The 288,358-nt window shown below is 39.1% G+C and overlaps 1 protein-coding gene and 2 non-coding genes across 10 annotated transcripts; all 3 read left to right on the top strand.

Annotated features, from left to right (window-relative positions):
• The first annotated feature begins 1,222 nt into the window (after nt 1-1,222).
• On the top strand, nt 1,223-1,294 carry TRNAH-GUG (transfer RNA histidin (anticodon GUG)). The gene has a single exon. It is a non-coding gene; the product is annotated as a tRNA-His (tRNA).
• A 3,930-nt stretch (nt 1,295-5,224) lies between these two features.
• Nucleotides 5,225-5,296, top strand: TRNAH-GUG (transfer RNA histidin (anticodon GUG)). The gene has a single exon. It is a non-coding gene; the product is annotated as a tRNA-His (tRNA).
• Nucleotides 5,297-51,527: 46,231 nt separating this feature from the next.
• Nucleotides 51,528-278,888, top strand: NFIB (nuclear factor I B). Of its 8 annotated transcripts, none has more exons than XM_073345413.1 (12): nt 51,528-52,074; nt 65,701-66,232; nt 182,383-182,436; nt 198,767-198,835; nt 201,205-201,325; nt 202,550-202,668; nt 226,221-226,352; nt 229,249-229,433; nt 244,687-244,852; nt 248,525-248,607; nt 257,797-257,885; nt 272,194-278,888. In XM_073345413.1, the coding sequence occupies exons 1-12, from the start codon at nt 52,057-52,059 to the stop codon at nt 272,321-272,323; spliced, it is 1,698 nt and encodes a 565-aa protein (XP_073201514.1). In that variant the 5' UTR covers nt 51,528-52,056; the 3' UTR covers nt 272,324-278,888. The 8 variants fall into 8 exon arrangements, 7 of the variants coding, with proteins under 7 accessions (XP_073201514.1, XP_073201518.1, XP_073201513.1 ...); XM_073345412.1 differs by lacking the exon at nt 51,528-52,074 and adding an exon at nt 58,814-59,691; XM_073345414.1 differs by lacking the exon at nt 51,528-52,074 and adding an exon at nt 58,816-59,691 and having other exon boundaries at nt 244,687-244,825.
• Nucleotides 278,889-288,358: the final 9,470 nt, after the last annotated feature.

The raw sequence follows: 288,358 nt of genomic DNA, 5'->3' as shown, positions 1-288,358 counted from the left end.
TATGGAGACCTGAAGATCTAGACACAAAAGGACAGGTGGTTTTCAGCGTTTGGCTCAGCAGCATGCATCGGAGTATAATTCAGCAATAATTGGCTGTTACTTTCACCCCTGATTAAAGGCAAGTCTAGGGACTTACTGGTATGGGGCTGGGCTGGGGCCAGCTCTGGCCCCCAGAAGCGGTGGGGCCTCGGGCAGAAGGGGCGAGGCTGGGGGGGTGGTCAGAGCCAGCCCTGGCCCACGCTGTACCGGCAAGTGCCTCCTTCCCCCTCCCCGGGGTAACAGCGGCAGCCGGGGGCTCTGGCAGCGGTTTAAAGGGCCCGGAGTGGTAGTGGTCGCCGGAGCCCCATCCCCAGAGCCCTGGGGAAGTGGCGGCAGGGCTCTGGGGACGATTTAAAGGGCCCAGGGCTCGGCCGCCACTACCCCACGGCTCCAGCAGCGGGGCTCTGGCAGCAATTTAAAGAGCCGGGGGCTCCAGCTGCTGCTGGGAGCCGCAGGCCCTTTAAATTGCGCCTGGGGAAGCTGATCCACCCCAGTACGGCGCACCGGCTCTTGCCGGAACGCTGTACTGGGGCATACTGTCTTACTTTCACCTCTGCCTTTAATTGATACACACTCCGTGGACAGTTCAGTGTGACGTTGGCATTGGTGTTTGAATATCTCCTGGCCTATCCAAGAGAATAACCATACAAATACAGGAAAATGAATTTGAGCAACATTTCAGTGCATGGTATAGCCAAGAATTTTTTTTTTAACAAGAACATTCAAAAGAATGTCACTGTGGAATAGTGAAATGACTGGTGCTTGTTCTTCTGTTAAGCAAATATGTTTTCGCATCTTGTTGGGAAAGAAATAGATACAGTTTCTGTGCCTAAATAAATGTACTGTCCCGTGACCCTATGTTACAAATGAGAAAAAAGGTGTGGGATTGCCATAAAGAATGGACAGGCTTTTACGGCCTTCCTGAACCTATTCATGGCCCATTTTGGGTGGTCATGACCCCCAGGCTGATAAGACATAAATTAGTATAGAAAGTAGAATTCAGTGCAGGAGCAAACGCGAGCAGATTGTAGAGTGTAATGACTTGCTCATGAAAATATTCTAGCCAGCTGTGTCTGAGCTGATTTTAAAACAACAAACTAGACAAGAGATGGCGCTATGCCTTTTGACTTCAACACTGCAACAGGGAAAAAAGCATGCTAAATATGCAGTTCCCTGGTAGCTTGCCGTGATCGTATAGTGGTTAGTACTCTGCGTTGTGGCCGCAGCAACCTCGGTTCGAATCCGAGTCACGGCAGGAAGAGAAATACATTTTTTCTAAAATACAGAATTTAAAAATAATCTATTAGTGAAACCTAATAACACAATGAACAAGCAATTAGAAATCTTGTAACTTTTACAAGGATGATTTGTAAAATTTACCTATAACCATGAAATAAGTATTAATTTAATAAGCCTATTGTAAGTGTGTGGGCTGTAAGGGTTTGTTTTGTTAATTTTAAACGTCTGTTTATGGATAATGTGATGCACTGTGGCGTGGTGAGCATGTAATTTTTATTAATTACACCTACTTTAGGTCTGGACTGAACAAGCTTATGCAGTCTGCTTATTTTTGATCTTTGCCAGTAGTGTATAATAATAAAGCAACATCCCTGAATTACTTGAAAATATGACAGCAATAGATGTGAAAATCTTGCTTAATCGGGCATGAATTGTTGTTACCAGGAGGTTTTTCCTGGGTGACAGACAAAATTAACTGTCCCTCATCAGTGATTCCAGGAAACCCTTTGTCTCTGTGCTAAGCACTGAGTGTAATGTAACTTTCTTTATCACTGCCTCATATAAGAACTTCAGTTGTTAGAAAGAAGACCTCTAAAAGGGGCATTTGGATTTTATAAATTACACTATAACAAATATCAGTAATTCATGTAATACATCATATAAATTCACAATAGAATTACATGCTATATAAATGAATGAGGGCTTATTGCTAAGGAGTTAGAATATTTAGATGCCATTTTTTGGAAGCTCTGATCATTGGTTCTTAAGTGTATCAGAAGTAAGACTAAGAGCAAATACCTTTTATTATTACTTATTTGTATTTGGTTTAATATCTGTCTTCTACTTGTGGATTATATCCTGCATAGAGAGGGGACTTGACAGATACACATTTTGGATGAGTTCTATGATCCTGTATTTTCCAAAGCCTCACATGAAATACAGGCTTTCTGAAAGTTTTTACTGAAAATTTTCAGGGAGTTTATATACTGTGGCCTTTTTAGTTACAAGCTGTTCTGGGAATTAAGTTTCCTGAAATTGTGAGCAGCACTCTGAAAAATAATGTGAAATAAAGGTGAGTTCATCTGTGCTAAAACAATGTTATTTACATATGTCAAGTCTGAGTGCACTTTAACCTGAGTCTTCTCCCACTCCTGTTGTTGCTTGTGATGTCATCTGGGAAATAAAGTGGGGTGGTGGGTGTTGAAGTCCTCCACAAATCCTCTGTCAATATAAAAAAAAAAAAATTGCATGTGAATTTCTTATTTCCCTGTCGCTTTCAATGATGTGGAGAGAAGGTCACATGAGACTTGTGTTTTGTGAGTGCTTCTGTACACATTAAGTTGTTCCTGATTAACTCCATGTGTGGACACACTTAATCCAGAATAAAAGTGTCCACACATGGAATTAATCAGAAACAACTCCATGCATAGACAAGCCCTTAGAGTGAAGGAACCTATTGACTTGATTCAAGACAGTTCTTAAATCTCATTGAACTAAATGGGACCTCTCACTGATACAGTGCTTTACAAAGGAAGTGAGTATCATTATCCAATTGGAAAACTGAGGTTCGGAGAGGTGAAGTGGTTTGCCCAGGTCACCCAGCTGGCTGGTTTCCTGAATCCTATTCCAGTGCTCTAGCCACTAGGCCACACTGATGCATTCCTGAACTGTAGTCTATAACAGGGTGATCTCTGCTAACTTTCTCCTAGGCTACTGAGTGGTGATCATTGTAGTAAATAAAATAATCACTTTTAATTTTATGGGCACTCTGTTGTGAATGCCTCTGCATATTAAATGTAAATTTAAAGCACATTTACTGAACAAATTCCCTTAATTGACTGAATTCCATAAGTGAAGTAATACTGCAGTTTACCTCAATAGAGCACTTCTGCCCTTCAGAGACATACATATTTCACCTTTCTCACACCTCTATTTCTCACTGAGAGTGCTTTGGAATGTCACTTATGTGCCTCAGTTTTCCTCTCTGTAAAATACCTTCCCATCCTTGTAAAGGCCTTCCAGATGGAAAGCACTATGTACGTGCTAAATAGTCTTCCTAAATGTATAAGTTACAAAAAGGAGAATACATTGGGTACTGTCTGCTGTGCTAGTCTTATACACTTTTGAAGTCTAGAGAATTCTCAACTAGTATAAAGTCAGTGGAGCTGGTGCTTACCCCTTCCCTTTCAACCTGGCAGTTCCCTATGGCAATTCTCTGCTGGAGCATGATCACATAAGTTAGAGATGCCTAGATGCTGCTCTAACTTATGTTAGAGCTGTAGTTGTGGCAACTTGAGAATCAGGCAGCCATAAGTGGCTCTGTTATTGGCCCATGCTGCACTTAGAGCTGGCTCTATAAATGTAAAATGGATTACCCAGAAGAGACATTACAACAAGTAAAACTAATGAATTCTCAAGGGAACTTCTGTGAGGAGGACAATGATGTATGGAGGGAAGTGGCAGAAGAAAAAACAAGGTGGACTGGTTAATGGGCCCACTGACCCTTTTACCTTCCTAAGATTTTTCTTATGTAAATACAGGGAGATCCTGTTCTTCTGCAAAAACATAAGCTAAGTCTCATTCTTTTCACAATATCTCTTACAAAAGTACTTGTGTGTGTTTCAGTAATTAATTTAAAAAATCTGTTCTCTGTGTTCCAAAGCAAAAGAGAGGATTTAGCCCAGTTGATTTACATGTAGAAATTCAATAAGTGTAGGTGAAAATTTTCAGAACACACAGAATAACACAATGGAGATTTGTGCAGATCCTGGTTTAATAAAATATAAGTAGAAAACTGTTACTTTTATCAGCATTAAAACATCATTGTCACAGTGATTTGCTGACTGCAGAATCTCAACCCAGCAATGCTACTTGCTTTAAAGTCACTTCATCCGCTTCCCTAGAATTCCTAGTTAGAACTCTCTCTTTTGCTGTGAGGTCTACAAAAAACTTGACAAGTTAGGCACCTGGTATGCCAAAACCACTGCCTATCATACTGACCAACGTTGTCTCATTGTTTCCCTCTGTCCATATTCTCCTATTGTCTCTTGTCTTATGCTTAGATTGTAAGTTCTCTGGGGGTGGGGGCTGTCTTTTTGTTCTGTGTTCGCACATTGCACAATTAGGTCCTGGTCCGTGACCTGAACTACCAGGTACTACCACAATACTACTAATAAATAAATTAATTAATAATAACCTGAGAATATCAGCTTTTTAAAACAAGTAAATTTCTCTCCTGCCTGGTTGCAGAGAAAAACTTGAAAATGTGGGCTCTAAATGCTCTAACACCACCAGGCAAATAAAAAGAACTTCACATTTGGTATTTATTTTTAAAATCTCTTGAGGTTTTTTAACCACTGCTATCATTTTTGAGGGCTTGATTCATGACTTTTGAGTGTGTGCGGTTGGCAGTACTGGGTCACTGGATTGAACAGTACCATAATGTGTGTGTCGGGGGAATCTTTCAAACAAAATGAATTACTCAAAATGTCTACTACATTTTATTGGTGGTGGTTGTTGTGTAAGATCAGTCCCCCTTCTTTCCATGATAGGATAGCCAAGGCCAGTTTTAAAAACTAGGCTTCCAAATCCAAACCCTACTTGAAATGCATTTTAGAAACTGTTGCAGGAAAAAGAAATGTACAGTATCAGCACTAGCTACTTAAAACAAAAGCTTCCACAATTTAAAAAACAAAAAACAACCTCACCCCCCACACACACATTCTGTTTAACCAGTACCTTGAGAATAGAACTTTTTTCTGATTATGCACAGTGGTGGGGAGAAATAAGTTTTGAACAATGGAGAAACAAGAAAGTCTTTCCTCAGTTTAGCACTGCCTGGAGGTGCAAACAGTCATGTGAATCATGGCAACCAATTCTCACTCGGTAGCTGTGTTCTCAGAGCTCTGCTAGGGGACAACCTATAGCATGCTAACTGCACTAGCTTGCCGTGATCGTATAGTGGTTAGTACTCTGCGTTGTGGCCGCAGCAACCTCGGTTCGAATCCGAGTCACGGCAGGAGAGGGCTGTTTTTTTGTTTTTGTTTTTGTTAATATATATTCCCTTTCCAAAGGCTCTCATTTAACACAATACTAACTACATATGAATGCTTGGTCAGCAGTAATTCAGCCAGCCCAAAATAATTGCATCTACTTATTCTCTAAAGCACAGCGAAATGTAAGGAAGGGGCAGTTGCACACAGTTGCAATTAGCTCATTACCAGAGGAGGAAATTGAATCTCTTTGCTCCATATTTGCCTTATCCCTTTCTCTTTATGTCATTTTGAACAACTTCCATCAATGTTACTATATCCTGTAACCTTGGTGCAGTATTTAATTGACTCCATTCTGGAAGGGTTTTAACATACCTCTCTTTTTCCCAGGGAAGATATGATTTTCTTTCTGCAGTCTGTCTCTGGAAATTCCACCACCACAAAAGAAAATCCCAGAAGGACACAACAGGAAAAGCAGCAAAGGATGCGTGAAATTAAGTGCGAGTCATTCCTTTAGCATAAGGCTTTCCAGCACCTCACTTCCAAGAATGAGCCATTTATGAGGTCAATAACTGACAGCAATAAATGCAAAACACCAGGTCTGTGTGTGACACAGGCACATTTGGTTCTAAAATAAGTGACAGGCTGTGGGAAATGAAGTACAGTTTTAGTGGGGGGCAGGGAGGTGTGGACAGGAGGGTATTGACAGCTGGGGGAGAGAAAGAAAAATGATGCCCATTCTTCCCTACTGCCCTGCAGATTTGACTCCATTTTTGGGGGAGGGAAGGAAGGAGGACTGGTCTGCTAGTATATCCGCGGTTGGGATCACTAGAAGCCTAATGGAGGGAGAGCAGAAAGTCATTTAGGAAATGATCCTGGACAGTGCTAAAATGAAATATTCTTTTTATTGGGGAAGAAAGGACCAACTGATGGAACAATTTAATCTCTTAATAATATCTAGAGAGTTTAAAACCTTCTTTCTTAACTTTAGGTTACAAAACCCATTCTAACTCTGTCATAGGATACAAAATAATAAATGAGTTAAAAAATAAAGGCACAGGCTCAATCACAAGCCATTTAGTTTTGTTAAAGGGATATCTCCAAACCAAAAACACATAGGCCATGTCTACGCTAGGAGCAGTTTACCAGTATAGGAATACTAGTATTTTATGTCCGCAAAGTACTCCTGCTGGGATAGCTGCATCCACACTAGATCTGTGCATTGTACCAGCATAATACCCCCCCACCCCAAGTGAAACAAGCTATAACCCATAAAAACCCAGTTTTCCTGTTCTAACTGCATCTATGACCACAGACTTCTGATGGCCCTGCTATGTTGGACAGGGATCATACCTCTTCATACTCTGACCGACATAGGTATGCTAACAGTAGTCTATAGTGCAAACGTAGCCACAGACAAACAAGGCAGGAGAGAAAGAAAGAAAAAGGAGAAGAATGCTCCTTTATGGGAAGACAGAAAGTAAATGGCTGTAAATTTTTGACAGCTCAGACTAGAGTCATGGCTTTTTTCCTAAATAAACAGAATCTCTGGTCCTTCTTAGGTCAGGAGAGCTTGATCGGAAAGCAAAATTCATGGCTTCCTAGTTCTTGGATGGAACAGAGTTCACCCCTCTCCAGGTGTCAGGTCCAGCAGAGATTGGATTCAGTAAGAAAAATGAGAAAACCAGTTCCAGGATAATCTTGGACACATTATTAAACATGAGAAACACCCTGGCCATGAAGTTCACTAGGTGGTATTTAATCCCACTGAATCCATAACTTGGAGCAAATAAGGAAATGGAAAGGACAGACACTGAATAAGTCAGAACAAATCAGTCCATCAACTACTGAATCACACCCAAAATTCATTTGGGGTTTTACAGCTTTAGTCCATGGGGAAAAATCCACCCTATTTATAGCAATTGTTACAGAAGTTTCTTGTAACTACCTTTAACTCAAGTTTAGTTCTTACACAAGACCAATTTAAAGCAGTCTTAATATGTTAAAAAAAAAAAAAGGCCAGTTTTCAAGAGAGAAGTTCACAGCATGCACTAGGTTTTTCTTAGCATCACTGCAGCTAAATAATTTAGGCATTTTCTCTATAGTTCCATGGTAAGAGGTTATTAGTTTACTTTACAATTTTTTAAAAATATACAAAATTCTCCCTGCAGTTGTATCATAAATATGTGACTGAATCCATAGTATCTTTTGTGACAGAAACAGCCAGTGCACTTGCGACCCTGGGATGACTGATAACAGCACTGCAGATGCTAGTACAACAGACCCCACTGTGCAATAGGGTTTCCTAGAGAGACAAGATGTCCATTAAGACCAGCAGTGCTGAATGTTACAATGCTGAGAGGTACACAACTGGGAATCCTAGGGGTATGGGGTCTCCTTCCAGTAGCATTTCCTTTGTTTAAAATATTATTATTCTTTAGTGGATCAGCGGGTATTTATTATTAGTGAGGGGGCAGGTTTAGCAGTCAGGAACCATGAGAACTAAGCGATGATAGAGGGGCAGGATACAAAGGAGCCAGGACCCAATGAGGCTGGGGTGCTCCATGCATCGGAACCCCAAGAGAAGCATGAGCCACTTTGGGAGTGGGAAAAGCAGACTGAGTAGTATGATTATACTGGGATAATACACAGATCATAACAAAATATTTGCTACAATCTGATACTGAGTACTCCAAGTGGATACAATCTGGAGAACCTATTTCCAGTGCCAGTTAATCAATATTTAGGGGGCTATAACATAACAAGAAAAGTTCTTTTCTCAAAGCCTTTCAAGTGACCTACATTCTGAGAAATCTTTGAAGGGAGGTTCTTCTGTGGAAATACTTGGAACTATTGTATTTTGCAGGTAGGGCTGCTCAGGATGACATGGAGAAACAAAACATTGTCTGTCCATGAGAAAGTACTGGGATGAATATTAAAGCATTAATGAACATACATGGATGTTCCTAACCTTTGCAGAATGATGGGGCAATGAGATCTCTAATTTTAATTTCAACAAATCTGATAAAAATGGTAAGATAATTCAATGGACCAATTTCAATTAAATTCCGAATCAAAATGCCATGCTTATTAAGTTTATGAAATAGGAACTGGGAACACTTCTGAAGCTAGACAGATCTTTTCAGTTAATTTAAAAGAATTTAAATTTAAATTTAATTTAAAAGAATTTAAATTCCCAATTAAAAAAAAAAAAAAGCAACAGGCCTAATTCTCTACTGTTCTGTACTTTGTGTTGCACAGAGTGAGCGTGAAATGCTACCATTCTGATTTGGTAGCATTTTTACACCTACTTTTCCCTGGTTTAAATGGTTTCACGAGAGGCAATGGTGTTGAGAGTTAGGATTTTTTCATATATCTACTAAACAAACACACACACATACACAAGAGTTTACGTAAAAGAGAGGGAGGGCTAGAGAGAAAGCAAGAGAATACATACAGGAGGGCAATGCACCACATTTCTGTTATGAAACCCAAAACTACACACAATCTTGCCGCCTTCTGGGTTTTGTTAAGAAACTCAGAACTTATCCCAGGTTTGTCAAAAGATTCACAATATTATGGGTGTCCAGGCCCATTTCTGGGTTTGCACTGAAATTGTGTAGAATTCATGATCAAGAAGTGAAACAAGGCGAAACTCAGTAGTATGTCATTTATTTTCAAACCTGAAACAAAGCTAAACTCAAAGGGGTGAAAACCACAAAGATAAAAAAAATCCTCACATAAGATTTGTAACATCCCTCCCCCTGCTTTCTGTTTCATAGAACTCATTACATACGGGAAACCAGAGACTTTACTTTATCTAGTGAACAATACAGTTTTTAAACACTAGAGAAAGATTATGGGAAATACCATACAACTGTAACATCATGCTCCAATTATTCTTTTCCAAATGCAAAATCGGGCATGAGTCACATCTTTCTGTCATTCTTCTTTTAGCTAAAGTCCCACCAATTACCTTCTTATAGTGCAATAATGCTCAATAAACTCAGAGATGAACTTTCAGATGTAAAACCATCCAAATTGTCCAAAATAAATTGCTAACATGCTTTACTGTGGAACAATGAGCTCTTTAAACTTTTAAAAAAATTTTCTACCATAGAAGAACTCCTTTCAAAGATTCTCCTCAACATGGGCCCCTTGAAAGGTTTTCAGAAGGGACCTATAAACTATTTAATACAGGTTGCAGTCCTGTAAAGAGAATGAAAAACAGAATTCATTTGATTTGATGACTGCAGATTCAAAACAGCCACTGCTTTCTTCCCAACTCAACCTTTGATCTGAATGTCAGACACGTTAGAAGTCCCTCTCCTAGATTTGTGGAGATGGTATCTATTTTTGCTCCCTTCTTCCAGCATTAATTAATTAAGTTGATATCTTTTTCCAGTTGTTGTTCTATTCAGTGATCCCTGTTCAACAGTTTGTGTTCTTTAATTGTTCTTTAAAGTAATCTGTCTTTCATGGCCAATCACTATCGTATCTGGGCACATTTGTTTTGTTTCAGGGCCAAATGTATACTAGTCACCTTAGAGATGCAGAGAAAGATGGGTCCCGTCTCAATGATTTTACAGTTTTTAGAATGAAACACATCATTCAATGTGGGTACTTACAAACAGAGGGGCTAGAGAGTAACTTACTCCATGATCATACGATCAGTTTGCTTCTTGTATGTGGAGAATGCTGCAGAAGTGAGACTTTTTCATGAAGTGAAGATTTATATTAGTTCCTAGAATACAGGTATGCAAATTAAAAAAATAAAACTTAGACTTCAGGACCAAAAGGATAGTGTATGGTTGATTTAAAGATTCTTGTTAATATCTCTAACTTATTATTTTTTATTAATAATAATAATGCAGTGTGCAAAAGTATGCAAGTGTAGTTGGAACATATTAGCTAAAAATTTTGAGACAAAAGTCTCATATTTTATATTTATATATTGTGATTCCCAGAACAGTCAATGGGAGCTGCTCACAAACATTCAGTCAAGGTTTAAAACTGGCTCAAGGGCTGTATCACTGTATAAGTCACCTAACTGTTCTGTACCTCAGTTCTCCTCCTGAAAACTGGTGATACTAACTCTTTCCTACCTCACAGGATTGTGGTAAGATCCATAAATACTTGGGAGGTACTCAGATACTATGGAGAAGGGGAGCTATATAAGTAGTTGTATTTAGAACCCTGCGGGGATACAAATTTATATCTGTGGTATAAATCGGTATCCATGGAATTGCAGGGTTCTCACGGGAACTGCAGTGGCGAAAGGAGCAGAAGGTGGGGACACCGCTCCTAGGAGCAAGCGCCCCATGCTGGCAGGATCTCCAGCGTGGCTGTACCACCCGCAGACCTGCCCAATGCGGCGGGCACCAGGCTCACTGGCAGCTATCTCTGGTCACGCTCTTGTATTCAAGAGGCGCACACATCCACAGACAGCTGCTTGAAAGGCCTGGGGGCGGTACAGCCACGCTGGAGGAGCTGCCGGCATGGGGCGCTGGCTTCTGGGAGCAGTGGCTCCATGTTCTGCTCCTTTCGCCGCTGTGGTTCCCAGGAGAACCCTGCGGTTCTGCAGCTACTGATTTATATCTGCTTCCGCAGATATAAATTTGTATCTGCGCAGGGCTCTAACTTTGTGGATGATTTCAGGGAGCAGCATGAGAGAAAGCAAAGTGTTTGTTTGAAAATTTCACAAGTGGCCAATAAAAGCTAGCATCATTGGCAGAGCAGAGGCAATAACCTGATTACAGCAGCTGGGGCCTTAACACTAAATAACTCAAGACTCAAGATAAAATTGCAAGAGTTGGCAACGCTAAGCAACTGCTGTTGGAAACCCAGTCTTCTACCTTTGTTATTTGTAAAGGAGGACTGTTGCAAAGTTTGAGAGATTACTTTTCAAAGCACAATTGTTCTACGTGTGGTCGTTATTAAAAAGGGACTATCAACTAGTGTAGGTTTCATGCAGGAGCGGGTTGGTGAAAGCTTACAAGTCCTAATATAAAGTATTTTCATTATATTTTTAAAAAATCGGTGAATATACTTTGGGGAATTGGGAGTGTTTAAAGTTAATATCTCGTAACAGAGCTGTGAACTCAAATAACACTGTGTTAGTGCTTGCAGACCAACATTTGGAGGGTGATATGTTTAATGTTGTGCCACGGTGCATCGCTCTTTAGAGATAATCAAAACAGGAGGGCAGATAGGGGGCCTGACCACAGCTGAATACTGGCATTTGGAGTTAATTTCCCCCTTCACAACAACCAGCAGCAGGGTCTTCCCTATAGCTTAGTGATTTGCCCACCAACCCTAACTTGAGGTATTTCAGAATGCCAGTGGGCTTAATCAATAGACAGGCTGCAGTGTATTGATTTTCTAACAGGTATGCTAAATATTCTTGTTTGTAGCTTTGATTTTTGAGATGAGCATAAGTTATGTTGTCCAAGCGTGCTCAATGAGGGTGTCACAGTGGAGCCATTTATCAGGAGAGTATAGCTGTGGTAAATCTGGAAGACTGCAGTGACCATGTATCCTTAAGTAGATAGCACTTCCATTGAGCTGAGAGGCTGTTCTGGAATATTAATATCAATGTGGGCAGAACTTGTCCTGGGTGCCAAATACTGGGGAAGAGGATAACCTCATCCTGGTGTTTCTTTAGAGGTAACTTGCATCATTGCTATTTATATATAAGTGCAGTTGTTGTTCATGATGCTTTACTATGGATCTTGACTGTCATAAAGCTGTGACCTTTTCCTCAAAACCCACTGTGTGACTTCGGGCAATGTAATCCCAGCAGGAGTATATGTTTCACATAAATCCCATTTTCAATGGGAACATCTCAGTAACAAGGCCAGCAGATGTCAGTCCTGATCCACTTTTTTTCCCTCTGTACTTACACAATTACAGACCAGTGTTCAATAGCAACTTGACTATAATCCAGCCATTGTTTGTTGAGTACAATTGATACTGGCTAATTTGAATGAATGACTGGGAGACACATTATAGGGTACTGATGTTTGTGAATTAGTGGGTAAGCAATGAAAATTGTGAGGATAATGCATCACAAAAAATGTATTTGTTCTTTGATATTGCCACTTTCAATTTAGTTGAAGGATTTAGTTATTTCAGTTTAATAAAACCTGTGTCCAAGCTTCAAGTTTATGTTTACTGCAAGTTAAAAGTACAAATTGGAAATACAGATGGATACAATGTCATCATTTATGAATCTACCCAACCGAAGAGGTTCCTTTACCTGCTTGCTCAGACCATCAGAAAAAGTTTAGGAAAATAAATATCCTTTCCAATGTGTTCTGATGACCAACAAAGTTTATGTGAGCAGGGAGAGAGGGGAGGGAGATAGAAATGAGACCACTCCCAGGCAGACATCTCTAGGGACTGTGAGCTTGAATATCTCCATTGGTATTCAAGCAGGAGGAGAACACACTTAGGATATTTATAACATGTACTGTTATATATTTTGCAGCAGTGATGAAGTCTTAGTAACATGGGATCTCCCTAAGTCACTCAGTTGAGAATTGGAGACCAACAATCTTTGGTGTGATTAGTTAAGTGTGTGGATTAGCAAAACTGTCTTGTATTGTCTGACTTCTCTTTTTTGCCAAGGTGAATGAATGTAGTGCACACTGCTTCATGCAAATTGTCTATGTTTCTGTAAAATCAATTGACCCTTGTTCTCTCACTGTCTACAAGCTAGCTAAAGATGTCATTAGTTTAACAGTCTATTCAAACTGTTGTCCATTTTGTTTTGTTTTTTTAAACCAGGTACATTTAGTTGTTGTGTTAGTGTAATGATAGAAAGCTCCCCCATGGTGCTGCAAATTAATTCCTCTGCTAATCATTTATTTTTGTACTGTTCTTTGATCTAACTTTGTATTGAGTCAAGGTTCTAAATTATGTTAACAGTCCTTGAGACAAACTTTCTCCACTCAGATGTACATGCATAGCTCCTATTAAAGTTTACGGGAGTTGGGTTGCGGGACTGGGGCCCAAATTAGTTTTACTTCCATAATGCTCATGCATAATCTCTGGTTGATTAAATGTCCTTCTACTTTTTATTTAAGAGATAATAGAAGCTGCAATAATCTGGTTCCCCATCACCCTTGGTGGATAAACTACAACATTGTAGACTAAATGGTTTGTCCTGGGCGAACCGGATTATTGTCAGGAAAACCAACAAAAAGCTACCAGTGGCATGGTATTATGCCATCTATCTTTTTTTATTTAAGTGAGTTTTAAAACTGTTGATATTTTGAACTCTAAGACCTCTTAGTGAAGTTTTAGGGCTTGTCTGTACTTGAAACACTGAAGTGCTTCACAATAGACACTACCTACACCAAGAGGAGGGATTCTCCTCTTGGTACAAAAGGTGGCAGCACTGTCTACACCAGGGATTAAGGCATTTTAGCTACATCATTCAGGGATGTGGATTTTTCACACCCCTGAGTAGCTAAATTGGGTCCACCTAACTTTTTAGTGTAGACCAGGCTGTAGCTAGTCTGTCTACCTTTAAAAGCTACAAATGCAAAAGCCAGATTAAAGCTGATTAGCTGTTGCGTGCTCCAAGGAAACAATTTGTCACACAAGACAATATCAACATGTTTGAATGCAAAACAAGTAACTCTTGAGTTCCCAGGGCATGATAGTCTCAGTTACATTTCTTTAATTGACTTTGGTTGCTAAAAGTTAGCCATTTTCTTAAGAGATTCTTTAATTAACAATGTAGGGATCTTGGTCTACTACATGGAGTATGAGTAGTTCCCAGTAAAAGGTTGGAGAATAAGGCCTCCAGGATTCTCTCTATTTATAAACCAACATTTGATATGAAATAATCATTGGGCCTAACCTTGGGGGGGGGGACCAGCAACCTCATTTCTCATCAATGTCATGAGGAGGGGAGGTGCTTGGCCCCTTGCAGGATCATGCCCCTTTATCTTGCCTTATGCAGCACTTTCTCACATTCTGCTAGAATGAGATGTGAACCAGAATCAAACATTTATTCTTCATTCAGGCCTGCTCTATGAGTTGAAAATATCTGGTCAACTTTTCATGCTCCTGGTGGTAAGATGCTGCAGTGATATCAGGCCATCACTGTCTTGTCTTCACCTGAGCAGCCTGATACAGGGACAACAATAGAACAGATCTGTGCTTCAATGACTGTAAGATTCCACTTGCAATATAACTTTCAGAATAGAATGGAAAATATTAGTGAGGTACCAGTACTGTGTAACAGCTGCACTAAAGTAAAGAGATGCCATTAAAATCTCAGTGCTTCTTTGTCTGCCTTCCCCTTTAAGTTTTTTCTTTTTCCTCACACATCATTATTTCCGGTTTGTACCAGACTGGGCTTGAATTCCTACTTCTAATTCTATAAAATTGTATCAACAGTCCAAAGCCTATGGAAGAACATGATTGAGCACTTGACTATTACACAGTGACACAATGGCTGGGGAGAGGGCCCCACATGACAGAATTTTTACTGCATTGCCTGAAAGCTACCTGGGCTGCATTGCCACCCCCTGCTTTAATAGATTGGAGACTTGATTGTTCTGCAGGATGCTGGACCGCCTCAGGATGAAAGGGGGGGCTGTATGCTGGGTTAGACCCCACTGATCACTGGCTAGCCAGACAGAGATGGGAGCTGCGTGGCTCCTTGCTCCTCAGCATCATTAATCTAAACCCTTTCCTGGGGCTTTTCAAGCCTCTTGTTCCATTTTAGCTGAACTCACCCTCCCTCTCCATAGCAGCACAGAACAGGACTTGTGTTTTTAGAATACCATGTGTCTGAGCAATTGCCCGTTTTAGGGGTCAGGAAAGAATTTTTCCCATTAGGGCCAAATTGGTTGAGGCCTGATAGGATTTTTTGTTTGTTTGTTTTTCCCTTCTTCCCAGCATCAGGGAGACATAGTTAAATTAAACAGGAATCGGATTTAGACATATAATATTAGGGATTTGTATAAATGTTTAGTTTGTTGCAACTTGAGGCCAGTGTTCAGTGCAGATAAAAGGCCAAGGGCCAGCGTTGAGCAATAAGAGACCTGGAATTTTGCTGGTGAACCTCGGATCTTTTGCGGGGGAAGGGGAACTTTTTGGACTACTTTGAAAACCTGAAGTCTTTGAAGACTGAGTTCCCTCTTTGATAGCTTCTGTCTCCCTCACGATGCTAGGGGGAGAGGATTCAGCAGACCAACATGAATCCAAGGGATAGGCAGAGAAGAGCCCATCCTGAGTTATGGGCTATATGATAGGAACCCTGTAAGCCCTGCACTGGACCCACATAAATGCCTGGTACAGAGAGACAGCACCCCTCCCCAGTGCTAGGTTTAATAAAGTTGTGGCCTGCCACTCAAATCCACTCTTGTGTCTGTCCTCATTTACCTGCATATCCTGATTAATAGGGGCTTGGAAGGGCTCTGGCTGCATTATAGTCACCTCTGGCATACCTACTGTTAACCCAAATGCAGTCTTTTGAAATCCACTAGACTGTGTTTGTAAATAAATCCAGTGTTGAAACCATTTTACACCGTAATAAACCTTGCAGCACAGAATATTTGAATAAGTCTAAAAAGTCAGTCTAATTAATTGGATTCCTGCAGTAGCAATATTCTTACTTTTGCAACTGTGTGCAACTTGGGAGCCTGCACAATTTTTTTGAGCTGAGTTAAGCCCGGTGTACCTATAAAGTGTGTTTATTATATAAAGCTCCATTGCAATCAGCAGAACACTTAGACTATGATATTTAATGTAATGCCATGTGGTAAGAATATCTATTTTGTAAAATATACAAACGTAGGATTATTTTCAATAAAGGCTTTTAATAAAAGGTGGCTTTTCTGAGCCTGGGTTACTGGCTGACATCATTTTTGAGATACTCCTATCCAAAACTATAAACCTATTTTTCATCTTGTGCTTTAGTGCTGGCTTAATGTAAGAGCTAGTTGAATGTTTAGTATTTAAACATGCATTTTCATGGTATCTATGCAATAAAATTTCCCTTGCTATTAAACCAGCATTAAAGCAAACCACCTCAAACATATGCAAGCGTGTGGAAATCCACAAAATGTGGTTCTACATCCTATGACCCTGTTCAGTTGAAATTCATCCACGGTGCAGTAGCTTGGTTTATGCCATTTTATGAAGAAAACAAAAGGGAATAGAGCTTGTGTTTGAATGCCAATCCCTATCCAACTCCTACCCCTACATATCAGTCTGCTGGATGCAAATATGCCAAAAAACCTCTTCATTCGTGCCCTGGAAGCTGTATTTCTATTTTTGAAAGTTAATCCAGCTCAAAGATGGATTAGAGATGGTACATCCCTGAACAACAGACATGTAGGATCAGAACAGACAGTTGTTTAGAAATCCTGTCCTTTATACCCAGATTTCATGCACAAACATGGATGGCTGCAATCTTGCCCATCTGTTTAAATGCATAGCAATGTCAAACTTGCAAGTTTGCCAGACCTTTGGGATCATAGGGCAGAGGAGACAAGCAAATGTAGGCTCAGCTTGGCAACCCATATAATACTCCAAGTGCATCTCTTCTACGGGAAGCCCCTCCCTGAAGTAATTTTAGGGCAATGCTGAAACACTTTTACAATAGCCACATTAGACTTGATCATGCTCTTCACACTTACCATATGTTCTGTGGAGAAAAATAACTGAAAGGTAAGAAGGCAAATGTTCACAGGCACGGCTGAATATCAACAAGACTATTTAGGCAATGAGTGCTTAAGGGAGTCATAAAGAACTGTTCAAAATATATGCTCTTCAAAATACCCATTCTTGGTGATAATTAACTCCCCATTTTCCTTTTTATTTATCCTTTGTCATAGCATATAAGGCAAGAAATGCCCACGCCATTAAATTTAGCTTCACCAAAGTTGGGCTAATATTGAAAAATAATTTATTTTAGCACGATATGAAGATAATTTTTTTTTTTTACAGTAAAGTCAACCAGACCATGGAACAGTTTTTTTTTTAATTAGGTAGTTACAACAAAAATCATCATATTATGAAAGCTGTGTAAAACCACTTTTATCAGGTAACCTTCTGGGACCCTGACCCAAAGTATTTCCAGATGTGATGAGTTGTACTCCACCTTTTTATTAATAGGTCACACATTCATTAAGCAACCAATTTTTCTATGGTACCTTTGAGCAGTCACTTGAGACAAGTCTCCATTGGTGTCCCTTCAAAGTACATATTTCAGATCTGTATCTGAACTTTCCCAAATTTCAGGTTCAGGCTCCTCTTCGAAGGAGGAGATGTAGAATATATATTCTCTTTTATAAAAGAAATATTGAAAAACCTACCCTATCGTGGGAAGAAAAATAGAGCTAGTAAGCTGGCCCTTAGAGTTCTGGGGCTACAGGGTAGTTTTCTGGCATCTGACATCAAAGAATGATCTGTAAACCAGGCAACAGATATTATGGAATTCATAAGAATGGGGTTTTTTTACATAGCTTATGCATATTTGTGTACTGAATTGCCCCCTTAAGCTGGTTATTAGGGGATTCAGCACATATTGTTACTGTTAGAGCAACTTTCCAAAGTCCTTTGTGGTTCACCTTTAGGAAAAAGTTAAGTATGTTAATGGAAACAACATAAGATATTTCCTGACTGTGAAAGAGGCTAGGAGTAGGTGATTCAATAGCTTGCTTACAAATTTGTCATTTAAATTGACCTATACAGCTGACCATGTATGCTATTTCTAGAACATCCATCACCACAATATTCTAGTGCTAAGGTTAGATAATTCACATTTCGGGCTGAACTACTTGATAAATATCCCTTTAATCTGTACTTGATATTTTTGTCAGCTGTCTCCATAAAATTGAAAGAATTTGCATATTGGGTTGATGTTTTCACATCACATATACCAGGAAAAAGATATCAAACACCATTTGTCTTCTAAAAGATCCTGTGATAAAAATGGCAATTACATGAGACTGAATGAGGCTCACAATAGCGCACCTTACCGTGCCACAGCATACATGACCCCTCCCCCACTCAATGTATTCATTTTTAAAAATATGGTTTAGGATATTTTGTGGGAAATAATACAGATCAGGCTTGCTTCGAACTCTAAAAATAATTTTGTTGTTCTGATATGGGGATTTCTCTGCAGAGAATTACATAACATGGCATGAAATGACCTTCCAGTCACCCTTTGATAGCAAAATGGCTTATTGTTGTCACCTCAGGCTAGTCATCAGTGTCCCTTATAATGTACACCGAGATAAGTTTGACAATCGTGGCTTCTCCCTCTCTTTTAGATCCATTGCGTGTGGTGCATAGTTGTCCCAAACCCTCTTTTTCCTCCATTCTAAGAATTACATTGATTTCCCAAAATGTTCACAATAGAAGCAACATGCTGCCTGCCAGCTGTTGAACATTAGTAGTCATAAACAGCGTAACACAATCCAGTTTTATAAATGCTTGACTCTCCTTGAGGTTTACCATATTGCTTCTATTCCAAGAGGTGTACGGGTCAGAAAGGATGAGGGTGTCAATGGGCTTGAGTTGGAGTGGCTAGCCCAAGTCTCTGCCAGAGCCCTAACGTCCACACGACTATTTTTAGTGCACTAATATGAGCCCTGCTACCACAAGCCTCTCTACCTGGGCTCGCTGCAGACCAACAACAACAAAAACATGCATTTTTTTCACTTGGGTTAGCTAACTCAGGTTAAAATAGCAATGAACACAGAGCAACCCTGCTTAGCCGTTCAAGTTCAACCCCAGGCTGCCCTATAGGTTTGAACTTGAGCAGCTAATCTCAGTTAAGCAGAGTTGCCATGTTGCTGCTATTTTAACACAAGCTAGCTAACCCAAGTTAAGAACACACAATTTTTTGCAGTGTAGGCATACGCTTAACCTCTCTCTGACTGAGATGCCTCATCTGTAAAATGGGAAGAATAGTGTGTGTTGTGAAGCTTAATTCATTAATATTTGTTAAGTGCTTTGCTGGGGAAGGCTCCATAGCAAGGTGAAAGATATCTGCGGTATCTAGATACTCCTTGTAGTCATAAAAATGACACGCCAATGACTTTTCAAACTCAAATATGTTTCTAAGAATAATTATGGTATAAGACCTTCTTTGATGATGGAATGTAACACCATAAATAATAGGATTTGATTAACTGTATAATTATTTTATCACCAACAGAATTGTTGTATGCGGTGTCAGATGAATATTCTTGGTTTTAGTGGTGGGGGGGCTTGGAGGCGGGGGAGGGGGTTGGTGAAGCCCTATTCTACACTCCCGGCTATTGTAAAATTTTTCTGGTGACAGTTCCTGATAGTCTCTCCTTCTGCAGTGAAAAACAATTTAAAACTTTTGGTGATATATTACAAAAGCTTCTCTAGATCCCTTTTTATTGTTCAAAATAATAATAAATGTCTTCACAGTGCATTGCACACATTGCAGTGATATTCGGTAATTGGAGCAAAGGACTAAGAATCAGGAATTCTGAATTATATTCCAAGCTCTTCTAGTGTTCTTTGGCAAAACACTTAATTCCTATGCCTCAGTTTCCCCATCTGTAAAATGCCAATACTTATACTACTTACGTGCCTCAAAAGGGTATTGTGAGGCTTAACTGATTGTAAGATGCTTTGAGAATGAAATGCACGAGAGAAGTGCAAATTATTGTACTAAGAGTGGAAAGAGTGTATATGAAATATTGCCCTGAGTTGTTCATGTGCATTACTTCAAAAAGATGCAAAGTCTCTGGTTGCATAAGCAATCACAATTCCAAGTTTAGTGGAGTCATGAATATGGCCCTACTTAAGTCTCTAACAGCAGCCTAAATAACAAGTTAGCACTTATAGTTCCTTTCATGTGAGCATCTAAAGCAGTTTTAGAAATATTAACTAATTCCCCTTCACAATCCCTCTGAGGGATATTCTCCCCATATAACAGAAAGGTGTAGAGAGGTTAAGTGTTGTGCCCAAATTCATGTGATGATTCAGTAATAGAGCTAGTTTACCTCTGGCCTTCACTGCAATATATATACTGACACTTATTTTTATGAAGAACAGTAGAAGAATATGTTTTTAAACGGTCTGTTTAAAACTTATTAGTGATGAAGTAAGATATGTGACTAAAATGTAGACATGACAGTCAAAATCATTTTTAAAGGTTTCATTTTTAAAAGTTAATTATCTGTTTTTCATAAAATTTTTGGCATCTTCCACATGGCTGAGCTCTGACTTTGTCTTTCCATCTCTAATAATTAACTTCACATTCTTGCTGGTTAAAACTGGCTCCCTCTGCTGGACCTAAAGTAGAAAAGCACCATATGAGTAAATAGTGTCCACTCGGTTCTTATTTGTGCAGAGAAGTGGATTTCCTTATTGATCTTGTTCATCAGTTTAAAAGCACCATTTTAAGAACAAAGAGTACAAGTTATATGAATAAGAACCAGTTATGCAGACATTTCTGTATCCAAAGAGAAGAAAGAGGCATTATGTGAGGATAGTGCTATCATTTAACACAAACATCTCTTTGTGTGAGAAGCTGTCATATCTTTAATGGTAAAGGAAACCAAATTATGTTATCCTTCAAACCAGTAACACTGAAATCAGAGCATATTGTACATCACAATTTATTTTTCCCATCTCAACTGCACTATTGCCAACTCCAAGGATTCAAAAATCATGAGACCACCTTAAAATTCATGAAATTAAAAATATATTTTGGGTTTTTTATTTGCTTTCTGAGTCTGTCACACTTGGGTCATGTTTTCAAGCTTTTCTCTGCAATCTTGAGGGCTTGAAACTTACAAGTCCTTTTAAATGAAAGCTGAGATTCTCAAATAATCACTTGTCTTAGGAGCAAAGGGTTTAAGAAAGAAGAAATAATGAAACTCCCAATTAAAGCATGAAATCTGGCAAGACTGCAGCTGGAAATCTCCAAAACAAAGTCCATATTTTACAAAGTTTTTCCATAAAATCTAAGTTAGCTATAAGCAAATGATTTTTTAAAATAATTATTTTTGGTCTTTTAGTCACTGCCCTTGTTGAGGTCATAAACCTGTAGGCCCACTTTGTAAGAGTTAAGGAGTGTCAAGATTTCTTGGCACCTTTCTATTCCAAATTGCAAAGTTGCTTGCATGCTTGTAACATTCTGTCCATGCCAGGGAGTATAACCAATTAAGCCTGAGAAGCCCTCTTAGACGGATCAGCCTGTCTCAAAAGCAGACAGAAAGCATGTTCCATATAAAATCGGATTATTTTGCACATCTAATTTAAGATCCTCTGAGAGCCTGTTTCCATAAATCCTATTGCATCTCAGTCCTCTTCTCATCTCTCTCAGGTAGTCCAGCTCCTGCACTTTGAGTACCTAGGATCCCTTAAGCCCTTATTCATATGACTTCAGTAGGACTTATTGTGTTAGTAATGGCTGAAGGGTTGGGACAGACTATAACAACCTACTGTAGGATACTGTTAGCTTCATTTTACAGTTTGATGAGGTTTGCATGTACCAGTCCAGACACTTGTTTAAGGCTTGTGTGTACGAATGTGATCTCTTGCTCAACACACATCCACAAGTACATTGTACATCACCAACGTGTTTTACTGATTAAAGACATCTTGGGTAGTAGTGATGCAGGAACCCCAAAGGGTTCAGAGTTACATACACATGGGGCATCAAAAAGTGCTTATCCAAACTGCCTGAATTGGTAACACCTGGATGGGTCTCAGGGCTCATGCTGGCTCCATAGTATGATAGCCAGGTTGACTGCTGACTTGGTACCATTCCCAAACACTTCACTAGCGGCACACCAGCTCTCTGTTTCGCTGAGCTTTAGCTGCAGGGAAGATTCCTGGGCCATTGTAGACACCAGCATGAGCTCTCCTGTCTCAAACTACAAAAGTATCAGTGGTTCCAGAGTAACAGCCGTGTTAGTCTGTATTCACAAAAAGAAAAGGAGTACTTGTGGCACCTTAGAGACTAACCCTTGCTGACACCATATCTGGACAATACCATGGCAAAAATTGTGGCAGCTGCCAGAAAACTGGTTTTGGTAGTGCTCCCACCATTAATACCACCAGTGAAAGTTTCCCCCCAAAAGGCTAGTGTAGACAAGGCCTGGGAGTGTTTGGCATTAGGGTGGGTCTATAACGTTACTCTAAAATATGGTCCTGCTGTGTAGACATGCCTGCCCTGTCCATAGGTTAGCTGCTTACTCCCTTTCCGCTAACAAACATTCATCTGAGGTTAGCATGTTCCCACTGGAGCTAAGAGGCAGCATGAAAGAGGCCAGCAGAGAGTCCAAATGCCCACCCATGCCATACAGGGAGGCAGAGAAGAGTTCACTGCCAGGTTGGGATGAGGTGGCAGAGAAAAATTTGAAGTGAGCTGTAGCTCACGAAGCTTATGCTCAAATAAATTGGTTAGTCTCTAAGGTGCCACAAGTACTCCTTTTCTTTTTGAAAAGTATCAGTGGTCACCAGTGGACAGGAGCTTTCTCAAGGATTACTCCAGTTGCTCAGCATCTCCTCCAGTCACCCACAACCCACAAACACTTTTCAATCTGCCACTCCCCTCATTATTAGTTTACACGCGCACAAAATAAAAAAAATTTTCTCTGCCACCTCATCCCAACCTGGCAGTGAACTCTTCTCTGCCTCCCTGTATGGCATGGGTGGGCCTTTGGACTCTCCGCTGGCCTTTTTCATGCTGCCTCTTAGCTCCAGTGGGAACATGCTAACCTCAGATGAATGTTTGTTAGTGCAAAGTGGAAAGGGAGTAAGTAGCTAACCTATGGACAGGGCAGGCATGTCTACGCAGCAGGACCATATTTCAGAGTAATGTTATAGACCCACCCTAATGCCAAACACTCCCAGGTCTTGTCTACACTAGCCTTTTGGGGGGAAACTTTCACTGGTGGTATTAATGGTGGGAGCACTAGCAAAACCAGTTTTCTGGCAGCTGCCACAATTTTTGCCATGGTGTTGTTCAGATATGGTGTAAGCAGGGTTAGATAACACAGTGGCAAACACGAACGTGCCCTATCTACCCTAGTGCCCTCAGCACTGAGATGATTGGTGGAGCTATATGAGTGTTAATACAATGATGGGAGATTTCCCAAAAGTCAAGTGTTGACACAGCTGCAGGAAGGATGGGGTGGTGAGGTGGTGTTGGAGGTGGGTCTATTTTGCCACCCCTGTTAAGATGACTTGCTTGCCTTTCCCAGGGAAGTCCTAATAGTTATGTTTTATGAACAGCCCTTCTCACAGTATTTTGGCACTTTGAGTCCTGACCAGAATGCAGAAAAGCAGAGGCTAACACAAATGCTAAAACCTAGGGAAACAAAGTTAATCACACACTTTAGAATGCTGCTTTGGGTTCAGTTCCAGAAATCCCCAGAGGGCTACTTATTTTTTTCACAGTTGTCCTTAGGATGGAGAAACTCAGCTTTGCCTCATGTCATCTGATTCAACCAGAGGTGAACTAATGTTAGATCTAGGGCAGGCCCTGTTGTCACCCTGCTTTAGCCTCCTATTGCCTGAACAGCTCTAACTCTAAGCTCTGATCTCCATGACATGTGACTTCAGCCAAATCATCCTGGCATGTCCTTTTCTGGAATTTCAAAGAACTTTATTTCCTTCGAGGTTTTTATTAAAAACAAATAAAGGCAAACATAAGTTGTCCAATAAACCATGTCCAAGGCTTCTACCTAATCTCCCTCTAGTCCATTTTAGGCATCCACTAGCTGTTGGAGTTCATCTTAACTACACTTCATCTTCCAAATGTAAACCTAAACAATAAGAATCTATGTCATATTTTTAAATATTTTAATCTGAGGCAATGAAAAAAACCCATAGAACAATAACTATGAATATTTTCCCATCATGCCCTTCCTTGGTGTAACATAACAACCCTTTTGCAATGCTATTTTCACCAACAGGTTACACTAACAATCTCCATATTTGCATTAGCAAGCATAACTTGTAGTTGTAAATTCCACTTAGGTGTAGGTGGCACTAGCAAGGTATCTATCACATTACCTATTTTATTTTTACTTTTTTCTACATTTAGATAGCCTGTAACAGTTTCATAATTCCTGTCTGAAACAGTCAGCCAGAGAATGTTTGTTTGAAAAAGTAACAAAATAGCACATTAGCGGGCGATTTTGGAAGGCTATGGAAAATTTTGTTTAACATAAGGCCTCATTGTTAGGTAAACATATTTTACTATAATTTTTTCTTCAAAATTTGACTGAGAAAATTGAACAGGGCCCTTTCAGTGCACAACCAAGGGACGTGGACAAATAAAAAGTGTAGTATTCCAACTAATGCACACACAGCAGGAATCCAAAAATCCCGTAATTACTTGAAATCCATTGCCTGCTCCAATGTCATTTTCAGAAATGTGCAAGTTCCTTTGTTTTCAGATCTTTAGGGATATCCTTCTATTTGAGACTTTTAACTCTTTCACTCCTGTATCTGCTTTATTTAAAGAGCAAAACTGAATATAGATTTAGAAGTAGCTTTGTAGTATCAACCTAGAACGGAAAGTACTCTGAAACACGTATTTTACCATGTCCTTTGTCCATATGTTCGTGCTGCATTAATACTTATCTACCTCTCATGTATTTGCCAGTGACCTGTTTTTAGGAGCAAAATGTGTATGTGTTTAATTTATGTTTTTTAATATTGGAGAAGTTGTTCATTTAAAAATCCATGAAACACATTTATTATTGTCTTTCTTGGCCCTAAGTCAAAAAGAATAGTTCAAAAACATTTAGAACAAAGTTTTCAGTTAAGTCTCTTTCTGTCAGATATGGGGTGTATCAGAAATGCTGAGTCTGGAAGTTATTACAACATGTTTAGAAGTTAAAAGGTAATCATAATGAGATCTTGCAGACAATGGGCTCTATTCTCTCTGACGTACAGGAGAATTTACAGGGGTATTATTGTCTGTGAATACTAATAGGAAAATCCCTTGTGCATCGATACAATAGAACTGAAAGATTCATTTGAGTCCAGTCCCAATTACAGCATTCGTTTTTACCCATTTATATGGTCTTTTTGTTCTATCGGTAGATGGCAATGTTCAGTTGGAACATAGCCACTTCCCTATCTACTTTAGAATCACTTCAGCTCTGATATTCCACATGAGATTTTTGAGACACAGAAAGCTAAAATATAGTAGTGTATAACTAGAAACTGCAAATTAATTCAATTGTTTAATGATCTGTATAAATTAATACAGTAATTATCTTATTATCTTCCAAATTCCAGCTTGCCCAGGATGGTGTTTGACTGAATACCAGCTGTGTTGTGAGCATTTGTTTGGCTGGAAGTCTGGAAAATGTCTGTGTCCTAAGGGTTAAACCCTCCTTACACAAAATTACAATTAGTGAAAAATACCAGATTAATTTCTTAAAGGCTTATCAATAACTAGAGATAGACCTGAGCCACCAAACTGGGATCCAGATTTGAAATCTCACAAAATTCATAGCTGTTAGTCTGCAGGGCTTCGGTTCAGGCCTATCTACTTACACTTATTTTGGGTAAGACTGTATCTGTCCCCTGCATAGGTACACTGATGTTACGGGATGAAACTGCTTTAAGTCAGTCAGAGCAGAGTAAAACTGAAATGCCCTTTTATAATTAGCCATAGCATTCTAGATCTTGTGTTATAACAAATGCCTGTATACCTCAGGTACACAGTGAAGCATAAGTTGAAGCAGTGTGTCTCCACTCATCCAAGATGGGCCAATATTCACATCCTGAAATGTATTCTTATAATTGAGCACACACTGGATATACTTGTATAATGTCTGGCCCTGGCAAACGTGGAAAAGAAGGTCAGATGCCACAAATGTTGATATCCATAGAAATTCTGTACAAAGTAAGACTATATATTTATTTTAATAGTCAGCATTACTTCAACTAAAAACACTGATTTTATTGAAATCGCTAGTATAAGTCCTAGCAATTTATTTTCTATACATTTGAATTGGTTTAAGTATTAACTATATGGCCATTGTGTAAAGCAGAATGATCCGTTTTTGATATAAAGGTTGTTTTAAGATTTGGCAGATCTGCCCTGAAACCTTCGAAGCCCCCTACCCCTAACCACAATAAGACCAGAGTCAAGTAGTATTCACCAAGTTCTGTTCATTTCACTGTACATTAAGCAAATAAATGAAGAGGTGTTTAATTCACATAAGACTGTATGGCTGCAAAAAAGCCTCCAAGAAAGGGGTTTGTACGAGGAGGCAATGTTGTCTTCTAGTGGGCAGCTGTGCTTCACCCAGAGAGTCAAGAGACTTGGGTTCTGTTCATCAGTCTGGGAAAGAGAAGTTGGGCTCTGTTCTGGGTAAGAGCACAAGGAGAATAAGGGAGCCATTCTGGAGGGCAGAAGGAGAAGAGTGGGAGACCCTGCCATGAGGAGAAAATGGTGGAAAAGAGCAAGGAAGTATGTAAAAAGAGAGAGGATGATTGACCAGCTACCAAGGATTCATAAAACCACCGTTCTGAGGTGATCCAAAGGGGTTGTGGGCTGCTTGTCACAAATAAACGGATGATTTCATAGGTATCATCTGGATTCAACCATTCTTCTAAGTATATTTGGTTAGATGGCATTTGGTCTTTGACTTTCTCTTTTAGAAGAATCCCTTATGTGAAACTTCACTGGAGGCTGTGCATTCCACAGGACATTTACGTGGGTGTGAGGGAGTTCAGTGTGTGTTTTTGTACTGCTACAGCTGCTGTACTTTTCCTGAAAACTGAATAAGAGATAATGGAGTACGAAGAAATTGAGTATCCTGGTGCTGAAAAACAGGGTGAATGTTGGGCATCTTAATCTTAGTGTATCTGTAGATAGGTGCTTCATCTAGGAGGAGAAAGATTAATCTAGAGTCCGAGGTAAATAGATTAGGATTTAGTAACTGAGGCTGCCCTCTATGCTTTAATTGTGACTGCAAAAATCCCTTCAGTTAATGGCTCTGCTAGGAAATCTAATGCAGCTGCTTGAGAATCAACCCATTGTGGGGAGAGGGGTAAATATTTCAATCAAAATGGGAAGAGGGCTCCTGAAACTTTGGCTGGCTGCTCGTGCCAGGTTTGAATCAAGAGTGGGAAAACTGGAGCTTTAAAGTTAAGATGTATAGCTGAATATGTTGTCTGCACATGACCCCGAGGAATGGGGCAACTTGTAGTCACTTGTCTCATTGTTAGACCATAGCAGTAAATTTCCAGAGCTGGTACATAAGAATTGAATATCTTACAGATTTCTGGTAAATTTTCTGAGTAATCCTGGAGAGAATTAGTAGTGAGAGAAAGGCATACAGTTCCCTCTCTCTGAAAGGGAAAGAAAAGTTTTCTTGTTTCCAACAACTAGATTCTTGCAATCTGGTCCATTTAATGGAATTGGAGGATACAAATATAACTACCTCAAGAAGACCCAGGATTTGATTTATTTTTTCAAATATAGTCTGTCATACCTTGTATGTTGAATATAAAATGGTTGAGAGAGGGCCTCTCTTTTGGTGCTGTCTTTTCTGGAATGTATAATGCAAGTGGATCTAAATTTTGGGCGAGTGCCCAGTTTCAGATGTCTAAAGCCTCTGTTGAAAGCAGTGGAGACTATGTGCTGCCAAAGTTTTATGTATGCAACTGCAGATTGATTATCTAATGGCAATAGTAGTCTTTGATCATGAGTATCTGGAGGTAGAAGTTTCAATAGTCCTCCCTCCCCTTTTTCTTCTTTTGCAATACTTAATTCTAATATTTTTATATATTGCTTTTCCAGTGCTTACTGCAAGCTTTCATTGCTACCTCAGGAAAGTTTCTCCCCATATGTACTACTTTTATTTTGTGTTGAGGATCACTGCAAAAGGAGTTAGATGTAGAAGGTGCCAGGTGAGGCAACTGCTCCAACACGTTGTCAGTTTTTGACTTTGTGGCTGAGAGGAACAGATGAAGATAATTTCCTCTTTCCTCTATTTCTTATTAGTCAAAACATGAAGATTTCTCAGTTCAGAGCAACCAAGAAAGAAGACTCATCTGATGTACATGAGAGAGATTTGTCTTTGTTTTTGTGTTAAATATGTGAGGCAGATTCATGTAATAGAGGTAATAGGCAGTTTCTGTTCTCTATTAGAGACTTGATTCTGATGACAAATTAAGATTTCAGCCACTTAAAATATGTGAAAATTTTAAGTGTCTTATGTGTTTTAATTTTAATCTTACGTGTCTCTCCAGAATCTTTTGGACACACTTAAGGGCTGATTGGAGCCTGAAAAATCACATTTATTGCCATAAGTTTTCATTTCAGATAAGCTTTAGGAATTATGTGTTGGAACAAAAAGATAGCAACTGTCAGGAATGCATCCTTTGTCTATGATTAGCTGGCAGTTTCTTCCATTTTTTTAGGAGATTGGTGGTTCTTTAGACAGATATCAATGAATTTATTGATATTTTTATACCTGCTAGCTGCTATAATGTGATACCAGAACACAAGGAATTGCTCAGAAGTATGTCTTCTGATGCCTTGGAGACAATTTTGTACCGGTGACAAATTCTGAAATTTCTTACATAATTAAACTTTTGTCCTACAAGCAGCATGTGTTTTGTCTAACTAACTATAGTATTGGGGAACTGTCTTGGAGGCTTTCAGCTCTGCTATGGAGACAGATGTTTGAGATCTGCCTTCCTGTTCAATATCAACTGTTTAGCTGAGCATGCATCACAAGTAAAGGACCTCTCACCAATGTTTGGATTTGTTTTCAGGGAGGAATCCACAGAATTCTTTGATAATAATGGGACCCCTGGTGGTCTTGAAATCAATTAAGAAGCCTCTGACAAGTGCAGGAATAGTATGCCAACAATGAAATTTGTAGTTCCTTAGTCTTAAAGCTTATTTACAAGCCAATGATTCAGTCTGTTTTGTTTAGGTTCCAGTGGGTCTCATCAGTTGAGTTCCTCATGGATTTCACAGAACTTCCTATAACCATTAGAAATTCATGCAGCAGACAGGCACTTGTGGGGAGGAGGGCAGGTAACAGCCTTTTCTGTATTTGGTCCTCAGTGCAACAATGGATCTGAATCAAAGTTCCCCAAAAAAGAGTTATCAAAGACAAACGGGCATCTTTTTTTTGAGTTAGTGTCCCCAGGCAGGGAATTTGAAGAGAAACTAGAAGATTAAACCTGGCCTCCCAATCAGCATAATGTATATGTTGTCTTTTGGGTTGTTTCTTGGATTTGTTTGGATGTGAAAGTTCATGAGAAATGTTTTCAACTGGCAACTCCCAGCTTCTAATGCTGTTCTTCTTCTTCTTGGACAACCAGGAGGTGGTTAAGGGGAAACTCCTCCTTTTTCTAATTCAGAGCAAAATAGCTCCTTAGAGGTGAACTTCAGATTGCAAATAAATGCCTCTAAGAGGGAAGGAGCAGGAGAACACCACTAATAGTGAACTCCCAGCTTCACAGAATAATAAAACCTCATAAAAGATTAAGTATCAAAAATACAACAGTCAACAAAAATGGTGGTAAAACATAATAAATCGCTCTTGGTGGAAAAAAATGTTTTATTGTCATGAATTAGGGTGACCTCGGCAAGCTTTACTTAGTTCTTATTTTACCTCTTCTGAGCTCATAAAATAAAGGGTATATTTCATCCCAGGGGCAATGTTAAGATACCTTTGATAAGCCCAGAAATATGTGCAGAATGTTCCTCTTAACCTGGCTGGGCAGAAATACTGTACACAGAAATAAATTTTAATTAACGCTTCAAACTCGGTCCCCCATCTGAAATCCTTCTTGGTACATCCAGGTTCACTGAAGGCACCCCAAATAGCATCCTTCTGACTTCACAAATACCAGAAGTCTCACTGGAACCAATTAACTCCATGATGTTTGTGAAGTCTGAGTGATACATTCTGGGGATATCCGGAATGAATGACAACAGAATGTTTGTACTGCTTTTTGTTTCCAATTTATACTCTAAAGTCATCTTTGTGGTGAGGTGACAGCCTACATAACAGTCTGACTGGGTGAAATCTCTGGGAGGGATTCTTCCCCACACTCTCCTTCCCTTTCACTGCTCTCTTCATGTATGGGGGGTATAAACAGCCTTCCATGATCTGGGCAATAATTACTCCTGTATGGGGCACGTGTGTGGGGGTGGGGGGAGGATGGGAGCACAGCTCAAATGCTATAGCCATTCTGGCTTGTGCTGCAGGCTACAAGCAACACTGGAGAGGCTGTCTTAACTGAGAGGGGGCCCCCAGGACTGCCTAAAATGCAGCAGAGGCTATTTTGGCTCCTGTAGCAACCCAGAATTGGGAGGGTACCTTGGTGGCTTAACATCACCTTTGCCCCATCTGTTTTCTGGATGTGTTTTATGTGCTTCAGTTTCTGGAGGCACAACACAGAATCTGACAGAATGAGTGTGACCTGTAAAGGGAGAGGAATTGGGCATCCACCAAAATGGTAAGTAACTGCCAAATGGGGGAAACTTTTCCCTCAGGAAAAAAACTTCCTCCTCTGTTGTGGGGTCCAGCCATACCATGGAATTCCTGTAAGTTATGCAGGGTAGGTGCTTGTGAATAGTTCCCTCTTCAGCTTCTGGAAACTCTGGCTAGTAGGCACTCTGTGAATCAAGCAGTATATGCAGTTGTTACATACCTAGGATAAAATCCAGACCAACGAGCTGTTGCGTCATCCCTGCCCTCTAACTTGGGATACCCTTTACACTGCTTTGCTGCTGTAGCCTCTGTGACTCTTTCCTATTGTGGGATACCTCTGAGAATGCCAGACTTGGGACAGACTGATAAATATAGGGCAGATACACCCCAAACCAGTGATTATTCTAACATTTAGATTCACCCAACCAACAACAAAAAAGGCTTCTGTATCAACACACTGGTTAACAAGAAGCTAAACACAGTCTCCCTTAGGCAATCCAGCCCTTCTCACCACCCAGACACCTGGTCTTTATGATGAGAAGTTACTGAAAACCAGATTCATCATATGCAAAGTTCTTCCAATCCCCAAGGATCAGCCACTTCACCAGGTATATACTGAGATCTTACCCAAGAATCATGGCTGTAGCCAATCCTTTAGCAACTAAAAATTAAAGGTTCAATTATATAAAAAGAAAATAAGAGTTATTAAATGGTTAAGGAATCATATACATGACAATTGATTTTTAGAGTTTGCAGGTCAGTGATGTTAGATCTACTAATTTGTAAAAAGTCTTTCTGGTCTTATGCCAGAAGGTTAGAACCCAAATGTAGCTTAGATGTAGAGTCTTTCCTTGCATTTTCCAGGGTATTCCGAGCAACTACTTGGAGATCCTAGTCCCACAGCTTAAACTTTTCCCTGTTCAAAATTCAGCAGATTAGAGATGCAGGATCAGGCCCAAGATTTCTCTTTTATAGTTGAAGCAAGCTGTCAACTGTCTTGAGCACAGCAGGTGACTGAGGATTCTTCTTTGTTGAGCACATACTGACTCACCACTTCGAAGTTAACATTCAATCTCCTATGCTATCCATACACAGGTAATCTAGTTACGCTCATTTACATAAGGCAACAGCTGGTCATTCATTATAACAGGGATAGATAAAATGAAAAAAGAAAAGGCATACTTGTGGCACCTTAGAGACTAACAAATTTATTTGAGCATAAGCTTTTGTGAGCTACAGCTTATGCTCAAACAAATTTGTTAATCTCTAAGGTGCCACAAGTACTCCTTTTCTTTTTGCATATACAGACTAACACAGCTGCTACTCTGAAACCTGAGATAAGATGAAGACAGTGTAGATAATACTATTAGTTTCCTGCAGTGTCTCACATCTTGGGCCTTAAGGTTAACTGAACACAGTTGCATACATAATATAAGGTAATTAAGACATGAAAAGGATTTAGTATCTAAAAGCTAATTTGGTTACATTGCTAAACTTCTAACAGGATATGGGTACTCAGACAAAGACATTTAGCATCTACCCTTGATTTCTATTGCTACAAATAAATGGGTTAGTGTCATAAATATAAAGGGAAGGGTAAACACCTTTAAATCCCTCCTGGCCAGCGGAAAAACCCTTTCACCTGTAAAGGGTTAAGAAGCTAGGATAACCTCGCTGGCACCTGACCAAAATGACCAATGAGGAGACAAGGTACTTTCAAAGCTGGGGGGGGAGAGAAACAAAGGTTCTCTCTGTCTGTGTGTTGTTTTTGCCAGGAACAGAAAAGGAATGGAGTCTTAGAACTTAGTAAGTAATCTAGCTAGATATGCGTTAGATTCTGTTTTGTTTAAATGGCTGATAAAATAAGCTGTGCTGAATGGAATGTATATTCCTGTTTTTGTGTCTTTTTGTAACTTAAGGTTTTGCCTAGAGGGATGTTTTGAATCTGATTACCCTGTAAGATATTTACCATCCAGATTTTACAGAGGTGATTATTTTACTTTTTCTTCAATTAAAATTCTTCTTTTAAGAACCTGATTGCTTTTTCATTGTTCTTAAGATCCAAGGATTTGGGTTTGTGTTCACCTATGCAAATTGGTGAGGATTTTTATCAAGCCTTCCCCAGGAAAGGGGGTGTAAGGTTTGGGGAGGATTTTGGGGGGAAAGATGTTTCCAAGCGGTCTCTTTCCCTGTTATATATTTGTTCGACGCTTGGTGGTGGCAGCAATTAAGTCCAAGGGCAAAAGGTAAAATAGTTTGTACCTTGGGGAAGTTTTAACCTAAGCGGGTAAAAATAAGCTTAGGGGGTTTTTCATGCAGGTCCCCACATCTGTACCCTAGAGTTCAGAGTGGAGAAGGAACCTTGACAGTTAGTGATTGCTGGTCTAGTACATCTCTTTAATATTCACGTTCAAATGAATTGTCCTGATTACAATTGCGATGCCTCTTATTAAGTTGTTATGGGACATACACAGGTTAGCTGTTTTTTCAAATGTCCCAGCCTCCAGTCTGGACTGCTCACAAACAGCCTCCAGCATGCAAGTCAGTCCCAGCTAAGCCTGTGTGTATGCTGGAGCCAGCCAGCCAGCCATGCCTTGGCTCTTACCAACCTGGGTTATATTGCGGGGTGACCCCATCACATCCCCAGTTCTAGATTTTCCCCAAGAAGTGCATGTCCTGTACTACCCAGCTCACTCCTGGACAATATAAGTTTATATAAAGTCCATCCTTTTATTAATAGGAATTATATGCATACAGCTTGTACTCCAAATGAAATTTCCCAAGCACTTCAAACACATGGGATTAGATAAAACAATAAAACTAGTTTGTAGTTAATAAACTAAAGAGAGATTTTACTTGAACACAAGTAATGAGGTATAAAGGTCAGAAATGGTTACAAGAAAAACAAAGATAGGCACCAGTTGCTGTTTAACTTAACAAAATATATTAAATTCAAAGCAAAGTTTTTCTCGACACGTACTCTCAGCAGTCTGACCAAACTTCTTAGATCAGGACTCCTTCCCCAGTTCAATAGCTACTTTCTTTGTTCCTTCTGGTGCAGTGATTCAATGGGGAGAGAAAGAGAAGGTTCCTTGGTGTGTCTGCTCCTTCTTGTTATAGTCCTGTCCCCACTTTGAAAAGCATTTCCACCTGGGATCAAGATGACAGGCACTCTGTGTGGAAGGGAACTCCATGCTGTTTCTTTGTTAAAATGTAGATTATTATTATTATTTATTATTTTACACCTGCACCCTTTCCTGTCAAATAATGGCCACTTAGTAGGTAATGACTCATCAGCCATTTCTACACCTGGTTGAGGCATCAGCTTGCCCTTTGTCTTTGGGAAGTTGGTTTGGCCACTCCCCAGACTTCTCTAGTCTTGATCTGAGTTTGATTGTAACTTCACACACAACACTGCTACATGCATTTTGCCATGATTTTATTGATCAGCAAATTGAGTTTTTAAATGACACCTTGCCAGGCATACTTTGTACAAAGATTATTACAATAGTGTGTAGGGCATGAGTACAAGGGTACTTTACACTAAGTTGGTATACCTCAGTGGAAAAACCCTTAGGGTCAGGGTGGGGGCGGGGGAGATGACAAATAATGGAAATGTGAAACACTTGGTGTGGTGCACCATAATTTAGAGATGTTACAAAATGTTCTTCTGTACATTTAAATAAAGCAGTTACTTTTAGAAAAGGAAAACTGAAAAACCAAACTCTGTCATGCACAACCATGACACTCTTTCACATAGGTCAAAATCGGAATTTGAATATTAGACTTTCACCACTTGAGCTATAGTAGTGATTGGGAGCTTCTATTTAGTTCAATCCCTAGGGGAAGACCTAACACACAGTTCCCAGTGGGTCTCAACTGTTTGCTAGACAGCAATAGCATATTGGAGATCAGGAATCCTGGTTCTTCCTGTGGCTCTTTGGGAAGTATGTTCTTTAGTAGTTAGAGAGAGGGATAACTAAGCATATTCAGTCTAAAGGACAGTGTGAATAAGATTTGGGTCTGCCATGTTACAGTCCTGGTATGGATTCTGTTCCTTTCTGTGTCTTTGGCCACCTTATGTAACCACTCTGCTACCTTATTTATAAAATGGGGTATCAGCTCATACTTGACTGCCTTCTAGAATTAGGTTTCATGGCCTTAGCCAATCATAAGGGTGGTGACATACATTAGGAATACAAACAAAGGGCAAATGCAGGTGTGACTTGAACTTATGGGCTCTGCTTTCACAGCTCAGGGAACTATTCCCTAGGCTGGTATGGTTCTTTAAAGTTGTAGAGGAAAAAAGTGATCACTTATGACACAAGCAAACACTACCTACTGGGAGCCGATATTGCCTTAATCAGCAACATGTGGAGCAAAGCTCAAATTCCAGAATATTTTAGACTTTGTGCAACAGCAATCTGAAAATGTGAAAAACTTCAAAAAGAAGTGATTTATGTTCTACATTTCATTGTTTACTATTTTTGTATATATCTGCTGTTTCAACTGCTTCCAGCAAAAAAAAAAAAGTGTGTGTGTTATCCATATCTTGCCTAGGTTTGAAGGCAATAGCACAGTCAAAGGAACTGTGTTAACCTACTGCTATTGTCACTGAACCCACTTTGGTGGTTATTTGCATTGTGGTAATACTCCGACTCCGAAATAAGGATCAGGGCCCCACTTTGCTAGGTGCTTCACAGACACAAAAGGAGAATCATTTCCTGCCCCCAGCAGCTTACCAATTAATTCTCTTCTGGACTTTTGTTAGTGCTAGATGCGTCTTTAGGAAAAATGGGGAAACATGAGCCAGCAACAACGATTCATATTGGATGCACTAGTGCCCTCTGTTCCTGGATCCGTTTATTCTGGGGGATGTATGTCTGCTATTACCTGATCAGAGCAGTACATTTGAACGAACCCATAAAGGATTTTTAAAAAATCCTGTGGCACATTTGTTGAACCATGGGGTGTATACGTATGTGATGCAGTGGTTAGATGTGTGATGCAGTGGTTACTGGTCATCCAGTAAATGCTGTCCAGAGGGGCTTGCCCCCTGGAGCAGAAAGTTGTGTCAAACTGCTTGGGTTTCTGAGCTGCAGACTCAGCACTCCTATACCATACAAAAAGAAAAGGAGTACTTGTGGCACCTTAGAGACTAACCAATTTATTTGAGCATGAGCTTTCGTGAGCTACAGCTCACTTCATCGGATGCATACTGTGGAAACTGCAGAAGACATTATATACACAGAGACCACATGGTCTCTGTGTATATAATGTCTTCTGCAGTTTCCACAGTATGCATCCGATGAAGTGAGCTGTAGCTCACGAAAGCTCATGCTCAAATAAATTGGTTAGTCTCTAAGGTGCCACAAGTACTCCTTTTCTTTTTGCGAATACAGACTAACACGGCTGTTCCTCTGAAACCTATACCATACAGACATTCACCCAGAGTTGATGCTTTTTAAAGAGAGGTGATCTTTTCCCACAGCACCAAAGGAATACAAGACCATGTTTCTAAATCTTCTTTAAGGAGACACAGAAGTAAAAGGTGCTGCTGTCTAGCCCTTATCCCTCCGATTCAAATGAGGGGGGGGGGGCTCAGTACCTACAGTGCCTGTCATTGATCTCCCACGTGTGTGTGTTGAGAGACGCCTTTCATTCCCATTTCTAAAACACATTAGGTTCTTCCTGATTGTTACTGAGTGCTATTTGTTCCCCAGGAGGGACTTGAGCAGAATTCCAGCAGCTCCCTCCAATTGCTTCTCATTGTGAACCCCTGTATTTCTGTCTCCCTCCTCCCAGTCGCAGCCCTGCATTGGCAGCTCTCTGACACGAGGGGGCGCGGGGTCTTTTGTTCTGGGTTAGCAACTGAAACCTTGAGAGCGAGGCAGCTGCTCCCTCTGGGTCTTTCCCCTGCATGAGCTCAGGCAGCCTCCTGCTCGCAGGGGCTGCAGATGTGCTCTTCGCCATATACCCCAGCACAGTACGAGGGTAGGGTTTGCTTTTAACACTGATGCTTCGAGCCAAACGTGCACGGAGAAATAAGTGCACGTGTCGGAGCTGGTATTGCTCCCTGGGGTGATGAAAGGACATACCAGGACACTGTCAGGCTCCTCGCTGGATTTTCTTACACGTTGAAGACTCCAGAACTGGAGGAGAAGTCACAGCCAGACTTGTTGCAAGCATGAACCTCCCCCTGAAGCCCTGAACACCGGCATAAGCAGCCCGCAGTGGCTGAAGACACTCTTTCCAGGCAAATCCTTAGGGAGACAGTGGGGGGTGAGGGGGCTAGGACCTCTAGGGACTCCCCTTTGGGGAGGATGTAGCCATCAGACACTTTCCCCAAATTGGGTGATTTTTTTTTTTCATTCCCTACGAGATGACACAGCTTCTGACATCCTAAAAATAATCCCAGATCGAGTTTTGCTTGGGGGCATGGGGTGTGGCAGCGAGGGGTGCGTGTGCGTGTGTGTTGGAAAGGCAGAGAGAACATTTCCAACCGATCGAGGACCTTCGTGTGCAGCCTGAGCCCCTTCCTGCTTCAGCCGGGAGACTTCAGTACAACACGTGTGCGACATCTGTTGTTAAAGCCGGGGGGGGGGGGTCGACGATCCACCCTCCCCATTGATTCCTTTGCCTTTTTTCCCGTTAGCCCCCTTCCTCCCGACACACCTTTCCCAAAATATTTCAGTCCTAAACCTAGTACACCAGGAACCTGCCAAATCTCATACGTTTGGAAGAAGACTCGCTCCTTCTGTGCGCGTGTGTATCAAATTAATAACTATCATATAAAGCAAATTAAAAAAAAAACCCTCTCTCCCCCTAGGGAGTAAGGCTTTTGCAGTCTGGGTCAATAAGGTTTTTAAAACTGCTGCCTCTAACCTATATCTATAGATCTGCATTAAAATAAAAAAAGCCCCTCACTTAAAGATTCCCAGACTAGCACTGCTAGGTTGTTGAGCCGTTCGTCCTTGTTGCCTTCGGACCTTGTCCCATGGATTCTGTGTCAGGTTCGGGAAGCTCTGCTTTTGGGGAGAGGGGGCGGGAGGAACAAAGATGGGGGGATCAAATCCTTTGTAGCTTTGTTAATGCATTGCACTGGTGCCTCCTTAATTACTGATCGAAGTGCTCGCTTCTTGATGAATCAGTGTTGGTGGCAGAGGGACCTTTACCTGGGCAGGTGGAAATGAAATGGGACAGATCAGTGAAAAAGCTGGCTGGTTTGCTATCCCAGCAACACCGTTAATGTAGGACAAAATCTCGGAAAGATGCAGTTTAGGTTTTCGAAACAGTCTGCGCACGAATGCTCAGAAAAGTCTTACTTTAGTAAGGAATGTGCGTGAGAGAGAAAGGAGCCATCAGCCTTGCAGTGAAACGTACCTTTTTTTTTCAAAACCAGGAGTGAATATAATATAGATCTTAAATGAAGCTTCCAGAGCCCATCCTAACTCGTGAAATTAAAGCATGCACCATCTCGCCTCCAGCAGATGACTTGCATTTTGTTTGTGGGCTATGATTTTTATATTTAATCTTTTATGGGAGGTTTTATTATTCTGTGAGGCTGGGAGAATGCTCTGCCGCTCGCTGCCTGTTTTATTATTATTCTTTTTAGAAGCACTGATTTGAGTTGCAGTTTGCAGTGCGTGCCAGTTCGTACATGTAATCGAGTCGGGTTTGTGACATAAAAAGTATATGTGGAAAGACTGTGGGATATCCATTGGCTACATGCGTTACACAGTCGACACAGATATCTATCTGCCTATATCTACATATCTGCTTTTTACATATCTACCAGTTTAGATATCTTAATTTTGTTTATACAGAAAATAGTAACTTTATGGTAGATCATTCCATGTACTGCTTTGCATTTTTGTATGTTTTCCCTACGCGTCGAGGTGTTACACTATCATTTTGCAAATACCATTGGAAATCAACTAAAATGCAATAAATCACAAAGAATAAATGTACTGGAAGCCTTTATATTGTTAATGTACTATACATTGATTTATTACAATCTGTAAAATTGACTGCAGAATAGGGAGATACATTTTAATGTATTGATGTCTATTAAAGAGAGAATGGAGTTTCGGTTCCTTATGAACACAATTTCAGAGCGTTAGCTTGCTGAAATTACAGTAAATGGAAGCAATGTACATATGTATAAATGAAAAGAACAGTAACGATTTAAAAACTAAAGGAGATTTAACAGCACGCCGAACATCACAATGACAATAGACTTGTTAGGTGCAGTTTGTTTGTGTTTGTCTTAATGACTGTTCATTCGCAATCTCTTCATAACAAACACTATTTCTATAACAAAACCGTTCTTGCTCCATGCCATAACAATTATCATTACCCTACCAGGATTGTTTTGCCTTCTCTTTACTGCACAATGATTGTATTCTGTTGTGAGTCTAGAGGTTTGGAGAGTGTGAAAAGGAGTTGGTTTTCACCTTTTTTTAGAAATACAAAGACCAAACTTCAACCCCAGCGTGCAAAAATAGTTTGCATTGATATTTCTCTCCCCCTTTACCTCCCCGCTCCTCCCTGCCTAACTGTGATGGTGTATATGTGCTGGATATTTTTAGAAATGTCAGAAAATCGGAAGGAAGATGATCCCTCACTGCAATGGTTTTAGGGAGTGTATGGGGGAAGGGCGGTACTGGGGGGCGAGGAACAGAAGTTAATAGCTATTACTTATTAAAATACTGTATGTACTGCCGCATGTGGGTCATCAACCATCTGTAGGCCAGATCAGAGCTTTCCCAGTTTACACCTACACAATTTTAAAGCCCCGTATCAGTTCTATAGACCAGACTATATCTCTGTGTCACTATAGTGCTAAAGATCTCGCGAAGGGTGGTTTTTTTTTAAAGACTGAACTATTATTATTCAATCTTTAGGAGGCATCATTTGACAAAAAGTATCATTTCCCCTCCCCCTCGCTGTATTTGTTACGTCTCTTCATGATGATATTTGTATTCATGTTGGATAGCTTGTGGCAAAAGACTCTAAACCATGTTGTTAAAATGGATCCAGGGGATAATCCTAAACTCAGATGAGAGAGAGGGAGATGTTTTAATGCATTTTAGAATATAGGTAAACTGACTGAACCGTAAGATTTGGAGAAGAGGGTTATTTAAATGTTATTAAAACGGGCCTCACATTTGCTAGGGAAATACATATGGAGCTTTAAAAGCTGCTCAGTAAGAGCTGACCAAATGTATTTATCAAAGGGCCAAGAACACATGGCAATATTTTGATCAGCTCTTATTTACTTTGATAGCTGTGCACTGCATTAACGCAAATCTATTATACAGTTGTCACATATTGAATGATCATACAGTAGGGAAACGACTGCAAGAGACCTGCAGTTTAGTATTTCGGCTTTTCCCTGTGACAGCTTAGAAACCATTCTTCACTTAGGCATAGGTCGTGTCTTATTTGTCAAACGATGGGAACCATTTCCTATAACAGGTAGTGTGACAAGAGAAACAGACCGTTTTAAATATCAAAGACTAGGCAACCAGCAATGAGATTTAGATTGGAGGAAAAAGAGAGTGGGAACATTTTGTTCCAGCGAGCGGGCTAAAAATAACACCCACGCACCCCACCACCACCCATGCTGCAAGGAGGTATGGGTTTGGCCAGTTGGGCTGACCAGTAGAAAAGATCAATGCTCTTATTAAAATAATTCAATCCGGAGGTTGGCCCAGAGAAACTAAGGATGCAGGGTTATGTTCTGGAGGGTGGGCGCTTTTAATCACTCTTGGGTGTAAAGTAAAAACTTTTGCGTTATGGCGACTTTGCTCGAATGCATTGTGCTGCGTCAGGGGGTCGGTTTGGAGGGATTGGAGCAAGGCTCCAAACCCCCTTCAACAGCAAGGCACCAATCCCCCCCCCCTTTCTTCAGCACAGTGTCACCCTGCCATTCTAGCGTCCTGCCACTCGAAGGCACCGCTCCGAGTCCCCTGCCCAGCCGAAGGAAAGCTCCCCCTACACCCAGGGCACACTTTTTCGTTTTCTACTTACCTGCAGGACAGGCTTTCGAAAGATGGCAGAACTGATTTCACACTCAGCTGCGAGATTAGAGTTTAATTACGGTACCCTCCCCCCCAAAGCAGCTCCCACACAGGAGAATGACTCAGACCGCATTCGTGGTGCCATTCCAGTGCCTTTAACATACTGTTCCTAGCTGCCGTGATTGCCCTCCTTAAAACTCGCTTCGGAATCCCCCCCAAACACCTAGAGGTAGGAGACATTTTCTTGCCAATAGGTCGATTTCCTAGCAAATAATTACTCCGGCATGTTTTTAAGTAATAACTCACCTGTTTGTAAAACAACAACAACATTCCAGTCTAAAACACCTTAGCAATATTTAATAATCTCATATTATTTCTTACAGGCTTTGCACAGACATCAATGAGCCGATCTGCTCCCGCCTGCTTCACACACGTTTCCTAGCTGCTTACGCGCATTGTAGTTGCGTTAGCTGCGAGCCAGTTTCGGAGTCACCCTCCTCTCGCCCTGTCTTCCTCCTTCTCCTTCAGGTCTGGCGTGAATCTCCTATTCGAGCCGGCAGGAGAATTCCGCCCTAAGCCCAGGCTCGGATCCTTTCGGGTGTGACACCCCCGCGGCCAGTGTGCGGTGCAGGTTGTGGCGCTTGCTTTTCAGCCCCCCCTGTCTCGGACTGGCGGGGAACGTGCTGTCTAGTTTTGTTCACACTTTATTTTTTACCTGGTCCTGCAACATAGAGCCGGTCCCTGAAAACGCCGATCCCCCCTCCCACCTTGTTCGCTCCGAGTCGCCCCGCATTGTCCCATCGGGGATGGGGGGATAGTCTATGCCCTCCCCTTCCCGGGAGCCAAGACACGTTCCCGGGCAGAAAGCGGGACAAGCCCCCGCAGGGTTACCCCTCTCCCCTCAGACGCGAAAAGGGGTGTGTGGCTGTGTGGTGTTCCCCCGTCCTCCCTCCATTTCCCTGGGTTTGCTTCAGTCCATATTGGGGATTTCCAGACCTCTTCAATCTGTCCTGTCTGGGTTTTGTTCTGCCAGGGATTAAGCCCAAGTGAATGAAGTCACACGGTAAAACCCAGCCGTGGGCTCCAGATCTGGAAATAGAGCCCGGTTCCAGCTAAGAGCTAACGCTGGAAAGTTTGGAAATTCAGCAAGCCTGTGCGGACACACAATACACAAACTACTGCTCTGAAACTGAAAAAGTGCTGAAGCGAGCGACGGCTCCAGATCTGCTGTGTCTGGTGGGTACAGCCTGAGTTTAGGGTGGGAAAATCACACACAAATGAATTCTGTTCCGTTTCGTGAATATCGGCAAAAATACATCAGAATAAAGGCACTTTGTCTGCGTTGGTGGGAAGAGATTTTTCCTAACCTCACTGTAATATCGCGGCTGTAACAGGTCGATTTTTGCTGGGGAGAGGGACTGTACTACAGATTAAGATATTTCCATCTCGGCTTCCCTTTAGGTCTGTGCTGTACGCGTGTATGTTTTCTCTGTGTTTCCGAAAACAGAAGAAAAAGAGATGTTAATTTTTAAAACAGAGAAACGGTCCCGACCAATTGTGTGTCACTGTGCTCCACCTTATGCGGTTCTGCCACTTTTAAGCAGAGCTGGGCAGTCCGTTTTTAAAGTGCATTATATGAGAGCAAAGGGGCAACAAACCCCTAAAGTGTGTGCTAAAGGTTTTTAACTTGATTTTCTGTTTTCTCTTACGGAGACGTTTAGAAGATTGGTGTAGATCTAATGTGTTACACTTTCCGAAGACTTCTGAACAGTTCTCCAGTTGTGTTTATGCTGCAGTAAAAATATGATAAAATGTGTAAAAATGGCAAAATGGTCACAGAGAAAATAACCCAGGTTTTGGAGAGGGGGAGAATAAGATGATTGCATGTAAGTGACATCTGTGGAGGGCCACACAAAAGATGAGGGTGGCCTGAGAAACTTATTGACTGAACTGAACGATTCCAAAAATGAGGCAAGGGGGGAAAGATGCTGCTGTAGTGTCTGTTTTAAATAGCACCCCCCCCCAACCAAATGCAGGTAAAGCGCTCAGACTGAATGGGCTGGGCAGCAGCTGAGCTCCCCTGTTTCTCCTGCCAGTGGGAATTGAGTGTTAGGCATTTACTCTCCTAAATAAAAGAGAGAGAGAACATCAGCCACCAGGACAACTAAACATTCTGCAGCTAGTGTAAGGATGGAGTAGAGAGGGCAAAGGAACAAAAGCTAAAGGGCAGGAAGGAGTTAATCTGAGGGAATTAGTAGACCTCATCTGGAACCTGGAGCCTTATAGGAGTTCCTTCTGGTTGGCACTCTGAACACTGAATATAAAAGCACTATGCATGAGGAGAGATGCCCCTTTGGAGAGTTTGAAGGGCTAAAGTCTGTGGCAATGCGGGATGTTTTCAGGGCCCTCTCACATCTCTCAGAATGTTTATTACTCTTCATTAGGTACTGTTGCTAGCTACAGAGCGTCAGAAGCCTAAAACCGAACCTTTAGGGTCACTTTCACCTTGCTGGGCCCAATTCTCCACTCAGACAGAAGGGACACAAAGCCAATGGACATCAGTCGCAGCTGCACCACACCCCTATGTGGGGGACAAGATTTTGTCCTTTTATTTAGTCACCCAGGCCTCAGGTAGGGCTGTGTGTTTGTGTGTGTGTGTATTAAATGATACACCTAATTCTTCTAGCAGAATTCACTGATGATCGTCTAACTAAAATACAGCAAATACATTTTTTCATTCTAGTTATATAATGAAACCAACTTCCTGAATGTCTGTGGAATAGTTGTAGTTACACTTCAAATATTTAGTAGATTCTCCCGGTTCCCCACACAGCCCGTATGCAGCCACAATTTACCGAGGACAGATTTCTAGTAACTGAAAGCCAGTTTCCAGAGACTGAACAAATAAAGAAGTATTAGCAATATGAGATTTTTGTGTTTATTTTGTGAATATTTTGTTGAAAGATACAGAGGATGGAAACACCAAAATGTGGTTGGAAAAACTGGGTCAACTACAGTTCAGTCCATCCCCCTCTATAAAAAGAAAATGGTGCAAATACCACCAAGCATGATGGTCCCTTAGATATCAAGTGACTAGTGGTACCTTCTTAAGATGCTTTATCAAGTGGAAGAGAGTATAGAGGCCAAAAACCAAACCAACATAAACCCTACACTAACATATTGCACTGTAGGCAGGATCCAGAAAGCATGCTGTTTGAGAGAGAACAGTCAGGGAACTTCAAGAAATGCAATCAGTCTACAAAACCCATTTCTCCCGCACACAGGCCTTCTCCCCTCAAACAAACAATCAACCAGACTTAGCCCTGCAATGACGCAACTGAAGACAGAATTTAGCCCAGCAGTGTCTCTAGTTGCTTGGCCAGGCTGATGACCTTTCTCTTGACTGGATCCTGGAGCCAATTCTGCAGCAGCAGTTTGCAGTCAGGTCTATTTAAAGCTGCTGCTGCTTTTTGCAGACTTGGAACAGAGTTTGCCAATCCTCTGTTCTTGGCAAAGTTATTTGCTGCAGTTCCCTCCCTGAGTGTATGATATAAAAAGCAACACTGCCTATGGAATCTGCCTGTGGGGGAAGGAAGGGGGTAGGGGTGAACAAACAGGAAAATAGACAGCGAAGGCGCGTGTATAGGAACTAGGCCTCTGTGCCAGCAGTCTATTACTTTCACACATCTGTGATCTGCTGTAACAAGATCTTTTGTGATAACATCTCCTCCTGTCACATCTACATGTGCTCAAGAAACATTGACAAGCCTGACTGTCTCTGGACTGCAGGTGTCAGGCAGGAAGAGGGGAAAACATCCAATGACCAATTAAACTGTCTTGAATGAAACCCCCACTACATGTATCAGCAAGAGGCTAGCACTGTCCCTTCACTCTCCCTCCTCCTGATTGTTGGCAGGAGCTCCAGTAGCTGTCCTCTCCAGCAGTCTGGGCTGGGAGAGTATCCCCTTCCAACAGCTAAAGATGCTTGTTTTTAAATAAAAAATAGAGAGAAGCTGTTTCCTCCTGAGGCTGTGCAGATCTATGGCCTACAGGGTGACAGGTTATAGAGGCCAAGGGCAGAGGAGATGAAGGGGACTGTCAGATGGCGTTCGAGCGCTCTTGAACTATCCTGCCACCTTCATTCACCAGCTTCACAACCTGGGGCTGAGATGTTGTGTTCTTTCTTTTCTGGCCTTGTGGAGTAATTTGTTTTCCTGGATAGACTGGTCTGCCATAGAGCAGATGGGCCCAATCCTGCACTCCGTTCTCCCCACTGGATGGGGATTTTGTCAAAGAAAGGAGTGCAGGATTAGGTCAAATATCTGCATCTTTGTGAGGCTTGCACAGTCTGGAAAACAGTGGATATACTCTTCTGAACTGGGCCCTTAGTCAGGAAAACATGCATACGATGGTAGTCTACAGTAGAGGCAGTGCCTGTCCTGTTTTAAAACCACACGAAAAGCTTTACCTGCTGTTGTGAATCATCTCCGAGTCTACCCTATTGGTTCAACATCACCTACACACTTTCACATGTTGCTGGATGCCACTGGTGTTATACAGTTTTAATCTTGGATGTGGAGATTGGGGTTCCCTAGTTTATTTTATGATCTTGGGAAATCAAATTTAAGCAATAACTTTGCTATTTTTATACTTCTAAACCCAGGGAGAGGAGAAAATACACATTTAGGTTTCATAGCAACATGCAGACCCAGAACCCTGTGCGACTCCTATGTGGCACACACAAATTTTACCACAATTGTTGCATTTTTTTTTAAAAAAAGGTAGCTCTTAAGAATCCTAATTCAAGATCAGGCCATCTTTGTGCAAGTTACAATACAAACAAGCACCCAGCAAGACAGCCTCTGTTTCAGAGAATTTACAAAACGTTAAAATAAACAGGGGATAAAACATATGAATATTTGTTATGGGCTAAAAGTAGATCATTAAGGACAAAGAAAGACGTTCATTGGCATATAAGAAACATACTTATCTTCAGAAAGAGAAAATAAGTTTGTCTATATTTTCCCTGTGATCTATCAATCTACTCTTCTTAGTGTGTGTGTGTGTGTGTGTGTGTATAAAAATTGCACAAGCCCAGGAACAATTTTTATTTGAGACTAATTTGTTTTACTGCTATTACCTTCACAGAGAGTCTGTGTATGAATTTTGTTTATACATCAGAAGTTTTTTGGGGCCAACTGTCTTTCCTCCTTCTCAGATGCCTTATCCCACCTCTTGCTGCTTGGCCCCCACTTATTTCATTTCCTTCTGTCTCTCTCTTGCTTAGTAAGAAGGGAAGTGAGTATTTTCTGAAGCTCCCAGAACAATTTTTCTTGGTCAGCACCAGTCTCCTCACACTCCTTGGCCTTTTCCAGAGCCAGTGCTTGGGAGTGGAGCCCCAAACTGACAACTTTTCTTGGTCTGGGCTGACATTTAGCTACCAGTACCAACCTCTTCCTCTGACTTCCTCCATCCAGTGGTGCCCTGTTCTGTTCCTTGCTAGCTTTAGTTTAGAAGGCAGTAGTACACAGTACATTTCAATGCAATACTTTATGAACCAGCTGGATTGGTTACCAAAATCAAAAAGCTTAATAAAGTCTTATTTTATTATCTTGAGTGCGTGTGTCTATATATTTATGGTATTCACAGCAGTAAAGGTATAATTAAGGTTGCATAGGAGTTCTATTATAACCTTGTTTTCACTTGCTCAAAGCTTTCTGAAAATGTTGCCTTTGGGGGCTGAAATGTTCTGCATCTTGTAAAGACCCTCACACTACAGGAAATCATCCTCATACCACAGAGTGCAGAAGAGGTTATCCAGAAGCCTCAGTGCTCTAAGACCCATCTCTCTGGAACCTTTGGGTATGGAGGGTCAGCGGGATGGAGGTTCCCAGATGTAGCAGAAGAGATTGGGATCTGGTAGACTGATATGCAGCAAAGGGGAGACAAAATAATTATCCTCTGAGGGCCAGCCCTGGCTCCATTTCACAATGTTCTGCAATGTCTAAACTTTCTTTTTTTTTTTTCTGTTGCAAAAATACAGCTGCTAGAAAATCAGCTAATGTGCTGCTGCTTTATTAACTGGGCTTGGCAGAAAAATGCTGCAAGGCAAAAGCAATGACAAAGATGTGAACCCCTTCCCATTCCATCCACCTTAATGAGGTGTGAACTCAAATGGTTATGTAGTCCATTTAAATACTACCATTAACCCGGAGCTATTTTTTACTTTTTCTGTTTAAAATAACAATGTTACAGTTCCTCATCCACTGCACTCCAATAAAGTAGAAGTCCTGTGGAATAAATAATGTATTACCATATTATAAAATACTATACCATGATCTATACCCAAATGAAATAAAGTTGCACAGAATAAAGAGAGCATTTTTAAAAAACTTTTGAGTGCTCCACTTTACACTCTTCATCCTGTTGTCTTAATGTAGAGATTTATTGTTTGGAATTTCCAAGGTTTTTTAATAAAGGAAAATGAACAAACAAAGAAATTATAATTATTTGCTAGGAAGCAATAGAACATTGGGTAACAGTTAAATTCCTGACTCTAGGAGAAGGATGTTGTCTAATGGTTAAAGCAAAGGACAGAATATTAGAATTCCTGGATGCTATTTGTATTTTAGTCAGGTTTTTCATTACATAGTGACCATTTGTTTGTGGTACAGCATGTACTTTGTGAAATTAGGTATGCAACAGTAGCTGTGTTTTACTCATAGCATTATCAAGCACATAGATTTGTCATATATGTTTTTTTGAAAAGGCAATGTAATTCAATTAATGTAACCTGAGTTGCTGTATTAGCAACCTGGGATGAAATCCTGGCCCACTGAAGTCAATGGGAGTGTTGCTATTAATTTCAGGGACAGTCAGGATTTCACCTCTGGGCTTTATTCCAAGTTCTTCCAGAAGAAATTTGGTACAACCTCTGCTGTGTTCAGTTACCCCATTTGTAAAATAGGAGTGATGCTTCTCTCTCTCTCTTAGAATAGGAGTTTAAGGATTTACTTAATAGTACAGAGGATTACCAATCTGTGGAAGCCATGAGACTAGAACTCAAGATCATCTTACCCTGGACCAGGGAGTATTTTGATGAGGGAAAGAAACAGCAGCATCCATCTTGTCTATGTTGAGTTTGGAGCTATAATTCCATCTAGTTGCTGGGAAACATTGCAAGAGGCTCAGTGGGTACTGAGAACATCTAAAATACAACGTGGCAAATATATGAACTTGCAGAAATAATGAGCAGGTGTAGTGCATGTGTGCAAATAGCAATTTTCTGTGGCTTATAACTCAGTCAAATGCACCTTTCTAGCCACAGGACTATCACCCTGCCAAATTGTAAGCCCCTGCTCCAAACCCTTACGTGATAGTTGGTGGGTTTTTGTTTGTTTGTTTGTTTTTTAACCAGTTCTGTCTGAAAAAAGCCAAAACTACCTACTATGTTTTTCAGTAAACTGCAATTTTCAAGAATGATTTTGATATTTTTCATCAAACTTTCAAAAATAATTTTGATTTGAAACAGGTACTAAGCATAACAAATTTCAGCCTAAAAAGGATAAAGTTTGACAAAGTTTTAAGCTACTTATAAAAGTTATAAGCAACTTAAGAAAATGTGGGATCACAATGGAAAGTGTTCAGCAATCTTAAAAATAGCATTACTACTGCATCACCTATAATTAACATGCATGTATTTTATTCAGGGGACTGTCTATTCTCGGATTGTGTGGCCACAGAATTTGATTTTGTTCTGTGACTGTACTGCTTACAGAAGTTGCAGTTGTGTCAACCACTTGCCACAGACTCCTGTTCTAGAATCTTGGCTTTCATTTACATTATCTTTCCTGGCCCTCTTGGTTGTGAAGAAACCCTGAAAACAAGGACAGTGTTCACCAAAGCCAGGCTTAATTCTTGAGTCTGTGGGCACTTTAAACAATAGCTTTGAGAGCTGTGATCTTTCTAATTCATATATATTCACTCTGAGCCTATGTGGAGCTTCAATCGACTTCAGGTTTGGGTCTAACAACAATTTATATATAATGTTGACTCTGAAGCCTACAGATGACACATTAAGTGTCTATACTGATAACAATTGCACTGCTGCTCTTTTAGCAGAAATTCAACAAATGAGATTTTCCCAGTCCCAAACTACCTCCCACTCTTTTTCCAGGTGGGTCACTGATTATCTATCAGTAAACCACACAGGAGCTGCTATGCTGATTATATTATTTTTCACATTTAAAATTTTAAATGAAACTGCTACAAAACTTCAATGACCAGAAAGCTGCTAAATCTGGGGAATTTGCAGCAGAATGCTGGTTTCAGCTTTCGAGTGGAGGACATTGGGCTTTGATTATACTTGTAGCAAAACATACACTTAAGCAAGATACACAAAAACTATACATATGAGAACTCAAAGGCTAAAATATATATTTAGCATAATAACTAAATAAAAATGTCCAAGAAAGATGCCTATGACAAATATCAATATATATTCAATCTATGTTCATCTGTTTGAGTAGTTAATATAGCTTTGAGCTACAACAATCTCTCTTTAAGACCATTCAGTGTTTTGTTTTCCACATTGCCATTACTTCTTTCAGCTGATAAAGTATGAAGAATTCCTGGTGCTTTGCTAGATCAGTTGCAGAGTGCTGAATTCTATAGAACAAAAACAACCATAGATTCTCCCTGGCATGGAAAAAAGGCCTGCTATCCGGGCAATTAACTGGATGGCATTTACAAAATCCAGGGCACATACTCTTTTAGCAATTACATTAACTAAACACAATGTAAGAAAATGTTTTACATTTAATTTTTCCCATTTTTGACTTTTTAAATAAAATAAGGAGAAGAAATAAAAAGAAAACACAATCATTTTTTCTGGGATTTCTACTTTATGGTTTTTATTTTTGGTGATTTATGCTTAATTGTAGGAGTATACATATTAGTTTTAAAAGTATTATTATCAAACAAACAAACAAACAAACAAAAACAAATTGACTTCCTGAGAGGAACTTCCTCATTGTCCTTGCTCCCAGGAATGGTCTCAAAGCAATAATGAGGATTCTTTAGGGTGTACACTCTACAAACAATTTTTAACACTAAAAAAATGTATTTTAGATTTTTACCTCTTCCCACATTTTGGTTCAAGGGAATTTTCTATGGTCCCAATTCTACAAGGAGCTCAATGCCTGTGCAACTCTGAGCCTATGTGGAACTCCAACTGACTTCAGGTTTGGGACTAACAACAATTCCACTGCAGTTATTTTGGTCCTTTTGATAATGGTAGTTTGGTCATTTGGCACTTTATAATAGGTATTTGAAGCCCTGAGTAGTCTGCAAAGGCTTTTTATGAAAATGCATGTGAAGACATTTATTCTTCTTCAAGTGCTGTACATAAATATTTAAGTTTTTTTTGTAATATCTGAAGAAATTACAACACATTGAATATTAACTTCCCAAAATTCAACTTTTAATTCCCAACCTTTTTAGAATATTATACACTCCAAAAAGTTTAAAATTGGTACAGACCAATAGTTTTTATACCCATGTTCATTAATAAGCTGCAATTTATTTGATTTGATGACATTTAATAAAAACATCAATTTTAAGTTGAAAATCTACATGTGCCAGCTTTCAGCTTAGACCAATTTTTTTATTGTCATTGAAACTCCTGAAAAATATAAATTTGTACATAAAACTTTATTCACTGTCACATTTTTGGCAGCAACAGAGGCTACTCATGCCACTATTGAACTCAGTGGTATCAGGATTAGACCCACAGAGAAGCACATTAAAGAGGGTGACAGAAATTTTTAAAAGCTAGGGCCTCAACCTATAGTTAGGCACCTCAATCAAGAAGCCTGATTTTGAAAAGTTTCCAGTACTTTGCAGCTCCCATTTAAACCCGTTTTCAGTGTTTGCACCAGGAGCTTCTTATCATGTATTTCCTTGAACATCCAAAATTTCCATTTGCTTCAAGTTCAGTGGGAATTTTGGGGCCTCACAAAAGGTAGGCATAGGGAGTAGGTGGCTTCACCTTAATGACAACTGCATAAATCCTGCTGATTTCTTTCTTTCTTTTTCTTTCAGAAATACAATTTTTTTTTAAATTAAGACAATCTTCTAGTATACGTCTGAGGAGTAGCATATTTTCCAATTGATACTACTCTAGCTGTATCTATGCACTGATATATGTAATGTGTGTGTGTTTGTGTGTGTATATATATATATATATATATATACACACACACACAGAGGTATGTATTTACCGTGATTAGTAAGATTTTAAACCTCTTTCAACAATGAATGGAGATTACGACCAATTTCTGTTAAAGAACAAAATCCGTGCGTGCAGCTGCAACAAGACATTTGAAACAATGCAGGCAGCCTTGCGTTTATACAGCAAAAGGATCTAGTCAATTGAAGTACAGATTTCAGGTCCCTGACCTGTCTGGGGCTGCCGGTGCCGCCTCCGGCTCCTCTCTCTCTCTCTCATTGGGTGTTGCGGTATGAATATGCAAATACGCCCCCTCCCCCTCAGTAGCTTTTTCCCTTGGTTTGTCATGCAGCCGCCAGGCGGAAACGAAGAGCCGCGCTTCCCAAGGGCTCCAGCGGCCAGATACGGAGTCGGGGAATGGGTGGTTTAGTGGGTGGTGGTTAAAGGGAGCCACCGCCGCTGGCCCGGCCAATGGGAAAGAGGTGGAAGGAGGCCAAGTACGCACTAGCTCCGCGCTAGGATCGCCAGCTCATTCTGCAGTCGCAGAGGGGGGAGAGAGAGGGAGAGAAAGAGAAGGGAAGGAAAAGAAAAAAAGAGAGGCAGCACCGCACCACACATACACAGAGACCGGCCCAGCTCCACACACACACACACACACACACACACACAGGTCTCAGCCTCTCCTGGATCGCGTTCAAGTCAGCCACCAAAACCTACTCTCCAGCCTTGCAACTCAAAGAGGAAGGAAGATTGGAAAGCGAGAGGAGGAGGAGAAGGAGGAGGGGGCTGCCCACTGCCTATAGACTTTAACTTTACCGCCTTTTCCCCTCCTCTGGCCAAGAATTTTCTTCCTGTTTGGTGTCTCCATTAAAAAAAAACAACCAAAAAACAACTGAGCAAACAATTATATTTTTTTTCTTTTTTTTTTTTTTAAAAAAAGAAGGGCACTTCTGGAAATCCAAACCAAAACAAACAAACAAACCACACCGAGCTCTTGAGAAAAGAATAAATTTGTTACCTGAGACATGTGAAGCCAACGGCCCTGTGTTGTGTGTTACAGATTTCAGGATCCCATTTATTTAATGCAATACAGTGCAATGGTATGTGGCATTGAAAATTACGCTTTTCTCCCCCCCCCCCTTTTTCATTTGCTTGGCTGTTCCCTCTTTTCCCCCCTCCAGGCTGCGATTGTGGTTTCCAGAGTGGATGTTATATCCCCTTCCTAAAAGCTGATATCACTTCTGTTTTACAGGATGAGATATAAGTGGTGGATTGTTTGTTTATATTTTGCTTTTTTGGCAGCTTTTGTATATGGGTCACACTTTTATGCCAGGAATCAGTTGATGGGAGTTTGCGTCCAAAAGTGCTGAACTTGGCACATTTCCTGCTTCAACTTTTCCCCCTCCCCCTCTGTTCTGGCAGGCAGCTATCAGTTAAACGCTGGAATGGATTAATGAAAATGCTACTTTATTTGTAACTCGAGACAGTTTTTGTTTCTCCTGTCTTGTTGCTGTAGTTTTTCTTCTTCTTTTTTTGTTCACCCTTTTGATTCTTTTCCTTCTAACCGTCTGGATATATTTTGTAATGAATACACTTTTCACCCTGAATGTGTACTTTTGAGGAAAAGTGGCATTGATTCTGTTTGCTGTACTAAATAGTTAATTTATCTCGGGTGCTGCATATTGCAGTATGAAGTGTTCATTTGGTATCTCTGAATTTGTTTTTTAAAGTTACTTTTGTGGCTTTCCTGTGGTTTCTCTCTCCCTTTTTTTCACCCTACTATTTTGCTGTGGGAGCCTTGCATGTTGTACTTTTAATTCATTCCTTTCTTCTATGTGTGTGTGTGTGTGTCTGTCTGTCTGTCTGTCTGCTTTCCCCTCTTGTCCTCTCCTCGCCTGTGTGTCTGGGCCACATTTTAATGCACAATATCCCATCCATTAAGTTGTGGTTGAATGCGGAGTGTGTGAAGACTTGGCAGCTCTCAGGTTGAAGGGGGCGGGGAAGCCAGTTTCGACTTTGACACAAGATGCCGATGTGGCGTGATCTGAATTATTATTAGGGCTGCGAAAATGGCCATCTTCTCCTACTCCTGCTGCTGGAAAGGGCTGCCATTGAACTTGAGACAGGACAGACAAGATCTCCAAGTTTTTTTTTTTTTTTTTTTTTTAGTACAGTAGCTGGCAGGGAAAAGGCGCCAAAATACACAAGACTTAACTCTAACTTTCTTTGAAGTGATCTTGAGCCGCAACCCATGTAACTTAACATTGAATCATAGGGAAAAAAGTTAACTTTTGAACTCTAATTTGTATAGACATTTACATCAATCTCTTTAAAAAAAACCATAATAAATCTAGAAAGTCATATAAACTGTCAGAAAAGATACAGCTGCAATTATTATTATTATTATTTTTTTTGGTGTGTCCAGGAAGTTTAAGATTAGTTACTATGAGTTTTGAGAGCATTTGCTATATTAGCGAGAATGGGTTTCCATTGCTTTGTAAGGCTGCAAACGTGACCTTTACGCAGTCAGGCTAAAAACTGCAGCGTTGTGTAACACAAAACGTTGTGGTTTACAGCTTTTACATTTGAGGTTTGATGTTTTCATTTTTCTGGTCTGGGAGACAGAAAAAGCTCGGGTATTAGAGTCATCATCAAACCATATGTGGACAGAGGTCAAGCACAAACACCCAATGAGCTAGATAGGGGGGTGTGTGTGTGTGTGATCATTCCGAAAAAAATACCCCATAGTAATACTATGATTAAAATATATTAATGTAGTTATGGGTGTGATGATATAGTGAGTTACATGTTTTACTGTTCACATTTTAAAAAACCTATACTGAAAAATTAAACTGCATATAAAAATTAATTGAGACTTCGTGAACAGATAAAAATATTGAGTTTCACTGTTTATTTTCCCAGTTACATTTATTTTCTATCGTAATCGGACAGATGTAATATACTCAGAAAAACTGAACAAACCTATAAATTATATGACATTATAAGCATCTGGAGCGTTGCTATATAGTTGTATATGATATCACAAGGAACCCTGAATCATAAGGAATCCTGAATCGCTTTGCAATTCACAATTACTGGTCATATATATAATATATATTGCACACAATATAACATTGTGATGTATATAATATATAATTTAGTCAATCTATGCTAATGTGTGTACACATGTAAATATTTGTGTATATAATGGGTGAAAGCTTAAGTTTCTTACTGCTGATGAAGTTGAAAAGTTGAGGTTACAACATGGATATAGCTGCATATAGCTTGTCTTTGTGTCACAAGAGCCTGGTGAAACAGAAATTTAAGAGGAGGCGATTCTTGCATACTGAATTATTTGAAATAGCTGCAAAATGTCTGAACGGAATGGTTTTTATTTTTAAACATGTGCTGTTAGAATATTCAGACAGAAATGGATAATTCTCTGCATGTTTGTTGATAATTAGGAAAATATACAGCCTTGCATACTAAAATGAACAGGTATATGCAGTCCAACGTTAACAATATCTTTCTCTTGATTTTGAGGCATAAAACGATGTTATGATTGACAACCAAAATACTAGAACAAAGGACACCAACTGGAATCCTACCTTAGCAAGAATATAGACTTGATGACATAACAGGCCTCTCCATTTCTCAGTTTTACGATCCTCTGGAAATATAACTACAAAGGCTCTGCAGAATGTGTAGACATTGTGTGTTCAAAGAGAGCGAGTGAGAGCATTTGGTTCCATAGGAGTCCAATAGAACTCAAATCTGAATCGTCCGTGGAAAACTGCTGTGAAAGGGCAGCGAAAGTTTGTTTGGCCTTTAGTTTCAAAAAGTGTTTCTAGCTTTTCATATAGTCGAAGTGGCTAGCCTCGTATTGTATTTGAAATCAGTGCTGCTCGGTGAGTTTCCAACTGTAAATGTGCATGAAATGTAGACAGAATGAGACACTGTTCCTGTATAACAGCGTGCGTTGGTATTTCGGCACTAACGTTATTAACAGTGATTTTCTCAGCTTAGTTTTGTCCCTAGGGAACACAAATAGCTCCCAGTGAAATAAGTACAGGATGCCAGATACGGGGTATTGGGGGATGCTGGGAAGAGGAAAGACCAGACTGGTATTAATTTTCCGAGAGAGAATTTAAAATACTGCTTAGACACTTGCGTTGTAATAAACAGACGCATTTTACTCTTTATCTCCTACAGGAGCCTTCTCTTTAGTTGTGGATGTTTGTTTTATGACGTTTCACATATATAAAATACATACCCTCATCACTCCCCCAAGCTGCCACTGGCAGAATATAGTGTTCCCATTCCGCTGATAGCATAGCAGCTTCTCCAAGCCCTAGCGCAGAGCAAACCAGTTCTCAGTGTCACTCAATGGCTAGGTCAGGTGGCGAATTTGTGTGTGTGTGTGTGTTAATATTACAGACACGTGTGGATTTTTAAACACTATATGAAGGTCTGTTTATCTCCAGTATATACAGAAGCCAATATTGCAATGCTAGGAAACAGAGTGTTATGAGCAATTGTCAGAAAGGATACTAAATAATACAGAACTTGCAACAATAGTAGCTTATTTTTAGGTGCTTTGGGGTGTTTGCTCTACCTTCATAAGGAATTTCGCTGCATGCCAAGGCCCAGTCGTAGTTATGGTTTACTTTAACTAACTACCACGTCCTTAAAAAGGCAGGCACATGAGACATCAGCATTCATAGACATCTGTGCGTAGGCAAATAACTTTTAAAACGTCTTTAAAGGTTTGTTTTTGATAATTTAGGGCCTTTCCCCCCAAAAGACAAAATCACCATCGTAAGCCCATTTAACTTTTCTCATTTGAAACACTACTTTTGTTTTCCTGTTGTGCAAATTGCCAAACTCTGCTTCGAACCAGGGACTGTTCTACCATAGAGAATCTCTCTCCTGGGTTAATTTGCTGAAGGGGTAATCCTAAAGAGGGAGAAAAAGAAAGAAAAGAACGGGGGGGGGGGGAAAGCAATCTTGCAACCATCTTTAGAATGTATATTTCGTCTTGTAGGCGTGTGTGCTCGCGGAGGCTGGAGGGGAATTTCTGTACTAAAACTTTCTCTACTTCCGAGACGCTCTTAAGCATGTTGTTTTTATAGTTTGCTTATTAAAGCAGGGGGCATTGATTGAGATGAATCACCACTCCGTTTCCACTCCGTCCCTACGGATGGCTTCCCAGAATGAGTTTGGTTAATCCTGGCTAACAAATCTATTCCTGGAAAGGCCTGGAGTTAGTCTGGTATTTTGTTAAATAAGTAGCGCTGGTTCGCTGGTGCGTCAGCTTTAGTGAGTGAAGGGCCGGGCGCTCTGTGTGCAGGGCGCCTGAGGACAGAGGGAGACAGACACAGGCGGCCACACGGGGCCCCCAAGCAGTCAGCCTCATCTCTCTCTCTCTCTCTCTCTCTCCCCCCTCCCTGGCTAGTCGTCTTTGTCTCACTTAGTGGAAGTGAAAACCAGTTATTAACAACAGCGAATGTATACGTGGATGTATAATCCCCAGTCCTTGTTCCTGTTCCAGTGTGTGGTATACGTTAATGTGTCTGAGTGGGGAGATCAACCGCACCCATCTCACTCTGGAGTTTCTTCTGGCTTGTAGAAACCCCAAGGCTCACTGGCTCTCCTTACCTTGTTCCCCTTCTTTGTGCCGCTGTTCGATCTGAGAAGCTTGTCACACTTTGCTGCTTTTAGTGTAAATGTCTTTGGAGAAAACAGGGTCCCTTTCCCAGGACTTAGGAACGAGCCTTGTGATATTTCTGCCCGGGGGAGGGCCTAGTTATAAAATCTGTGCAACTCACAGAGGCAGCATTTCTAGTGGGTTTCCTTTTTTTTTTAGGAGGGTAAGGGGTGAGTTGGGGAGGGGAGGGAGAAAGATATTACAGCTTTAAAGCAGACCCGCAGTAATGGCTGGTTGTGTAGGAGTCCAAGCGCTTAAAGAGGTGTTCAAGGACATTAGTGCATTTGTGCCAAGGGGAATGTCTTTTATGGTAAATTAACTCCAGTTAAATTGAATATTTATTCAAAGGGAAACTCCAGTATTTAAAGCTGGCGTTATCAGCTTTTTGCAGTGTCTGGAACAAGATGATAGGATTTGGTGTAGTCTGTGCAAGATACGAAATGAAATGTGTTCACTATGGTTAACCCCGAGTTTGCCTCATCACTTCTGGCATAAGTGCGCGCTCTAAACTTGCTTGTCACTTTTACATACGGCCCTTACAAGGAAGAAGACGTGACTTGGTCAAACACTGATGCTTTGAGCACACCCTGAAAGTGCAACTAGCCACCAGAATGCATGTAGATAGGTTTCTTTGGAGGGTTAATGTGTTGGGCTCTCGCTGTTTCCTTTGACATTACCTGTCTTGTACGAGCCCCCCCTCCCTTTCCCCCTTCCTCTGGCTTGTAAATTTATGGGAATTGCAGCTGGTAGACTTGGCAAGCTCTCCTCATTAAGAGCCCTCTTTGAAAATGGGCTGTGTTTGAGCATTTCCCTAATGAGGACAGGACGGGGTTAAAAAGTGACCATTTCATGGTTGACTTGAACCTGCCTACTTTTCTTGATGTGCCGTTGTGAATAACTGACGTGAATAACTCCCCACTTTGGGAAAGGAAAAGTCACTGGTCCCTTCAGGACAATCTAGACTAGAGAGGCTCTCAATGCCGAAACACAGTGAAGGTTTAAACTCCAGGCTGCTTGCAGGAGCTGGCACTGATCAGGCGCTTCGTCAGCTCCTCGTTCCCCTTTGTGTCACCCGCAGCAGCAGCAGCGCGCATGGGGTGGGTGCCCCCCCGCGATCTGCAGCGCCTCACACCGCCCTCCCTACAGGAGGAGAACTAAGTTTCATTCACGACATTCCTGGAGCAAGAAACTCGTCCTCGGGCTTCAGCTTCCTAGTAAAGCTGGTTTGGAAGATTGAAACCAGACTTTGCTACCGCGGGCCCCATCCTCCAGATTGTTTGATGCCCTTCGAGATGCTGCTTGCACCCCACTGGGCACGCCAGGGGAGAAAGCCGGGCGGGGGGAAGCTGGCCTGACCTCCCCCCATCGCATAGCCTGTAAGGAAAGGAGCCTGCCCCGCAGACTACCCCGGTCCCCGAGGGCGTGTGCTGCTCAGGCTGCGACGGCAAGGCGGAGGGATGGGGGCCACGTGTAAGGGGCTCCCTGGCAGGGAGGCAAAAAGCAGCCCAGAGCAGGAGGCCCCATTGCACGGTGAGCGAAAGCCTAGCAGCCCCTCGGGTTTTAGGTGCACAGGGCAGTAACACTGAGAAACACAACCAGAGACAGAGAGAGAGAGAGACAGGGCTGCAGGCTGCACATGCTGGCCGTGCAAAGAAAAAGAAACCCCCGGCTTCCACCGCCGCTCTTGGTTGGGCTGAATGAGTGGCGATGTGGCGAAGTTTCACGCTTTTCGCTTCCCGCCCAGGCCCCCGCCTCTCCTCGCGCAGCGGCTCCTCCTGGGCTGGTAGGGCAGAGGCCAGAGCAGGGAGCCAGGCTCCCGCAGCCCCAGCCCCTTGCTATCTCCCTGTGGGGGAATTTTCCACTGGGCACTTCCCAGGACAAGCAGAGAGAAGTGGGTTTATAACTGCCAATGCTCTGGAATAGCTGCTGCAATAATCGCTGTTCCAACCCCCCCCCCCACTCTCCCCAAAACCTTCTTTCACCAGAAGGGAGGGGAAAATTAGGCATGTTTGTAAAATGCGCTGGATTCTTCTACAGTGGTAGATGATTGATGAAGAGAAGGGCGGGAGGCGGGGGAGGGGGGTAAAGATCTGGTGGAAAAAAGGAATGTGTTTGCAGGAGGAGGAGTGTACGCGATGATTGTGTAATTAAATAATTAAAAACAATCCTCAAGTCTCATTTGGGGAAGCGAACTGGAAGGGGGTCCCCAGGGTGTAACCGATGGATTTTCCAACTTCCAAGTTTTGCAGCAAGCGAGAGAGGGAGCAAATGGGGAGGGAGAGAGGGAGAGATTTATCGTTTTGAATTTTCGAGAGATCATTTTTATTATAGTGGGCGTTTGGAAAGCAGCCTCTTAACATTGCCCACATTAGAGAGAGAGAGAGGGAGGGAGTGGATAGGCAGAGAGAGGCACAGGCTGCTGCGAGAGAAGCCCGGAGATTGCGCGCTGCGAAGCATTTCCCAGCCTTGGGGGACTCACACTCTCACTCTCTCTCTCACATACGCACATGGTCTCTTCCTTGCAAAGTTTCGCCTGCGATTACTCCGGGACTTTCCTGCTCCGCTCCGGGCTGTAACCTTGAACTTTGGTAGCGTGGTGACAGTACAACCACCGCCGCCGCCACCAACATCTTAAAAAAGCAAACAGCAAAACCCTCCCGTCCACCGCCCCCACCCCGAAAAAACCCTTCATCCGAAAACCAGCAGCAGAAGCAGCAAAAGCGCCGCAGACAACAAGAGGGTTAAAAGTGTAGATTGGATTTCACCCCGGGAAATCTAGCACACGGAGTGAACTTGAATCTTTGGCTATTTAAGGAGGACTGGGGTTTGCTGTGAAGTTGTGGTGATCCAGGGCAGAATCCCGTCCTGATTGATTTCATCTTCCTTGAGTTCTCAGATGTCTAAAATGAATAGATGAAATTATTCCCTTTTGAGGCTTTTCTTAGGGGCTCTCCGGGAAGTGTGTTCTCAAAGCGAAGTCATGATGTATTCTCCCATCTGTCTCACTCAGGTACAGATGCGTTTTGATTTTATATTTTATATTTTTTATTATATATATATAACCACATATAATATGGTTCTCAGTGAGTCATGCTAATAGTAGTAACGGCTTAAAGCATAATTATAGCTGCTTGTCAGGGTCCAAACTCCTGTTGCAAAAGAGAACAGTAGAGAACAAACTGTACAAGGCCATTCGGAGGATTCGTTGAAAGTGCCATCCCTAGAAAAATACTGCTAAATTGTTGCATAAAAAGCCAAAGGTAAAAAACAATATAAATTAATATAATTAAAAAGCGGGTTTGAAAAGTACTGATTAGACTAGAGAACATTGATCTGCTGTCTTTTCTGCTCTCCTGTTTACTCACTCAATGTCTAATAAAAGGGTTTAAGAGGAAAAGTGTTATTTTTAATTGAACATTGACTGATGTAAAAGTAATACTGTTCAACGCTGAATTAATAATCTATAGTCTGCCAAAAGTATGAGGTTGATTAGAGTGAGAATGACCAAACTACAGGATATTTTCTTATTTGACTGTCTAGGGACATAACATTTTTCTTGTTTAATTTTGGTGTTTTATAATTTTATAAATCAGCATGCAACTTCAAAAGCAAAAATGATCTTTTATATAAATTGCACTTATAGTTATTGTCATGCTTTGGTGGTAACTGACTTTTTGGGTCTTATAAGAAAAACAAGCAATAATTGTCTGTGCTGCATGCAAGATTATATGTTTTGAGAAATTGTGGACAAACTGTGCAATATTGTTTCAAGTAGGGGAGATACAGAGAGTAGATTTTGGAAAACCCAGGGTTTTATGAAGATATTTAAAACGTGGTGAAGGAAACAGAATACGGATCTACAGTTCTTTTGAAACTGTTACTTTCTGCTGTTTAAAATAACACATCAGCAGTTACCACAGAGTATATTTATTATCACTTTAACAAGAAATACATATATTGGTGCTAGAGCATATTCCAAAGAGTAAACTACCTCTAATGCTATGGGATAGTTTTCAGCAGTTTTTGTAAAAGTCTGCCTTAGGAGGATGTGATGTAAACTGAATGACTGATAGCTGCTTGCGTCCACATTGGTGCAACACATAACTGAATAAAAGTGAGAAAGTAAATCTAGTGTTATATTATTGTAAATCTAATATTTAATGCAGTTATATTTGTACAGAGGACACATAATTATGATTTCAATTATTTGACAATTGAAAACATTGTGATTTAAAAGGACTGAAGCATTCAGAAATTGTGAATGAAGATGAAAACAAAGATAAGGCTTATTCATTGATTGGATACAGTCCTGTAGCTTTTTGGCTGACACATTTTTTATTGTTTATATTTTGTTTGGCATCTATGTGTGATTGACTTAGATATGGATATTTTCAGCAACGTCAACTAAACTGGAAAAGAATATTAAGTTTTTTTTGTAGTTTAAAAATAAATAATTATATCATTACATATAGATTGCATTAAGTACAGAAGATATGCATATATTTTTACAGGTAAGTACCTAGGAATTACTTCTGGTGTAATCCATGTTTAGTAGATTCCCCCCACCCCCCATCAGCTGTTCTCTCTTAAAAAAAAATATTGACAAGCTAATGGGTCTTCTGTACATGAGTGTATCTCTAAGACTAATACTAATGAAATAAAATAGTTTTTACATTATATTAAAGTAATAGGGCAAATTCTCACTCCCACCTGTAATATAGTGAGCGGATAAGGTCTTTTGCTATTTCCAGGTCTTATGACATTTTTTTCATATGTTTGGTTTACATCTTTTTTTTGGACTCTATATTAAAATGCTTCTATTTATGTGTTTATAAAACTTAATTTATGGGATTTATGCAAGCATAAATAAAAGAGCATTATCTTGCTCTGATGTATCAAGAACTTGCTTATAAAATATAGCCCTTTCCAATCATGCTATATCATATGACTATTTAAATAGGCAAATTCAGTAATATACATTGGGAGTACAACTGTAGCCGTTCTGATTTTCTTTATTTGTAAAAGTTTCTATCCTCCGTTTGAAATGATTGAAATTTATTTACTAATTCCCCTCCTCTTGCCTCTAATTTGAAGGTGAGGTTTACATGCTTTGTCTTCTCTTATTTTTTTTAAAAGTAGAATATCACTGAATCCAATATGAAGTTGTGATTAACAGTTTGAAAAAACCTGTATAAAATTATTTTAATTTCTACTGTACCCACTATTTGTATGATCGTCTGGACATATTTTGACTCTAGTGCTGTGTGCTCATCATAAAATATTCTGTTAAAACTTGTAAGCACAGATCAAAATAGAATACCTGATTGGATACAGCACTTTACAAAAGTTGTAGTTCAGTTTGTGAGGATATAGTGTTGTAGCCTCTTTTTAGAGTAGATCTGAAATCTAAAAGTAGGTTTGTTAAGCCAATACTTGGCAATTGGGAACACTTCCCATCATCAGTTCAAAGGAGACAAAATACCTGTAAGTTAGTATACAGACATCACATACAATGTATTTCCCCCACTCTCTATTCTCGTGTTGGAATGAATATAAACTCCAATTTCTCTCTCTTGCCCGAGACATGATAGGATGCAGTTACCGCATGCCTTTAAATGCTCAGGCTCTTGTGATATATTTAACACGGTTTATTTTTATATTGCTAGAAAATATTGTTTAGTTATAGGGAAAAATAATAAAAATCCATACAGTGAAATTGTGAATGCTAAATTTTCTATGTGTAATTGCTAGACTTTTGCCTCATTTACTGTATCATAGTTCTCTAATTTGAATTTAGATGGATTGATATGAAATTTAGGAAGAGGTAAGGTGAGGGGAAAGGAGAAGGGAAATACATTTCTCTTGTAAACTACTCTGAAAAAAGCTTGGCCTATCTGTCAGCATTATGTTGTGATTACAGTGTAGGTCTTTGTTCATTTATTTGCAAACTATATACATATTTCAGAATAACCTCCATGTTAGTTTAAATTGTTGGTGCATATTGGTTCACCTGAACCATTTGTTACGACACTTGAAAATCTTACCTTCATAAATCACTTTAGTGCAAGAGCAGTTGTGATTCACATGGGTAAGTGCCACATAAAAATCATTTTTTCAATATTGTCTCTACCAATGTTAGGGAGAAAAATCAAATTTAGTAGATGGCTTTTTAGGAGGTTTAGCGGGGAATGTGTATGATTAATAGCAAATCTCCATTTAGGATAATTTTTATGGGGCGCTTCTTGTCAAGTAATGTTTCATTTGAAAGGAATCCAGATGCACAATGAATCTCTCAAAGATATTTGATAATACTGCTTTACAGTAGGACATAACTTGCTGCTTTTCTACTTTGTATTTTTCTTGAACATATATTTTATAATTACAGTATTTGATGATATTGCAAAACAAAACCCTGGTCATAATACAAAAAATAAAGTTTCTCTTTTTATAGAGAAAAATTAAACTATTAGAGTGTCAGAACTGAAATTTATGAACCGTATATAAAATGACTTATGGTTTTGGATACTATTGGATATTATTGTTAATATTCAATATAGTACCTAAAAGAAAAGTCAAACCTAAAAAGTTCATGATGTCCTTAATACCCCCACCCCCAACTGCTCGATATACAATATTTTATGTATTTTAAACTATAAGCACTGCAGCCTACTTTAAATGTAGAGGAAATTATAGTATTTGGGACAAAAGGATTCCCCCCCACTGTAGCCCCCTCCCCACAGAAGTTACAGGTTTCAAAATTGGTAATAAAATTAATTAGAAATGTTATATGTTAAACGTTTTTTACTACATATGTTAAAATCAAAATGTTATTAAACGACTTTCTTTAAGATAACTTTCTGAGGAGAAAACATAAACTTTCTGTAGTAGTTCTATTGAGAGGAAAAAGCATGGCATCAGAAAGTGTATGGCGATAGGGAAGTCTTATCGTGGGCTGTGGTTGCTCAGTGCAGTACTGCCTTCCCACACAAAGAACAGATTGTGGTTTAACTCTTTGCCTGGCCTAGTTTTGTGTGCCAGTATAGTATCAGAAATGTTCAATTCTCTACTGGAAACTACTGAACAGTTTAATCACTTCCTTCATGTTTCACACTGTAATAAAACCATTTGCATTCTCTACTGTTCAATTTGGGTTCAGATTTTTTTTCTTGTGAAGGTGATGTTTGGCCATACGTGCAACTGTGGTCACAACTTTTTTTTTTTTTTTGGAAGGGGGAAATAGGGGTGCAAAAGCAAATCTTAACATTTTAACATTCAGAATACTCTGAAATTGCTTTTAAATTTGAAGTTTTTAATACTAAAAGCTCAGTCTGTAGTCCAATAGGTTGCCAAGAAAATATTGTGAACTCTATAATTATGAAGCCATTAGTTATTCTTCTGTCATTTTTACCTAATGGAGTTAATCATCCCACTGATTAAATATGTCATTCCATTTCTATCAGTGTAACTAAAATATTAGTTTATATACTCTATTCTTGTGTATAATCACATAAAGAAAGCTAAGTTGTGGTATGATTGTATTACATTATTCAGTGTGATGCATAACCACTGCATAGTGCCTAAAAACAGAAACACCTACAAAATAAAAAATAGAGAGACACCCCCATAATCTTTCCCTTCAAAACCAAAACATAGTAATGTTTGGTAGAGGGTTTTGGCTATGTTAAGTTAGTGGAATAATTACATTCATATTTGTTAACAGAGGTAGACAGTACTTTGGGGGAAAGTCCTATTTGGGCATGAACAAGTATGGAGGATGCTACTTAAGAGAGGCAAAATGAATGAATGAATGAATTGCTGTGTGACATACTTGTACATTACATTTAGGCTTTACTCCTTTAATGCATTACACACTGTAACGAGGTAGAAGATATGAACCTGCAGGTAAAGCCACATGCCAGGAAAGGATATTTTAAAAATGTGAATAAATTGCATGGATTTCACAAAAGTAGTGTTTGACCAGTGGTGTACTCCTAATGTCACCCTGCCACAGCACACAGAAACACAAAGAATGCAAAGTTTGTGCCAAGTTGCTATTTTTCATTGTACATCTCAGATTGATTTTTAAGGGGTTTAGAATAATTGCCACACTCATGTGATCAGTTAACAAATTAACTAACTCCGTGGGGCTTCAAATCCGATAGTAGAGCTTCTGGACGAACATTAATGTAATTTTGTTCTCAACTTCATAAACTTCTATTTTACTAAGTGTGTGTGTGTTGGGGGGGGGGGAAGGGAAGGAATGGGAGGGAGGCATGCAGAGCTCTAAGTACAGAAGCTTCTGTTCAGGATTTTTACATGCTGTGTCTTTTGCCCACCTTCCCTTACCGTATACTGGTTTCTCTAGTTACCACCACTGGAATGGAGCTGTTTGTGTTGGAATGTTGGACGATTGATAAGAAAATGGATCAAGTTTAATGGCGCATGCTCTTTGTGCCACCAGCAGCCTCTTGCTGAGAGCATGCTCCAAAAGCGGGAACTGTGTGGCATTACACTGAGCATGTATATGCTTTGTGTTTCTGTGCCACAGAGAAGAGAAATGAACTGTGGCATTCGCTCCTGCATTCTGAACATTTCTGCTCAGATTTTTTAAAACCGTATTGTGTCCTCTTTGTAAAATGGTACTGCTTGGCATTAGCCGATCAGTCAAATTTTTAAATGTTAGAAACAAAACATCTTGATAGCATCTCTTTTAAATGATGTAGTCTGTATAGCATTGTGAATTGAAGGGCATACAAAATAAAGCCTTCACGTGTTTCTTTCAGAGGATGAAATGTGGGGAAAATGTGATGCTCAGGATACTTCTGTCTCTTGTCTGCCAGTTTTAGTAATTACATAAAGGGGTGTTGTGCAGAAATTGTTGTAAATGTTAAGTCTATATTTTCTTCATCTTGGTTTTCACTTCAAAATGTTCAGAAACTTATCTCTCTATTGCCTTTATTATGAGAACAAATTGACTTTGAGTTTTCTTCTTTCTCCCCCGCACCTTTTTTTTCAACAGGATGAATTTCACCCGTTCATTGAGGCACTTCTACCACATGTCCGTGCAATCGCCTATACTTGGTTCAACCTTCAGGCTCGAAAACGCAAGTACTTTAAAAAACATGAGAAGCGAATGTCAAAGGATGAGGAAAGAGCAGTCAAGGATGAGCTACTTAGTGAAAAGCCTGAAATTAAACAGAAGTGGGCATCCAGGCTCCTCGCCAAACTGCGCAAAGATATCCGCCAAGAGTACCGGGAGGATTTTGTGCTCACTGTTACTGGGAAGAAGCACCCATGCTGTGTATTGTCCAATCCTGACCAGAAGGGTAAGATTAGGAGAATCGATTGCCTGCGACAGGCTGACAAAGTCTGGCGTCTGGATCTAGTCATGGTGATCCTGTTCAAAGGCATCCCCTTGGAAAGTACGGATGGAGAGCGACTCATGAAATCCCCACATTGCACAAATCCAGCACTTTGCGTCCAGCCACATCACATAACAGTATCAGTCAAGGAGCTTGATTTGTTTTTGGCATACTACGTGCAGGAGCAAGGTAGGAAGCAGATTGTTGTGTTTCTATGTTAGTATGTCAAACACTGATTCCAAGCAGCTTTTTTTCTTTTAAGGGAAGACTTCCAATGACACATTTTTCTGTGGTGTATATACAAAACTTAGGTATGTACACATTTGTAAGTCAGCATGTATACGTATACACAGATACACGTTCACTCCAACAAACATATGTGCTTGACACATGCATATGACATACATGCTGGTTTTTCTTGCAAAAGGAACAAGGATTATTTGAGTTCCTTTGAAGTTCATTTTTGTCAAAAAATGGCAATATGTTGGATATTTTTTGCAGTTAGTACTCCAGAAAATATTAATATTTTATAGGTCTGTTTTCAACATCATTAATGACATATGCTATGTATGTGTACTTGTATACATACATATGTGTGTACTTGCACAGAAACATACGTACAAAATATAAATATTTACATTTTCTTTTAATTACTTGTATTCGATGACTTGTGCTTATATTGAACAATCTGATTGCTCTGAAGAGCAACTTTAAACTTTCTCAACTGTTATAAAAATCAAACATGAAAAAGGATTTAGCAAAGAAACACTGACACAGCCCCAGAAAATATTGTTGTTATATAGTCAGAATTACAGCATGCAGTGTTTGCATTTTATTCATATTTTAATAACCACTCTTTGATTGTATGAACCACTTCAAATTACCGATATGAATTTTACTTTTCAAAGATGCTTTATTCAGATTTGCCCAAATTTTTCCATCAAAATAATATTTTCATAGTATACTGATACACATAATTTTACTTAAGAATTGTTTAAATATGGAAAATACTAGGTACACTTAAAAAAAAAAAGAGGCAGTTCAACTTAGAGATATAGGACTAAAAGGAAACCAGCTGTTCATAATGCTCTACAGATGATTCAGAAAAAGTATTTTGCTTGTTAAACTTTATGTATATAATTCATTGATAAAAGTATTCATTTGCAGGTCATCTGAATCATAGATGAATCCAAGTAGATACATGTTTTCATATTTCTGAAACCCATGAAATGCACACTCTTTCTTATAGGTCTTTTTTTAAATTCTCTTGTAATTGTACCATCCTCTAGAAGTCTTTATATTACTGATTATCCACATTAATAAAGCATTTCTTTTTTAGCTGTAAATCCAAACTGGGTAAAGTTTGAACTGCCACAGATGGTGGGCCATTTCATAACTTGGCCTGGTGGTGGGCAGAAATGGCCTGCAGAAAGGGAGATGGCAGACAGTTATCTGATGTGCTGTATATAACTAGGGGATTTAACTGAGAAATTAACTAAATGGCTTTTATTAGTAACAAAAAAAAATCCAAAAAAGTAAAATGGCACCTACCTTCATTTGGCTATAGATTTTACATACTATTTATTGTATTAATTCTGTAGAAGAACACATACAACAATAAGTTTTTAATGAACCTCTGTTCTAGAATTCATATTTAATTCCCCAAATTGTGTGTTGTGATCATATAATTTAAGTAAAGCAAATTAAATACAGTGAGTTTTGCTGGATTATTCATAATGAAAAAATATAATTCGGTAGTTGGTTCTGCTTGTTTTTTATTAGCTTATTTTTTTTCTCAGCAGTACACAGTGTATATACAACATTTGGTTGTTTTGCAGTGGTTTGATGTGGCTGCAAAACCTGGCAAAGCTGATCCAGGAAAACAAAAAGAAAAGTGTATACTGTCTGTGGTAGTTTCAAACAAAACATCTTAATGATATGTTATAACTCTCTAAATTTCTTTAGTGCAAAAAGTTCAGGAAATGACATTATGGAAATACATATAGTAAGACATAGCCTTAATACTAACACATTTTACCTGTCTATAAAATATATCTTTCTGAAAGTCAAGACTACAAGAGGAAACAAAATGGTTCAAGCAACTCTGGAACCAAGGAAACGTAGGGTCGGTATAATCTCTTAAACTTTGTCAATTTTTAAGTTGGTAGCGAGCTTTAACTTGAAATGGGGAAGCAGGATTTGGGGGACACGCGTTACTGGATTATTGGTTTGAATGAATTGACAAAATAAGTTATTTTAAGTGTCAAAATAGACACGAATAAAATAACCGTACGCTAACGTTATGACACCATTCATATTTCCAAAGATACAAGGAGTTACTAAGAAAATATACTGGAAGATAAAATTGATTAAATTATTTGTATCAAGTCACCATTGGTAGACCCTTTGTTTATTGTAAATTGTGCATCTAATTTGTATCTCACTGCGTTGTAGTAAATCTCTTGTTAACATGTGGTGGCTCTCTACTTTTGAGGAAGTCCTGTTAAGTTAACTTTGTATTTTTTTTCTTCTGTCAAGCTTTTAATCTTTCTCTTCTTTATCGAGAGCAGTTCAGTTATGGCAAATTGCAGTGTAATTGATTAAGGATGTTATGTTTTGTAAAAGATATAGCAGTTTCATTGACTGCATGCTTGTCTTCCACATGACTTTTTATTTCTTTTTTGGTATATGAAAACCTACTTAATTATGTCATATACATTAAGTATAGAAATAAAAACAATTCCAGAAAGAAATACGAAAAAAGAATAAGTAGGTGAAACAAAATAGAGGGTTTTTTGTTTTTTTTTAAATGACTAGGAGAAAACATGAGGAAGAATAGTTAGAGTGCCAATGATGGTTGCCAGTGGCACCAGGATTGGCATCAGACCTTCTTTGTTTAGCCTAGGATGCCTGTGATTTGTTGGTTGGCATCCGCATTGCAGTGTGGAGTAATGTTACAATATATTGACAATTTCCAGATCTAGAAATGTCAATATCCTTTTGGTTCTTTATAAAAGGGGTTTCTACTTCTTGTATTCCATGTTTCTTTTGAAGGAAGAAATAAAGACCCGGCCGATCAAGCGTTGTCGCTGACCAACTTTACCTGGTTCTCCTTTTTGCTCCTCTCTCAACATTCAGCTATTTTCTCCCCCTGCCTCTTATTAGCACCCTCTTCTCTTGCAGAATGTAAAAAAAAATTAGAAGGGGTTTGACACGGGTTTCAGTATTGCTGCTTTTAGTGGTTTCGGGGAAAAAAACTAAAGTTTACATTATGCTGTATACCTAGGTCATTGGAATGCTTAGCATAAAAATAATTCTTTTTAAAAACTTATTTCTCTGGTGTACTGCCTGTGTGGTATATCTGTCTATTTTTTCTGATTTAAAACAAAATTAGCAAATGCCATGATTACCATTTCTGTTGACAAAACTAGATTTTTTTTGTTATCCGATAGACAGCGTGTATCATTTGGTATGAACTACATCTCAGTCCATAAAATCATTTGGTGGTATTTGATTCAATCAGTGCAGCGCTTATGCTGTGTTTCGTTGCTACAAGAACCGCCATTTTGTTTGTCAAGTGCCAGGAGGAGGAGGGGGAAGGCAGACAATGTGCTTGATGCCAATAATGGTTGCCAGTGGCACCGAGGTTGGCATCAGACCCTCTTTGTCTAGTTGCTGAATGCCTTTGATTCGTTGGTTGGCATCCGCATTGCAGTGGGCACATTGGAAAGTTTTTGACAATCACTGAATGAAAGCTGCTGTACTTGTTTGCTGCAGTAGAACCTCAGATAATATAAAATCCTTTCCTCTTATAGATGTTTTACTTAATCCTACAACAGCTGATTTTAAAATTCGCATTGCTGTTTTTCTAAACCATAAAATATCTACAGTGATGTTTCTCATCTGCAGAATTCTTAATCCCCATGTTGTCTTTGTTAATTTTTTTCAACATAAATAAAATACAACCCTTATATTAGGTATTTCATCGCATACTGAATGAAGCACAGTGCACCTTGAGAAATGTTCTGGAAGTCTAAGAGACTTAAATAATAGTAGATGCATTAAGCGTTTTGAAGTGTTTTTTATGTGCCTGTTCCTATCACAGTGTGTTTCTCACACTAGTTATATTACCTTATGCTTACACTCTTCTCTTTCTCATGGTCTAAGAGTGATATAATCGGAGAGCTTTAACCCCAGGTACTAATCTAAATCAGGAGTTCAGGGAAGGCGCTTTAAAAATAATTTCTAAGTATAAGTGCAGCAAAAAGATACAGTTCCGCTTAGTCTGATATAATTCAGACACTCCTAAATTTCTAAGTTCTTAAAACATCAAGATGTTAGAATTCCAGCTGCACAGTTCTGTTACCAGGAAATCAACAAAAAGGCTAAATGATTTCTGTTGAAGTTTCCTAGATAGTTAGCATTAATACTGCTTTCTGGTTAACCACCATTATCTCTTTAATTAATAAGAAGGATTAGCAGTTCTACCCAAAGGGCTGCACAGAAGGAAGTCTGGCCTACGTGAGTCCCTGAATCGCCAGACTGTGTCCTGTCTGTTTGGGGGAAAGGAGGAGGCGGGGGGAACAGAAAGGGGGAAGGGAGGGTGTAGACTGAGCTTTCTCAAGAGTGGGTAGGGGAGAGCTGTATGTGTGGAAAAATGCATCTATTGCACCACTAGGAAGTTTACAGATCTCAAGAGATAGCAACTGTTGTGTGCTGGCACTTTGTACAAACCACATGACTTCAACAGTCTGCAGTTTAAACTAACTCAGGCTTACTGATTTTTGGACTGTACTTTGGACTGTTATTAAGTACATTTTCAGATAATCAGAACAGGAACACAGAAGTCCATGTGTCTCAACTGCATTGATTTGAAACAGTATTTAGTCTTTTTAACATTGACAATTATGGTTACTTTTTTTTTTAATGGTCACATCACTCTTTTAATGTGAAATATCATAGTAATCCATATGCATTGTTTTCCTATGAAAAGTGTAACTTCATTTAATAAGAAATTTTAATAATTTTAAAAAATGGCACTTCTGAGTTATAAGAGTTAACTAGTGAAATACAAGTTCAATCTTTTTATTAGGTTTTGTTTTTTAGGTAACTGACATTGAACTAAGTATACTTTGGTAATATTTTTTATTAATATTCCTAAAACTTTAGATCATAGTTAAGAATATCAAAGTGAGAATTTTTAAGTATTTAAAAAGTGCATGAAATTATTTAGGATGATTAGTTCAGTTTAGTAATAAAGTTTGAAGATATTTTATTCAGTTGAAAACTATATGCAACAATATATTGCTGCATAATGCTGGTGATATGCAGGTGCTCAAAGTGCTACATCATCCTCATACACTTAGGACCAGAGTTTGCACTTCTTGTGCACTTTGATACCTGTGTGTTCAATGAATGCAAAAATGGGCCCATAAGGAATTCACTGAATTACTACTTGTTCTAACTCCCATTACCTCGCTGGATTGGCCCATTAGTGAAAATTTAATATGGGAACATAAAGTTAAGTATTATAACCATTTTGCAGAAGGGTACACCAAGGCACAGTGGTTAAGTGACTTACTAAGTTCATACAGTAAATCAGTGTTGAACTGGGAACAGCATCGAATAGTTCCCACTAACATCTTCCTAACCACTAGATTATATGTCGTGGATTATATTATATGGAACTTCAGTCATGACATATAGCTTCACAAGGCAGTTCCAGGTTTAACTATCAGAGCCCAGGTGCCAATATGGAAGCTTGGCATCTAGGTACTGATATGGCAGACTGAACCCTTGTGTTAGTAGCAATCACACTTTTGGAACAGAGAGCCAATATGGATCAGAAGAACAAGTTTCATATTTTATCAATTCTGATTTTAAAATTGTGGTTTATCTTTAGCTAGCAGATCGTTATATTATATTTTCTTAAACATCAGTTTGCTTTGATCAATCCCAGTTTAACTGGAATTATGAAGAAAATATAATATTTAAACTGAAAAAATGCTACATGCTTCTTTTGGCATGAGAATACATACGGTACCTCATCTGTGCTGAAAAGAACAGGCATGACGTGCATTCATTGTTAAAAGATGGTTAATTAGATGTGAACATGGATGTGGTAATGTTTTCTAAATGGTTCTTGCAAATACTTTGTGCATGAAAATATAGGGAATTAAAATATTTGATAAGACTGCATGCTATTCCTGTTTTTCTGGTCTGTGTGTGTCTACTGACATTTTGGAAGGCAGAACTAAAATCGAAAATGGATGGTAATTTTTTTTTTGTTAGTTTCCCATCAAAGTGGCACTCTTGGTGGTGGTATAGGTTTGGCCAGAGAGAAGGAGGAACTTTTAAATATTTAATGATAATGTTCCTGGCATGTATGAAAGAGATGTATTTCAAGAAGGCTTCTGTTCCTCATGGCCTCAGTAGTGAAGTCATCTCCACAGGATTAAGCAACATAGTTCCTATTTAAGTCAAGGGCAGTTTTGTGGTTAAATCCTGTGGCACTATTTGAAAGTTTAGGGCATAATCTTTAACTTCTGATATCACATTAATTTCCATGGCAACAGGCCATGAAGTCAACACTGGATTATTGCCTCATGATAGGGTCAAACAAAAAAAAAAATACTCAGAATTGTGGGAAAAAAATGCCTCTTTTTAAAACATAAATAACTTTATTAATTTGTAAGGGAAATGGTTAAAATAAGAGACAAAGTCAATTTTTAAAAAAAATTCTCATTTTCCTATATGTTGAAGATGCCTATAGTTACAGTGAAGGCTTAGTTAAAACTGAATTAAACACTAATACTATTACACTTTATATTTTGAAGTATATTACAACAGAAGTGTTGTTAATTGACACACTTTAAAGGTGCATGCATTGTTTGTGCTAAAGGAGGGTAACTGAGCAACCCATCTGGTTTTTTCAGGCTAAGATGTCCAACTTTTTTTTCCCCTCAGCCCCTCCCTGTGGTGGAGGAGTAACTTGGGAAATCTCAAGGACTAGTGGTTACGCTATCGGAAGCTCTGGTTATTACAGCAGCATACCACAATGCCAAGCATAACAATTCAAGAGGCTTTCTAAAGACTTATACTCCCTTCTCAGTGGCAAGGTGGTATGTTGCTTTACAGTAATCATTTGGGTTGATGAACTTAAAATACCCTGTCAAGTTCTACTGCTAATTTAATGGAATAGGTTTAATAAACTTACATGTTGGGATGGAGAAGAAATCCCTTAACTCTGGAGATGCTTTTCCGATGCTAAGTGAATGTGAAAAAGGAAAAAAAAGCCTGTCTGATTAGCCAGGGTTTTTTAGATAGTAACAAGATGCCACTCTTCATGGTTTTACTCTATTTTTTATACCATTAGAACTTATAGAAACAGTTGCTAATAGACGTAAATAGAGGCAAAGCAATCCTAGATTTAAATTGGAGGTTTAGGTGCTCAAAGGTTAGTAAATGAGAAAAAAGTCCTATACTATTATCTTGGTCAAAGGGAAAAGCTAGTTGATTTGTGTGCGTGTATATTATATTGTTTGTGAGCAGTAAGCACTGAATAGGGTTGAGTTGCGGTCTTGCAGTATCATCTCTCTTCCTCTCCTCACCTTTTTATTAATAACTTCTTCAAACAAATGAATTTTGGACTGAAACTTTCCAAGCTTGAATTCAGCACAAAGGTGATTTTTTTACTTTTCTTTAAAAGTTTTTGAGCTGAATTGTTTTGGCCATTTTTTGAGTTGTGTGTGTTGGGGGGAAAAAAAGATTCAAATGAAGTTTTGCTTTAGTGTAAATTAGAAATGGTTAGAGTTAGAAACGTCAAACTTGACTTGATTTTTTGTTGTTGTCCTAATTGAGGTAGGAATAACCTCAATTGAGGTAGAAGTTCCTAAATTTATTATTTAGGAACTCCTAAATTTGTTCATTAGTTTTAGTGTTAGATACATTTTAAAATCAGCACTTTTTTTACATGAGCATTAGGACATTTTTTCTTTACTTCTTGTGTGTTCCATTTCCTCCCCCCCCCCCCCCCCCCCGTCACTTAAAATATCAGGTACACACTGAATCACTTTAACTTTAGGCCACTCATAACTATGGAGGGCCTTAGGTAGCATTCCCATAAGAATGTAGCTAAAGGCAGCTCACCCATTAAAGCTTCCTTTTAGTCCTGAGTTGCCTTAAGCATTTTTATTGTAAAGGTGCCCTTAAAACTAAAGCATAAGGGCACCTTTGTAGCTCTCCGTGTCCTTCACTATGTAAGGATACCTTTACCGAAGATAGCTGTACAACTCTAAGGGCCTTTTAATTATTTTCACCCTTAAAAACAATGAACAGGGAAATTAAATACAAAAACTAACTGTAATGCAGTACTACTGTTGAAAAATCAAGCACACAAGTTAGGAAATTAAAAAAGTTAAGGTTTCTAATACACTATTAACTCAAGCATACTGTACATATGTAGCATTTTCCATATTATTTGCTCCTCTGTAAGAGTGCAGAATTTTTTAATTTTAATTTCTGGATATCCTAATTGTGCACATGATTCTTCAACCGTAATGCAGTATTAACATTAGTTGTTGTACTCTTCAGTCTCATTTGGGATGAATTTAAATAAATGAGAGAGAAGTATCAGCTTTTTATGCTGAACACAGTATGTTGTGATTTATTTTTTAGTCAGACATTTCTCAGTATGCTCCCAAAACTGCTTCTGTAATAAAATCCACTTATTGGAACGTTAACTATTCAGATTTATTTTTTTCTCTAAAATAGAACCAAATAAAATATGCATATTATTTAACATAGAAGTTTCAAATTCTGTAATTTAAAAGTTTTATAAATATTCATAGACAAAAATATTTGAAATTAAAAAGAAATCTTGATTTTTTGCAAACCACATTGGTCAAAAATAACATGATTTTCAGCTTGATTTCTGGGTCAAATTAGTTCATAGCAAGTTGTACAGAAACTTGTATTCAAATCTAGAAGTGCATCATATGTAGCTAAGCAACAGTATTTATAGTAGAGTCAGTTCTCCGCTTCATGTATGTGTATAACTCTCAACTAATGCCAGTGAGAAGGTTGCAAAGGTATTGAAGGGACAATTATGGTCCGGTGTCTCTGATTTAAAACTGTGAAAATGTTTTCTAGTCAGGACAACGTGTATTTTATTATTCTGACATCTGCAGTTTCTGGATGGATTACCTTAAATTTGTTATGCCATGTTAAAAGCCTTGTTTTATTACGCCAGTCTCAGCTCCTGGCCTTAGTGTCAGGAACCCTGCTACGTGATGCAACATGTCTTGTTAGGTTTAATTGACCAAAGCTGATTTGTTAAAACAAGTCATTTGTGCTGTAACTTATGCCCAGGCCAAGTTGCTACCTGAATCTCTTGACCTTGACTTGTCTGGGTCATGAAGTGGCTACGAACCGCTTGACCTTTCCATTGTTTAACAGTGCCACTGTTTCCTCTGATTCTTTTGTGGTAATAGCTGACAAGAAGGCTTCAGCCCTGACTTTACACCCCAGTGGATTTCAAGGCATCCCTCTGGAGTTGCTGTGTCTTCTGTTTGATATGGTCTGGCTGTAATAGTCATCTTTTGTTTGCTGACAGTGATGGGGACAAATTGGCAGCCCTCCTTGGTGGAAGAGGTGGCAGAGGGATTACTAGTTAGAGGGACACGACATTCTGTTTTGCTGTGTAAAAGAATTCCATTTCTTTTAGTGAGTGTAGAATCATTATCTCTTCCAAGAGAAATTGCCATAATTCTGTATCAGTCAGCTGCTCTTAGTTCAGTTTCTGAACTTTATATCCACCTTAATGTGTCTATCAGAAACACCCTTTGAATGTAATATGCTGGAAAGGGGGCTTGGCCTTGAGAGTACTTTAGGATGAAAATGTCAAACATGGATTTGCATTGTAGTGTGCAGTATTGTTGCAGCTGTGTTGGTCCTAGGGTATTAGAGAGGCAAGGTGAGTGAGGTAATACCTTTTATTGGACCAACTTCTGTTGGTGAGAGAACTCGGTGCAAGCTCAAAAACGTGTCTCCCACCAACAGAAATTGTTTAAATAAAAGAAATTGCCTCACCCACCTTGTCTCTCAAACGTGGATTTGTTACTTCATAGGTGCTGGAATTCAGGGTGCTGCCGCTCCCCCTGTCTTGAAGTGGTTTCCATCATATACAGGGTTTACAATTTGGTTCAGTGGCTCTCAGCACCCCCATTATACATTGTTCCAGCACCCCTTAGCTGAGATAGGGTGGGTTTTTTTGTTTGTTTGTTTGTTTGTTTTGCTTTCCCCAGTGTGGATCAGAAACCCAGTGGGGCGGGCAGGAAAGTTAGGTTAAAATGTTACAACTAAGTAACAAAAAAAATGTGACAGTGTCCAGCATAGGTACTTATTATAGAAGGGTTATGGTTACTGAATAAAATGGAGTGGAATGGGATTTAGGAGAAAGCATCTCTTAAGGAAGCTGGGGCAGAGGGTATGGGGCTCCTTACATCTGGTTCATTGGGAAGCTAACCCCCCTCCTTTTATAGTTCCCTTAATACTCAAACTAGGGTAGGGCAGCAGGATCCCAGCAATGGGCTGGCTGGGGCCACACTGGAAAGAGGGAGGGCTGATGGCAACTCTCCCAAGAAGGGGGAAGAATTAAGGAAATAACGATAACCTGCACTGTACAGCTTATTACTGGGGTATTCCCAGATATTTGCAGTGAATAAAGTTGCAGCCTAATTAAACGACTTCCATTGCCTCCTGTCTCTCTTCCGACGTGGCTGTACAACGAAGGGCGTATCTAGTGACACAAACTAGACTGTACTTCTTTAAATGGTGTCATTGTGATGATAATCTGAAGTATGGGTCAGTGGTTAGTGTGGTAACCTGGGACTCTGTAGACCTTGGTTCCATTCCTTGCTCTCCTGTCGACTTTCTTTGTGACCTTGGGAAAGTTATGTAAGTGTCTGTGTGCCTCAGTTCCCTATCTGTAAAAGTGGGGTGATAGTACAGGGGTGTCGTGAGGACAAATACATTAAAACATTATTGAGATAGATGGATGCTTTGGTGATGGGGGTCATATAAGCAGATAGATATGAACTAAAAATTTTACAATTCTTACTTTTTTTTTTCACTGTGAGCCAAATCCTCATACCAGTGCCCAGTCCAAAGAAGGGTTCTATGCTGTGTAGCAGTTTCCCATCTCCAGCACATGTACCTCAATCATCTCATGCCCTACGGGTGAAATTTGCCTCAGTATGGAAGGCCAGCACAAAGCAATCCTACACTTAATGCCCTGTGGTGGTACTGTGCAGCGAGGCAGGGGGTAGGAAAGCAGCTGCATGGGGTTGTGGGGGTGTCTGTATGCTGCAGAGGGCTCATTGGAGGTGAGGCTGCTAGATGCACACTTACTATATCCAGTATATGGGAGCCTTGTAGGAACCATTGGCTGGAATGGCATTTGTGGATGGGGCCTTGTGGCTTGTCCATAGGTTGTGGGTGTGTATGAATTTTATCACCCTTCAATACCTCTGGAGGGCCACACACATATCCTCGTTACTCAGACTTTGTGGGAAAAGCACCTTACATGTAAACATGCTTGATCGTAAAAAGAACACTTGGAGATGAAAGAAACTGATGACAGCAGTTAAAATTTATGTTAACATACTTGAATGGACACTGAGAGTACAACTTATTACATCTTATAGATGGTTTTGATAGATCTTGTTTGTAAGGCAGGTGATGGTTGTTCGTTCTTCACATTTATTTGATATTGGAAGTGATTTAGTATATTTTATTATTTTTTTTCCTTTCAATTTCTTTTAAAGGGCCATCATTTATTCTGAAGTCTGCATTGGTTAAACTGAAGCCATCCAAAACATTTAATTAGTAACTTGAGCTATTTTGAATTCATTGTGCCATTCACCTTTTCCTCCGTAAATCACTGTCTCCCTTATTCCTTCCCCCCATGACAATATTTTAGGCTTGCTAATAACCTCCCTGTAAGATTGTCAAGATTAACATGCCTATTTCTAAGAATGTAACTTACTTTTAATTTATGCTTGCACAACAACAAAAAATAAATAAAAGGTGGTGGGGGGGAAATAAAGGTTGCCCACTCCTTTCCCCTCAAAGTAGGATTTAAGCATGAAGATACTGATTCCATTCAGTTTGCTGCTAACAAAGAGTTAACATTAAAAGGTATTCTATTGTTTGTCTGTTAGTTAAAGAATAACCAGCTGTGCAGAAAGTAGAATTGGAAAATTGATTAGGCTGTCTCGATTCAGACACATAATTTAAAGTAATCTATATCATGTTTTGTTTTTCCACATATGGCTTCAGAGGTGAGTTCACTGTGTCTAGTGCAGTGATCTATAAGGGTTTACGTTATACAAGTTGTAGACTTTATTGATTTTATTACATTTTGGAGAAATTTTGAAGAGGTTAAGAATATAAATTAACTATTGGAATTGGCTTAATTGTAGCTGAAATCTTCAAAAAAGGATGCAAAGACTATATTTTACTTAGGCCGAAAGGGTATGTTTCCCCTCTTCTACGATAACAAAAAATGTTGGTGTCTAAATGTGTATTTTAAAATATTCACATAATTTTACATTGGCACATGCGTGCACACATGTTGCAGTGCTATAATTTTTTTAAGGTCCTCTATGGCTGCTTGTACATTCTTTTAACTCTGTTGGTGTTACAACCTGAATATTCTGTAGTGTGATTTATAGTTATCATGTAATGATTTCTGTTCTATTTACAGACTCCAAATAAAGGAAAAGCTGCTTACAGTAATATGAGGATCACTGGTCTTTCAGTAATTAAATAGACTTGTTATACTGCATTAATCCTTTTTGGAACATTTGGAATGACTTCTTAGCACTAACAAACACAGCATTAGGGTCCACAATTAATCTGCTGTTTGTCCTCCAACATTTGTGTAACATAAAACATGTGCACTGAAAAACATATTCCAGTGTTAAGATCAGGATCACGGTAGGGACAAATATTAAATTGTCCTGGTGGCTTGTCCGGTTCTGTGAACCAGAAGTAGAACGGAAAGGGTGGTTAGGAGACCATGGTTAAGCCTCGTGTTTACAAACCATGAATTTAAGCCGCCAGTATGGAATGTGTGATGGAGTGCTTGGGCTGAGTCCCTGCCTTGTCTTGAATAGAGGACGTGAATGCTGACTTAGTGTTCAAACCCCTTCCTAGGGTTTGGCTTTATTGGTAACTCAGAAACAATAAACCAAGATAAACAAACATCAACCTAAACTTCCTCCCTGAGCTTGGCTGTTCTAGAGTTGCCCTCCTGGACCTTCAATGTGCTAGCTCCCTGGTTCCCTTTGGCACCAAAAGACTCACTTTATATCCTGATTGGAGCTAACTGCCCCACCCTCCCCCCATCCTGTAAGATTGAGCTTTTGGCACCTTAGAGACTAACCAATTTATTTGAGCATAAGCGATGAAGTGAGCTGTACCTCACGAAAGCTTATGCTCAAATAAATTGGTTAGTCTCTAAGGTGCCACAAGTACTCCTTTTCTTTTTGTGAATACAGACTAACATGGCTGTTACTCTGAAACCTAAGATTGAGCTGTAATTATCCTGAATCTCAGCACAGAGATTTAGCTCCTGAGCCTAAGCTGACTCAGCAGAAGAGACTTGCATTTCTACATTATATACACCTTAAAGTATCTTGTCCCATCGCAATATGACAAAACTGTTATTTAGCTAAATATAACAGAGCAAAGTTTGACCTTGTCAAAATTTAATTTATATTAATGGAAATCTCTATGCTTGCTGAAGAGTCACATAATAGGGTGAACATTAACATACAATTCTGGGATCTGTTGATGGATCTACTGAGAAGTCTATACACAAACCTTTTGTTCAAGTCCATAAGAAATATGTTCTCACTTCCATATGCATGTGTCATGCCCCTTAACGTTGATAGGCACTACAGAAATGAGAGTATACCCTTAGTAATTCATTTTAAGTCCTATCATGGGAAAAATTGTGCACTTGTCTTGGGCTGTAGAAATACTGTGCTATTTGAGTAGTTTGAACTGGTTTAGATCCTCTGTTTGGGACCAACTAGCACAGCCAGGAGGAAACTTTATGAGGCAACCTATTAGTTCATGCAAATAAGACTACTGGCTAGTAATAGTTATGAGCAATATTTTGGAAAACACTGATTAGTGACAGTTTATTACAGCAAATGTATGTATGAAGTCCCCAGCTTTCATTCTAATCCACTGAAAACAGATGTCAAAGTATCCTAAACAGAATTTAACGTTTAATTTACATATTGCCTAGAAACTACAAACAAATCTTTTAGAATTTTGTTATTTAATCTTGTTAGTGTGTTTGGAAATTATACCCTTTATAGTACAAACATTGTACACGCATGCATTAATATATATAGTGCATATGTGTATCAATTTGCTGACTGTTTATATTTGAAGCTACAAGTATGCCTTATAGAGCAAGGGGTTTGATCCTCTTGCCAGTTATTATGTATTTTATTGAAGTGAAGCTTGACTCAAGACCTTTCTGATAACCTATTGTTTTCCTGTCTTCGTCAGTTACTGTGGTAACCAAAAGTTACAGTATATTACGTTTATTCCAGTGCTGAGTTTTCTTGAAGGCGTAGGGGTCGGGGGGATACTCATCCTATGTTATTTCCTTTAGCAAAAGACAAATTCAGTGAAACTTTGAAAAACATTATTTTTCCTCCTCAATTTATTAATGGTAATGGATAGTGCATACTATAAATACCTTTAAATTTAGATCCGCCCAGAGTCCTGTTGGAAGCTCTTTCACTCAGATAATCTATTATATAGTAACACAAAAATCTGTTGAGATTTCTTGGTGTCTTGGATTCCAGGAGTGTTGCAGCGGGAAATCTGTCCCTGTTTGGTATGATAGCCTCTTTTGGTCTATTCAGGAGCTATTCTGGTGCATGAAGAACCAAAGCAACAAAACTGGAAGACTGTCTATGTCTAAAGTATTTCTGACTTTGTAGACATAATCCTACAAACCCTTACTCACATAATAAATCCCATTGATTTCAGTGGAGCTACTCACATGAAGAGGAGGTGTACAAGATCAGGCCCTTCTTTCTTGAGACCCACTGCTGCCATGACATCTAAGAGAAACACACAGACTGTTAATGAGTACTTGTGGCACCTTAGAGACTAACCAATTTATCTGAGCATAAGCTTTCGTGAGTTACAGCTCACTCAATGCATCCAATGAAGTGAGCTGTAGCTCACGAAAGCTTATGCTCAAATAAATTGGTTAATCTCTAAGGTGCCTCAAGTCCTTCTTTTCTTTTTGCGAATACAGACTAACACGGCTGCTACTCTGAAACCTGACTGTTAATGATAAGTTTGAGGAATAGTATATTCTCTTATTTTTTAAATTGTGTTTACAAAATCTATTACTATGATGTGGCCTATCACCACCTTGGCCCCTCTCCTTACGAATTGTACCTCTTCCCCCTATTCTGGTCTTTATATTCTGAGTTCCTCCAGGGATCAGCCCTGTATGCAGCAGCCCAAAGACTGAGTGTGCGCAAAACCAAGCTTTATGCCCACTTTGTATTTTCTTCCAAAAATTCTTGTGTTTTGTTTTAGGAGCTTTTAACAACCTTAATTTTATTTTTATTTTTTATCTTGCCATGTTCTTCAAGCCTATGCCATGTTTCACTACTGGCTGAATTTTTAGACTAAGTTAATATACTGAAAGTAGAGGTTTATAATGGATTCGCTCATACTGATTAAACTTTAGAGGTGTAAAAAGCATGTATATGGAAACTACAGCAAGAAAATATATGTATATAATTTAATTTAGGGGCAAATCCCATTAGCGAAGCCTGAGTAAAAAGGGGTCACAGTGTTAAAATGGATTGAATCTCCATCTCTCAAAACAGGATGGACCACTGCAGCCTATGGGCAGGAGTAACAGCTTTCTGTGCCCTTTTTGTGAGGAGCTTTGGGCTTGTGGGAACCCAGTGGCCATGATCCTACCCTTTCCTCACTCACAGTCCCTGTTTGTGCTTCTGACATCAAATCACCAGGGAGCCCGGTTTCACAGCACACAGAGGTGTGTGGAGTCCCATTAGTGGGCTCTGTTTCTCAGTTGCATGACATGTAGTGTTTGTACTCATTCAGGCCTGACTGTCTGAGTAAAATTTTTAACAGTTTATTTTTTGCACCTTTTATTAATCAACTTAGCTGATAAAAGTTAAAGGACAATTAAACAAAAATCCAAGTTAATCGCTTTTTTCTCGTCCATATAAGGTAGTAAAAATATTTTGACAAATGCTCCACCTTGGGAGAAGTATCATGTGTTAGGTAAACACTAACATTGAACATTAAGAAACTGAAAATGGGGAAAGTGAACAAGAATAAATAAGGCAAACATTAAACACTGCAGCCTCCATATAATGTGAATCTCATGATGCCTTCTCCAAAGAGAAGCATAGCAAGGAATAATAAAACAAAATCAAAGTGTTCTCAACACCATGGAGTAACATAAAGTAAATAACCCTTCTAAGAAGAAGACAGAAATGTTATTGAAAGTCTACAAGAAATTAATCTTGGATAAATTCCTCATAAGAGTCCAGTGTACTTCCCGTCCCCTTCATTTGTCCTAAAATCTCTCACCCGGACCATAATATTCTGGCATTGTCATAAGTTTCTATTTTTAAAGAATAGTGCAATGTCCATTAGTAGGAGCAATGACCATATCAATACTCAAGCATGAAAATTCAATCCTTAATATCAATAACATTCTAAGGGCTTGAATTTCCCCAGTGATATTAGGGAAAGCCATTAATTATTGTCTCGTGAAGCATAAATAATGCTGTCAAAATAGTTATAGGAATTAGAGAAGAAAAGGACCTGGTAGGCCAGCTATTCCATCACCCTAGCAAGGCATGTTGTTTCTCTAGTCTACCGTATGTTTTGGAATACTTTGTCCTGTCCATTTTCAATGTTTCACGTGATATCCTTTTCACTTTTTTGAAACCAGATTAGCTGAAACTCTATTTTCAAATATGATTCAAAGCCTAATGTTGACAAGACCTTTGTGGTCTGCATCTGGCACAGACATCTTAGGGCCTGTACGAAAAATGACTTGCAGACTATATTCTTTTTTTTGCCAGCCATGGAGTGTAAACGGCATGCATATATATATTTACACTCTATAGCTGGCAAAAAAAGAATATAGTCTGCAAGTTATTTTTCAGACATATGCATATGTGTGTGGGCATTGCCATTGATACTGGATTAATTTGTGTATAATACCATTCAGTATCTTTTCTAGTTATTTTTATTTTTCAGATTTATAATTCCATATTCAGGAATCGTACATAATAGCCCTATAATTAAGAATCTGTTGTAACAAATTTCTTTATATTCTGGAAGATGCTTCTTTATAACAATGTAGGAATTTCATAAAGAAGTGTTTATGGATCTTTTTCTTTTTTTAGTGGAAATATTTGTTTCTCTTCTTTGTTTTTTATTTTGATAACCATTTTATCACTGTATGCCATTAATAGTTTTTGAAGATAGGTAACACACAGGAAAAAAAACCCAGTAAACACTTATACAAGGTTACGACACATGTTCTGAGTCCTGCTGGCAATTTTTATGGAATTACATTTTCCCACTTAAAATGGCTTTCTGTTCCAATGGCTGCGAGAGAGACCCTTTCAAAAACTGGAAAATAGCTGAGCCTAAGTGCTGTTAATGAACAGTCAGCAAACTGAAAAATCAGAAAAAATATAGACTTTTTCTACTCTCTTTGTTATATTAATCTTAAGGGTTACTTGTAACTGGAATATTTAAAAATACTGAGACAAAAGTATTATTTAAATCTTCCTTTAATTGTTTCAGAGAGCGGTGTGCAAATGCAACAAACAAAGTAACTTTTACAAAACGTGGGACTTGGTGACAGATTTTTGTGGCATTTAGCATACCTTACAGTGATGTGCAGTATAAGATTTTGCTTTTTGGCTCTGTCGGCATTTAACCTGGGCTTGGGCATGTCTTTAACTGAGATGCATGCTGTGGATTGCTTTACCCTCCACAGCAATATGTTTTGGTTCAAATGAGAATATATTGTCCTGAGTCCAATTTCCTTTATGCTAGAATACTAACTATTCCTAGAGTTTGGTGGTGGCACTCAATAATTTCAGGAAATTGAGGAGATTTCTCTGGAAAGCTTTCAAATCTCTTTCCAAGGAGCCTGATCCTGAGCTAAGACTTTAAAGCCTATTTGCCTCTTCTACACAATTTACATACAATTTCCCAGTGTTCCTAGGGTGACCAGACAGCAAGTATGAAAAATCGGGACTGGGGTGAGGGGTAATAGGTACCTATATTAAGACACAGACCTGAATACTGGGATTGTTCCTGTAAAATCGGGACATCTGGTCACCCTAACTGTTCTTCAGCCAATCTTCAAGCTCTAGAAGAGCTCTATGGGACTGAGTAGCTTGGAGCTGGCTGGGTGACCTGGGACTGCTCCCTCTGTCTTAGCAACTACACTTCTGCCCTAGCTAAAGAGGAGCTCTGGAAAAGAAGAGCTATACAGGGAGGGGAAAAAAAAAAGCTTCTGTCCTGAATAGTGATAAACTGAGGTGCAATCTCTCTGCAAGTGGGGGCTAGCTGGAGGAGTAGGGGGATCCATGCCTACTAGTTGGAAGTTGGCGGGATGATTATCTTTTGGATAATTAAGATGCTTCATATGTATATGGTATGCATAAATTCTTTGTCATGATATGCTGGATAAGACTTTTACATGTTTCCAAATGTAGAAAGTCTAATAAAATTTTGTATTTACAAGACCAGCTCTCCAAAATGAGCTCCTCTAGCGAAGGGTTTAGAACTGGGTTTACTTTTTCTTTTTTAAAGATAACCTGAATAAACTGGGATAGAGGAACTTGAACTTCACTGTTGGTACAGAACGTGTAGCATTACCAAATTTGTTAAACTTCTCATGTAGAAATTTAAAATCTTGTGAATGCAAGGTGGATAAAAATAATAATTAAAATGACTTTTATAAGTTCAATCAGATTACTTGTTGCTACTTCTTTCTTCCAATTTCATAATATGAAATTGGATGTTTTTGTACTTGTTTCTTTCATTAGTTTCCTAATTTGTACTTGAATTTCAGATTTTACATAGAAAATTTCACACTTACAATGGTCCTCTGTGCTGAAAAAGACAAATATTAGGGCCTCATTAACATCTTTAATGTAAGCACTGCACAAACTCAAACACAAAATGGATAAGCAAATAGGCTTTGTTATATTTCCTACTAGCTCCACCTTCCGATAAATTAAACTTCCACAAGTCAAGAAAGCTGAAACGCTTTGTCTGTGCTATACTCTCCATAAGGGTTTGAAGTAAGTGGCAATTGTGCTAAGTTACTTAGGTGCTTTTGAAAATCGTACCTTGAAGGGCCTAAATAAGGGTTTAGAGCCTAATTTGGGCTCTTAATTTAAAAAAAATTTGTCCATGCGTAGAAAAAAGTTCACAATAACGTTGTTAATGTATTGAAAGTTTAAATAACTTTTTCATTGTTAACACTAAAGCAATTGTGTTTTGAAATGTCAAATTTAAGCCTCTAAGAGAAATTTTTAAATAAAAATAGTGTTAGCCCCTGGTGCTACAAATACTTACGCACATGTGTAACTTTAAGCACATGAATGGTCACACTGATGGTAGTGGAACTATTCATGTGAATAAAAGTCTGCATTTGCTGCAGTGTTTGCAGGATTAGGGTCTTAACTTTCAATGTTTTATTTTTTGCCTATATCAGTTTTGTAAAATTCAAATAAGATATGCTACCAGTAGTGATATTTAAAAAGCAAACAAAACTGGCATTAATAATTTACTTCATTGTAAATTTTAATATCAAGTTGCAATAGCACACATTTACAAATTAATTTTTTTTTTTTTTTAAAAATCACTGATTTAAATCATTATTTAAATTGACGCCTGCTGCTCAAAAGTAATCTGTTCTTCTGATGAGAAACATACTTTCTCATGTGTATTTTCCAACTTTTGTACTGAGGTATGTGAGAATCTGAAATCTACTCTTTATGACTGTGCAACATATATATATGTATACACACACACACACACACACACACACACACACACACACACACACACACACACACACACACACACACACAGCTTAAAATCAAAGCACAATGGAAAGGATTAAGGATTAGTGGTTTATTGATGTTTCCACTGCTATCCATTTCATAATTTAAAACACAGCACTGAGGCAGTTGGGTGCGTTCTCCTGAGATAGTGTATGCTGCACATTTCTGACAGTTCAGCATGAATAAGAAATTCATTTTCAACAAGTATGGAAGGATGGACACATTGCCTGTATTCATAGCTTTTTTCTTCATATACTGCAGATTAGAAATTATGTGTGAACTGTATCTTTGACACTACAAAATCATGAAATAAATCCTGATTTCCAAGTTGCTTGCATGTGCTTTTTTAACATTTCTTCAATCTAGTGTGTGTCAAAATAGCTGTAAATGAAGAACAATTAGGAAAGACAGTTAAATTTTCTTTCAGAACATCTGTGTGTGTTGGTCATATGTAAAATTAAATTTAAAGTTTCTTGGCCCTGACAGGCAGGAACCTGGACTTAATATTCTACATTCTGAGTTGCAGGACACATCCTAGATAAAAAGAAGGATGTACTTTTCTCTATGTTAAAACTTAAAAAAGCAGAAAAAAACTCTACATAAACTTTGGAGCTGTAATTAGCCAAGTAAGATGGATTTCACTTAATTGCCTGATAATGTGAGAATTTAATAAGTAAAGTATTGCTAACTCACATAATTTTATCTTTATCCTTGATACAGATGAGATAATTTGTGAAAACCTTTGGATCCTGTGAAATTCCAGGGTCCCAACACCTGTTGCAATGAGTTGGCTTTAGATCTGTAATTCCTCTTTTATTTTTTCTTTAAATTTAAGGGGTATTTTTAAATTACACTTTCCATTTCTCCATCTTTGCATTTCAAGACTTAGTTGTGTTTTTTTCTTAAACTTTTGACTGGCAGAACTGTGCAAAAGTAGAGGCATTAGTAGCAAAATTATCTAGACTATTCTATATAGCTCAAGCTGTAAAATTTCTCTGCATAGCAAGTGGAAAAACAAAGACAAAACAAGGCTAAATTTACTACAGAGTACCCATATTTTTGGATTTATTGACCAAGTAAATATGTACAGAAAAACTCTCTGAGAGTTTTCATTTTAAAGTGATTGTAAGAGGAATGAATAAAAAAGATCTGGATTTCCACATCTTAAATCCAAATAGTAACTGCAAAATGAAAATATTATATTTTCCTAAGAGTTCAGTATATTGATATTTTGCTAAATAAAAAGAACACTTGAACATGTTATGTTCGTTATACTGTGCACTTTTCCAAGTGTGGTAAATTCTATTACTGTTTTGAGAAGTTACAAATTTTGACCTCCAGTTCTAAGTCTTCTATTTTACTGTCTCTTTGAACAGTGTTTATAAGGTAAGAAATTAATTATTCTTATACTGATGTTGGTTTTAGTAAACTGTGTATGTGTTCATGCATGTAAGTGAAAGGAGCTTTTGACTTGCTGCAGCTTAGTCGTAGTCGTAAGTGACCTGGTATGCTTTTTAGTGTACAATTTATAATTGCTGGATTTAGTTTTCTTTCTTTGTGTTTTTGTTGTCTTTTTTACCTATAATGTCAAAACACAATTATTTGGAGTGGGTATGTTCGCTAATAGCAGTTTATCTCTGCGTGGTTTATAGACAAAGTTAAAAGCCAAACTATAATTACATCCATGTTTCTAACTTAGCAGCAGGCTAGGAAAGTGAAGTTGAAGCATGCCATGGATGTAGTGCATCCAGTAGGAATTACAGGGTAAAGTCGTTGCTGTGCATTTTTTTGGTTTTACAATAATTGTTACTTAAATTTGGTTTTGGGGGTTTTACCACTGTCTGTTGTGTTTATGTGACCACATAAAGAGCAGTTAAGTTCTGAAGTCAAGTTTCTTGACTTCTTTTCTTTTTGTATTTATTTACCAGTTATCCTTTCACTTCTTCTGACTCAGCAAAGCTGTAAATTACAGATAACTTTCTGAAGCAGCATGACATTCATGCTATATGGAACCTATGGAGTTCTTAAGTGTGCGTGTAATTATGGCAATCATGTTGAACTTCCCAATTGACCATTTTAGCAACTGACTTATTTTCTAATGTGTTTGCAGTATTGTGGTAGCCGTGTTGGTCCCAGGATATTAGAGAGACAAGATGGGTAAGGTCATTTTTTCTGTTGGCGAAAGAGACAAAAGCTCGAAAGGTTGTCTCTTTCATCAAAAGAAGTTGGCTCAATAGAAGATTTTACTTCACCCATCTTGTTTCTTTACTTTCTAATGTTCATTAACAGGATTCAAGTTAGCTAGCAGCATGTAACTTTAAACACAAATATATTGACATAAATATCTGCCCTTTCTGTGACACTGATAATCTTGACATTTTGAATAATTCCTGTTATGTTGTGAGGCAGAGATACATTCAAGCATATAATGGGACTTAGTATTTGGCAGTTAAGTTTAGGCTTTCATTGAGCATTAAAAGGAGTGATTCTTTTTTATTTGTTTGTTTATTTTTCCACAGTCCTTGTAAATCACGGGACTGTTAAATACTTTTTCTTAGTAGGACAGATTTGAACTCAGAGTTTCAAAGTGGCTCTGAAAGCACATTATGTTTAATCTGCCAGAAACCAAAGAGATAACACAGAATATATGAAAATCACCCATTTTTTTATTACAGCAATACTTAGAGCTGTTCTAGGCACTGTACAGACAGATAAGAATGAGTCTCTGCTCTGAAGAGCTTTCAATCTAAACAGACATGACAGACAACAGAGTGGGAGGAGAAACAAAGTACAGAGAGGCGAAGTGACTTAGCTAAAGTCATACAGCGAGTCAGTGGCAGAGTTGGGAGTAAATCCCATGGTCTTAAATCACAGTCCAGTGCCCAATCAGTCGGACTGCATTGCTGCATTTTTGACTTAAAGAAAGATATGACTGATCTTTACACTAGACGCTACCTTAAAGTTTTTGTTTCTTTGAGATTTCCATGTTTGTTCTGTACAAATTCTATGTGATAGTTATTTTGTGCTCCAACTTTTATAACACAATTAAGGCACAGTCATGTCATAAGTGGGTTTCTCAACAGAGGACACAAAGCCATGCCAATGAAGTTCTTGTTTAAAAACAAACAAGCAACAAAAAACCGAGCAGACTTGTCTGAGGGCAAGTCTACACTTAAAACTCTTCATGAGTGGAGCTGCACCACTGTATCACTTTAGTGAAGATGCTATTACGCCAGCTGGAGAGCTTTTCCCATTGGCATAGTTAATCCATCTCTGCAACATAGTTACACCAATATAGGTCTGGAGTGTAGACCAGACCTGAGTCGCTCAGGAGTGTGGATTTTTCACACCCCTGAGTGATGTAGCCATACCAGTGTAAGTTTTTGTAGTGTAGATCTGCCCTGAGAAATTGTGCTAAGACATAGTTATCAGTAGTTGTGTTTAAACACAGTTATAGCTAGCATAGTTGTAATCTCAGTGTGGACAGGGCAATAGTAAATACCATGTAAATGCTCACTATACTAAGGTTCCATCTACATATACATTTCAAATGTGTTTTGCAATTGCCTTTTAGCATGGGTTAAAATTAGTTGTGACCAAACTGATTTATAGTGCAGTTTTGGTTGATTTTATAACATTGCTGATTATCTCGTTCAAGGTCTTGGTTCTTACCTTGAAGGCGCTAAATATCCTGGGTCCAACATATTGAAAAGTCCACCTAGAGCTTTGGGATGAGGATTTGAGTGTATGTAGTATTTTTTCCTACCTCTGTTCACGTGGGTGGCTATTACTCATGTAAGTCAGTGGAATCATTTGTGTGAGTAAGGGTTGCAGGATTGGCCACATAGTGCTAGAATAGGTAATGCACAGCCGGAGCATCAGAGCATGTTAGCTTAATTGCTTTTTTCTTCCAGCACTTATAAATCATGGTATTTCAGCTGCCAGCTACACTTTTTTTGAGTCAGTGGGGTCACCAGCTCTCTTTTCTTTGGTTCCTTTGTCATGATTATTTTTCCGTTGTATTGAATAGTAAAATCTCAACAATAATCTCAGTGGTACGGGATCTTCAGGTTTGTAAATGTAGGTTTTTACTGGATGAATTTAAAATAACATTGGCAGTGTCACCATGTGTATTGATAGGAAAGACACTAGGTACTCTGATTTGAGGCAGAGAGGAAACAAGCTGCATTTGTTAAACACAACTTATAATAATAATACTGAATAACAGGTAGAATAATATTTGTAGGCCAGGCTCAGAAGGCCAAAAAACCACCAGAGCACTCGTGATATAACCAAGTAACAAATCCACAGATTTAGCCTTTTCCTTTTGGGTCATTTTGCCAAGGGCACCTGATAAAGACTTTCCATTACATCATCTTCTGATCCCTTTTTAAAAACCTTATGCCTAAGGCTGTAAGAAAGTTGTGATTTTTATTTATGTATTAATTTATTTATTGTTCAGAAGTTGCAGCCAGGGTTTGATACTGCAGTTCAAGGCTTGCAGCCTGCCTTCTAAATCAAGGCAGCAGCACAGAAGCCATGTGGCCTGCTTGGCTCATGAAGGCAAACATGGTGGAGGGGCAGCTGGGCCAAATTTGAATGGCGTTGTGACCCTGTGTACAAGGTTGCAATGCCACATGCGCCGATCTGGCCTGACTGCCCCTCCATGAAGTTGCAATGTGTGTTAAAAGTTATGGGTTTCACAACAGAATTGCAGCCCATGATTTTCTTACAGACTTACATATGGCCATGTTTCAGAGTCAGTGGGTTTCTCCAATCCCTATGTCACAAAAAGGCTATTGCCTTTTGATAACTGCAACATTCCTAACAAGCATTTCAGTTGGAAACCTAGTCACATATCCAGAAGGTAGTTTAACCCTCTGACCTGCTTTTTCCTTAATGATAAGAGGGAGGGAAGAAAGGATTTATGGGTGGGGAACTTGTTCACTCTCATTAAAGGAGTGAATCTGATGGACTGCTTCCAGTCAACAGCTGGGTGCCCATTTGCATGGATTGGCAATATTCAACCCCAGTAATCACACAAGGCCATTTTGTACTGCCCCATTTCTTATTAGTAGTGGTACCTCATTCAGCTTGATCAGCGACATTTAAATCCACCAATCACACTGAGATGTGCAAAAGAAGGAATGGACATTACAACAATTCTCACCATCCCCATAACAAAACATTCACTCCCTGCACCCCCACTTGGTTATGGGCACATTCAATCTGAGAGTTTTTGATTTTTGGGCCGCAAATGTGTGGTAACATTACAGTTTTTAGTAGGACAGCCCGGCACTTGAATTTGCCATGATTTGATCATTTGATGCCCTCCTTCCCTATCCCTGTGTTCCACAAAATGATTACTTTTCACATAGTAGAAAACTATTTTCAAAACGAAAGGTTCTAGAACACTGAGTGTCATAGTGAAGACAGTAAAATAATCAGTTGAATTCCCAAGCTAGTAGCTGATATTGATTCTTCTGAATTAATATTTGTCATAGAATTTGGTATGGTCACTCTTTTTTGTGTCTGAAAAGAGAGACTCAGAGTTAACCTATGTACCTTGTTAGCTATGTTATGACAAATAGCAGCAGCTGTATAAACTAATCTTTCTGTAGCATTCACACATGGGACTCAATTAACAATGGGCCACTGTCAGTATCTAATCCTTTCTATCTTTTTTTTTTTTTTTTAAGTGTTCTGGTTCCTGTGGACTTTTCCATGTGTGACTCAACTATTTTTCCTACCTATACACAGAAGAAAATGCCAGACTGTAAATGGACTGAGCTTACTTGACATTTTATAGATGATTTATAGAATATTGTGGCACTCCTGTTTGCATTCTTGGTAAATTCAGATTAAAATGAAATACCTGTCACTTGCAAAGGCTGTAATAATCACAGAACCTAGAATTAGCTATGCTTTGGAATTCCTATAAACAGAGCTTTAAAGTGCAGAGTATTAAGCTATAATAGCTCCGAGTATGTAATTGAAGCAGTTGGTGGTAAGGCAGAAGAGGTGCAGATTCTGTGAGTACCCGTCATGATAAGCATGTGAATCCGTGGTATGTATTGTGTCATGCAAAAGTTTATTTTTATGTATGGCACAATCTAGGAATGAGACATTTAAATCACAAATAACTTTTGACCTCTTTAGTCAATTTCCATATGTGTATGTTGCCAGAAAGTGGAGGGGATATTAGACGTTCCAGTACAATGGGGGAACTTTGGAGCTAGTGTTGTAGTGTTGGAATAAAAGCGAACACAAGTGCAGTTTAAATGTACTTGACATTTGAATTCTTGTCTGAAATTCTTGCTTTAGAGTTATCTAAAGAGGACATCTGAAATTCCAGTGGCTTCTACTCTGGGGCAAATGAACAAGAATGGATGACAAAAGGATATAAAGACAGTGCTCAAACAAGTTGTTAATTCTTTTTTTCACATAGTAAAACTAATGAAAAGCTTAAATTACTAAATTCAGACTAGACCGTTGTCACTACTTGCCAAATAGTACATGCTCGTGCATCTGTCTAACCCAAATTTGAAAGCCACAAACAGAAGCACATAATTTGGCACAACACGAGAAACATGCCTCGGCACACTTCTGGTGACTCTTCCAAATTACTTATTGGTTCAAAAATTCTCTTTTGTGTGTCTGTATACGTGTGTGTGTGTGTGTGTGTGTGTGTTTTGACTGCCTGGAGAAGTTTAAAAAGAATTCTGCCAGAAAACCATGTGCATGCGATTTGAATGTGGGATTTGATGATTTTGTATCAGAGGGCTGATTCACTAGAAGTTCTGTTATCAGCAGGCAGCTTTCTGTTTTTATCGTCAAGGGATTTATGGAGTTTCTGCTACTTGAAAATGCCCCAAAAATACATATAGAAGATTTTTTTTTTAAATTAGCAGAGCTATGAAGAGCTACTTATTAGCCTGATTTTTCTTCTGTCAGTGCTGCCTTTTATCCTGTATCTTTATTTGTCTTTGATTTTTTTCCCCGCAATAAACAGTGTGTCACAGGGCAATATACTAAGTAGTGCACAGAATCACTCAAAAATACAATATAAACTTCACAGAGTGTTCCCCACAGTCAGGAAATTAGTCCTTTTTCTCTCATTGAAGCCATTAGTCCTTGGAGTCTGACACGTCTTCACTGTGAAAAAAATTAAGGTATTTTAGCAGATAGATCTCACTGAGATTTGTGTGTAAATCCAAATGCATGGGTAAGCGGGGGAATAGTCCCGCTCTTGTGGGGAACTTTCCTGGCTTCTGTACTACCCCGGTGAAGTGGGCTAGTGAAAGGATCCGAGTCCTCGCTCCCACTTCCTTTACCCAGTGGCCTCCCTGCCCTTAAGGACTCCCCTTCCACTCTCCTGTCTGGCAGAGTCCTCATAACCCCAACAAGGCTGGGCCCAGGATTCCTGGGGGGCTCGACCCCCAACCCTGCTGTGGTCACCTAGGACAGGGGCTAGGGTGTCCCCACTCCGGGGTACTCTCTCTGCACTGGGCACTTCTTTGACCCACTGATCATTACATACAATTTAAAGCAAAGGCAAGTTATTTAATCAACAATTAATTTTAAAAAGAATAAGGAAAAATGGGAAAGGTTAAAGGAAACACATCAACCCGCTCTGTGGCAGGGAACATCACAAACAGTGTCTCTGAAATGTCCGGGCAGTTCACAGTCTGTTCCTTGTAAGTCCCAGGCCTTCTTCTCAGGCCCTGGCTGTGCTGTAGGGATGGTGTGGGTTGGACACTTGCTCTGGTGGTGGCCTCATGCTCTCAGGCTCTAAGTGGTAGGACCCTTCTTCCCAGTGTTGCCCCCACCCTGTCAGGGTTATGATCCACACCTGGCCTGCAGAGCCCCTTGGCTGAGGCGTCTCCCTGTGCTGGGCCCGCTGCCCAGGGTCCCCCTCGGTCTCCAGCTGCTCACCGCACCCAGCTCCGGACTGCTCCAGCCCCAGCTCCACCACTCTTCCTCAGCGCTGCTGCTGCTCTGCCTCCAGCTCCCTGGGCTGCTGCTTTGCCCTTCTGCCTCTGGTTGCTACAGCTCTGCTCCCAGCACTGACCTGCTTCGTGGGCTGCTTTTCTGGCCCCTGTGGCTCTCGTTGCTGCAGTTTTCTTCCCAGGGCAAGTCTGCTCTCTCTGGGCTTTGCCTCTGGCTTTGAGGCTGCAGCCCTGCTCCCAGGACAGGGTCTGCTCTCTCTGAATCTGGCACAGCTCTGCTCCCCAGCTCAGCTCGGCCCCCTGCTTTCTCCTTAGCTTGGCCCCACTCTGTCTGACCCAGGCAATTCCAGCTCACACGGAGGACGAGGATGGGACCTCCCTGGCCTCCTGACTCCCTGATTAGCCTACCCACCCTGTCTTTCAGGCTGACCTGGAGCATTGGCCTCTCCCCATTGTTCCTGGGGAGTGTCAGTCTCAGGGTCCTGATTCCCCATCGACCCTTCCCCCTTTTTAGCACTGGGAGCTAGCAATTAAAACACCCCCACTGAATGTTAGTAAGGGGGCAACAGTCCCCTTACACATACATAATATATAGCACACAATATATTAATGGTCACATTTTCAAAGGGGCGATATAGGTGCAATTTTTTTCCCCTCATGCTCCACCTTTACTTCAGAACTGAAAAATCAAAAATTCTTCAGGAATAAGAGTGCCACTTGGGAAATTATTCTGGAATAACTATCCCAGAAAGCTATTTTGTTAAATTTCCAGTGTAGACAAGCCCCCCGATTTGTGAATGCAAACTTCGTTAGTACAAAAAAGTCATGTAGTTGCCTAGCTAAGCTATTTGTGTCACATGCTTGTATCCATGTTTGGATACTATGGTGATGGACATTGTGTGAGAACCTGGATAGAAATCTATATTTTTAGTATGCTCAAAACCTTAGGTGCAAACACATGGCTGACCAACATCTCAGAACTCATCTTCACTACAGAATAAAAACAGTGTTGAAACTAAACTCCTGTCCTCAGCTGGATTTCTCAAAAGGTATTCTTTGGTCACTACTCAGCCCATTCTACCACAACAGAAACAGTCTAGGATGTTTTTTCTTTCCTTCCTGCTTTGAATTCAGACCTCTTCTGCTGGACTGCTTTAGTACTGAACTTTCACCTTGTTTACTCTTTCTCCATCTGACCTCAACAGAGGCCATCATCTTTATTATTTTTATTATTATTTTATGGATACCTACCTCTTACATAGCACTTTTCATCAGGATATCTCTAAAGCGCTTTACAAAGGAGGTAAGTATCATTATCCCTATTCTACAGATGAGGAAAATGAAGCACAAAGTAACTTGCTCAAGATCACCCAGCAGGCCAGTGGCCTAGTAGGGAATAGAATCCAGGTCTCCCGAGTCCCAGTCTACTGCTCTAGTCAATAGACCACACCACCTCCCACACCGACTCTCTTTAGAGTGAGCGTCTCATTTCACTAATTTCTGGGAAGTTCAGCTGAATTGGATTTTCCGCCAGCAGAATTAGTTAGCCTTCCTTCTAGGTTGCCAGAAGATCCTCTGTGCCAAATATACAGTCTTTTCTCTTCCATCAGTTCCGCCTAACCTTTTATTTCACATGCTTCTGGCTTTCCCAGCAACATAGCAGTGGTCTTGCTGATACTGTGAGCCTATCTGTGCTACTAGGTCAGAGGCCTGTGGGCTGAATCCAGTCTATTTGATGTATTTGTGTCGTGCACATGGAATATTTAGAATTTGCATAATGTAAGCTTTCATTTTACATAAATCAATAATGAAAACAAGATACAGAGCAGAAAATATTACATGAGTCAATCAAAAAATGTCTTGATGTGATTTCTACCTTTCTCTTCTAAATACAGTAAATCTCTTCCCATCAGATCTGGTCACCATCATTTTTACTTTCTGAAATTAAGGGGAATTATCTATTAATGTCCTTGTCATATGGCATATCTTCTCCAAAGTGCTGTCCAAGTTGATGTGATTTTGACAGCCCTGAGGAAGAAAGAGTGTGTTTAGCTCTCCATTACCTGTGTGGTTTACTGCTGAAAATGTATTTAAAGGAAATATGTTTTCTCCATGGAATCCAGTAAGTTAACTAACAGTGATCCATGATAAAACAAAAACCCACCGCAAACATCTTTTTGATATAATCTCTGGGTTTTATCCAACTTGGGGATGATAATTTCTAATGTACCTCAATGGCTAATTCTCTCGTTTTTCTAATTCCTAAAAAATCAGTTTTAATCCTTTACTTCCAGTGTTCTGCTGAGCTAAGCACATTCCTGTATCAGTGTTTTATTTCTCATGTTGGCATGCACATAAAAATCCAGTAGATAAAGCACTAACCCTAAATCTTTCAATTTTTTCTTTCTAAACAATTGGAAATAATTTATTTAAATCTCTGATAGTGTTTCTAAAGCAATTGGCTATGCTGTTGAAGCTCCCACATCCCAAATTCTCATGAACGTTTTCACATACCAAACCAAGAAAAACAGCTAGACAGTGGTGGCATATATAAACTGTTGGGAAAGAACAGAGTTTGAACAGTGAGACCAGTAGACTCCTTCCATTTGTGGAGAAACAGGTCCTGTGTATCAGAGGAATATATACTGAAGATAAGATACAGTTCAAGGCCATCTAGCTCAATTGCCATAAGCTGGCAACAGGCAAATGGGAGTTAAACTAGGAAATCTTTGATCATTGGTCCACCAACAGGTTTTACTGTCTTGTTCTAAGTTTCAAATAGGTCTAGACAACATGAAGGTATTGAGATTTTTTCTTAATAAGGCCATCTGTAGGCATGGAAAACAGACACCTTCTCCTTCCTGTTGACACATGTACTCGTGTATGCTTTTCCTCATTTTCTATCTTGCCCAAATGATTTGGAAAATAGGAGCTAGCAGAACATTTCTACTCTTGGCCTTGCATACCCATGGTTCCCTAGGCTTATAAATATATCAGTCTGTAAACCCTGGGACTTCCAGTTTTTCAAGTCTGCACTACCAGTACCCCCTTATCCACTATCACCTTCGGAGATTTTATTTTACAGTCTGGAATCTGAGAGTTGGAGCCTTCCACAAAATAGATACTCCCTGGAACTGGTGAACTTTTTGGGAAAACCTCAACTTCCAGAACATACAAAAGAATATTGAGGACTCCTTTAAGCTGGGGATCAGTACTCTGCTTTTGGGGTTGTTGAGCCAAAATTTCTGGTATCAGAATTCACGTTTCCCATTTTTACATAGCTAATATTCAGATTTCCTGATGACGTGTGAGAATGTGAGTTGATTAGAATACAGAAGCTCCTAAGAGGCTCCAGGGGGCACTTCAACCTGGTTCCAAGGGCCTTCAGAGGAACCCCCCTTTTTAACCCTCTAATTGAGGCTTCCCCATATTTTTTTCTATCTCCTTTTTTTGTAGCTATTATTTTAGCGAGGAGAGCAAGTGAGTTGGGAGCTCTGTCAATTAAAGAAACCGATCTTCAGTTCTTCCTTGAGCTTCCTTGAAAAGTACATAGTCCATCTTCCACTTTTGTACTCAGAACCCCCCCAAACCACTTAAATATATGTATATCTCTTCCTTATTTTTACCTGAATATTACTAGAAAAACACTTTTTTTCATTCATTGAATGTACAAGGGGCGTTCAAGTCTGTCTACAGTAGCAAAGAATGAAAGAAATCAAATACTCTTCTTCCTTCTTGGTGGAGCACAAGATGCTTGAAGGCCTCCAGTACTCCAAACTCACAGGATCAAATGAGGTATGCAAAGTGTCCATAGTATATTCAAGGGACATCACAAAGTTTTAGGTGGAGAAGCAAAATGACTGGTACAATGATATTCACAGTTTTTCTCCTTGGAATTTGCAGTTGTTCCACCAACCACTACATGACTGGCATTTGCTTCTTGGCTGAAGCAGCATTTGGTCCTTCCAGGCTGTTCTTGCTTTAAACTAAGCAAGCAAATCAAACGAGTATTACAAAAAGTAATTCAACAAAGTAAATTATTTCATTTGCATTTCTCTTGGAGAGGTTTAGGTTGCCTTGTATTTGATCTTTTCTCCTATTTAAGAATTAGTTCTTACTGCCTGTTTCTTCCCTTGAGTAATGTGCAGACAAGTGGTTGTTCATGTACGCAAGAGACAAAATTGCTTTCCTTATTTGTAATTTGAAAACCAGACACCTGGTCACCCTACTGCTACTGCAGTCCAGCAGCAAAGAACAAAGTGGGGGCTAAAACTCCGAAGTTGCCTTAATTGTGGTGGAACAAGCTGGTCTACCCATGAGTAATGTCCAGATTGGTGGATATAGCCATTGTGAAAAATAAAAAATATAGGTAAGGCAACTAATAGTATCTTTGAATACCTAATATGGACAGAGCCAAAGAGTGTTCAAAGCAGGTTTAAAAAGATCCATGTAATCTATTCTGTTATTCATATCTGGTTTATTAATGGAGCCATGTAGAACTATGCTTTTAACATGGTTTTCAAGCATTGCTCAGTATGTAATGAGGATGATGCACAAGATCTTGTGTACTCCAGTTTTTGCATTTAAGGTTTTGGATATGTTTAAAACTTGGATATGTGGGCACAATCTGTGCTAGTGTGTGCAAATCAGCTAATTGGCATCTACCTTACTTGTGCAGAGAAATGTATTTTAGGCTCACATCTGGTTTCAGTAAGCTCAAAAGCTTTGACCTGAAGACTTCCACATGCAGTTTTGGATGCAGGTCACTCTTGAAAATTTGGCCTAATTATGATTTAATGAAACATTTTTTGATTTCCTGTTGGAAAATGTAAAATAACTGAAGGAAAAATCCTGGAAGCCATGCAAGGCGCCCCTCTCCCCCCAAATAGTGAAAGTACTTCATTTTACAGTGCAAGGATGTGGAGGAGTTGCTCAAGGGAGACTTCAGCCACCTGCATGCTATCTATATTTGAGAAGCTTTACATGAGGGGGCCAAAATTGGAGTGTTTGATGTAAAGGTCCAATGGCACTGCTAAGAACAGAATTTAGGAATCTTGACTTTGGTCTTTTATTTGACCCAATAGACAGTGCCTTTTCCAGTTACATTTTCTTGCAATGTGTCAATTAATTGCTAGCAGAATCAGGAGTAAAAAGTAGAAATGTGCATAGAAGTTAAGCAGACATTCAAAAAAATTCTGCAATGCATGCAGTTTTTAAAGCAGCAGAAAAGTGAATAAAAATAAGTGAACTTATTTTTCTACATGTCAATTAACTTAAAACCAGACAAATTGATTTCCCAGAGGAAATTTCTATTAAAAATAATAATAATTGGCTTGTGGCCTAGGATTGTCTGTCATTTTATTTTATTCAAGAAGATGCATGTCGTGACTGATAATATATTTAAGACACATATGCACAGACTTGTTTACAAGCTTTATTAAATATTTTAAGGCCTGCATTTCACTTTGCACAAACTGGTTCAGATACTAATACACACAGTACATTGTCAGAATAAAACCCTGTCACCCAGTGGTCAGGGTTCAGAGTACAATCCAAATGTACTCTGTGGTCTTAAATCAGAGGTTTAAATTTCCTTGGTGAATTCCTGGCCCTATTGAAGTCAAAGCCAGAACTCCCACTGATTTCAATAGGGTCAAGATCTCACCCTCAGTGTCTCAGTTTTTCAATCTGTAAGACTGATACATGGCCACTTGCCTACATCCCAGAGGCATTAAGGTTTAATTAATGTTTGTTAAACACTCGGAGGTACTCAGATAAAAGGCAGCAGTGGTCAATATCACAAAATCTGTAATTGTCAATGCTTTCCTACACGGTGGTATTGGAGATACTGCAAGGAGATACAGACCTTATACTTAAAATAGGAAATAACTGTGGTATTTCAGATACTGTGGTTTGGGAACGGGTAGCAAATTTTGAAGGTGATGTGTGTAGAAGTCCAAAAAAATTAAGAGCTAGATTTTCAAAAGTATTCCATGCCAACAGTTGTTCCCATTGTTCTCAATTGGATGTGGATTTTTTTTTGAAAATCTGACCCTAAAATATTAATTTTAGGACAATAAAAATAAAATATTTTCTTTTTTAAGCCTATTCATTTTAAAAATACAATGTTCAATCTGTTAGCTCAGCAATATAGGCTTGACTATGTCGATGTTTCCAGGAGTCTGATTATCAAAATGAACCTCCATGTTTCTGGTGGCAGTTTTCTGCTCACAAGAAATTGTGCTTACAGCTTTTCACTGTAAACGAGTTGCAGGAAAAGGCATGAATATACAGCTGTGGACAAAACGGGCCGTTATGCCCATCTTCCCTGGAATTTGAGAAAGACAAAAAATTTGCATGAAGTGGTGAATGCAGGTGTTGCCCATTTTTCCCATACAGAGTGGAGCACACTGGTCTCACCTTTTCATGTTCCATACAGACCTTAGTGGCTACCTTCTCGGATTATATTAGAGCTTGGAATGTTGGGACCTGTAGCTTCTCTGGGCCACAAATATAATTTAAAAATGAGGCTAGACCCTATTATACAACTCTGTGGGTCACATTTGGCCACCTCTGAAATAGACCGTAGCAACAACGAAAAAGCCATTGCAATCTGTTTTCATCTTTAATACACTAAAGAAATTAAACCACCATAGGAGAGGCTCACACATACATGAAATATCATTGCTTTTATGTTAGGTTTGTAGATAATGGAAACTTTTCACTTCTAAACCATTGGGGTCTAACCATTCTGACTTCAGTTTTGTCACTGATACTCTCATCTTCCCCTCCCTGCCTTAACAATGAGATTTTGAGCGCCGCTCCCCTGCCATTCAACTGAGTGCTGTTGCAAGGCTGGTGCTTGGAACATTCCAAGCATTGTTGTTGGAGTGCAGACAATTGAACTGATGGCATGGAGCACTGGCTGGTACAGTATTAGTTTGATATCTGGTAAAATGGTAAAACTGCCCCAAACATTTGCGAGCTACTGCTCTAAGTTACCACTTAAAAACTGATTCAGGTTGGTCGTCACCAGAAGTGCCAACCGAAAGCTGTTTGCTGTCTTATGTGAAATGAGTTGATGGTTTCAATCTAGTTCCTAGTGGAGTGGTATCTGTTACAAAAAAGCACCATTGAAATGGTTGGTAATCGCAGCATAGAGACCCCGGAGTGAATAGGCATGGAAAGTGAACAAATCATATTGCCCTTTGATGTGGTCCCTTTAGAAAACCACTGAGGCACATGGACAGAATGGTGAGAGGAACCCTGAACTGCCACTGCCTGTGCGTTACTTGATCTGTAAATGGAGGATTTTAGTATGTCATTAGGCATGTTTTTTCAAAGCAGTCAAAGATTGAAACTCCAGAACATTCTTACTTCATCCATTGTGCCATAACTATTGCAGGAGTTTTGAAACAGTGGGGATATGTGCTGTAACTGCTGAAATGCTTTGACACAGTGAGGTGGCTTAGGGTAAATGTTTGCAGCACTAACTCTGATTGGCTTTTTGGGAGGTGGGGACTTGTTTTAGTTGGCCCGAATCAGTCACTTTATATTATTTGTACATGACATTCTGTGGTTTAATTTTTTGATATTTGCTACAGAGTAATATGAATCCAGTGTGTGCGATTTGCCATTTTCAGAATGACGCGTTTTCTCTGATCAAATCTAAATTTTCAAAGGTTACAAGAAATCAGTCACTGTATATGAGACACTCTTTACCTCAAAGTAGCACCCTTGAACCCCCAGATTCACCACTGTGACATTATTAGGATATATTTTGTACAAAGTATGCCTTGTGAGGTATCATTTTGTAAGTCTTGATCAGTTGAACAATAATAACTTGTTGGATTGTGTGTACTATCCTTGTATGTGATGTTATGAAGTATTGTTATGTGTTACTGAAATATGTTGTGAGGTTGAGAACACCCACAACCAGCCTTTCCGTTACAACGAAGGAGTAGCCATCAGTAACCAGATGGTGTTAGTAGCTCATCAACACACAATCCACTATCCTAGAGACTTCTTGGAGGAGGCACGTATGCCATGGGGGTGGACTAACCCACGTCACAGCAAAAATCTTTCCAGCAAGCTGGAAGAAAGTATAAAAGAGACATGACATCATTGCTTGGCCTCTTTCCCCGCTACCCCCAACTCAACATCTGGAAGAATGTCTGGAGGACAAAGACTTTGAACTGGAAGGGAGTCCCAGCCTGTGTACTGTAACCTGCTTGTACCATCTATCAGGGTGAGAAAAGCTGTTTGAGTCAACCCTTGCTTAGGCTAAAAGTTTAGGATTTGGAATGCATGTTTACTTTTTATTTTTTTAAGGTAACTATCTCTGATCTTTATGCTTACCACTTACAATCACTTAAACTCTATCTTTCTGTAGTTAATAAACCTGTTTTATATTTTACTTTTGGTTGAAGTGCTTGGGAAATCCCAGCTCAGTTTACAAAGCCTAGTGTGTGTCCATTCCACACTGAGGGAGTGGTGAACTACTTAATGAACTTGCACTGCCCGAAGGGGCCTTGAACAGTGTAAGACAGTACAGTCCTGGGGCTGGAGCTTGGGGGAATTGGCTGGAGTCTCTCTACTGATGGCTCATGAATGACTGGGAAATAATTAATGTAACTCAGTTGCGTGTGTGTCCCGGCCTGTGGATAGCTGTGTAAGTGCAGTGCTCATCAGAAGTTTGTAGGTTGATATCAGCATCACAGTGTCAGAGGCACCCAGGCTGGTGCCTTTGGAGGTCTCAGTGGTCCCACAATCCAGGTTTCACCCCGAGGACCCCTCACAGCACACACAGCCTAAAAAAGGAAGAATGAAAGTTGCTTTGAAAGAGCTTCGCTTTTAAAATGAATAGCTGTGCAGAGGGCAACAGCTGGATATAAAGATAAAGGAAAGGAAAGCTGTTCAGTACTGCTTAAAGAAATACATTTAGTTACAGTGTACTAAAAAAAGAGTTATTTTCTGCCTAAAGGATGGTTTGAAATACATAAATTGGCACTTTATAAATAATAATAAAAATCAAGGCAGGAGGACAGAGTGTTGAGACTTTTAGAAGAACATTATGACAATATTATTACACTGATAAGTTTCCTTTCAATTTGTATTAATTATTATCTAGAGAGGAAAATTTACCATAGAACATTTTTATAGATTTATTTAGCCATATGTTAATATTATGTCTGTTTATAATATCTATAAACAGGATTGGTTTTGGAGCTGATAGTTTGTTTGTTAATGAGCAGAATGTTGTCTTGTGTTTTTTTTTTTTTCTGATAAGCCACACGAGTCATAACTTCTTCTCCACACAAAACTCCTATGTACCATTGGTGTTCAGTGCACTTTCCCTGCAGATAAGGTCTGGAATTCATGGCCTTATCGGTTAAATGTCATCAGAGGTGAAAAAAAGACTGTTTCCCTGTGGCTAATTGTGGTGAAGTGCCACATTATGTTGTACTATAGTTAACAACTTCAGGGGCGCCAAGAACCTGTAGCTCTGCCTCTTGGGAGCGGGACTTTTCCTCTTTAGCTCAGCTCCAGGAAACTTGAACATTTGTGTTTTCAAGACCTCATAGGGAAGGAAGTAGGGGTGGAGATGTGTGTTGAGATTAAGTGGATATGAGAATCGCTGTGCTGAATATGATCTAGGAACTGCAGAATTTTATGAGACTCCTTCTAGCATCTACTTTTGGTACTTTTCAAAGTACAATGGCAGTGGTGCTAAATTGTGTGCAGAATTGTTTTGCGTGTCAGGTTGGTATAGACCAATCTTTTCTGTATCCCACTCCCTGCACTTTGGCATACATAACTTGTCTGTGTGTGTGCACGTGCAGGCGTGAACATACTGTCAAGTATTCTTCAGTTCTGTTTCTTTGGAATACATTGTCATTATTCATCATGGTAAAGGAATTTGATAATTGTGGGAACTAGTTATTAAAAAATAACTTGAAAAATATTTTTAAGTAGTGCAGCATTAACTCTTCCCTTCCTCCTGTTGCATTTACAAGTAATTAACAATTACAAGTGAAAACTCCTCTGACTTCATAATTTAGGGATATGAATACCGTGCATTTGGTCACTTTAAGGAACAATACAGTTAAAGAAGCTGAAGTTCTGACAAGGATAGTATTTTGAGAATAAGGGAGAAGAAAGTTAAAAGTGATTGATTGAGACTGGGATCCAGAATTACTATGCATTTTGTACTATAATGATTTCATTCAGTCTTCTAACATCAAGCTAACAAGGGCCAAATTCTACTCTCATTTACAATGATTTAAATTAGATTAACTGCTACACCAGTGTAACTGAGAGTAGAATTTAGCCCCAGATCAGTAGTGGAAGCCTCCAAAATGTGTAGCAAAGGGCCAAAGTTAAAAACAATGATTTTTTGCTGTATTTAAATGCAACTGCACGGTATTATCACTATTTATGCTATAAATGTTGTGTTCTTTCCTTACTGTAATAAATATACAGTACCTGTATAGTTTGATCTAGTTATTTGTTTTCAGATCAGTAAAAATATACAAAACATCCATTTCCCCCACCTTCATCAAGTAGTCCATTAGCTCCAAACCAGGATCTTGAATGTGCCCTCCTCTTCCCCCTTCCTGCTTCCTCCACAGTTCCCTGGCTACTTTTACATCCTGGAGAGAAGTAACCTTTATATACTGCCACCACAGGGCAGGAATGGGCTGCAGTTACTATTGTAGAACTAGTTGAGTGGCAAACAAAGAGCAGGAGTGTGGTGGGGAGTTTTGCCATAGGTTTTAATGGGAAATCCCAAACGAAGATCATTCTTCAAAATGTGGTGCACTTGAGAGGTCTGAATGTGATATGCATTTTTTCAGGTACTTAGAGCTGGGTAGAGAAACGGCCTGCCTGTGTGATGAATGCACTTCCTGTTCCTGTCTCATTCTGGTTCTCCAGTACTGACACATTCAAGTGATAGTCATTTATTTTGTAGGATGAATATGAGTCTTCTAGTTTGACAAAGGCAGTGTTGGGACTACCATTTTAATGTTTAAGATCTATAAATCCCGAGTAAGTTTTGGGCTAAGTAACCAAATTGAACGAATTAACCAAAATAGCTCCCTTTGAGTAGAAAAATTATAGTTTAAAAAAATTGTACTAAAAGTAAGGTTCAGAACTGGTTTCTCAATAATTAGCATACATAATACTTTAAAAATATGAAGCGCATAGAAGACCAGTATAGTCTTGTTGAAAGTAAACTCTGCAACATTTTTTCACTTGAAATAGAGCTAGAGGTCTTTATTTGCAAAGGGTGGTGGCTGCCACTCACACAATGAAAAATATGTACTTCATAAAGGGGGAAAGGGTATACGGGGTGATATCTCTTAGCAAGGAATACTCCATCTATTTTTCTGGTGGTGTTGTGCACTTTTTGTATTATAATAAACTATTAACTGTAGTTCTAAACAGTAAAAAAATATTTTGTAGTTGATACAGTTCTTAAAGGTAAGCTCTTAATAAGAGAGGAATTATTCAAATCTTTAGGAATTAATTGTGTGCTACCCTGAGGTATATGCTATGGAGAAAAAATGACTTGGGACGTCCATAAATTGCATGTAAATACCTTTCTAGGGTTTTATTTGTTTGAATTCCTGACATTTTGTTGTTCACTGAAGTTAAACACAATATATTAACACATAAAATGGTTCATTCACCTATTACTTTATTTTGATAAGAAACACATCTGAAAATTTTCAAAAATTAATTAGACATATGCTGTATTTCACTTCTGAGAACTTAGTTTCTAAGATGTAAGTACGTTGCCGTATCTTTTCTAGCGGAAAATTGTACGCCTTTCCAGAAAAGTGCAGCAAAATATAACAAATGCATATGATAGCTGTTAATACCAGAAACATACATTTGGAAGATTAACAGGCAAATGCACGATTTAACCTTTTCAGTTGAATTCCTATTTGTGATTAAAAGAAAAAAACTATCATCTACTAGAACTGGGGGATGATAATATATTCAACAAATGAAAGAATGATTTGTATTTTTACTGTAGATGATTTTGTTTGCAGCAATTCCCATTCCATTTCCCCCCTCATCTCATGTGTACAGTGCGGTAGAGATGTGTTCTGTAAGACAGTTTCTTCCCCCAATTCCTTCTTGGAAAACTAATAATGCACATTTTTAAAAACTGAAAGGTGGAAGCTCATGTCTTGTCTTTTTGGGCCTCTTTGCCTGATTTTGTTGTTGTTGTTGTTGTTCTAGTGTACAATGTGTTTATTTCTACATGTGACAAGTCTGCAGTCGTGTGTTCTTTCTGAGTTATAATGACTCAGATGTCATAATTAATTTGATGAGCAGGTGGGGGTTATTAGCCTTGTGCTTCACTTGCTAATAGCTGCACAGCTTTTCTAAAGTACTCTTTCAACTAAGGAGGCATTTCTTCACATAGAATAAACAGTGCAGCACAAAAGCCTCAGTTAGATAACTATCCGTGGGTTTGAAAAGCTGCCAAGCAGATGTTGTTATTGGAGCTGGCCCAGACGAGATTGGGCAAGGCAGATGCTCGATGCTAGGGGGAGGAGGTTACACACAACCAAGATGCTTTCTCTGCAGTGGCTGGAAAATGTTGTGGGGGTGGGAGGTGTCTTCCCATAAACCAAATCCGTAGATAACTGGCCTCATGCTCATTCCTCAAGACCCACCCTTTAATTGTAAATAAATTAGGAGGGGAAAAAAACCCTTCTCTTAATATCCATGTGGGAATGAAACTGAATGTTCGTCCAGCAGTCGGTGACTTCTGGTTTGCATTAGATCGGCTGTGTGTAATTTTTGAAGGGCCTAAGAGACTTTGCTTCATACCTATCAACATATGTAATGAACATGACTGCTCTGACATTTACCAGAACTCTTAGGTTCTGCTTTATTACTATAAATTAGGTTGTGCAAATTTAAGACAAAATGCTGTTTTGTTTCCTGTCACCTCCCAATATAATTTTTTCTGTTGAGGTTTTTCTTCTTACTAAAACATTACAAGTATCATGTATCAACCTAACTTTGTATTTTTTTTTGCATAAGAAAACACTGTTAAAAATCAAGTGGATTTTTGTGTGTGAGACAAGTAGATTGGACCGAAAATTAAGCTGAGCTGTCTTGTGTCCGCAACAGAATTTTTTTTCTGTGTGATCCCAAGCTTTTTAGAACACATCTCTCTGTTTAGATTAAATTCTATAATCTCATTTTTCTCTGAGTTGATCTCAAGCCAATGGTCTGGGGATTTTATAGCCAAGGGATAATTTTTGATAATGGGCTATTAAAACACTTGGAGCTTCCATCCTGTCTTTCAAATCTATATCTGCACAGATTGTCTTTCTGGGGGGAAGAAACCTCTCACTTGGCAGCAAACATGGGATTGTATAGCATAAATGACATAAAGGCGTTAGACACTGCTTATGCTAAACACAGCAGAAAAATTATAGCACGTGTCCAAGGTGACTAAACCATGTAAGATGTGATATTGCTAACCCCGAACACCTACATTTTATTTGTTACCTGGAGCAGCATTTTGTTGTTTCTTCCTGAGTGGTGCACTCAGGCAAAAGGGTTATCTCACAGTTTCCTTTACCATGGAAATACATTGGTTTATGGCAGCTGGACAGGTCACATGACTTCCATCACCATTTACAATGTCCTTATTATTAAGTTAAAAATGACTATCTGAGCAAAGGTCACAAAGCACTGTTGTAAATAATGAATTTCTTTGAAAATATATGTACATTGATTAATTTAATTAAGCATGATTTCTGTTTACATCCTTCAGTAATCTTTATTAATAAATAAAAATAGCATTATTAAAAGCCAAAAAACCAGTATTTACAAGTGGGTCATTCATTATGTTCTTCTCATGAGGATTTGGTTTTCAGAGTCAAAACACTGAAAGACTGAAATGTTTCCAAATGATGGTGAGCTCCAAAATTATTACTTTTACTCTCCACTTCATGAATGATCACATAGCAGTATAAGTCAGATTTTTAGAAGCCAGATATGTAGAAGCATTAATGTAATCTAAAATGTGCTGTTGGATGGTGTTAGTGTTTTTGAACTTCGAATTACATTTGTGATATTTAGATACTTGATATTAATCCCTCTCTTTCTTGCACTTGTATGTAAAGTGGATAAGTACTGACATACTAGATATACTTTAAATATAATTTTGCATTATTGCTGTCTTAATTGGTCAGTGCTTTTGAAAAGATAAACTATTGGCTTTCTAGCCTTTGCCTTAGATATGGTCAGAGGAACGTATGGCATAAGACAAGAGCCTATGAACAGAATAATTCTCACTCTAGAACTCGTTAAAAAAATATTTTTCTTCTGAGGTCCTTGTCCAGTTTCACTCTGATTTTTTTTTTTTTTTTAGGCAATCTACTAGAGAATAAGTGAAAATTTTGTTTGAGAAAAAATGAGTAAAAATAGCATTGGAACAACAATATATATTGAAACTTCAACACTTACCAGATATTTGAAATATTTGAAACACAGACCCTTGTTTTTTTTCCTGCCGCTTTTTCAGTTTCATAGCCATGCTGTACATAATGATCATGGGGAAAAATATTAAGTAAAAATGGAGATTAAATTAAATTAAAATACTTTTAAACATTCTCACAGACACCAACATGATGGCTCAACAATGTTCTAAGCAAAAGCAATATACTCTACAATTAATGTGATGTAAAAAATGCCATCAACTGTAAAACTGAAACCCCTTTTCACTTACATTATATGTATTCAAGGGAAGGTTAGGTTGGACATTAGGAAAAACTTCCTAACTGTCAGGGTGGTTAAGCACTGGAATAAATTGCCTCGGGAGGTTGTGGAATCTCCAGTGATGGAGATTTTTAAGAGTAGGTTAGACAAACACCTGTCAGGAATGATCTAGATAATTAGTCCTGCCACGAGTGTAGGGGCCTGGACTAGATGACCTCACAAAGTCCCTTCCAGTTCTATGATTCTATTCGAGGTAGCTGCTGCTGTAAATGCTGGAACTCTGTAATTGCCTTGAGAGGGACAAACAAGAGCATGTGAAGTTGGTGAATCAGTAAGGGGCACTTTTCCTTTTGACCTAACTGCCGTTGTATGCCCTAGCTAGGACTAGGGGGTCTGGGCTGCTGGAGCTGCCATCTTTCAAAAGAGATCTAGAACAAAGATTCTGACCACAGATGATCATGAATAATTTTATGGCACTTTGCACAAGAGTAGGACAGTTAGCCTGATGTCCTGGCCCTTTTGTGATATTTGATGTTTTCCTGAAAGCTCCAGCTCCTGGAGTCCTGTGACTACATAAAAATCTCAGCTTCAAGGGCAAAAAAGAGTAAGTTTCTGGCTTTATAGTTGCAGCTAAATGCTTGAAAACATGACTCCAAATAGCTGAAAACCAAGAAGGAACAATAAAAGAAACCAAACATATTATTTAAAAACATTTTGTGATTTAAAGGGGGCTGCCTCATGATTTTTGAACCCTGGGGAGGGGGTTGTGATAACTGAAGTTAAAATGGTCCTGCACTTTATCCCAAACTGAATCCAAATCTGAAGCAACTTTTTCTAAAGGTGTAAAGTGGTTAATTGAACTTTTACAAACTTTCTTTTTCTTTTTCACTTTCTTCTGTGCTTCCTCTTTCCAGCTCAGGCCAGCAGGGCTGAAATACCAAAAGACAATTCATTCTGGTAGTACAGTATTTCTGGTCCAAATAGAGTCAGAAAGTACTAGCCTATTTTTATGACATTTCCAGCCCAATGCTACACACAGTGTATTCTTAAGAGGCACAGACCAGCTGTATAGTTGAAACTTTTGCCGGTATGTTCATGTTGATTTATGAGGAGTGACTTTCTGGAAAAAATTCCATGCCGGCAAAAGCCCTAATGTAGATGCAGTTATACTGGTATAAAAGTGATTTTGCTGGTATAGCTGCTCTCTGAATTGGAATAAGCTATACCAGCAAAAGGACTTTTTTGGATCTACACAGGAAAGGTTTACTGGTATAGCTAAACCAGTAATACTTTTCTAGTGTCGACCTAGCTTCACATAAGTATTCAAACTTATCTCAGCTAAACCCCAAACCATCTTTGCTTCACCCATCACTAGTCACAGCTGCATCTCATCTCAAAGCACGATGCTTCACTGTCATCGTGCTTCTATGTCACTTGGGCCCTTTTGAAAATCCCACCTTAAATTCCTTGTGATGATGATTTCGTAGTGTACTAGCTAATATGTCATAAAACATAGTTAAAAATAATGAAGGGTTGGCTCCTGAATGAGTGTGAAAGATTGAGGAGGGCACAAGGAACTTCCTCTCTGCCATGAAAAGGCTAACCGCTGCTGTAGCCCTTGTTCCCCTTTTGCATAAAGTTTGCTAAGAGTTAGCACCTCTGTAGGCTTTCGTATCCCCCAAAAGGAAGAGGGAGCCACTAAGGTAAGATGCAGCCTGGAGCTCCATCTGGGCCAGAACAGTTCTGACCAACCCCTATTATAGGGCTGTGCTTGATGGAATATGTTGGCTCTTTGTCTTAATAATATGAAACCTCACAACAGAAATTGGCTATTAAATCTTTGCAGTAGAAACTGCCATATTTTTTGAATTATTAAGTGTGTGACTTAGCTGGGTTTTACTGTACAGCATTCCCTTTTTACACTTATAAAATGTTATAATGTAACTGCCATTGTATGGTTGGGCTCCCAACCAAAGTTCTAAAAAATGCATTCGCAGTGGCAAGTCAAATTGTTGGCTGGTTGAGTACACTCTTCCGCCCAAGAAAGCCTTACTGGATGGTGTGAGAATGAGGCTTCTGCAAAGACTTCGCACTCCACTGGCTCCGTGTGACATTAGACAGAGTATACTGAAAGGGGCACCAAAGAAAATATCCACCCCCATGGTACTTCCTATGCAACAGTGGCGTCTAAAGGCTCTGTTTCCCATTGTAAAAGGGGAGCGCAGGTGTTTCTATTGCTAACTCCTCTCAGGTGCTGGTGCCTCAGATGTAGGCAGCAGAGCACCTATACTTGTGAAAGTCCTAAAAAATACCCCCTGTCATGATTTTGGAGGGAGTAGGAGAAAGACAGAAAATGCAACAGGGTGTGAAATAAGGAAGCTTACTGCTCCCAAATCCCAAACACAAAAAAAGAGGTGCATGGAGCCTTCCATTCCTTTCTAGGATGAGAGTATAAAGAGTGAATAAGTGAAGCTTTCTCTTCCAGCTGGCAGGCAGGAAGGATAAGAGAAGGTGCTTCATCCTTCTTTAGAAATAGAAATCAGGCTAATTTCAAAGATGGATCCCTGCATGGATGAGGCAATGTCACTGAACCATGTGGGGACCCATATCTGGTACAGCCTTGGCTAGTAAGTAGTCCTCTGGTTGGCAGGGGTCCAGAAATAGATTTTCAGCCTGTGTTCCAAGTAAAGACTTTTGCTTCATGCATCTTGATGTAATATGCAAAATTACATCTGAATTAAAGATACAGACTCTTTTTTTCTAACTAGTTTATTCATTTTTCGTACGTAGAGCTGATAGCGCTGATTGTAGTTCAAGTGGCTTTGTGCTTTCCATTATAAGTCCACATTTTCAGTTGCTTCTAACTTTGCGAGGCTTTAACCATTTCAGCTTGGGCTAAGGAACTAGGGTGGGAAGAAGATTGGGATTTGGGCAGGGAGCCCAGAGAGGGAGACTGGGTCTGGCTGGGCAAGGAGACTGAAACTGGGATGAAGAGTGTGGGGTGGGAGTGGAGACTGGGACAAGCAGCTGGGGAAAAAACTGGCACAAAAACCCAGGGGAGACAGAGACAGGATAGGGACAGGGAACAGGGACTGGAAGTGACAGGCTTGGGCGTAATGTGGGGAAGTGGTTTTTGGCCACCAGAGAGACTCCCCTTCAAAGCATGAAATGGAACCCAAGATTCCTGAGTCTTAACATTTCTCTGCTGTTATCAAATATATGTGAAACCCAATGGCAAAATGTGTGTCATCCTTGTTTAGTGATTGGTCAACGTAGTAGATAACAACTTCCTGCTGCTATTCGTTCCTATGGCAGCTCAAGTGACAGAGGTCTGTGCTGTGGATCTAAAGGTCCCAAGCCTATTGAAGAACCATGTGAGTGTCAATATAATTACTCATGCATTTTAAAAAAACCTTGGAAAGTACACACAAAAAATATATTAAAAGAATGTTATTTGCGAAGTCAAGCATTCAAAAGTTAGGAAATGCCAGAATTAAAGTTGCCCATGCTCGACTTTGGAAACTTAATGTTCCTTTAACATAGTTTTCCCCTCTGTATAATATATAGAAATCTGAAAGACAACGTTTATGGCTTAATTATGGAGAACCCAGGCCTCACTGGGAGGTATAGTGTCTAAATGGGGTTTCCTATATGTATTACGCTGGTAGAAGGCATAGTGGGCATGGTGCAATGATATTGGAATGATTAAGCATTGATATGAGACATCCCTCCAAAATTATTGCATTTTTCAAGTACAGTTAACATGAGAGGCCAACAACCCTAGGATCGCCAATCATTCAAAGGATAATAATCAAGGAAGAAAATTTGGACCATAACCTCAACTGGTGTACATTGACGTAGCTCCATTGACTTAAATGGGACTATACTGATTTACAGAAGATAATGATTTTGCTTTTTGTGTCTGGGATCGTATTATTGCTGTTATGAAATGAAAATGATTAAAAAATCATAAACATACAATATTTGTATTGACACTGGTATGACCATCACTTACTGTAAATCAAAAATTGATATTCCCTGTTTGTGTCCAGAGTTCTACAGCCATTTCATATTATAAAGCATGCTAAGCTCCTAGTTGTACGTAAGACACTAATTCCTTTAAAGAATTTTGATAGCATCACAAACGTTAAGATTGAACTTGGTTTGTCCGCCTTCAGAACCCTGAGATAGAATTGTATATATGTATTTCTTTGGAGAGAAGAACTGGTATATTAGCAAATACAATGGTTAAAGTGTGCTTCTACTCTGGAAATTGAATATAGAACTGGCATAATAGGGACTTATCTTTGTGTCTCAATGATTTCCACATCAAATGGGCTCTGGTTACATGCAAAAAGATTTGTTTGTTTTTGTTCGTTTTTTTGTTTTTGTTTTTTCTATCTGTCAACTTGCAAATCTACCCTGGGCACTGGAGATTTTGTTCCTCCTAAGTTTATCATCATCAGTAACAGGTATACTGCAGGCTCAGTTGTGCCCTAAGATGCAATTCTATTGCCTTGAGTCAATTTGTACTGGGGTAATTGGTTGGATCTTAATAAACAAACACTGTTGCTGCAAAAGAAGGAATAGAACACACTCTCTTATCTGTGTTGGCTGATCATAGCTAACAGGAGTAAAAGACCCCTTTAATCTCTAAAGTGAACAGATATGTCTTCAGACACAGACAGAGGAGGTGCTTTGAGTCAGAAATTGCCATTTTTATGCAGTAAATCTTCAGCAGTTTTTTTTAAAATGTCTCCGTAGTTAGTGACTTCTCATCTTTGTCTATATCTCAGATACTCTCACCTCTGTTGGATAATATCCTCCATTTTATTTCATTAGTAGGTATTCTCAATTGACTGCAAAAATAGAAAACAGAATACATTCAAACAAACATATGCATCTGTAAATTTATACTGTGGGTATTTTTGTCTAGACATACTTTTGAACTGAATAGATGGAATCAGTTCATTTTTCTTCACCATATTCACTCACATTTCTATATTTAGACTATACAGAAAGTGAGATATCATTTGGGTCCTCCATTCTGCCAACCCTGGGTTGAGTAGTACTTACAAACGAGACTGTTCTTGTGAGTATTCAGTATGCATTAGGGTGGCTGAATTGGTCCCTTGAGTAGACAGACAGTCTGGTCTCAGATTGTCATTAAGTAATATAATCATTTATACTGTAGTTTCAAACAAGATTCCAGTACCCTCCTCCCCAAATACATCTCATTTTTCACCCTCCATATTTTGTTATTGGGCACTTTGGTATTTGGTCATAACCTAGTTGATTTGTTCCTCAATGTTAGTTTTAGTTGATAAAGATTTTTTGGGAAGAACATTACCCAAGGGGAACCTATAACTTTTAGGCAGTGATATTGAGAATCATGACATGATAAAATATTCTGATTCAGCAGCTAGCAACATTAATAGGTTCAGCTTTGCATGTAAAATCCAGTATTTGAATTCATGGACATTTTCCCCCTCTCTGCCAGGAAGGATTGAAGTTTCTTTTTCTAGAGGAGTAGAGCTGCTAATGGTGTGTCTCACTTGCTGTGTCTACATGGTGCATAAAATGAGCTCTGAGTCAGACTCACAGTCATTTGCGGGAACCAACCAATGGAGGGAATTTTCACTGGAATTCTTCTAGTTCTTCTCATTTCCTCAGGAATTAGAACGTCACGTTTCTGCTCACCATGTGTCAAGTCTTTTGAAAGGGAAAACAAAATTTGTTAACTAAGTAGAGGAACTTTTGGGGAATACCACAGACACATTTTCCTAGGGTGGTACTCCTGAAATATTCTGACATATTAGGTTGTGAGCAGTTTGGTGGTACCAGGAAGTGGTTGTTGGCACCTTATTCCTCATTTGTATGTTTGACGTTGCGAAGTTGGTGCAAAAACCTCTCTTGAGAGGCCTACATGGTCAAACCACATTGGAGATCTCTAGAGTATAAGGTTGGAAAAACTGACATATTTGGCCAAAATAAGGAATATAGTTTAAAGTCCATGTGAAGTATAGCATTGCAGTATAGAATAATGATATTTTTTAAAAAACTCTTTTTTGGTATAAGCGTGCCAGATGTTTAAACAATATGGTAGATTGTGTATATGCTGCAGTTTTGAAAGACCTTGGGAAAAAAGTCATGTCTGAACCCCTACTGTTTAACAGTTTGAGACCCTTGACCTAGAAACAGTTTTAACAGATGTGTAGTTCAAGAGATATGTGCTGATATTTTCCCCTTTCTCGGAAATATATTTCTTGAAAATAGAAGATACTAATTCTTTTTAAATAATTTTTTCTTGTGCATTTTGTTAGGCAATGGTCATTAGAAGATTTAAGGGACCAGTTATAATGTCAGATGCAGCTTTCTGTGTTTCTTGATTGTCTCTGGCTCACAGTCTGGAGTGGATTTTTCAAGGTGTACCCTAATTGTATGGACCAAAATGTGGACAACAATCTTGCCTTGCCTCTGCCTGCCACGCCAGTGTGGTGGTGCAGATTACCCAGCAGAGTGTACAGAAAGAGTTGTAGTTGAGTACAGCTTGAGTTAGCTGGCATTTACCCCTAGAGTCTTTGAACTTACCTAACTTCTTTGGTGTTCTGAGCCCCTATCCCTCCTCTACTCCCTCCCTACCAGCTTTGATTCCAGCAACTCGAGTTCATTCCATAACTCAGGTCAGACAGAAATGATGTATTGCATCACAGCTGCCTTTATGAAAGTGTTTATTTCATATCTGAAATGTTTTTATATACATTTGCTTGGCTATGACTTGCAGGAGGAGAAAGAAAAGCAGTTTTACTGGAGGCAAAACAGCCACCTGTGAAAACTAATTGCGTAGGTTGCGTTGTGCTGGTATCTCTGGGAATGATCCATCAGGAAGAAAGTAAGTGTTCTTAATCTGCAAGGAGAATGCCTGTATGCCAAAATGACCTCTTTTATCAAAGTGGAGATTGAAATATCCGATCAAATTGGTGGTGGTGTGTGTATCTGGGGGGGAGGCAGGAGGGAGTTCCTGCAGAGGAAGGTGTCTCATCCCACTAAATTGGATAGATAAATGAAAAATGACAAACTTGAGAGACTCCAACTAAATTGTCTGATTAAGGATTGTAATTTAATATGCACGGTATCCAGTTACATTCAAATAAGAACTTCAGAGACAGGCTGCTTTTCAATTTTCTTTTTGTTTCCTCAATAAGTTACGGCTTACACTATTAAATTATGCCCCCAAACTCCTATTCTCTGTCATCTCCCACAATATCTTGCTGTAAAGTGTCCAAGAAAAACAGGCTAAAATGTATGGCCGTGTAAAGCAAGTGAGCAGCTACCTTTTGGTTCATTGTTATTGTAGGTCTTTGAATAGCTAATGAGGAATTATTAAAAGATCAGGGAAGCTGGTTACTACATATACACCAATAACTTCATTATTTCTTCAGTAGTAGGTGCTCAGATGTGAGATTTGTTATTGGTCTGCTAGATGTCCGTTTTCCAGACTGGAAGCTCGTAGGGGCAGTTACTGTGTCTTCGTATGTCTTTGTACATTCCATAGAACAGTGGTGACCAGATCTTGATTGGCTCCTGCGCGTACTTTTGTAGTAAAAATATTAAATTGGAAAGCCATGGTGCTGTGTCAAATTAAGCTACCATGCAACAGGACAAGTTTAATTCCTGGCTTCAGCTGCTTAATTTTTCCAAGGTCATTTGAATTTTCCTCCCTCTGGTTTTGCTGTCCTTGACGGATGGACCAGTCTGAGAACTGACCTGGTTGTTTGCGTCAAAATGAAAACTTGCCATTAATATCATTACTGTGATTCCTGACCAGCTTGGTTGGCTGTAGAGTCTGCAAGTGGCTCTCTGTTCTTTCTCAGAATTTCAAAAGGGGGTACATGGAATCTGTCCCTGAAAAAATGATGAAAAATTGTATTTTTGATTGTATGTGAGTATGGGATAATGGGTTAATATTTTGTTCTTGCAGGGTCATTGCTATTTAAATTTAGCCAAAGCAGAACAGCCTATAGAAAACTGTGTATATAAAAGCTCATTCTCCCTGTGGTTCCTAACCAAGAAAATAAAAGAATTATTTTCCCAACTTTGGTTTACGCTTCCTCTGGCAGAGCTCACATGTTCCCTTTGGTGGCCAGCCTCACTGTCTGAGACAGACTGCTCTATGAAGTACTTTACATTTAAACACTTCTTATTCTGCAAGGGATGTATAACCAGAAGAACCAAAATCAGAGTGACCTTGGAATTGGGAATTAACCCTTAGCATTATGCCAGTAATTACATTAATCTTATCTGAGGGATTGACAGTGGACACACAGTAAGAAAGAGATGTTAAATTGAGAGACTGCATACAGAATTGTTGTCTAACACAGGAGCCATCTAAAGTCATATAAATAACGGCCAGTGACAGCAATGATGATCATGTTTCACCAGAAGATCTTGAAGGGCTTTATAAACATCAGTGAATCTAATTATTTGCCCCTTTTGATAGGTAGGTAAATTTGAGGCACAGAAAGACTTATGATCCCAGATGATACTGAAAGTCAGAGTCAGAGCTAGGAATAGAATATGGAAGTCTTGAATCCCAGCTCCAGCTTTAAGTCCTAGACAGACACTTCCTAGAGAACAGCCAAAACTGATCAAATATAATGCATTACTCATGAACCATGATATTAGTTGGTTAGTACACAGTATATATACAATACCATGCACTTCCCAGAATAGCATCCATCCTTACTTCATCTCTGGCATGTAAAGTTCTCTTGTACATGTTAACATTACCACTTGATGCTTCAGAAAAAAAAAAAGCCAGAGGTAGCAACTTACTAGGGTACCACCAGCTGAAATAATTTTTCATTTGAATGGCAAAAGAGACACAATGCAGCCCATGAAGCTCAATGATTTTTTATTTGCATAGTTCTTAAAAAATGTGGTTCACAAGGAAAATGTTTACAACCTTAATGTTTATCAGCCTTCTGTGTTCTTATGGCATGTGATTCTTGATAGATTCTCTTGTGTTTGCAGTAACAGCTGCTTTATTTCAAATTAATACAAATGCTTATCATATAGTCATATACAGGTGCTGCCATATACTCTGTATTCATAATGTAGGGAAGGGACAGAATGACCACTTGCTTTCAACAGTCTTGTATGCTGAATGGGAAGAGGATGCTACCAATGTCAAAGAAATGTAAGGAACAAACACCTGTTGTTTTTGGCTGAGATGTCTGTGCCTATGCTGATTAAGGTTTAAAATGTTTAACTCTAGTTCATAATTCCATAAATGAATTACACTTAACTGAATAATGAATAATAACAAATTGTAAAGCTACTGGGATTTAGACCTGCTCTGGCAACCATCTATGATCCTACAGATGAGAGAAGTGTTTCTGAATTTGTGTAAGCAGAAATTGGCCCAGATCCTTGTGTTTGGCATATCTGTGTTGGGGACATGGCCCACAAGGTTTGGGGGGCAGCGGTGGCTTTACACCACTTCTGTGCTTTCTGATCCAAGGCCTGTCTGGGGGCCAATTTAGTCCACTTCGCTGGCTCATGACAGTGGGAGTGTGTTGCACTTCCGGGACACCTTCTCCTGTCATTGGTCAACCCCTGACATGCATTGCGACCAGGAGATAGAGACAGGTGCACCTATTTTATGGCACCAAGGGATTCCCCTATGTAATGAGACTCCCCAGTTGCCTGAGCTGGGCTGCTGGATTGTATCATGGCCCTTTGAATCATATAGTTAGGTACTACTCAGCTTGATTAAGGGGAGCAGAATTTGAGTTTTTGAAATTAATGTTATGTCCTCTTAAGGAACTCTGCATTTTAGGGACACAGTATCCTTATACATTTCTTTTATTATATAATCACCATTCTACTACCCGAGGGCTCATGTTAAACAAATTAACCCTCCCTGCTGAAGGTGGAAGTAGACACCACTATAGGTTTATCATAAAGAGGCCTGGGGAATTACAAGTGGGTTTCTACTAATACATGTATGTTTTCTAAAGATGCTCAGCCTCTCTCCTTGATCACATCATCCTTTCTTTCTGTTGCCTTTTTCTCCCTGAGTCCAGAGAACTGTCATTCTAGAAAGTTTCTCTCCCTTTTAGCAGACAGAGGGCCAGATTCTCAGCTGGTGTTTGTTGGTCTAGCTCCACCAACTTCAAATGATGATCATGTCCAAAGAATCCAAACTCTATCAGTTGAATCTCCATCTAAAGGGAAGGATGTTAAAACACCCAAAATATTTAAAAATTGAAAATAAATATTAGCCAGTTTCATAAATAATATACATAAGAGAGCATTGAAGTGAAATGTATATTCTAAGCTTTTGAAACATCTCTCTGCATACACACACATACGTAGGAAGAGATATTTTATAAGATATTTGAAATTTGTCAATCTTTTTCAATATTCCCATTAGATTATGAAATCCCATGGCCAAATAAACCTGGACTGGTAGTCTTCAACTCTTCATGCTCTTGATTGTTTAATGCTTCAAGCCTACAACTCTGCATTGTTCTTGTTTTCATATAATCAAATTTTATTACCTTTGTTTATATAATATTGAAAATTGAAATATTGACATGTATAACTTCCTTGAGAAAATACCAAACCAAAACGAATACAGACATTTTTATGTTCAATGTTATAATTACATATCGTAGTAGTATGCCCACTGCAGTTTTACTTGTACAATGCTAAATTAATATACAAATCTTTTGTCTTGTGTAACCACAGTTTGAATTTGTAACTAAAACTAAGAGTTATGCGGTGTGCATTAATGAAATGTTTTTTGAAATAGAAAATGCCTTAAAGTAGGACTAATTAGTTTTTCACAGCCGGTTAAAAAACATGATTTTATCTGGTAAAAAGGTAAATACCATTTCCTCTCTGATTTAACCACCATGCATCCGATGAAGTGAGCTGTAGCTCACGAAAGCTTATGCTCAAATAAAATTGTTAGTCTCCAAGGTGCCACTAGTCCTCCTTTTCTTTTTGCGAATACAGACTAACACGGCTGCTACTCTGAAACCTACCATGTTAAAGTTAGTTTAATTATTACAGGAGGCCTTAAGAGACCCCAAGAACATACAATGAAAAGGTGAGCCGCACTGTTTTGTGTGTGTAACCTCTTGAAGTTAAGTGCAGGCCTCTCTGAGCTGATACCATTTGTTTGCATACCATTTGCAGTAACCTGAATGACTGGTTATTCTGGTCAGGAGAAAATAGCACTGACATCATGTGATTCTGGCAAAGTAAACCACATTGGAACTTGGCCTGTGAATACCCAAGGGGCTGGCAGCCATCTCAGGGGTTGGCTGGGAGCCCCATTGAGTTCACTAGTAATCAGTTGACTGCTGAGCTGGACAAGCTGCCCTAGTTTCTCTGACAAGCTCTGTCTAAAAGAATGATGGGCAGTCTGCCACGAGTGTTCTTTCGTGGAGTTACTGAAGATTAACTATTTAGCTGCTCAGCGCCAGCTCTGCTTCATTTTGAAGTGATGTGCCCCAGAGGGGCCACTGTAAAGTGAGAATTCCACTTCTTTGTCTCACTTGTTGCATAATTTTATATTTAAAAAAATAAGTTTTTTCTTTTTTTTAAAAATGCCGTTCATTCTGAATTTCAGAAGAGTGCCATTAGATTTGTTTTCCTTTGAAACTCCTGAATGTTTATTTTATTTTATTTTATTTTATTTTATTTTATTTTATTTTTTTAAACAAAATGCAACAATCTGCTAATTACTCAAACTGCAAGATCCTACACAGCAGAAATCCCTGGAGAAGAGATGCCACACAGGAAAAGTCAACTCTTTGAAGGACCCTGAATATTTAATTTTTATTCATTGTGACAGGTGTACTCCTGTATATTTCTTCCAATAAAACTTTTGATGTGTCCTCTATGTGAGATGAAAGGGGGTGTTCAGTGTAAAGGAAGAGTTGGGTGTGCGAAGAGTTGAGAAAAGCCAGCTGTCAGAAATGTGGGGTTGACTTTGTGACTTGTTTGTCCATTAAGCCTTTGGCTGCCTGAAATTTAATGAATGGGTAAGGCTCTCTGATAAAGGCCAAATTAATGAAAACTGTGTGTAGTTGGTAGTGCTATGACTTAGTAGAAATAGAAGTATGAAAGTCTTTGAAAAAACAACACAAATTCCCTCTAAAAGAGCACTGACAGAACAACTTTTTCTTGTAGCAGATACATTGAATAAAGCCTTGCTTGGTGAGATTTCTTCCAAGGTAAACTCTGCTTTGTGTCTTTAAAGATTAAAATGTGCCTATAGCTTTTATGGATGGAGTTTTAAAAAGTGGAGTCTCACTGGTAAAATCACAATACTAAAGGCCTATTGAAAGCCCACTGAATCTTTACTTCAGCTTCAATGGACTTTGACTAATATAAACCCCACTTGTGCTCTAATCTCTTTTTCTCTCTGTGTATATACAGACACAGGGCCAGATGCACAGCTGCTGTAAACTGATATAGCTCCTTTGGAGTAATTGGAACTCAGGCCTTTTACCACTATTTGAGGATTTGGTCCATTATATTTGAAAACTGTTGTCCCCTGGGTTTAAAAAAAAAAAGACAGTGGAATATAATGGTTAAAATGGCAAACTGAGGGCATTATTCCCCACTGGAGGACATTCTTTCAACAGAGGAGGGTAATCATTCTCCCTTTAAACTTAAAATATTCTACTTTTATGTGTTTTGTTGTATCCAAGTCCAGTGTTTCCCAAATGGTGGGTCCTGACCCACCAGTGGGTTGCAGGAAGGTTCTAGATGGATCACTACATCCACTGCCAGATTACTCCATGACAGGGCTCTGCCAAGTCAAACTTCTCTTGGCCCGGTGCGGAGGGGAGGCTCCTGGTGGAGAGCAGCGGCTCTTCTCTCATGGAGGGATCAGAAATGAAATAGTTAAACAGCCATGAGGCAAGAGTGTAGAATTATTTTAGGTCAGGTAAGTACCCCCACTGAATCTGTTTGTGAATCTTTGTGTGTGTGAGTGAGACAGAGAAAAAATGTGTGTGTATGTATGTATAAGATATGTGTGTGTATATGTTTTAGAGTAGCAGCATTGTTAGTCTGTATTTGCAAAAAGAAAAGGAGTACTTGTGGCACCTTAGAGACTAACCAATTTATTTGAGCATAAGCATCCGATGAAGTGAGCTGTAGCTCACGAAAGCTTATGCTCAAATATATTTGTTAGTCTCTAAGGAGCCACAAGTCCTCCTTTTCTTTTTGTGTGTGTGTATATGCACTCTTTTACGCCATTTTAATATCACGCCACTTTTAATCATAAACCTGGTTTTCAGGAAATCTCCAACACATAGAGCAGTGGTGTGTGTGTGTGTCTGTGTGTGTGTGTGTCTGCGTTTGTGTATACACTGCATGGGTGTAAATATTAAACAACATGTCTTAAATTAGATCTTTCAGTCTGGGGTTCAGTGAAGAGTCATACTTGTATTTTGTAGGTTTTTGGTGAGATGCATGGTTAAGAGAACTGCACAATAATTCTTGAAGAGATATCGTCCTGTAATTGCTACCCTCTTATAAATGTGCCTTCATGTATAATTCAGGAAAGAGAAAATTTATTGCATATGTTGGACTAATGTTGCAGTGTAAGTGCTGATTTATGTATCCTATTTTAGTTATGCATTTCTAATTCTCAAGAGATAACTTTACTTAAATTTTAAAAAATCTTACAAGTTAATTCCTTTGCCAATGTCATTTTAAAGAATTGCCATTTGAATGCTCTCAGAGCCATTTCCTTATTGTTATAATAAAAGAAATATGTATATCATTATGCCTTCTCAGCTTGTGCTGTTTGATAGATTATCATGGTCCAGTAGATCTCTCCAAGAAGGTAATATGTAGTTGCTTTAATAGGTTTAATTTTAGCTGATTGTGTCCTTTTATATGCTTCTTTTAGACTATTCTGTCAAAAAAAAAAAATCCGTGATAAGTTTCAGTAGGTTTTTGCTGACTCTAAAATATTACAATGATATGGAGTGGGAAAAGAAGTAAAAGGGAAGTGAATTTTAAAGCACAGATTTAATTCTGTTTTTAGACGTATTAAAAGAAACTTTTTTTTGAAATTTTTAAATCAACTATATATTTATGTAAACACTGACACTGTAAAGGGACCTCCGTCTAACTGATGGGGATGGGGTGGAGGGGTACTCTTTTATTTTTATTGTAGACCAGTTTGCTCTGGATTCATCCAGACTGTCTGGTTTTATTAAAACTTTTCTGTGTTTCAACAGTTTGCCATTCATTTAAAATGAGTAAGTGTGTGTTTGTGAATGACAGTTTGTCTAACTTTTGATTGCTACATTTCAATATAGTCACTTGAAAAAAGAGAATTTCAAACAAGAATTTAAACATTTTTTTGAAACTTTTCTCCCCCCTTGCTTTTTTTTTTTTTTTTTAAACCATGGGCATGAACTATGTAAAACAAATTCCCATGGAGTAACTGTATGTTGTAAGGTCTTTGACTGATACAGAATAATTGCTTTGTTGATTGTATACCCATGCATGATAAGATATGCATAAGAAGAAATCTGGTACAGAAGTATAAATAATACTTATCTTTAAGCCAGCATCTGTCATCTGCTTCAGCAGACAGTGTTTTCTTTTATTCCTGCACAAAAAGAGCTGAAAGATTTATGGAGCAGCTTTGTTCGTGCTCTGTGATGCTTAATCAATTTTTATTAAATTCTAAATTAAAACTTGGCTTTCATCATAGTCTCCTCCCTCCTCTCTTCTCTCCTCCCCCATTCCCCCCCCCCCAATATTTTTGATGTATAAAGCAGGAGAAGGGATCTTGATAGCCTGGAAAGTTTATGCATCGGTGGGAGGGCTTCAATCCTGAACTCCCTGCACATTTTTCTTTCTGTGGGACTTCTGCTCATTTCTCTGAAGCCACACTGATATCTCTGTTTACATTGCAACATGCAGGAGTGAAATTTAAAAAAATGCCTCAGAGAAATTCAGATCTCTGGAACCCACTCTTCAGTATAATTATTAGTAATCATAATAACACATCTCTTTCTAACAGTTTACTCTCTTATGGACATACAAAATGTGTGGTTCCACTCATAATGCTTAGTACTTAGAGTGCTTTTCAACTTCACAGCACTTTAAAACATTAACTAATTCTCACTACATGCTGAGAGGTACGTAAATAATTAGCATTATCTCCATTTTACAGATGAGGAAACTAAGGCAGGGCAATTAGCAAGGTCACACAGCTCGTAAGTGGAAGAGGCAGTGATAGAATGCAGGAGTGCCAGATTTACAGTACTTTTCTAAGATCATATCTGTTTCTAATGAAAAATAAGGATGATTAATAATAAATACTTAGGACTTCTATAGCACTTTTCATCCTCAAAGTTTAGAAGGATTAAATAAGTGATCACTTACAGGTCCGTAAGTGTGTCTGAAAATCTGCTGCTGTTAGAGAAGAAAATTTCCAGGGCACTTGGAAATAAGTTTAGATTATTTAATAAGCAATTTTGCTTTTAGAGTTAGTCCATTGCTTAGTTTCATTTTAGTCAGTTTTTCAAATATATAACATATTAAAAAAGTGTTAGTAAGATTACAAAGTCAAACTGAACTCAAATTTAGAAAATGGCAGAATTAACCTTAGTTCTGTCCCCTCATGCATACCTTTTTAAAAAAAGTATCCTTTTTCATGTAATTTCATAAGATGTTTTTAAAAGAAAAAAACCTCCAAATTCATGAATTCCTAGACTTTAAGACCAGAAGGGATCATTCAGTCATGACCTCTTCTGTATTACTTCCTTAGTTTCACCCAATTACTGTGTTGAGCCCAATAACTTGTGCTTGACTAAAGCGTAACTTGTGTTTCCCATATCTTGATTTGGCAACCTTTCCCTTGGTCGTTTGTTCCACTAGTTAATCACCCTCACTATTTAAAAATTTGTATTTTATTTCTAATTTGAATTTGTCTGTCTTTAGCTTCCAGCTATGGGTTCTTGTTATGCCTTTCTCTGCTGGATTAAAGAACCCTTTAGTTATAGGTATTTTCTTCCCATGAAGATACTTACACAGTGTAATGAAATCTCCTCTGTCGTATTTGTGATAAGCTAAACAGATGAAGACCTTTGAGGCTGTCACAATAAGGCATTTTCTCCAGTCCTTATTTTTGTGGCTCTTTTCCAAACCCTCTCTAATTTGTCAACATCCTTTTGAAAATGTGGATGTAGTATTCTAGCAATGTAGCCAGGTTCTTAGATTTGGCATATTGTTTCTGAAACTGTGGTGGAAGTTTGGGGTCTGCCATGTTAACAATCTGGATTTTATTTCTGAGTTATGTAACTTCTCAGTGGGATCTGAGGCCTTAATCTTTACTAGCTTTCGGGGGGCCCACTAGACCTTTCCCTTAGCATGGCATGTTGAAACCCCCTTTTGTTATTGGAGAAACATGTTGCGATGATTGCATGTTCAGTGCTAATTGAACATTGCCTATTTTAGCATCCAGCCTCTAGCAAGCTCTGTTTAGCAAAACAGAGATGGAAGTGTCATTTTTCAACATCGGACAGCTCAGCCCAGTCTGAATGGATTTTCTTGGAGATACTCTGCCCCTAGGACAACTCCCCTGCCAAATTTCAAGTTCCTCCTATAAATCATGGAAGAGTTAAAGTGCATTAAAAAGTAGTTTTTTTTATAATGGAGTTTTAATCTACCTTACTATAGGAGTTGCTGAATTTGCTTTTAATAAACCTTTTCTTATTTTACTTGATTACTTAGATAATGGCATTTCTAATGACTAAAACAGAGGCCTCGAGTCAGGAAATCTAGGTTCTATTCCTGTCTGTGCCACTAACTTGAGACCCAGTCCTGCAAATAAATCTTTGTGCCCACATGGAATTCCTCTGAAGTTATATCCACTTGTGGTCTTGTGGTTTGACATTGGCCAGTTACTTATTTTGTCCATATCTTAGTTTCCTACCTGTGAATTGGGACTGGTAATACATTCATAAGCTTTCACAGTTCTTCAGTGTATAAGAACAAAATATTAATTAATCTGAAATTTTGTAAATAACTGTACCATAGCAGAAACATGGTTACATGAAGAGTTGGAATAGTGACCTCTCTGGGACAACTTTACTTAAAAGATTCTTCATTCTGGGATTGTTATAGCCTCTTATGCCAAACCATTTGATTGAATGGCAACATGTCTTAGGAGGCCCGGTCTATAACACTCCCAAGGAGAAATAAAAGATGAATTGAATCTTTTATTCTGTTAGTCTAGAAAATGGAAATTTGATAGGAGAATAAAGAAATATCAAGTTTGGTTTCTTCAAGGAAAATTTACAAAAAATAATGTGTTCCTGAAGTCTCCAGTTTACAACAGACTAACTTTACTTATTGTTTTGTTATCCTCAATTTAATGAGTAGCTGGAACAGTAACTACATGTTAAAGTTTGCTGAAGAATGAATCTTCTAGAAACTGAAAAAGCTATTTGAAAATTCTCTGTTCAGTTTACATGTTTTACTTTTAAGAAACATGGCCCACTATGCATTAAGACCAGTGTGTCAGAATTCATAAATTGCCTATTTTGGGTTTCTGTGGAGAATCAGAGAAAATAATTCAGAGATAACTAGACAGAGTGGAATACATTATTTTAAAAAAGCAGCTCCCACACTTTAAATAGCCGTGCGTAACTATTAAGATACCAGCTAGTTTCCGCTGTATCCTTTTGCCTTCTTTTTCTGTTTGAAATGCTGATGTTACTAGTTCTGAACATACTCATAACAGGTTGAGAAGTAGCAGCAGATGAAGGGGGGTTGGGAAACCCCAGTAACTTAGAAAGGAGTACAAGCAGAGAAAAGTGTCACTGAAATTTTAAAATGAAAGCAGGATGAAACATGATGCATAACAGAACTTCTGTGATACAGTGCAACTGATTTCTGGCTTCATAACTTCACAACTCTGTTATACTGTCCATTGCCAATGTTACTTTTTGCTGGACAGATCGCAATACAGATCTGGTAAGTTTGTGTCGTCTTCATGTGGAGTAAATGTGGAGTAGATGAACTGAGTCTTTGGAGCCATTGCCAAATGAGGTGGTGATGATGGCTAAAGAGGGTTGGAGTTGGGGAGTGCTTCTGGCAGGAGTACAACACATACTGTATCATGCTTTTGACCATGGTGCTTTAGACACACTGCCAAATGTTTGTAACAAGATAGTGCTATTACTGTACTTTGCTTTTAACTGCTCTTCTTCTTCACAGAGTACATTTCCTTTTTGTTTTATAAACTATGCATTGCATAGTTTTTTGTATCTTTCCAAACAATTCAAACTGCTGAGATTTTGGATAAGTATGACATAGTCTTATACAATTTCCTCTTTGCTTTATACTCTGTTAAGTGATGACTAATAAAATCTATTTGCACCATTTAAAATATGATGCACACTTTGATGGTAATTAGCATTTTTCTTGGCTCCATCACTGTAGGCTTTAAAAGGGGAGAATTGTACATATGAGGAAATTTGATCCCAGAGCTGTACGACCATGTGTAGAGGTTTAGGTTGTATATTATGGATAGGTTTGGCAGACTTAGATTTTATTTTTTGTTATAATTTTGATGGATAATAGCAATGTTTATTTTTAAGAATTTACATTTTTTTTCTTGATTTAAATTTTCACTGTTGGATGAAATTATGGGTGGTGTTACACTAAGGGGCTGAGACAATTTTTTAATGACAGTAGACAATTGAGATTCAAAAAATTAAAGCTTTATAATAATTAAAAGACAAATTGTCAAGATCATATGTCAAAATATACAAAGTAAATATCCATAAATCAAACTCTTAAGTTCTCAAGCAGTATTTTTCTGACTTTGCCTATCTATACATTTCAGTTATTATTGGTGGAGATTTGTTTTGATGGTTTGTTTCATTGGGTTGTATGTAGCTGAAATAAAAAAGTAGTGTCAAATTTTTCAATTAAAGATGGGATTTAAGCTCTCTTTGTTTTGTGTGAAGAATATATAACTAAGACTTTTTCATAAAACGCAAAAAATATGCATTTTAATTTTGCATAAATGTTATAGAAACATAGAAAAGGCATGCTTATTTGAAAACATAAGAACGTAAGAACATAAGAACAGCCATACTGGGTCAGACCAAAGGTCCATTTAGCCCAGTATCCTGTCTTCTGACAGTGGCCAATGCCAGGTGCCCCAGAGGGGAATCAACAGAACAGGTAATCATCAAGTGATCCATTCCCTGTCGCCTATTCCCAGCTTCTGGCAAACAGAGGCTAGGGACACCATCCCTGCCCATCCTGGCTAATAGCCATTGATGGACCTATCCTCCATGAATTTATCTATTTCTTTTTTGAACTCTGTTATGGCATTCTGTCTTGAACTCTGTCTTGGCATTCACAACATCCTCTGGCAAGGAGTTCCACAGGTTGACTGTGCGTTGTGTGAAAAAATACTTCCTTTTGTTTGTTTTAAACCTGCTGCCTATTAATTTCATTTGGTGGCCCCTAGTTCCTGTGTTATGAGAAAGAGTAAATAACACTTCCTTATTTACTTTCTTCACACCATTCATGATTTTATATACCTCTATCATATCCCCCCTTAGTCGTCTCTTTTCCAAGCTGAAAAGTCCCAGTCTTATTATCTACCCCTTCTTAATGATTTCTAACATTCTGTTCGCTTTTTTTACTGCCACTGCACATTGAGTGGATTTTTTCAGAAAACTATCCACAATGACTCCAAGATCTCTTTCTTGAGTGGTAACAGCTAATTTAGACCCCATCATTTTATATGTGTAGTTGGGATTATGTTTTCCAATGTGAATTACTTTGCATTTATCAACATTGAATTTCATCTGCCATTTTGTTGCCCGGTCACCCAGTTTTGAGAGATCCTTTTGTAGCTCTTCACAGACTGCCGGGGACTTAACTATCTTGAGTAGTTTTGTATCATCTGCAAATTTTGCCTCCTCACTGTGTACCCGTTTTTCCAGATCATTTATGAGTATGCTAAATAGGACTGGGCCCAGTACAAACCCCTGGGGGACACCACTATTTACCTCTCTCCATTCTGAAAACTGACCATTTATTCCTACCCTTTGTTTCCTATCTTTTAACCAGTTACCAGTCCATGGGAGAACCTTCCCTCTTATCCCATGACTGCTTACTTTGCTTAAGAGCTGTTGGTGAGGGACCTTATCAAAGGCTTTCTGAAAATCTAAATACACTCTATCCACTGGATCCCCCTTTTCCACATGCTTGTTGATCCCCACAAAGAATTCTAGTAGATGAGTGAGGCATAATTTCCCTTTACAAAAACCATGTTGACTGTTCTCCAACAAATTACGTTCATCTATGTGTCTGACAATTTTCTTCTTTACTATAGTTTCAACCAGTGTGCCCGGTACTGAAGTCAGGTTTACCAGCCTGTAATTGCTGAGTTCTCCTCTGGAGCCTTTTTAAAAAATTGGCATCACATTAGCTATCCTTCAGTCATTTGGTACCGAAGCTGGTTTAAATGATAGGTTACGGGCTACAGTTAGCAGTCCTGCAATTTCACATTTGGGTTCCTTCAGAACTCTTGGGTGAATACCATCTGGTCCTGGTGACTTATTACTGCTTAGTTTATCAGTTTGTTCCAAAACCTCCTCTAATGACACCTCAATCTGGGATAGTTCCTCAGGTTTGTCACAAGAAGAAATTACTCTTATGGATATAGAGTGAAACTTCACAAGTTGTGTGGTAAATGGTATTAATGGGAACACTTCCAAAAGAATAACAATGACATTATTTCTATAACTAGCAATGTTGCTATAAAACTGGACTTTATCATATCTCTGAGACTATCCAATAAAACACACTAAAGTATACCTTGCCAAATATTTTAGTTCAGCTCTTCTTATTTATTCAGGTTAATCTTATTAGAGTATACTGTAGGTCATTGTAGTGTTACTATACTAGATTGTAATATCTCTTGTGATCAATATTTGGGTCAAATCTTGATAATGTATGGTCACTAAAGGTACCCCTTTGCACCTTTCACAAGGTGAAATTACACTAATTAGGAGTGTTTTTTTTACTCCACAGTTTTGGTTAAATTCCAATTTGGTAACTGTATTCTGCCTTCCTAAATTATCCTGAAGTTTCCATTGGATATAGTCTTCTTCACTATCTGTGTTTAACTCCTGTTTGGAGTTACTGTAGGACGTTAAACAGCTGTTGTGTTAGCTGGATTTCAATGGTGGGTGAAATGATTTTTGCTCATATGAAAATGGCTGAGCACTTTTGGAATCTTCCTAAATAAAATTCAAGATGGTTTCATTAGCAAAGGCAAGACTTCCAACAACAGATTTTTTTAAAAATGAATGTATTAAACATTTTGGTGTGTGACTGGTAGTGTACCTTAGCCGCATGTTATAATAGAGCTCTTGTAACTTAAATTCTATCACTGCTTATTGACATCTATAACAGCATAGTTTTCTGCTCATAACAGTAGTGTGGAAGCTTTGGAACATGGTTTTAACAGCTTTTTCATTGTTTCTTCATGTTTTATGTTTTGGCATGAAGGTATCTCCTGGACCATTTTTTTAAAAAAATGTGCTTACAAATAGGTAAAAGTGTAGAGCAGCACCCTAGTGCATTATTATTGCATAGAACCGCCTATGGTCTTACTGCAGCCAACAAGGTAGTGCAGGGTTTTCAACCATGGTAATGATTATCAAGTTCTTTATTGGAATGTGTCAAGTTAGATTTCCTTGCAAGAGAAGTTTTCCTTGTAAAAGTAAGGGTCACTGAGTCTCCTTGCAAATTTGAACACCCCTTTCATGCTCTCTTCCCCACAACAACGTCTTTCGAGTAACAAATCTGTGCAATGTAGCACTGCAGTAGTAGGATTCTTTGTCACCACACGTGGATTTCCTGCTGGCGAGTAGCTGTTATATAGAGCAAGAGATTGGGAGGTAAAGAGAGAAGTTGGGGACCAAAGGATCTCTCTTGAGCAAAGCATTTATCTGCACAGTCTGTAGTGTTTATCTACCCTTTTTCTGTTGCAAGAGTGAAGAATAGATACCAAGTTCCAAAGTACTGACTCATGTGGCTACAATGAAGTACTAGGATACAGCCATTTCCTACCTTTGTTTGGAAATGAACTGACTTGGCCTGGCGGATGCAGGCCCTCAGCTGCCGAGCTTCATGGAAGGAAATGCTTTTGGTCTTTATTGAGTATTGGATGCTGGTTAGCTGTTGCTTTGTACTTGGCATGTGGCAAGCATTGTGTAAAATGCTTTAGTATAAGTTCATATGCACTATAGCCACCTGAGGCCTTACTGTGATTAAATTGCACTTCAGGAAAGCTAAATGGTGGTTAGAAAAGTGCAATTACATGGGTAATTATAATAGGAACAGTATGCACTTACATAATATCTTTAATCTGAGAATCACAATACCCCTGTGAGGCAGGGAAATATTGTTATAATCATTTTAAAGAAAGATGAAATGAAGCACAGACCAACTTAAAAGATTTGCCTAAGGTCACACTGCAGTTCAGTGGCAGAACTGGAAATAGACTGTGAGTGCTGCTCTGACTGCTAAACCATAATAACCTACTGTTTGTGTCCAAGATCCCAGAAAAGAGGATACATTTGCATGGAGTGGGAATGAATGTATTTTAAAAAACAAAACAATAACTTCTAGTAAAATAAAGTGCTAAAAGGAAAACAAAATTGGAATTTTCAGTGGTTGTTGTGCATTTATCTTTAGTCCTGAAATTAACTGAAATATGGTCCAGTGTTTACTCTGGGCTCTTTTATGAAAGATTCTTCTAACTTTTTATTTATTAGTACTAGAGACAATTGTGTTCGTTTTTTATGCTGTTTAATCTGTGTGGTTTAGTGGTTTACTGTACAACCCAGAGACCGTCTGTACTAGTAAGTGTACCATATGCACTATTCTTTTCTTAAATAATGCCTTGTTGGAATTTTCAAGTAGTGTTAGTGAAGAAAAGAAAGAGTATAATCCTGGAAGCCCTCCAGAGAGGGGTTAGGAAACAACCTAGGAACAAATGCTCTTGCTTGGAATATAATGCCAAATAGTTCTTTTGAATTTTTTTGTTTTGTTTTTTGGCTTTTTTAAAAAAGTTTTTTAAAGCCAAAATTAAACACAGTAGCGTTTACTGTTTGCTAATCACCATGTGTTTACTTCCTCTTCCAAAACTGAAGTTGCCAACCAATACATTTCCTACCCAGTGCTATGAATCTGTCCAAATAAACATGGGATGTAGTAAAACAGTGACACCATATGAAAATACATTCTCATTCATTAAGCAGAGTCCAAAAATTCCTGTGAAATGTAGCTGTAATGGAAAAATGCGTATCGTATGGCCTATTCAGCATATAAAAAGACATACATATATTTTTATGTATGTATATATGCAGTAAAATGTATGATGCTCTGAACTGAATCATTTAAAAATAGAAAAACACCTGTCCTGTTGATCTGCAGGTATGAACATTGATGATTTTGTATCCATCTCCATCCAGAATCCTAGTAAGGTGATGCATTTTGGGTACGTTTTAGCTTTATGTTAATTAGAAAGGCAAGCAGCTTGTAGAATTCAAATAAATTTTAATTGCTATCTCAATCATTAAAGGTGACCAAAATGTTTCTTAAATTGAATTTAAAGAGTGCTTCTTTTGGAGGTCACAGAAGCACAGGCAGCGAAGACAGATGGGAAATACTGAAGTTGCAATAAACAGTCTTTACCTTGGCTAATGTTGGGAGAAACAAACATATTTACACATTTACAATAGAAATATCATACCAAACAGCTGTATATCACCTTTCACCCAGAAGGATCCAAAGCATTTTACAAAATATTCAACTTTGGTCTGTGGTAGAGTTCCCAGTGATGCCAACAGAGTGCACATGTGAATCAAGCATAGTATTCAGCGCTCATGATTGATTCACTTCTCACTGAAATGAAACCATCTCTGGGTTGGAACATGGAAGCTACTCTTCAATACTGCACAACTATCTTCAGAAGAATCAGCCAATGAAAACTGCAAGAGAGATTTGCAGAATGCATGGAAATTGGCCATGGCATTGATATTTACAGTCCCTATTATTCAACAACAAATAGTGATGCCTCTGTTTTGGATCTCATTTGAAGGAGGGGAATTTCAGTAGCTACCTACTGATTCAGGGGGAAGAGGGCTTCCCACTAAATCCAGCAATACAACTTCCGGCAGCACTTGGCTTTTCCTTGGAAGATTCCCATCCAGGTACAACGCTGCTTAATCTGGGAGATTGGATAAGATTGCAGCCCAAAGTGAAATTTCTGGTTGTAGGCATGTGTTGTGTGTACAGCTGCACAGGGCTCTATGGTTTTGATGTTCCAGTTCCTTTAGACTTAGTCCTCAGAGGGCAGGAAGAAGTCCAGACATCCCAAAGGAAGCCAAAAACTCCTTGAATTTCCCAGTTACCCCTCAGTGACAAGTGAACCTTTTAGCAGACTTTCTACCTTGTTTCCACATGTATATGTCATGTAAGTGTGCCTAGAGCCTGGAACATTTGATATCACTTGGAGCCGTGAAAAACCTATGGCCAGCCATGCAAGGAGATAGGGGCTGGTGTTGTCAAATTGTTGTTAGGGTATTTTACAACACATATACAATATGCGCTGAGTTCATATTCTTTCTTAAAAATTGCACCTTCATGAGAGCTGTAGTTACTTTTTCAAAGAATGCTTAATGTTCATAACTTTTAATTCTTTATTTACTCACTAATGTTTAAGTTAAAAGAAGTGTTTTATGGTGGAGAAGATATCCTTCAGAATGTAAACTCGTGCCCGGTTGTCTTGCTAGGTCTTCAGCCATTTAGGTTGAAACAATAGCAACAAGCATTGTGAACGTTCGCCAGTCCTCTGAGATTTTGAAGCTCAGACTTTGAACCTTACTAATTATCTTTTGGATGCCAAACAGTTAACCATTTCGCTATTAGTCAGACAAGTTAATATGCTTGCTCAGTGTAGATCAGTACATAGTGTTTGTCACACCTGATGTAACCTTCATTCTTTTGAATGTGAATTCCATAGGACTAAGGTATCAGGTTTTCAATACGTAATATATACAATATTCTTTCAGGTTTCAGAGTAACAGCCGTGTTAGTCTGTATTCGCAAAAAGAAAAGGAGTACTTGTGGCACCTTAGAGACTAACCAATTTATTTGAGCATGAGCTTTCGTGAGCTACAGCTCACTTCATAGAATCATAGAATCATAGAATATCAGGGTTGGAAGGGACCTCAGGAGGTCATCTAGTCCAACCCCCTGCTCAAAAGCAGGACCCATCCCCAATTAAATCATCCCAGCCAAGGCTTTGTCAAGCCTGACCTTAAAAACTTCTAAGGAAGGAGATTCCTTATGCATACAGATACAGTATGCATCCGATGATGTGAGCTGTAGCTCACGAAAGCTTATGCTCAAATAAATTGGTTAGTCTCTAAGGTGCCACAAATACTCCTTTTCTTTTTGCCAATATTCTTTCAGTTGTTTGGATAATTTAAATGTTCCCTGATTTCTAAAGGATAGTACTTTTAATAGGAATATTGTCTATCAAAGGTTTTCACAGAAAACTTTTTCCAGCAGAGAAGCTTGAAGCAGTTTAACCCTTAAACCAGGGGTGGCCAACCTGCACCTGAGAAGGAGCCAGAGTTTACCTATGTACATTGCCAAAGAGCCACAGTAACACAGCAGCCCCCCGTCAGCTCCCCTGGCCTTGCCAGCAGCCCTGCTGATCAGCGCCTCCCTCTCCTTCCCCATGCCTCCTGCAGGCATGCAGGAGTGAGGGCATGGCAGGCTCAGGAAAGGGGGCAGGAAGGGGTGGGGGCCCTGGGGGAAGGGGTAAAGTAGGGGCACGGCCTGTAGCAGAGTCAGGGGTTGAGCAGTGAGCACTACTTCCTCCCCCTTCTTCCCCTCCCCGGCACATTGGAAGTTGGCGCCTGTAGCTCCAGCCCCGGAGTCGGTGCCTCTACAAGGAACCACATATTAACTTCTCAAGAGCTGCATGCGGCTTTGGAGCCACAGGTTGGCCACCCCTGCCTTAGAACACTGCCGTTTCCAACTCTGCCAGCCAAATTAATGCTTAGGAAGGTCTGTGTGTGTGTGTGTGTGGTGGGGGTTATCTATTATTTCTCTTCAAAGAGTTAATAAGGTAGTAAATATTCTTAAATGGCCATATTTGTTTTTTATGTTAATATCTGGCATTAGTTAAAATAAAATTTGAGGTCAAGCAGAATATGAAGCAAAAAACATCTTGATGGAAAATAATTTTATGGAAATACCATATTTCATGCCCCTCCTTAGCTGAATTCTTCTTCAGTTAGATTACATTAAGGTCTGGGGGACACAATGAGGATCAGGGCTCCTTTGTGCTAGGCACTGTACAAATGCACAGTGAGGCCCGGTCTAATTTAGGACAAGATGCAGTAAGGGGGTGTAGCAAGCAGAGGGAATGAGGACACAGGTAATAATTCTAGGAGCTTGTGACTATGAAGTCTGACTATATGCACAGTTTACTGGGTTCAAGTCATTCAAAGATATTAAGAGGTAAATAAAGACAAAATATTGTGTCATCCCTGCTGGTCACTTATCTTGCCACAAACTTGCTGATTGTGGAAGACAAAAATCCCCACATTTATTGTCAAAATTCCCTATAGGTTTCCATTATGCCTACTCATGAATATTAGGATGATGTAGGATGCTGAAGCATTTAACTCTCCCCTATCCGTCCAGCCCTAGTGGGCATGCACTCACTTATGGACAAATAATACCTCTTTTATGGATCTTTAGAAAGCATATTTTAAAAAAAATGTCTTATTTTAAAGTTAATAATTCAGTTTCTTTCTCTGTCCCCCCCCAAAGATAGTTTTTGATAAACTAGAATATTTTCCATGCGAGAATTTCAATTGCTGGAGAAATATAAATGGTCAACAAGTGGGCATAAAATTGGAGCCCTTGGCAACAGATGAATCAGTTAAGTGGATTAAGGTAATTATGGAGGGCTGTGGTCCTTTAACTAATTTCAGAAACACCACTGATTTCTTGACTCAATTTGTCTTGCAAAGGAGTCATTTTTATTGGATAGACTAGGAGCATGTAGGCCCTGATTCAGGAAAGCATTCTTCTTGAGGACACCATTAAGTGTTCAAAATCCACTGAAATCAGGTTAAGCACATGCATAAGGGTCGTCCTGTCCTACCGGGATGAATAGCAGGTGCTTAAGTGATTATGAAAATGGGAGATGTAGTTATTTGTTGACGTGAACAAAGAATAGGAGGAGAATGTCTGTATCATAGGAATTTTCATACCAGATTGGACCAGTGTTCCATGTGGGCCAGTATCATGTCTTTGATAGTAACCAATACAAGATGCTTCAATGGAAGGTGCAAAAAATCCATGAATTGACAGTTATAGAATAACTTTCCCATAGAGGATGTAGCTTCCTAAACTCAGGCAATTAGTGGTTTTCTTTTGCTCTTTAGCAGGAGTTTATATGCTTTGTCTTAGTGAGAAAGCAGTTTAATTTGCCGAGGAAGACTTTTCACTTTCCTGCAAGAAATTTTGTAATTGTGTTGCGTTGCTACTCACAGCACTTACGCTTCCCAGTTGGTCTTGCTGCTTATCAGTGTAGCTTAGAAAACTAAGTGAAGAACAGCAAATTGTAAAGCTGAGAGCCGAAGGAATACATTGTGTAATCATATTTTAGTAAGTCATAGTAACTACTAGAAACCTTTAAAATGTTTTTTAGATTTTTAGCCACTAAACCAAAAATTGATTATTATTACTCATCTGGCAACAATCTTCATGCATTAGAGTGCCTTATTGATCGCTTTCATACTTTTCATATTATGCAAAAGATCTCTGTGTTTTAATGTAGTGCTTTTTGAGACAGTAATATGTTAAAGCTCACTAGGGAACCGTTAGTGCACACCAGCAGGATCTACATGGACCAATTGATATGCATTAGTGTACTTTAGAAATCACATCTTTGTAGTGAGCATTACCCCACCCTGTAGATGTAATCCATTTCCAACACTACTGTATGTAATAGTAATAAATAATAATGCTCATTTCCTTTATATAGCATTTTATTCAGCATTTCTCATGCATAGATCTCAAAGCATTTTATAAAGGTTTCTACTTCTCTAGATGTTGTCTGAAATTTTACTTCCATCCCTTCCTTTGGAAAAAGTTAATACGGTCTTCGAGATCTCACTGTCAGAAAGTCTTTTCTGAAACCTAGACTAAATATTCCTTTTCAGGTTGTTATATGTATCATGTACAATTCCTCTTCTGCCGTGGTGTCTGTACTTTTCAAATATTTGTGCACAGTTATGAAATCATCACTGTATCTACCCTTGCAGTACAGATTGTGGGCTTAACATTTTCAAATTCTGTTTTATTCATAATCCGTAATGTAATTTGTGGTTGTATATATTTCCCTTTTCAAACTTCCATACAGAAGGCAACATTGCAAGTTTTGCCTTGTAGTCTAGAAACATTTTTCAAGAGGAAATGATATTTCTGAATCATAACTGGCACATTTAAAAAGAACTAGGTTTGCTGTGTGTAGAGTTTGGTGCAGACCATGGCAAGCACAGAGTTAAGCAAGTGACCAGTTTCTGCTGAACTGAACATTCAGTGTTGCAGGATCCTTAATCCCTAAACAGATGCTTTACCACAGTCTCATTATAGTTCAGAAGTGGCTCTTGTATGAGAAGATTCAGCCAAGCAGAAACAGCACAAACAAGATTGACTTTCCTACCACTGCTTGCTGCTACTGCTTCAGAATGCATTATTACTTTAAGTTTACACCCATAACCTGTTCATCCTTTATCTAGGTTTTCTGTTTTGTTTTTGAATTCATTTAATATAATATGATGTATCTCAAAGGGCTTATTATGAACTGCTTATGAACTTTCTTTCAAATACGTGTGTTTTGTTGTTATTAGAGAAGATTTCTTTTACTTCATGCAGTTTTCAACCACATCATGGAATTTCAAATTCTTTAAGTCCTGTAATACTATATTTTGCGAACAAGAGAAGGGGGAAGAGAGATTTTCATTCTTGCTTTTATTAACCCATTCTTGTTTTAGTCAGGAAAAGAAAGGTTTTTTGTTTCCCGGAGTTGAAGATCTGCCAGCTTGTAAAGTATTCCTTTTTTATGTGAGGGAGATTAAGTTGGCATTTTATGCAGTTCTCTTGTATGCACCTTCATGTCTTGTCATAAGGCATATAATTACTGCACTTTACCATCAGCAATCATTCTTAAGTTAAAACCTGTTATAAACCTCTCATTAATAAAAATCCGACAGAGAAGGTAGAAAGTACACCTTCAAAAGAAATCCAACTGTTAAGGGAGTTAATCTTTTCATTGCACAATAGATGAAGAGTAAATAATTTTCACTTAGGGTTTTTCTTTACATACAATCAAAATAGTTTGTGACAACAGATCTGGTAGCAAGGTTGCATAAACACTGTGTTTTATTCAAGTGGGATTGGTCTTCCTGATCTGTTCCAGTTCTCTGTCAGATTCAAACAAGGCAGCGTCTTTTTTCAATATATAGAGCTAGATCATGGGTTCCCACTTCATCCCCATTGCATTGCTCCTGTGGTGCAAATAGGTAAGAGCTGTCCTCGTAGGGCAGATGTGGTTGCTTCTTGCATAGTGTAATCCGCAGGTGATGTGAAAGCCATTATATGCAACTCTACTCGGTCTTCTTATGGCCTCAGCCAGGGTAAGAGGCATATCAGATGCAAGGATTTAGGGAGAGAAAAAGGGAACATGTCCAGAACATTCTGTGGCTTGCAGAATGACCCTACAGGGCTTTTCCAGATGGCTCTAGCCCTGTGAATTCGATGTGGGGTGTAAGCCATCTGTTACCCCTGCTCCCTTCAGGTGTGCCACTGAGGATCCGAGCTCTTGTTTGAAATCCACATTCTTTACAGTCAATCCCATCAAACAAGGACCAGCCAAAAAGGTGGCAGATAGAGCAAACCAATATCTTTTATTCTGTCTTGAAACCTTTACTTTGTATTCAAATAGTAATAAAAAGTTCTGAATATTGTTCATTAGACTAATTGTCTTCCAGTACGTTTAACTTAACAGTAGGTATTTAAGATCTTAACTCTAGCATTTTTATTTTAAAGTGTAGTCTGCTATGAAAATGCCTGTCACTTTGTATTGTTGGCATTCATGTTTGTACTTCAATGACTTACAGATCCAAACTTGCTCAGTTACAGGTGAAAAAAGATTGCCAGTACTGCAATCTGAACTGCTGGTCCTGCAAACTTAATGGGGGATCTGAGAGCTGTGTTATGTTTTTTCTGGGCCATGCATTGTTCCTGGCAATAAAAATTCTGCAGGCCAGAACCCACCGACGATGATGCACCAGGTACAGGTTGGGGCAGAATTTTGCCCTGCCACTGGGATTTAGTTACACACTGTGTTGATGACGTTCAAACCATAAGAGGATCAGCTCAGTATCTTATAGCTGTGTTGGCTCTGCAATGCCAACAGCTGTAAAAAGTACTAAAAACAATCTGGGGTGGAATTTTCAGAAGTGCTCTGTGTTGGTCTAACTTTGTTTCTGTTGAATTCAGTGGTAAAACTTTCATTGTCTTTAAGGGGAGCACAGTTAGGTCAGACCTGAGTACTTTTCAAAAATCCTGCCCGTGATCACTAAAGTCTGCATATCTGTATGACTCTGAATAGTCAGGGAGTAGATTTGTTGAGTAAGACATTCCCAGTTTTACCCAATTACTTTACAGGGTATAACCACACATTAATGGGATAACAATAGAAGAAAAAAATCTTTTAGAATTTTCAGTCCATTTTTTCAGTAAGTATTTTCTCACTTACAAGAACCTCTCTGGAACTGAGGTAACAGTTGTACACGTGTAGTTTAAAGGTACCTCATTGTAGGAACGTGTCTGCTAGAAGTTATCCATTCTGGACTTCCTCAAAAAAGTGATTAGTTTTTTAAAACTACTTTTTCACAGAAGCTAGGTTATAAATAAGGCTGAATTGGGCTAAAACACATTTCTCTAAGGTTTACAATATAATCATGGTGTAAGATTCTAAATAAATTAATGCTTCCAGAAGCCCTTAGTAAGAGCTAAACTACAAGCATTCCCCCCTCCCTTTTTTAAGGCCTCCTTCAGAAGATATAGATGTCATCTGGAATGTTGCCCAAAACAAGGATGCACTTAAAAAAAAAAAAAGTACAGTAATTTTCAAGTCACATAAAGGTAACTAATGTTAACCAAAATAATTAGAATACAAACTTATATTGGAACTTTCACTTTTCTCATATTAAAATCTGTGGAGGGGTGTGTTGGTTAAAATAAATCCCAACTTGGTAAGAGTTTAAATGTGGGAGACACTTAGAGTTATAGGATTAATTTGGGGTTGCAGGATTGTACCATGGGCACTCAGTGCTGATCTGAAGTTTGCCCAGTTTTATCTCCCTAAACAGCATAGTATTCTGTGCCATCAAGGATTGATAGTGAGGTGAAGAATGCTAACAGAATTAGGACAATATGTTCCCTAGGATTTGTGTGGTACATATCTTTGGATAATGAAGCAACTTACAGCTAAATAAATAAATAAAAATGGCACCACTAACTCTTCCTCAGGCTCTTGCACCCTAATTGGTAGGCTGCCGTATCATGCACCACAGTATAGTTGTCACTCCTACATAATATCCACCTTTGTACTTAGAAACACTTGAGGATACAGCTTGTTTGCAGTTTATTTGCCACCCATCTCCATCGTCCACAGCAACGATTGTGCATACTGGCATTTACTAGTAGTAAATGGGTGCTTGCACTTGTGAATCATATAAAATCTTGGGGACAGTTATTTTCTACAACATCTTTATGAATATCGACAAGCCTCTGACAGCTTGCTGCGTGTGTAAGAGGTATGGACCAATGTAAGAACAGTTTATGTGTGCATTCTATGTTGTGGCAGTTTGGGATGTGTGGGAGGACTGGATAACTTTCCAGTGACTGCCAAATGACCTACAGTTCTGGTAGGAGAAGTTACTGTAAACTTTGCAGCCTCGGCTGCTGTGGCAATTATCAGGGATATCAACCCTCATGGTTCAGGACTAAAGCCAATCTCTAATTGATTGGGCATGCTATTGTACAATTATATGTCATCAGAGTTTCACATCTTCCTCTGAAACATTTGGTTCTGACTACTAATGGAGATAGGATATCAGGTTACATGGGTCACTACTGAGATAAAGTATGTCAGTTTCCTTTCTTCATGTATCCTTCATGCTCTGCTCATTTGTAGTGCATTCAGGAGGATTCCCAACTGGAGTGTCTTCTTTATGGGTTAATCTACTCTGTTTTTTAAACCACGGTAAAAATGGGAAAAGAGTGTCTGAGGCAATAGGATTTTGAAGGGAAGAATGGGGTAAGGGTTTGGGAAAGAATGGAAAAAGGTGGGAATAGGAAGATTGTAGGGAAAGAAGACAGAGAAAAATGTGAATGAAAGGAATAGAAGAATGAATGACAAAACAGGAAAGTTAGACGTATGACAAAAGAGAGACTGGATTTATCACACTGGAGACATTACGTTTTGCCTGGCACAGATGAGAACTGCACTCTGAACAGTGAATTCATGAATCATGAAGTGGATGAGGAATAGGGGGAAAACTGAATCACCAGTCCTAAGATTACCAACATTTTACTTTGGATTGTTCAACTAGATCTATATATCTATTTGATATCATTGGTGGTACATTCTGCCACTTTAATACATGTCTGAAATGAACTCTGGAATTATAATGGAGTTAGGCCTCCATTTTGCATAGGAACTACTCATTTCTTCTGGAATTTTTTTTTTCGTTTTTAATTTTGTAAGCAACAATGAAAGATCTTTTCATGTTTATAATAGAACAAATTGTATTTCTAAATCCATAGCCATTAAACCATAAATACCCCAGTGCAATCAGTCATTTCTGCATGCCCTCCCAACCTCTGTTCAATGGTTACTCTCAAAATCTTATTCTAGATGTCTCGTTTTGGGGTAAAAGTGTTAAATAGTGGATGCAGCTCTTACTAATCACTGGCTTCTTTAATAAACCATCCATCTCTCCTTTTTAACCAATTTCTGTGTAAATCTAAATACTGTATTGATTTTTCTGAACCAAGATTTATTAACAAGACTGGTGTAGTGACACATAAATAATTTTCATTGAAATAATTTCATTGATCTGACAAACCCACAAGAGCAAGTTAAAACTGAAAATGTCAGCTGACATGGCTTCCTGAAATTGCTTCACTGTGCCTAGATATTACAGGGACGGAAGATTCTGCATGTGATATTATTTACCATATTGTTGCACCTGCATACTATGAAATAATTTTGGGAAGAGTGTGAGTCTCATGGTACAACTAGACAAACCTTGAGTCAATAAGCAATTTTGACGCATGGTGAAATGGCAAAAATAATGGGGTACTGTAATACCTGAGTATAAACTATAAAGGAGGGTGTCATGTTGGGGGGAGTAGTATTATATCTAAGAGATTCCATATCATCTAATGAGATAATACTTCAGAATGGAGAGGCCCATACAGCAGAATTAGTACAGATGTATATCCCAAGTCATAAGAAATCAAATGTACTAGTAGGAGGCTACCCACCTCCTGATCAAGAAAAGGATGGCAGACACACAATATTAACAGAGACCAAAGAGTCAGCTAGGTCTAAAATGATAATACTGGTTGGCTTCAATTGGTCACATATAAAAATGTAATAATGGAACAAGATTTAGAGAAGTAATTATTCAACACTTTAAATGTTCATTTTTGAGCTGCTAACTCTAGAGAACAGAAGAGGCTATTCTGAATGTAGTCCTAATTAGCATTTATGAAGTGCGTGTACCTGAGTCTTGAAGGCCTTGCCATCAACGAGCATTTTTCTTCAAATGTCCTACCAGTAGCAATGCATTAACAGTTGCGGAAACAGCCATTTGGCTATTCAGGTTATGCCATGTTCTAGCAGCTGAGATGGGCAAAAAGCAGAAAGATGGAAAAAAGGGCGTTTATATAAATCCCATAATATTATTTTACAGATGACACTTGTGATCTTTGTGTGCTTCCTTTCAGTAGGAGAATTTAAATCCTAAAGTCTGTCATTGTCACAAGCTTATGGACCATGTATTGCAGAATGTGCCTTGTGGCACTTTTCCTATAGAGGTTCTCATTAAAGCTCAGAAACTGTTTTATTCAGTGACTGGGTCTGAGTTGAAAGTAAGCATTGTTTGATGAAGGGGAGACCTCAGCTTTCTTGGCTGTAGAAATATCACCTTGTTCCCTAAGTCAGTCCCTACAACCCCTTATTAATTTTTGTTGCTTATTTGTGAACTCCTCCCTTTTTGCTGACAGCTTTCAGGGTCCTTGAGAGATCATCAGTTTTTAGCTTGGAGAGTTGTTTTACCTCCTGCTAAAAGTTTATCTATCACTGGACCTTAGGTAGAGGAGGAGCTGATTCTGTCACTGACTACTATAGATAGAAGGATGAGAATTCCTTCTGTGTCAGCTGCCTTCTGCTCTTCTTCTTTGCTGCTCCATGGTGTTCCTCTCCATTCAGACCTGCTTAACCTCTCAGGCTTTTTATCAGAAGCTTCAGCTTTGTGGTCTTTTCCCCTGCTGAGACTCCAGCTTTCTTAGCAGGCTTCTAGGATAGGTGGGACTGGTGGGGCTTTTTCCCTTGCCAGCCAGAAATCATCCTCCCTGCCTGTAGATCCTCCTCCTCCAGTGAGGATGTTCTGAATTTCCAGTGGGGGAGGAGGAGGGTGGAGGGAGAACCAGCCACCAGCCCCACACCTGCAGCGGGAACAACTGCAGCTGATGAGCAGTTCCTGAGCTTCTGTTGAAAGGTACAGAGGAGGGACTCATCTGGGGAAGTATGAGAACAGAAGGGGAGAGGGAGTGGGAGGACCGAGGTAGAGCCGAGGGATTGTTAATTCAGTTGATTGGAAAACAGTGGAATTGCACAAGTGTTGCTGAATGCATAATTTGGCCTGTACATTCTTTTGTTGCTGGTGATGATGCATGAGATAGAAAAGAACCCAGCTTCCCTATCAAAGCCCAGGTTGAATTTGTGGGGTTAGCAGTTTGAAAAACAAAACAACAAACAAGAAAAGAAAAATGTTACATTTTGGTTTGTAAACCGACTGATATTACTTATGGAAGTCTGAGGGACAATAGAGACGGATCCCATGTTGCCATGTTTAGAGATATTTTCATGGCAGAAGCATGCATTCAGAGTAAATCAGGCCAGTGCACTGTTTGAAGATACTGTGCCACATTCTCAGCTGGGGTAAATTGTCATAGCTCCACTGAAGTCTATGGAGTTATGCTAATTTACACCAGCTGAGGCTCTGGTTCCCTGTATTGCTTTACATACTTGATGGAGGTGGGGGGGGGGGGAGAGAAATAAAGTCTCAAAAATGACAAAGTAGATTGAATTAAAAAAAAAATTGATTGTGAGATATGTTCCATCAACACCTCGTTAAATCCTATGTTTAAAAGAAATTATTTTGAATCCGTGCAGAGTGTTCTCAAGTCACTGCCTAAACAAATTTCTCATCATGGACCTTATCCTTGAGAGCAGTAAAATAAGAATCTGAGTCATCTGTTTGTACACTGTGAAGCATTAAACCAAACTGAAGTGGGATTTTCTTTTATAGGAAAATAAGTCTATACTATTTTAATATAAGGCCATTTCCTACCATTATTTTGACTGGCTGGTCATTGTTAAACATGATAAAACAAGAGCACTTGACCCACTAATTCCTCTCTTCTGGGACTACTTCTGGCATTCCAAACCTTGGAGCAGCTTTAAAAAGGCACTGTTTTTCTTAAAAGAAAAAGACCCATAGAAAAAACCTTCTGGAGAAATGTTTCCTTCTTTACTTTCACTGTATGTCCTCGGCTGTCCCTCCCAACACGAAAAAACCAGAGCCAAAAATAGTGTCTCAAGGCCCAGATGTCAGTATTCAGCTCTGCACTAGTGACAGGTTGAAGCTCTGATAGCCACACAAAGACTAGAATGTGCCCATTAGATCAGCTTTTCATAGGGACATACACCACTTGCATCTCATCCCGGAATGTCAAATTGCCATGCTGTGAAGTTTAGAAAAGGTATTTCAGATAATTTTTAGAGGTTACTATAATTGTATTTGTTAGAATGTTTTCTCTCCTTCAGAGGTCTTTGCTGTGGGATTGCTGCACTAAGGAGGAAGGCATTATGGGAAGCGGGAGATGAAAAAAGTTGCTCTGACAGTTTAAAAAAAGGCTAACCAGGATGGGTGGGATTTTCAAAAGCACTCAGTGTAGTCCTAACACTACTTCCATTGAATTCAATGGGAATTTTACCATTAACTTTAATAGGAATACAGTTAAGCCAATGCTGAGCACTTTTGAAAATCCTATCCTTATGTGTTTGATTTTGTATAGACTGTGTGGCAAGTATGTGCTGGTGTAGTACAATTTGAAGATTTTACTGGCATTTGTCTGGGATGACTTGGATGACTACCTCATGACTTTATGCTGATAAAGGTCTAATAAGAATTTAGGAATTTCTTACCTGGATCACACAAGGTCCATTTAGTCCAGTATCCTTTCAGACAGTGACCACGACCAGATGTTTCAGAGTGAGGTATAAGTAATCCCATAGTGGACAATAATTGACTGACCTGCTCACAGGAGAGACTTGTTTCTGTTTCTCATTAGTTATTGTTGGCTTAAGCCTTGAAGCATGAGAGCATATATACTTAATTTTAACAAATCTTATCTAATGTAACTGTAGGGGTTCTCGTTATCCATATAAATGTCTAGTCCTTTTGTGCATCTCACTAATATCTTTGACACATACTGCTGTGTCACATAGTCTCTCTTCCTTCTTTGGCCTGAATATAGCCTTGCAGAATATCAGTGCTTTTTTGTGTTTTGGGAGTAAATGTTTAAACATTAAAAAATGCTGCAGAATAAAAAATACCCAAACCACTATAGAGCGTGTTAAGTAGACACTGAAGGCAAGCACTGATGAAGCAATGTCCTCCTTAGGACATGAGTGAACCGTCTCTCTGTTCATCATGACCAGGGGTCTAGGCAGGGAAAGGAGTGTCAAACTCAGGCTGCTTGCTAGGAGGAAGACTGTGTCTTTCAAACACACTCAGCAGAAACCTATTCTTTCTGCAATCCTACCCCATCCCACCTCACCCCAAATGATTCCAAAACAAATAAAAAAACCTAGAACAAAATTTAAAAACTCAGTCGTAATATCAGGGACAGGAGAAAATAGCTGGTACAAATAAAATTGCATATCCTGCTTTGTTTTGGTCTACAAATTCCAAACTTTAAATCATAATGAAGAGTCTATCTTTTTCTGTTTTAAAGGCATAGCTCTTACAGCATACACAAATTTGAGGTTGCTCTGTCAAAGGTGAACTGTAAAGCAAAATTTAAAAAAATTGGTTTTGTCTTCAGTGCCTTCACAAATGCTTTCTATCCCTGTCCCCCCTTTCTGCTTGTTTTAAATGTCAAAATATCAGGGTCTCACCTCTCTCCTTGCCTGGAGGATTTTGTAGTCTGTGGAAGAAATGAAATAGCAATGTCACACAGGGTTGTAACTTGATTTGTGTGGCTTTCCTTGTTCCCAACTGAAACATTCTGATTTTCTGAATAAGTTCAGTACTGAGCCACCACTCTAAGTTGGTGGTAAGGGAGACTCCAGTTGGAGGGTTGTGAGAGATAAAACAGTGGTCCTACCTACTGCTGTGGTTACTAATGGTATTTTTACACCTTTCTGAAGAGCCAGATGTTTTGGAATATTGTATTTGAGATAAATGCATTCTGTCCAATCCATTGTTTGGATCTGTGAACCTTGCTTCTCAAAAACAGGGAATTTTTAAGTAAGCCCATGTGAAATTCTCTTACTTTCTGCTCCGTAGCCCTAGATAACCAATTGCCTTGAATGGGATTACTTTCAATAGTAAGCTCTGTGCTTGACAGTATTGATTTGTAGGATCAGGCTTATCAACTGTGGTGTTCTAGGGCTGTGTGCTATAAAACAGTTACCTGGTATCTCAAAGGTGGCTGCTTTTCAGAAGTGGGTGAAACAGATTATTTGGGGCAAATTCTGTCCTTGGTTAAACCTTTGTGAATCTGGAGTAACACTAATGAAGTCAGTGAAGTTACGTTGAATGTACAGTGATGTAAATGAGAGCAGACTGTAGCACATTCTATACATTTAAGTTCACATTTAACATAAATATTATGGCCGCAAGGACTGATGGTAGTTAAAACGTCATTTTGAAACTAAATATGATTGTGCTTATCTCCTTTGCCATCTTCAGCCAAAGTGAAAACATTTAGATAGCCCCATTGTTTGCTTTTATTTTGATTCTAACAGAAGGTGTGATTGTGTGTTTGTATATCACATAATATACACGACTTGTGTAAGTTTGTGTGCACATAGTGATGCTTTGTGGCAACTTTTTAAAGACTGAAATCTATTGCCAATTTGAAAGTGTTAGCCAACCTTTGCTGTGAAAACATGTCAGCACCGTTTATGGATAAATGACTTAGTACACAATGGCAATCCGATCTATATGTATTTGGCATATTAGTGTCATATATTTTATAAGCTTTCTTATGTAGCTAGTACTATTGCTCTTTGCCCCAGGCCTCAGTATCCCATCTGTTTCACTGCTTGGCTTCCTCTAAGGAGACTGCTAATTTAAACACATTTTGTGGTTTTGTGTTGTGGCAAATTCTCACTAGGTGCAAGACAAACAGCTTTTGCATTTGTGATTTAATCCACACTTGAACTTGGGCCGTCAGAGGTGAAAGATTGATACATCATTCCAGCTGATTAGTTGCTTGCACCTCCCAACCCTGCCAAAATGTTTGTACGTTAACATTTTATGTAACTTTTTACTTTTGAATTCATGAAATTTATTGTTACTGTGTCAATGACCAGAATGTGCAATTTTAATATTCTGCTAAGAAGTAAAGAGAATTTTGTTATACAAGTTGTTTTTCATTTAATTTTTTCCCCAGAAACCCATTTAAAATATTCTTGTTTTAGAACTCGTTTTTAATCTTCAAGTGTGTTTTGATGCTTAACAATATAGCAACAGGAAAGGTGGCTCACACCTTGAGAAAAGTGTTTTAATCCGAAAGCCCATTCACTTTTCTGCTTGCAGAGTCCGGGATGCATCTCCACATGTTCGGCATCGTTCAAGTTTGCCTTTTTCTCTAAAGGATGCAAAATACTAAATCCCTTCTCCAAAGGGAAATGTTTGTAATGTCATGAAAAGAGAGAACAGATGGTACTATAAAGCTAAAGGGGAAAGTATAGCATTTTAATTCAAATTGTTAGACAAAGTTAAAGACAGCCACTTAATTACCAGTTGTTGAAGTTATTTATGGTCCTTCGTGTAAGAGAACAAAACAAAAAAGGTAGAATTTCTTTGTTTTAAAAAGAAAAAAAGAAGATAAAGCAAAACAATATTTTATTTGCCCATATCTATATTGAGGTACAAAGATCCAGAATGGGCTTGGTTTTATTAAGCAGTCTAAGCAAAACAGTTATAATCACTGAAAATGTATTGTATAATTTTTGATTTCACAATGGGCAAGTTTACTCAGATGAAGTGTGACAGGCTAGTAGCAAAATAAACAGATCTTCATTACTTGGAATCTTTTGCCATTTTCCCTCCACTTTTAACTAAATTAGTTTTGCAATGCATCAGGGTTTAGATTGTGATTCAGTGCATTAACTTATCCCCATACTGCTTTGATTGAGCAGCAAAGCATCCATTACCAATGCCATATCCAAAGTGACGTTTCCATACAGGCTGCCTGCTGTTTCATTCATAACCACAAAGCAGCCTGAAATGACTTTACTTCTTTTTACAACTTGCAAGGAGTTAATGGACTGTGCTGGCCCCCTGCCAAAACCTTTAAGAAACTTTATTAATGTGTTATGAGGCTGGGACACCATCGTGTGGGATTTTATTGGTTATTCATTTTAATGAATAAAAATATGTATGCACAATTAAAGTCATATTCTCAAGCAGTTGCCTTCTAATAAATGTCAAGTCTTTGTCAATGATATTCTTAATGTTAGCTAGTCAGTTTTTGTCTTTTTTTTTTCAAGACCTAAATGGATCATTTAGTCAGCATTGCATCATTATAAAATTTGTGCTGTGAATGTTCTTTTAAGCAGGACCCCACCTTTCCCATGTATGAAATGAATCATCTTTTTAATACTGTAGAAAATATTGTTCACTCCAATGAAGAGAAAAGGCATGTTGAAAACTTCGTCATACTCTAGTAATAGCCCTACAGCACACACATTTAGAAGAAGAAGGAGATGGCGACGATGACTCAGAACTGTATTACTCAGGAGCCACAGGCAATCTATATATGTGATATAGATCATGTGAGAACCTGACATGGTGTAGCCAGTGTAAAAATAATTTTATAGGCAGGAGACCATTTTGTTTTAATTTTAATACAATTCTTCTTGATGTTCCACTGCATTTTCTCTCACATGCTCACGCACTATTACTTTTAAATTCAAAATTAATTGGGATGGTCAAATGGATTGGGCTGGATAAAAATTATCCTGGAAATGTTGCTTTTCTTTGTCTAGGAACAGAGATGTTTTTCTGCACCCTCAGCAACATAAACATTTTGTTATTAAATTAAGGTAATCCCCTTCACCTCTCATTCCTTTCTTCAATATAGAATATGATCCTTTAGGACAAAACAGAACAGTGCCACTGAGGAGCAACCAAAAGCCTGAATCCCTGCAAGATCCCTGAATATATTTTTAGAAACTTTTAAATATCACCTATTAATGAGTGAGTGAAAACTCAACATCTTTTATGAAAACATCAAGTTAAAATGAAGATTGTCGAAAGCAGTGTGGAAAAGGAAAGAAAAATATATTGAGAATGAATGACAATATTGTAGCAAAGCAAAAAATTGAAAAAAAAAATTACACCAACTTGTCTGGGAACTGTGTTATAAGGCAGATACTAGCAACTCTTCTAGCTAAGACTGATAATAGTTTCCATTCTCTTCCCCTCTCCACTCCCACAGTTTTTAGGTGTTGGCAAAACTTAAGGTTGAAATTTTGCAAGTTTGCTCTTTTTTAAAAAAAATCACCCTTGTTTGAGCAAAAACAGCACAGTCATCTGGGAGTGCAAGGAGGAAAAAAACCCTCCTCATTATATAAAAACAATAAAAACGTGGGACCTTTATTTTTACAGTCCCATAGTGGAGACAGCTGGATGTAAAAAGCTGATATTTGGCCTGAAAATATCCCTTTCTGATAAATGCTTTGGGATGTCCTGGTGCTAATTGGTTTAGATTTTTCCAAGTTAGGTGGCTCTGAAAAGCAAGTACTACGTGTGCACAGTACTCTAGGAACTGTGATAACCACTTTCATGCTATGCTTACAAAAGGCCAGATTTTGTCATCCTTCCTTACTCTGAGTAGTCCCACACTTCTTGAGTCAGTCCTGTTAATCTCAGTGAAACTACTCATGGAGTAAGGTGTGAGTGAGGCTGAGAGAATCTTGCTCAGATTACACCACTAAGGTAGGCCATGAACATGAAGGGGGGCAATGAACAAGGCTGGTCTCCACGGGGAATCTTGCTTCATTCATTATGTCACTTCATGTGGAAAATTTGGATGGAGTGAATACGTTTTCCAAATGAAGTGGAGGGAGCCTAGTGTTACTGAAAACTTTATTTGCAAGACACCTCCCCTCCCCCACCCCCAGAACCTTTGTGTATTTTTTTCAGATGTGGAGAGACTGAGATAATGGCCATGTGGGAGCTCTAGCATCTCTGTGCATCTTGTAGGATAAGAGATTTACTAGAAAGGGGCTGATACCTATAGATCTTGTAAATTGTATAGGATGAGGCATTCTGGCCAAATATTTCCGCATTATGGATTTTTTTTTACAAACTCTGTCTCTTTTCTTGGCTCTCCCCCTCAAGCATAAAACCATATGACAGTCCACTCAATTCCATTATGTGATCATAGAATTGAGGTTTATATAGTAACATATCTTTGCAAAGGGCAGATCTGTGAAAAGAACTCGGATCTCTAATATGGAAAGTGTTATCCACATAGCTACACAATGAATATGCAAAATCTGTGTGCTTGGCTATGCTCTGTGTAACCACTAGGCCTCATTCCCTTCCAGAGCCTGGGATAGAACCCAAGATTCCTGAGTCTCAGCATTTCTTTGTTGTCTAGTGAATGGTTGGGTGAGACATTGACAAAGAGTGTATTGTATCCCCCTCTAGTTGCTGGTTCAAAAAGAGTGTAACAACTCACTACTGAGACCAGTTGCTCCTTAACTCAAGTGCTAGAGGCTTGTGCTGTGATCTACAGATCTTGGGTTCCAGCTCTGCTGATGACCCATATCAGGGATCAGTACAGATCTACACAATGAACAGTCTGTTTTTCAGTTTGCTTTTTTTATAAGGCTAGGAAATTACATTAAAATACACCTGTAATGTGTCATGTTAAGGTTGCAAACTCAAGCACTTAGAAGTTAGGAAATTCCAGAATTGCAGTTGCCTGTACAACCATAAATTGATCCACTTGTGCATATGCTTTCTGATAAGTCATTGATTATCTGATCACATACATGTAGGACCCTTGTCTTATTTGATGCACAGGATGGATAGTGAATGAGACAGGATTGTAAGAAGGCAAAGAATGTTCTCTTGTGTTGGATACACTGGGCAGGGATGTGGGAGAGCTGGATTCCTTCCCTACGTCTGCCATAAACTTCCTGTATGGTGTTGGGCAAAATTATCCTAATGCATATGCTCAAGAGAGCCAAATAAAGGTTGCGTATGCTACGCTTCATAACTTTTGACTAATTGCCTTTGCAACTTTAAGATTCTTTTATTTATTTTACGTGAAAATAGCATGGGATCATATAATTAAGGACTAGTTAGTAATGTGTGGCATTTCCACACTTTTGAGTGATAAACCATGTATTCTCTTCCCATAATTTTTCATGGAATTTAATTTTGTTTATGTGCTGATGTGTGTAGGGTTGGAAGAGCTCTTACTTATTCACTTTCTGTGAAGTTGAAATATCTGTAGTGATGCCCTGGGTAGAAGTTAGAAATCCTTTGATTTTCCTGAATTAACCATTCTAGGCAAAAGGAAGAGAACACAGGGAATCAATGAATGTCAGTAAAAATGACTGTAGCTCCTCTCTGTTTTCCTCTGAATGCTTCAGAAATCCAAGTGGGAGGCTGATATTTACCAATGGAAATGTGAACCAAAGGGGAAAATACCTTTTATAAATGCACAAACAGAATTGCTTGACAAAATCTAATTCCCCACAGCACTAAAAGAGTTCATGTAATTAATGTAACATCAGGCAAAGCCACCTCATCATCTGCAAATGACAAATAACATTTCATAATTATTTTAACTCAGGGGGAAGTTCAAATTAGTTTATTTTATTTTTTGAGGACAAAGCTTTTTGCAGAGAAAGAAGTTGGAGGTTTGTAGCTCAGTTGCTTATTGCCTGTAAGCTCTTGAGACTTGGATCATATGTGAACATGGCTCTTTCTTTACCCTCAGTGGAAGGCTGGCTTACTGAGGGAGCTGCACAGGGATTAGTACACTCAAGCTGGCCATTTGTAGCAGCTGCCCTTGGGGTTATGATTGACTGGTTTAAAGTATGGCCAGGGCCCATTTAGACCTTAATAAATAGGTGAAAATGGAGACCCCCTTTACAATCCTGCACACTTAATAGTCCTTCCTAGGTATCTTTGTATGGGGGAAAAGAGGAAGTTCGAGATTGCCAGTACCTAGGGCATTTTGTTGTTTCTGTACTGTGTAAACTGCATTTTCTGTGTTTGTCTGGTGTTGTGACTTCGCAAATGCCTTGTTAACATATGCCAGAGGAAGAGAGAAAGCAAATCTGGTAGAGATTTGCCTTTAAAACTTGCACACATTTGGGAGGTAGGAGAGTGATATCACATTCACAGGTAATGCTTGACCTTCATGTTCTGTGAATAGGGGAGAGTGGAGAGACAAAGGTCTGCTTTTTGTACAAGAATATGCAATGGTAAAAGGATGCAGTTGGATTGTCTCACTCGCGAGCTGTGACCCTGAAGTTCTGAAGAATTAGTTCAGGGGTTCTCAAACTGGGGTTCGGGACCCCTAAGGGGGTCGTGAGGTTATTACATGGGGGGTCGCGAGCTGTCAGCCTCCACCCCAGACCCCGCTTTGCCTCCAGCATTTAATGGTATTAAATATATAAAAATGTGTTTTTAATTTATAAGGAGGGGTCCCACCCAGAGACTTGCTATATGAAAGGGATTGCCAGTACAAAAGTTTGAGAACCACTGAATTTGTTCCTCTCACAGTGTAAAATATGTTTGTAGGGATCACAGGGGGTGGTAGTTTTCTAAGTACTTCTCTTCCTTATTTATATGATGCATCACTGTCCTGAACTATTGTTTATGTTCAGCACAGTGTTAACAAATGTTACAGCCATTTGCCTTTCCGTTAGCTCCACTGACTCAGTTCATCATTGGTGGAATTCCATCAGCAAAATGAATTTGGTTTAATCCTCCTCTCCCTTTCTGCACATCACCAAACCACAACTGGTAGATTATACAGAAAGGAGATACTGACCTAGAAAACGTGGGATGTTGCAGATATGGGAATGATGTACATTGGCAGAACTGTTTGTGGAAGAAGGAGGGAGAAACATTGTGGGGACATAGATTGAGTTTGCAGACAGCCTCCCTGCTCTGTGCCTACCTCAAGTTGTCCACAATGATCTCTTGCTTTGGTGAGAACTAAATTCACTCACACACCTGTAATAATAAAAATGAAGACAAAACACTTATTTATGGAATTTTGATCTCTTTATTCTTTTAATGTTTACAGTCAGATTGTTTAATAATTATCATTGCATGCAGATTATGTGGAAAAGGATAGAAAAATAAGTCACTGCTCACACCTGAGTGATAAGAACCTGGTGAACAGAAAATCTGATTGGTTGTTTTGGTCATTTTTTGGTGGGGAGGAGTTATAAGGTGCACTTATTAATGTTGGTGGAATGATACTAATTGGAATAGAGTGCAGATAACTTTCCTATACTCTTTGGAATCTTAACCCTACAAGGGTAATCATTTACGAGGACATTGACATTGCATGGCTGTGTGTGACTTTGAGCCTGTTTACAAATTAAACAGAGGATGAAAGTCCCTAAAATGTAGAAGACAGCTGAATGGACAAAATGATCACAGTGAAATGCATCCGTATTTAAAGGGACCAGGTTTTGACTGATAAATTAGGAAGGAAGCATGGGTAGAATTGAAATAGATGTTGTATCAGTAAGACTTAAACTGGTATCCTCTAACACAGCACTTGTCAAACTGTGGGCCATACACAACTGTTGCTTTCTGGATTATTTACTGGTGGTCCAGGAAGAGCTGTCATAAAGCTGTGCCCCATAGTCCGGCTGCTAAATCACAAAATACAGCTAAACTACATTAAATATTTCCCAGATATTCCTTTTCTATGTAAGAAATTATTATAATTGCCACATGGATGTTCCATGATTAAGAATGACAGGAGAGGTAACCAAGACAATCTCTCTATTAAGTTGTGGTCCACCCTATGAACAAGTTTGACAATCCTTTTTCTAAAGGGGTATCTTCTTGTATGGGTATTTTCCATGTTATTTTTAATTTGAAGTAAAATTACCATGGAGTACTTTTACTGGAACTCTATAATCACATTATTATAGAGGAAATTGATGGCAAATTTTAAAATAAACATGGTGATATGTTCAAATTCCAACTAGGAGTATCTAAAATGACCAGTTTTCAGAGTAGCAGCTGTGTTAGTCTGTATCCGCAAAAAGAAAAGGAGTACTTGTGGCACCTTAGAGACTAACAAATTTGTTTGAGCATAAGCTTTTGTGAGCTACAGCTCACTTCATCGGATGCATGCAGTAGAAAATACAGTGGGGAGATTTTAAATACACAGAGAACATGAAACAATGGGTGTTACCATATACACTATAACGAGAGTGATCAGGGAAGGTGGGCTATTACCAGCCAAGGGGTGGGGGGGACAGACGACGGGACGTTTTGTAGTGATAATCAAGGTGTGCCATTTCCAGTAGTTCACAAGAACGTGTGAGGAACGGTGGGTGGGGTGGGGGGGATAAACATGGGGAAATAGTTTTACTTTGTGTAATGACACATCCACTCCCAGTCTTTATTCAAGCATAAATTGATTGTGTCCAGTTTGCAAATTAATTCCAGTTCAGCAGTCTCTCGTTGGGGTGTGTTTTTGAAGTTTTCTTGTTGAAGAATTGCCACTTTTAGGTCTAGATTAATTTTACACCTCTGAGGAAGTGCTCAGTGATTGCAAGAATGTTGGATTCAGCTGAAGCACAGAATTGCTGTACTACAGTCAGTAGCAGTTATGATTACAGGATAGTAAACTGGGCCCAGTATATCTCTCAACCTGAACATAGTAAAAGAGGAAAATCTGTTGAATGAATTATGCAAGATATGATAGCTAAGGTTGAATAGTTGTTAAAAATAAAACATATTGATGTGAAAGTTTGTAGAAAATCCAAAACAATAAGAGTATATGGATATCACATTCTAAGTCAAATTAATTTCATGTTGTGCACCAAAGGCTTGAAAGCATGAAACCATATCCTCTTCCTCTTGCTTTTGTAAGCTTCAGTAGTTGTTTGGAAGAGAAAGATTTCCTTTAAAAGAGGGTGAGGAAATGCAATGACAAAAACTATCTTATGCAGCTGTAAGTTGGGAGATTTTGACTTCATTGTTGTCTTGCCAACAGTACACACACTATCTGTTTGTAAAGATTTTACTATGTTCTTGGCACAGGGGAAAATAAAGCATTAAGATTTATGCATAATTTAAAACAATAAAATGAAGCTTCTCTTAAAGAACCCTCCCCCCACTTTCCCCCCCCCACCATTTACTGGAGATCCCCAACAGTCAGTATTCCCTCCCTCCCTCCCACTATCATTCTCCAGAATTTTTTATGAACATGACATAACAAATTGGTGATGCCAACTCCTGTGTTTATGTGGAAACCAAGGTCTTTGCCTCATTTAAAACAATCAGACTGTTTTAAAACCAGCTTTGGCTTTTGCCCTTCACACAGGACGACACTAGGTCGACGACATTTCAGGATAACTGTTTGGCAGCCATTTTAGATACTGCCTGCGCTGAGAGCACTCTGGCTGCCAAAAATTGCAGACACTCTGTGCCAAAACACTCTTGGCAGTAGAGATAAACTTTGTAGAGATACACAGTCCAGAAATATCTTATAATTACAAAGCGCAGGGGGCAGAATGTTTTTACAATACAGCTGTGCTAATGTAAACATTTAATTTGGCAGCCTTCTCCACCCACTTTTCAATTAAATGGGTTTATGCAGATACTTTAGGTCTGTAATAAACTTTATTGCTACTTCTCTTAGAGTACAGTTTATGAAACACAGATTTGAGGTATTTTTTGGGCTTTCTATTATTTAGCAAAGTACGTTGAAAATGTTATGCTGCCATAAAGGGGAAGTGTGAATTCCTTTTTCAAAATGCCTTAGACCTGGCTTCACTAAAAGCCTTCATTTATATATATATATATATATATATATATATATATATATATATATATATATATATATATATATATATATATATATATATATATATATATTCATTAGGGACTGTCTCCTTTGGTTTTCCAAAGCAAGTAACAGGATATTAATAGGAGGTGAAATCACTTATACAGCTGCAAAAAGACGCTTGTGTTGGTGATCATTAGAAGAGACAAACGTTCCCACATTGCATAATGGTGATACAAAGAACAATTTTGAAACAACAGTTCTTACAGATGTAATTACAATAATAGTGTGATAGCTGTGATAATTATCCTTACAGAGTAAAAGAAAAAAATCATTTCTTATCTAAAGCTATATTCGCCTTTAGACATACTAAGGCAGCCAAAGATTCAGCTCTGCAAATTTCTAAATGCTGGGGAATGTAGAAATTTCATAATACAATCAGTCAATTGTTTGGAATATAAGAAGAAGTATTAAATAATTCAATGCTGTATACATTAAAATAACGTACTGTTCCTTTTAAGCATTTTTTGGAACTAGCATCTGTAATATGACTTGGAAAGGCACCTAAGGGCCAGATTGTCATTCAGGTTAGTATGCAATTATTCAAGGGACTACTTTGGTGAGTAAGAGCTTCACAGTCTGGTCCTAAACAAAGCAAAATTATTAATACTATCATTGGATTGAGTAAGTTAACACTTTCACTAATTATAGTATACTTCCAGAGGTGCAAAGATTTAGTTCCATTTGGACAAGCACAGAAGTATAGAAAGATTGTATACTTATCTGAAACATATTTAAACCTATTTAGTCTTGAAAATTGGACTAGAAATCTCTAGATTGTGTGCTCTATGATGTGACTGGCATTTCAATCTCTGGTCCCAGTTTTTGTCTGGTGGTGGTAATTTTTTAATAGCACCCAAAAGTATGCCAAGTGCTTCACAGCCAACAAGTCCTCTGCCCTCACAGAGTTTACAATCTACACTTTTCACAATCTACATTTTTCACATAACTGAACGTGACAAACTTTACGCAGAGGGGAGGGTGAAGGTAGATGAAGTGTCATCACGTGGTTATTCAGTTCAGTTATGTGCACATTTTGTTTGTTTGGTTAAAGCTTTTTTATTTTAAGCTTCAAATAAAGAAGATAAAGATATGAGTGAATGTCAAGACACTTATGGCCCTCACTGAAGAAGTAAGTTTTTAGGAAGGTTTTAAGGATAGAGCTATAGTAAAAAAAGCACACACTTGAAATAGTTATAAGAATCTTTCAGAAATTCGAAGAAGGTTTGTTTCTAAACAGAAGGGGGAGGGAGAAAAGTTCATGGAGTGGCCCGTATTTTCTCTGAACAGATTTGACCATCCCTGATTTTCACTGGAATAAATTTATTTTTAAAAATTATCTTCATTTTATACAGATGATAGCAAATAAATCCAGTAAGTCAGAAAATAGTTATTACATGTCTAAAACTAGTAGAAGAGCACCTCATGAATATAGTAAGCAGACAATCACAAAGTAAGGCTCTGATGACATAAGCTGGGGGCTGATTCTAAGGAAAATGCAGTCTCTACCGCCATTACCTGCCATGCTATAAATATCATCTGTGGGGGGAAGGAGCATAGTTTTAGACAGAATCCCACGCACTAAGTTCTTGTAGGAATTCAAAACAACTAATTGTCTCTCTTCGACATAACAGACATTCCATGACTCTCGTTCTGGAAGTGATAATTACTTTGGTGATGAGATTCTTAAACACGCAGTTTGTGATTTTAGCTGACTTGCTGTATGCCTTCTCCTTTCTCTACCTGTCAAAAAACAGACAAACAAAAATCTCAACGAAAGAAACCTCATCAAAATTATATGGCTATTTAGAAAGAGAAAGGGGAGCCTATTCTCTTGTGGAGTGCAAATCCAATAGTTAGAGCCATAGTTGTTACTAAGATTAATTTTTGAGAGTGTAGGTCTGGAGTAAGCTGAACAGAAATGCCATCAGGTGTAAAATGTCAGCAACTTTTTAATAGACTTTCACTTTAAATGGAAATAAGAATAGATTATGGCATTGACTTGTAGCCTTTCACTATTTATAACCTATGGTCCCAGCCAGAAAAGGTCCGCTTTTGAGTCAAGAATTTTCTTTACCATAGTATACTTTCTAATATCTTCAGAACAGTTAAACTTGGTGAGAGATAAAGAAAACTTGGCACCCCAGCCTAGGAAGCCTGGGTGAATGCTGACCGAGGCAATTTGGGAGATTTTCATTGAAAAATAGTGCAGTGTAGTTCAGTTTAATTATATTTTAAGTATATGGTGGTCATTTTATGTAGGTTTGTATGTGATAGTGGTCAGAAAGTTTGAGTGTCACACACACACTTTTGCTGCAGTAATCACAGTGATGTCAGTTGACTCCCTGTTATGTTGATTCCATAAATAACTGATAAAGATTTGTAAAATATAACTTTCAGAAACTGTAGTGTGCTTCTTGAAAGGGAAGTAATTCTTGTTCTTTGCACATTAGCAAGATTAATAAAAGACATATGGCTAGATGATTGGGCCAAAAAGCTGCTTTGCATCGCATTGGCTGCACAAAGCATGCTTAAAGCTGGCCTACGTGTTCAGCTGTGGTTTTCCCTGCTATAGGACAATCACCAGATGGCCTAGAGACGCCATGGAGAAGCTTGCCAGGGGCATGTTAGGGAGCATAACTGAAGTGTACTGTGCCCTTCCACAACATCTGTATGGAGGCCATTGCAGGACGATGTAAGATAAAGAAGTCCTGAGGCTGCTCTCACTTACACCAGGGTCCGAACCAGCCCCCTGCAGTCTCAGGGATCAGAAAAACACAGGTGAGATGTAAGGCTAACTTTGCCCCCTAACCCTATCTTGGGTCATACACTGGACACAGCTCAGCTGGACCCAAGGATCAGGGATTTAAACATTTTAATTTTCAAATCTGGGTTTTCCTCTAAGGTTTGTAGAAGGAGAGGGGTGTGTGTGTGTGTGTGTGATAGAGAGAGTTATCCAGTTTTCATAATATGTGCCCCAAATGTAATAAGAAGTTTAAAACATTTTTAAAGAAGAGGATTTAATTTGGCTATATTGGTATTATTCTTAGTTATTGTGTGTGTTTAGAGGCTGATGGGAAAAGTTCCCAGTGATGGGAAAAGTTGGGGACAGAAAGCAAAAGTGTGATTGGGGAATGCCTACCACTCTTTTAATAGAGCTTTGAGGGAAACCCTGAAAGCATAACCCTGTAATGAGAACTAGTTTTCAGCATGCACATTTTTCAGCATGCTACTGCTGCGTCATTTCTTTAGGAAACACACAAATAAGGACAAACAAAGTGTTCTCAAGTACAGTAGAAGTTTAAATAGATTAGGGTCTGGCATAGCATTTAAGTTTATCAGGCATTTGGAGTTTAGGATGTACAATACAGCAGTATGTGATTGCCAACTATCTGGGCTTCCCCCACTGTTTCTGGTTTGGCAACGAGGTGGTAGTTCACCCTGTTGCAATGCTGGCTGCCAAGGAGACATGGCCAGCTCTATGCTTCCTGTCTTCCTCTTTGTCCTGGCCTGGCCTTCACAGATGCTGCCAAGTCCTAGATGCCAAAAAGCTTCTTACAAAAAGGTCAAGCAACTAAGTCTTGAAATCACCTATGCCAATATTTGTATTTTCTTTCTATCCTTCTGTATTCAGATTAATGCAAGGATACAAAATATAGCTGGTAGTTCCAGAACTTTTTTTTACAGTACACATTTACTACAGTTTTGCAAACTTTTCACAGTGAGTCAGCATTAGATGTTTCAAATGGAATGCTGGGTAAATCTCTGTGAACCTTAAAGGAACTAAAAAAATATGTAATTTTTTCTGGATTGATGTGTATGCACTTTTGATTACTTATACTGCCACATTATACAAGGGGGCTGTTCAAGATAGATTTGGGGCTGTTGAGTACATTCCCTTTTGTTACCTCAATTTCACTGATGGACTTCTTAGAAGCCATTGAATTGATAGAGACACTGAATGGCATTTCATACTTATTTTGTTCATGATCAAGTGTATTAATTTCTCTCTTGTTTTTGATGAAACTTCTTACTAGTTTGCAGAGATAAAGCAAGAAAGCTTGTCTACTATTTTTATTTCCATATTGTTTCTTACCATGACCATAACATCCATGTAAATGCTTTTATTTCTTGGTTTTGGAATAAAAATGTGAAGCTGATAATAACAGTGGCCATAAGGCAACATGACTGTTGGCCATGGGTTGTAAAATTACATTTATCTGAGGGGAGCGTTCTGTTCAAATGTTTCATCCAAGTATGAATATCAATTCTCAGCTTCACATTTTGCTCCGTCCCCAAAACAGGTAATTTCAGCAGGTTCTAGCACAAAAATTGACTGCCTTCATCATCTGCCCAGCCTCCCTCCAACAAATATAGTCTTTCAGTAACAGCAATAAATATAGTCTTAAATATAGTCTTTCAGTAACAGCAATAAGGAAGAGTGAGGTGAGCATGTGTGTTTAAAAATCACACCCTTGATGATAAGCAGTATTTGATTGTCTCTCTCATATAACAAAGTAAAGGTATCTTATTTCCTCCTAATTCTTCATGCTTTCTAATCGCCCATGCTAGGGATATTCTAGTGTGGCTGTTAAAGCCATTCTGCATGGTTGAGGAATATTCCTAGGTGTGCGGGGTGAGTGAAAGGGTGAGGATTGGTTGGAATTGTGAGGAGTTGTGGCAATGGGTGGATTGTTGGTTTTTAGTTTATTTACCCATATGGATGAGAGTTATTTTAGATTTGATTTTTTAAAAATGTTGTATACATTGGTATTTCTAAAGTCTATTATAACATGGATGCTAAATTGGGTGAGACATCACACATTTCATAAGCAAAATATGTCTCTGTGTGTGTTTTAGTAATGGTGAGCATTGAACATGGAAAATACCTCTGACTTCACACACACAACAAAGTGTGTACTAAATTCATTGCATACCAGCAGGTAATTTACTAACATTCATGTCCTCTGCCCTAAATGTAACAAGAAACTGTTATATTATTGATAGTATCACTCACTGTTACTGTTCTCCGTATATCCTGAAGGTATTCCCTCAAACCTGTGGTGTTTGACTGGCTCACAGACTGCTGTCCATATTTGCCTCCTGATTGAGGTGGGAATATTTCAGTGATAATTTAGTTCACATTTCTTGATTTTCTCATTCTCAGAGGAGAGTTTTGGGGTATTTCTGAGTATTGGTGTGGAGATAGTTATTTTCTCTTGCCGTTGGAAATGAAATGTGGGAGCAGTATTACCATATTTCACAACATTGCCTGCTTTTGTGGTGTCTTACAGGAAATATCATCCTGGGAGAGTCTGCAATCAGTTTGATGATCTTGATTACTAATGTTTGCTTTGTGATATTGGCATTGATTCATCCATTAACAATGATGCCTTAAAGTGTTACTGCCCTGCCCTGTGTTTGTATGTCTGTGTGCATGCGTGCAGGAGCTCAATTCAGCTTGAGGTAATTTCCCTTGCCTACCAACCTCACTGGGATAGTGATAATACCAATTCTGGGGAATTAAATGAGTTGCTTGTGCAACCATCCAAATGATTATTGTTTTCAGATTTACAAATGCTGTTTATCAGCATTTAATCCATTTCAGAGGTGTGGGTCTTCACCACAAGCCATGAACTTGATTTTCACAAACTTCAAGATAGTAAATTAGTGTATTAGTGGTGCTCTGTGCTAAGAACTAACTCATCTGTTCAGTTAAACCTACTTCCTGATGGAGATTAGTGTGGAAATCATCGTGTGTGTGCAGGGTAGACTACAGAAATCTTTTTTTATGAAGTACAGAATTATGGGAAAAAGCCACATTTCAACAGTCAACCCAGATAAGTTGACTTATCTGTTGCTTATCATGGTTCCACTCCACTAATCTCCTGGGAAGATATGATCCTAAGAGTTTGCCTCATAATCATATCTCTTGGTGTGTCCCACAATCGCTGTCCTCCTTGTTGTGTCTCATTGCTTAATAAATGCCGTTTCCTACCATGTGATTTTTATTATGCCCGTTTAGCCTAATTTATATTTTATTGCAGCAAGATACTGATTGTACTTTCTTTCAGTTGCATCTGTTTATTATTAAAAAGGGTTTGTGATGATAAATTTAAGAAGACAATGCTAATATGTTCTCAAATAGTTAATCTCTTGTACATTTCTGAAGTATTTGTGTGCCTTTCTCACTCCTTATGTGATATCCCTGTGATCATGTGGTCCTCACAATGTTACACACAGCACCACAACCAAGTCTGCTGGTAAAGATTGTTTTGAGTAAAAATAGGCTTTGGCAGTTACTGTCTAACAAGCTGCAGTGACCTGTAGACTGAACTTAGTGGAAAGCTTTAGTTTTTTACTCTCATTGTCATGGTATTCTGGCTTTGTGTGCTGTTTCCATCTCTTGAATCCTGATTTTATGCAGTTATCAATAGCAGTGCATATGGAAGTATTTGATAAAATATGACAGAGAAGCAGGATAATAATGGTAGACTTTCTAGGAGGGGCATAGACATTTTAAACTCCAAGCACACGAAAGGCTTTGTTATGGAGGGTATTTTAACTTTGTGAATGAATTTAATTTTGAGCAGTACTGTGTATGGGAAAACATGTGCCAGACTCACATGTCACTTTTGCAAATCTTGGCCAAAGTCTATATTGGCCTTTTTCTCAGTCTCCCACATTTCCTCTAATACTGACACAGTTCCCTAGTATGGACTGGCTGCTGGTATTCTGTCATCATGTTCTCTGATCCTGTCCTGAGCAGGCCTTGTTAATATTATGGTAAAAATGCATGCTCTGTCTACACTAGTGCCCACATTGTTGCTGTCACCAGTGGAAGTGCATTAGCGTTAATGCAGCAGCGAGGGATTTTAAGAAAAATGCCACTGTGGAGAAAGCCTTAGGCCATGCCCACTAGGGTGTGAGTCGTTGTGAGAGATGAGATTAGAACTATGGGAGTCCAGGTTTAGTCAACTAAGCCGGTAGTTCTCAATCTTTACTACTCAAGACTCAGAAAACAGCCACAGTTTCTTGGCATGTCCCATCGACATCTTACTGTTTGCAGCCACTGATGGAGGTTTGCTAGTTCTGGATCTGCCAGCCCAGAGCTCAGTGGCACCTTTTAAAGAGCTGACTATTATTCAGGCAGGGGAGAGGTTTTTGGAAGGAAGGGGTGAGTGAGATGGGGGAGGGGAGGATGAAGAAGGGATGTGAGCAGAGGTGTGGGGCAAGGTGAGGAGCGGGAGGCAGAGCTTCTCTTTCTTTCATTTCTGCTGGGTCCCACAGCCTGCAGCATTTTAATGAGGGTTTTTTGGTTTGATTTCTCTTAACTATGGGATCTGACTAGTCGACAGTCTGTAAGATTCACCTGTGAGTCACACCCAGTGGATTGAGACATACTGGTCTACACCATATTGCCTTTCATGAGAGAACTGGATTTTCTCATGTACTCACTCCTATTATTGCCCTGAAAGGTCTCCATTGCCCTTCCATTTCATTTCTTATATACACTTAGGGGAATGCTGTTTATTATTCAGCTGTGCAACATCTTTGGGAAACCTACGTGCAGACATAAAAGGATATTGGTAGACTCACTTCATATAAAACAACACTCCGAGGGAATATAATTTTGACTATTTATAAATGTAAAAGTTATTTACAGGACAGGTCGATCTTCCTGTAACTTAAAGTATTTGATTCTCAATGATTAATGTTGACAATTCAAAATCAAGGTGATTTGTGTTTGAATAGAAACCAGAATTGTTTATAACCAGTGCTGCTACCTAAGTGCAACTGAAGTGACACCTTGGGATTGCAAACTTTTCAAGACTGCCCACCAGGCTGCTCAGACAGCACAGACAAAGTGGCCTTACCCTGCTCTCAGGCAAATGTTCAGCAGCAGCCACTCTGAGAGGACGCCTTACTCCTTTGGGGCAACTGATTTAACGCATGTGAAAAAAGGTATAAAAACTGCACAGCCAAAATTACCTGTGTACACACTGTATATATGTGGAACTCTGGGTGATGGACTGTAGACGTAAGTATGGCAGGCTGAAACTTGAATATGCAGTTGCGCTGCAAACAGAGGGAGCAGGGATGGTTACTGTTGTTATGTGCTGAAAATAGATTCAGCATGTAAGCAATGGTGTTTTAGCCGTGACACCTTTCGGAGCCACCTGACAATTTTCTGTAAGAAAATCACATGGTGAAAATGCTGTTGCTATTTCTGTTTTCCAGGCATCTGTTCTTCCAGCAATGCACAAGTGATTTACTTGCTCCATTCCCATTAGAGTTAATCCCCCACAAAGCCCTAGACCTGTCTGAGTGTATTTAAGATAACCTTTATGCTATATACATTTATAATTTCAGTACATGTAGCCCTCCACATAAATGAACTCATAAAAGTAGAAAGGAATGTTTGGGGTAAACTCTGTGCTGTATCCTTATCCAGCAGAAAGTTGTTTCATAAATAAAAAAAGGACTTTTGAACTGTGAATGCCCTTCTCACAGTTGTGAAAGATGAGCTAGTTGTAGTAGTTACCTTCCATGTCCGAATGTATTCACCCTGGAGCCATAATCTATGTCTGGGAACCATTAGGACTGCCCCTTCTCCTCTTCCACCCTGGACCGTAATTCGAGTTTCTGTAGTAGTTTCAAGAGGGTTGGGCATTTTTTACAGCTTTACTTCTATGTAGCTACAGGCAACTCAGTCTTGGCAGATGATTTATCAAGATCCTATTTTTGTGGAGAAAATATAATTAATTTTTGGGAGTAAATCTATGTACATTGTTACAAATAAAACCATACTAGATCCCATTTATTCCTGTCTCCCCAGCAAAATTATGTTAGTTTGTGTCTTTCAATACCATGTGACAGAATCTGTTATGTAATTCTGTAACTTTTAAGTATCCAGAGACAAGGTGGGTGAGATAATATCTTTTATTGGACAAAGAGTGCCAGCAGGAGTTTGATTCTTTCCTATCAGGGAAAAGCCTTAGCAAAAACTGGATGGCTCAGTAATGTGCCAGGTGCTGGCAGCTCACCAGATCCACGGCTAATCTTCCTTGGGGGCCAGATTCTGGGGTCCTTTACTTAGTTTTCACTGAGGTTTTTACTCAGGCTGATTCCCATTGAAACCAATAGGAGGCAGTGAATACAAACTTTGTAATGATCCAGGGTTGATCCAGAAGCAGTCTATGCAAAGTACTGTGCAAGGGCAGTGTAAGGGCAGGCACTTCTTAAAATACTGGCCCAAAAACTATAGTCTCTAGGGCAGCATGTGGTAGGACTTGAACATCTTGTACTTAATGTATTATGAATTAACATAAATGAATGACACTACGATATAAGGAGACTGCAGGAAAAACATTTTTAAAAATTGCTGTTTGTTTAAAACTAGATAGACGAAATTTCAGCCAGAAAACGATTTTTTTTTTTGGACAAAAAATTGTTTGACTCTTTTGTAACTTGTAGGAGAGCAAAAAAGAAATGGAAATATTCTGCTTTTCGTCATGCACAGTACTACATTTGTATTTCTGTAGCTTAAAACTGCAGGTAATGGACATGCATCTTAGGATCTTTTAGATCAGTGGTTCTCAACCTGTTTAGCATTGTGGGCTGAATATGTACTTCTCTGGGTGTTTGTGTGGGCCACATCCACACAATGCACGTACTACTTGGATGGCCCTGAGCTGTGTGCTGATTGGGCCGTAAGTGGCTTGAGGGCTGAGAACCACTGATTTAGGGGTTCATTATTATTATTTATTATAAAATGCCAAAGTAGACAGATAGCTGATCCATTGAGGGTGCTGATTTTTTCATCAGTGCTATTACTTAGAAGTGCTATTACTTAGAATAGATATTACATATTAGATGTGGGAAAATAAAGAAGGTGCTTGTGAATACATATACGTTACAGGTGCACTGGTACGGACACCTGTAGTTAAGGTTTATAAAATATGTATTGATTTAAGTTGAGGGCTATACTGGCCACTTTGTGGTCACGCTTGTGGCACATAACAGGAGAAAATATAAGTTTCTCTACCTCTACCCATACTTGGCCTTTTATGTGGAGATGAACAGAGCACAATTATCTGGCATCTTTAGTCCCACTTTGTTCACAGGTTTCAGAGTAACAGCCGTGTTAGTCTGTATTCGCAAAAAGAAAAGGAGGACTTGTGGCACCTTAGAGACTAACCAATTTATTTGAGCATGAGCTTTCGGGAGCTACAGCTCACTTCATCGGATGCATTCAGTGGAAAATACAGTGGGGAGATTTATATGTATAGAGAACATGAAACAATGGGTGTTACCATACACACTGTAATGAGAGTGATCAGGTAAGGTGAGCTATTACCAGCAGGAGAGCAGGGGGGAAATAACCTTTTGTTATTAAATAACCTTTTGTCGTGATAATCAAGGTGGGCCATTTCCAGCAGTTCACAAGAACGTCTGAGGAACAGTGGGGGGTAGAGGGGGGGAAATAAACATGGGGAAATAGTTTTATGTTGTGTAATGACCCATCCACTCCCAGTCTCTATTCAAGCCTAAGTTAATTGTATCCAGTTTGCAAATTAATTCCAATTCAATAGTCTCTCGTTGGAGTCTCTTTTTGAAGTTTTTTTGTTGAAGAGTTGCCACTTTTAGGTCTGTAGTCGAGTGACCAGAGAGATTGAAGTGTTCTCCAACTGGTTTTTGAGTGTTATAATTCTTGATGTCTGATTTGTGTCCATTTATTCTTTTACATAGAGACTGTCCAGTATTGGCCAATGTACATGGCAGAGGGGCATTGCTGGCACATGATGTATCTATGAAAGAGAGAGAGAGAGTGTAAATGTAAATTATTTTATAATGGGAAGTATATTTTTTCCATGCTGTGTCCTTGAAAACCACTAAATCATATTGGCTCAGATTTTAACAAAACATTCATTTCTGGACAGAACAAATCTGGCAAATTTCAACCACAAAGGTAAAAGAATGAAAATATTATCCATAACTGAAAATGAGGCCCTGGAATGGAACCACTTGTCCAACCTTAATTGCTGAGTAGTAGGATAAACTTAAACATCAGTCCATATGTATATCATACACCCAATTTTAAAAAAAGGTATAAGTGAAACCTTCCTTTCTCAGCAAACTTGTTTTCCTGAGCAACAGTTTTCTTTCTTCTTCCATCTTTTTCTTTTAAAGTGATTAAAACATTTATCACCCTTTCATCATATACTTGTACATTGTAGTAGGAACGAGCCTTTTTCTCTGTCTCACATCAAAACTTGCAGCATAACTCTAGATTCTTTTTACTTTTGGCCTTTTCAGGGACTGTTTGGGAGTCTTAATAGCAATAATGGATCAATCATTGCAGTGAATTCTGAGTTTCATTAGTTGCAAATGCATCAGTATATGTGAGGCTTGAATCTCTACTCTTTTACACCAGTTTTAGGCCAGTTTAACAGAATCAGGAACATGATGCTTCCTTGGACATGCTACAAGTACAGGCAAAGAAAATCCTGGAGCTTTTAACCTGGGAGGCACCTCATTTATAATGCTTTTGACTCCCAACAAAGACAACCTTGTGGTGTATTAAGGTCTGTGGTCTGGATGGGCGGCTCTCCTCTGGGTAGACTTCCCAGTATCATGGGCCCTGTGCCCTCTATAACTTCAGCAGACGCTCACATAAGAAGGAAAAATATAACTCATCTGTGTTAAATACTGGGTGAGTAATACATAGATAGCATAATTTATATATTGAGTGTGAAATATCTATAGTAAATCAGAACACTTTTGCCAAAAACAGTGTTAAATAAAAATCTGCAATTTACCGTTAGTCATGCTATACTTGACTCTGTTGAATGTAAACAGATGCAATACTAGTACTCAAACATTCCCACTAGGTGTCTTAGAGATCAGAAGTTGTGCCCATTCCTCTCAGCAGCAATCTGAAAGTTTGCCCCTGCATATGCAGTACGAACTGCAAAATGTATTTGAAAATATACAGTGCCATCCACCCTGTTGTTATACTAGAGGTTATTTTAGATAAACAGCAATATAGTTCAAATAAATGATCCTGAAAACTTAAATCATGGCTGCTACGGTATCCTTGCACTTCAATGTCTCTTGCCTGCCCACAGCGCTAGACATGATAAATACGATCTAATGATGGAGGAATCTTCTGATAAACAACAATGCAATATATGCTATATAGGGTTTAGATACAGTAGGATAATATCAAAATTTCTATTAAAAGTTTCATTAAAAATTGATGCTGGGCTCAAACACATTTGCACTTACTGGCACAGCGATCACCTCACACTGTTCATTGTTGGCTTTGACCAATCATTCCTCCTTTCTGGAATGCACAAGAAAAGTCTTTTCTAGTCTTAGCCTGGAGTTCTTTAATAAACCAATATTTTAACTGAATTGTTGCTGTTTTCACTATTAGCATGTGGTGTTGTGGAGTACTTACTATTTTAGGAGACTGGCATGGATGGGGATAATACTTACCTTAGAGGGGCCTGGTGAGGCTCTGATAATTAATGTTTGTAAAGTACGTTGAGACTGTTGGATAGAAAGTGCTATAGACAGGCGAAGTACCATTATAAAGTTTAATATTATGATGAGGTGGGGGTTCTGGTTATTAATATTATATATAGCAAAATATATTTATTCCTGTTAAAAAGAAATACAGTTCTCTCCTTATAGGACCTGTTGTACTGTACAGGTGCTAAAGCCTGTAGATGCCACTAGGGCAGGGGCTGACAACCTGCGGCATGCATGCTAAAGGTGGCACGTGAGCTGATTTTTACTGGCATGCTGCCAGCCGGGGTCCCGGCCGCCACCACCCCTTGCTCAGCCTGCCTGGGTGAACAGAACCCCAGACCGGCAGCAGGCTGAGCGGGGCCGGCGGCCCAGGACCCCTGATCTGCTCAGCCCGCCGCCGGCCTGGGGTTCTGTCCTCTGGTGTAGTGTATTAACTTTCTCCCTGTAGGAATGTGATATTTGCGGAGCACCAGGACGGGCAGCCGTAAGTAGTAAACTGTAAGCAGCACATTCCTACGGGGAGAAATTTAATTCGCTAAACCTGGCCCCACTAGGCCCGCTCACGGTCTGGAGTTCTCAAAATATGTTCTCTCACCCCTTATCAAAAGTTACACTACAATTAGCTTAAAAACTTGAAAACTTAAAAACTTTGTATGTTACAGTAATTGTTAAAAAATGTAACATGTTAATAAATACATAGGTTTGATGAAACCAAGAAGTTGTACTTACGTGCCTGTGCTTAATTTGTGTTTTCAATGATTTACCTTCTAAAAAAATCTCGCATGTCTCACACCCTCAAAAAGGGCATCTCGCATCCCTAGGGGGTGTGTGCACCCCAGGTTAAGAACCACTGCACTGAACTGATAAGATCTGCATTTTAATTTAATTTTAAATGAAGCTACTTAAACATTTTAAAAACCTTGTTTACTTTACATATAACAATAGTTTAGTTACAATAATATAGACTTAGAGAGAGAGACCTTCTAAAAACGTTAAAATGTATTACTGGCACGCGAAACCTTAAAATAGAGTGAATAAATGAAGACTCGGCACACCACTTCTGAAAGGTTGTCAACCCCTGCACTAGGGGTATGACTATACTGCAAAGAACCACTCACAGTGCCAAGTCTCAAAGCCCAGGTCGATTGACTCAGGCTCACAGGGCCTAGGCTGCAGACATTGCAGCTCAGGCAGAAGACAGAGCTCAGAGACCCTTTCCCCTCACAGAGGCTCAGAGCCCAGGCTCCAGCAGCCCGAGCTGGACCAGCTATGCTGCTATTTTTGCCCTGCAGTCTGAGCTCTGTAAACCGAGTCAGCTGACCAAGGCTCTGAGACTCACTGCTCTGGGTTTTATTTTTTAGCGAAGAAAACTGATTTCACAGTTGTATGCTTATCCTCAGTAAAGACACTATTTTTAGGCTGTCTTATGTAACGGAAAACATGTTATCTCATGACCACTTGTTGTTCTAAGGGCCAAAAATACTATTCAGTGGGTGAAATCCTGGCTCCATTAAAGTCAGTGCAGAAATTTTCATTGACTTCAGTGGGGCCAGGTTTCACCCCACGTCTTTAGTTGGTCAGATCACATGAAAATAAGATTAACTTTTTGTGTCTTTCACAATATAATGGTTCTGTGTGGAAAAACTTAGTAGGTGAAGGATATATGCAATTTTGGCTCTGCTTCATTTCTGTTATTGTATCTGAGAACATGGAGTATCTCATTAATCTGTATGTTATGCAAGGTTTTTATTTCTAACTCTCCGATTAAGCTTTTCACTGTGATAGCATTCCAGCTCATATTTTCCAAGTGCTACCTTTTACACTACATACCGGACTATAAAAGATTTCTTGGTTTCCCAGAACAATTGTACATTACAAAGCATCGCTGAAATCCACGATATCTCCCAGATGGGAAAGATTATGCATTCATATCTCATCTTTTCCCTACTGTATCCAAAAACTTTTGGAAAGAAACTTTATTATATCACATTCATCCACATGTGGCAAGATATCTACATAAATCTCCCCTTAAAGTACCTGTCAAAGAAGAGATCAGCCAATATTATGAGCTATGGGAAGTGTTGATTTCAGGTCATGAAAGAAATATAAATCTTTTAACTTTTGTTTTGTTTGATTGTATCCCATGCAAAAATGTATCTATAAAACAGCAGGACAAAGTTGTTCAGTTTCCAAAAACAATAACATATGGGCCTTTATAAATTGTATAAGAAATATTTTGAATAAATAAGTGTTGTGATTTATTTTACATAAACAAATGAGGGAATTTAAATTTTAAAAAATAAATCTGTACATGGAACACAAAGCTGAAAAGTTTGCTTATTGCTCTTTTGGTTCTAGTAAGTGTTTCCTTGAATTTGTTTCCTCTAGAGGAAAACTGGATTTAGTCCCAGTGTTCCATTTCTTAACTAGGGAAGTTTAAAAACTAAACAAGAGCTGAGCCAGTTAATTAATTTAATTGAGATTACAAATGAAAAAACATATTACATAATATTGATTTAATTACTACTTTATATTTACCTTTTTAAAACGCTCCGTAGAAAAGTTAATAATCTTGACGATGACCAGTTTGGTGATTTTATAGCAGAAGATTGAGCGACTCTTAAAACAAGAAGTGAACCTGGGAGTGAGTCATGACCTTTTGGATTTCTAAATTCCCTAAGCAACACAGAGATAACATACTCCAATAATGGTGGGGGGGGTGGGGTGGGTGAGATGTTTCCCCCCCTTTTTTTTTTTAAAAAACTTGTGGTTGCCCCTGGGCTGCTTTTTTAAAGATCCACGAACACTAAAAGTCAGAATCATTTCAAAGTTAACATTATAGCTCAGCAGTTATAGTACTATCATGGAACAAGATAACATGCCCAGCACAAGCTGCATGAGTTCCTTACAAGTACCCAATTGGCTCCTGAAATGGTGTGTTCATGTTAACCAAATCCTGCCTTCTCTGAGTCAGTTCAGCATCTACTCCTTAATTCTCATTACAGCTCCCTGAAGTAGGGGCTAATGATAGGTAAGCAAAAGGGAAGGAGGCAGGAAGGTAGTTGGCTGAATGAATTTTCACTAGGTTACTGGTTTGAATATACCAGTAGTCTGTAATAACTGACTGTATTATTTTTGTAGTTATTCAGTGTATACAAATGAGTTTGATGGTTATATTCAGATTTCTAGAAGGCAGGCCCACAAACTGACAACTACTAAGACCATTTCAGGATATAATGGGTGACAGAACTGCTCTCTGTAGCCTAGAGATACATGGTCCTTCCACAGCATGGTTGAGGTACATTGGCAGGTCAGTGTTGTGTGGGTAACATTGAACGGCTGCCACAAGTGCTCTGGGTAAATGCCTGACTTCAGTTTCTCAGGGTGTCAATCCAGCACCATTCATGTGAGCACTAAATTCTCTGTAAACATTTAAAGCCAGATCCTGATACCCTTACTTACATTGAGTAGTACCTCACTTCAGAGCAGTCCTAATGAATGGGATTACTTGTAGAATAAGAGTATCAAAATGAGGCCCTTATCAAAGAAAGAATTTATACAATGGAAGAGATGTCTCAATCTCTGTCTGTGAAATGGAAGATGCTGATATTGATATGTACTTTCTGTGAAAATATGTGAAACTATCTCCTGCCAACACCCCATTCACACAAGCCAACCTCCTTGCTTTTGATGCTGCTGTTTCGTCCTTGGTGTAAACCAGAGGTGGGCAAACTATGGCCCAGGGGCTGCATCTGGCCCTTTAGACATTTTAATCTGGCCCTAGAGCTCCTGCCAGGGAGTGGGGTCCGGGGTTTGCCCCTCTCCGGTACTCAAGCCAGGGAGTGGGGTCAAAGGCTTGCTCTGCTCTGCTCGTGCCATGGCTTTGCGTGGTTCCTGGAAGCAGCGGCATGCTGTCCCTGCCCCGTGGCCAATGGGAGCTGCAGGAGGCAGCGCCTGTGGAAGGGGCAGTGCGCAGAGCTGCCTGGCTGCGCCTCTGCATAGGAGCCGGAGGCAGGACATGCTGCTGCTTCCAGGAGCTGCTTGAGGTAAGCTGTGCCTGGAGCCTGCACCCCTGACCCCCTCCCATGCCCCAACCCCTTGCTCCAGAACTGATCACCCTCCTTCTATCCAAACCCCTTGGTCCCAGTCCAGAGCACCCTCCTGCACCCCCAACCCCGCATCCCCAGCTGGAGCCCTCACCCCCCCTGCACCCCAACCCTCTGCCCCAGTCGACAGCCCTGCTCCCACACCCTGAACTCTTCATTTCTGGCCCCACCTCAGAACCTGCACCCACAGCCGGAGCCCTCACCCACTCCTGCACCCCAATCCCCAATTTCGTGAGCATTCATGGTCCACCGTAGAATTTCCATACTCTGATGTGGCCCTTGGGCCAAAAAGTTTGCCCACCCCTGGTGTAAATTGTAACACATACAGTAATTGTCTAGGGGTTCCCAATAAAAAAAATAGTCATAGTCAACATTTCACAATATTGAGTCTGTTAATCAAATTTGCAATGAAGGTAGTTCCAAAGAATACAGTGGCCTATACAAAGTGAGAAAACAAAAACTTTCCCACACATTTGAATACTTATGCAAGACCAGGGAAGCTTTACACAATTTTTCAATGTCAGAGTTTATGATGTTATTTTAACAAACATTTAATAGAATGAAAATAAAATGTTGCCCAACGTGTACAAGTGATAACCAAACTCTTACATCATGTGAACCAGTGAGGACAATGCACTTAAATTTTAAGCTACACGGTGATTTAGAGTAATCAGGTGTAAAACGGATAACTTATGCAATAAAAGAAGTTGATTCTGGAAGATTAATTAGAAGACTCTACAAAGTTTATCAGTTAGCTTCTTGAAGTGAAATGCCACAGATGTTAGAAATTAAAGGTCTAGCAAAATTAGAAAAAGAATGATAAACAGTATTCTTTAAAAAGCAGACTGTTGAAGGACTGGACGTTTGTTTTTCTTTATTTCATTTTAGCTGGTCATATTGTTTTCCTTGGTATTTTTTGCTTTTTGTTGCTGTTTCTTTCTCTCTCACCCCGCCTTACTCCCTTCATTTCTTCTATCCCTAAGCTTTCCCCTCAGTCATGCCTACCATTATAATCTAAGCTGTCAGATCCGTCACTGAAAGGTAGCAGCTACATTGAGAAAACCAGTTAAACTGGTTCAACAGCTACACTAGTGTTTGCTGTCTGCAATGGCACTGTGACACTGGAGGGTGACATTTGGGGATGCGTTGGTACTTAACCTTTCTCACAGTACGTGCAGTCACAGTACAAGACACTCACCTACCAGCTATGTATAGGCCTGAATAGAGTCAAGTTGGTTCTTGGATGGTGTCAGATCTGTCCATTCCCTGTGCCTCACCGTATACCCCAACCCCTAGAATAGCAAAGAATGAGAGAGAAAGATAAAATAAAAAGAAACTTCACTTTGTTTTTATGTTTTGTAATATGAATTTTTTTCACAGGAATTCACCTGAAAAGCACAAAGGAGGGAAAGGAAGTCTTATGCAGCAGCCACTGCTTGCAAATGTATTTACACACATGCACACACAACACAGTGTAAAAATAATGGAATAAATGAATCAAAAGAATAAAATCAATATACCTACAGTACCTCACTGAGCACCCCTGCCCAAAGGCAACAGTGACTACCATAGTATGCTCTAGGCCCAGAGACCGTCTGACAGTTGAAGCTGTTGATCTTTCATCATGGCATCTGCTATAGTGAGAGCATAGCAAGGTATATCTCCTGCTCCTCACAACGTGTGTGTGTGTGTGTTAGTGTAAGACAGAGCCATTTGAGGGGCAAACAAAAAAGGTGAGCAGGTGCAAATAGACGAGGCATCTGCTCCAGGGAAATCCAGGAAACTGAGCCTGGAATTGTACTATAGGTACAACAATCCATAGAACAATCCATAGGCCTGGCAGTGGTATGGGGGGGGGGGGGCGGGGGGGGGGGAGGGGAGAGAGAGAGGGAGTGTGTGTGTGTGAGAGAGAGAGAGAGAGTTGGTTGGGTGGAGGGGAGGCATATTGCTTGCACCTGAAACAGGATAGCTAGTGTGGATGTACTGCACTATAGCAACTTAACTAACTTAACTAACTTAACTTAAATAATAGTGGTGCAAGATGTAATGGTGCAATTATGTGGTATAGACAATGCCATACATCCTTTGGACATTCATGACACATTTTGTAATTTTAGTCCCAACAAGAGTTATACATCTTCTTTATTTTGGCTGCCAGCTCCTGTCCTCTGCTGTGGTTTTTTTTTAAATTACTCTGAACTCTTCTTTCACCATTCACAAAAGTTAATTGTATCAGTCAGGGATCTAAGGTGGTAACTCCACAGTTAAGGTCTTGATCCTTGCAAATATTTATGCATGTGCTTAACTTTATTCACTTTGACTGCAATTACTCACAGGTATAAAGTTAAACATGTTTATAAGTGTTTGCAGAGTTTCAAATCTTGGCTGAACTTTGACCTCACTCCTCACCCCCAGTATTTACAAAAGAAGCTCATTGCCCTGAAATTTTGCTTGATTAGTCTTAAACCAGAGGTTTTTTTTTTTCTTTTTTTTTGAAATAAGTTACGGAAGATGCTTTTAGTTATAAGATGTAGAAAAGTTATAGTGGGTTTTTTTGTTTGATTTTAATTTGTTCTACCAAATGTTTTTCCAACCAGAACTCAAAACTGTGCACCACCTGCAAAAAGCTTAAAAGAACAAATTGGTTCATTGTGGAATGTGGATATAACTGTCATTTCTGAAACATGGTGGAATGAGAATAATCAATGGGCTCTCTTACTTGTTTACTGTGAACTATAAGAAAGAGATATTACACTGTAGAGTTGGAAAAGTAATGGTAAAGTATTCCATCAGGGGGTGAAGTTGAGGTGGAAAGTGTTGCTACTCTGTCTGGCTTCCCATGCGTTCCCTCCCACCCTTTGCATGCTGTGACAGATGGGGGTCTGGGAGAAGAAGACAAGGTGCTTTTTCTCCCTCTGTTCTGGCCTCCACTGTCACAAGCCTGCCACGCACTCTGCTATAGCAGGTGAATTTCTGCTGGATCTGTTAATTGGATGTGTACTCTTCCTGCTGCTCTTTGGGAGAGGGACCACATCTCCCCACCCTCCCACCCCTTCCCAGAGGTGAGGTCTAAGAGGGAGAACAGCTTTCTTTTCACTGCATGGGTGTCTAGCAACATTTTCACTCCCTCAGGAAGTTGGCATCCGGTGCCACTTCCTCTCTTCCCCAGTAGGGAGGGGCAGTATCAATGAATAATCTTCTCTTCACTCCCTGACGTGGGACCCAGCAGATCCTACACAAGTAAGTTCAGTTTCTTAGCATTTTCTGAGAGTTGCCTAAGCCCAGACGGAATGAGCAGTGCTCCAGTCATCAGGTTTCACCAGCAAATCTGAGAATGTGGGAATACTGATCTCCCACTCTAGGGCTGAGGCTCCAGGGGAAACATACCAACACACTTTGACTCTTGTGTTTCATGCTTTCTATAGAAAGAAAATTTCCAGACGGAGAGAATGTAAGGTAGAGTCTATATGTATAAAAATCCTGAGTCTTAAGAATTTAAACATACTGCTGGCATGCACTTCAGAACAGTAATAGTGAATATAGTGAAGGCTGAGAAATCTTAGGGTTGCAACAAAATCTACTGGAACAGTAATAAAGGGTGACTTGTGCTATCCAGAGATAAATTGTGTTGTTTAGCCATTGGGGTAATGATTTCTCAGTACCATCAACCATTGGCTTTTGGAACAGTTAATTCTGGAGAAAAGCAGAGGAGAAGCTACATTTGATGTAGTTCTGAGAAACCCACAGGAATCAATCCCAGGAAGTACTATAAGTGTACTGAGACAATAAATAATGGGAAATCCATTATAATTAGCTTTGAGACATCTATACAGGAGACTCAATCCAAGGGCTAGTGCTGTGAGACTGAATTTTAAGCAGGGTGATTTTTAAAAGAACCCAAAAGACTGGTTAAGTTAGTAAGAAGCAGCCTAAAGGAAAAAGTTGGAAAATTCAAATCCGTAAAATCTCCATGGAGGAGCTTTTGTCTGTCTGAATAAGCATACTTATGCATGAATGTGTATTTGCTTCAAGTTGGTTGCCAAAAATTCTCTCTCTCTCTCTCTATCTATCTATCTATATATATATGGCTTCTTGGAAAGCAATATTCATGCACAAAATTATTTGGTGAGAATGTGACAAGACAAAATTGAATCTAAAATCAGCTAGAAGACAATAAATCTGGCTCATGTCTTTCTCCATCAGTTGTGAAGGAAACCCTGCCATTTTTAAATCTGGAATCCATGAACTTAGCCAAATGCTCTTGTACAGAAGAGAACAAGAAAAGATTTTAAAAAGTCTTAACATTTACTATGCCTGCTTACTTTCTATGGCTCTCCCTAAAGTCCTCAGTCCTTCTTTAGAAAAGCAATGCTTCGGTCACTCTTTTCAGACACTGTTTCTGTTGATAATGGTTAAGTTATCGAGTTAGGAACCAAAAAATATATCATAGGCATGATTCCATTATACTTTGTACACTTTTACACACCTTTGCAAATCAGAAGGGTAGCACTTTGTACAAGTATCAGGGCCTGATTCAAAGCTCATTGACATCAAGATAAAAGGCACTGGAGGCCCCATGTGTCTTAGACTGAACACAAAATTCAGAATATTAAATTACTTGCACTCATTCTTTGCAAGAACCCATAGTCACAAATATGTTAGTAGAATAATTGATCAAGACACTATGAAGGAATAAATTTGTAAAAATCATGATTTGGCAGTAGACAATTAAGAGAATAAAAAGCCAAATCTGATTTTATAAATTGTAATGAATAGGTCAACCACTTGTATCTGCAATTGTGGAAAATTCTATAATAATCGTGTTTTAATATTGGAATTTTAAAAAATTACTAATATAAAAAAATTAAGTTTAAAAATCCTGAAGGTTTCCACATTGGCAGGAAGTGACAGAGTAAAGCTAAAGGCATATTGCTCTGCAAGAGCTAAAGAAATCTCATTCTGTGTGCATTTTAGTGAATGGGAACAGCATGAGACTATAATGGTTATTTTCAGGTAGGGCTCAAAGTGAAAAATTGATCCAGTATAAAGTCTATCTGAACTCCCAGGTACCCCCTCTGTACTTTGTATTTATATGCATCTGCCACCCAGTTAACACCTCAGTTATCTACACATCTGCAGTGACTTTACCCTTGGACCTCTGGTATGTAAAACCATTAATCCTCTGTGCTAGCTTTAATTTATATAATCAGAGACCGTATTTGCAGAAATAGAGAATGTATATTAGAATAATGCTATACTTAGTGCCAGATAGTGAACCGTTTATATGCATTAGCATTTATTTGCACAGTGGGAGCAAGTCCTTCATAATCGGTCCCTTTTCAGCACCCCACCACCCCCCAAAAAAGTTGGCATTACATTGAAACTTAGCTGATTTAAGTTTAAATATCATTGTTTTGTATTTTGCAAAATAATTACAGGGTATCTTACCAAAAAATGCAAACACAAAGCATATGCATACAATGCAAAGAACTACATTTAAAGCAACATCTCAAAAATATTTTAGGCAGTTCAGAAAATTAAGAGTTACAGATGGGAATACAATACACAAAAGGACTTTGATCAGTGCTAATTATTAGCAATTGGTTATAAAATTACTTATAAAGAACAATACCATATATATCAATGTAGGTTTATTCAAGAAACAGTGGCTTCTCTATAGTAACATCATTCAAATCACCTAGTTCTCTACACTCAAACACTTTCTTATCATTAGTTCAAGATGTTAAAGAAGCCAAAGTTTCAACCTAATGTTTTCTGATTAACCAATAACCTAAAAAAGCTAGAAATACTAATGAAATATTAATTCCAACAAATTTAAAGGCAGTCCAGAACATTAATATATTTTTCTTGTAGTCTTTGGTAATGTAGGTTAGACCTGTAAAAATATAAATTTGGAAGAAGAAAAAAAATTCAGCTCCCCTTTGTGACATCATACCACTTTTGTAACTAGTTCCTGATCTTTTGGCAATGAGACAGTAACAGTTAAGGGATGGTAGAAAGAAGTACTGTGCTAAGATTCACTGCTGTAGAGTCAAAATGGAAAGGTATCTGATAACTTGAGTTCTAGTTATGTCCCTGGGACTCGTCTGTGGAGGAGAACTTTCATGCACAGATCTATCCATTCTACCCGGAAAGGTGAGTTGGGAGGGTCTTGACATCAGTGATGGTGGATCATCAGGCTTTGGAAAACTGGTGGTGGGTCTGGGTGGGGCACTTATTGTCTCCATGGCACCCAGCAGAGTTCCCAGGAAAGAGTGGTTCTGGGGGTAGCTATGACCAAGAGAGTTCTAGGTGTCCCAAGCTGCCAGAGAGTAGAGGGCAGGCCTGCAGGAAGGCCTGTGTTCCAAGCAAACCATGGGCATTCAGAGTTGTGGGGGGGCCTCACCCTCTCATCCTTTGTGCTTGGGGACTTTAGTTCTTTGATGGAAGAATGCAGAAAAAAATTCCATGACAAAAGGTTAGTGGTGTTTCCTGTGTGGGTTCTGTACAGTTGGGAAACTATCGCATCATATGTTGATAATGAGGAATTTAATTTTTATTCTAATGCAATTTCTAATAGCATTTTTATATATTCATTTCTTCCAAAACCTTTGATAACCCTCAGAACTCTTGTATTACATGACCTAGCGTTATTTTCTGGTGATTCAGTTTTATGATATAGATTACCTACCAGAACTTTAACAAGCGCTGTACAGCTTCAAGTCTGTATTTTTACTTGCATGGATTTTTCCCTTATATATTTCTTCTATAGAATCAGCTTATATAAACTAAATAAATCTATTTTAGATTCTGACAAATCAAACCATGCCTTCAAACTTGGATAGCAGATTATACATATTTTAGTGAGACCTTAGAATAGTGGTAGAGGAAAGGATAAGTTATCAATGACTCATCCTGCATTACGAGCTCTTGTAGCTATAAAGAAAAGTGATGGGAACTGAGAGACAAGAGAGGTCCTCACTGAGGCCACTCTGTTTTTCCTTTTGTTTGCTAGACATTTTAATCTACCATTCACAGATATCTGCATTAGTTTGGGAGAGTTGTTTAAATAGAATGTCATAAAATATTAAATTGCCCAAGATAGGACCCGTGGCGAGGGTGAGGAAAAAAGGTTTTAAAGCCTCTGCCCATCTAACATAATCTGACCAGAGAAAAGAAGTGATCTCCAATCTCAGGTAGTTTGGCAGAAGAAGCGACAAGTGAGGAAACAAACCCATCTCAAGGCCAAACTAGTAATTGCCTTTGGAAAAGCAGAACAAGATAGAAACGTTCTAAAGCATCTCCAGCGATGGAGCTGTGGGGGGATGTGTTGTTGGAGGCAACCCCTGGAGCTATGGAGGAAATGTCCCCTGTGTTAAATAGGCAGGGCTTGCTGATGGGCAGCCTGTGTACCAACAGTAGCAGCAGCTATGAAGGCAAATTGGGGTGGATGTTGACCCTCTTCCTCCTCCAGGCATAAATATATGTCAGAATTTTATGTTTAATGGTAGCATGTGCAATGACTCTAACTATTTTAAAATTATCAGCCCTCCTGTTTCAATGTAGAAGCTTGATCATTTGCTACTAGCAGTGTCAGGAAGAAATTCCCCCTCATGGTGTGTTGTTGTATATTTAGGTTCTTTTTGGATTGGGGTACACCTTCCTCTGAAGGATCCTGCATTGGTTGCTCCAAGGGGCAGGACCTAGTCTGGTATGGCAATTTCTATGTTCCCATGCCATACACGTGTACACCTATGCTATTACTGAGTAATGCTGCATAGTAGGGCAATGGTGTTTTTTTAAATTCAGATTATGACACTGCTGGATGTTTTAATATATATATATATAGAGAGAGCAACAGATTGTTGTGGAAAGGTTTAATCTTGAATTAAAAAGGAAGTAAAAGTACCTCTGCTTTAGTTTCCTGTCTTTTCTGTATTTAAGTTTTCTCTGCAGGTTGTATTTTGTAAATGATACTTTGTGGTGGTGGAGTGAGGGCTCTTGACCAAATATAGCCATATAAATGTTTAGGGAAGATGTAACTTATATTGCTGCTGTGGGAATGTAGCAAAGAATAGTTATAATCATTTTTATGAATGAGGATTGTACTTAGCATCTGCTACGTATACATCAGATTGTATTCTTCTCTTCATGCCTTATGCACATACATCCAGAGCAGAATGCACTTCACTTACTTTTCTTCTGTAGATGTCAATGTGGATATAACTAGCAGATAGGATGCGGGGTTTGTTTTTGTCACTTTTGGCATGCTACATCTGTTCCATTCACGGTGCCCACTGTAGGCAGAACCAGAACACAGGAGTTGCACTATATCAAGTCAGACCATTGGGCCATCAGATAGAGTAATTTGCCTTCAGTAGTGACCAATGCCTGATGCCTGAAAGGAGCAGCAAATGGGAATTGTCATATCAGAGTACTCCAATCATCCACCTAGTCCATTATTCTGTCTTGACAGTGGCAATACCAAATGTTTCAGAGGAAGATGTAAAACCTGCTACCCAAACCCACCTAGCTACTTATGCAGGGTTGCACATATGGGAGGATGGAGGGTATTTCTTCCTGACCCCTGTGTTGATGTCTACGCTCTGAGTATTTGCCTGGAGGGCATTCTTCTTCAGTTTTGGTTGATCACCCACCCTCTTTGATCACCTCTGAAAATAATATTAAGCCTTTCTCTTCTGGTTCTTTTCCTTTTTCTGGTTAGTACTCCAATGATCTCTCATTAATATTGGTTTTCTCATACTGTATGACCTGTGTGCATGTAACCACTTGGCTGTCACACAGTATGTTTCTACAGAAATGTCTTCATGTAGAAAGGCAGGGAAATGACCTTATAATTAAATTAATACTTTGTTCTTAAAGAAGCTTCATAAGGGTTGTGAGATACTTTCAAAACAAATTATTAAAACATTTATTTGATTTCTTTGTAGATTCTGGACAATCAGGAAGTCCAAGCCACAATGATCCTGCCAAGAATCCACCAGGTAAATATGAGTTCCAGGACATGTGCAATGTAACATTGTTTGAGAACAAAGATACTACTGTTAATAGTTAAAAGAGTGCATAATTGGTCAGCAACCTATTTTGCACTGCTAAGTACATATAATCAGGACACACTGAGATTATATTAGCTCTTTTGAAGTGGCAAATTCCTTGATTGTAGTTTCATCAAGATTCATTTAATCACAGGAATTTTTCTTTCTGTTCCTGCTTCTTAAAAGTTAAGAAGTGGGGGTTGGGCTAAGGGATAGGAGGCAACATCCTGAATCTCAGTACTCTGATAAAGGCCTCCAGAGGCTGAAGTTATTGCTGTACCAAGGCAATAACAATATTGCTCTGTCTTTAAAGTTAGTGACCAAGTCTACAAGAATGTTTGTTGCTGCAATTTTATTTTATGCATGCATTATAAATATACATATGCTTAGCTTATATACAAGGTTGTCAACTCACAATAGTTTTAAAAGCTCCATTGTTAGTAGTTGGGTTTCTTTTAAGTGATTCCAGTGATTATATGTGAATTGTCTCCACGAGAATTTCACTAAAAATAAAGGAATCAAAAGAAAATCAACACTAGACTTTGCCTTCCACATTGTTTAGGCTAAACACTAAATATTTTGATATAGTCATTCTAGGGCTGAGAATGAGCTATTCCATCCAAAGTCTGGTAAATCTGCTTCAGAGCTTCAATCTTGGTTTTTAAATAACGTTGTTTTTGTATAATTATTCACAGGGTAAGACAACACAAATAATGTTAGAGTCCTCCTCTCCCTAGCATTTTTCTTTGTTGGTCATGAGAGACACCCCTCCAAGTGAAGCATTACTGTATCCTCTTATTTCGGCCCTTAGCAAAGGTGTCTGTCTGGAATGAATTTAGGGTTAATGTCATTTGCTTTTTTTCTAATAACTGAGTGAATGCCAGCATCAATCTGATTAAGAGCTAGCTGGGTGATGTTGGAATGTTGCATGTACATACATATTTTCTGGATGCAGATGAGGAGCAACAACCTACACTGGAAACTCTGAAATAGTTTAGTATTAGGTGTTGATTAAAGCTTCTTGTAGCATGTTGCAGTAAAATGGGAGAATTCCTGGTTATATAATGTTAAAAAAAAAAGCAAAAGCAAATTGATTATATAACATAAAAAACAAAAAAATAAATACAGGATAATCTGTAATTTTTTAAAATTTACAAAGCAGAGTACCTCTATAGTATGAGATTTCTTTAATATGGATATAGGTTTCTAGCTGAGGATCATTTTGGTTTACATTAAAGTTTGAAGCCACTTTTTTTGAGAGACCTTGATACTGTTTCCCTCCAAATTTTGTGGGATATCTGATTTGTTTTTTATTTCACTACAAAATATGATTATAGCACAAATTATATTGTGTAGTGCTTTAAAAATGCAAAAGCAACAACAAAAAAGCTTAAATTCCAACAGCATGGAAAGTTCTTCTAAGTCCTTTACTTTATTTTCCTGGAAGAAAGTTGGAATTTTCCAAAACTCAAATTGTTGAGCCTTCAAAAAATAGTTTAGTCTCTAATAAAGATTATGTTTTAATAATCTATTTGTGCAAGCTCCAGAGAGAATCCAAATGTTTTTGTAATACTCATCTGCCATTTTAAATATATTTATTGTGTATGTGTTTGTATAATAATAATAATAATAATAATAATTAATAATTAATTAATGCAACATTAAGGTTGAGAAATCAGGCAATACAAACGTCAGGAAGTACAGATTTAAAGACAAATGATTGACTTTATCTCATCCTGCTTATGTAGCCATTATTATGTCATGGCATTATTTATCATAAAACACAACATATGTCAATCACAAAGTGGAATTTGTATTACAAGCTTACATGACTGTATGTACTATTGTGTGCTATGGTTTAATACAGACTCTGCATGTATGCTGAAAAATAAGAATTTTGTTTTCAAAGAAAAATAAACATTTGTGAAGTGATTATAGACATGTTGGGCACATTGTTAGAAAGCAAAGGTGTTATCTCAAATAAAACTGATCTGTATGATCAAATATTAATGTATAAAGTATCATGATTGAGAGCTCTTTGGGACACAGGTTCATTTTATTGTATTGTGCAGCACCTTGCAGAATGGGGCCTTCATCTCTAGTTGTGGCCTATCATTTCTACCCTAACAAAATTATAATAATAGACTGTTAGTATAGAAACCAGTGTAAAAAGAGTGTTGTAACTAGTCGTCCTTATGTCTAATTTTAAGACGGAAAAGTCCCTACCTTATAAAAGGTAAAGTAAAGCTATCTACTCTTACAAGATAATGACTCTGTGAAGGTGAGTTTGAAACAGCTGAGGACTTGCTTCCTGGTCAAGGGCAGAAGGCTGAATTAGGACTGACAGTCTATACACTCCCAGTTTATGAGACCTATAGTGCAGGCTAAGAGCCATTGCTGCCGTCACATAAGAAATAACTAGGGAATCAGCAGGGAGATGTTCCTGCAAGCGTAAGATCTCCCCCGTCATAGGTGTCTCCCGGCCTTGACACCTATTCCTTTCCTGCTCTCTACATTCTCTTCTGCCTTCTTCCCTTACTCCACCAACATCACCTCAGCATCATGTAAAATAATAGTTTTAAGAATGAAAATTAAGGCTTGGATCCATATCTGTACATAGACTACATTGTATTACATGACAGTATATAATGATATAGAGAAAGAATACCTATGTGCAAAAGAGGTGAAGTTAAGGATGATCTTTTAGCCAAGAGCAAATGGAAAAAGGAAAACGGGGAACTCAGCATTAACTACACTTTTTGTGACCAGTCAATATGAGGCTATAATTTTTGTAGGTATCATTTCTTTTTGGTTTCAGGTGATCCTACACTGAATAAGTTCACTGTACTTATCTCAGTTACAACTGTGGACATAATCCAGCAATAAATGTCCATGACCAAGTTGTGCAGTCCTCAGGGAGTCATGGATGCTGGCACCATGGCAGGCCAGCCTAGCCAGAGGAAAGGTTGATCTGGCTTGGAAGGGAAAATAACAAACAAACCTGCCCCTCTCAAACTTCTGCAATATGGAGGGGTGGACTTAGGTGACTGTAGGGAGGGAGTGCTCCTGTAAATGAACTAGCTGTCCCTGAAAAATAGAAGGCTATATCTTGCCTCACTTGAATCCTTTGCTCTGACTACAGAGGAGGGTTGGGCAGGCATACATCTGGGTGTCGTCTGCACATTGATGATACGTGAACTCATGAGCATTGCATGATTTCCCCATAGCGTCTTACGTAGTTGTTAAAGAGGAGGGAAGAAAGCATTGAGGTTTGTGGGACTCTACAAGACTGTACGAGGTAATGAGGAGAGGTTCATCATTATGAGATTTTTCAGAGAGGAATAACTGCTGTCCCACTGCCATTAAACCTCAAATGTGTTTCATTGGCACCATATAGTCATTGTGTCAAAGGCCACAGAGCATGTAAGCATAGAGGTTTGATTTCTGTTCAAGGCCAGGAGAATGTTGACCATCAGTGCCAGAAGGTCCATTCCTGTATCATGTTTTGATCTGATGCCTGGATATGAAGGAGCCAGCATGTTGGCAGAGATTAGGTGGTGTTAGAGTTTGGATGCCACTACTTTCTTAAGGATTTTGCCAAGAAAAAGGAGGTTGGAAACTGAGCAGTAGCTGGCGAGGCTGTTGGTATTAAGAATGGGTTTTTCTAGGTTTGGCTAGACTACTGCGTTCTTTAGGGTGTCTGGTAATTTGCCTTCTTAACCAAGGAGGGAGGGCAACACCACTTGCCAAACAAAAGACCATTAAGTGCACTTGCTGGAATTCTTTAAAATATATTCCTAAAAATACACTGAATGTTTTGATAGTATAATACAGTGTTAAGATTGTGTAGCTTGCGGTGGGAGTGGTATGTAGCTTTTGTAGTAGGATTCCAGGGGTGTCCTCCTTTAAGTTTTATTTTTCAATATCTTTCATGTGGTACATTTCAAAAGCACCAAACTTGTTCTTAAGGAGTCTCTTTATGAGTCTAGTTTTAAAGGTCACCTCTCTGCAGGGATAATTTTGCAATATCCAAAGAGACAGATGAACCCCACCCAAGTCAGAGACTCTCTTGGTCCCCAGTTATGAATTTGAACACTGTTGTAGTATACAGAACTGTTAAAGCCCCTTGCCACCCACTCTTTCTTTCTCTTTGTATTGGATTCATAGCCTAAAGCAACCTTAGGTAAATGAGCCAGACCACAAGCCCTTGTCCATTGCAATGCATACAGAGACATGCAGAAGAGAAAGTGTGCACTGAAGAGAAAGGACATGATCCTCCATTAAGTTCATATGTGAGACATGTAAAAATTGCCAAGGGAAGTCAAAAGCCCCAAAGACCCAGAAATATTAATAAAAATGTTGATATAAGGACCAACCCTGACAACTCCAGTATTTAACTACAGAATCCAGGCTCCCTACCGCTGTATAGAAGCGTTTCTGGAGTTTTCCCATTCTTACAGACTACTGGATGAGGTAAATTGTTACTCTCTTTGGTTAGTTAAGGCTGCTGGCTTGCAGAGTTGATTTATTTGTACATTAGTATCAATACTGCTGAGTGGTTATTATAAGTGTAATTATTGCTATGGCCTGAAGAACTTTCATATGGGAATTTTTAAAAACGTTAAATCAGAATAAATAAATTAATAACCAGCAATATTAACATAGCAAAAGACCTAACTCTTCCTTCTTTCCTCCCCAAGTTCCTGGGATATGGAAATAAAATCAAATGCAGGGTTGTAAATAAATTTTGAGGACCCAAGAAAGATGGAGACTGTAGGGAAACCTGAAGGCACGGAGGGAATGGAGACCACTTTCTATTCCTATTCATGCTGGCTGGGCAAACCTCTGAATATGCAAATATCTCTTGTGGCCACAGAGCCAACCAGGCTGTCTGAGTGCTTCCTTGGGCCAGCAGCCATGGGGACTATATTCCCCTGGATTAGGCCGTAAATCCTGTATAATAATTTCTCCATTATTAGCCATTTAGAAAGAAGAATTTGGTGATTTCATTTTTATAACATACAGCTTCAGAATTTAAAGAACAGGTGATCTCAGCCTTTACAAGTCTTTTCAAAATTTAATCAGCAAATTTCCTTGAGTTCTGAGTGATTCTGAGCACAGATGGTTGCTTTATTTTTATTGTCTTGCAAGTTACCCTCTTGTGAGTGAGGAATTGACCCTCTAATTAATAGGAATAGAAGAGAAGTTTCATTGTAAAACTCCCTTGCCTCACCACTGTAAGCAGCTTTTCTTGAGCAGGCAATGATGCCATAATATTAGTTTGGGGATTTAGGCAGAATTTTATTTAAACAAACAAGTGCTATCAGAACCGTTTTGAATTTAGCTTTATCAACCTGGGAGTGGATATTTTAATATGTATGTGCTTGCTTTTTCCTGTGTGCCTGCAGCCATACCATGTCGGATTGTGATCTTGATCAGTTTAAAGTTAAGCTTCAAATTAAGTTGCAAGGATTGGGGTGGTCAGGGCTCGACATTTTTTGAAACTCTCCCTTCCTAGAATACTACAAGTGGTAATGTCAGTGATTGAGGGCATATCTTCACTTGGGGGGAGGGAGGAGAAAAGGTACGTTCTCAACTCAGGTTAGCTAACCTGGGTTAAAATAGAAGTGAAGACATGACAACTCGGCTATTAACTTGGGTTAGCAGCTCAAGTTTAACCTAGGCTTTAACTCACACTGCTAACCCAAGTTAAAACGTGAGTTGGTCTGGCTTCACTACTGTTTTAACCCAATTTAGCTAACCCAAGTCAAGAACATACCTTTTTCCCTCTCTCTGAGGACACCCTGAGAAGGTGATACTCTTCTCTCTGAATCTCTCAGTACTGTACCTGTGTTGCAGTATGGTGTCATGGGGCAGTGTGCAGCTGGGAGGTGGCATCTTTAAAATGAGATCTTGACAATGTATAGTCTTCATCAATTCCACGACACTTCTCACAAGAAAAGGAGTTTTAGCCTGTGAATTCCCCCAATATTTTCAGCTGGTTATGGTACCTTACTTTCTAATCTGTTCTATAATGTTGCTGTGTATTGTAAAATTGCTATTGATTTTTACTCCAGAGGTGGCCACATTGATGTGGTGGGTAAAATGATTCCTAGTCCTATAGATACATAGTCTAACATTTTTCAAAAATAGGTTCCTAAAGTTAGACTGCTAAATTCTTATTTAGGCACTACATCAGTAATCTTGATTTTTAAAGTGCTAAACACCCAGCTCCAATTGACCCATTTTTTAAAATAGTGTCTGTAGTTTGTGAAACACTTCAAGATCCTTTGGAACAGAAGATGCTGTATACATAAGTTTTATTCCTTCTCTTTGCATTTCTTGCTGTGGCTTCAGGGGAATCAATCCGATGGCACTGTGTCATTCAATTAAAGTGAGTTTTCCCTTCTTAAAATTACAGCAGCATATTAAGGTTTTGTTGTGTGACCCCAACTATACTATGAATCCTGTCAGGTCAGGGGCCCAGTTACAATGTGAGGGTCAAGGGACTGGGTTACTACCTGGTTGTCCCCTGACCTTGTTACAACACAATTGCAGAGTGTAGTAAAAGCTCAGTCTTAACCACGTAACCAGGTCAGGGACAGCCATATTGTAATCCAATCCCCTGACTTCATTATATTTGTAATGTAGATAGGACCTGCTGCATTCAACTTCTGCAACTAACATTGGTGTAGTTAGCTGCTTCAGTATTTGCATCATTCCCTTCTCTCCTTCCCCGCTCCGCCATTGTCCTGTGAGAAACTCTGACTCCTTGTGAGAATGTTCATTCCTGTACTATACGAAAACACACTAATAAAAGAATCAGAAATAAGCAGTACAGTGTATTAATGTTATTTACCATGACCTATTTTACATAGTGTTATCAGGCTTATTTGGCAACACCCTTACTCACACTGAGTAATACCTTATACCACCAGTAGTCCCACTGAAATTAATGGGCTCCCTGGAGCAGTGAGGTACTACTCATGGTAAGGAATCTGGCCCTTAATGTTTATAAAGGGCTTTCAGATTCTCTGATGAAAGCAGCAATAGAAGTGGCAAGAATTGTTGAAATCATGCGAGCTGTAGAGATAGAAAAGACCTATTAGGCGATCCAGCATATTAGATTACCTATTTTATAAAATCAGTCCCTTCTGGGCTTCCTACAGCACATTTCCTGGTGTTGTGTGCAGTGTTTACAGAGGCTTGGGCTTTCTTCACTTCCCTTGAGAGTGACACCACAGCCTAACTGATCCCCTTACTGAGAAGTTTTCCAGATATTACCTTGCATTCCCCCTTTTAAAAAACACAAACGTGTCACGATATGACATATTTATGATTTTTATAAAAAAACATCTTTTTAATATATTGATTGGATCCCTACTTACTCTTTATGAATTGTTCAGCATCAGAATGGTTTAAATGAAAAAATATGGTGTTTCGTGATTCCAGGAAGTAATTTTAGATTTTGGTATTAGACAGTATACAACAGAGTATAAACAGGCATTCTATTCATAAAAGTATAATTAAATCAAAAGACACTAAAAGGCCTGGTTAAAGATTTGTAAAACCAGACATGACAGGTAAGCTTTGAAGTCATTTGAGAACTAGGCCTATATAGCACAAGTTAGTGCAAGAAGTAATGATTTTAAAATATATTTGCCTCAAAAAATTTGGATTTTTAAATCTTAATCATTTAAAAACTGGAATCAATATTTCAGCATTTGGATGTGTGTGAAGGTGACGAACTTTCTCAAAAGTTAGAGAAAACACATTGCCGTCAAGTACTGCATGTGTACAGGCTGTGTTAGGATCACTTGCTCAGATCCTGTTGCCCAAAGGTTGGTGCATACACCTCTTGGCCCTTTGCCCATTATCCACAATGGCTCAGTCTGATAATTGCAGTATTAAGTTTGGAAAAACTATTTCTCTGGAATGTCTTCTATGCAAAACAAGGTAATGAGAGAAGCCGGGTTTTCCACATCTCCCACATAAAATAAAAGGAAAGAAAAAAAAAATCCAGCAAACTGGTTTAAATTTATGGAAGTATTTCTTTTGACTGACCCACTGATTACAACAAAATACATTTCTGGCAGGCAGATTCTTTCTTTGTACTAGAGTCAAATTTAAAAAATAATGATAATTAATAAAATGTAATTCTACAGAGGACGTTATCTCTCAAGCAAAGTGAAGGTTTAGTAATGACATGTTCATATCAGGTTTAAACAGCAAAGACTGACATTTGTTACTGTGGACATCAAAAGAGATATTAAATATTTTAAGGAGGAATGGGAAGGTGTTATGATAGGTTCTATACATGAGCAATTCAGAAAAAATTAACAAGAATCTTAATTTAAATATCTTTACTGTGTTAATGCAGGCTGTGCTTCAGCGATTATTTAATTTAAAATAACCCCATATTGTATGGAGTATAACTGTATATCTTTTTCTTGCATACAAGATTATAATGGAAATAAGAACAGTAAGTGCTATTCTGTAGGGAGATCAGAATTCCAGGGTGAAAGGTGGTATTTTACACTATTAAAATAAAAAGTTCTCCAATGTTCAAGTGCTGCATATTGCATTTTTCTTCTATCATATCACTGTCTGGAGTTCTCCTCTTCCAGTTCCATCTGACACCCTCTCCAGTCCAGGTTTTGCTGCTTGCGCTCCACTGAAACAGCTTTCATAAAGTGTCCAATGACCTGTTCCTAGCTAAAGCTCAAAACCATCCTCATCCTCCTTAGCCTGTCAGCCACCTTTGACACAGTTGAGCATGCTCTTCTTGAAGTCTTGTTTTCCCTTGGCTTCATGACTCTGTTCTCCTTTGACTTCTCTATTCACTTCCTCAGTATGTCCTTTAGACTAGAGAACCCTCCTCATCTGCTCTCCAGATTTCTGAGCAGGTTCCACAGGACCTTGGTCCCGTTCTCTTCTCCCTCCCCACTTTGTCTGGGTACTCTCCTCCACAAACATAAATTCAACTACCATCTCCATGCTGACGACTTATATATATCTGTCTCTCTGCTCCAGACCCATCTCCTTCTTTCCAAACTAATATCATGGTCTGTAACTTTGTCATCCTGCTTGTGGCTGTCTAGCTGTCAGCTCAAGGTCAACATGACTAAAACAGACCTGATTTTTCCTTCCAAGCCCACGCTGCTACTTCCTTGCTGTGAAAAGACCCACTCAGGGCCCTGAGGAGGAAGGGACAGATGCTGGTTATTGTGAATTTGGGAAACACTGTGGCCAGTCCCAGTCGGGGAGGAATTATGAGCCCTTCTTCTTTCCCTAGTCCTCTCAGGGGAAAGTGGTGGAGGCCTCTTCCTGACTGAGCCAGGAGCATGGGGGCAATGCATCTGCATGAGTTGCATAGACAAGCTCATAACCTGGGCATCATCTTTGACTTAGAACCTCTCTCTAGGTCCTTGCATATATGTCAAATCTTGCCAATTCTTTCTGCATAAAGTCTCTAAGATACGGTCTTTCCTATCTGTCCACACAGATAAAACTTTCATCCACGCTCTCATCATCTTGCATCTTGATTGGTATAATACCCTTCTCTCTGGCCTTGACAGATCCAGTCGTGACCTGCTCATATCCATTCAGAATGCTGCTGGAAAGTTGTTTTCCTACCCTGTCGCTCTGACCATGTCATCTCCCTCTTTACATCCCCCCTTCTCTCTCACATCAAACATAAGCTGCCTTCACTTTTAGTGCCCTTTATGGCCTGTTTCCGCCCTAGCTATCAACTCTCATTTGCTATCTAGATGTTAACCTCACCTCTAGTCAGCCCATTATGACAGGCTCCACTGTTCACTTGTCACATTCTCAGATAACACTGTCATTCTTTCTCCCAGACTCACTCTCCCACTTGGGAGGAGCTTCCCATAAACATCCACAAAACTAATGCATTATCCTCTCTCAAAACCCTCCTTTCGTCTGATGCCTACAAAAAAACCTAGACAATGATTAGGCTCCTGGTGCGCTGAGACCACTGCTTATCATGCTGACCAATATTGTCTTATTGTTTACTTGTACTCCCCTGTCTTTCTGTCTGTATCGATATGTTGTCTCTTGTCTTATAGTTAGATTGTAAGCTCCTTGGGGCAGATACTATCTTTTTGTTGTGTGTTTGTACAGCATCTGACTGGTGGATGTTGGTCCGTGACTAATACAAACCCTGCAGTAATGCAAGTAGTGCTAATATTTATAGTGCCTGCTTCTGCAGCAAATTAAAACAATTTAATAACACAAAATATTTTTGAATCTCGTATCTGGAAGCTAAGAACTGTTCTATAACATATCCACAGTGGATTTACTTCCTAACTAGTTAAATCCACTGAACTCTACTGGTACTGGAATTAAACAAACTGTGCTTATTTTTCCTATACTCAGAGGCACCATTGGAATCCACCTTGCGTGCTAGAACATAATGCTTGGAGTGGAGTATGAAACCTAATGTAACACAGTGCCTGTAAAATCAAATATTTAGTATGGCTTTGTTTTACCGCCACGCTTTTTACAATATTTTATGTCTTATTAAATAGAGAAATTTCAGTCTGTTTTTTAAGTTGCTTCAGGGGGCTAAAATCTTTGTTTTATTTCAGTTTCTTAGTGCCAGGCAAAGTGTGTATGTGTAATTATTTTCAGCTTGCTGAGGATTTAAGCTTACTAGCCGGGGTGGAAGATAGCTGGGTTGTCACTTTGCAATGTAGGGGCTTGATTTGTGCCTTTATGGACAACTCTCTGTAAAGGGTGGTGAGTCTCTGTGCCACTGAATCACAATTCCTTCTCTGCTCTTGCCTCACTTGCAGAGGGAAGTAATCTGATGTTGCCCCTTACCCATAGCAGATTACTCCCTTCCACCTTCCCTTTGTGCTGAGTCAGTGTATTGTGATGTGTGGAGTCAAGACTCTGCCTATTCCTTGCTCTCTCTTTACCCACTCTCTGCTCAGTGCATGTTGCTTAAAATGTAGTGCAAAGCATGGAGGTGAGTTTGTGATGTGGCAGCTAAAGAACCAGCTGCCTTAGGGTTTGTCTTTATTGCAGTGTTCACTCAAGTTATCTCCGCTCAAGTTAGCCTTGCTTGAGTGAGAGCAGCCACACTGCAAAACAGCTCCTCAGCCGCACACAATGTTTGGATTAGCGGCAGAGAGGAGCTGAATCCCCACTGCGTTCCTAGCTTGAGCGTCAGCAACACTCAGACTTTAACCTACACCTCCTGACAGGCCAAGTGGGCTTGAATTTAAAGCACCACTTGAGCTAGAGATTTTTGTGTGTGCCTGGGAGTCAGATTAGGGACAACACTTGAGTTGTACCTTCCTCTACACCAGTGGTCTCCAAACTTTTTTGATCGCACACCCCTATCAGTAAAAATTTTTTGAGCACGCACCCCCAATATATGTATATTTATTTATGTATAAATTATATACATGTACTACTGTACTAATATATTGTGTAAATTATAAAACACACAAAAAATAGAAATTAAAAAATGATGGGCTAAAGATGAAATAAACAATTTTTTAAAATATTTTTTTCTTTTAACGGTACAAAAAACCTTTATGCTCACTAAAAAAAATATTATTATTAATAATATTTTTAGTGAGAGGAATGTGATTGAATATGCTTTATTATTTCTGAAAATCTTGGTTTAACACTTTGTGAAACAGAGGGCGCTCAGGGTGGGGTGCGGGGTCTGGGAGGGAGTTAGGGTGTGGGAGGGCGCTCAGGGCTGGGGCGCGGGAGGAAGCTCAGGGCTGGGGCAGGCAGGAGGTGCAGAGCACTTACCTGGGGCAGCTCCTGTTTGGTGCAGGGGGTGTGCAGGTGCCTCTGGGCAGCACAGCACCACCCCCGTGGCCACGATTCTGGGAGCTGCCCCCCCCGGCAGGCAGGGCCACCCAGAATGGAGGGGCTTCAGGGCCCTGGGCTAAGGGGGCCCCGGGGCCCTGGCCTGAAGGGGAAAGTGCCGCTTCTTTCTGGCCGCTGGCTGCGCGGCTGCCCCTGCTCCTCCACGGGCCAGAGGACTCAGGGCCGCCCCCCCCCTTTTTTTTCCTCCGGTGGTGCTCCTCCTGCCGCGCCGCTCTTTCACGCTGGCGGTGCTCCTCCTGCTGTGCCCTCCAAACGATTGTCTTGTGCACCCCCTGCTTTGGAGACCACTGCTCTATACTGCAGGGAAGACAAGCCCTTAGCAGAGCATTAGCAGAGTCATAAACCTTATGTGGCTGAACTGCTGAAACATGAGACAAAGTCACGGTATGTTAATACGAATTACGGAAGCAAATCTAAGTTGCCATGTTCCTTTTGAAAGACTGTAGCAAAGTGGATGAGAGTTGGGTTTTTTCCCCAGCTCTGCCTGAAATGATCTTTTGCGTTTTATGAGTTCCAGTATGAGACCTTGGCTCAGAATAAAGGCTGTGAAGGGAAGAAAAATATTAACAGGAGTCAGTGGTGGATCCGGGACCCAGGACTCGTGATCTCTTGACTTGATAGCATGAGAACCAAAGCTTGCCACATCATTGCAAGAGGTCCAAAATCATATTACAGTAAAAATACAGATGTTGGCAACACTGCTTTCTGTCCCTCTGTGCCTGAAACTGAGATGTGGGGAGGCTGGGAAGGGAGTGGGAGAAGGTGTATTTCCCCTTATCCTCCTGACCAACTTTGTAGGGCTGGACCGCAGTCTGGCCCTTTTGGGGATTAAAAGGTTGTCTACTGTTTTCTGAACTTGATTTTAACATGTTGCCAATCAACTTTCTGTCTAGGGAGAAACAAACAAAGGATGTTTCTCTCACTTTTGTTAGACCTTCTTTCTCTTCCTCAATTCACTCGACACTTTCTAAGAAAAAAGGAAGCAGGAAAAGGAAAGAGAGGCTGGGGAGGGAAAGACGGCAAATGTTGGAACATTTTGTGTACCCTTTGTCCAAGTTGCCCATTGTAATATTAAAAAGGAAAGTGGGAGAGAAAGGAAATTATTTACTCTCTATCACAGAGGGAAATAAGGATTTGAGAGGATACTCCCTCCTTTCCTTCCAACAGAAACTAAAGAGGGTAGGATGCGGGCAGAAGATGAACGAGAGAATGCCTCCTCCTCCTAAGCAGTCAGTGATGAGTAGCGCCCTACCAAATTCACAGTCCATTTTGGTCAATTTTACGGTTTTAGGATTTAAAAAATAATAAATTTCATTAGTTCAGCTATTTAAATCTGAAATGTCATGGTGTTGTAATTGTAAGGGTCCTGACCAAAAATAAGTTGTGGAGGGGTCAGCAGGTTATTGGAGGGGTATTCTGGTACCTCTACCCTTACTTCTGCACTGCTGCTGATGGTGGAACTGCCTTCAGAGCTGGGCAGCGAAAGAGTGGTGGCTGCTGGCCGGGAGCCCAGCTTTGAAGGCAGAGCTGCTGCCAGCAGCAGTACAGAAGTAAGGATGGCATGGTATGGTATTGTCACCCTTACTTCTGCGCTGCTGCCTACAGAGCTGGGCCCTCAGTCAGCAGCTGCCGCTCTCTGGCCGCCCAGCTCTGAAGGTCACAGCGTACAAGTAAGGGTGGCATGGCATGGTGTTGCCACCCTTACTTCTGCACTGCTGCTGATGGGGCGCTGCCTTCAGAGCTGGGCGCCCAGCCAACAGCCGCCGCTCTCCAGCCGCCCAGCTCTGAAGGCAGCACAGAAGTCAGGGTGGCAATACCACAAACCCCCTAAAATATCCTTGTGACCCCCCTGCAACTCCCTTTTGGGTCAGGACCCCCAGTTTAAGAAACACTGGTCTCCCCCTGTAAATCTGTATAGTATAAGGTAAAAGCACACAAAAGGGATTTCACAGTGGGAGACCAGATTTCACAGATTTCATGATGCATTTTTCATGGCCGTGAATTTGGTAGGGCCCTCGTGATGAGTAAGATGACAAAAATACTTTCCCTCTAGCATTCAGGGGAGTGGGAGAAGCTCGGAAGGAGCAGGGAAACAGAGAGGAGCTGTCAGAAGAGAAAAGGGGGAGAATGGGGGGTAGAAGGAAGTAGCTTGGCAAGAAGGAAAGACCTACAGGGCTGTTTCGTCACATATGGCAATAAAGAGATGCAGGGACGTATATTGATGTAACTTGAGAATTGAAACATCATGACAGTGTTAGGGAATGCTTGGTGCGTGGCTGTGTATTCCAATGATACTCACTGACAATGGGTCTTCAGCTCTGAAGTTTGAGATTGATTGGTCCATGTATCTTTACCATTTGAAATTAATTTCCTTTAAAGTGTGGCTATATGCTGTTTTTCACCCTGGCTAGTAGGTGTAACAAATAGTATAGCAAAGATGATAGGCCTACATAATACAGTTTGAGCTCAGTTGGATGTGTTAATTCTTCTCAGCTTGCCCTGTGAAGTGCACTCTTTACACGTGCAATGGTTAACTATTTGGTTGCCCTTACGTAAGCCAGAATAGAGTTCAGCTGTCTTTCAGAGCTAGCAGGAGTCAAAGTTCCCCAAAGCCAATGGGTCATCAGACTGATGAGGGTAACGCATGTCAATTTCATAGGCAGTATTATGCAAGGGGAGTGATGAGGCCAGCATCTAATCTGACCACCTTTGACTGCCCTAACCTGATGGATCAGGCACCCATTTTGAGGCTGGGTTTACTAGAGGTGGCTTTTCAGTGTGAAATCAAGGAAGATTCAAACCTGTAACCTCTAGGATTGTAGTCAACATGTTAACCACTCAGCCACTGCTAGCAGGAGTAAAAAGTAGTAAAAGCTTCCCAGCCCTAAAAGAAAAATAAGCACCATTACTGCAAATGCACCCAGGGAGTAAAGTGTGCCACTTTTACAGTTACTTTCCTGACTTTAGCAGCACTTTAATGTATTGCTAACTTACCTGAAGGTGGAAAGTACTAGGTTCCTATAAGATATATTAACGGAGAGTTGTCAACTCTTATCACATTACACACATTCCAGATAATTTGATCGCCACCAACTATGATCTGCAATGGATACATTTAAAAGTTGGTTTTTAAAATTTTACTGTTATGTAAGATATTGACTGTGTTAGTGGTATTATCCATGGTAAACATAGGGAATGCTGCTAATACCTTACCTACTGGGAAAATTTTTTTTAGGAGCACTCACTTATATATGCTGTTGGCTTTATACAGTGCCATATAGAATGTGAATGATGATGATGTATGTAAAATTTAAAAAACATCTGGGGCAAAATACATTTTTTAATTGAAAAGGGAGAACAGGTTCTTTTGTATAGACTATATTAAGCAGTACAGAGTAAAATGTAAGGTATTCTCCCTCTGTGCACAGGCATAATTCCTAATAATGTTAACGGGAGCTACATACATGTTACAAGTGGATTATGACCTTCTGTAAATCTAATGACAAGCTTGAGGGGTTGCATCTGTACCTCCAAAGGCTGTGATCCCATGTGATCTCAACCTAAGCAGGGTGAGCCTGGTTAGTACTTGGATAGAAGACTTCCAAAGAAAACCTTGGTTTCTTGATTCTACATCTTGTAGCTTCATCACATGGGTGGTGCTAATTTGAGTTTGATATTAGCTGTTGTTTCACTGCATCATTTCCTGTCATGACCACATTTCAGTGGTGGGGAGAGAGAATCATCTCCCTCTCTCTCTCTCTCTCTGCATATAAACAGATATATAGAAGCCAAAATTTTCAAACATGGGTGCCTAAAGTTAGACTGTTAAATATGTGGTTTTGACCTCTAGATAAATACCTAACAAACCCAACAGATTTCACATTGGCCACAGAGCAGCTAAAAGGCCCTGCTCCCATTTGAGTCAAGAGCAAAACTCACATTGATTTCAAAGGGGAAGAATCAGGTCCTAAAGTTTGTAGTCACGGCCATCTTGGTCTAGATTCCAAACCAAAAACTTACCCAGCAGAGATAGATAGTTTAATGTCTCATTACCAAATTGCCTGATCCAACAGAAAGTGTTCCAGTCTCTTCTTATTTTGATACTGTCAGTCAAATAGAAAAGAACAATGAAAGGAGGTTATTATATACTTTCCCCAGTTGGTTAACTATAATTTCAATATATTGGTTGTTAATTTCCATTGATATGTTGAGGAATCTCTTGTATGGAATCTCAATTTTGCATACAACAGTCTGGATTTCAACTCTCATCCCATCCTGTGAACTGCTATCATCATGTTTTGGCCTAATTTTTGGACTTTTCTTTGTTGATTCTGCTATTAGATGGTGTATATATTTTTGTCTTTCTAAGTAAGGTAATTGACAACAGTATTATGATCTTTTTCAGGGTACCTTGAGGATAGTTTTGTAAAATCTGGAGTCTTCAATGTGTCAGAACTTGTAAGAGTGTCCAGAAGTAAGTTAACACACTGTATTTAATGATTTTACACATGCAAAAAGCCTAATCCATGGTCCACTGAAGTCAATTGAAGGCTCTCCTTTCGCTGTAATGGAGTTTGCTTCGGGCCCTAAGACAAGAAGAAAATGCTTTTAAATTTGTGCATGATGTCACAGTGTATCTTGCATACATTTATAATAAAACAGGTAAAAGGCTTTGTTTCTTTTTTCAAATTCTGAATCAAGCATCTTATTAAGAACTTAAATCTATTTGCTGTGCATGGCTCAATGAAGTGATCTCAATAAAATTACCATAGATAAGGAAACAAGTTATTTCATGCACTTGCAACTTTTCCCCATCATTCTATCCTCTGTACATCTTTGGAATTCTGCTAAACCATCAGATGTCTCTTTTCTTTTACTTTGCTCCAATCTCATGACTTTGAAGGACAGTTACATCATAGCAAGAATAGGGAGTATAACTAATTGAATGTAGACCATGGTAGTCTCTGTCAGAGTCTCTCTCTCTCTCTCTCTCTCTCTCTCTCTCTGTGTCACATACATACGAATTCATAGAAAATCTTAATATGGTATAAGAATAATCTATAATCCAGATATTGTTTTTATTTACTCCTGGTTTTGGTATACTTCCTTCTTGTAATTTAATGTAAATTCTGTTCATTTCTTTCTGTTTAAGAATTCATTTGGAAAGGAGTGAACAAAAAATATGAATTCAGAACTTGTTTAGAAACAACAGTGATGAATATGGAGTTTTTAACTAAAACTACCGTGGTTGAATGTTCCAGGAAGGTCTTTTCCATACTCCAGATGAAGACTCTGGGACAACCAAAGATGAGAGAGAACCTCCCCAAACTGTCTGCTGCAAATTTTACGTTAGTGCTAGTTCGCGCTAGGATAGGACACCCTGTGAGTTTTAATTAGTTCAGCAAAGCTAAAGACCTGATTCTGACCTCACATCTCTGTAAATCAAGACTAATTTATATAAAGTCAGTTTAAGTACCCCACCAAAAGACTGATGTGAGATGAGGTGTGCATGGAACATATTCAATAAAATTGCTCATTATTTATCTTAGCACTGAGTTTTGGGACCAAATTGTGTGCATAACTCCCACTGACATCAACTGTTATTTAAATAAGAAAAGGCGGACTTGCGGCACCTTAGAGACTAACAAATTTATTTGAGCATAAGCTTTCGTGCATCCGATGAAGTGAGCTGTCGCTCACGAAAGCTGATGCTCAAATAAATTTGTTAGTCTCTAAGGTGCCACAAGTACTCCTTTTCTTTTTGCGAATACAGATTAACACAGCTGCTATTCTGAAACCAATTTAAATAAGAGTTACTCATGTGTATCTGAGTGCACTTTATTCCCCGTGTATTAAGGCAAATGCACTTTTTATGCCCATCCAAGTTAGTCATGTGCAACACTGAATGTTCTTTCAAAAATTGGGGATTTGCATATGTGAAATACAGATTTCACATGCTCATGAGGTGTGTTGTCTGAGCAACTCAGACACACACAGTTTTAATCATTTGGTCATATCTAAAAAAAATCAAGATTATGTTGTTGCCAAATCCTCTGCTTCTCAGTGTTACTCATAATGCCCTCCTAATAATAAATTTAAAAGTATGTGGTTTCTGTGGGACTTCATCCCCTGTGTTTGTTTAACCTCAAGCCACAACAAAAGTATGCTGTAATTGTTAGAAAAGTTCAAACCTTCAGATAAGTTATACAACAGTCAATTATTTTTTAAGTTAAAATGCTCAGTGCACAGACAGTACACAAAGGTAAAGATAAGAGTGTACACAAAACAATATCTTTCATCATAGGCGAAAGCAAATTTACCAGTGCAATGCTCTCTCCGTATAAAGCTATTTCTGGCATGAATAGGCGACCAGGGATGTTCATGCTAGGGTGACCAGATGTCCCAATTTTATAGGGACAGTCCCAATTTTTGGGTCTTTTTCTTATATAGGCTCCAATTACCCTCTACCCCCAGTCCCAGTTTTTCACATTTGGTGTCTGGTCATCTAGTTCACGCCCTTTTACAACATGTTCAGTTTTGTATCTCCATCTTTCTCACTTTTTCCCATTCATGATTTCCACATTATCTATGATAAAACAATAATATACAGTAATAAAACTGCATATATGTTCAGAAATTTTTTTGGGGGGAAGGCAGAGGGAGCAGTTAATTTGTTTTTAAGGTATGTAAACACGAACAGAACTTGACTGTACTTGATTTCTTCAATAGGCAGAAAACTAGTTATACATTTAATAATGTCAAGATTTTTTAAATGTTAAAATTGAAAGAATGGTCAAAAATTTAGAGATTAGTTTAGACTCTTCTTAATAATGTATTCTTCAGCGCCTATTACCCAGGGAACTGGAGTGAACTTCCCGATTGGAGAGCTTCCGAGCCAGCCATACTACCATGATATGAATTCGGGTGTAAATCTACAGAGGTCACTGTCCTCTCCACCAAGCAGGTAAATATATTCTTAAAAGAGTAAATATTAGTGTTTGGCAAAAATATTGGTTGTCTGGATATGTGAAGTCAGGGTTCATGATATGGGAAAAGCAATTCAATAATATTGTAAAGAAAGTGTAATATTGTATAAGCTCTTGTTGCTTTTATAAATTTGAGTATGTATATTTTTATAAATTATATGTAGATAATAAACTCATGGTGTAAGAATATCTTCCTGTAAATGGGAAGAGTGTTACAAATGATACCACTCCACTCTAGTTTTTGAAACTACTTTCTAGTAGTCTAAAAGAGGAAGCCACATTCTAGTGGTCTATTAGAAGAACAGAAATGTGTTTTAAAACTGCTCAGTTATACACAGAGATTTTACACTTGCAGGAAGAAGGGGTACATTTAACACTACTGACTGACTCAGGCAGAACAGTTATAGCTCTGTGGATGAAATAATTACCGACAAGGTTATTATTATTTCACAGTATTGTCAAAATATTATCCAACCTTCATACCTGGTTTCCCATCTTCCTTTGGAAATTTGCTTATTCTGAGAAGTTTCAGAATGCGTTGATAAGAAGAAACTTGTCTTCTCTGACTAGATTGAAGTGAAGTGAATTTCTTTGAATGATGGAGTTTGAAATGCAGACCTTTCATTTTAAATTAAACAAATGAAAAATTAAAAGACTGTGTTTCAGGGCAGGCCTCACTGAAAAGTAACTCGGTACACTGAACTGGTGGGGTGGGTAAAGTAAGCTTTCCTTCTACTAGCATATTCTGAGCTGTTGAAGTTTTACCTGGCTGACCTTATCTGGGGCGCAGAAACACTCCTCCATTACTTTTCTTTGCCTGAAATGAATTATATATAGAATTTAACATTCTAGTGACGTGACCCTTTTACAGCAGGTTGCAGGTTTTTGATGTTTGGCCACGGTCTTAAATGCCGCCAGACTTAGAAAGTGCAGAGATTGAAAATTCTCCCCATAGTGGGTTTTTTGTGTATTATGCTCACATGCCAACTATATAATGTAAATATTTTTCTACAATGCACACACCATTGTTTAAGAACACACCTGTGTGACCTATGCTTGAGGTCAGGCTTAACATTTGTTTTCATGGTTTTTCTTTTAATTGCTCTCAGTGTTGAAAAAATTGCTTACATCCTTATAGCCTCTGCAGTACCAATGCTAACGGCATGTAAGTCTTACTACCAACACCTTTGTTATTTCAACAGCAAGAGACCCAAAACTATTTCCATAGATGAAAATATGGAGCCAAGCCCAACCGGAGACTTTTACCCCTCTCCAAATTCACCAGCTGCTGGGAGTCGGACATGGCATGAAAGAGATCAAGGTGAGTAACATGAGGACCATTTTACGCCAAAGGGTTCAAACATACGCCAGAAATATAGATTTTCCACTCTCCGTTTGCATAATTGCAATATGATGACACTTAAAAAGGGGGCGGGAATAAATCTTAGCTGTTCTTTACAACAATTTTTTTGAGTGTTTCGAAACAAATGTATCTTTAAAAAACCCTAAATCAAGTATCATGAACAATCACATAATCATCATTTTTCCACACAGTCAATTGTATTATTATTATTATGAAAACATTTATTACACATGAAGTATTCTTTGAAAACCTAATTTATATTGTGTACACGGTGTGAAACGTAATAACTCCATTCCAACAGGATTTGAACATTATCTTTAGTTTTTAGCTGAGTAAAACTGAAGTGTTGCCACACTTTGGTTGGGCCAATATTACGTTACTAAGGCTCAGTTTCTGCACTGGGATTCTGCATTAAGGCAGACCCTTGTATCTGGGCACAGTCCCATTATCTTTTATGGAATTCTGTTTGAGCTCAGGGTCCATGCTAACGAATTCTGATGTAGCATTAGTGTCTTTGTATTCTGATATGTGTTGCAATATTTTGTCAGGGTACTAGATCCCAATGATAGTATTTTGTTAGAGAGGGAAATAACTGACCATGGAGCGAATTTAATATATTTGTTAACTGTTGTCACCTTGGTCTTCACATTAATGCCAAGATAGAAATCCCTCCCATGTGTCATGTGTTATGATATTCCCAGTATATGGATTGTAAATGTTTTATTCATCATGTTGTTCAAAGGATTCTATGCTTGATGCTTGTCAGCCCTGTGCAGTTCTTCAGACACATCCATGCACTATGGAGCACAGCTTGTAAAGTCAGAATAAAGAGCCAGACATGTAATTCCTTCTTTAGCTCCCACTCCTGATATTTAGCTCCCTCTACCTCAGTCCTTTGCCCATCAGTCCACTCCAACCTCTCCATTTCTGACTGGCTGTTTGGTGTGCTTTTATTTGTTTATCTATTTTATTTATTTATTTATTTATTTGTGTGTGTGTGTGTGTGTGTGTGGTGGGGGGGGCATTGCATTTAGAATTTTTCCAATCTCTGTATGTGTGTGTATGTCTATGTCTGGGTGGAGGTATTGTGGTGGTGAGTGTTAAGTAATTAATTTAGTTGCATTTCCCCTTTGCATTGTTTTGTTGTCTCTCTTTATTTTAATTGTCCCTCCCTGCCCTCATTTAATTTTTTTTTTAAACTCTGTATTTTTATTGTCTGCCGTTGGGATGGGAGGAATTCTTGATTGTTCTCATCTTTGAGTGTCATATTTCTGCTTTTTTGTTAATGAGGGATTGATTTCTCTTTTTCAGATTGGTTTCTAGAGAGCAATGGTTTGGTTTTTTTTCCGTGTTCTGTTTTGGTTTTGTTGCTATTCTCTCCCCTGCCCCTCCAGTCATTAGTGTAGGGTGTTTTCTTATTTTCAGCATTTACTGCTGAATTTTTAAAAAATGAACACATATGCAATGTATGTATTTAGCCTGTGACTTTGCGTACCCAGACTGATGACAGGAAGGGCAATAGACTTGTTTTGCAGTCTCAAAAAGGATGCACAGCCCAGCCCTATGTTAGTAGCTTTATTTTGTTATTGCTGTTTTACCATGACTGCCTTTTGTTACCCCTGTTTATGAGGGACATTATTGTATCCTGCACATCTTTTTTTTCATTCGATACATAAATTGACCACATGAGTAGGGAAAATGGTCTATATTCCTCTTCAAAGTAGCCCTGTATATTCCCACTTGAAGAATGCAGTCCTTTGCGACAAAGTGAGCCTCAAGAACTTTCTAGAAACTCAGTGCCTATTGGACTGCATAAGCCCCGACTCTGCAGCACCAGAGTTTGGATTTGAGCTGTATAGTCTCCAACCCCCTCAGTTCCTTTCTTTCGACAGGTAACTGCAGATGTAGGGACCTTTGCTCTGTGCATAGAATTTTGGTTTGATTTTTTGACCAGACTTCCCTGTGTTTTTAGTAGCATTAGTAGTTTTACTGTTGTTAAGACTGTTTTGGGTAGTTTCCCAAAGAACATTTACTTCATTTCTATACTTTCGTGTAGTTAGATTCCTGGATTGTTTCAAGTTTCAGTTCCATGGTACTGTACCTAATCCAACCCCAAGGACCCTCAAAAAGAAAGATTAGGCTTGAACGGTATATCTTATGCCACATGCCTTTTCAAATCTGCATTCACATTTCCTCATGGAGAACCATTCACTAGATCGTTTTTTGGCATGTTATCCCTTTACACCACAGGTCCAAAAGGACTGGCACACTTTGGGATTTCCTTTGACAGAGACCTTATGAGACAGAGGCTGTCAAGGTTCCTCCCCCACTCTGAACTCTAGGGTACAGATGTGGGGACCTGCATGAAAAACCTCCTAAGCTTATCTTTACCAGCTTAGGTCAAAACTTCCCCAAGGTACAAAATATTACCCCCGTTATCCTTGGAATGGCCGCTACCACCACCAAACTAATACTGGTTACTGGGGAAGAGCTGTTTGGACGCGTCCTTCCCCCCAAAATACTTCCCAAAACCTTGCACCCCACTTCCTGGACAAGGTTTGGTAAAAAGCCTCACCAATTTGCCTAGGTGACTACAGACCCAGACCCTTGGATCTTAAGAACAATGAACAATCCTCCCAACACTTGCACCCCCCCTTTCCTGGGAAATGTTGGATAAAAAGCCTCACCAATTTGCATAGGTGACCACAGACCCAAACCCTTGGATCTGAGAACAATGAAAAAGCATTCAGTGTTTTACAAGAAGACTTTTAATAAAAAATAGAAGTAAATAGAAATAAAGAAATCCCCCCTGTAAAATCAGGATGGTAGATATCTTACAGGGTAATTAGATTCAAAAACATAGAGAACCCCTCTAGGCAAAACCTTAAGTTACAAAAAAGATACACAGACAGAAATAGTTATTCTATTCAGCACAATTCTTTTCTCAGCCATTTAAAGAAATCATAATCTAACACATACCTAGCTAGATTACTTACTAAAAGTTCTAAGACTCCATTCCTGTTCTGTCCCCGGCCAAGACGACTACAGACAGACCACAAACCCTTTGTTTCTCTCCCTCCTCCCAGCTTTTGAAAGTATCTTGTCTCCTCATTGGTCATTTTGGTCAGGTGCCAGCGAGGTTACCTTTAGCTTCTTAACCCTTTACAGGTGAGAGGAGCTTTCCCCTGGCCAGGAGGGATTTCAAAGGGGTTTACCCTTCCCTTTATATTTATGACACGCCCCCCAAATCTCAGCTAGGGTGAAACACTGGCTGGGATTTCTTCCTGGAGCTCTAGGAAAACAGAGTTAATAAGACACATGCATCTCTAAATATACTACCAAGTACATAAAGACTAACAATATTTTCCACATCTCAAGGACGATTTTAACCAGTTGATTCTGGGAAACTTTCACGGGAGAGTGCATCAGCCACTTTGTTAGAAGCTCCTGAGATGTGTTGGATGTCGAAATCAAAATCTTGGAGAGCTAAACTCCACCGAAGAAGTTTTCTGTTAGTTTCTTTGACGGTGTGAAGCCACTTTAGTGCAGCATGGTCGGTTTGCAGGTGGAAACGCCGTCCCCAAACATATGGGCGTAGCTTTTCCAGAGCGTAGACAATGGCATAACATTCTTTTTCAGTGACTGACCAGTTGCTTTCCCTCTCAGACAGTTTTTTGCTGAGAAACACTACAGGGTGGAATTCTTGATCAGGTCCTTTCTGCATTAAAACTGCTCCCACACCACGCTCGGATGCATCTGTGGTTACTAGGAACGGTTTGTCAAAGTCTGGGGCCCTTAGTACAGGGTCAGACATGAATGTCGCTTTAAGCTTGTTAAAGGCCTTCTGACACTTTCCGGTCCACTGAACAGCATTTGGCTGTTTCTTTTTGGTTAGGTCTGTCAGTGGGGCAGCGATTTGGCTGTAGTGCGGTACAAATCGTCTGTAATAACCGGCCAAGCCTAAGAAGGATTGAACCTATTTCTTTGACTTTGGGACAGGCCACTTTTGGATAGCATCCACTTTGGCCTGTAGGGGGCTGATAGTTCCTTGACCCACCTGGTGTCCAAGGTAAGTCACTCTGTTTAGGCCTATTTGACACTTCTTAGCCTTAACAGTTAGTCCTGCCTCCCTTATGCGCTCAAGGACTTTTTGTAGATGTTCCAGGTGGTCTGCCCAGGAATCCGAAAATATGGCCACATCGTCAAGGTAGGCGACTGCATATTCTCCTAATCCCGCTTGGAGACCATCTACAAGTCTTTGGAAAGTGGCGGGTGCATTTCGCAGCCCGAAAGGGAGTACATTAAATTCATACAGCCTGAGATGTGTGATGAAGGCTGACCTTTCCTTGGCAGATTCATCTAGCGGTACCTGCCAGTACCCCTTGGTTAAGTCCAAGGTAGAGATGAACTGGGCCCTTCCCAGTTTCTCTAATAGTTCATCTGTGCGTGGCATGGGATAGTTGTCTGGGCGAGTTACAGCATTTAGCTTACGGTAGTCCACGCAAAAACGTATTTCCCCATCTGGTTTGGGAACTAGAACCACGGGAGATGCCCATGCACTTTCAGAGGGGCGGATTACACCCATCTGTAACATATCCTGGATCTCCCGTTCTATAGCAGTTTTAGCTTGAGGAGACACCCGGTAAGGGTGGACCCTAATTGGGTGAGCATTACCTGTGTCAATGGAGTGGTATGCCCGTTCAGTCAGTCCTGGGGTGGCTGAGAACGTTGGCGCGTAGCTAGTGCACAGCTCCTGGATCTGCTGTCGCTGCATACGCCCAAGGGTCATGGAGAGGTTCACCTCTTCCACACCACCAGCACATTTCCCTTCGTAGTAGACACCTTCAGGCCACTCAGCGTCGTCTCCTCCCTGGGCTGTAAACTGACAAACCTTTAATTCTCTGGATCGATTAGAAGAGCTGAGAGGCGGTGGGTTGCTCCGTGCCGCCGTCCAAGCTCTCTGGAGGCTTTCATCTGCTTCCTGTTCGGTCTGGAACTGTTCCCTTGATGCTGGAGACATCAGTTCCTCATGGGATTGTGGACCTAGGCTTGGTCCCTCTGGAAGCGATATAGGGGATGGAGCTGTTTCTGTTGACTGTGAACCGCTCTCCGCTGGTGCACTATGTTGGGATTCAGGCTCCGGCTGAGCCTCTTGTGTAGGGTTATCGGCTGCTGCCAGTTCAGGTTCGGTGGGGCCCTCTGGTGTTGAGGTTGCAAGTACTGGATTCAGTGCTGACACGGGGTCTGGTGTTGGTTGTTCGGCTGGTTCCGGTTCTGGGACTGGTTCCGTCTGGGTCTCTGGGACTGGATCCACTACTGCTGTTGCAGACATTGGCCTGGGGTCCAGGTCCATCACCTCTAACTGGGTCCTGATAGAAGTTTCCGGAACAGAGCTAGGCCTCACGGCTTGTTTAGCCTGGTTGCGGGTGACCATTCCCACCCTCTTGGCCTGCTTCACATGATTGGCCAAGTCTTCCCCCAACAGCATGGGGATGGGATAATCATCATAGACTGCAAAAGTCCACATTCCTGACCAGCCCTTGTACTGGACAGGCAACTTGGCTGTAGGCAAATTGAAAGAGTTGGACTTGAAGGGTTGAATCGTCACTTGGATCTCTGGGTTGATTAAATTGGGGTCCACTAAGGAAGCATGGATAGCTGACACTTGTGCTCCGGTGTCCCTCCACGCGGTGACCTTCTTCCCACCCACACTCACAGTTTCCCTCCGCTCCAAGGGTATCTGGGAGGTATCTGGGCCTGTGGACCTCTGGTGTGATTCCGGTGCAATGAACTGTAATCTGTTGGGGTTCTTGGGGCAGTTGGCCTTTACATGCCCCAGCTCGTTACACTTAAAACATCGTCCAGCTGACGGGTCACTGGGGCGAGGAGGGTTGCTGGAGAACGGGGTGGTGGTACGATAAGGGGTTTGGAGGGTTCTTTGGGAGGTAGGTGGGGCTTTGGGTGGCCCCCGGTAATAGGGTGTGGTCTGGGGTGGTCCCTTCTGGTCTCCGCTCCAACTGCGACCAGTTTTCTTCTTCTCTGCCACCTCCACCCATCTGGCTCCAATCTCTCCTGCCTCAATTACAGTTTTGGGTTTCCCATCTAGGATGTATCTTTCTATTTCCTCAGGAACACCCTCTAAGAATTGTTCCATTTGCATTAGGAAGGGCAAATTTACTGGAGATTCAACACTTGCTCCTGATATCCAGGCATCCCAATGTTTTACAATGTGGTAGGCATGTCGGGTAAATGACATGTCTGGTTTCCACCTTAGGGCTCTGAACCTCCGACGAGACTGCTCGGGTGTTATCCCCATTCTGACTCTCGCCTTGGATTTAAACAGTTCATACTTGTTCATGTGTTCTTTAGGCATTTCAGCTGCCACCTCAGCTAAGGGTCCACTGAGCTGCGGCCTCAGCTCTACCATGTATTGGTCAGTAGAGATGTTGTACCCAAGGCAGGCCCTTTCGAAGTTTTCTAAGAAGGCCTCAGTATCATCACCTGCCTTGTAGGTGGGGAACTTTCTGGGATGGGAAGTGGTACCTGGAGAAGGATTGCTAGGGTTTGTTGGTATATTCTGCTGGGCCTTTATCCTCTCCATCTCCTCCACATGCTTCCTCTCTTTTTCCCTCTCCTCCTCCACATGCTTCCTTGCCTCCATTTCCCTCTTGTGGGCAGCCTCTTGGTGTTGTTCTGCCTCCCTTTCTTGTTCCTTCTTCAGCTGCATGAGTTCTATCTGTCTTTCATGTTCCCTTTGTTTTTCCTCAGCCTGAAATTTGGCTAATTCCAGCTGTAGTCGAGCTGAGGATTTGGCCATTCTAACCTCTCTGTTTTTAACTAACTTTACACCCGAGGTTTAGAAATAAACAAACAAAACTTGGCTGTAAAATTTTGCTGTGCTGGAATAGAATACCTATTCTCTGATAGTGATTGTCAGCCTACAGAAAAAGACAATTCCCTTGTCTCTGCTCTGGGCCCAAATTAAAGCAAAAAACCTCCAACTACTTGGAAACCTGCTTACCCAGCCCAAAGAAGAAAAAAATTTCTTTTCAAACCTGTGCTCCTTGTAAAACAAACAAAAAAAAAAAAATCAAAATCCTAAAAAAAACCCTGCCACTTTTGTCTCCAGGCAAATGGGTAGAGCACACACCCCCTATTTACTTTTAGGAAGAAAAGAAAAAAAAAAAAACCTCTGGGTTGGAAGACTGTGAATTTCCCTGCAGGAGTTAAGTACCCTGCCTCCAGGCAAAGAAAACCTGCAATTCACAAGATAATCCCCTTTTGTCTCTGCTTGGCCACAAAGCAGAGAGAGACCAAGCTGCTTTCAGTTTCAAAGCTGCCTTCTGGACTTCCTAAAAATTCCTTTTTAAAATCTGTATTTCTAGTTCAAAAAATCTCAACTGGATCTCAAAATGATTTCAGGTTAATCCCACCACTGTGCCACCATGTCAAGGTTCCTCCCCCACTCTGAACTCTAGGGTACAGATGTGGGGACCTGCATGAAAAACCTCCTAAGCTTATCTTTACCAGCTTAGGTCAAAACTTCCCCAAGGTACAAAATATTACCCCCGTTATCCTTGGAATGGCCGCTACCACCACCAAACTAATACTGGTTACTGGGGAAGAGCTGTTTGGACGCGTCCTTCCCCCCAAAATACTTCCCAAAACCTTGCACCCCACTTCCTGGACAAGGTTTGGTAAAAAGCCTCACCAATTTGCCTAGGTGACTACAGACCCAGACCCTTGGATCTTAAGAACAATGAACAATCCTCCCAACACTTGCACCCCCCCTTTCCTGGGAAATGTTGGATAAAAAGCCTCACCAATTTGCATAGGTGACCACAGACCCAAACCCTTGGATCTGAGAACAATGAAAAAGCATTCAGTGTTTTACAAGAAGACTTTTAATAAAAAATAGAAGTAAATAGAAATAAAGAAATCCCCCCTGTAAAATCAGGATGGTAGATATCTTACAGGGTAATTAGATTCAAAAACATAGAGAACCCCTCTAGGCAAAACCTTAAGTTACAAAAAAGATACACAGACAGAAATAGTTATTCTATTCAGCACAATTCTTTTCTCAGCCATTTAAAGAAATCATAATCTAACACATACCTAGCTAGATTACTTACTAAAAGTTCTAAGACTCCATTCCTGTTCTGTCCCCGGCCAAGACGACTACAGACAGACCACAAACCCTTTGTTTCTCTCCCTCCTCCCAGCTTTTGAAAGTATCTTGTCTCCTCATTGGTCATTTTGGTCAGGTGCCAGCGAGGTTACCTTTAGCTTCTTAACCCTTTACAGGTGAGAGGAGCTTTCCCCTGGCCAGGAGGGATTTCAAAGGGGTTTACCCTTCCCTTTATATTTATGACAGAGGCCTTCTGATCTGTCTTGAGGACAGGCCCCCATTCCTGGGGAGGGACAGAGTAGGCCATTGTTACTTCTTTTTTGCCATGACTGCCTTTTGTTACCATTGTTTCTGAGAGACATAATTGTATCCTGCACGTCTTTTTTTCATTCTATACCTAAATTGACCACGTGACTAGGGAAAATGGTCTAGTGTTCCTCTTCAAAATAGCCCTGCATATTCCCATTTGAAGAATGCAGTCCTCTGCGGCAAAGTGAGCCTCTGTTTTGAAGTCCTCTAACGTAGGGAAGCGGAAGCCTCTTGTGCCTGGCCTGTGTTTGGCTCCAGATCAGAGGAATGTACCATGTCTGGTTCTAAGGCTATCCTAGAACTGAGAAAACTGTCTCTCATCTAAGGGTATGTCTACACAACAAAGAAAAACCCACAGCTGGCCTGTGCCAGCCAACTCTGGCTTGGGCTGCGGCGCTATTTCATTGTTTGGTAGGCTTCCACGCTCGGGCTGGAGCTTGGGCTCTAGGACCCTGCAGGGTGAAACGGTCCCACTGCAGCCTGAGTCTGGCAGTCTACACAGCAGCGAAACAGCCCTACAGCCCAAGCCCCGCGAGCCCGAGTCGGCTGGCACCGGCCAGCTGCTGTTTTTTTCTTTGCTGTGTAGACATAACGTAAGTTGGTGAGTGCTACCGCCTCTGATGGTACCTGCTCCCACCAGGAACTGGCGTTTGTGGCCAGGAGAGATTGCTCCATTCTCCACCCCATCTTGCCACCCCGAGATCCTCATTCCAAGCCTCTCACCTATCAGTACAAGCCTGGAGGTCCACTCAGGGCCTGGCATTTGTGGTGACTCTACTCACCTTTATGCTCAAAGGCAGAGGAAAGAGGAGACAGAGCTCAGTGAGGGTTCTGTGTGAAAGAACTCAGTGCCATTATAAAGGAAGAAGGAACACTTTCCTGGCTTCCATGGAGTTCTGTTCTCATAATATTCTGGGGTTTAGTGGAAAAAAACAAGGAAGTTGGAGAATCACATGGTGCTTTTTAAACGGCTTTGACCATCCAGTGTCATTAGGGGATGCTCAGACAGTCCCAACAGGCACTGCTTTTCTAGAAGGTTCCCAAAGCTCATCAGCACCAGAAATGTGAATCATCCTACATTTATGAAGTGTCCACATCCTACAAGTGTGAATATGTAGAGGTACTACATATGCTGGTAAGTAGCCTTTCTTTCATTTTAATGTAATTTTCACTTTTTCTGTAAGATCAATAGTAGAAACAATCAGAGATAAAATTTAGATCACAGCATTATTGATTTCACTTTAAAGGGGGTTTCATCTGCTCTATTTCAAACTTCATGGACTCAGTTCTGTAACTTGTGTCCCGAAATGGACCCAATTTTCTGTGTACTTAGTTATGAGACATTTTCAGTGTTTGAAGCTTCCTGTGGGAAGTAGTTAAGCCTGCAGTGATCTTGTTTAAGCCCTCCTCCAAGACAATCGTGGATTCCAGAAACTGAGCTGATAGATCTCTTTAACATAAAATATTTCTATCTTGCTGTGTTATTGTTTGCAGAGCAGCCACAAGGGGACAACACTAAGGGTATGGAGGTGGCAATGGTGACAAAACCCTAGTGCTGAACCAAGTTTGGAGTTCCTAGCTTAAGTATTTTATTCAAAGTGTTAAGGGGAGTGAGGTGCCCAACGCTCCTTGAAGTGCGTACAATATAAATACATAGTGTGTTAACACTTAGTGCGTTGTCAGTCATGTTTGGTGTGCAGACGTTTGGATGACTTTTTCTTATTCCCCATGCACGGTACATACTATGAGGCAGTTGGACATGGACAAAAGCCACAGTGCAAATGACTCCATTATAATCCTCACTGTTTGCACAAGTTCAGTAATGTGTAAGCATGCATCATGAAAATGGGGAGGAATACGAGGATTTACAGTTTGGCTAGGATGTGTACTGACTGTGAAACTGTGAGGGGAAAAAGAGTAAAATTTCACCAAACTACAATGAAATACTCATCATCCCACACTGCACTCGTTATTAGTAAAACACAAAGCTTCTGCTTTTACAGTTACAGAGCTTCCTGTATAAGCAAACTACTATTATCAACTCCTTTCCTTACACTATTTCTGAAGAGACTTTGATATGATATTAAAGATGTTTGTATCTTCTGGGAGAGTGAAATGTAGGGAAATATAAGGAAGAACAGAAATAAGTAAGCTAAACCAAAACAAACAAACAAAAATCAAATCAAAGAGGCTCTGGGTTGATCAAAACAATGGCCAGTCATTCCGTATTTAATTTTTTACGTTGAATGCATTATTGTACATGCCCTTGTTCTAAACATAGTCTTTCCTTGCCATCAGACAATTGCTCCAAAATGTAAATAGAGACTGTGGATTTGTTGTGCAAAAATGTAGTCATTTTCTTTGACCAAAGTTAGATTTCAAAATTAGTTTCCTTTTTATATTTGATGAAGCCAGATTATAAACATTTTTGAAAGAGAGCGAGCCTGTCATTATTTCTCATTGTGCAATCATTGTGCTGTCTTGGTGGTTTACTTCAGTTGTCTTAGGAATGTTTGGGAATGCTAGAGAAATATGTGGTACCACAGGAGTATGAGGAACAGATTCTGAAAAATTTCCTTTAAAAAAGGAAATGATTTCTTAATTATTTTAATGGACCGGACCGGAAGCTTTGTCTTCTTTTGAAAAATACATACAGTTAACTATTGAAGGAAGATCATATAATTAGTGTTACATTTGCTTTGACATACAAAATATGAGGTACAGTACTCTTCATGTGATCTTACCAAAATGAATACAACACTTCTAAAAGCTACAGTAGATTTCCCAAATAATTGGGATGCAGTTCTGACTGCAAAGATCTTTTCTAAAATGTGGTCATTAGTCATAAGAAGCATAAGAAGTCATAAGTTGTGATCCATTAAGAAGCAGCATACTGGAATGGATCAGACCCTGTATTGAAATTAAGGAGCTCAGGATCTATTTCTGTTGTGTGACCTTGGGAAAGTCACGTAAGTGTTCTGTGCCTCAGTTTCCCCATCTATAAGATTATAATAATTATACTCACTTTCCTGTATGAAGTCTTAGAGATATATGGATTAAGATTCCTTTACAAGACCTAACTATTTTTTGTATTACCTTTTGAAATATAACCTTTAAGGAATGTGAAATACCAAGTCCATATTAGATATGAACTTTTGCAAATTACTACTCGTCAGTTGATTGTCTCTCATTGACTTTAGTGGACTTTGAATCAAGCCTAAGTGCGCATCTACCAATTGGAAATGTATATTTGGTTTAAAATAATATGCCTTTACACTATAAAGTCTAACAATTACTCATTTTCTATCTGGCTAACCTTGATGAACTCTGAATATCTGTTTGTGTTAAGACAAAACTTTGATTTTCTATGATGCAGGAATAACATTTCAGTGAAATTGATGCATAAATGCAATAGCAGATTTTTGTGAAATTCTTAGCAAATAAAATTTTATGTGGAAAACTCCCCTTACATTTGGAAAAGAGAATTCTTAAAACATGACAAACAGGCTGTCACCCGTCGTTATACAGGGAAAGTGGCATGGCTTAAGAAGACCCCAGTTCATTTTTTTTTAAGATAAACAAAGAACTGGTGGAGAAACCCTTGATTCATTGTCTGGTAAGTAACTGAGTATTTTTTTTAAATGAAATCAGACCAGAATAACTTAAGAAGAGTACATTATATATACATGTATGACTTTAGTAAGCTAGATTTTGAAAGCAAAGTATATTAATATAATAGCAAAAAAATCAAGTAAAGTCATACTTTAAATGTATTTTTATCATAGTATTACAACATTGTTTAAAGTAAATATATATAACCTACATTTATAAATGATACATATCATAACTAAGAAATACAATTAGAGATTTATGTGGAATTCTGCAGAAGTCAGATGTTCAAAAATACTGAAAGTCAATGTACAATGAAATAAATTTTAATTTTACAGTTTCTTCATCATGTTCACTCTCTCACACTTCACCCACATCTGCCAACAGTCAAGAATCAAGATGCCAACATACCATTAAAACAGAAACAGCTGGACTCTCTTCACCGGTTGACCGCCCAGCAGCTATTGGATGCTCCTCTTCTCAGGCCCAAGCCCCCTTTGTTGGATATCCCTCTTCTGGACACTTGTCCCCTCTTGCTTTTTTCCCATCCACTGGACACTCCTTCCCTATTGGGCCCCTTCCTGATGGCACTTTCCTTCTTGGGCCCTCTTCTCATGGACTATCTAAAATTGACATTTTAATTTCTGAAGTGAGGGAATTGAAAGAGGAAGTAATTAATGCTGTCCAGGAATTGAGAACTATAACAGATCACCTAGGTTACCTGGTGGCCTATATTGGACAGAGTTCAAGAATACTTCCAACTCCTGGTGCACCTACAGAAGGCTAAAGCATATGCTTTAGAAATACATAGTCTCCATCTGACAGATGCATTCATCTTATAAGGTTAATCTTGATGAATATCTGTTAAATGTTTCTGTGTCTTCAGTTCAATCTAAATTCCTAAAATCTTTGTATGTCAAAGAATGTTTTTATGCTGATTTATATCCTGCTAGTGAATTTTGTTTAGATCCAATTTTGTATTTCCTTTTTAATAGCTCAAAGTTCTCTTTAATAAATGTATGTATTTCTTATGCATATATCTTGATTTTCTGTGTTACTTTTAAGTGTATTTTGTGCAACAAAGTCAGACACTGACACTGAAAGAAAACTATTCATTTTCTTAACCTCCACAGTCTTAAGGTAAGAAGTCCTTTTCATCATGAATAAGCTTTGAAATGTATTTTAAATCAAAGTTCTTAATTGCAGTTGACCTTTCTGAGTCTGTTGGCAGCCATCATGCTGAAAACTGGCATCATGGTGATAATAGCAGTAGCATAGAAGTTTTGTGTGAGAGACTATAAACCAGTTTCTGACCTACTTCCCTATTGGCTTAAGAAGCAAAAATAGATAATGTTTAATATTCAAGCAGTATGTCTAATTTTTCAACATCAACATTCCTCGTATGACACTTAATCCAGCATTAAAGTAAGTTTGGATCTGATTTGCTTTGGACTTCCTTAGTGTAAGTTTTATAAGGAATGTCTCTTGTAAACGTAATTGCAGATGCTAGCAGTAGGTTCAGCAATAGTTTAATTAGGGTGAAAAGTGCTTCTTACCTTTTGAGTTTTGATAGCTGCGCTCAGCGGAACAGGTAAAACAATTCTCAAAGACTTGTTACTTTGAAAAGACAATTACAAATTAAAATATAATGAATAGTATACGAACACAGTGTCATAATAACATCAATGAGAGTTCCACATATTCATCAAGCATAGTATATGATCCATTGTCAGGTGAGAACATGCTATAGTTTATCTTTATGTTAACTTTAAACTCACCAGTGAGCAGAAGAAAGAAATAGGGTACACTCACAGGTGTCAAATCCTCAACAGATGCAAATGGGTTTCACCAGCTAAGGGTGAAAGTCTAGTCCCACTGAAGTCAATGGTACAACTCCCTGATCCTATGAGATGTGGAATGCCTTCATCTTCTGTAGGAACTGGCAATCAGTGCACCCTCCCACTCCCCTGAAGAGAGTCATATTTTCCTGAATAGCATGCTTTTCTTACTTCATTAACAGTACACCTGTGGGAGGGGGAACTATAGGCTCAGTCCAAATGTATTTTATGCCTAGACTTGGCTACTTTTTTTTTTTTTAACATTTAGTAACCGAATCTGGGTTATAATTGTTTGCACTTAGCATACTCCACAGAACAGATGACTTTCATTCTTTGTGTAAGTGGGGAAATGGCCCTGCGACTGTGGGGAATGTTCCTGGTTTATACACTATCCCGGTGGAATTGGCTAGCAAAAGGATCTGAGTCCTCATTCCAGCTCTCTTCACCCAGAGGCCTTTTTGACCTCAAGGGCTCCCCTTCCACTCTCCAGTGTGGCAGAGTCCTCGTAACCCCAACAAGGCTGGGTCCAGGATCCCTGCGAGACTCAGCCCATGGTCTTGTTGTGGTCACTTTGGCAGGGGCGAGGCTGTCCCCACTCTGGGGTGCTCTCTCCGCACTGAACACTTCCTGACCCACTGGTCATTACATATGGTTCAAAGCAAATACAATTGATTAAACAACTAATGAAAAATAAGGAAAAAATGGGAAAAGTTAAAGGAACAAGTAACCTTACTGTGTGGGCATGGGGACGCTACAACCAGCCGTATCTGGAATGCAAGGAAAGTTCACATTCTGTTCCGCACACATCCCAGGCCTCCTTCCCAGGCCCTGGCTGCGCTGCGGTGATACCAGGCTTCAGACACTTGCTCTGGCGGTAGTCACACGCCTCCAGGAGGCAGGAACCCTTCTTCCCAGCGTCGGCCCTCACATTGGGGTTGCAATCCACCGCCAGGTCCGGCCTGCAAGGCCACTTGTCTGGGGGCGTCTCCCTGTGCTGGGCCCTTGCTGTCCAGGGTCCCCCCTCGCTCTTCCCAGCTGCTCACCACACTTGGCCCCACACTGCTCCAGCCCCCGGTTCCAGGCTGCCTCTGGCGGCTGCTGCTCTCTGCAGCTCAGCTCTGCTCTCTGGGTTACTCCTCCGGTTCTGGCTGCTGCTGCCCTGCTCAGCTCAGGCTGTTGCTCTCTCCTTAGCTCAATCTGCTCTGGCTCAGGCAGTTCCACCGGAGGATGGGACCCCAAGCTTCTGAGTCCCTCATTGGCCTGTTTGCCCTGTCAATTGAGCTGCCCTGGAGAGTTGGTCCCTCCCCATTAACCCTTCCAGTTTCTTTTGGTACTGGGAGAGGGCCAACCAAAATCCCCCACTAACTTTCAGTAAGGGGCCAACAATCTCCTTACATTTGTCGCCGTTTTCTCCCATCATCATGCTACCATCATGCTGTCAAATTGTAATTGTATTCAACCTAAGTCTAATGATTTTATTTCACTGGTGTTTCAAACTACTTCTCAGATTTTCCCATAAATCCTCTAATGTACCACATCCGTTAAATAATCCTAAACTGCTACAAATATGGATTATAATAATATTAAGAGTAAAAACCTTGAGACGTCTTGGCATGAATATTTCTAAATGAATAGCTTTTCCCCAAATTGTCTTATCTCAAAACTCATCTGTAATCTGGTTAAATTAGAAATCTTCCAGTGTCTTTTTGACTCTTACAGTTAAGGTTACAATATTGATTTTATTTTATTGGCCAAGTTTCTTGGATTCTTAGCACTAATAAGATGCTGTGGCCAAGAGCTTTTCCCTGGAGTCATGATGAATGTTAGTGATTTACCTATACCATTATTTAATAAATGACTAAAATATACTTAAAGTCCTGTACAATTTGTTTGGGTCTTTTAATTAGATTTTCCCACAGCCTCCCAGGATGCTTTTTATCATTGCCTGTCCATTGGAATAAAATCACTTAAAGGATGATGGATGGATGATGGAATAGACAAGTGTGTTTCTGAAGAGTAAAGAAAAAAGAAAAAAATTGCCATGTATATCTAGTGTCCCCTTTCTATAATTTGCATTCTCATAATGTGAGGGTTTTTTTATGTTTTAATAAGGTGTTATAGGGTAGTTTGAGTTTCAGAGAGGTTTCAGCATATTGGTAAAACTGTTTTATCGACAGATGTTTTTGTAACAGCAACATGATAAATATTTGTGGGCTTGGGTTTAGTATCCATTTTTTTAAAGTGAGATTAAAATTACTGCTCTAAGGAATGATATAATCGTAAAATATACTGTATTTAGAACAATGACTTTGTTCCCCACCTGACACAGCCTTGTTCATGAGTCAAAATCATAAATTAAATTATAATGTGACAGTAAGTAATTCCATCCCATTAACATTAAGTTTGCTATTGCTTTCTGATGATAAAACAGAGTGCTAGTCTTCAGGAAGGGAGATTTGTAGGAAATAGATACAGAATTATCACACACTGTTCTTGCCGCATAGCTTGCCATGCTTTCAAAGTAATCTTCATGGGGAATAAATGTAAATGTAAACAAAAAGATCCTTTTTTCAGTATGGCAGTTAATTACTTACAAGCCACATGACACCATCAAACAACTGCTATGGGATTAAGTCCGTATGTCCTGTCATATTCTTAAGGATTTTTAAAAATATATATGTACAGATATGATTTTATTCATATTATTCCTCGACACTTAAAATGAGAGCAATGTTTTCCTTGTCTTCCTCTTCCTGTACAATAAACAACATTGGTCTTAATTCAACCAAATTAAAAAAAATAGATTTAAATAATAATTAAATAATTAAAAAGGTGCTTATCCAAATCTCTGTGTGCACTAACACATAGTTGTTAATAAAATAAATTATACATTTCAAATGTTAATGTGCATATTTAAGCAGAATGTCAGGAACTATACTGCATTGCTTTACAAGTAAAAATTAGATTAAACTGTGCTGAAATCAGAGGATATTTAGGTCATTTTTTTCTTTGTGATTGACCACCCATAACAGTAAAAATCCATCTATACTTGTTCATACCATGGCATTTTGTGCTAGTTTGATGTATTGGGGCAATATGAGGGATTATAGATACAGCTTTAAACATACTGTGTATATGAGCACTGGAGTAAGCCCTGTGTACAGCAGCACTGAAATTCTCTGTAAAATATCACATTCCTGCAGTCCTTCCTTCATGCTTGCCTCACTCAAATAAAATAATTTATTTTTACTTTCCCCCTGCTTTTTGATTAATGGAGACATTGTCAAGGCTGATAGGCCTCAAAATATACTGCCCGTCAGAGTAGGATTTTTGTAAAATGTTGATATACTGTACCTCCTTACAAGAGCAGATCTTCCAGGCAAGGCAGGCATAACAGGGATATATGGTGCAGAAGCTAAAAACCTGGTTTATTTGACAATCGCTTATACATACAAATATTGTAAGAACAAAATATGGAGACTGGAAAGCACAACGGATTGATAATGAGATTCAGAACTATAGGACTTTGCACATGAGTGGGAAATGGAGGAATAATTTGTGTCTCCTATCTAAAAGATTCCCATTGGCTGCAATGGGCTTTAGATCAAACCCAATGTTTTTACTTTATCCTCTACTTTTTGGTATTTGAATACATTTCACCCTACAGATACTATTTTTTTTAAATGAAATTGTTTAGAAAACATTTCTACAGGGTGAAATGTATTCAGTTACCAAAGAGAGGGAGATGATGTAAGAACATTGGGCTTGACCCAGAAGCCCATTTCAGCCAAGGCCCTTGCTTCTAATTTAATGAGAAGCATTTGGACTGAGAAAGTGGGTTAATTCTCTGATGGAAGAGTAATAAGTGTGTGCATATTAAGTTATTCTCGTCTACATTTAGTTATAAATGTGCACACAGTTTCTATCTATGCTAAGATTGACAGAGAAGCAAAATTAGATCTGGCACCAATTTTTAAAATTTCGGCAGAGTAGCTCTGTTCAAACTTCCAGCCAGGCTGCTTCTCAAACACAAGCAGTCCACAACCGTTGTACAAAATTTGTCTATCTTAACTTGATCTGTAGACCTCCAAAATCCCCTTGAAAGATCCTATGTTTGGCTGACACTGAAAGTTGCTACACCTATCCCAGCAATGCATCAAGTTATTTGGAGTTGTTTGACTTAAAAAAAAAGTAGCGAGAAAGAAGCCACTTTAATCTTTTATGTTTGAAGTGAACTTTTGTGCTGGTGAGATGAATTTCTGAGCTCCTTCAACTCCAATTGATGTCAGTAGGAACTCAGCATTTCTGAAAATCAGGCTTGTAGTCATTACACCCAACCTATAAAGAAGCTGGGAGCCTGATTCTGCGCTCTTACGCTGGTGTAAATCAGAAGTAATTCCACTGAACGCAATTGGGGTGATTCTTCATTGACTTACACATTTTGTAGCCATTTTCAGCTGTGCACAGTGGATATAAAACACAACCATTCTGATCTGGTAAGATTTTATACCCGTTTTGCAGAGGTGTACTTGACTCAAGGTGCAAGCAGTGGAGACTCAGGTCCAATGGAGTGTAGAAGGGATGTATTCTGAGATCACAATCTGACACTAGGAGTATCTCCTGCAAATGTCCCTTCCCTGTAATCAACAGGGGAGGAATCTTGAATGGGCTACAGGGATTGTAAAATGGTGCCTGGAAGATAGGGTCGCGCGCGCGCGCGTGTGTGTATGTGTGTGGTGGTGGTGGTGATGTGGATGGGGAAATGTGAAAGTGCTTATGTGGCAAGATTACGGGGTGGGGCTGCCCCACACTCCTTTCAGGTTTGCTGTCTTTCCATGTCTGGGAGTTGGAGACTGAGCTAGGTAATTGGCTCCTGTGCACCCCTGTCCTCTGAATTTAAACTCTCTTGAGATTTTCAAAAGTCCCTGGCTCCTGCTGGCTGCATGAAGGTGCATCTTTGCTATTTTTTAAAATAATGCGATTGATTTAATATCTTTCACTGTAAAGTACACAAACAACAATGTGAAGATGTTCTTATCTGGATTTCTCAAGGCAATGCTAAAACTGAGTTCTAAACATTTCTAACAGGTTGCTGTCCACAGGAGTGTACCTTGCAAAGAAAGATTAGCTAAATTAAGCTATGATATAAAGTTATGAATAAGAAGTGATAGAGAATAAATTGGATTAAATAGATTTAATGTTATTTATTCTCTATTTCTACTTAATAATCTCTTCACACTTCTGCACCACCGGCATTATAGAAAAGTTAACAACTTGCTGTGCGTTATCTGAAAAATGAGCAAGTGTCCAAAGCAGGCAGATGGATGTTTGAACTTGCCCCGGATCACCAGTTGACTCCAGCAAAGTTCTATTAACAGGTGGCTCGCCGATTGGTGTGCCATGTGACATTTATCCAGGGAGCTACTTGGATGACAGGCTGCTTCAGATTGAGAAGAGAGGGTCTTTGCTTTGATGAGGAAATTGCTGAAACTCATGTCTCATTAGTGTTTCCTAAGGTTCTTTGGAAGTGAACAACAGTTTAATTAAAGGCTGACGTAAACACGTTTCTGCACACTTTCCCTGCAGCATTTTATCACATTAGAATTGATCAAAATTGTTGCCTTGGGCTGACTTGAACAGATATACATCTGGAGCACCATTTGTGCAAGCTGCCGAAGAGCAGGCTGCATACGCTGGGCTTCACAGCAACACTCTTCTCCCTTCTTTTGTAGATGGAATTACCTTGTTGGGAGATGAGTTAATCTAACTCTTTGTATTTGCATAAGCCTTTATCTCTTTCATGTGATGCTTTAAAATTTATAACATGCTTCAGCCTGGGCATGCATCTACTGTATCTCCGCCATAACATGAGGATATTATACAAGAATAATTTGAACAGAATGTGAATTCTTAAAAGTATAATCATGTTACATGTTTTTAAGAAAATTCTAAGCAGGACACGGCCATGGGTTATTCTGATTCATGTCAATAGAACATTATGAGAAACAGAATAGCTTGGTCTAAATTTCTGATTTTGGTACTTTTTCCTCTTCCTATGTGCTAAGTATTTTTCAAAGAATCAATAGAGTACAAATAAGTCTAACTGAAAAAATATTATATTTTCATTCTCAAAACTATAGCAATTTTATTTCGAGCATATGTCAAAGAACATTTGGAAGAAAATAAATAGGCCTGTTTTATATTCTCTTTCCATCACTTGGTCACCTAACTGTATATCTAAAGCTACAGGAACAAAAGTGTAACTCTTGGTTAACATATATGTTTTAAAAGCAAAACAATATCTGTTATTTTTATTTTGTAAGTGTTGGAGTTATCGTTAAAAATTACATGAATTCTTAAGATTGCCTTAGCTAATTATGCTGCATTTAAAGGCCGCGAACATTTGAAAAAACTAAAGATAATAAAAAACTGCCCTTCCTAAGCTATAATGATGTATTTTTTTCGAAAACTGGTAAACCTCTGAAGAAAATGAAACTCATGTGCTCTTACCAGGGTTAGAAGCCTGTCCTTTTGGTCAAGGAGGAGACCACAGTAGTCTCTCTCTATAACCTATACAAACAGTTTTTGTTCTGGCTCTCCTGTAAGCTGCATCTGTTATTCCATGGTGAATAGACCATGAAAGCTCCATTATGATGTCAGTGCATACAAGAGGAGAACAAGGGGGGAATGTCCATCTGAATTACTTCACAATGCTACGTACATTGTTTTAACAAAGAAGCTGCTACATGTATTTCAGCTATTCGGTCTTCACAGTTGTGAATGCTGTTTGTGTCATCTTTCTAAAAGCACTCCACTGTAGTATCATGTGTGGTAGGCATTTCTGCTTTAAAGTACAGAGGTTGGGTGATGAGAGTTCATATGGCAGCAAAAGATGTACAGTATTGATTGCCAATAGCCTTTACCTTCATTCAGAGACAATAATCTCTTGTAGTAATAGTCTTATGGTTGTATTCAGTTCTGCTTTGTAATTTATGCTACTCTGTATGTATTGAACTACAGTTGTTTTAAAGGCAAAACATGCGGGTTGTAATAGTCACCAATTTCCTTTTCTGTACATTTTCTTTCAAATTAGGGATGCCACTGGGGGGTTAATGGAAACTCTGATTACATTGCACTTCATATAACATTCTTCTTTCAAACAATTTAAATATTTTGGTTTAAAAATAATAATAATAAAAAAGCTTTGGCTTGTTTAATGAAGTAACAGCCACAAACTAAATTAAATATCAGTTGTAGTACAGAAATTAGATCTGCAGACATTTGCAAAATCTCTCAGCAGAAGTTAGTTCATTCCTTCAAAAGTTGGTTTGTTGAATGCAGTTTTACATAAGTGAAAGATCTCCCCACCTCCTACTCTGTGGGTGTTTGATCATCTCCCTCCCTATAGAAGTTTAGCTGCAATATTCAAAATAAAAATCAAATTCAATCCTTTGTATATTTTTATGATATTATACATATGGTATAATAAACTAATTGTGTTACCAAAAGAGTCTTATCAAGTATTCAGTTATTGATATGTCTTATGACAGCCAGTGATGGATGCAATGTGTTAGTAAAGGCTGCAGCTATAGGCCATTAGTGCACTTGTCTGTTTTTTCAGACAATAATGTTGGACTGTTTTTGCACTGGTAGTCTAGTGGAAGAGTCCCAGCCCAAAGCCAGATGTTTGGTTAATTTTGTCCAATGGCTTTTGTAAAGATGTAACTGCTTTCCCTCTTCCGCAGTAGTGCAAAGGTCCTTGTGCTTAGATGAAACAAGTGTCTTAAGAAATGAAGAAGCTAGTGCAGTCATTTGATCAAAAAATTAAATAATCCTAAAATCATGAACTAACATGCAGATTTTATTATAGGATTATAAAATCCCTATTCCAGACTCATTCACCACACTTAAAGCAATTTTAAAAAAAAGTTTATGTAGTTTATCAGATAAATTATATAATCCAAACCTTAACCATTTGTTACTCTTGTCCTTGCTATTTGCTATTAAAAGTAGAAAAATAAAATGTTTGTTATTTCCCTTCAAATAGCACTTTGTTTATTTACATTTCTAAAATGACCAGAGGCACCTATGTCATCACTCAGGTGCCTTTGACAATAATATAAAATTATAAGAGATCAGTGTAAACAAAACTTACAGCAACTGTCATAATGTATAATAATACTGAATACCCTTCAACACAGAAATAAAACAATGTCAACGCTTTCCCTGTATACTCCCCTGGACAAAATTTGCTTCTTCAGCAGCTTGCATAAAAAAGATGAGCCTTGCACTGTGCCCTGGAGGTCCTCAGAGTCAGGCTGTTTTGGACCCAAACATATTACTAAAATAGGAGCCCTCAGAGAAAACACCCTGCTATCAGCTTCCCTCTTTTATATCAAGGTGGGTCCAGCTCCGTGGTCTTCACAGATCTCAGCTGTGGTAGAAGTCAGGAAGAGGGAATCAGACTCTCAGGTAGAAAGGTCCTAAGCATATGTAAGGTTTTCTAGATCAACACCTTAAACTCAACCCAGATCATAAAGAACTGTCTGAATAAGCTCAAAGTGAGGCACTCTATTTTACAGGGCTGTCCTGCCTTCAACATCCAAGTAAATTTAAGTTGTAGCACCAAATACAACACAATACAGTAGTCTAGTCTGAAGGTGACAAAGGCATGAATGAAAATAGCAAGGTCTGCATAGCAAAGAAAAGGCAGATGCGTTATGGTCCCAATCCAGTATTTATGAATGAGCTTAACTTTAAGCAAATGAGTAGTGCCATTGAGTTCAAGCTGAATCCATACACCGTGGTGATGTATATGCTACAAATATGTGCAATGAATAAATGGGGAAAAGATTTAATTTCAGATTGAAGTACAATAATTAATGTTAATTAAGGTTTCAGACAAAATACAATGTGTTTACTGTTGTTGTAATTTATAATAGCATTTCTTCATTTTTCACGACCATTGTGCTCTCTATGTTAAGAGAGATTTTTGTTGGGATGTAAGCTGGCAGGGAGAGGTGGTAAGGGCCTACTTGGAAAACAGAGAATCTGAATACTGGCGCTTATGTATCCTGCATTTTTAGGAATATCACTGTGCTTTTGGAAGGGATGGATTTCTGTGTTAAAAATAGTAAATACTTTAAAATGGAATTTTTGTTGTGATTACTCTACATGTGATTGCAGATTTCCGGTAAAAATTACAGTAAAATTCCCGTCAGCTAAGTGGATATGGTGTTCTGTAGAATTGAAAAAAGAAAAGGAGTACGTGTGGCACCTTACAGACTAACCAGTTTATTTGAGCATAAGCTTTTGTGAGCTACAGCTCACTTCATCGGATGCATACTGGGGAACTGGTGAGGTCAGGGATTTCTTTACTTTCTTGCTTGTCTGGTATGAAGAGAATGCAATTTCTGTTCTGCAAGCCAAAGACCAGTGAACTGTTGTTGATGCCTATTCTGGAAACCAATAATTTAAAATCAGTCACAGTGGAGTAGGATAACTGAACAGGGACTTATAAAAGTAGCATAAACATAAATAGTGTATGATTTAGAAAATGCCGTGTCGTGCAATGGAATAAGAAGCCTCTGGGTTAACATTCCTGTTTTCTTATATTTCCATTGCAGATATGTCTTCTCCTACAATGAAGAAGCCTGAGAAGCCTTTGTTTAGCCCTACATCTCCTCAGGATTCTTCACCGAGACTGAGCACTTTTCCCCAGCATCACCATCCAGGAATCCCAGGAGTTGCACACAGTGGTGAGGGCATATGAAGGAGGAAGAAAACCCTCCATATTTATCTGGTTTCTGTTCCTTTCCCACCCTCTGATAATGATGCATTTATTGAAGTCATTGTTATGGATCTATTCCCATGTATATTACAAATGAAAAGGGATTTGAGTATGTTGCTGAGTTTGGGGTATCCTTGGAGGAATTCTCATTAAAGACAGCTCAGGGTTCAGTGCTGTGCAGTGGTGAAGCTAAAACTAACCTGTGAATGAAAGTACATATAATCTCACAGGACAAAATAAGCCCTCCCCCCATTTTTTGCTAACTAGCATATTACATTTACATGCCTTAATAGGATTTTATTCAATGACGTACATAATGGAAGCCTCAAAATTAGAAAACAATGTTGAACACCCACATTAAAAAATGAATTAGATACTGATGCCTCTTTTGGGGTAGATAGATGGGTAGACAGAGCGAGCGAGCCACTATCTGTAAAACTTTTTTTCACCATATACTTCTGTAGATCCACAGTGGAACTCCCTTTGACATTAATGGGAGTTGCATGCATGGGTTAAGGGGAAACTATGGCCCTTGAGCTGTAATGGCTTGTCAAGTATATAGTGTGGACATTTCTAGTATAGTTTTTGTAGGACCCTCTATTCTTAACTCCGTAGTTTAAATTTTGGCACTGTAGTGTTCTTCCATCGGTGGGTCGTCTGACATTATGTATTATATAATATTCCTTAAACACAATAAGAAAAGGAGTACTTGTGGCACCTTAGAGACTAACCAATTTATTTGAGCATGAGCTTTCGTGAGCTACAGCTCACTTCATCGGATGCATACCGTGGAAACTGCAGCAGATATTATATACACACAGAGATCATGAAACAATACCTCCTCCCACCCCACTGTCCTGCTGGTAATAGCTTATCTAAAGTGATCATCAAGTTGGGCCATTTCCAGCACAAATCCAGGTTTTCTCACCCTCCACCCCCCTCCACACAAACTCACTCCAGCTTATCTAAAGTGATCATCAAGTTGGGCCATTTCCAGCACAAATCCAGGTTTTCTCACCCTCCACCCCCCTACACACAAACTTGAGTTTGTGTGTAGGGGGGGTGGAGGGTGAGAAAACCTGGATTTGTGCTGGAAATGGCCCAACTTGATGATCACTTTAGATAAGCTATTACCAGCAGGAGAGTGGGGTGGGAGGAGGTATTTTTTTCATGCTTTGTGTGTATATAATAAGATCTTCTAAACTTTCCACAGTATGCATCCGATGAAGTGAGCTGTAGCTCATGAAAGCTCATGCTCAAATAAATTGGTTAGTCTCTAAGGTGCCACAAGTACTCCTTTTCTTTTTGCGAATACAGACTAACACGGCTGTTACTCTGAAACCTTAAACACAATAGGGTAAAGTAAGGAGTATTAAATCAGACTTGAATATTTTTGCTTTTATAGATTTAAAATGCAGTTCTTCTCTCAAAAGTTACTCTTTCATGGGTTTTTTCCCCCCCCATCTCCATGACCCCAAGTTCATATTTATTCAGTTTATAAGTGAAGACACATTATTTTTTTCTAACATCCAGCCCATCAAACCCACTCTGGGATCTGAAGTCAATTTCAGCTCTTTCCGATTTGTGGAAGGATTCTACAATCAGAAATTAGTTAATAATACTGCATATGATGCATGAGCCAGAAGAGACTACTTTTTGATGTGCTTTAGGATTTGTAAGCATCTCACAACAACATCCTGCTGCCTTTTTATTATATGGTTCGCTTTGATTAATCCCCAGCTCAAAAAGTTTAAAATAAAATATATTTTAAAAAATGAAAAAGTAAAAGATTGGAGAGGAGAATTGTAAAAATACTGGTGCTGCTGCAGCTTAGAATCCGAATTCATTGTACAGAGAGAGAGAGAGAGAGAGACCTTTAGTCCCAAGGTGGTAAGCACTTTATAAAATATCTTGGACAGATGCATCGTCCTTCCTAACTAAAATAGAGGCACACCTCTTTTTTCCCATTTCTATCATAGTTAGTCTTTTTCTTTTAATAAAGCACAAAATAAGTGACCTCTAGATGTGTAATAAAGCGTGGAATGTGATTTTTATATATTGTAATAATGTAACAATCTCCACTTCTGGCTTGACGCCTCGGCAGTAACGGGACATTCTGTACATTCCTTTCATTGTGAAAACATTGCTGGTAGTTTAGACATTACTTGTAGTCTATAGATAGAGAAGTGTGTGTTTGTGGGGGCTGGGAAGAAAGATAATGCAAAGAAAATATGTATAGGATAGATCCTTTTTTGTTTGCCAGAGATATTTTCATTGGGTGGAATGGTTTCCCAGGCCCTGAAGTTGAACATTCATTAGCATTTTCACAATGGTCAGCTAATTATTCATGGCATTATTGCCTAGTAATTATTGCTCCCGTCCCCACATGAGACAGGTACAGTACAATGCAGTGAGGAATCACTGTCTGTCTCTGAGAACTCAGTGACTTTGTTCTTCTTTGTTAGATTGCTGTGGAATAAATGTGGGTTTTACTTATTTATTTACGTATTTGTTTGATTCATCTGGGCTCTTGAGACGAAGACTTTATTACTGAAATATGTTTCCTGCTGGGAAATCATTGTTGCCTTTAAAGAAAAGTTAAATCTAGTGATGATGTAATCCAGAAAAAAACTAAACAAAATGTGGCATTTATGGATTTGGAATAACAGCACTTATCCATTCCCTAGGGCACTGCAGGGAAGGGGGAGGGAATGAGAGGTTGTATTTAAGAATATTGTGGATAAGAAATACATCATGCCAATTCACAACTAACTTTATGTTCTCTCTGTGATACACAGGTAAAAAGTTATGCAAGAAACAGGAAAAGATACTAAATAATTTTCATTTTATTTTATCTTCTCCAGTCATCTCAACCAGAACTCCACCCCCCCCTTCGCCATTGCCATTTCCAGCACAAGCTATTCTCCCTCCTGCCCCATCGAGCTACTTCTCTCATCCAACGATCAGATATCCTCCCCATCTGAATCCTCAGGATACTCTGAAGAACTATGTACCTTCTTATGACCCATCCAGTCCACAGACGAGCCAGGTACTGTAAAAATAAACAATCCGAAAGAATTCCTATGAAGAATGTGTATCCTCTTGAGTGCTTAGCGCTTAACATATCTCACTAGTCCAGTTACCATAGCACGCTGGGACATTGAACATAAGCGATTCAGCAAGTTTTTCAGTTAAACATGGTTGGATGATGAGGGTTGTTTGTTGGAGAAGATTAGTTATACCCACTCACTGTTACTTTGTGGAACATTTGTGCTGAATGATCCAGTAGCACAAACAGAATAAAGCCTAATCCCACAATCCTCTTGCACACAGAACTCTTCTGTGGGAGTTCTGTGTGCAGCAGGGCTGCAGGATAGGTAGATAGCTCAAAGGAGTGTGACACTAGGAGAAAAATCACAGTAATTCACACCTCTGATTTAGGTGGTAAAACACAGATGAATTGCTTGCTTCAGGGAGGAACGAGGAATGTGTTAATGTAAACACCAGGCACACAAACAGAACATACAAGTATATTTATAGACAAACTATTAAGATAAACTCTGTCAGGGATATACTTCCAAGGTTTCATAGATATTTAACAATTCATTGCACAGATGTGAAAACACTTCCGTAATGAGTGTCACATAGAACCAGCGTTTTTAGTTTTTTCCCTTTGTAAGGAGCATGCAAAAGCAGTTGTGCTTTTTGGCAGCTATATTGAATCAAACATGTTTCTCTCATGCAAAGTTAATGTGGTTTTCATTAGAGGAATAATTTGTAAAGGACTTTGTTTTTCACAATAGAATCAGCACATAGTATTAACATGTGATCTCTGCTATAAGACAAACTGCAATTGAGCCCTGATCCGTCAATACTTGGAATATTTCCAATGTCAGTGAAATGTAATCGGTCTGGTTTCTGATTTTGCTGCCTTGTCTAAAATGCTCCTATGAAGACCCGTGTTCTAGGTCACATTATAATATGTTTTGAGAGACATTCAGGAGCATAGTTTGTCACAAAATTGCTGAAATGACAGTGTATTCACTCAAAGCATCCCCCCATCAAAATTCTTAAAAGACTGACTTTATCAACTGAGATGAACATGAAGAAATTGTTCTGATAAACATGTTTAGCACAACTGATGGAAGAAAGGTCTTTCAGCATGCATTTCAGGCACTGCAGTGGTAGAACTTCGGACTGAATCAAAGTTTGTATATTGAATAACAGATATGGCTCCCTTGGGCTGTTCAAAAAGTCATTCTGGTTATTGGGCCCCATTGGCTAACAGTTGGACCCAACTGCAGATTTTTTTCACATTTAAAAAAATATGTTGATGTATAAATTTGCAACTTACTGTGGAAGGAAAAGTGAAAACAGTGTGATTTGTTTTTATTGCTTATAATATTAATGCTAATTAAATCAAACAGTGGAATTGGAGTATGTCAGCTTCAGACTACAAAGTGTTGTCAGTGCATGGATTAAAAGTCTCTCAGTTCCATATAGCATTTTGCTGAAACTCAACTGGGAACAGTGCACACAGGACTTGATTTTAATTTGTGTAAAATTTCCATGAATAACAAAGTCTAATTAAGACATCCATTAAAAGTCCTAAACGTTAATTCAGTGTGGAAAATCTTAGAGTTCTATTAGATTTTTTTTCAAACTGATGTCTTAATTAGACACTATTAAGGGAAAAATTATGCAAATTAAAATCAAGCCCTTAGTGTTATGTATTTCTTTAATTATTCAGTGCTTGTTTTACTTACATTTCAATTTCTTACATATGTTAAAAGGGCAGATTAGGTGATAATCCCTCTAGGTTGTTCCATGTTTTGCTTCAGATTATCAAGGTAAAAATGCAGCTTCTAACTGAAGTATCTCACTCTCTTCCTACCACTTTATGAATGTGCTCTCTTGTGGTTTTAATGTTGTGAAGAGTATTTATTGAGCAGAAGGAGTTATATCAACTCTTTTGCGAGAAGAATCAACTCCCTTTCTAATATCTACAGATATAAAGTTAATCTGTTAATTTGAAGGAGAAGTTTTACTTTGCTGATGTTTTCAGACTAGCAGCAAACTGAAAACATTTCCCATTCTTGTCTTGTTGCATGCTAGAGAATAACAGGTCAAATTGCCTTTAATTTACTTCTTTTGTCACCTTTCAAAACCTTTAGATTAGGGGAATGTTTTTCATTTCATCTGCTGTTTGATTTAGTTTCTATGGGGAATGGGTTAAACAACACTGAATATCGTATTCCAATCTTCTACTCCAATGGTTCTTTGAAATTTCTTATTATTAATTATTATTAGGTGTATCACACTTACATTTATTCTTCAAAACTTCCATCGCAGATGTATGGTACACTAGAGAATTTGCATGCCCAACCCACCTTTCACTTGTTCACAACTTCAGGATCTCTCCCCTGTAAAACTGTAAAATAGCAAGAATATTTTTTTCTTATGAAAAGAAGCAGCCATCTGGGAAGTTTCAGTGACAAAAGAGAATTTTTCTGATACAATGGCATGCTTTGAGCCAAACCAGTTTTTCTTTTCTAAATAAAACATGAATTTTTATTCAAACAAATTTAATTATTATAAAATGCAAAACTACATCTGTAGAAATACCACATCACATTTAATTATACTTTCCCACCTCAAAACATGTTCATTTGGATTTCAAAAGAAGAACTATGATGATAGTCTTATTTTCAGCTTTAGAAATAGAAAGAATGGATACCCTGACAGCATTTACCTATAATGAACTGTTCCTCCCCAACATCTTTCAGTAATACACTAATTTAGATTGTTACGACAAGCAACTGAGATGCCTTGTACTCCCCACAGCAATTTTGAGATTAATTACATTACTGCTGCACCCATTATAGTGAGACAGTCATGCTATTCAATGGAATATTTTAAGTACAATTAGTTTAAAGATATAGAGCTCCCATAAGTTTCCACAGGGGAAAGCAGTGGACAATTTTCTTGACATAATGTTAAATGCTCCAAATTATGTGTGATGAACAGTCAGGAAGTTCAAACAGTCCCTGTAGCTGCAGTGAAAAATGATGCAACAACTGAGGTACCTAAACAAAAGAGAGAGTCCTGGCTCTCTCAATATTCAACTCATATGTGCTTTTTATCATCTCCTCTGACTGGAGAGTAGATAAATAAATATGTTGAACATAGAATGAAATCTCCACTAAGCACCCCTGCCTCCAACAGGGGACTTTAAAACATCCCCAAGATTTCCAGTTCTTCTTGACCTTTAGTTAAATATGTGTTTTTACTAAGCAACTGATTATTTTTTAGCCTTTTTTATATTTGTTTAGGGCACATATGGTGCATTCATGATTATTCTGAAGCGGTGCTAGTCCCTCCATATTTAAGGCCGACACTGACATCATAAGATTGATTTTTCCACCACCATATCTTTACAAAAAACAAACCAAGCCACCTGTATCTATTCTGTCTGTAGTATGCCTATGTTTGTTCAGGGTGTGGACATTTCAATACCCAATTCCCATTAAGCTCAATGAAAAGTGGGCATTCCTATCCTCTAGATGGCTTTGAAAATCTCAACTCGTATGTGTGTGTCCACTCACACATTTTTTTTAAAATGCATTAATAATTCTGAGTGTCATATGGTTAAATCAATATGAAGCATTAAAAATGTACTTTGGTATCCAGTTGGGACAGTGCTGGACAGTTCACAAACCAGAACAAAATGCTCTGCGCAACCCAATAAACCAGGCTAGCTACCCCATAGGCAAGAGGGAATGATTCCTAAATTAACACCAAAAATAGTAAAGAATAGGGGTTAACAGATGCAAAAAAGAAAAGTGACAACAAAGAAAACAATCAAAGAGAATCCTTCCAAAGAACATCCTGGCTTCTGTGAGGTACATCCGGGCTTGGACTGGAGTGTGGGATCTAGGACCCGACAAGGGGGAGGGTCCCAGAGCCTGGATTCCAGCCCAAGCCCAGACGTTTACACTGCAACTTTATAGCACCCCAGTCCAAGCCCCATGAGCCGGAATCAGATGACAGGGCCAGCCATTTGTGTTTATTGCAGTGTAGACATACCCTTGCAGACCTCTTTTGTTAGAAAGTTTCACGGCTGAGAATCCTAGAATGAGAAAAGCCTGCTTTCATTCTCTTCCATGCTGAACTAAGGGATCGAGAGATCAAAGCTAAATAGGAGTACGTCTAGAAAATGACTCTGATAGTTAGGGTCCGGATTATGAAGGACACTACTGACAAGTAGTAAAACTTCAAACTATTTTTTGGTAAACTGGTAATCACTGCAGATCTCGGAGAGTGAGTGTAACTGAACTCCTGTCTTCAGGAGTTAGGATCTGAACCTGTTCCCATTGAAATCAATGACTTACACTTGGACTAAACTGGAGTCCATGTCAGCTGCTGTTGTCTTATTGGCTAGAAATTCCTGGCAGCAATAAAGGGTGATACTTGTGCTGATTTGCAAATGAGTTTATATAATTTATGGCTCTGGCTTTGTGTGAAGACAGTGACTTCTGAGCTACTAGAGGAGAGCAGCTTCTGGAAGCTGGTAAGGCTGCCTGTTTTCCTGTATTAATTGCTTGGAATATTCTTTCTTTGTTTAATAAAAGATAGACATATTGTTAAGGAACTCCAGGCGGGTGCTTTGTGATTTTTCAATATATAACTGCCAGCAAGTTAGCAGCAAGGATGTTATCTTGTTTGGCTCAGATCTTGTTAGTCTCCAGTTGGGCTAGTTAAAGGATTTCCTGTTTGTTCCAAGGAGAACTGTAATAGAATATAGATCAATAAAAGAAAAGTGTGTTCATGTGGGTTTCTTTAGTGCAGCTATGGTCTTTCATTTAGTGATAGCTACGAATTTTGAATCGTCTTGGCCATTTATTTGAATCAGACTTTCCTTGCACAAGACATTGCTGAAGAGGAAAAAGATAGTGTAATATTTTAAATTGTAATTGAGAGGTAAATGTAAAATATTGGCATATCTAAGGTCACCCCTGAAGTCTGGTGACAAGCAGTTTAAATATTTCATTTGCAATTTTAAGTTAGTATTTTTTATATCATTTACTTATGTTTAGTTTATAAAAGCACGAAATTGTAAGTTTCTTGGATGCACATATGCCATTTAACCCAACAGATGTATTTTAAACTAAAGCAAAATATATCTTCAAAGAGACTTCCTTTCCCATACATGCAAACACACATCTGACAGCCTTTAAGGCAAAAAACTAAATAGAGATTGAACTCGCCCCATATCCTAAATGTCAGTGAACTCGGGTTTTGTGTATTTTGGGTTGAGGTGGCCTCATCTAGAATACCTGCAACTAGCCATGTGACATTTAAATCTGGGCATTGTTAGCTCAAGTGTTCCAGCTGATCTTAGCTGTCACAGCAGTGCATAGGGACAGAGGTTCTGTCTCAGACAGACAGAATTCAAGCCATTATAGATCCAATTCAACCCCCGAATTGCTCTCAGAAAGTAATAGGGAGGCAATGCTGTTGGCCAAGAACTGGTTTAATGAGTTTTCTAAGCTAACTCCAGCAAGCAGACAGGCAGCTTCATGTTACACCACCTGAAGCTTGTGTGCGAGATCTCCAGGTTAGCTTAATGTAGAATGCATTTCATTAATCCATTAGGATAATCACAAAGTCTTGGATGAGTGTAGTGAGACCCGTAACTGAGAGAACTGATCGTGCATGTATTAGCAGATATAGATGGAAAAAGACATTATTGGCACTGATTCAACCTGTGGTTCCAGGGGACCCTACACATACTTAATTGTACACCTCTCGAACAAACAGTGGTAATTTCCCCTTGAGTTGATACCATCCCATGGTACCTTCAAGATCCTTTTCTGCAGTCCTTTAGCATAATCACTTTCTCATATTCAGTAGAGCACTGGGAAAGCAAAGACACCATACCATCAGAGTCTGATGAAACTGAGACTTGTGGCTGTGTCTTCCATGTGGTAATGGCATTGCAGCCATATCATCTCACATATTTCAGAGTAACAGCCGTGTTAGTCTGTATTCGCACTCACATATACGTTGAACAGGACAAGTGACAGAACAGAACATGAGTATGCCTTGATTGAAAAATCCCTAACATTTTACAAGGTGAGGCCTGTACCATATGTGTAAAAGAGGACGTAGAAAACCAGAAGAGCTATTTCCTTTCCCTTATAAAATTTTTGGAAGAAGGCAGCACCCATTGTGTGTATTCCAGAGCAGACCTGCACAGGCCCATCAACAGAGACTATAAAATAACTGTGAACTCCTGGATGGCTGTGGCCAATATCCAGTTTTTAAGAAAGGATCCATTTGATCGCATAGCAGAGAAACCTCAGTTTGCAAAACTGGATCTGTCTGAAGCTTATCAGTAAATGGAATTCAACCCGGTCTTGCAAATCTTTATATCCTAGGGTTTTGCATTGATGTTCATCACTGTACTGTCTGTGCCCAAACATTAAAAGGGGTTGTTCCCTTAGAATAAGTTTCCCTGTAGAATGGCTAGTACTCCAGCTGTATGTCAAAACATAATGGATCAATTATGACAGAGATTACATGGATTGTTCAATTATTTAGATACTACACTTGTAAAAGCAGTAATGAGGCAACATATCTGAGAAGCCTGGTGTTTCTGCTGAAGAGTTTTTGTTTGGAATGCAGGTGAAAAATGAGATATATATTGTTCTCCAGACTTAATCATTAGCTTGGGTCATATGATGTATATGGAAGGCTGAAAGTCTCTTTCTAAAATACCTAAAAGTGGTTTCCAAAATGCCTATACCTATGAAGGTCATGGAATTAAGATTTTTTTTCTAGCCCTGGTTAATTACTTCAAAAAATTTCTACCAAACTTCTCTTCAGTTATAATTCCAAGGATACAATTATTTTAAAGGAGTCCAGGAGAGCTGGCTGTATTTTAAAGACTCCTTATTGAGGTTACAGGGACAAACCATCCCGATGTATAGAAAGAATAGTAAATATGGCAGGCGACCAGCTTGGCTTAACAGTGAAATCCTTGCTGATCTTAAACACAAAAAAGAAGCTTACAAGAAGTGGAAGATTGGACAAATGACCAGGGAAGAGTATAAAAATATTGCTCGGGCATGCGGGAGTGAAATCAGGAAGGCCAAATTACACTTGGAGTTGCAGCTAGCAAGAGATGTTAAGAGTAACAAGAAGGGTTTCTTCAGGTATGTTAGCAACAAGAAGAAAGTCAAGGAAAGTGTGGGCCCCTTACTGAATGAGGGAGGCAACGTAGTGACAGAGGATGTGGAAAAAGCTAATGTACTCAATACTTTTTTTGCCTCTGTCTTCACGAACAAGGTCAGCTCCCAGACTGCTGCACTGAGCAGCACAGCATGGGGAGGCGGTGACCAGCCCTCTGTGAAGAAAGAAGTGGTTTGGGACTATTTAGAAAAACTGGACGAGCACAAGTCCATGGGGCCGGATGCGCTGCATCCGAGAGTGCTAAAGGAGTTGGCAGATGTGATTGCAGAGCTGTTGGCCATTATCTTTGAAAACTCATGGCGATCGGGGGAGGTCCCGGACGACTGGAAAAAGGCTAATGTAGTGCCCATCTTTAAAAAAGGGAAGAAGGAGGATCCTGGGAACTACAGGCCAGTCAGCCTCACCTCAGTCCCTGGAAAAATCATGGAGCAGGTCCTCAAGGAATCAGTTCTGAAGCACTTAGAGGAGAGGAAAGTGATCAGGAACAGTCAGCATGGATTCACCAAGGACAAGTCATGCCTGACTAATCTAACTGCCTTCTATGACGAGATAACTGGCTCTGTGGATGAGGGGAAAGCAGTGGACGTGTTGTTCCTTGATTTTAGCAAAGCTTTTGACACTGTCTCCCACAGTATTCTTGTCAGCAAGTTAAAGAAGTATGGGCTGGATGAATGGACTATAAGGTGGATAGAAAGCTGGCTAGATTGTTGGGCTCAACGGGTAGTGATCAGTGGCTCCATGTCTAGTTGGCAGCCGGTATCAAGTGGAGTGCTCCAAGGGTCGGTCCTCAGGCCGGTTTTGTTCAATATCTTCATTAATGATTTGGAGGATGGTGTGGACTGCACCCTTAGCAAGTTTGCAGATGACACTAAACTAGGAGGAGAGGTGGATATGCTGGAGGGTAGGGATAGGATACAGAGGGCCCTAGACAAATTAGAGGATTGGGCCAAAAGAAATCTGATGAGGTTCAACAAGGACAAGTGCAGAGTCTTAGGACCGAAGAATCCCATTCACTGTTACCGACTAGGGACCGAATGGCTTGGCAGCAGTTCTGCAGAAAAGGACCTAGGGGTTACAGTGGATGAGAAGCTGGATATGATTCAACAGTGTGCCCTTGTTGCCAAGAAGGCCAATGGCATTTTGGGATATATAAGTAGGGGTATTTCCAGCAGATCGAGGGACGTGAGCGTTCCCCTTTATTCGACTTTGGTGAGGCCTCATCTGGAGTACTGTGTCCAGTTTTGGGCCCCACACTACAAGAAGGATGTGGAAAAATTGGAAAGAGTGCAGCAGAGGGCAATAAAAATGATTAGTTTCAGAGTAACAGCCGTGTTAGTCTGTCTTTGCAAAAAGAAAAGGAGTACTTGTGGCACCTTAGAGACTAACCAATGTATTTGAGCATGAGCTTTCGTGAGCTACAGCTCACATCCGATGAAGTGAGCTGTAGCTCACGAAAGCTCATGCTCAGATAAATTGGTTAGTCTCTAAGGTGCCACAAGTACTCCTTCTCTTTTTGCAAAAATGATTAGGGGACTGGAACACATGACTTACAAGGAGAGGCTGAGGGAACTGGGATTGTTTAGTCTACGGAAGAGAAGAATGAGGGGGGATTTGATAGCCACTTTCAACTACCTGAAAGGGGGTTCCAAAGAGGATGGATCTAGACTGTTCTCAGTGGTAGCAGATAACAGAACAAGGAGTAATGGTCTCAAGTTGCAGTGGGGGAGGTTTAGGTTGGATATTAGGAAAAACTTTTTCACTAGGAGGGTGGTGAAACACTGGAATGCGTTACCTAGGGAGGTGGTGGAATCTTCTTCCTTAAAAGTTTTTAAGGTCAGGCTTGTCAAAGCCCTGGCTGGGATGATTTAGTTGGAGATTGGTCCTGCTTTGAGCAGGGGGTTGGACTAGATGACCTCCTGAGGTCCCTTCAAACCCTGATATTCTATGATTCTATGATTCTGAAAGGAATTTTACTTGGGTTTAGACTGAAAAGATATTTGGTATCTGGTATCTGTGAGCATAATTTGCACATTCATCCCGAGTTAGACCTGCTGTTAGGATGTGATGCCTGACTGGCAGGTACAGGCATAGCCATATCTTCTAAACTGAATGTGGGATTGAAAGGCCAATCACTTTTGCTTCCAGAAACTGAGATAAAGCAGAGAAAATAACATCCTCAGATAGAAGAGAGGTCTTCAATGTTATTAAATTTGGATTTGAGAAATTCTAGGAGATTCTGTATGAAAGGAGGTTGACATTCATTACAGACTATTAATCTCTGGGTAAAATTCCTGTACAGAAAATCAGGATGTTACAGGTACATCCTGATTTTAGAAGGTTTTGGGATATAGACATAACCTTCATAAATACAAATTTAAGTTTCTGTTCAGATTTTGGGTATGGAACTAGGGGCAGATACATATTTAAGTAGTACCAGTAATCAGATATTTGAGGTTTGGCAAATCTGAGTTTACCGTTAGCAATTGCTATATTTTGTAGGCTGTGATTTACTCCAGTGACATCGAGTACAAGTCATAGGAACTCTGTTGCATTATCCCAATTTATTTTGTGCGGTGTATTTTTACTTGTAAAATATTAATTAATTAGAATCTCTTTTGTGATAATTTTCTACTACTCCAAAAGAGGTTATATTGGAACCTGAAAATGACCCTGTCTTTTAAGAACAAACAAAACAAACCTGTGGATCTATTGAATGATGTAGCACAAATATTTTGAATGGTCCTCGGCTCAAGTCATATGCAGTTCAAATAAATAAGTTCACAGTAATAATGGGCTTTCAATATGGTGATACCAAAAATCTTGCTAACCACATTTTTGGTAGAACCAAAAGAGTCAAAATAAAAACAGTTTGCACAAGCTTTTTTTTTTTTTTTGGTGGCCAAATATTGATCAGGCTATAGAGATAGTGACTGTATATTGTGATCTGTGCAAAAGACCCTAAATACAGTGGCCTCTGTATCCTGCCATCTCAGTGGGCTTAAAACTCATGGCAGAGAATTTATAACAACCTCCGGAGAAAGAAAAGCAAATATTCCTGATAAGAGCAATAGAAACTCAAGGTGGCCAGAAGTAATAGACACAGGTTAGACTAGGCTGTTTGAAGCAGGTAAGCCTCTGATCATACAGGTTTTATTTATACCATTCTTCTTTAATAAACTAATGTCTTTCTGTGATAGCTGCCAACTTGTGCTCCAGGAGCTAAACTTTCATTTAAAATGTTGCTAGTGTTGCAATTGCAAAGATAACCTTAAAAATGTGAACTCGGTGTAAAGTAATGCAATGATTTCAGTATGAGTCTGCCCTCAGGCTGAAACAATAGCTTTGAGAGCACTATGAGCTGAGAGCACTAAGACCTGTTTATCTTAATACGTTAACTCTGAAACCTAATTATGACCATTTAACCATCAGCTTTGTTAATTTTTTTCACTGCTGATCACAGCATGAGAGGAAAAATGGGGAGATAATAAATGGCATCATATTCTGACATCATAGGTGGGTGGGTTCTTGGGTTGTAGACAGAACTTGTGAGACTATGCTCACTTTTTTCCCTATTGGACTCTGGTAGTATATTTCAGTAGTAATACCCCTAGCAAAAACAATGAAGTTTAAAAAAAGTTGTTTGCCCCAAATAGATTTCCATGAGGCAATGATCCTTAATTATCAGATGGCGGTCCTTAATTCAAACCTGAAACATTTCAGATTTATTAAAGAAGGATGGTATAAATAAAACCTATATGATCTGGTTCTTACCTGCAGCTAAGATTAGACCAAACTTTAAATAAGTAAAAGAAGAGGTTAAACACTCAGGTTGGTACTGAGCCATCATGTAGCAATTTTTTTTATCTTTATTGCCAAATAATAACACACTAAACCCTAGCTAAGTAATCTTTGCAATGCCAGTTTTAAACCATATTTTCTGATGTACAGTCTTTAATAGCAAAGCAAGTGTAAGAAAAACAAGTAGAAAAATGTGAAAGCAGAACATTTTTGAAGCACCAAGAAAACAAGTATTGGAGATTACAGGAATCAGAGAGTAGAACGAGGAATGAATGTAATTAAAAAGTACTTGGGTCAATGGTGTATATTGTGATTGTAAATAATAACATTATTAAGAGACATGTAAATCAGTTATTATTGCTTGTAAATGAAATTTTATCAGCGTCTTAAATATTGGAAATGCCATCTGAGTGAAACGTGAAAAAACAGTTTTATCTTCCCCTAATTTTGGAAGCTTTGTTTCCTCCATTGGACAATACAGAGCTTCAACCTGCATTGCATTGGGCCTGCATCAGCATCTATGTACAATACAGATGCTATTACCGGCAATATTTGCCACTTGAGAAATTTATAAACAAAAATAGAAAGTTACTTAGGATTGTTAGGGTTAAATGCCAGCTACAGTGAAGTCAATAGCAAATGTCCAATCGACTTCAGTGGGTATGTCTACCTGCTGCCGGTGACGGCGAGTCTCAGAGCCCTGGTCGACTTGGGCTCAGGGGTCTTGAGCTATGGTGCTAAAAATAGCTAAGTAGACATTCAGGCTTTGACATTCAGGCTCTGAAGCCCGCTCCGCTCCTCTATCAACCTAGGCTCTAAGACTCATGGGGGGGGGGTAGGGGGCTGCTGCTCGCTGTGTAGATATGCCCTGCGAGGCCAGGATTTCACTCTTAATTGGCTGGTGGGTGAGGGATGTGTGCTGTGTTAATTTTGTGTGTGTCATCTAGGTAAATTATTGCTTATTGGAGAATAAATATTAAATATGTGCTTTTCACATTCTTTAATTCAGCAAAGAAAGGGTTCATTTTCTTGGACCATCTGCACAAGGACTAAGCTGGAGTCCATGTGAGCTGTTGCATTCCTGTTGTCCAGAATCACTAGGGAACAGTAAAAGGTGATACATTGTTGCACATTGTGCTGGACTCCAGCTGTGTCCATTTAATTAAGTTGAGTCTGGTTTTGGATGCAGAGCTGCTTTGGAAGATGATGATACTGGCTGTTTTAATCCATAAATTCCTGGGAATCTTTTTTTTTTTATATACTAAAAGTAAAGCACTTTTAGTAGACAATTGAAGTGGTTTCTTTTTGATTCTTCAATACATAACCGAAACCAAGTCCTAAAAGGTAACTCTGCCCCCCACAGATCCTTAATTCCATCCAATAGCCACTAAAAAGAACTCAAACCACACTAATCCTGTCCATCAGGCGATCTGTACAATCCACACATTACTGAGTATGGTATTTAACCTCTTTCACCAAATTTTAAAAAGAAAAAAAATTTATAATAATGAGCAATGTGTGATTATAAGAATTTTCAGTCTGTGGGGACGAGCTTATTTTACCACCTGGCTGTGGTTTTATGGGTTATGAATGATCATGTATACCTCATGAAAATGCTACATATATCACACATTGCCCAATGGCATATATTATTTCTATATATACTACATATGTGGTGGTGAATCAGTGTGGCAACTATGGATAAATTGTATTTGTCAAACACCTTTCATTGTTTCACTTGCACTCTGACCACCAATCCATTTCTACCAGGAAGACTTATAACAATCCAAACTGTGGAACAGCTTCTGACAGCCTCTGTATTTTAAAAAGAAAAATAAAAGAGAGGAGCAGCCAGATAATTTTTTCTTTTCCCCGCAAATATGGATTTTCCTGTCAAAATTACACCATTCAGCCCTCAACTGTTTTAAGGTCTGATATATTGCTATCTTTTGGAGCTAAAAATAGCTTCTAAATACCTACTTTCCAGTGGGTTGCAGTACGTGATTCTTGGGAGATCCCAGTATTTAGGACCTTAAAGCATTATAGATGGAAAAGTTATTTTAGGTATTTTGTAGAGGTTTCTGAAATTCTGTTACAGTTTTCCTTTATCTCCAAGGCCTGTACTTTTGTATTTATGGTAATTAAGATACCTGATTTTACAGGCCAAGGGATATTTAAATAGTACTTATAAAAATAAAACTATCTAAAATATTGCTAAAATGGGGGTCGGGTGGTTGGTAAAATATATGACATATGCAGAATGTATGATAGTGTGGTGTGATATAAAGGTTTTATTGGTACTGGTGGAAAGACCTGTGTAACTTATTTATGGGTTCACCATTCGTAAGTAATCTGGCTATCCAATCAGATGGTGATTAAATCTTTATACCACATCATTATGTATTCAGTGTATATCGTCTTGTATATATTAATGTGGTGACCCTTTTTCCTTTAAAATTCATATCACAAGGGTTGAACAGATTTATGAGGGGGAAAAAGACCTATCCAGTTGCTGAAAATTTGATACAATAGAGAGAAAATATATGGAATACCATCAATGTGTTTTCAGTACAGAAGAACCTTTCATCCCTGTGAACTACTGCCTTCTTAATTTGAAACTGTTTTTAGACCTGAGATTAGCAGTATATATTTGTCTATTTTCTCATTAGTAAAGGCCCACACATCACAACAGAAGAATAAATCCTATAGTAGCTGGATCTTATAGAACTATATGTCAGATCGTCCTTTTTTTCATAGCCTTGCAATATGCAAGTACAATATGGTCATGGTTAAGAGAGAATTTAAATTTGCTTCATTTAGTGGAGTAATTGATCAGCCGCTTGTCATTAATGTAACATTTTTCCTGTTGCTTTTCATCATAGAACCATAGAATTTACAGCTAGAAATAACCTACTAGATCAACTAATGAACTTCCCTGTCAATGCAGAATCGGTCTCTATTTGTACATATTTGTCCAGTCAATATTTACTTGTGTTTGTTTAGTCACTCTAGTTTTAAAAGTCGAAAAGGAAAAAGCCCCCAGCATCTCCCTTGGGAGACTGTTCCATAGTTTAATAGATCATACTGTCAGGAAGTTTTTCCTGACTTTTTTTTTTTTTTTAACATTTCCTCTTTCTTTATTTCCTTCCATTACCTCCCAGATTATACTTCCAAATAATTCCTCCTCATCATCTGTGTTTACATCCTGCACCTATTTGTAGTTGTCATGACAACCAATAATTATTGCCTAGCCAAGCTAATCATATTTGCCTCTTTTAACCTTTCCTTGTAAATCAGTCCATCCAGATCCTTTAACAACCTATATTTCTCTCTGATTTGTCAGTATCTTTATGATAATAAATTGCCCAGACATTTATGCATTATATTTGTTATGTACTTTAAGAGCTCTTTAAAATTCACAGAAAAAATCAACAGTTTCAGTCTAAATGTTACCAGCTGACATTTTTGGTTTATTATTATTTACACTTAGAATATTTAGGGCCAAATTTAGCTCTTGGGTAAATGAGCACATTGCTCAAAGAACATTGCCAAAGTTGGGTATATGTGTGTGCTGAAGGTAGAATTTGACCCCGATTGTGTCATAGGTCTAAATTCAGAGTACCTTTTGTACATCCTGTACATCAATCCGTGTAAAGTGTTGATTTGGCTCATTATACTCCTGAAATGTACAGAATTCACACTTTTCAATCCTATGTGAAAGGGACATATTCTGGTGGGCCTGGGGCCAAATGGCAGCATCTACACATTTTAGCACCTCCTTCTCGGCCCCCTTATGCAGCCTTCCCTGCTTTTATTAGTCAGACTTCAGGCATGTGCAGAAAGCAAACAGCTGTGCGCTTGTTCTGCGTATATTCCCCAGCCAGCCAGAATACTGGCCCTTGCTAAGGCAGCTTTTGCAGTGTTAGTATGTGTTTTAGTTAAATGCTTCAGGCTCTGTGCTTAATCCTACTATGTGAGCAGCACTACTATTGTAAAATACTTTTATGAAAATCATACCAAGAACGAAATAAAACTGATCAGAAGGTTACTGTGAGTTAAATGTATGGGGCCTATTGTGTTGTCCACTAAATATACTATATATAGATATATTAGTTTATAACAGTTACTTAACCTGGCACATAGATACAGTGGTGATGGGCATTCTACAAAACCCTTCAAGACACTGGTAGATTTGTTTTTAAACACAATGTGTATATTTTACAAGGCATTGTTTTGGTTTTGTTTTGTAGCCTAACAGCAGTGGTCAAGTAGTAGGGAAAGTGCCTGGCCATTTTACTCCAGTTTTGGCACCCTCTCCCCATCACAGTGCGGTGAGACCTGTGACTCTGACCATGACAGATACTAAACCCATCACTACATCCACTGAAGGTGAGGCATCTTCACCTACAGCAACCAGTAAGTATTTCTCTAGGAAACAAAAAATGTCCATCAGAGGTTCAATACGATTTTAAATTAAGGCCAAAAAAAGGTGCCTTTTCCTACTATTTGACCAGGTGGATGCTCATAATTTATTCTGAGAGCAAGCATGATCTGACCACACAGCTTTTCTCCCTCAAATTTTAGCCATAGCATCATGTTACATGAACTGATGTTTGTGACATGACAATCAAAATCTAAAGGGAAAAGCATATTTATTTGAGCACCGCCCATCGAGAAAGAACGAAACACGATTGTTCATCTAAGGTGGACATTGTAATGACATTGAGAAGCACACTCAGACTGCAAGATTTCAAATAAACCACACTTGGATTTCAAAACGAGATTAGATAATTGCTCCTCAATGAGCTTTCCTACAGAAATCAATCTTTGTTACAAAACATACTGAATCAGAGCTATGATAATTGCATGTCTATATAGGTTGTGTTAGCAAAAAATAAAATGATACAGCATACAGCAAAGGAAATTTTAATTCACTGCCCTTGATTCTACAAGGGTTGGCTTAATTGCATTTGCTTTTGTAATGCCTCAAAAGTTTTGAGTACCTTTGTACAATATGCTCAGCACCATATTATTCATCCTGTTATCTTCAATGGAATTGCAACCACGGAAGTATGTGCAATGTACATGCTAATATCATTTGATCATTTCTATTTTGGATAATCATTTCATGTCCAGTGGTATCCAAAGGGTTAATTTTTATCTAGCTTCTACACTTTTGTTAACAAAGCTGGGTAAATATGGTTCCTGACCTTTTAGGTCTTTCGAGGGCCAACATTACTTGATACTGATGAATGGCAACATTTTTAGAAAATAGTCCTGATCAGACTATTTAGAAGAAGATCTCTCAGCTGAAATTTCTGTCTTCCAAAGGGCAGTTAGAGCCTAAATTATGTGTAAGCCAAACCAAACAAACAAAAAATACTTAACATGCAGAAAATAATATGGTTTTCTGTAGGGTCAGTTACACTAAAATGGATCATTTTAGCACGTTAGGTATTAAAATTGTGAGTGTGGTCTCTAGACATTGCATTAGAATTAATCAAGCCTGTAAATCATATATATATTTTTAGGTATTTGTTATCTTAAGATTGTATTTTGTAAAATGAAATAGATATTCAAATGAATTAGAGCAAGCGACACATGAGGGGGAAACTGCATAAGTATCTATTACAAAGAGTTTTTTCCACTGAATGCATCCAATGAAATGAGCTGTAGCTCACGAAAGCTTATGCTCAAATAAATTTGTTAGTCTCTAAGGTGCCACAAGTACTCCTTTTCTTAAAGAGAAATAAGTGACTCCTAAAGATAATCTGGGTAAACACCATTGTTTAATTACAAACTGATTAATAATTATATTGATAGGATTATGGAAATATTTTAGCTATTCTTTTGGGATAGCAAAAGAGGCTTCTAGGTGGACTAAAAGTTGGAGTGGATTAACACTCTCTGCTGGTTTTCGATGCAAATTTTGCTCCTTTGAGGTGCTGCTATTTCTGGTATGTTCAGCAACAAACAAGAAGTTAATGCTCTAGCCTTTCACCTCAGGGTGGGAAAGGAACCTTGGTTCAAATTTGGCTTGGATTATTGGTAGTTTCATCCTAGTTCCTGTTTGTCGAGATCACACAATGTGGCACAATTGTCTGTCTGTGCTCAAGAGAGAACATGGCCTGGAATAGCAGGGGAAGGGAGATCAAGTATGATACCAGAACTGCGGGAAGAAGCTTGCACTCTACCTGCCCACATTATGGCCTAGTTTAAGGAGTCTTTTTAGAAAGAAACTGACCTTATTTGTCCACTAATAATTATACAGGTATTTAAGGGTGAAGCCTGGGAATTTCAAAAGAGCCTAAAGGAATTAGGCACTCAGTTTTACTGAATTTCAGTGGAACTGGAGCACCTACCTCTCTTATGGTCCTTTGAGATGAGGCCTCTTTCTGCATGCAGAACATCTCTATCACTAATGCATGTAAATGAAAAGTGTTTATGAGCAAGTCCAATTTAAGTGTGCAAATTGTATGTACAAGTGGTAGCACACAAACATTACATGCACAAGTGACTAGATAACAAAACAAACAAAAACTGAAGGATGGTATCCTTTTGCTGGAAATACATAAAGCCGTCACTGACCTTAATATTTATGCTCTCATGCCAAGGGGCTTCACACATGGGGGAGAATTTGGCCCTAATAGTTTTTTTAAACATTGCAAATTTATTTTTAATAAACAATGAATTGCAGAAGACAATGTTTTGTTGGGCAAATAAGTTCCTGCAGATATTGCTTAAACATAATATAAATGCTGTCATTGTTTCTGTTTAGTCAGTTTCGACCTATTTGGCATATAAAATCAAATGATTACCACTGGCTTCATTCTGAAATACAACAAATGAATTGTTCAGAACTAGACAGAACAACAGACTTTGATAACATTTCTGTCAAGAAACTCTAGGGTCTGGAACCATGATTTATTTCTAATATCTGATCCATTTCTATGGCAATCTCTCAGTGAAAGCTGTTTACTATAAAAAAGCCATATTAAAATATCCTCAGAAATTCAGAAAGTTTTATGTATTTGCTGTATAATTTTAACCTCAAACAGCCAATTAGCTAAAAACTCTATCCACCTTCCTCACTCTGTTCTCAGTCTTCATATCCATTCCATTTTGGCAGGTCTGCTTTGACCACCAGCAAAGGTGTCAGTTGTGATGATGATTGTTGCAATATGGTCATCTACACACTATGAAGTGGAGTGAGACCACATAGGCCACTAAGAGCCATGAGGGGGTAATGACTTTCAGTCGCTACTGATCTCAGCCAGATTTGAATGGTGACCTACAGGTGAAAGGTTCTATATCCCTTTACCAATCTCTTGAGCCACCCAGTCTCCCCCCCGATTTTTCTAAGCTTCTGCACCACAGAAGGCTAAAAGAGCTTTTAATGAATTAGCTCTAAGTGAATGCTATTTTCTGGTGTGTAAAATTATGCTGCGCAGCAAAAGTTAACTCCCTTCTCTGGTTAGTGCTGATCACATTGTATCCTTCTTCCAAAGGACTGTAAAGATTAATTTCATGCTACATAAGCAAATCAAGCTTTAAGTCTCAGTTTTAAATAATTAACCACTTTTCCGAGACAAATTTGTGACGGGCGTTCACAAATAGAAGAATCAGTGTAAATTAATAGGTGGTTGTTCTCTCGCTCCTACCCGCGTAACTCCATTGACTTCATTTATTGGATGTTTATATTAGTTTAGCTGATGTGTATTTGTATAACTAATATAAATTGGAGGTCCATAACTGAGACCATAACAGTTTAAAATGTAGTGCTCCTTTAACTATTTGTAAAAATCTGCAACCAGAGGAATTATTATTCTAACTACAAGCCTAATTCTGACCTCAGATTCACACATGCAGCTTCCATTGAAGTGGATGGGAATTGAACATGCTGTGCACCTAAGGGCTGAATTTGGCCCTATGTTTTTTTTTGCATTACTGATAAAAGAAATCCACAGACACTTCCTATACATTGCAAATCATAACTCTGGATCTCTCATATCTGTACTGTACGTGCACAGGGTAATAATTATGACAGGTCGCTATTTTTATCACTGTGTTTTGTTCTTCCTTAATCAGCCTACACAGCCTCAGGCACATCCCAAGCCAACCGATATGTGGGACTAAGCCCAAGAGACCCATCCTTCCTACACCAGCAACAGGTGGGCAAGTTTCACATAGGTGTAATAATCTAGACAAGCTTTTGCAGTAGTACCTTTCTACATGCTGCCACTGACATCTTGGGTTAGAATGGGATCCTAATGGTTTCAGTATATGTCATATGAAGACTAGATATGCTAAAGACAAAAACCCCTCTAAAAATATTAACATAGCATATGCTTTTGTTTCTTAGATTTGTGCCATCTTAAGGAACTTTTTATAATGCCTCTTTACATTATTTTATTTTTGAACAACTTAAAAGTAGATGCTAGAATTGGATATTAAGAATATGTCTGTATAAAGTGTGCAAGGGATAAAACTGAGAACTCATTTCAAAACCAATAAAAAATTAAACAAAATTAAACATTACAAATTATGATTCTCAAGCTATTTCATATTTTCCAGATGTTTGTAAGCCTACATTTCTGCATTTTAGTTCCAGAAGATGACTTATAAAACCAAATTCTCAATGTAACACATCGTCATTCCTAGTTTAATAGGTTTAAATTGGTTTGCTGATTTCAGATGTGATAGACACATTTTTGTTCTAGTTTCTTACATCATTTATGTTTCAAGTAGCATTTTAAATTTCACATCTCATTAATGCTGTAAATTTAATGCAAATGAAGTGTTTACACAAACTGTGAAAATATACAGCTGAGATTAATGGTGGTTTATAAACAAATTAGCCGCAGTCAATAGCAGGGCCATACAAATACAGAAATCCCGCATTGCTAGTAACAGTATAACACAAAATCAGACACTTTAGAACGTAAATATATTGTATGATGTGTGTATGTGCTGCTCCCAGATCTTGACAGCAGAGGAGTTTGAAATTAACAGCATGTAAAATGTTACAAATTAAAAATTGAATATGGCAGGAAGAAAAGGGCTATTAAGTAGTTCTTATTATTTATTGTACTGTATTTTTTCTCAGGCTTGAGTTCCTATCCACAGTTGGTACTCATGCCTGTTTCGTTTTATCCTACATGCTCTGTGTTTGTTGTAACATAGCTAAACTGTGCTGCATTTGAACTCCTAACCCTACCCACTCCAAGGCCAAGGTGGCTGTATGTATATATTAAAGATCACCACATGCAGAATTCAGAGAAAACCATAAAGATGATAGTTTAAGATCTTTGACATTTTGCCAGCTTTGTTAACCAGTAAGACACAACTGAAAACATTTGTACATAGTTACGAAAATACCAAATAACAATTAGTTGTTTTTACCAACCATTGGCTTTTCACTAAATTTTCTGATATTTTTCTTTTTTCACCTCTCCAGAATTGTTGTAATATAAAATGTGTCATAATTACAATAGTGTGGTTCTATTTGACAAATGTACAGTAAATGTTCATTGTATTTTTAAACATATGCAAGATTTATAGGTTTAAAACTTGCTTTTTTAAAAACCATTGCACACATTTTCTAAAATACTTTTGCTGTGAAATTTTAAAAATTATTTCATAAGTCTCTGACATCCAGTTAAGTTTGGGATTTGCAAAAGAAATTTAAATGTATTTTATTTTAATTTATTGCTTCTCTTCAACACCCTATTTTTCTACAAATTTGCTCGTTAATACTTTTTGCTCTCAAGAACATTCAAAAAGTTATACAAACTATTTCACATCCCTAGAAGGTACTGGCAGCCAGCTTAATTTTCTTGTATCTCCTGTATATTTTTTGTCTTTATAATATATTTTAAGAATAAGTTTGGATAATTTCAGCAGTCTCATTAAACATGTGACCAAAATATTCAGGAAAAAAGTAATCTTACATGTTTTGTGCATGGACATTTATATGTTAGTTTCAACCCTGGAAAATATGTGTTGATTCAGTGCCACTGTGTGAATTTAATATTCTAAAGTAGAGAGTTTTATAATGTCAATATTTGTTGTTTATTTAAATGTACCAGTATTTTACATATGTGTTATATAGTAGTAGCCCTATAGTATAGTGAAAAAGTATATAATAGCTTAATCACTGCCATTATTCTCTATTCGATTTTAAATTACGCATGATTGTATATACGTGTGTGTGTGTGTGTGCGCACGCATGCACACATGCCTGCTTACATACATATATATATATATATAAAATAAAAACAATTAGGTAATAGTTGGTACTGTTGCATGCATTGAAGGAACAAAGAACTTTAACCACAAACTAAGCTTTTTAGCAGCAGATAAATACGAATACATGTATACATAAGTGCAGAATATATAAAATAATTTTCTCATGAGTTAGTTGTTACCTTCATCCTCTTAAATCCTAAAAGGCTCTCAGAGATGACAATGCCATACATGTTCATTATCCAGAAAAAAACCCCACCAGAAATTGTCTAAATGACTTCAGTAGATAAAGGTTATCCTTTGGTAAGGCAGAAATGAGATTGATTTACTACGTCCTTTCATTACTTTACAACAATTTAAAAGAGAGCACTTTTCTTGTGGCAGGTTCTGAATGCATTTAGTTTAAAGCAGCCCATGATGAATGAAAAGGAAAATCAAGGGGTACATGAAATAAAGGCAATCAATCATTTTATATTAGCTGAGAGAAATTCTAAAGTAGAAAGCCAGTGGTTTTAGTTCCAGAGAGATCTTTTAAACATCCACTGTACCCTTTAATACACATTGACCTCTTAAGAATAAATATTGTCACAGGTAGGTTCTTTTACTTTGTTGGAGGGGCTTTATAGAGATTTATTCTCTCAAGTTATGAGAAATATTGATGTGTATTATTGAGTGCTTTTTTTGTTGTTGTTTAAAAAGAACCGCAATGTATCCTATATAAATTATAGTAACAACCATAAATTTAAGCTGTATGTTATTTTGTGACTCTATCTTATAAATAGTCTTTCAACAAAATAAAATGACAGTTCAGTTGAATTTCCAGTAAAACAATTTATAGCACAAAATTGCTGGAATACTTGCATTTAGATGGGAAGCATTCAATATAACTTGGAAATATTGTGTGTTTGTGTGTCTAGCACCTTTGGGAGCAATACATTTGCATTTACTGATCTGAATAGTGAGAAAATATGCTATTACACATGTTACTTAGCATGCTACATTGGTAGGCAAAGTTTTGAAGAATTATAAATCTATGCAGTATATTTTTGTTGTGATCATTGGTTGGTGCTGTTGCTAATTGCCTTGAAATGACAGGTATTTCAAAATTGGACATCAACAATAACATAACAAATTTCTTACTTTAACTGCAACTAGAAAGTCATCTACATAAGTAGATCTGCATTAGAAAGGTGCTTATAAAACATCTTAATGTTTTGTTTTAAAAAGTAGTCCTTCCCCAGTCCCCCAAAATATCAATTATAAATTGTTAATGACTACTTGGTTAGAACGCAAAAGTTTTCATTAATTCATTAATCAACATGCAAACGTTATTAACTATTAGTAACGGTCTCACGGGGATGTTGCTTAATCAAATGTCTCCTATTTAATCATAGTTAAAATTTTATCTTAGAGTTAGAATTTTAGTAAGGGCTTTGTTCTTAACTTTGCTGTTGCAGGTTGGTGAGGTCACTATATGAATTCTGCTTTGGCACACTGAACTATCTATGCTAAGAAATGTCTTTATTGACATAGGAGTTTTGCATAAAAGGAAGGTTGGGTAATCTTCACAGCAGTATGTCAGCACCTCTCTCTCTCTCTGTCTCTCTCTCTCCCCCGCCCCCCTCCAGCTCATATACACATTGCTTATATTTGAATTGTAGCAAATAGTTTCCAAGTCTAGACTCACAGAAAAAGTGAAAAATTAGAGTAACAGAGTCAAATTCAGCTGTAGTACAAGAAAGCTCAACTCTTCTGAGCTCTGTGGAATTCTGCCATTTGAGTCCTCATTCTTGGGAGTGTATAGTCATAACACAACAATCATTAGTAAAAGAGTTCAGTTGCAAAACTCCATGTTAATGGACAATAGGGCAAACTTCTGATGGATGGATCGAGGGATGGTGGCATTTCCTTAGTCTCAATCAGTTTATATCACTGTGAATTCACAAAATACAAACTTTATATCCTTGAAACTATAGGCTTCTTAGTGTCTGATCAAAATTGCTTCTGGATTTAAAGTTGTTATACTGCTAGAAACACCAATCCTGGATTTTGCCTATTTAAAGAAAGAAAAGAAAAGATTTATCTTTGTGTTCATAGCACATAAAGGGTAACAGCACCACAATTGGTAAGCTTCCTATTGAAACTGAATAAATCAACCAAAAGAGTACTTGCTCTTGGCCATGATATTGTTATCCTTAATTATTTAACTTTTAAAACATCTTTGAGCTTCTAGAAAAAGTAAATGGGAGGACATTTTCATTCTTTCATTAAGAAAACAGGCAGGCAAAGACAAATGGTTTTAATGACGAAGTTATCAGCCTGTGATACCAGTTACCTTTAAAACTTTACTTTTTCATATACGCTAACTAATATTGGGCCAATAACTGAGCTGCTAAACTCCTCAGATCCTTGCATTACTTAATACAGCTGCATGGATTTCACTAGAGCTTGGGCTTTAAGGGTGTGGTATATGTTATGCATGATTTTCACACAGCTTTGACATTTATTAAGGGGTCATGTTACCATGTATATGATAATAAGAAATATTTTTGACATCATAAATGTATTTTAAAACTAGAAAACTGTTAGCAGCTTTTGATCTTATTTAATTGTTTCCTCCACACAAGACTACTCTTTTCAAGCAGTATCTCCAGTAGGAAGTTGTTCTTTCCATATGCATCCTTTAGTTGTTGCATTATGCTGTTCAGAATGGAAGGCCCTTCATACCATTTATCACTGAAAATGTAAACTGAAATGACCACTGAAAACAGTGTTTTGGTTTTAAAATGTTTTCGATGCACATTGCTTTTGCTTCAGGCAAAAGACTGAAAGAAGAACACAAGTGGACTCTTAAACAGATCTTCTCAGTAAAGTCAGGAAACAGGTTATCAACACTTAGGCTGTTCTTATTGTCTCTCTTATCATAATTGACAGTTTGACGTAAAACTTGATCACATGACTACCAGGGAGGTATGTAAATGGATAAGAGGTCACCTTTCACATATGCTTGCTGGAAAGGAAACACATTTAAAGGAAGTTTCAGTCAAAACAATGACAGTATGCAAATGTTTAGCTTTATGGGCTTTCTCAAATAACAAAAATCATAGCAGTCTCCTATCGCTCACTCACTCACTCTTTCAAATATATGTTTACTTTTACTGATGATCAAAGGGGCATGAAATGAAGATTAATATTAGTCACTTTATTAAAATGTGAAAATATAAAGCCTGCTTAAATATTAACCCTTACAATTATTTAAAGGTTTGAATCGTGGGATTGTAGCTCTAATGTAAATGAGGGTTGTGTGGCTAAAACTCTGCAGGATGATTGTACTCCCCAAGTGTCCAACGTAAACTAAAAAGAGAAAGGAGATTCAAAGTAAACATTCAGCGTCCAAATCAGGATTGCCCCTGTGGCCCCTTTGCACTGACATAATAGGGCTGAGGAGCAATCACATGCCCCCTGAGAATTACTTCCAGCACAGGGAGGCAGTCTCTACAGACTCTGTGCCCCTTCCCACTCAGTAAGAGTTGGAGTGGGGGTGTATTCCAGGGGTAGTAATGGGTGTGCCTACAAGGCCCGTTAAGGCTGCCTTACCCTGCTTTTGGTACATTTGCCTCTCCCCCCGGCAACTCCAGAATTAGGCTCATTGAGAGGCAATTTTTTTCTCCTGAGGATAATTTTCCTTGTCCCTGTTGTATGTGGTTCTGTGAGAGAGGAATTTAAAACACTTGATTGTGTGTCACACCATCATATATATATATTCCATGTAAGAAACATATTTGAGAGGGGAATACCTATGTAGAAATGTTTTAGAAAGCTTGTAAAATGTTTGATTGGGACAATTGCTTGAATCCCTTTTCTTGAACACCCGGGTGCCTTACTTAACAAAAGTCCAGCTGAGGGGGGGGGGGGGGGGGGAAGGTCAAACTAGAGGGTCAGATCCTTGGCTCTGGCTCAGGCTGCTGCTTTGTGCCACCTCAGCGATGTAAAGTGGTAGGAGAGCTTGTCGTAAAGGAGCTACCAGAGATTCTCCCTGACAGAGGGAAATCCTTCAGTGGCATACAGGCAGCTTTGTGCCACTTGCTTCCCCATTCCTCTACATAGAAGGTCTTTCAAGTTGGTGTTCCAGGGTGGAGTGAAGTGCACTGTGTTCTATCTATCTGATCTCTAGGTAACGCAATGGCATTTGCGGCTTTCATAATTTTACTGCAGCCCTTAGGTGCACTAAATGTAAGTTTAGTTACATAAGAAGTTATAAGTTACATTGGGGGCTGCTGGCCTTTGCCTGGCTCCAGAATGACCTAAATTAACACAGAATAGTCATAATACTAAACTCCAATGTCTCAGGTACTTCCAAAGCTAGAAGCAAGTGTTGTGTGTCCAATCACAAAGCTGGAAATCTCCCTTTTCAGTGGCATGAAGTTCCCAGGTGAGAGTCTGGGCGGCACCTCTTAGAGGCGCAGCAAAGACCTCTCAGCCCTGGGGGAAGGAACAGAGCTAAGGGGCTCCTCTGGGCTTGCCCTCTGAGGACGTTTGCCTCTTTACTGCTGTCTTCACATTGCCTGCTCCATGGAAATCTTCTCCCTCCCGGAACTGGGGCTGTTGGGGCCCCCTTTATGCTACTCCAGCCCATTGACCTGGAGTAAAGATGCCAAACCATTTCTACCCTGGCAGGGACACAGGATATCAGATTTTAAAGTGATATTTCTATGGCTATTATTAACCCCAAACTAAATCTTAGTCATACAGGTTTCTAGATGGTGATTTTGGAGAGGAAATTCTACATGAGGAGTAGGAAAGAGGAAACATTTCCCTTGTAGGTTAATTTTGAAAACAAAATGGCGGCTGTTTGAAGCTGCTCAGAGATTTGGAACATTAAACTTAAGCCACATGGAAGTGGTTTAGTAGACAGGTGCTGCATTTCTAGGCTCATGATAGAATTATTTATCACATGCTTCTCTAATTTAGCACATGTGTATATATGGTGGGACAGATGAATTTACAGTATACCAATTTACACCAGCTGAGGATCTGGCCCTGTATGTATGTATGTATGCATGTCCTCTCTCTTTCTCTCTCTTTCTCTCTATGGTTACAAATTATGAAGAGGTGTGTGCATAATAAATAAAGTGTGTCAATAGCATTTATGAATTAGATTCAAAAAGCTCTTGGAGTTTGTGTAATTACACATTTAGGATATTTGTTGTACATATTAAAATCCATATGAAAACCGTAGGGGGAAAATTATTGCTTATGCACAGTAGCTGATTTATTAAACTGTAATGTATCAGACATTTATTGTTTTCCTCAAATACCAAAAGGAGTTAGATTATAATACAAGCTAATTGTTTGTCAGATTTTTGAGTTAGACAAGTGCATAAAATCATTCAGCAGCAATAAGTTCTGGTTTTGGCATTCTTATGGCTTATAACTGGCCAAAGAGTTTTGTTTGGATGGTTTGGTTTAATTTTGTAAAAAGGAAAAAATTGTTTCCATTTTTAAAACTTTAGACATCATGTTTCAGCTGAAAGTGAATTTTTATAACCAAGTTGTAAGCCTTTAAAATATGCTTTTATAATGAAAATGCTGACAGATACTTAAGTATTGTAGCACAAATATAACCATTATACTACTGGCTAGAGTATTTGAACAGATATATTTTATTATGTCTTCAGAATAAAAATAGTGCTTATGAAACAGTTTCATACAGTGACTACGGAAAAATGCACACACCTACCCCTTTCTTTGAGCATATTTAATATATTCTTTACAGTTACACTCTAGCAAACTTTTTGGACTGAATGTTTCCTTTTCTGGTTACTTTAATGTAGTTTAGTCATGCTTATAATAGACTTCAGAAGGTCTCTTAGAGTTCTTTAGGTAACAAACAAGAAACAAACCTTATGAAAACAGACTAACATTTCCATTTCTCAAACCTCAGCTGCAGGAAACTTATTAGTGTAACAGTCAAGACTGCAATATGGTCTTGTCTTTAACATATGTATTTATCAGGAAAGGACTGTAGTTAACTGTGCTACTGTGTAAATAATTTCTTTTAGTTTGTTTGCCATAGTCTGCAACTTTTAAAAGCACTTAAAACTTGCATGGAGAAAACAAGATGCATTTTATGCAATTAATCTTAGTGATCAAGTTATCTTTAATTCGAAGTGCTGTATCATGCAAGATGTACAGTAATTTATTTATAGCATTGCTATGCAGAGGTTAAAAACTATGCTTTCTGTATGTTTTCGTCTCAAGCCACATAAGTTTACTTTCTTAAACATAAAAATAAGCAGTATATCTTTTCAATAAATCTGCTAGCACTGTAGGGCAGCTGTTAAACAAACAGAGCTGTATAGGGTTACACGAACAATCTGTGAAGGGCAGAACTGATGATTTGGGGATCTGGGAAGAATTTGTTTCAGCTTACATTTAGTGCATTCCTCACTATATTTAAATATAATAAAGTATTTTAAATGCTATTATTTTGAGTCCTGAACAAGATTAGATTATCTTATCACCTCTTGCTAAGTAATACCACTTTCAGTAACACTAAATTAATAAACCTCTATTACAAAATACATTTACCCTTCTAAAACAGTAAGATAAAGGCATATAGTTTGTGTAATTTGGGGATTTTTTCTATAAATTGCATGTCTTCTATGATTCACCAAATGCATGCTTCAAGATATTGATTATTTTTGACCTTTACCTAGTACAGATTACTTAGTACATTGCATATAAAACACAGCATTTTGATTTTCTTTCTTAAAATATTTCACTATTGAACATTAACATTTTCTTTTATTCCAGCTCAGTTTGTAATCTAATAACGGCTAATTGTTATGTGCTAAACACTAGTTATCTTTTATGCTTTATTAATAGAGGAGCGTATTAAAGTAGCATTTTCTTAAAATTAAAAAAAAATAGGAATTTTATTTTTCAGTGTAATGGGTTTTTGTTGGTTTTTGGGGGTTTTGTTTGTTTTTAAGTTACTTTTTGGGAAAGTAAGGTTTGTGCCATGTACAGTACTAGTTTGCATGTATTCATTTAAATACTAAAATCTGTAGTACTGCTCGATCCATATCTGACTGCTAGGTTTCAATTGACAGCTGAGGATTTGTGACTGGACCATGAATCAAAACGGCAGGCATTTATACCCCAGTGCCAGTGAGGATACATTGGGAATTACTTGGCAAAGGTAACATTTTAATTATTTCCAACGCTACACTACATCTAAAAAAGTTACATTGAGCTGCAGTATCTGTTTTTAGCAGGCCTCCAAGAAGGAATATATGTCAAAATTTTAACCAAAACATCTATGTATAACATTTCTTTAATACACATTTACATTATCTTTAATGTAAATTGAACTGTTAGAATATACTATAGTTAAGTACCTGGGATGCCAAATGTTTGCTGTCAAGTGCAAGGCATTTGTATTTTTAAAGGACTGCAGATTTTAGGACTTAAAAAATCGAATCACAGTTTAAAGAACTAAAGTAATATATTTTGGGCTTACAGATTAATATGCAAAAGACAGTGTGATTAAAAACAATAGGTGACTAGTATAGCAGTTCTCTGATGTGGGTGCTATTTTGGGAATGAATAATCATACTATCCATAGAAGTAATTTGGAATAACAAGTTTGGGACAATTGGTATAGATTTAGGTCACTAACATGCACACGAAGGTAAGATGTAAACCATATCCTTTATAAACTAAAATACAAAACAATTAGAATTCATTATTCGTGAAAAGGAGTTATTTTCTTTGCATGCTAGAGAAACCTTAGCTATTGGTACAGAATCAATTACACATATATTACATGTATTACTGGTTATGGTAGCAGTAGGGGTGTGTGTGTGTGTGTGTGTGTGTGTGTGTGTGTGTGTGTGTGTGTGTGTGTGTGTGTGTGTGTGTGTGTGTGTGTTTAAAAATAGGTGAAAGATAATAAGCAATACCATTATGAGATAATGTCAGTCTTTCAGTTCTTTAATATGTAGAATTCCCTTTGATTTACCTCACTGGGGGAAAGTTATACATATGAGGAAAAGCCTGCAGATTTGGCCCCTATCAGGTGAAGCAGTCTCTCCCCTACACTTAAAATAATGTTATATACCTCTCTGAGGTATGTGTGTACAAATATGACAATGTATCATTGCTATCACTTCCAAATAATTCATGTACATGTGTGTGTGAGTATGGCTGGATACATAAAATCTTGCTGCGGAGTATACTAGATGACATACTGTTTTACTGTTGATGCTAAAAGTTTTTTTTCAGTATCAGTTTGGAAATGTGATATTTGAAATGGAAAGTTGGGTGCTGTACATGAATCCAAAGTTTAAACTATTAAACTAGTATTGCTGTACCAATATTACACAACAAATGACCTGCCAGCAGTTAGTTACTTGCTTGATTGCATGTATTTTCTGTACTTTTTTTCTAATAATTTTGGAGTCTGGTAGAATTCTGAAATCGTGTTGAAAGAGCAAGGTGGCCAAAAGAACAGTTTTTCATGTCAAAAATCAAATAGTACAATGAATGGAGAGTTAACCTAGTGGGTTCACCTCAACTCCTCAAGGACTGATTCACATGATAAATCCCCATCACACGATAATTGGTAATTTTTATCCTTACTTCTGTATTATTAAGAATAATTTTTATCCTTACTTCTGTATTATTATGAATCCAAACTGAGCGACTGTAGCACAGAGCGTAACTTATTCCCCCCCCCCCCCCCCACACACACACAGTGTGTAGCTTTCTCAGAACATTAATAGGAGACTGTAGATTGGGCAAGAACTCTCAGTTTGTGAGCTAGTGATTGGTGGACCTGCTTCTCAGATAGTGTTAATCAGTGTAGTATTATTGACTTCATTGGAGCTAGACAAGCTGAGGATCTGGCCCAGTGCATTGTGGACTTCAGTTGTCATGCCTACCACACGTGCTCCTTGGCTGTAAGTTGCTAAAAGAGAGGAGGGGGAAAAAAGACATGTAATCACATGTAGGTGAGGGTTATTTTTAAAATGTAGCCTTTGGGATACAGATACTCTTTTCAAACATCTGTGGAAAAGAAAACATAAAAGCATAAATGGGAGATACGATAACAAGTGGGTAGTTTTCTTGATAAAGTCTTTATATCATTACAAGAAAGAAACCTTGGAGCAATAAATTCTTTTTGAATGTTTGGTAAAGCAATATTTCCTTGTTTAAAAAGGAAAATGGAAAAGTTTTCTCCCACAAACTTGTTTGATCAGCATTTCCTCCAAATCTGCAATACTCATTTGGATAGTAAATAGAGTGACTTTTTATAGAAGGCTTTCATGATAGTTTTAAGTTGCAACAACGAATATGTTGTGGTGCACTGTTTTTTGAGAAGTCTTGTTGAATACTTGTACTCACTGAGGTCAAAGAGTTGGTGGTGCCTGAAAATGAGCTTTTCTGTCTGTGCATAGATCAGGTGATAGAAGTGACCACATTGAAAGTTTTCTCCATGCTGCACTGTCAGTGACCTCCCTCATCCCCAACTTGGAGAGGACCACCCTCTGAGAGGGTGAGAGGTGACAGGGTCCCTATGCTTGTTCTTTTGTATACTTTGTCTTATCATTGGCTGCCAGTCATGCCAAACAGTGCTAAATGATCTATAGATTTTAAAACTAACTGGTAATTTTTTTCTAGTAAAACGACAAGCCTGATGTAATTTCCAAAGGAATAGTAATATATATTTTTCAAAAACATCAACTTCTAAAATCTCTAGAGAAAGACAACGTGAGTTATACAAAATGAGAAACTTAAGTCCTCAGTGTGCGTATTTTCAAAAAAAGCAGAGTAGTTATGTGTATGAATAGTTATACAAACTTAGATGTATCCTTCAGTTGGCTAAAATAAACATATTGGTGTCAGTGAAGGAGAAGTTTACATAAAACATCTGTTCAACACCCTCAACAATAAACAAAAACAGGTTTTAAATATAATAGTTGGAAGTAATTTTATTTTGCTCCTGGTACCATGATTGCCTAAGACTGGCAACATTTTTATTATCTATTTATTGGTATATGATGTGTTTGTTTGCACTGAACATTAGGACCTCAGTTCAGAAAATCATTTAAGCACGTGCTTAATATTAAGCATATGAGTAATCCCGTTTATATAATGCCTAAAATTAAGCACGTGCCTAAGTGCTTCACTGAATCTGGACCCTATACGTCATTCTTTTTGCTGTACAGATGAAGATAATATGGGGGGAGGGATAGCTTAGTGTTTTGAGCATTGGCCGGCTAAACCCAGGGTTGTGAGTTCAATCCTTGAGGGGGCCATTTAGAGATCTGGGGCAAAAATTGGGTATTGGTCCTGCTTTGAGCAGGAGGTTGGACTAGATGACCTCCTGAGGTCCCTTCCAACCCTGATTTTCTATGATACATCTATGATTTAGAACTTATCTAAACAAAGGTCATTCAGACCTTTGCTGAGGTAACTGCAAATAGTTAGACTCAAGTTGGAAAATAAAGTTTCAAGCACTGCACAGTAAACAAAAAAGGATGCAAGTAAAACTTAAACTATGAGTGAGTGAGAGAAGGACTCCGTGAAATGTATGGGCTGGGTGCATGATCCACTAACCATTATTTACCCACAAGGTTAGTCACATTGACTCCAGCATGATTAACAAAGGGATGCAGGATTGGGCCTTTGTATACTAGATTTGAATATTTTCCAGTAAGCCTTTCACAAACTGTAAACAAACCACTAGTGGTAAAATATACATTTTATCACAGATATTATTAATTTTCCTATTATTCTCAACTACTATAATTTATACTTTTTAAAAAACTGTTGCTCTTAAGGGTTAACTGTTACTTTAACATTACATTTACACTACCCAGGCAAATGCACTAGGCTAGCATTTCCTGCCTTCAGTTTGTTATCTTGACACATAAGTACAGTACAACAGCTGGTTTGTTCCTGGAGCTCCTGAGGGGAGCTTTATTCTCAGAGTGCTGAATTTCCTTTTCAGCTTTAGCTGTAGGGGTGTTCAAAATGTTCAGTTTTTTAAGCAGCACTCTTTGCCCCTAGCACTACTCTGGGGCTGTGATAATAATGCAGATAAGGCAGCTGAATGGAATAATCTCCAGTTCGTGGGGGAGTGGGAGAGGAAGTGGAAATTGCTTGGAGTCTTTTCCATACCACACTACCTTGTGTCTGTCAGAATATAGTGAACATACAAAGTCACTAACAACTGAATTATCACTAAGTGTTTCTGTAGTTATCTGTTGTATTAAAAAAAGTTAACACATCTGGACAACAAACACACCTGTTAGATCAAGGATTTTTTATTTTATTTCCACAGTTCATATTTGTTTGGGATAAAAGTACAAACTCAACTTTTGAAACTAAGAACAAAGAAGTGAAAATCTTCTAGTGATAAAAGTATACACAGCAGACAAATGCAAGGATTTCTGGTCTTTTTCAATTTAAATCGCTATCTCTTATAGTTTCACCCAACTCAGTAATAAAGAAAGATGTGCAGAACATTATGTTTCCTTTCCATCTAGGCAAACATCTTCAGAACACTTCCTAAGAAATTAATTGTATTCCAGCCAGACTTGCATGCTGCCATCCCACAGGAAATGGGTCAGCAATCCATTAAGATGCCATTAGATAATCTAATTTGGAACTTAATCTCTAAATTAACCATGCTCCATACTTGAAGCATACTTGAGAGAAAGAAAAAAAGTTTATGTTTGAATCGATAGGGGAGCCGAAGCGTGAAGAAGGCTGTTTGTTTTTTCTGTAGCTGTGGTCACGTCTCAAGCCGTCTGGTAACCAGGAGAAACCAGACATGATGTAATTCCAGATTGAACTTGAACTTCAGGGACTTAGAATGGGGGAACAATGGACCATAGGAATCAATAATGTCCATTTTCCACATGATTATGTTTGGAGCTTTAAGTTAACCTTTATGGGAGAATCAGCAAGATCTGCAGTGCAACCAAAATGAGGTGATCTAGAGACAAGATGTTGAGTAAAGAAAACAACTTTTCCAGTGATATTTTCTGAGTAGCACTGCAGATTCCAGCAGGATTAGGAAAGTTCCCGCTCTGCAGTAAACCGGTTGCCTGTTCTGAGCACTCTTTGTTCACTTAGGTAGAACAAACTTAATCTTACATTTCCTGTCAGATGATTTTTGGCAGCAGTTTTAGGGAAGGAGGAGCATTTACAGAAAATTCCCAAGTGTAAACTGTACCTTTAACTCGTTAGTGACTCTGGAATTTTACCTACTAGCCATTTTATCTCAAGTTGTTTCATTTTAAGCAATAAAAGTGCACTTTTTGTGTGTGTGGCAAACAAGATGTTCACTTGCATTTAGTGTTGTGTTTACTAAACAAAGAAAATTCTGATTGTATTTACCAAAGTGCTAACACATAGCATGTAATAAATTACTGTTTTAAATGATAAAGTTAGTTGTGGAAGAAGAAAAAGAAGTATAAAATGCTTCTGTGATTAGGTGTAAAAAAAAATTCTATTCAACGTTTTGAAAAAGAAAATTAGTGTCATGTTAGAGAACAGGAATACCCAGTTTGGGTGCTGAAATGCAGCCCTTTAGTTAACCTTTCCTTTGCTGCATTGCAAACTTTTATTGTTAAGTGGAATTTTCCTGTTTTCTTGTTGTTTATTTATTTGGCCACATATGTTTGCCTGAAATTACAGAATCTGTTTTTCTCAGCGGTTTAGCTCACATAAAAGAAACAAATCATCCCGTGCAAAACATTCATGTGTGTTTGGTGAAGGACTCTGTTAGATCTTATTCGTTTGTTTCCTCTACCCACCAGTCCTACTGCAGGGTCCCCCAAAACCCATGTATCTCTGTGTCTACTAGGAACCCTGTGCCTCTGCACTGTCCCTGGGAACTCCCACCAACCTCAGCTTCATGGCAGCTAGCTCTCCAGCCAGTTGCTGCCCCAGGCATCTCACCCTCCTTCAACCTAGTCAGGGTACACAGTGCAGAGTGGACGTGCACCAAAATCTCAGTCTGAGCTAACTGTGCTGAGCACTTTTTGTGGTATTCATAGGAGGATGCATGTCTCCTGACCCCTTTCCCCTATTTTTCACTCTAAACCCACTGAGAAACTTCTTAAGGTCCATGAGAGGGAAAACAATGCCTCAGAAGCAGAACTCCCTTGCCTCTACTTCCCTGTGGAATTTACATCTCCATCTGCTAGATCGAGAGGATGATTTCTGCCCAGCTAAAGTATAAAAAGCTTCCTAAGTTAAGCAGAGATATACTTAACATAGTATCTCTTAAATGAACACCCACTTCTGAGGTAGAATGTGGCCGCTGTTTAAGTGCACAAGCTAACTGCTCACACACCAGTTCAGGACAGAGAGTGACAGAAAGTACCGTACACAAGAGAAACTCAAGGGAGTTTTAACAGAGGAAGAAATAACCACATTGGAATTTAGCCAGGCCACTGGAGTTAACACCACTAGTCCTGCAAAGTGGCATATAATCTTAATGTCCACAAGTGGTTGGAACTTTAGCTTCATGTCTCAATTGAAGGAGAACACTTTCAAATAGTACATTGCCCTCTATTGCTGTGCTAGGGCATTGGTTCAATTCTGACTCAGAAGGTAGAGCATCCCTGCTACGTCATCAACATCACTTCCTTCAGCATCAAGGTGTTGCTAGCTCTTTTAGCCAAAGTACTGATCTAGGCTGGCCATGATTAGCTTGTGAGAGCTGATATGATCACAGCAAAAGGTGGTAAGGCTGCATCTAGAAATGATATTTTAGGTCAGTGGTCCCCAAACTGTGGGGCCTGCCCCCTGGGGGGGGCACGGAGTGTTTGGGGGGAGGGGCCCATGGTAGGGCCTGGGTCAGCCCCCATGGGGAGCGGGGAGGTAGCGTCACCCAGCCCAGCTCCGGCCAGGGCCGCAGCACCATTCTGCTCCCAGCCCAGCTCCTGCACCAGCCACAGCTCCACTCCACCCTGAGCTGCAGTTTGTCTCCTCCCACAGGCCAGCTCTGTCCTCATTCCCTGTCTAGCTCCAGTTCTGCTCCCAGCTCTGCCTTTACCACAAGCTCCGCTGCTGAGCCAAATGTGCAGTAATGGAGGTGGGGCGCGGACAAATTACATTACTGGTAAGGGGCGGTGTGACAAGAAAAGTTTGGGCACCATTGTTTTAGGTCTGCTTTTTAAGAGATCAGAAAATGCGTGTATCAGAGACTTTTTAAGCTTTTACAACAGAAGTATTAACTGCTGGAGACTTAACTTGATATTGGTGCAAGTCTTGATTACATTTATTCTTCAGTGCAGAGTAATTTGTTTATTACTCTCCTCACATTAATATAACCTCCACAGTGGACTGTATATAAATACTGTGCTGCTTATGGTCAATTCCAGTAATATTTTGATCAGGGATTCTTGAAAGAGCACTTAGTATTTTTAGAAGAAAATCATGGGTGAAATCTTGATTGCATTAACATGTGAAAACTGTAATGGAAACTATTAATCCCTAAGACACGGGTAGAGTTTGTCTTTGCTATTTTATGACATTTGTGAACAAAGAAATGATGATTGCAGAATGCATCTATTGTTGAAAATTCTAGTTATTACCAGAAAAGGCTGCTGCTGCTGCTATTAACATTATTATGAAAGGATGATGGTTCATGGAGTTGGTAGTGACACTGGTAGCCTCTCCTTACAACGGTGCTGGTTGGAATCTAGATATATAACTGAAAGCTCTTTTCTGATGGCTGCTTATCCTGTAACCTTGTTTAGAAACTTACATGGAATGCATATAGAGAGACAAGGAGGGTGAGGTAATATCTTTTACTGGATCAACTTCTGTTGGTGAAAGAGACAAGCTTTCCAGCTTACACAGAGCTCTTCTTCAGATCTGGGAAATGTACTTAGAATGTCACAGCTAAATACAAGGTGGAACAGATTGTTTAGCACAAGTAGTTAACACCATGTTTCCAGGGTCCATTCACACCTTTCCAGTCATGGGTTGGGGAGTGTTAGTGGGTTATAGATTGTTGTAATAAGCCATAAATCCAGTGTCTCTATTCAGTCCATGATTTTTAGTGTCTAGCAAAGTTATTAATTTAAGCTCCCAGGCTCATCTTTTGAAGGTGTAGTGCAAGTTTCCTTTGAGGATGAGGACTGAGAGGTCAGCTATAGAGTTATCACTTTGTGAAAAGTGTTCACCCACAGGTGATAGGGTGTGTTTGTCTTTTATCTCCTTCCGTGGTGGAGTGTCCTTGTTTAGTGAAGGTGGTTTTAAGTATGCTAAGATGTATACCTGGACTTTTTCCTTGGAGCATATTTTGTGGTATCTGAGTGCTTGGCTGTAGATAATAGATTTCTTGGTGTGCTTGGGATGGTTACTGAATCTGTGAAGGTAAGTGTGGCAGTCTGTGGATTTTGGACACCTAGGATGAAAATATCATTGATCTCTCTCTCTCTCTCTCAAAAAAGGGGGGCGGGGCAGAAGAACTCTTCTGGTTCTCCCCATGTTCGTATGGTATCAGATCCTGTGGTGGGGCAGTAGTTCAGTTCCTTGGAGAGTACAGATAATTCAGCTCTGATAAGGAGTAATCTTGACAAATTGATGATGTTGGAGTGTCACATAGAATCCATATGGTGGGTCTTGGTGCTGTGGTTTCTCCTGGATGTGGTGTCTGTGGGTAGTGGAGTTGTTGTAGTTGGTTCCCCTTTTTGTTTTTGTGTTGGATGGCTGCCGTCAGGTTTTTGGAGATGCATTGATGATATTTTCATTCTCTGTACAGACACCTAAACTCCCTCATAGATTTCCACCACAACTTCAGCAACCATCATCTATCTATTAAACTCTCTCTACAACACTCCCACACTAGCATCAACCTCCTGGACACCACGATGAGGTTCAACAGTGGAACTCTACAGACAGCGATACACAAGAAACCCCTTGAAATATGTGTTAACTACCTATGCTAAATAATCAGACCCACCTTGTATTTAGCTGTGAAACTCAGGTACTTTTCCCAGACCTTAAGGAGAGCTCTGTATAAGCTAGAAAGCTCATCTCTTTCACCAACAGAAGTTGGTCCAATAAAAGATATTACCTCACCCACCTTGTCTAATATCCTGGGACCAACACAGCTACAACTATATGGCATGGAACAAGTTTGTAGCTCATCCCCTTATCTAGCGGGCAGTTATTCATGTCACAAAACCTACCAGCACAGGGCTCAATGATGTCTTTTTGTCGGATTGCATAGTAAGAAGTGTTCCCTCTAATTTTTCCCACGTGCGGAGTGAATTTTGTGATGTGTACCAATATGGAGGTAATGTGTCACACATAACCTCCATGTTGGTGAACATAACAAAATTCATGTGGTGAGGGTGGGGCCGAGGGGTTCAGAGTGTGGGAGGGGGCTCAGGGCTGGGGCAGAGGGTTGGGATGCGGGGAGGTGAGGGCTCCATCTGTGGATGTGGGCTCTGGGGTGGGGCCAAGGATGAGGGACTCAGAGCTGGGGCAGAGGGTTGGGGTGTGTGGGGGGGTGATGGTTCCGGCAGGGATGTGCAGGTTCTGGGGTGGGGCTGGGGCATGAGAGGGTTGGGGTGCAGTGGGGCTCCCCAGGTTTATGGTGGGGAGAGACTCTCTCTCCCTGCAGCAGCACCTCTCCCCTGGTTGCAGCAGGGCCAGGTTGGGTCGGGGGGGTTGTGCCTGTCCCCCGGCCATGGCAGGTCCAGGGCTGGGTTGGGGTTCGGGGAAAGGGTGACCGTCCCCAAGCCACGGCTGGGGCTGGACTGGGCAGTGGGAGGGGCACCTGTCTGCCGGCTGCAGCAGGTCCGGGGCTGGGCTGGGTCAGGGCCTGGGGAGGGACACCACAGCAGGTCCAGGGCTTGCGGAGACGCATCTCTCCTTGCCACAGCCCTGAGCACCTGCACAGTGCTTAATAGGCAGCTGCGTAGCCGCGCAGCTTAGAGGGAGCTCAGATAGTAAGGACAGCATGGAGCTGCTCTGTCCCAGCGGGAGCACCAGGAGGCATTCTATCTTAGGGAGCTGCCGTTTGGGGCTGCAGAGGCAACAGACCTCCTTCTACAAATCTCTGTAGCATGCAGCTCACTACCCTCCTCCCACAAAGCCAGCTCTTCTGCCAGTTGTGTGATGGGCACAGCTTTGATGTGCCTTCTCTCTACCCTCCTTGGGGCACCCTGTGGAAGAGAGAGGGGGCTGTGTCTGTGCTTTCCTGAGATCAGGGGTTGCAATTCTGCCTGGCAATCTGATCAGATCACACAATGGTGAGGTGAAGGGAAAGTTATCTATGCTCTTCACACCATTTCTACCCACATAACAACCAGGCAAAATTTGGGTCACAATTAGCTCTACTTGACATTTTTGTTAGGAATCTCTTCAGAAAAGCCATGGATGTAATGGGTGTGGAGATTAAACTTTCTTACTCTCACAGAAGTTCCCTCCCAGTCATGGTGGAGGGATGATGTCAGGGTATTGCAGAGAACTTCTATCCAGTCTGTGCCTGTTCTGTGGATAAACGGAAGATCTTGATCTCCAGATCTGTCTGTTTGGGCACATGAGCACTGAATTGCCATCAGTGTTTTCACTCATAAGCATCTGACCCACCAAGTGGTGATTGAAAGTTGAATTACATTTATCATACATTTTACTGTAAGAAATGCAAAAGTGTAACGAGGCTTCAAAATCTGAAAGACAGACACAAATACCTTGCAGCTTAAAAGAGCCTGAGTTAGTTGTGATTTAGCATTCTGATTAATATTATTTGTATTACCACTGCACTCACTGGTTCCAACCTGGATTGGGGTTCCATTGCATTAGGCACTATACTTATTTCCACCATTTTGGTTTAATTCCCTTCCCTTTCCTGCATATATTCTTATACTTGAAATTGACCATTTATAGGTGGTAGGACAGGTCTGCCCCAGGAAACATCATTATATCAAACTGAATTCTCATAAGAATTGCTCCTTAAATGCATGACTAGTTCTGAAAGCTCTTGAAACCATTCACCTAGAAGTGCCAGTGCTCGAAAGCAGGATAGATTGCTGGAAAAGACTGTAGGGACAATCCTCCATTGCCGGGGAAAGAACTAGCCACTACCCAGCAGTTCAATTTAGATAAAAAATTATCAGACACCTAAGCTGTGATTCCATTTCTAACCAAAGCACTTGTATACCATTGCACTGGCATGTTTTGCCATTTGTTCAGTTATTTGCACTGTTTTCCCTAAGAGTATGAACTGGATACCAGAACAATCTATATCGTATAATTGTTAACTTAACCTACATACTGGTAGTAAGAGGCTTATAAAACTCATATGGAATCTGCAGAGTGTTAACCTATGAGATTTATTCTTCCCCAAAGATTCATAAACCGAATTGACAAATATATTGTATGCTGCATTTGTGACATGGTCATAATGTAAGATGGGAGGTTTGAAAGGTTTAAATAAACATCTAAATTAAATTTGTTAGTTATACTGCAGCAACAGTTCTATTAGTCACTTACTACAATTTATTTTTATTGAACATTTTCCAAAAAAATAAAGATCTGTGTCTCCTCTGTATAATGCTGGATAAGAAAACTGCTACAAATAGTAATTTGTTCTTTATCAACATAAACTGCTGTCTTTCATATACTGTTGTCATTAGGAGGTTGTCAACTGAAAAAAAAAAAAAGTCAGATCAACTTCCAGCCACTAAAGTACACGGTGAATTCTCCAAAAAGATAACCTGTAAGCAGTTTATCTGAACTTCTTCTTTGCAATGCAAATTATTTACATTTCCAATCCCATGTTGAATCTGCCACAGAATTTACATTCTTTTAGTTACTCTTCTGTTTTAAGTGGCTAAGACCACAAAATCCTGAGCAGTCTCTCTTTAGAATGTTTTTATTTATTTATTGCAATTTTCTATTATTACAGTTTCCTATACACAAATCAGCATGGAATCATTTTGGTTGTTTTTACTAGCTCTCACCTCATAATGCATTTTTAACATTGCTCACATTAAAATGGGATTATGAACAAAAATGCATTGTGGGACACAAATAGTGAAGGAAGATGAAGAGAGATAGATTGAAACAATTAAGCCTCTTACATGAGATCTTGGTATTGAATATTTTTTTGGAACCCTAATCTTTTCATCAGATCATATGGGGCAAATCTTTCATGTATAAATGGATTTAACTCTTTGTGCATGTTTTAAGATTTATTGCGTAACTATCTCCATTTTTGAATATCGAGCATAAAAATTCTTTCTTAGGCAAACAACAATAAAACATTGAGTTCACCAAAGTTCACAGACATTTTTTGAGGAAATAGGAAATTTAAGATGATCATAAAGTTTTATTAGATTTGCAAGATCTAAAAACTCATGTGAAAAATAGCAGCACTTGTGGGCAGCTTTCTAGTAGGAGACACATTAGCATTCAAGGATTTGTACATTTTGCAAATGCTGTTGGGTGGTATTGTTTTTATAGACATTATTACATACATCTCAGGGTGATCATGATCCATATAATTCACTGAGGCAGACCAATCTTGCTCTGATGGGAGTTTTACCATTGATTTCAAAGCGAGCAAGATTGTGAATTTAAGCCAAAATTTTCAAACTTGGGTGCGTAAAGTTAGACATCTAAAAACTTGTGGTCTGATTTTCAGAGGTGCTGAGCACATGTAGTTCACATCTAAGTCACAATTTAGAAATTTTGGCTTTAGTTTCTATATTACACAGAAGTATACTTCCAAATGAACTGAGTTAAAGAGATGAAGAAGAAAACAATATTTGACTAAAGGGAAAAGGTGACTTTTTCTCATAGTATTGATTACCTGAGGAACATGTTCAATGGACTTTTCAAAATAATTATACTTTTCTATAGTTGGATAGCAACAGTTGAAAAGATTGCACAAACTGCCAGATATAATCGTAATTATTATTTATACACTTTAAGATTGATAAAGGGGGTCTGTTTTCCCCTTAATGCATACTCCTAACTCACATTAGCACTAACCAAGCATGTGCATGTATGTGGGGAAACAGGATCATGAAGGGATGATCACAGAAATGGGAGGAAAAAATAATTATCGCTTCCCTCATCAAAAATATAATATGGGTATCAGATTACAAAGTTAAGCATATACAAATGTTTTGCACAAAAAGAACATATCAGATACACAATGTATGTTCACAGATTAGACTTGTATGCACTTGAATAGACAGGTGCCAAATGACTACATGAGTATGCAAATATCTAGTGTGCACACACCCACTGGGTATTGGAGAACATTTGGTGCAATAAAATAGGTATAAATTAATTGCTTGCACAGGTGTGCATACCTCATTTTGACAGTCTGACTCAGAATGTATGTTTCCATTTGATATAATGGTTTCTCTCTTATCATGCTTATGTTTGCTGAACAATATATGGCCAAACTTTCCAAAGAGCTTCCTGTTTATTTATCAGCTTCCTGTTAGGCACCTACATAAAAGGCTGGATCTTCAGAGGGCTCAGGTCTTTCAAAAGAGCTTTTTGGAAAATCTGGCCCCAATTGTCAGCACTGTACACTTTTGGAAATCTGACCTGGAATGAATAAGTACCTGATCTTGCAAATACTTTGCCACTGGGTGTAATGCTTATTACTAATAGTTACTACTTGGTAAAAAATTGCAAGTTGATGAGACTTAGATTCCTTAGTGACACAGGTGCAATGTTTCAGAGTAACAGCCGTGCTTTTGAATATGTAGGTTTCTAAGTCGCTAAGGCACTTTTGAAAATGTTGCTCTACTGTGACTTCATGGTCCTAATTTCTACATGTGACAGTAAGTATTTGTTCCTTGGCTATTGCCATAGGATTGTAATAAGGAATGCACCCTGCTTTTGAAAATGTCTTTAAAAACTATGTTTTCATGCATTAAAGCTAAAAACATTTCTTCTTTGTCAGAGTCTGCTCTGATTTTGGACTCATGCACCTCACAGGCACATAATATAATGAAGAAAGGGGTTGAATGGTGTGATAGAGGGGATAGAAGGTTTATTAAATCACAGAAGAGATTTAGATTATACATTAAATGTGTATTTTGTGTTCTGATAATAAGCAGTATAACATGTACACTATAAGGGATTGACTAGTTCTTAAAATCAGAGCAGCAGTTTCCTATGAGTTCTCATAATGTAGTTTTTTTACCTGCTCCATAAACTTGCCTCTTTAACTTGTCTGGGGCTCTCATGGAATAAGCGGGCTATTTAGTGTATGATTACAATAATTCATATTAACACATTTACTTTTGTCTTTCAGTTGAGTTTGCAAAGGAAGTCGTACACACTTGAAGTTCAAGTGACATTCACAAATTTACCATCTTAAATTTATCTTAAATAGTGTTATTTATAATGAATACTAATCTGAGTCTTAATCAAATTTATGATCTTATTGTTGCAACATTCTTAATCTTTATTTTGTTCTCTCTCTCTCTCTCTCTCAACAGTCCTGGTACCTGGGCTAGCTTGGTCCCTTTTCAAGTATCAAACAGGACGCCAATCCTGCCGACAAATGTCCAAAATTATGGTTTGAACATAATTGGAGAGCCTTTCCTTCAAGCAGAAACAAGCAACTGAGGGAAAATGAAACAAAACAAAAATTAAAAAGAAAAAAAGAAAGGAAGACAGGACAAAAAATGAAACTGAAGAAAGAAGAAAAATAGACCAGCAATTGCAGCATTTACAATCACTAATTCCCTTAAGGTTGAAACTGTAATGACATAAAAAGGGTCGATGATATTTCACTGATGGGTAGAATGCAGCCCCTGCTAAGTAGCCTTTGTTATATGAAGTCCGCTGGGAAATAGATGTTCTGTCTCTGACAATATATTTTAACTGACTTTCTAGATGCCTTAATATTTGCATGATAAGCTAGTTTTATTGGTTTAGTATTCTTGTTGTTTACGCATGGGATCACTATTCCTAGTTATCTCACAAAACAAAGGCTAGGCGGCAGCAACAGAGCTGCAAGAGGACAAGGGCTGTGAGACAGCCGTTTTCTCAACACTCTGATTTCTAAAAGTTTAAAAAAAAGAACAACTCTGTAACCTTTAGTTATCAGAACAGATTTATTAAACTTTGGCCCTGACCCCAGCCGTTTCTAGCATGTTAACTAGTTTGGAATTTTCAAAGTCAGTATGAACACAGGCTCTCTGGAAGAAATGCCTCTCTGTAGGTAAAAGTGTTATCTCCTCTTGCAACAGTAAAAATTAATTTACCTTTTTACCCATTAAAGAAATACTTACAGAGGCAAGTGCAATTTAAAAATTATATCTAAAGGGGAACATCATTATAAGTCCTTCAGCCCTTGGACTCTAAATTGAGGGGATTAAAAAAAAAGAATTTAAAATTACTTGGTGCAAATTTATTTTCCCCTCAGTTTTGAGGGCATTAAATCAAGACAAATCATGTCACTGAGAAGAAGAAATTAATGGAAACACAGCACTTATGTTGGTTTAGCTGCTGCCTCCATAGAGGGGTAGGATTTATTTATTTAAAGTTACTGGTTGCATCAATAACCCATAGGGTGTATGTAAAGTTCTATAAAATCTGCATCATAGAGACGAAGAAAAAGGCAAATCCATGTCACAAAGGCAAAGCTTACAGTTTACAGACTGGGAATAGCAGGGTGGGGGGTAAAATATATTTAAACATGCACTCTCAAAAAAAAAAGTCTAATCACAGGGTGCTGAAAACTTGCATGGTGCTTTCAGAAATTAGCCTTGTTCAACACATTTCTCATATTGACAGAACAGTAACGTGCATGGGCAGACCCATTTTGCCTCTATGTCTCTTAAAACTAATTAATTGATAAAAAATACTCTTTCCAGTAATCCTAATTTGCACGAAGTTATAATGTCCACATTACGTGCCTTGCCTTGAAATCTTTAAAAAAAAAAAAAAAAAAAAAGGTGACATCACTCTACTTGTTTTGCTGCATTTATTATTTTAAATCTTTACCATTTTTATGACAAAATATTTTGTACTCCAGATGGGGGGAAAAAGTGTGACATCATGGATTTTTTAGACAGTTATACCCTTTATCTCACATTTATAAAGCATATCATGGCTGTGTATAGTTGCCGCTTAAAAATTGTAATCGACCAGCAATATTTTCAGTATTTTGGTGTTTTTTCTATTAATCTTTCATGTTTTTCATCTTCCAATTAATATTTGGGGGGGGGTTTTCAAATTTATACGAATTATGCAATACCAAGTTTTGCCTATGTAGGTAGTGCTTTTAGCTGTATTGGTTATTATAGGTAAGTACACAGATTTAAAAGAGGAAAAAAAGAATAATGTATGCTTTTTTTTGTTTGTTTTAATTGACCAAAGTGGGTACTGCTATTTTTGCAGTGTGATGAGGTCCTTTTGTGTACTGAGAGATGGACAGGGGTTTTTTTTTTTATACATATATATATATATATATATATATATTCTGGGGAGGGTGGGGAGGATTTTTAACACTTTACAGTGTAGCTGTGAAGCCGTGCACCCTTAGCCAGGCAAGGGCTGCAAAGCGACTGTTCTGCCTACTGTGACAAACTTTCAAATAGGTTCCCTCTTTTTAACTTCCCACCTGGGGTGCAAGCTGAACTCATTTCTGGATTTAAAAAAAAAAAAAAAAAAAAAAAGGATTCTGTTGGAGGCAGACTTGACTTGAGGAAATTGTTTTACTTTTTTATTTCGAGAGGTCAAGACCCACAGTGAGACTGAGTCTCTTTCATTTATGGCAAAGATATGGTATTCCAAAATGTACACTTTTAGAGGGTGTTTTTAGCTAGAATGACATGGAAACACACTGTCTTCTATGAGATGCACGTAGTGGGCCACATTCTTTGTTGGTGTAACTCCATTGATTTTAGTTGACTCCAAAGGAGTTACACCAGCAGAGAATTTGGAGTTCTATATTTAAATGACTGGTGAATACTCTTTTTCCCTATGTCAAAGAGTTGGAGTCTTTTTTAGTTTATTAACACACATCATCTGAATTACAGGCATCTACCTTAGCAAATAGATGCCACAGGTTTAGAATTTCTTCACATACAAAAGGTCAGATGGAAAGCTGCAGTTCTGTACTGTAACTTGAATGGAATTAGAATACAATGTAAAGAAAAGTTTATTTCAAGTAAAGTAAAATCTTACAGACCAGTGGGCCTAATGCTGCAAACCATATATACATAAGGACTCTACAGCTCAATTTAGGGAGCATTTTCCCATCAATAGACACCCTTTTATTGGGGTTCGGATGCAGGGGAGAATAGACTGCTGAGCATTGAGCCCCCTGTGGGATAGCTGAGCCCATAAAGGCCGCTTCTATTCCAGCTTTTTGTCTTGAAATTTCCCGTTATTGGTCTACCACTGGGATGCAGCTCTAACAATGGTAGCACTGCTGAACGCTCTAGTGGCTTTTAAGTGCTGGCATTTTTACTATTGTGTCATCCAACCCTGCTCAGAGCAAGTCTAGATGACAATATAGTTAAAAACAGTGGCAGATGCCAGCACCTTGTCTCCACTCGCGCACCCACCATCATTGCTACCTCCATTGGAGCGGTATCAGTGGGACGTGTTATAAGAAAGCTGTGTAGGCAAGGCTTAAAAGGCAATAGAGAGAGAAAATAGAAAATAAAAAATCCTCAAGGTTTATATTTAGATAAATTAAAAAAAAGAAACCAACTTTATGTTGCTCTTTTTCTGAGCCCCATAGTAAGTGAATTTATTCACTAAGTAAGTGGCTGTTAAGACTAACTGAAACGTAGTAACCACCTGGAGGATCCCTTAGGCTGTGGCCTGATAAAATAAACTGCGTATTGTTCTCTCAGCACATCACTTAATAACAGTTCTGAAGCATGGTTATGTGCTAGAGCACTGTATTTGATTATCCCATTCAGTAAAATGTCCCTTTAAACTTTGACTAGCACAGCAGGATGAAACCAAGGCAAGTCCAGACAATAAAGTGCAATAATTTAAATGATGCTTATCCTTGTAGATGGCGGATGCTCTTAACTGAACTTTTCATGTATCTTTGACCTATGGTGTGAACAAATCAAGCTTACAAACACAGACTTTTTTTTTTTTTTTTTTTAAGTCAAACTCGCTCCATGTGAATGAATTTTCCTCAGTGGAATGTTAAGCTACTCTGTGGGTTTTTCTGCCTACCTCTTTAATATAAAGGCCTGTTTTGAATAAAAGAAACCCAAACTTCCTTTTCTTTTCTTTTTCTTTTTCTTTTCTTTCTTTTTTTTTTCTCCTAAGTTCAAAAGTCAAAAGATTAAGAAAATATTGAGGACTCAAATCCAGTCTCTAGCCTCCTCCTTCACCAGGAAGTGTATTCTGACTAAATCAAGCCACCCCGTTCTATGTGCACTGTTCTGCCTTTATTAAGTTGCTTTGCAGCCCTAGCCTTATGGCTGTGCCACTGAAGTGTGTTTCCCCTGGAGTGACATGAACGTTTGAGGCTTGACTAAGGGAAAAAAAAAAAAGGCAGTGAAGGAGACTGTACATAAAGACATGGCAAAAATATTAATTATAGCAATATAGTTGTGGGGTGATGTTCAGGTGGGCAGCTCCATTGAAAATATGTGAATGAATCTGTGAAGCTGCAAGTAGCGAGAAGAACGGAGGATCTTCTTAATGAACCACCTACCTTGTAGACAGTAATTTGTACACTGTATAGTTTTGTTAAGAATTTTTTTTAATTAAAGTACCCTTGTTTGTAAAGCTAACTTTTTAACAGTTATAATGGAAATATATGACATTTCCATTTTTAAAGTAAACAAGAATATTCCTTGTTTGGAAACTGGACTTGGGTTAAAACTCTCCAGTTTCTTAATTTATGTATTAAAAAAATCTGTCCACGTTAGGAGTTATTTCGCAGATTCCTATGCTTGAAAAGCCTAGGTTACTAATCCTTTAAAAAAAGTTGTAAATGGAGAAAAGTTATATTTTATGAAGGTTATTTTGTTGTATTTAGTATTGGAAAAGTTGGTTTTCAGAGCATTTCAGGATGTTGGAAGCACCACTGTCTTTTTATTAGTATATATGGCCTTTAGCAAAAGTTTTTGTGATTGTTACATGATGGTATTTAAGATTAGGTTCACAGAGCATTCAGGATAGGCAGAGAACTCTAACAGTACTTATTGTCTCACATAGCTGTGTCCTCAGGGAGCAGAATTTTGGATTTGCGACTTGTAGCTTCATAAGGACTTAATGAAAGAGATTGCACAGGGACATACTCCGCCATGACACCCAAGTGTGTTCTGTACCTAAACTCTAAATTATTTGTACAGTGTGAGATTATGAAGGCTGCAGAAAGTTATCCCATATTCAGTGTACAGTATTCACTTTTAATGAAACAACTCTATAACATTACTGGGAGTACGGCCCTAAGCATGACATCCAATATAGTTTACATGATCCTGTCGAGGTCCTTTGTTAACATTAACCAGCTGCATGCTTCCTGAGCTTTTTTTATTTGGTTTCTATAGAAAACTTTAAAGAAAAATATGCAGGCTAATCAAGTTCAACAGGAAAAGCTCAAAATTGAATGTTCTACTCCATGCTGAAGGAGCTGAAAACTATCTCCTTCTTATTTGCACTTTCTGCTAGTTCCCCTATTTTTTTAATTCCTCAAAATTGTGTGGGTGTGGTGGAGCACTGCAGTTGGAGGATAACACGGACCACTGATTTTGCCCTTTAACCCTGCACAATGACCTTTGCATCAGCCAAACTTATTGCCATGACAACTCTTTGTACTGTTTCCACACCACAGCTCTGTTGGTCACATTGTTAATAGTAAAGGGGACAAGTTGGAGACGGTCAATTTTTTCATTTTTTGTTGCAATTTTTTCTTCAATGGTTGTAAGTAGTTTTTTTTAATAATAAAAGAGTTCACTAGTTATTACTCTTTAGAAATGTGTGTGTTGCAATTCAAATGTATGTTGAATTTGTGAAAAGGGCTTCAGTGCCACTAGCATCCCAATACGCTAGACTAAGCCTTTGATACTTTTATTGCATGATACAGTACCAGTAAAACAAAAGGTGGCCTAAATAAACGGAAAGCAGTGTGAGCTAGTGACACTAAAGCCAGTCTTTGTATTACTGTATTTTTGACAGAATGGTTTTGAAAACTGTGCTACAGGGACTGATGTGGCAAATGTATCTCTATATGCAGAAGGAAGTTTTTTTAAGAAGTATGGCTTATTATGCATTCTTCATTGAGGGCATTGAAGTTGCATGGACTGATAAAAGTTGATGCAAAATGAGAAAGAAACAAAATAAACCAGCAAAATGTTTACCAAAAAACTCAAACAAATGAGCAGTGCCTGTTCAATTTCACAGTCTCTGTTGAGTTCAGTTGTAAATATGTTTCAGATAACATTTTCTTCAAAAAAAACAACAACAAAAAAAATAAAAAAAAATAAAATAAAAAAAAATCTCTACAACGTTGTAGAATGTGAGGGGTAACTCAATCCCAGGCATAGGCTTCTCAAAAACTGCATTAGATTACGTCTTCATCAAGCTGTTAATTTGTGCTTATATCATATAGAACTTTTAGTAAACTGGGAAGAGGCACCCCATCTCAATGATATTTCTCTGAGAACAACTTTTGTAGGGCTGTGTGTTTCTTTAGATACCTTTAGTACAACTGTAGGTGACAAGTAGTCAGTTATTGCTTGCTAGCTACACACCAGGGTTGATCCATTTTAAAACTTTTGGCACTTCCCCCCATACTGTCGGCCATAAATATTGAAGGTTGTATTTTAATTAAAAGAAGTAGGTGCATGAACAATCTTGGTGTAACAAACTTTTCCCAGTAGGATGGATTACCCTAGAGTTACTTAATTTTGGGAACTGGGGCTCTCTGGCAGCAGACCCATTTTGAGCCAGAATGTGAGCAAAGGTTTTTATTGTGCCTGGCTGGAGGAGGATAATGTTCTTTTGGGTACTTTTTTGTGGGTTACAAATGAACTCAACTGCCACAAGTTTTAAACTGGTGTAAATCAAGCTTGACTTAATGTGATTGTTACTGTTATATCCAGCCTATACTGCTAGCAGCTGCTCATACTGCAGTCAATTACTGGAAGCGGATATATTTCCTATGCAAAAACTGTTTAAACAATAAAATGAGCTATGCTACAGACCTTGGTCTCATGTTTTCTTTACTCCCCTCTTAGAGTAATGATTGGTTGGTTGTATCTTGGAAATTACCCTGAATCCATGAATCTGACAGCATTGCAAAGACTCTGTAGCTCTCTGTATAGTTCCTTGGTTATATTTCACTTATCTGCATACATCTTGATGTTTAATGTACAATGCAAAAGAAAAGAAGAGAAAGAAAAAGAAAAAAAAACCATGCAAGCTGATCGGGGGAAAAAATCATGAAAGTTCCACTTTTTGTTGAAATTTCATTGTCGTCATAATGCTCTGACCAGCTCTAGTAACTACACACGCTACACTAACCACCTCAGCTGTGGTCTCGGGATAGAGCACAAGGCTGGGAGCCGGGAGACCTTCGAGTCACTGTATGACTGATATAGAGTGCCAGATAATTTGGCAAGTTATTAAACTTCTGTGTGCTTCAGTTAACCTTTCTGTAGAATGGACATAAGAAAACTTGCCGATCTTTGTAACACTTTGAACCTGATCCAAAGCCCATTGTAGTCAGCTTGACTTCACTGGGCTTTGGTTCAGGCCAGTTGAGATCTAAAGATGCTATCACATTAGTGTTAATTATTATACAGACTGGATATCCCATTATGCTCACGTTATAAGAAAGAAGCTGTTTTCTTCATGCATTAACCAGAGTACCTGATCTAGTCAAATTAAATGACCAGCATTAAAATGTTAGCATATGGATAATTAACTGAATCATAATATAGGGGCCTAAACGAAAACACACCGAATCTCAAATTTTACTCTCCAAAGCGGCTCCCCAGCTAAATTGGTAGGAGCTTACTGAATGTTTCTGAGGGCAGAATTTAGCCCCAATGTGACCATCAGGGTGACAAGTACAAACAGCATTCTTTTATTTTCCTTATTTTTTTTAAAGTGGGAAAATAAGCCAATTTGGGGGTTTTGCACAGAGAGAAGCTATTTCTTGAATAAAATGACCTTTCTAGAATAGGGTTCTTTGCTCTATGGTTGGCCTGAGGCATCCTAAACAATTAGCAAACTATGCGTTCACCCACTTGGTATTAATGTTTTTGATTTGTACAGTGCAAGCAGGGTAATGGAAACATGAAAACAATGTGCAATTATTTGGGCGTTTCTGAAGTGATATTCTGTGTGGTGCGGTGTTCCTGTTAAAGGCAAGTGTGTTTACTGAAGAGGGGAAATGTGTAAAAGCAATATAAATGCTGAATTCATTGCAATACTGAATGCAGTTGATGATAAAAGCATAACTTTTATACCTAAGATCCCATTTAAGATGAAAACCATGTCATGTTACCGCCAAAGAAAGCAATGCCAATGCAATCTATCACCTTCTGAGAGCTTCAAGTTAAGAAATATAGTTGGCCTTTGGGGTGATTTTTTTCCAACTTGGTAAAACATGGCATCATTTATCAAGTATTTTTGTATGAGGTTGGTGACTCACAGAAAACAGCACAATTAATTGAGCTTGGGCCCAAACCAAAACTTGACATTTTAGGGCATGTTGGATACCGATCCAAACTTTGGGTAAGTTTACTACACGTCAGCTGCGAGAGCCTCCCAATCTGAGTAGGACTTACGCTAGCAGGGCCCACACTAGCTCTGTAAAAATAGCTGTGTAGACATTGTGGCACTGGTGGAGACTTGGGCTCGCCAGCCGAGCTCATGCACACCCTACCAACTGGTTCTGAGCTCAGATAGCTAGCCGGAGCTTCTGCTGGTGTTGCAACATCCAAACATCTATTTTAGCTAACACAAGTCTGTCTACTCAAGCTGGGAGGCTCGCTCTCCTCTGCACTGTAGACGTACCTTTTGTGGATAGCCTCTAGCTCTATGCAGGGTCAAACCAAAAGCCTTGATCTGAATGTGACTGAGATTTGGTGAAGTTTTACTCCAGATCCAAACTTCGTTAACCAGACACACATGCTCACAATTCTTGAGCCTGGTGCCACCTCTCTCACAAATGTCTGGAGCTTGTGAGGTATGTGGTATTACCAAACCCTCTTTACAGATGTGGAAACTGAGGCGCCGGGAGGTATTGCCTATCCAAAGCCACACAGCAATTCAAGCTTGATTCTATTCCACTGAAGTTAAGGAGAGTCTTTGAATTGACTTTAACAGGAACTGAATCAGGCCTTAGTTGCTGGCCAGGCACTTTAATTTTGGTGAATGTGGATTTCTAGGTTTTAACATGTGTGGGATTTTTTGCAGAGGGTGCTCTGGGGCAGAAGGAGGGGATCAAAGCCTAATGTAAGTGTTTCTGCTTGCTGGTTTGGTGCTCAGTAGTAAAACAATGATCTCCTTTGACTGTGTTTAGTTGCACTGCAGGCTGCCAAACCAATGCATGTTGCTGTGGGCAGGCAAGCAAGGAAGCCTAATGCACAACAGGACTGGAACAGGGATAAAAGGAACAAGCTCTTCCCATAGCTGACAAGCCGATCACTGCTACTCTATGGAGCTGGAACCAAATCGTTTGCAAGCAGCTGTCTAATTTTCAAAAATTCACTGATCGGACAATCGGCTTTTAGGAGCCAGATTGTACCCCCAGTTAGATTCCTGCCACTCCACTCTTAAGTCAGTGAGGTTACACAGAGGTAAGTGAGGGCTGAGTTTGAGCCTTAAAACACTTCAAACACAATTCTAGATGTACAACCTCTCTTCCCTAAATGATGTGAGATTGAAATACTTCCCTCTGTGACCTTTTCTGTATAATTACATTGAACAATGTCACCGTTGCTTACAGCGGATTTCTTTCATAGAACAGAAAATGGATTTAGTGAAATTCCCTAGATACTGTATTTGCTTTTCAATTCCACCAAGACTAAAATAAAAAGAGAAGACTTTTTAGCTGCATTGGGTTTTTTAAGTAATGAGATGTCACAACGCTTTCTTTGCGTATCTGTTTGCAATATCTCAGCTGGTTTCTGCATTCGTATTTTCCACAGTAGGACAGTCGGTATTAGTATTTGAGCATGTACAGCGATTTTCAGCTTAGGATCTCAAAGCAGTGTACAATAGTGGACAAATGTACTAGAATAGCGATAAGCTACAGCCATGCTGTGAGCTACTCAAGAGTCCTCAATCATACTCCGATGCGTTTCTGTGGTCTTTAGCAGACCATTACAGACAAACATGACCAGTGAATTGATTATCTGAGCATGCATTAATTTTGTATAAGATCTTCAGAAATATGCAGTGGGATGCACACCTTTGTGCATGAAATTATTCAGAGTGCGCACTCCCATTGGTTTCCTGTGCACCCAGTCATAGTAACTGATTGTACATATACACAACTGTATGCATACAGTTTCCAATACAATTTATGCCTGGTCCTCTAACCTTCTTTAAAAAGTGTGGCACTGTACAATTTCACAGACTCTTCATTGTAGATCCAGAGTAATGGACATGTACTTGTAAGTTTGTCAACAAGCCTCACACTTTAATGGGGATGATGTCTGGAAGTGTTTTAATGTACCAGTCTTTTACGTGAGCAAAAGGTACAATAAGGGTTCTGAGTTAAAATAGGCTGTAAGTGACATAGTTTAATAGTCTTTGTTTAGGGTCTTCTGGACACTGAACACTTTACCATAGCGTTACACATTTGAACATTCCAGCATGATGAGCACGCTCTGTTCAGAAGAAGTCAGAAGCTGAGAATAGTAGGTATGCTGCAAGTCCAGACAGAGTTACTTTCAGTGGGCCTGCCTTGTTTTGTGTGTTTCTCTAGGCCATTGTTTCCACAGTACTTACAAAAGTGTAGTTAAGGTGGAGATAAGGTCACTGGCACAGAGGCCTCTGTTTCCTGTCCCCTTCCCTGTGTGTTCTTGTAACACTGACATTCTTTTGGGAGATTGGTGGGGATACCCTAAATGAGCATTTTTGTTTGGGGTGTGAAGTCCAGTGTTCAGCAGCAATCTTAACAATGTTTTTTGTAAGTGAATTTCCTTTGTTCTTTAACCAGGTGGGGTGGGACTGAAGGGATGGCTAGGAGAGTGGAGGCAGTTAAAGCACTTGCTTTGCAGCCTGTGAGGAGAGTTCCAACTCCAGATGTGTCATCCTATTCCAAGGTACAAGAACTTTGCAGACTGGGGGTACCAGAACTAGGGTGATGCAGAGCCTGGCAGCCCTGTCTTGAATTGAGCAACCCTTGTTTTGCAGTAGGTGGAGCTCTTCTCTGATGAACCAGGGGAAAATCAACAGGCCCAGTGTGTCATTGCCTGGTTCAATCTTCCCCTAGCTGTCAGAAGCCCTGCCTGGTTCACCAAATCCTCTGTGTGGTGATCTGGAATCACTCAGGGCCCAAAGTGCTTAAAAGAGTTCCTCTTTATTCAGTGATGCAATTCCTTTGCATAACAAAACATGGACTTCTACAGTTCCTCTCCCCCAGACTTCTTGGCTGAGATGCTGAACAACTTAAAGACACAGTTTTCAATACTGCATCATCCTTCCCCAGCCAAAATGTAATAACACTCAATATTTATATAAACACACAAATCCAAAAGCTTATAACCAACCAGAGCAGGGTGGCTGTTTATTGAGCATTCCCCCTCACTGCCAGGGGTTGCTTTGCCCCTTTGAGCCATCTCTTTCTGGCCCAGAGCTCTTTTTTTCCCACCCAGCGTGTTCTCACAGCCCATCCTCCCAGCTGTTCCTAGCTGGAGCCTAGCCTTCTAGGATGACCTCTCGGCCCCCAAACTTCTAGTCCCTAACTCCATCAGGGCTTCCCCACAGAACTTCCTTGGTCTCAGCATCTTCCCTGCAGGAGCCCACACACTCTACAGTTTTTCTGCAATTTCCTGAATGTCCCCCCTTTGTTTCTTTTCTTATTTTTCTGTTTCATGGTGAAGCACACTTGACTTGGGGGGAGGGATAGCTCAGTGGTTTGAGCACTGGCCTGCAAAACCCATAGTTGTGAGCTCAATCCTTGAAGGGGCCATTTAGGGATCCGGGGCAAAATCTGGGGATTGGTCCTGCTTTGAGCAGGGGGTTGGACTAGATGACCTCCTGAGGTCCTTTCCAACCCTGATATTCTATGACTGGAGAGTCTATAGTGGCCACCAGTGGTAGCGGTTTATATTCTCTCATTCTGGCCTGTGTCTTTCAGGACACGTAACACTACCCCATTCCCCAATATTTTTACTAAATAACATAATGTAATTTTTGTTACATTAAGCCATTTAAATTCTTAGAAAAACTTTCGCCTTACCTTATCAAAGCCCTTACATACCTATAAAAGATGATCAATTGTTTCTTCTACCTTACATCGTGCACAGCGTCCATCTTTGTGTCTGTTGACTCAGAAAAGATTTTTGTTTAAACCACAACGACCAATTAGTACTCTAAACAAAATCACTTTATTTTTTCTGTCCTGATGCTGAAGTGTATCATTATCCTCAACTCTAGGGCTCAATTCAAAAAATCACCTTCCTTTTTTTTTTTGGTTGATTCATTTTTTTGCCTTTGCGCTTTTAAATTTTTCTGTAATATGCTTTTGCATTCCTATTTACTCAGGGGTATATCCATGTCAATCCTTTCATTTCTTACAGGGTTTTTAGCTGCTTTGTCCACCATTTTGTTCCTTTTTTTCCCAATATGCGCTGGGGTCCAGGCTAATGCTACATGTATCCCCATCTGTACTAATTATTATTAGAAATACAATTTCATTGATTAAATCGCTTCTACATATGGAGATACCCTCTTTTGGAGATACCCGTAAGGCCTATATTTGAGTCTGAAAAAATTATCACCACTCCTGGGCATACATCCCAGATCCAGTTTAACGTTGGCATCATTGCTACTAGTTCAGCTATCATGACAGCTACAAAATCTGATATTCCTTTGGATGTATTAATTCCTAATTTTGGTATACAATATGGTGTCACTACTCTTCCTGTTTTTTTTTTCTTTTTTGGTCCCATCTGTATGTATTTGGAAAAAATGACTCCACTTTTCATCTATATATTGGTATACTTCATTTTAATACCTATTGTCTCCATTTCACCCTTAAGTTTATAAAATAAATCTAACTCCACAATTTGGATCTGTGACTTTCCATTCATAACTAATTTTCCTATGACTAAAAGTTTTGACTTTTTTTTAGCTATTCCTTGTCTTTCAATTCCTGCATCCACATTTTAACTCAAAAGGCAGAGGGCCGGGAGGGAGCACTGCCCAGTTCTTCTCCTGGTCCCAGCTGCTGGCCCCGGGGTCACAGCTGCTGGCTGTAGCTGCCCTCCCTGCACCCAGCCACAGCTGTAGGCCTTGGCCTCAGGCCAAGGGTCTGCTCCTGCCCCAGCTATGTCCCCAGCCTCCTTACCTCTGTCTGTGTCCCCACCTCCCGGAGCCACGGCCCCACTCCCAATTCTGGGGGCAGGGGCATGGACAGAGGTAAAGGGGCCATGAGGTAAAAAGTTTTGGGACCACTGTTTTAGCCAGATCTATTTGTTCTCCATGCAGGCACAGTTTACATCCCTTTGCAGCTTTCATTTTTGTAAAGATAATCCTTTGGTCATAGGAATGGAGACATTGAAATGCCTTGCATTCCCCCATCCCAACTCTCTCATAAACACTTGGTTGATTCTCCTTCTACCATCTCAATATCCTCTCCCCCTTGCCTTTATTGCAGCCTCCTGCTGGTCTTTATAGGGCGGCATCACCCTAACCTCTCCCAAGTGTGGTTCATTCTGTAATCAAGATTGGCTAACTCAAGCCTTCCAGCAGCCAGCCACTCTGCTACACCAAACTCACTAAATTTACTATGTTTAATTTAGTCTCTGAGGTGCCTTGAGGAAATCCCTGGAAATATATCAGCACTACTGTTGTCAGAAGGAGGTAAGTGTGTTTGTTCTGGTGGCACTATGTTTGTCTTAACCTGTTGTGATGGTTACCTTGTTGAGAGCGTCTCAGGCCAACTCAGTGCCCCTTATCTCCCTCCCTTATGGAAGCTGAAGAAGGTGTCGCCTACTCCTCCTCCTCAGTGTATATGCTTTGGTGTGATAATCTCATGGGACCACTGCTGTTTGTGACCATTGATTTCCAACACAGATGAGCACCAAGTCATGTTCATGAAGTGGTGGCAGTTCCCAGAACCCCAAATCATATTGCTTTTTACTTTTTCTAGCTTTATGTGTCTCTTTATCCACCTGCAATTCTACAGTTCCTCTGATATCTTTTAGCATTACAGGCATTCTAGATCTCAGTTTTCTGTTAAAATATCTGCAGGTGACAAACTATGTTCAATGATGCCATCCTGTAATTCAACAGAGGTAAATATGGATCAGAGTCTGACTCTACAGTCTTCTTCAGTAGTTGCTTTTGGATTGTGGATAATGGGGACTAGCAGTTACATTTCTACACCCAAATTTCACTTCAAGATGCTTAAACCCATGCCTACTAAACGGAGGCTTGTTGTCGTTTGTATGCCAGGTACACTATGTCTAACCAAAATAGATTTGATATGCACAATCTCCTGTTTAGCTGTAGTATCTTCTAGTACAGCTACCTCAGGGAAGTAAGAATAATAGTCTAGAATGAGTACTAGGGTTTTTTTTTCCCAGTCAGTGTAAGTACTCACTGGAGTGGTGGTGGCAGGGGAAGATCCCTCCCAGAGAGGAAGCTGGGGGCCCTTCTCTGAGTGGCAGAGTGGGGATTCCAAGTTCTATCTGCCTGGGGTTCAATATGAAACATGGGTTAACATGCAAACTCAGATAGTTGGGGGCTGAGGCCTGGTTCCTTTCGTGTCTTGGCCTGGGAAAGCAGCTAGGGGAGTACTAGTGTCTCCCTCCTACCCCTAAGTATGTTCCCTGTAGGAATGAAGGAAGGTGAACTCAAGTGATTGTTGACAAACTATATATTTTGAAGCTTGGTTTTTCACTAAAGCTCCAGTCAAAAAACTTGGATTATGAAAATGTAACTAATTGACAGTCTTTTGGACAAATAAAGGATCCTTGTCAAAGGCATGTCTGAGCTTACTAGCTCTGACAGAGCAGAGCCCGGGGGCTGGGGGGGGGGCAGGAATATGGGTAAACAAGGCTATTGCCTCCCACTTCATTCCACACAGACCTCCCCCCAGCTATGTTTCTCACTCCCCATGGGTACTTTGCTCCCTGGATATCCCCTCCTGCATTGGTTCAACGCACTCAGCTTCCCCACACTTCTCAGACCTCCTTTCCTCTCCAACACTGACTCCACCCAAACAAACCTCCCCTAGGGCACTGGTTCTCAAACAGGGGTCCAGGGCCCCCTGGGGGGCCACAAGCAGGTTTCAGGGGGGTCCGTCAAAATAAACTGGGCTTCTGGCCCAGGTGGCAGTGCTTGGACTTCACACCCTCACTTACCTCAGCAGGCCACCCAGCCTGTCTGGGTTGTGCGGGGGGGGGACTAAAAATTACAGTGTCACTGCAGAACAGAGATCTCCCCCTACCATCATAAGGGGTTGCCTCACATCCATGGACTCCATAAGCAGGCAACAGCTAGCCAAAGAAACACACCATTGTTCTGCCCTACTACATCAGCACTTCAGGGAGCAGGGCCAAATGGAAGGCAGAAATCTGGTGGGGGGGCATGACTTCACAGGTGAGTCCTCGTGGGACAGCGGTATGGGGAAGAAGGGCTAGGGAGAGTTGGGGGATGTTGCAAGAAACAGTGGGGGATGGTAGGGATGTTTTGTTTGACCTGGGGAGGTGTAGGGAGGTATGGGACTGGGAGGGCCACTGAGGGTGGAAGGACCTCTGAGTTGCCCTTCTTCTCAGGAGAGAGAGCAAGGAGAAGGAGAGACAAGTTTTTATGTGGTAGTGGTGGGGGACAGCAGCTGGAATAGGGCTGGTAGCTACTGTTCTCCTGATGAATGTCTCCTCTGGCTGCTGGGTACCTCAGGATCATTCTGGAATTGAGGGGCAGCATATGTGAGGTGGCATGTCTGGAGGGAGTATCTCTGGCGAGAAGGTTACAGTGTAAAGGACGTGGGGTGGGCTGAGATTACAGAGCTCAGCTGGCTTGCCGGCTGAAGGTTTGCAGAGTAGTAGTGGGGGTGGGGATTCTGGTTGGGAAGGCATTTCTGGAGATTAGGGTGGAGTGGGACATGTGGTAGGGATTGTTGCAGCAGCACCAGCTATCTGAGGGGCTGGATAGGCACCTGAGGCAGCTTCAGGGACACATCTCTCTCTCTCTCCCAATCATCTTGTAGATCTTGAAGTTGTCTTAGTTGTCCATGTGACAGCCCAATTCCTCAGGCAACTGGAGCTGCATTATTGAGAGCCCTGCAGCTCTCAGCATTGCCTCCCAAATAGAGCTGAAGTGGTCTCAGGTTAGGAGAAACAGGTTGAGGATGGGAGTCAGAAGCAGCAGTTTTGTTAGATATGAGGTTACCAGCTTAGCTGCAGAGTCTGTACATCATGGCTACAAACAAGGGATGGCTCATGGTCTGTGCTGGGTCTCGCTCTGCAGAACCAAAACCTAATA

The sequence above is a fragment of the Lepidochelys kempii genome, chromosome 5 (genome assembly GCF_965140265.1).
Source record: "Lepidochelys kempii isolate rLepKem1 chromosome 5, rLepKem1.hap2, whole genome shotgun sequence".
Taxonomy (NCBI): Eukaryota; Metazoa; Chordata; order Testudines; family Cheloniidae; genus Lepidochelys; species Lepidochelys kempii.
This window is presented reverse-complemented; position numbering and strand designations above follow the sequence as displayed.

Bases quoted from the DNA above. Each gene is read 5' to 3' on its own strand.
- NFIB (XM_073345412.1), top strand. From the start codon at position 59,662: ATGATGTATTCTCCCATCTGTCTCACTCAG. The intron at 182,437-198,766 runs GTAAATATGAGT...GATCTTTTTCAG, and splicing joins TCCTGCCAAGAATCCACCAG to GGTACCTTGAGGATAGTTTT. The intron at 248,608-257,796 runs GTGGGCAAGTTT...TTCAATTGACAG, and splicing joins CCTTCCTACACCAGCAACAG to CTGAGGATTTGTGACTGGAC.